The following is a 282116-nucleotide window of genomic DNA, read 5'->3' on the forward strand; positions in this document are numbered from 1 at the left end:
TCATTTCCAACCCTTCTATAAACCAAACCACTTCAGCACCACACCTAAAAACATGTACACTTTTTGGTTGTACAAAACGTTGAAATTTCCTGTTCTTTGGTTTTTTACTACGTGACACCATTTTCCCCTTTCCTTATTCGCTTTTATTTGTCTGGAGGCCAATATATTTTGTTTGCCATAATGTTGTTTTTTTACATTTAACAGCCTACAGTATTGTGGGGGTTTTTTTAAACATAAATACGCAAGACACCAGCACTACTTTCTAGTCCAGAGCAATGAAGAGGGACATTTATCCACCTGCCAAACTCCACCACACCTTCCTATTCACGGAACCTAGTGGAGACATCGTTTTTCTTTAAGGCTGTAGGTCTCGTGCAGGAGAACATAGCAAACCTATTTCAATTTCATCTAGATCATGGTTCAATGAGCCCATATAGTGAAAGGGTTTAGTACAAGGTACTGTTCGAAGTAGGAATTCAATACATGCTTACACTTTTTTTTGTTCCTCTCATTCAAAGGTACAAAATATATGGAAGACTGACATTTTAAATGTCTACTGAAGATTCTCTCCTTGGTAAAAAAGGTGATCCAACTTTCACCCATAAGACTGAGTGATGAAGTTCAAAAATACTCATTGTCTCCTTTTAATCTTTTCTCTAAGTTATTCCAAAGCATAATTCTTAATTTGAAAATCTGCAGAGTAGCCTTAAATTAACTTAATTGCTGGAATCAGTCGAAATATTTCACTATCTCTTTCCACTGTATTATGGCACGCTGGTTTTAAAGCAGTTAATAGTTCTAGAAAATAATGTATTAGCAGTTGAAAATATGAATCAATGGTATTACTTTAATACTATTTCAGAAGCAACCAGAATGGTTGAATTAATAGCATCCTATTATTTTATTATTGCATAAGAATTTATGTGCTGTACTGACACCACACCGGGACTAATTCTCCCTTTTATTGGACTTTACTAGACAATGTAAGGCAGGGTCTTCTCCGATTTCCCTGGGGAATCCCTCAGTGGCCCAGGCAAGGTCACTTTCTTAACCCTTATCCAGGAGCGCATCACTCTATTGTCTCTCCAAGTTCATACAAAGTTCATGCATAAAAATACCTGCTGCAACCAGGGGTCAGCCAATCAACAAGGTGGCATTTGAACAGTTATACTTAAAATCCAACTTGAATTTTTTTTTTAATTTTTATTTATTTATGATAGTCACACAGAGAGAGAGAGAGAGAGAGAGAGAGAGGCGGAGACACAGGCAGAGGGAGAAGCAGGCTCCATGCACCAGGAGCCCGACGTGGGATCGCGCCCTGGGCCAAAGGCAGGCGCTAAACCGCTGCGCCACCCAGGGATCCCTCCAACTTGAATTTGATGAGAAATATATTATGGGCTTTCTGTTAGCAACAAGCTTTGGCAGGGTTATCTGTCTTTAGACTTATGCTTTTGGACATTGACCAAGGCCGTTTTTCTCAGGCCATATACACTGAACCTGAATTTGCTGACCTATCAGCCAAAGGTCTGTAGGAAGAAGACTTCAGTGGATTATAAATTGAAGGAAAAAATTCCTTTCAAAACTTCTTACTCAACAAGAGAGTTTGGGGAAATCTGAGGTCTCCATATATCAGAAGTCTCAACCCAATTGCCTTAAATTGTGAGGCAAAGTTCAGATTTTGATTTGTTATTGCCTTCTGGATCCATAATACCTGCTTGTGGTCCAAGCAGTTGATCACAGAAACAGATCATCCCAACTACCTACTCATTTAAGTGATTTTTACGGAGCACCTAATATGTACTAAGCATAGTTCTAATTACCAGGAATATGACATGAACCAGGCAGTGTTCTCCCAGAGATTATGCTCCAGTCCCCCTTCTTGGCCCACTGATAACTTAGTAGGCATTGACCCTGTCCTAGCCAGAGATAGGATGAGCAAAATTTCAATCCAGTAATTTCCTAAGTTTAGACGAGCCTTTTTTAAAATTAGGTTTATAGACTATTCATAATCCACAATATTCACAGGCTCCTCCTACCCCCTGGAATATAGCAATATCCACTTCAAAACCATGATAATACTTTACATAGTTAATAAAGTTTTATTCATAGAAGACAATGAAATTATGTTTCTTTTGGCTTTAATAAAATCTGAGAGCCACAATAAGAGATGCAGAAATAATCATGGTCAGCTCTGCCAACATAGACTCTTTCTTTCTACTCTTCCTTTCTATTCATGCTTGATAGGTCTCAGGAAAATAAATACTCATGTGTTTTCCAAAGAAACCAGACAAGCAAATATAGAAAAGTGCTGAAGCTAAGAGAGATCAGTGAATCGTCAATCCAAAACAGTCAATTTACAAAGGAGGAAATAGTTTTTTCACACAATTTCTGCTCCTAGGACAGCCTCCCACCTCTTCTTCACCTAGCTAAATCCCTGTCAGTCTCATCTCCTCCAAGACTAACTTCATCAAAACATAGACAATATTGTACTGAAATCCTTTGTTCAGGTATCTCTTTTTCCCAATTGCACGGAAGTTTTTCAACGGCAGAAACCATGTTTCTTTGCTCACGCCTGTGTTTCAGGCTGCAGTGGAGACCGATGCATGGTGAGCACCTATGGGGCCTGTCAACTGATATGAACTTCTCAGGTTTATACGTAAAGTAACAGCAGATGGGGGGTTGAGATATAGTTCTCCTAACTTAGGGTCTTGGGTTCTTCCCACAACACAGCACAAAGGAGTATATGAGAGGAGAAAATCTCAGAAGTTGAAAAGAGAAGTTTTTGAATAGTTGTCTTTAGGCTAAATTAATGAAAATTAATGGGATGGGTGTTTTTGCCTCAAACCCCATGCACCCACATGATCCTACGACTAGTCCTCAGCTCCTTAGGATGAGCAGCCTCAGCCCCAGCGGAAGAAAGACAATGGAAATCAACATTTCTTGAGCTCATGCTCATGTCAGGAACTGATCTGATTATATACTACCTCATTTAAAAGCCAGATTTAAGTAGAATTCTTTATTTTGATTTATTTTTCTCTTATCTTTCCTAGTAAAATTCTTTAATAGTTACAATGCGGAAAAAAAAAAAGAAATTATACCAAAAACGTTTGGGAGACCCAAAGTCTCCTGGTAGCCAACAGAAGTAGTAATAACCTGATAACGTACTAGAGGATTAGATGAAAGATAATGGAGCTGGGAAAAACCCATCAAAATGTCAAGTACAGCCAGGTTGACCATGAGATGCAGCTCCTCAAATTTTACCTGACTTACGGGGCCTTAAATAAATAACAGAAAGTCTCAAAGTGATTGGTAATAGTGTTAGTTCAGACAGTCTGAACCTGCTATTCTCCTGGGTTTTCCTTCTTGTTTATCATTCATTATTTCAAGATGGCACTATGTGTCTCAACTTGTTCAAGACAGAAAGAAAGTGTGAAGGGGCAGTGCCAGGTACATCTGTGCCCTCCATCAGGAAATACAAATTCTAAGACCCTCCCCCACCATCAGGTTCTTCATCCATCTCCTTGGTCAGAACAGTGACACAATCACCCCTGGTCGTGTGGGAAGATAGAGAGTGAGAGGGACATTGGGAATAGCTGTTGGGTTAGCCAATAAACAGTTTGTGCCTCAGGTTCCTACCAGTGAATTGAGGCTGGAGATACGTAAGAAGACTATTCGTTTCTGAAGGGAAACATTTACAATTCCTTTCTTTGTGCCCTCAGCACACAGCAGGACTTTAATAAATGATGCACCAGCGGTTTGGATGGATGAGTAGAGCCAGGAACCAGGGAAAGGGCAACATAGATGCTTGAGAGAAATCGGGCATGTAGTAGGAATGAAGCCAGGTTGAGGGCCCAGGCTGCCAATGGGAGGTACTCGGAGTTGATAGGAAACTTAACAACTCCTCCATCAAATCCACCAAGACACGATGTTGCTGTGCCACCAATTTCCTGTGCCATTAGAAACCATCACTGGCCTACACCCCAAGCAACAAAAAGAAGACAAATGTTAACATCTGAAAACACATGCTCCTGTTTTGAATTCCCCTCTCAGTGAAATATTATTCGTTCTTATTAGATGAACTGTTGAACCAGTTAGTAGTTTCCAGAAAGCCTGAAGACATTCTTGTGCACATTCTTGTTCCTTCTCTTCCCTCTTTCCAACCTACCTATGCTAGTAATTAGGAGTATGCACTTAATTAAAAAAATAGTTCTTTTTATTCTGACTATATAGAAATGTGCTTAATTGGGCCTTTGTCATTCACAAGAGTGAACAGATGGAGGAAGGAAAATTATTAACTAAATTTTCCCACCTCATTGATCGAGCCCATCACAGTGAAGATTAGAAAACTTGAGATACCTTATCATGCTTCAGAATATAATCACATAAACTCCCCAGCAGTTCTAGGAATTCCTAAAACAAAGATATTTAATTGCCATTAGAATCAGCATGATCCATCTCCCCGACTTGAGGATCAAGGACAGTACATCTTTCGTTGTTGTTTTTTTCCCTTCATATTTACTTATTCAACTCCTCCCTTTTCTACTTTTTCCCCCATAAGTCTAGTACCTCTCTGTGGGTCTCCACTTACTACTCGAATAAGCAAGAATCAGAAGGTTACTTACTCCGTCCAATACCAAGTCTTATCTCTAAACGCCTCCTAGAGAGTGGACTCGGTTTTCCCATAAATATGAGTCAGAGATTCTCAACATTATCTTTTTTTTTGAATAATTTTTTCCTCAATATTTTCTTTTTTAAAGAAATTCATTGGGGATCCTTGGGTGGCTCAGTGGTTTAGCGTCTGCCTTAGGCCCAGGGTGTGATCCAAATCCCGGGATCAGGTCCCATGTCGGGCTTCCTGCATGGAGCCTGCTTCTCCCTCTGCCTGTGTCTCTGCCTCTCTCTCTCTCTCTCTCTCTCTGTATCTCTCATGAATAAATAAATAAATAAATATTTAGAAAAAAAAAACTTCTCGAAGAAACACTCGAAATAATTTTTTTTAATTTTAAAATTTTTTAAAAAAATATGCTGATTATTACCCACTAAAATGATTTTGCTGCACCACCATTTCACTAAGCAAGAAGGGACCTTATTTTCAGCAGTTGATGTCACATGGTGTTACTACTGAGAGCCAACCCAAAGGTGCAGTGATATCATCCACCACTTTCCAGACATCACAGACCATAGTGCTACTCCACTCCCGGATTCCCACCATGAGAACTCTTGATTACATTATCTCTCAAACAGGAACACCAGGCTGGGGTGGGGGCATGCAGAGGTGGGAGCCCTGTGTGAGATGCTGGCTTTACTCATGCACTGGCCATAACCCCAGCACTGTCCTCACATTCCCCTAGATCTGGGATTGATCTAAATAGCATTCTATCATGGTCAATTCCCCCTGGGGGTCCATAGGAGATTTTTTACGGTGACTGTAAAACCAGAAAATGAGTTCCAATGTTCCTAATATTTAGATAACTACAGGGAGATGGGTCAAAAATCACAAAGTGGCAGCCTATTCCATTTATAGCCTTTACCTAGACAGACAAAAGGGAAGGCACAATTTATTTTGCAACTTCACTAGATTAAAATAGTAATGGTAATGATATTTCACCCAGCCTGGCCTCCTGCTTTATTTTTTTAAGATTTTATTTTTAAATAACCTCTACACCCAAACTGGGGCTCGAACCCACAACGCTGAGATTAAGAGTCACATGCTCCACCACCTAAGCCAGCCAAAAGCCCCTTTAGGCCCCCTGCTTTGCCATAGAAAGCTAAGGGGGGGGGGGGAGGAGCAAGACTCCATTCAGTAAGACTCTATTCAATAAGATAATTATTCAGTTATCTTCAATAACTCACGTTGGTCAAGTCACTTCAGCTTTTTGTGTTGTGCTTTCTCCACATCTCAGACAGGGGTGGTGAAATCTTTCCTGTCTAACTTCAAGTTTATTATAAAACTGGTGAGTTATCATATGTCCCAGTGCTGGAAAAAGCTTTAAAAATTACCCTGATACAAATACAATCATCAGTGTGACCTTACCGCTGTCTCTAAGGAAACTCTCCCACTAAAATATTGAAATGGGCATGGAATAGGGCTCGTTTCTAAGAACATACTTTGCTTAAATTTGGAAACCACCTTCCAAGCTGTGAAAACTCTAAGGATTTCATCATTATGACTTTTTTTCCGGAATCAAAACTGCCTTCCCTGCTCACCCCTGAAGCCACTTCAATAAAAGCTCTTCCTAGTGGGCACTCAGAGGAAGTCATTTGTTTGATGTATATATTTAATTTTGCGTACGTTTTTGCGCCTCATCTGCAAATCCCACTTCCTATATTTATCTTGAGTTCCTCTAAGGACCTGCTGATTCCCTCCACGCAAAAAGAACTCATGAACCCAAGAGGAGGTGTTTTTTTAAAAACAAAACAAAACAAAAACAGGGGTAAATAGGAAATAGAAATCAAGGTCAAGGTCAAGGTTTAATATCATTTTATTGCCTTTAAACCTGAACTTTACAGTCAAGGCAAAATACTGGGCTGATTTCCTTTCCTCCTTGATGACTTCATTGCTGGATTGGATATATAACATCTTTGCTTTGAAAGAATGAATGCTTTAAAGCAAATTTTCTCTAAATCATTTTTCAAGATTTCCTGTTACTTCATCTAAAGCTGCTTTCCATTAATAATTCCTCAGTACAAAGCATCTAGACACACAGACACCATAATTAGGGGGATTTCAATTACCTATGTGAGGAGGCAGGTAATTGACAATCTAATTAGTCTCATTTCAATTACCATTTTTCTCTTCATTAGAGCAGTTAGTTAGAGAGTGGTGAAGGTTTGTAAAACATTCCAAGACCACAGCATTTTCAAGCTAGATTTACTAAAGATTAAGGCTGGACTTTTCCAAGACCAAGGGAGCGTAAGCAATAGAAAGGCAGTGTCCGAGACAGATGCTGTGTGCAAGAACCAGACAAGCATATTGGAAGCTCATCAAGCAAGAATGTGATTCAAAGCCCTGGGGTAGAAGCTGGGGAGTGATTCAGATAGGACTCACTCATCGTCCAACGGAGAAGTTATTTGAAACGTGCATTATTTAGTGAATTAACAATCATTGTCATTTTTGGAGTGCTTGCTCTGGATCAGACATGCAGGATCCTCTCACTTTGATGTGAACATCTAAGGCTAATATGATCGTGCCCATTTTATAGATAAGGAAACTGAAATGGCAGAGATCACGAAATTTTCTGCATCCAGAAAAATAGACTAACCCTGGATCTCATGCTCTGAAACTTTTCATTCATTTCCTGACCCATGGGGGACAACTTGGCTTTGGATTTCCACAGACCTGGGGTCATATCCCAACACCTCCACTTATCTACCAACTATCTTCCCCAAAACTTCAAGTTCCCTTCCACTCTCCTGAATAAGAATCTTTTTAAAAAGCAAGTGGGTATATATGTATGTACAAACATAAAAATAACCACATATACGTATAGAAAATTAAAAACACCTAAAAGACAAAAAAAACCATGAAACTTCCTATGGACTTTGGATAATAATGATGCATCTATGTAGGCTCATTGATGGGAACAAATGCATCACTCTGGTGCTGGATGCTGACAGGAGAGCGGGTTGTACATTTGTGGGGACGAAGGCTATCTAGGAAGCTCGATGTTTTCAACTTAATTTTGTTGTGAAACTAAAACTTTCCTAAGAAATAACCAATTAGAAAAAAAATGAAAACCTCAAGGTTAATGGTGATGGGGAACCTCCTAGAGGATATTCCAAGATTAAGCCAGTACCATCTCTCTTCTGAACCCTACTCCTCAGTTGGGTGCATCCTGCTCCCAAAGGGCACAGGTGTCCCCTCTCACACCCAGCATGCTAGATGGCTTCTCCGTGCTTCCCAGCTCTTCTTCACCTTCCCACCAGGACTTCCCTGCATCTTCCAAGAGAACTTATAGCTTCATAGTATCATTTTAATTTTAAAGACTACCTGACACTTAACAAAGCTAATTAATTTTTATACCGTGTGTATAGCTGTCAGGGGCATACTAGTTTATTTCTGGGAAATATTAATGCTTTAATATCCAAAGGTCATCAGGACACTTGACCACAGATCATAAGAGGACAGTCTTAAAAATAGGGAAACCAAGTCACAAAGTTTCTGGGCCAGTTCCTTGCAACAGAAATATAGTACGACCATACATGTACATCATGTACATAAATATATTTTCTAATAGCCGTATGAAAAAAGAAAGGTAAAACTAATTCAAATATATTTTTTATTTAACCCAGTATATCCAAAATATTATCATTTTGATATGTGATTAATAGAAACACTATTATTGAAGTATTTTACATTTTTTTTTTCTTTGGACCAATTCTTTGAAATCTGGTGGCTATTTTACAACCTCAGCATGTGTCAGTTTGGAGCAGCCATTGTTCAAGTGCTCAGTGGCCAGCTGAGACTGGAATCTACATATCGGACAGCTAGGTCTAGACTTTCCATGACTTCTTTTCTTTCTCTCTCTCTTTTTTCTTCTAAACTAGACTCCACACCCAACACGGGTCTTGAATTCACATCTCCTAGATCAAGAGTGACATGTGTCACAGGCTCTACCGACTGAGCCGGCCAGGCGCCCCCCGCCCCATGACATCTTACTGATCCCGCAGTCAGGCACAGCCATTGGGAGGTTGATACTCCATCCCCAGGATGGGTCCTTCGCCTCTGATAGGGGGCCGAATTCCGGTTCTAGGGCGGGTAAGGCAGGTTTGAACTGTAGAGGTTTGGGTGAACCTCTACACCAAGCTGAGGTGCCTTTACCATACATCGCCGTGCTTTGTTTCCCTTGACCCTCGCAGCAACCTCACATTGCATAATTCCCATTTCACAATTTAAGCTTCCACCGATTCCTGATGGATTCAGGTGCCATGCTCTAGCTTTGTGATTTGGGGAGAATTACTTAACTTCTCTGAGACTCCATTTTTGTGTTTGTATAATAAAGATAATGACCCCAGCAGGGAAACAGATCATGAAGGTTAGAGAGATTGTATATAAGGTACCACAAAATAAATGCTCCAGAAGGGTAGTAAATATCCAAACCATGCAGACTCCAAGTCACATACTCTTTGCCCTAGATCATGCTTTGTGCAGGAGCGGGTAGGTCTGGAAGATCTCACAAAAAAAGACAAGAGCAGCCCAGGATCTGGCAAAGCCATTTCTCAACCAGATGCTTCTTTGATACCATAGCCATTATTTTCCGAAACTCTTTAGTGCTCAACTTTTCTGTCCAGCCCCTGGCCTAACTTTTTAGATTTTCTGGATTGGGAGGCTTGGATGATGAAATATATTCACGTTGGAGGATTCTCATCTTGATATTGAACCTGAATGATCTGCATAGCTCAACTCCATGAGTGTTCAATTCTCTCTCATTGACTGGACTAATTGACACCAGCACTTTCACCCAAAACCTGGATCCTGAATTTCTTTTTTTAAAAAGATTTTATTTGTTTATTCATGAGAGACAGGGGGAGGGGGCGCAGAGACACAGGCAGAGGGAGAAGCAGGCTTCCCAAGGGGAGCCTGATGCGGGACTCGATCCCAGGACCCCGGGATCATGCCCTGAGCCCAAGGCAGATGCTCAACTGCTGAGCCACCCAGGAGTCCCAGGAGTCCTAAATTTCTTGACGTGGCATCTGCCCAATCACACTGAAACTGCCATGAGAAATCAAAACTCTCTGGGGCATGGATCAGCCCAGAATAAAGACTTAACAGGATAAAAGTGGGTGATGGCAAAAATGCTCTGTGGACTTGAAATTCTTGCACACACAATATTACCTCACACGGGCACCTACTTGTTTCGACTACATGGGGGTCTTGTACTAATGTCATAAAACCGCCGGTCCTAGGCTTGGATTTCACCAAAAAAAAAAAAAAAAAAAAAAAGGATAAAAGAAAACAAAAAAACAAAACGCGGCACACTGAGTATTTATTTGTGCACGTAGTTCATGCACTTTAATTTCTGAATGTTTAACCGTGTTTTTGTTACTTTCACAAGCAGAAAAGTAGGTTGGAATAATGTGGATTTTGAAACTTTTTTTTTTTATTCCAAACACCATCCTGTTTGTCTCAGCAGATTCACCATGAATACCAGTGGAATATGAGTTACTGGGAGTAGCGGAGATGAGAATAGCATTTCAATACCAGGGGAGCTATTAGAAGAAGTAAGGGCGTAATAAAGTCAAAGTTTAAAGCAGGCAAGCTTAGGGTTAAGTTCGTACATTCAGGAAGTCAGAAATCCAGGTACTCAAGATGAAGGTTAAATAATATTTAGCCTCTCAGACGAACTTCAATCAGTTTTGTCTTTTTTTTTTTTTCATTGCTGCTGTTGCTTTTTAGATGCTCTAAATTTTTCTCAATAGACTCTACCTATAAGAAGCATAATCACTCTTTCCCAGGTGGCTCTTTGAATGGCAGTGTAGATCAGAAGTTGTTCACCTTACCTAGCACCCCTGAGGGCCGTTATTTCTATTAATGTATTTTCAAGGCCCTGATGATTCTGAATAATAATCCCAGGGTTCAGATAACTGGAGATTTCTGACCACCTCCTTGACTGAGACAGAAGCCACTTGCTGTCTCCATGCAGAGGCTTGAAGTTGGCTAAGATCAAGCTGTGACCTTGGCTATACATTTCCAGAACTTTCAAAGGATCAGCATGGATCTTCCACTACTGACCATGGCTCAAACTAAGACCATCTACTGCTCAACTAGTATAGTTCCCTTCTCAAGTGCAGTGCTGGAACTCTTACCTAGTGGGTGTGAGATTTCCAATGTGCTCTTTAGAATATGCTGTATATTATTTTAAAAATGGGTTTGAGCGGGAGACTTTCTTCCCTTTAGAAATACTTCAAAAGGGGAAGAACAAAAAGAACAAATCCATCCCCACCAACAAAAAGACAATGTTCAGTTAACCTTTTTTCCTTCAAATGCCCATGGTTTCTTTGGTTCATCAACTGTCATAAATTTGCTCCCTCCAAGCACAAAAGCTTTCTTTGAGGTTCAGAGGTTGAGTTTTATCTGCCCCCAGGGATATAGGGTTGCTCTCCTCTGCATCGGAGGGCTCTGGAGTACTGTTGTTGGCCTCTTTTGAGATGGGCTTGGTTTTCTAATGAATGAGTTGTGAAATGAGTCCCGAGGCTCCCCAGGAGACAGAAGAGGCTGCCTTGTCTTACCCATGTCGACAGCATCTGTCTATTGCACATCAAAGCAAAACCAACACCTAAGCAAATCAATCCATCCCCAGAACTTCTGTAAAACATTAACTCCCCAAAGCAAGGGGAAGAATAGGACGGTGGTGTGACTCACACTCTAGGTAAAGAAAAACAGTGCTCGGTTTGTATCCTGTTAAAATTATTTTCAGGTGGTGAATTCTTTCTATTGTTTGTTGTAACCAGACCATTGCCTAAGACCAACTTTTGGTTAAGGATTCAACATTTCAGAAACACTCTCAGAAGGGACTATGTTTAGAAAAATCGAGTAAATATACCTAGTTTTCCAGGTAGAATTCCGCATGATCAGGTGTCCTATGGCCGGGGGTTTATATACTCCAGTATCTCTTTTTAATTCAATTGCGACCAGTCTATCAGACTACAGAAATATGGATGGGGAAAAGCACGTCAGGAGTAAAAACAGAAGAAAACTTGTGGTGCTTCTTGAAGTTGAAGTTCAGTTTGCAGAGATTTCTGTTATTAAAAGTCAGGGAAAATAGGGGCCCCGGTTGGCTCAGTTGGGAGAGCATGCAACTCCGATCTCGGGGTTGTAAGTTAGAGCTCCACGTTGGGGGTAGAGATTACTTAAGAGTCATGGCAAATAGGAAGAAAAACAGGCAAACCATAAAGAAAAGATAAGGACTACTCACTTGTCATTCCCAGTGGGGACTGGAAGATATTTGAGAATTGCAATACCTGGGCTGCGATCTCCTGTTGCAAGCTGTCATTAACAGGCTAGATTCACTAAGCTCAGCACTTAACCTGTGTTTAGTATCTCCCATTCAAATACATTTGGGCTGTAGTCATAGGCATCAGCTACGGAATAGATTAGATTGCTCTGTTGTGATAGCTGAAATAATAGGAACCAAACAGGAGCGATCGATACAGTGATTTTGGTCATTTCATTAACCATGTGACTTCTCGATTGTTCAGCTATTGCCAATTATCACAGCTGAAAGAAGCCCGAAATCCCCAGAGAACGGTTGCTTCCCAACTCTCATGCAGGGCCTGTTCAATTCTTTCTGTACCTGCTTCTGTAAAATGCAAGGCATACAGTACCGTTTGCCATTTCTGGGAGCGTATAGAGGACATCCTTTCATTAAGCTTTCGATAAAACTTCTCAGAGGTTGCTCAGGGCTTTCTCCAGTTTCCTCTTCATTCCGTAGAAAAATTTCTATTAGTAGGGCAAAGATGATTAAATACCTGTGCTCTGTTCTATTTTCCTCTATTCTTTGAATAATAAGCACCTGCATCATTATTTTTCTGTTTTCCACGTTTCAAGCATCTTGCTTCATAGCCCCTTTGTAAACTTGGGGTATGGCCAGCTCTTCGGCTAGATCATAGGTGTTAGGGGAGCCAGGCCATTCCTCACTTGTCTCCTATTGATTATAGAGACAGCCCCTTGAACTCAGAGGGCAGTCCAATTTTTGTTGGATGATTGGATGGATTTTCAACCTGGGCTGATTTTCACCAGAGAATTCCAACTAATTTAAAAAGTAAGAATGATGGCGTTTGGCTAATTGAATAACTGTAGGATTATCTGGGATGAATAGCTCTCCCCAGATGAAATGACACCAGAGACCTCTCATTTCCCATCAGAATAGAGAGTAAGACATCAAAGTACTCCAAACCACCATGGCTTATTATATTTTATATAGTAGGATAACTTGGGTACTTTGTCTCAGTGATTGTGCCCATCACCTGGGCTCTACTTTGGGAGGCCTTCTAATCAGGGATAAGGATTATTCTTAGAAGTCTGACTCTCTCATTTTAAACAATGTAAAAATATTCAGGTGACTACAGCCAAAACAAACATCCATGATTATATTATGCACAATCAATTGTATAAACTACCAGGATACCAAAGAAGAGAATACCAAGTAAAGTCCCACAAGCATACACCTGCCTGTGTTGATTAGGAATTCACCAGCTCCATTTTCTTATAAACTTTCATCTGTGATTCTGCCGTAGAGTACCTGCTTCTGATACAAATGCTTATAAACATTTTGGAATCTTGACATTACAACATGTAACACATTTGCCTATCAAGCTAGAACTTTAGCGAATTAAGGACTCTAATAATTCCCGCAGTTAAAAAGAACCATTTTCCTTGGTAAGAGCCACTAAGTATATTCAACCTACAAAACTTTTGTTTATTTTATCACATTAAAAAAAAAACAGCAGTTATGAAGTAACATGTGCTTGCTCTCTCTGTCTCTCTCTCTAGTGTGCTGTCTCTCTCAAATAAAATCTTTTTAAAAAAAATTTTTTTTTAATTTTTTTTTTTATTTATTTATGATAGTCACAGAGAGAGAGAGAGAGGCAGAGACACAGGCAGAGGAAGAAGCAGGCTCCATGCACCGGGAGCCCGATGTGGGATTCGATCCGGGGTCTCCAGGATCGCGCCCCGGGCCAAAGGCAGGCGCCAAACCGCTGCGCCACCCAGGGATCCCAAATCTTTTTAAAAATTAAAAAAAGATGTATCAGGAGCTTTGTAAAATTTATTTTATTATTATTTTTATTCATCTATTTTATTCATCTATTACTCTATTTAAGTAATCTCTACACTCAATGTGGGGCTCGAGCTCATGACCCTGAGATCAAGAGTCACATGCCCTTCTGACAGAGCCAGACAGGTGCCCATATTTTTTATTTTTTGATGAATTAATTAATTAATTAATTACTCAAACTAAAGCTCTATGCCCAACATGGGGCTCGAACTCAATACTCTGAGATCAGGATTCGCATGCTTTACTGACTGAACCAGCCGGGTGCCCCAGGAGCACTTTTTAAAGAGATGTTTTAAGTTTATAGGAAATGGAGGAAATAGTACACAGTTCCCAGGTATCTCCTTTCTCTCATGCTCACAGTCTCTGCCCTTGTTAACATCTTGCATCACTGAGGTACACCTGTTAGCATCAATGTCGCAATATCAATACATTCTTATTAAGTAGACTCCATAGTTTACATTTGGGGTTCACTCTTTTTGTACACAGAGTTCTGTGGTTTTGACAAATGTGCAATGTTGTGTATTTAGCCACCACTGTAGTGCCCTACAGAAGAGTTCACTACCCCTAACGAATCACCTGTGCTCCCCCTGTTCATTCTCCTCTTCCTCCCCCCCAAATTCTGGTAATGACCGATCATGTTGTACCTTTTCCACAATGTAGTCTAGCTGGAATCATACTGTGCGTTGCCTGTACAGATGGGCTTCTTTCACTATGCAATATATTTTTTAAAGATTTTATTTACTTATTTGAGAGAGAGAGAGAGTGAGAGTGAGCAGGGGGAGGGGCACAGGGAGAGGGAGATGCAGGCTCCCCACTGAGCAGGGAGCCTGATGAGGGGCTCGATCCCGCGACCCTGGGATCATGACCTGAGCTGAAGTCAGATGCTTAACCGACTGAGCCACCCAGGTGCCCCCTGATACATCTTTTAAAATAAAGAATAACCATGGCTGCAAAGTCCTGTGGGTCAGTGGAGGATAGAGTGTGTTCTGCATGAACGCCATAAATAACAATGTCGTGAACACCGTGCTCTAAGTTTGAAGGGGGTGCTCTGAATTTCCTGAAGTCTGACTGCCCCCTTCCCAAAAGCCTCAGGTAAAATGGCCTTCCTCTACCTTCCGCCTCTCCAAATGCTCTAAGTTTTAGCCACGTTCCAACTCCCTCGTGTGTTACATAATCTGACTGTCACTGTTCTGTGTGCTCCTCTGATTTTCAAGAGCAGTTTGCAAACTCTTCTCTAGCTGTCCCTGCTGCATCTCCTGGCAGGGTCAGCAAAAATCCTCTGTAAAGGACCAACTGCTACATGTTTAGGTTTAGAGAGCCACATATGGTCTCTGCCATGTAACCCTATTTTTCAGCAACCCTTTAAAGATGTAAAAAAATCAATTCTTAGTCCAAAGGTAGCATCTGGACTAGATGTGGCCCATGGGCACATTTGATGACCACCATCTCGATTATTCTAGAACAATCTCTGTGACAGGCAATTTTCTAAGAATGAGGCTTAATTAGACAAAGATTCGGAGCTCGTACACACTCAAGGTTACTGACACACACATACGCATGTACACACTCACACACCTGCCATCAAAGAATTTAATGTGAAGAAACAGATGGCACAGCGGTTCTCAACCCCGCCTGCACATTAGGATCATCTGAGAAGCTCTTTAAAAGTATCCATGCTCAGGCCCCACTACAAACTAATTGAATCGGAATGTCTGGATGAGAGCCCGGGCATCTGTGTTTTTTTAAAGCTCTCCAGGTGATTCTATTTTGCAGCTTAGTTAAGATTGAATGTTTTAGGGCTGTGGTTGTCAAACAAGAACTTGCATAAGAATCACCTGGGGCTTGTTAAAACTCAGCTTGATGCCCCACCTCCGCAGTTTCTGACTCTGTAGGTCTGAGGCTCATCCTAGAGTTTATGTTTTCCAACAAGTTTCCAAGTGATGCCCGTGTTGCAGGGCTGGGGACCACACTTTGAGAACCACTGTCATAGAGAATGGCAAAGTGATCCAGGGGAGAGCTTTCCTCTTTTCTCTAGGTGGAATGTTTTGGTTAGTTTGTTGGTTGGGGAGCTCCTGGTGTTCTGTTTTGTTTTTCCTTGACTTGGATGTTTCTGGGACTCAAGTTAAAGGAAGTTAAGATAGAAATCCAAAGGCAGGGACCATGTGAAGGCATGGGATAAATTCTTAACAAATATTCGTTTAACTTAGGAAAAGGAAAAGGCTGACAGGAACAGGGGAAGTAAATGGCTTTGCTCTCTCTGTAGAGAAAGAAAAAATCCTGAGTAAATACCAAAGACATTTCAAAGGCTGCCTCGAACACATTTCCCAATCACGTAGAGAATGCCCATGCTGAAGGAAATCCACCAAAGCCAACAAGAGCAGTCGAAGGATTTAGTTGATTATATACTCTGGGCCCAGTATTTTGTGCAGTCCATTCAAAAGAGAAAATACACCAATAGTCAAGAAAGTCAGTGCCATGAAAACCGGGAAAAGGGCATTCTTTGTTAAAATATTCAGATACAAATCAGAGAGGAAGACAAACCATAAGAGACTCTTACCTATAGGAAACAACCTGAGAGTCGCTGGAGGGGAGGAGGGGTGGGGAGACATTAAGGGTGATGGACATTAAGGAGGGCACGTGATGTAATGGGCCCTGGGTGCTATATAAGACTGATGAGTCACTGACCTCTACCTCTGAAACTAAAGATAAATTAAATGTTAATCGAATTTAAATTTAAAAAATTAAAATATTCAGGTATAAGAGCCTTAGCTGGGCATGTAGACTTTATTTAATAAGTAGAGAATCCCAGAAATGCTACATAGTTCCAAATATTCCTCTCATCATCCCCTGTAAGAGAACCTGACTAAAGCTTCTACTCAAGGGGCACCCGGGTGGCTCAGTGGTTGAACGGGTGCCTTGGGCTCAGGTCATGTTCCCGAGGTCCTGGGATGGAGCCCCACATCGGGCTCCCTGCTCAGGGGGGAGTCTGCCTCTCCCTCTCCCTCTGTGTTTTCCCTCTTTCTCTTTCAATAAATAAATAAAATAATTTAAAAATTAAAATAAAATTACACAGAGCTCTATCTACATCAAGGTGGACACAGAGGGTCTACGGGGAACTATAGCAGGGTTCTCATCCTTTAAAATCACTGAGCAGCTACAGAGGAATGGTATTGGAGCACTCAGTATTCCAACTGAATACTAGAATATTTCACAGAAACTAAGTGCAATCCTGATCATCATTTTCTAATAATACTGGTGATGAGGAGCATTATTGCATGTAATGCTGATAATTACAGATGAGTATGGGAGGAAGTGTCCATTCCTCCCTGACCATAGAATGGACTAGAGTTATATAACAGATCTAAACATTTGCACTCTATTTTTCCAGTAACATTTATGAACATAAGGAAAAAGCTGTGCATTTGTGTTGAAATATAGCTTCACATCCAGGAGAAAAAAATAGCAACACCGAGTATGGAATTTATTACCAGTGCCTGGTCCCACTATCCTCAAGTTCCTCCATCTCAATGATTCTGAAACCGTTTTTGGTAGTAAAAATGACTTTAAACTTTTAAATGTTTAAAAATAAACAGAAATTAACTCAAAATGGGTCATGGACCTAAATGTAAAACCCAAAACAATAAAACTTGTAGAAAATAGAATAGAAGTGACTCTAGGGGACTCTGGATATGATGATGATTTTTTTTTTCTTTTTTTTAGATATAAGACCAAAAATGTGTGCCATAAAAGAGAAATTTGATAAATTGGGCTTTGTTAAAATGTACAACTTCTGCTCTGTAAGAGACACTTGAGAAAAGGAAAAGATTGGGAGGAGACCTTTGAAAAGCATTTACCTCTTAAGGACTGCTGTCTGGAATATACGAAGTAGTCTTTTTTTTTTTTTTTTTAATATACAAAGTAGTCTTAAAACTCAACAACACCCAGAAAATAAACAACCTAATTTAAAAATGAGCAAAAGATCTGAACAGACAGCTAACTGAAGAAGATATACAAGGGCGCAGGGATGGCTCAGCTGATTGAGCATCCGAGGCTTGGTTTCTGCTCAGATCTCATGGGTGATAAAAATCGAGCCCTGCCTCAGGTTCCACACTCAGTGGGGAGTCTGAATGAAGAGTCTCTCCCTCTGCCTCTCCCCCACTCAGACTCTCTCTCTCTCTCCTTCTCAAACAAATAAATAAATTATTTAAAAAGAAGACGAAGATATAGAGATAGCAAAGAAGCAGATGAAAGGATGTTCAACATCACGTGTCATTCAGAAATTGTGAATTAGAGCAATGAGCCACCATTACAAAGTTGTTAGAATGACAGATGCGGAACCCTGGCAACATCACACGCTGACTAGGGAGTGGAGCGAAAGGAGCTGTCAGCCATTGGTAACGGAAATGCAAAATGGCACATCCACTTCGGAGGATCGTTTGGTGGTCTCTTATGACACTAAACACGGTCTTACCATACAATCCACTAAGAGCACCCCTATGTGTTTATTCCAGTGACTTGAAAACTTATGTCCACACGAAACCTTGCTCGTGATGGTTCACAGCAGTTTCATTCATAATTGCCAAGAGGTAGAAGCAATCAAGAGGCCCCCCAGTAGGTACATGGATGAACTATATGTATGTCGACAAAATGCAATATTATTCAGCACTAGAAAGAAAGAAGCTACCAGGCCATACAAAGACACAGAAGAGTCTTAAATGCCTGTTACTAAGTGAGTTAAACTAACCTGAAAAGGCTACACTATATGATTCCAACTCTTTGACATTCCAGAAAAGGCAAAACTGTGGAGACATTAAAAGATCAGTGGATGCCAGGGGGTTAGAGGAAGGATGGGAAGGATGAGTAGGTAGAAACTGGGGAACTTTCAGAGCAGTTGAATGATTCTCTATGGTTCTGTAGTGGTGGTGGGATTCGTAGCCATCATGACAACTGACATTATTCATTCGTCAAAATCCTTAGAAGTATACCACACAAAGGGTGAACCCTAATGTAAACCATGGGCTTTATTAATGACAATTAATTGGTGTTGGTTCATCAACTGTGACAAATGTACTACACTGATGCCAATAATAGGGGAAGATAGTAACAAAGGGGAGTGTTAAAAATAGGGGCAACTAGGTAGGAGGAGGGAGACATAGGAACTCTGTACTTTCTGCTAGATTTTTCTATAAACCCAAAACAGCTCTAACACACAAAGTCTACACACTAAAAAAATAAAAATAAAAATAAAAATAAAAATAAAAATAAAACAGCCTTGCACTATATGACATAGCGGAAGGCTCGGAACCTTCCCCCACTAATTCCTCCCAGAAGCTATTACTCCATGCAGGCTGCTGAACTCATCAAACTTTTTATAGCGAAACAAAGTGAAAATGACCTTAACTAAGTTCCAGACTTCACTCTTGACAATCTCTGGACCCGGCTCACATACACAACTATTGTGCCAGGCAACCTGCGTGAATGCAGCAAGAGTAATCACAGCCACTACATTCAAGGAAATAGATCAACTATTTTGTGCTATTTTATTTAATCTTCACAATAATCTGTAATGGGGATTGTAATATAATCCTCTTACAGAAAAACAAAACAAAACCTCAGAAAGAGAATGTGATTTCCTCAAAGTGACAAAAGAAATTTTTAAGAAACTGACCTACTATATATCTATACTTGTGCTTTTACTATTAGGTAAAATTTTTCCTCAATTCTGAGGAATTCCCTTTAGTTCTAACCTCAGGGATTTTTGTGCACGCCATTTTACATTGGTCTAATCTACCGAAAACATTCTTCCAGCAAAATGTTCATGTATCTCCTCCAAAAATGTGTTGGTTTACTTGTTTGTTGGGGAGTTTTTTGGCTTGTTTTTGTTTTTACTTTAAGATTTTATTTGCTCCAAAAATTAATACTCTCATCTTAACTGGCCTGTCTGTTGGTAATACATTTGAATGCCAACCTGTCAACTTTGAAGCATGCCCCTGCTCCAATCAAATATAGCCTGTATCTTGTTATTTTAAGGCATGGACAGCAACAGGGCCATGGGAGAAGGATACAGTCAAGATTAAAACAAGTCAAAGTTCTCTGTTGGAGATCCAAGATGGTAGCACACTTTCAAAGAAAGAGATGAGTAAAGGAATCAGTCAGTAGTATCCAGGAGATCAGCAGAAAAATCAGGAATCAAGAGATCCACCTGCAGCATGAGATGAACAACCCAGCAAAGAAGAAATAGTGTTGGATAAAGCCAGAGCTCAAACCAGTCAGGAGATAAACTGAGCTACCAAGCTACGCAGCCTCATCTGCAGCCTTTTCTATGCTTCTGGCGAAGAACTAACTTACAGATTGGAATATATGAGGCTCATGTGACTGGAATGAACACATGGAGAGGAGATGAATTCTTATGATATTCTTTTCTTTTAAAAAAAAAGATATTTTATTTGTTTGAGAGAGAGAGAGAGAGAGAATGAGCAGGGAGGAGGGGTAGAGGGAGAGAGAAAGAGAAGCAGACTCCCACTGAGCAGGGAGCCCAATATGGTGCTTGATCCCAGGGTCCTGGGATCATGACCTGGACCAAAGGCAGACACTTAACCGACTGAGCCACCCAAGTGCCCCTATGATATTCTTTTCTTTTCCTAATAATAAGAGCAATGATATTTCTAAGATTTAACTATATGCTAAGCACTATGCCAAAGCATAGTATGGTACCTCATCCGGTGGTCGGAGAAACTAAATGAAAACAACAACATGGTCTCCCTTTCTCGATGAAAAAAGTGCTGTCTCCAAAAGCTTAAAGAACTTCTAAGAGTCCGAGCAAAGACTCAGATGCAAGTCTCTTTCATTCCCAAATCAGTCATCTCAGCCATCATAACATGCTGCCTTGCTGCTAAGTATCAGGTGGCGATAAGCTACTACTAGCTTACAGTTTTTAAAGATATATTTTTCATTTCAACAGTATTCATAGCCATAGCTGCAATGGGATAGGCCTTTTGGGGGACGAAAAGCCTGTAGAGAAGCATTGCAGAATTTGCAATCAAGCTAGTGAAGCCTAATACAAAACAACAGACACCCAGTTTGGCCTGCCAACCACCCTGGCAGCACCTCATCTTGTTCCCCTTTTGTGCCGCAGCACAAGTACCTTGCCCAGACCTCAAGTGTTTAGCAGATGTTTGATAAAGGGGATGATAAAGGTGCACCATTCACATTATAGTTAAAAGAGGGGACTCAAGGTCCGGCGTACTTGTGTTCCTATCCTAGCCCTCCGACCACTCATGCAATGTGTGACCTTGGTCAGTTACACAATCTCTGGGAGCCTCACATTCCTTGTCTGTGACACGGGCCATCACGATGCCTACCTCCTACTGTCAGGATGACTAAAACGAGATGAGACATTTAAAGCATTAAGTGCAGCGCCTGCTATACAGAAAGTAATACACGGTAATCCCTCCTTCATCTTCTTTTCTACGGAACCTGTTTTTTGAAAGATTAAAAAAGCAAAACAAAACAAAAACCACAAAGAAACAAGCAAACATTCCCATTAAATAGAGATCACGGTAGTTTTATCATGAAAACGCATACTCCTAGGGTGGACCTTGACATATCTCACTTAAGGTATTAATTTTGGTAGACAGTAGATGATCTCCCCAATGGATGTTCAATTATTTAAGTAGCAAAGTCATCTCCTTGGCAAATTAGAATCCCTGTCTCACAAATCTGTTGCCTGTTCATCCTCGGCACCGCCTCGGTTCTCGCTGGTGGCCGTCTTTCGAAAGTTCCAGCAAAACAGAGCTGGGATTCGACGGTTACACTCCGCAGATACGAGGGCGCACAGATAAAATCTATTAAGCCAGCAGGGCACCCATTAATGTTCCAGTGGCAGTTAATTAATTCCGGATGGAAAAATAACTACAAGTATTTCCCCCAAACTGAACCAGATGTTTTGGCAGCTGGATGAAGGCCCCAACCTGAGAAGCTCCACATGCCGGGGACAAAGGCTCTCCCGAAGCGGACCTGGCCCGGGCTGGAGGCCGCCCAGGACCCCAGCCTCCCGGCGACAGTAAGTAACAGCAAAAACAGTCTCCCTCCTGGGTAGCTGCCCTCCCTCCCAGCGCACAAAGAAAGAATCCGAAGAACCGTCGATTTATTAAAAAGCTGCTCTCGTAATGAAGCAAAACGACCAACACATTTGTATTTCCACGTGTGAGGCACCATCAATTCACAGCGGGCGTCTTGGTCGTGCCTCGTGTAGCATCCTTCCAGGAGCCTACACAGGATACAGGTTCCCAATTAATAAGCAGTAAAGGTATTAATTATCACCACATCCATTCCGTGTTCAATTAGTGAAGGAAAACTTAAACTGCATTTCCGCAGCGGGCCAAAGGTGGCCCCGGGGCACCCCCGGAATAACCAGCATCCTTTTATTTTTTATTTATTTATTTATTTTTTTAATTCTTTTAGATTGTTGCTTTATTTCGTTGCCCCCTCCAGATGGCTTCTCCTGAAGCCACCGTGGCCCGCTTCCCCTTGCAGCGCATCCTCCCAATACTTGGACAAGACGTTCTGCAGGGCGGCGGGGCTCGTTCTGGGCGCAGCAGGTGTATCCCCCAGGAGCCATCAGGATCCCCTGTCGGGCAGTGAGATGAGCAAAGCCACGTGATCCAGGGATACTGAAATAATAGCGGTGGTGGCCGTTGGCAGGGGCAGCCCAGGAGGGTGACAGGAGCCCCGGGTCAGCCGGACTTTACTTGGGGGCAGAGCGCCTGGACCCCGGGAGAGCAGGTGCAGGTGCCGGCCAGCCCCCGCCCTGCCCAGGCCCGAGGGGTGCAGCCAAGTGACACCGGCTGCCCCCCCCTTCACTGGTGAGTCTCCTTCTGTCGAGTCAATTGCTACCCTGGTCCCTATCTTATTAGTGCTAATTTATCTCCAGTGCTAAGGAGGTTAACGACACTGTTATTTTCTCTGCTACTGAGCTTTACTGCGTGTCTGCAGGATAATATTCCAAGTAACCTCATCGGAGGCAGGAATCACAGAGAGGACCTACCTGCACAATAAATAACCTTTAAAAATAATGTGTCCTTCCGACAGAGGACATAAAGCCATATAATGTTAATTGTAGAGACCGCGGAGGAAACATCTTTCATCCATCCAAAGAGACGGCCTAACGGTTGCACGTTCCTTAAAACACAATATCACTCAAAATGCTCCATGAAGCACCGAAGCTATGCTCTCAGGCTGTTCCTATTAGTTCCAACTGAAGTTCACTTAGGTTAGAGTTGCAGACGCTTTCTGATTGCCCCTCCGATGTCTTCTTGCTGTATTTTCCTGTCAAACGCTGCTTCGTAGGCCTGAGCCTTCCAGGGACACATTACCTTAACTCTCTCAGTATCAATAAGCCCTGGATTCCGAATCAAAGGCTCTTGTCAAGCGGTTCGCCTCCCGCCACGCACCCCATGCCCCTCACCTCCATCTCATGGCCACACAAGTGTCCGCAGAATAATAATCACAATCTGGAAGGTTAATTTAAAATGATCATATGCTAGAACTAGAGAGACAGGTCGGGGTGCTCCACGGCTTTGTGATCTGATGGTTCTCTTTGAAAACCATTCTCGAAATTATTTGGAAGACAATCGACTCGTGATTATATAGACTTCTTTTTTTTTCCCTCTTGTAAGATCCTGACCCCTTATCATTATATTAAATTCCGCCACCCACAGAAAGAAGAAAGAAAATATCCATTGTTTGTGAACTTTTACCAACCAACAGATTCCCTGGTACTGTGACAACAAACAATTCCAAACACAAACTGCAATGCAAAGTGAATAAAATGTTAAATGAGGGACACGTGGGTGGCTCAGCAGTTGAGCATCTGCCTTCAGCTCAGGGCGTGACCCCAGTGTCCTGGGATCGAGTCCCGCAGGGAGCCTGCTTCTCCCTCTGTCTGTGCCTCTGCCTCTCTCTGTGTGTCTCTCATGAATAAATAAATAAATATCTTAATAAAAATAAAAATGTTAAATGACCCCTCAGCCTTTTAATATTCTCTCACTTGAGGAACAGTGTTGAGTTGGCTAAAGCAATTGCTAAAATGTCTTCAGGTAGCGTATGTCACGCTTCTATGGGGAATAACAGTGGAACTGGACCCATTCCAAGCGGAGCCATTGCGGAGGTCGGATTTCACTCTAAGGTATCTGTTCTTTAGAAAGATCAGGTTGGTTTATGGGGAGCCTGGCTGGCTCAGTCACAGGAACATGTGACTCTTGATCTCAGGGCTGTGACTTCGAGCCCCATGTGGGGTGTAGAGATTACTTAGATAAATAAAAACTTAAAAAGGAAAATCAGGTTATTTTTTTCCCCTCACACTTCTTCACTCTCTCTTTCCTGGCATTACCTACACCCCTTCTCCCCTGGAGGTCCTTTCCCACACAGAAACTGTGATCCTATCACCTCCATGAGAATTACATATACAGCAGAAGTTACTAGAAAACCAGAGATGAGCTGAACTGCTGAGCCTGGGAAATCAGCTGGATTTACTCACTAGCTAAGTGATTGGCTGTCTTTCACCACATTTGCAGAATATAGTTCAAACATTTATATACTTTATCAAAACTACAAAGTATTCCATGTCACGGGACTCTGGGATTACTCTTGTAATCAAAATGATAAATATTAGTTATACGAATCCCAGTAGCCACACATGGTCACACATACGTATATGTAATGTTTCCCCTGGTTTTTTTTTTTTGACAGACAACTCCTTGAGTGATCTTTTCCTTTATCCCCTCTGTATGGACAACGGTGTCCACCATACACAGAAATTAAGAGAAGTTGTGACAGAAGAGGAAATGGCTTGGCCAGCATGTCTTCTTGTATCTACCAGGTGCTGTAGGCTTACAAACTCTTATTACAAGCAATGAGAGTACTTGTAATAAGAGTACTTGTTCACTGGGGGCTCCTCCCCAGTGAACACATGAGGATAGTAAAACCTAGAGACGCTGGCTAATTGTAGGGATCGCACAGCTGGCGGTGCAGACGGAAACGAATGCAAAGCCTGTGAGCTTCCTCTTGCATCTTTCTGCCTCCTCGATTTTGTGCACCTTTTGTTGCTGTGCCTCACCCTGGGAAAGCAGCCAACAGCTCTAGGCTGAACGTTAGCCCAGACATCAAGTATGTCATTCATTTCGACAATGGCCATGAACGCTGATCACCTAGAAGAATCTGTTTGGGTGAATCACTGTTTTGAGAACCATCCGCATGTCCTGGTAAAAATTAGAGAAATAGAGATAGAGATGAACTTAATCATTTCCATTAGTACTATGGTTTGTATGTTTTGTAAGTTTTCCTAATGGGCCATCACATGAATATATGAATATGCCATTGGTTGAAAGCGCAGACGACCGCTCAAGTGAGTTTAAGCTCTTCTGATGTGGAAGGGTAACTGCTCCGTGAAAGGAGAGGCTGCAGTATCAGGATCAGAAAACAGAAAGTAGATAAGGGACGGTAGGGATGAAAAACAGTCGGTGATGAGCGCTGTCACTGCCGCCAACACCACTTCAGCTGGGCTGCATCATCTCACTGCAAGGCCACTCGCTCAACATTCAAAATCTTGAGTAAGGGGTCAGGCTGGCTGAGCCTAGTTCACATGCCCATGCCTCCATCTGGCCTCCAGAGCATGGGGAGAAGTTGGGTCCATTCTGCGGTAAAGTAGTAACCCCCAGCTTCCCAGCCAGAGCTATACAACACAGACTCAGCAAAACCAGAAAGAGGGTTCTTTTGTTGCACAGACCTCCTGCAAAAAAAAAAAAAAAAAAAAAAAATGACAGGTGTCCACTTACAAGCAACCTTCAAATATTCTCCCCAACAATACTATTCAACATAAATAATATTCATAGGTACTTGTTTATTTGGCTGAGTAAGAACATCAAGAGATAAGAAGTTCTATCTTTAAGGCTTGAATTGACACTTTATTTGTCTTTGTTTCAAATATATCAATACTTCTTTTCAGATATTTGGTTTTGGTCAATAGTATAACTCATAACTCAGTATCAATAAGAGAAGGAATGTCTTAGAATTAAATATATGCCTCTTTTTAATCATCGCAACTTGAAAGCATGGAAAAATATTTCTCTTAGAAAAATCAGCACCCCGAGTGAACTGTGACCAGCCACAGCTGAAGTCAAGAGACCTGTTTTCTAAGAAAAGTTCTCCAACCTACCCCCTCTGGACTCCATTCAGAGCCCATCTTCCCCATTTGTGAGCTAGGGCTAATGATATCCTGGCACGATGTTTCTGAGGGCGAAATGCGGTAGTGCTTGGCAGATAGTAAACACTCTGTGTTTATTCAACATAAATGTTTATCTTCCTGCAGGGTTGCATCCAGTAATTATAAGCTGTTAATCATACAATTTCCTCCCAGAACTACCATGTGTTCATAAAGGCAGCTCTGTGTCTTCAGAACTTCTACACCAGCAGCTCAGAGTAGGATTGCCTTTACTGCAAACTTAAACCACAACTATAAATCACATTCATTTCAAATATACTCTCCTCCAACCTTGATGTCATTGAGATTCTCTCTGAAAGGACTCACTTTGCCTAGGGAGCTCCATCATCGGATAAGCCACGATGGTCATGGCACCTGCTGAGCTTGAATCATTTAAATAGGATAATGGTGCAGAAGGCAAGCCCCAAAAGCATAAAGCACACTTCGTGCCCTCTTGGGAGCTTACAATTTAGTTGAGCAAGGACCAAAGCACACAGGTCTGTACCCACACCAAGAGTTACGCAGTTGAGTACTCTAGCCGACAAAGCCATTTTAGCTCAAGGATCATCGGAATCTAGAACAAGAAGAAAAGAGGGAGGCTAGAGTTCATGGAAAATGTTTACTCTTGAGAAAGAGGTTGATGGAAGACTATACTTTAGGTAGGAGAGAAGAAAAAAAAGGTTTAGCTGAGTAATCTAGGATAAGATAAACCGGAATGGGATAGGAATATTTTAGTGCATAGAAGAGAAAACCTTTTATCAATATCCAGAGCTTTCCATGAAACAGAGAAATCCATGGATTTCCCCTTTTCCCACCTTTAGAGGGAATTTCCCATCTTCTTCTCCACTAGGCCACCTCAAAATTAGTATTAATGTGTCATCTGGTGTATGAGATTCCTGATAACCCTTCTCATCCTGAATTTACACACTTGTCATCATCAAACTATTTTTGAATCCTATTACTACTCTTTATATAAATTATCTATCCCAGCTTCATGAAGGCATGTCTCAAATTGTTTAGTTTAAATATATTTATGTATATTTTCCCCCAAATGGTTCCAGAATCCCTGGAGATCTTCCATGCATATTTCTCCAGGGCTTTTCTAAGTCTCTGAGGTTCCTCATCCATACAGAGAAGAAAGGGAATACACCAAAGGGACAATTACATTTGCAAAATAGAAGGTAGCTCAGGGACTTTAATTCAGAAGCCAAGAGGATTCCTAACAAAAAAAAAAAAAAACATTTTGTGAACCTCTGTTTGAAATGTTATTTTTACGATGCCAGCTATGGCAATTGTACTGTCCCTGAAGTAATAGAAGTAGGTGGTTAATTTTCACAGTGATTCAAGCCATCATTGTTAGACGAGGTGTTCATTGTCCTGACTTCATCAGATGACTACTGATTATTTTTCTCAGTAGAATCATAAATGTTTCTCTTCCTTGGTGCATTTTATTGTCCTTGTTTGGAATGTCTACTTGTTTTTGATCCAATGGTACTTCAAGTCTACCTTTGTCCTAAGCCCTGGTTATAGTCACGTTGAATGCACTCGGGATGCCTGCATATGTTCACTTGCTGAATGTTAATTCCAAGCCTCTCAGCATTTCAGTCTTTAGCTTCTGAATTCATTTTCACACTAGTTACATCCTTCTTCTTTAAATAAATGGTTTTGAGAGATAATTTTGCTGATAGCACTCCATGAGTTAATGAAATTATTCAAGCTCTATTCTAATGGATTTCATCAAGACTTTCTGGGCCTTGCTACTGTAGCAAAGGAGCATTTAAAACAGCACTGACTTACTCTCATTGTCATAGAGATAATGTATATACTACGGTTGTTGGAGATGCTCTTACTTGAACTAGAATTTCATCAAGGTTTACTGAGCTAATATGGGTGATGGAGGCTTCAAGGGGCGGACAGATGGTATTGTTCTCTCATTTAATGAACACTAAGGAAGTGAAGTGAAAGACCTGTATTCACAATCCAATGTGTCCATGGCCAATATACAGAGAAAGAAGAGCAAAATAGATGTCAGAGAAGAAAACAAACAACACAAGAAAATGAGTTGCTTTCAGTTTAAGCACCTTTCTACAGAGTTCTCTGGAATTTTTTGCATATGCTAAGGAGGCGTTCTCTTAAGTCAAAGCCTAGCTATCTACTGCAGATGGGTAGAAAGAGGACAACTTTGCCTGCCTTGTGTTATTTTTTATTCATTTTTTTACTTAGTCAGCAAATGTACATTGAAGACTTACTGTGGTTCAATCAAGCTACATGCTGGCCTTCCTAAATTGGAGAAGACAAAAGAGAAAGAGGAATTGAGTCTGGGAGAGATGAGCAATGAGGTAAAATGCTTGTGTATCAACACCTACCTCCTTAACATTTTGTTAAAATGACCCCTGAGTAGCCCAGATGTATTAATTATCTAATGCTGTATAACAAATTACCTTGAAATGTAGTGCTATAAATAAGCAAACATCTATTATCTCCTATGTGCTGTATATGAGGAATCCATGGGTTCTTTGGCTGGGTGCCTCTGGCTCAAAGTCTCTTGAGATGTTGCATACAGAGGCTAAAGATTCAGTCTTATCTAAGGCTTGACTGGGGAGAGTCTGCTACCAAGCTTATTCACAAGTTCTGGGTTCCTTGGTAACTATTGGACTGTAGGCCTCAGGTTACTGGCCAGGGACCTACTTAAGCTCCTTGTCTTATGGGACTTCCCATAAGCTGTATCATAGCAAGGCATCTGGCTTCCTTCAGAGCAAGCCAGCCAGCAAACAAGAACATTTAAGATGAAAGTTATGTGTTGTTGTTTTATTTTCCTTGCAACTTAATCTAGGAAATGACATCCTATCATTTTTGCCATATTTTATTTGTTAGAAGTAAATCAATAGGTCTAGCCCACACTCAAGGTGTGATAATTACACAAGGGCATGATTGTCAGAAAGTGAGGCTCATCAGAGGATGTTAGAGGCTATCCACCCACCTACCTGTAGGCTTGGAGATGTTGAAACCATTTGTTTTACTCATGTTCTTGCCAGCTAAAGACTTGAAATAAAGTCCCTAAAATGGCAATCTAGCTGAGGTGTCCATATGTTCTGGTCTTTCCAAGATAATCATGGTTTAAGCCTATTGTCCTGGTATGATTATGAATCATTTACTTCCAAAGTACCCAAATATGGATGATAAATTATATTAGAGGTGTTCAGTATAAATTTCTGTTCTGATGGAAATGTTCTCTACCTGTGTTGTTCAGTATGGTAGCTACTAGAAATGCATGGCTCTTGAACAGTTGATATATAGCTAGTACAATGAAGGAACTACATTTTAATATTTTATTTCATTTTAATTAATTTAAATTTAAATAGACACATGTGGCTAGTGACTACTGCATTGGACAGTGTACTATTACTTGGTCACACTAAGGATAGACCTCTTCACTGGGCTAGAGAATCTAAGATTGGAGCACGGCCATGTTGATCCCCTTCTGCTCAACGTGGTGATCTGGAGTACATCAATTTGACCTTCTAGACATCAACTGAGGAACTCTTATCTATAAAGGGAAGTCAAACTTTACATAAGTTTCAATCTCACCTCCTATCTTCACTTCCTTTCCTGCCATTTCCATGGTTAAAATGCTATCCTCTACCTCTACCCCTCCATGACCCTGCTCTTGCCAATATCAGAGATGATCTCTAATTTTACACATCCCAAAGATGATTTTAAATATCATCTTTCTGGGGCATCTGAGTAGCAGTGGCATAGTCAGTTAAGTTTCCAACTCTTGGTTTTGGCTCAGGTCATGATCTCAGGGTCCTGAGATCAAGTCCCATTTTGGGCTCCCCACTTAGCGAGGATTCTCTCTCTCTCTGAGATTCACTCTCTCTCTGTCCCTCCCATTCATATTCTCTCTGTGTGTCTCAAATAAATAAAAAATTAATCTTTAAAACTATAACTCATTAAATAAATACATAAATACATAAATGAATACCATCTTTCTAAATTTCTGATCATTCTGGATTCTTGAGCTTTTTTCATTGTACCTACTATGCCCTTCTCTTGACTTTCCTACTACCTCTCTGACGGGCATTCTTCAGCCTCTTTTATCATCTCTTATTTTCCTCCCTGTCCTCTAAATTCAGCAATCTGGGTTGATTATGTAGATTTTAGCTCCAAGAGGTATCTCAAATCAATTCAATTCTTTCCATCTCAACCTCACTCAGCATAGTGCAAGCCACCATCATCTTATTCATCATCATAGCCTCATAATTGGTCTGAAGGCTTCTGTTCTTTCTTTTCTCCACTCAGCAGACAGTGATCTTAATAAAATGCAAGTAAAACCACTTCACTCCCTTTCTTAAAACTATTCAAAATGTCCTACAAATCCCACATGATCTGGCTGTAGGATTTCTTTGAGTTCCTTGGATACAACAAGCATTTTCCTGTCCAGGGTCTTTGCCTGATCTGTTTTCTCTGGTTGGAATATCCTTCCTTGACCTGGGTAACTCCTCTTTCTCTCTCTCTGTCAGGTTTAATCCTTAATGTATAAAACTACTCCTTGTAAGATCACCCCAAACAAATTCATGTCATTATTCTCAGAACATCCTGGTCTTTTCTTTTATAACAATTATTATAACTTAATAGCTTTATTCATTTCTTTTCTTAAAAGGCTTTATTTATTTAGTTATGAGAAACACAGAGATGAGAGAGAGAGAGAGAGAGAGAGAGAGAGAGAGAGAGGCAGAGACACAGGCAGAGGGAGAAGCAGGCTCCATGCAGGGAGCCCAGTGTGGGACTCAATCCTGGGTCTCTAGGATCACATCCTGAGCTGAAGGTGGCACTAAACCGCTGAGCCACCCGGGCTGCCCTTTATTCATTTCTTATATAAACTTTTCCTCTAGATTATAAGTTCTATTAGTCAAAGATTTTGTCTATTTTGTCCCTCTTTGTACAAAATGTTGAGTATGGTGCCTAGAATATACTAGATACTCAATAAATATTTGTCATTGAATAAATTTTCCTCCATAATGTAGTGCCCCATTTATCACTTGGCTCAGCAACTGTTAGAAATTCTTCTGAGGACAGTTAAGTGTTGAATACTCTTTGATGTTTCATCTGTGTTCTCTAGTCAAGCCTTTCTGATCTATTCTTAACTTTTTGGCAGTTCTCATGTTTGGAGAGTTGATGAGGGTTCTCTGTCATCTGGGAGGATAAAAAGGACAGAGCAAAGGAATTCAACCTGAGTCATAATCAGACAGTGACCATCATTTTGTCCCTTCAAGATCATACTTCCAGCTCCAGGAGAGTCACCAAGCAGTTGATAAGAATAATGTGCTAAGTTCCTGTTGAGTTCTTAACTCATTCTTCAATTCATTTGACTCTTCTTACAGTTCTGGCCATTCCATTCCAGGCTAGACTTCTGTTCTTGGTTTGTTGACTTCCTGAATAGTTAGATTGATTTACTTTGATATAGACCTTGATTCTTTGTATTTCAGATATGACTACTTCAGACTTAAAAAAGGATATACAGCCTACTTTAGTACATTCCCCAGGATCTCCCATGCCTCTTCTTCTCTCTCTATCCCTCCCTACTCTTCCCAACACACCCCTAGTGTGTCGCTTTTTCAGGCAACCTTGATTTGTTCTGGTGTGACCAAACCCTGCCTCCCTTCACTTAATCACCTAATCTCAAAAGGTGACTTAAGCATTATCTACAAAATCTCCCTCACTTATGTATGTGTGATTTCATTGGTTCACAGAGAAACACAGCAATACTGCTGTGAAAACTGAGTATTAAGCCATCAACATCAGGAAATTGGAAAAGAGACTATTATTTCTAGTGGTAGTTTCTGCTATAGTTCATGTCACATGGACTCAATGTTTGACTATACAGAAAGTCTCTGATATCCTTTTACCTCCTGATCTCTCTGTCTACAAAGCCTGACTCAAAGGACTTTAGAAAACCGCACCGGTTTATTGTTATAATTTCTCATTGTTTTTACTACAAAGAACAAGATCTTGTTTTAAGAATGTTTCCAAAACAAATCCTCCCTTCTTTTTTGTATTCTATTACTGTAAAACATGTCCATATGCATATTCATTAAATATTCCATTAATACCAAAGTATCTAGCTAGCATATATTCTCTATTATTCAATACTATTTATATGCTCGACAATTCCCCGCTCTGCTGAGGCTTCTGCCCTTTAGCTAATGCCATTGTGTTAAGATGTCAAATGTATCAGTGTGTGACTTAAGACAACTTACTTAAGCTTCCTGAGTCTCAGTTTCCACATCCACGAGATGGACATAAATGGTACTGCTGCCTCTCTGGATTATGTAACAAGATGTGGGTAGCAAGTAAGAGAGATATTGGAAACTATGTCAGCCTCTCTTATGTCCAGAGATAGAGACCAAATCAACTTGGAATAAACCTTCCTTATTCAAGGATAAGTCTTTTAAATGTCTGGCTCAAAGTTGCACATAGAGTGGATAAATTCCCACTGTCTGGGATAAAAGGCATAACAAAATCTGGCATGGCTCAGTCAAGACTGCCTTTCTTTGAGACCTCTGATAGGGGAAGCTCATCTTTGTGGAGGTGCAAATCAATTTGCATAAAGAATCCAGGGTCTCTGTGAGAGGAAATGACCCACAAGCCCTACCCATGGGGATGTGATGTCAGAGAGATGTTGTTGAGATGTGTCAAGGAAATACCCAGGAATCAGTACCAGGGAAGAATGAGAATGTCAAGCTAGTATAATGATGGACTTTGGGCACAGTGATAAAATAAAGCAAGGAAATATGAGAGAAGGAGCTCCATACCTGTACCAAAAGAGGTTCACTGCTGGGTCCGGGGAAAGGACAAAGGAAGCAAGGGTTTCCCAACAGCAGTAGGCAAGCCCTATCTTTGGTTGTATGATTGGTCCTGAAAGGAAATATTCTTAGGTTGCAAGAAGTAACAGTAGTGGTGGACTGATTCTGTTCTCAACCCCTCTTTTCCTTGTTTTCTTCTTTCTCCTCCTTCCCTGCTTTCTTTTTTTTTTTTAATTTTTATTTATTTATGATAGTCACACACACAGAGAGAGAGAGAGAGAGAGAGAGAGGCAGAGACACAGGCAGAGGGAGAAGCAGGCTCCATGCACCGGGAGCCCAATGTGGGATTTGATCCCGGGTCTCCAGAATCGCACCTTGGCTGAAAGGCAGGCGCCAAACCACTGCGCCACCCAGGGATCCCCCCTTCTCTGCTTTCTACCATCTTTGGCACTGTCAAAATATACCTTGTTATAAATCCCTGAAATGTGCCCTAGTGTTTTTTGACTAAATATACCTTTGAGTTCTTAGACAATTTTGAGGCAGTAGGTTCCATAATGAACATACTAGATTTCATGTGATTAGTTTGAGTAAACAGAGAAGCAAGTAATTATTTTAAAACACATAGAAGGACTATATTTATACCTTGAGCCCAGACAGAGAAGACCATACTATTTATAATAGTAACTAAGCTTTGTAAATAACAATATTCTCTATAAAACATGAGTGTGTTTTCCAGCTTTTGACTGTGATCTTTTCCTGAGGCCCGGAATACTACTAAATTTTCCTAGGTCATCTGAAAAATTCTCCGAGATCAACCAAGATCTAGAATAAAAATAAATCTTCTTGAGATGCCTGGGGGGCTCAGTGGTTGAGCATCTGTCTTTGGCTCAGGTCATGATCCCAGGGTCCTGGGGTCAAGTTCTGCATTGGGCTCCCCACATGGAGCCTGCTTCTCCCTCTGCCTGTGTCTCTGCCTCTATCTCTGTGTCTCTCATGAATAAATAAATAAAATCTTAAAAAAATAAATCTTCTAGGCAGTATGTGCAAGATGGTGTAAGGGGATGTTTGAGGCAACAACTTTAAGAAATAGCATAAACCACTCAGCTCTGAGTTTGTATGATAAGAGCTATATCAAGACCTTTCTAATAATTCTCCAACTCCCATGTAAAGAATTAAAAAGTAGGAGAGAAAACTCCAGATATCACTGACCTTAGGGCCTTGCACATCACCCTTGCTGTTAAATGGCAGCCACGTCCTATGCGTCCATGAATAGAAATTCAATATTGAGATATGGAGATACCATTTTTAGACAAGATTTTGGCCTTCAACTAGGTCCCCAGCTCCCTCCCCAAAACTAGACCACAGAGACCACCATCCTTAGCCAAATTCCTCTGGCCACACTGCAGACAGGGCCTAAGGCTTAGACATTCATTATTCAACCCAGCCCAGCACCATTCTTTTTTCTTTTCTTTTCTTTTCTTTTCTTTTTTTTTTTTTTTTTGCCATACAGCAATGTGACATCTATCTTTTTTCATTTTGTGTTTTCATTATTACCTTTTCCTTACAAAACAGCATTACCATCCAACAGCTCTTCTCTCCCACTTTCCACACCCCTGATCCTATCATACCTACTCCCAAATTCCAATTTCTAAACCGATTTCCTCTGCTCTACAAGGTACTCTGAAATTATCATCATGGTCTTATCACTATAGCAGCAGTAGTACCTGGCATATATTATGTACTTCAGAAATATTTTTTGAATCAACTATGTTTCTTGAAGAACCCATTATATAAAATGAATCATTTTTATCCATTTTAGAATATTCAACCTTGTTGTGATATTAGTTATCTTCTTCTGAGATATTTACTGCCTTCATCTTTCTCCCTTTCTAACTACACTTCATATTTCTACTATTATTATCAGTAATAATGAATGCTACATACTGTTTGTTTGTTGATTTATTTAAATTCCACCTGGTTATCTGTTCTACCAAAGCACTTAAGGTGATGTATAAGAACACCCAAAATACAACAATGTGATATAAATTTAAAATAAGTAAAAAAGTGCTTGCTTTGGCAACACATATACTAAAATTGGAACAATACAGAGAAAATTAGCATTGCCCCTGCACAAGGATGACACGTAAAATAAGTGAAAAAAGAAAGAAAGGAAGGAAGGAAGAAGGAAGGAAGAAAGAAAGAAAGAAAGAAAGAAAGAAAGAAAGAAGAAAAAGAAAAACAAGAGTACAGAAATAAAATGGGTTTGGAATAAAGTAAATATAAAGCTTCATACCAAAGGGACCCATATGGCTGTTCTGGGTAGATTACTGATTTGACTTACAATTTCCTAGCTACCAGTCCCAAAAGGTAAATTCAATCATTTTAACAATTCATAGTATTTTTTAAAAAAAACAGAAGAAGTTACTCCAAAGAAACAATTATTTGAAATGTTAAGATAAGATAGGAACGTCTTTCATAGGGGCTACTGAAGAGTCCTGTGCATGCAGTGAACCACATCCCCACAACACCCATACAGGCAGCAGGCAGAAGTTTAGTAGGAATATTTGAACAGTGTTTCCCACTGAAAACCAATGACATCTTTCCCAAGGGCAATGAAGTATAAACATCCTGATGGGCCCCCAGTATGAATGATACAATGCAGACACACAGCTCTTTAGTGATCTGACTTAATCCAGAAGTAAATACAAAATCTAGAGGAACACGTGCAGTGCATAACTTCTAAGAAATTTTCCCTGGAGATTGTTTCTCTAAGTTGAGTTTTGGTTTAAAATTGGGTTCCAACTGCTACCAATAGAAAAACCAGCCACTTGTCAGGCACTCTATTCATTATCTGGGATCCCCAGATCAACTCACATGGTGGATATTACTGTACATATTATGTTAATGAAAGAGCTGAGGCTCTGAGAAATTAAATAACTGCTCCAAGCCCACAATAGCTAGAAAATAAGGTCATGGGGATTTAAAACACAAGGCTTAATTCCAAACACATACTCATTTTATTTAATTATGAAAATTCTCAAACATTCAGACATAGAGATCGAAATAGCAAATGGCCACATACCTACCCACCATCCAGATTTGACAGATGTTAACATTTTCCCCTACTCTAGTCAGTAGACCAAGTTGCTCCCTCTTGGTACCTCTTTGGTGTCTAAGAAATGGAAACAGACTAACAAAAATTGGAAAGTGGCTTCTTTCCAACCATACCAACAGAGACATTTCCTGGCTGCCTTCTGTTATAAATTTCTAACTGCCCAAATGGCTTGGGCTGCATTATTTAAAACATATTGTGTCTTTCATCCCCCCACCCCCAGCCCCACGACCTTGGCTTGCATGCAGGTGCAATTGGGAATAAAATTTTAATGCTTCTCTAGAGAAGAAAAGGCTCAGCTGTTGGTTCATCTGCCAACTTCTAAGGTGGGTAAGTGCCATTTGTTCCACCCCCGAAAGAATCCTTTGTAACTCAAAACACAATGTGTGATTGGCCTTTTTTTTCCTTCCACTTGGCTGAACATGAAAAAGACACGTGAGAATGTTATTTTCAAAGGTGCCCTTTTCTTGGGACACAATTTTCTTCTAAACACCTTTGATGAAATTTTTAAGTTAGAAATTAAAGTAGATTCAAGATCTGTTAATCACGGGTAGGTATTGATTTGAAATACAATTTTCATCCTCTTTTACATTGTATTTTCTGTGGACTCTGGGCAGCCATGAAAAGTGAAAGAATTTTCCTAAAGCAAAGACGCCCCACATTTCAGAAATAAGAATGAAAAAAGCTCTAAGTGGATCATCCCTTAACTCATTCTCTAATTAACACTATGATGAGACGCTGAAAATCTAGGGAAGAACATTGGCAGATACTGATAGATAAATAAGTAGGCAAGTAGATTCGTAAATAATAGAGGATAGAGATAGATAGATTAGATAGACAGATAGATAGATATTTTCTTCAAGTAACTGGTATGAAAGTGGACAAGGTGATCTATTTACTCGTTACTAAGTTTAAAATTTTTTAACGGTATAGCTTAACTCTCATAACTTTTATTTGGACTATAATATCTACATCACTATAAATTAAAGTAGTTGTGATACATACAATTAACATTTGGGTTGGCAGTACTGAGTTCCAAGTTTCTCACTATTGGCACCCAGAAACTAAAAAGAAACTATCAACAATCCTCAAAGAAGTCAGATTGTTTATCAATGTCGTAAGCTCCAACTTGTCTCAACAAATATTTGAAGTCCTTTGCGTCTTCAGCCGAACTTTAAAGATTTGCATTAGGCTCGATTTTTTAAAATGTATTTTTAAAGCTTTCATGCAGTTTTCTTGTACAACCTTAAATAATTTTCTCTTAGACCCTTTTTCTTTCCCAGGCAGGCCATAAATGCTTAGGCTTTGCACCTAGAAATGATATGCAGTGGCAGCTAGACATACACTGCCTGTGTCTACTGAACCGGAGCCACACACAAAAGATTATATGGATCATTCAGACAAAAAAAAATCCACATTGTGTGTGTGTGTGTGTGTGTGTGAGTGATTGTGTGTTTCCTGAAGATGTCAATTTGGAATAATAAATATTTGCAACTAGGAAGTCCTTAGTGATCTTAATGATTTTCCTTCGTTTTTAAGAATTGTATGATGAGGCCAGAAAGTTTAAGTGGCTTGTCCCAAATCAAATAACATGTCCATGGCAGTCAGCACTTAAAACCATCCCTTGATTCTTCTCACCATTTCACAAAGCCTGTGTTGGATATCTCCATTTTCTAAGTATATTTCATTCCATTTTCTCCTCCTCTCACTCCTCCTTCCCTTTTTTTTTTTTCTTTGTACTATTTTGTTGTTGATTCTCTACCTTATGTATGAAGACAATGATCTAGCTCTGGTTTAATTCAAATTACAATGACTTTTTGTAGCTGCTCAAAAAGAATAAATCTGGGCAGCCCAGGTGGCTTAGCAGGTTAGCACCGCCTTCAGCCCAGGGCCTGATCCTGGAGACCCAGGATCCAGTTCCACATCGAGCTCCCTGCATGGAGCCTGCTTCTCCCTCTGCCTCTCTCTCTCTCTCTCTCTCTCTGTATCTCTCATTAATAAATAAATTTTTAAAATCTTAAAAAAAAAGAGTAAATATTCTATTTGTTTTAGCTGTCAGGTTTATTCCTCCAGGTCTCACAGAAGCAGCCACTGATCTCCTCTTTCCTTTGATCCAATAAAAAGATAGTTAAACCAGGCCAAATATTTTTAATACTTCCCCAACCCCATCCTGAAAAAAAAAAAAAAAAAGAGCATACAGAGACAAACACACACACAAACATAAACACTCACATTGGGGCGACAAAATCGAACACCAGAAAACAATACAGTAATAGAGACAAAGAGAGGCTCCTTGCAAGGCCCGTAAAAGTCTTATTTCATCACTAATTTCACACTCCTGAACTCTGGTTGATCCTGGCCTGACATCCTCCTGTTACCATTTCTTAGTGCCCCAGCTCCAACTGGACATTGGATATGGAGCATGAATCTGTCCATTAAGGACACAGGGCCTGTAATCAAATACTAAGACAATATTATCTCAGAGCGTACATAGGGTATCACTTTCTTGCTCTTCTTAAGTATTCATAGCTAAATGATTTATGGACACACAAATGGATATAATGTCCCATAATATATAACGGGACTAATATTTAATGTGTTTCTTTTTTACTTTGTTTGAATAAAATTCCTAAAAATACTTTTAGCAAATGATCATTAATTATGTGCATTGTCAAATGCTCTCGGTTTCTAATAAGCAGGCCTAGAATTTACAGTCCCTGGTTCTTTGCAAGTGCCCATAAATTCAGTGTGGGTGACGCTACTCAATAAAATGGCCCCATCACCGGAACAGAAACTCAAATGGTTCACTTTTAGAGATAACACAGATTTTTTTTTTTTCCAGTGCCTATAACGCAAGCAGAAAATACCCTTTCCGAGTGCTATTCCAAGGAACTTCCATATTATCTGAAGTTGTCTTTTTTATTTTCTGTTTATCATTTTTTTTAAATTAGGACTCTATGACCCACAAGGGCCAAGTTTGGCCTTCAGTCTGTGGATTTTATCAACTGCGTCTTTTGGACAGATGGGTTACCTTGGACAGAGATGAAAACCACAGAGGCTTCTTAGGGAATATTTATCAGCAAATATGTTTCCCCCCCCCAAAAAAAATAATAAAGATTAAGGAAAAAATGTTAAAAAAGAGTTGTGACATCATAGTCAATTTACTTAATCTTCAATGTCTTTGCAAATCCATTATGCACTTGGGATGTCAGAGGGGTCTACAAATTACCAAGTTGTTTGAAGTTTACTGCTTTCTGAAGTGGCTTTGGTCATTTATTTTCATAGAAATGTTATTTCTTCAACTTACAAGGTATGTAATAGCAAGGTCTTTTGAGACAGCTGTCTGAATAGAAAATGATTATCTATGTTTCTAAAGAAAGATGACTTGTTCTTTACATGAAGTCCTCCAGGGAGTATTTAGCATTTTAAGAATATAAAAAGAACAAACTTCAATTTTTGAAGTCTGTAAGAAGTGTCCATACAAAAAAAAAAAAAAAGGAGAGAAAAGCAGAGAAAAGAAATAGAAAGATGAGCTGCTTTGATCTGAGGTAATGGAGGAAAATGCAGTGTATTTAGTCTTGAATTACCTTTGTCTGAAGATCTCCAAATACTTTAGATCAATGTAAGAAGGTGTTATTGTCTTGTTATTTGAATACCAGCCTGGGGATTGAAGAAATATTTGGCCTCCAGTTTAAACTAGAATTAATGATTGAGTAGAATGAACTAGATGCTAGGCTAAGTGATGAATCATATCAGGATTTATTTTTCTTTCTAAGAGATCTGTCCCATGGAGGTTTAAATTATCCAACGAAGAACAGGAAAATTCACACACTACCCTGCCTTTAATATGCCAGGAACCTGCATAATGCAATGCAACCAGTGAGCATTGCCACTAGAGATTTCACTTAAAAGATATACTTCTAATCAAGCTCCAGCCCAAACAAGCACAAAAAGCAACATCACAACAAAATGGGAAAACACGTGAAAAGCAGAAAGTAAAATAAAAGCTAAGGAAATACCACCTGTCAAAAAAGTTTAAAGAAAATGACAATAAAGGCTAAGAGAAAGGAATATAAGATCCCTTGATCCAAACATAACAAATTTCAGGGTACACTGCACCCACGGGGGCTGGTCGCTCACAGGTTTCTTGATTCTCTGGCAAGTGCTTTCTTCCTCATGTGAGACTAAACGTTCAAAGGTCTGTAGTGTACTACCAACCACACATTATCTTGGCCCTTATGTCAAGATTTCCCAGGATGAGCACTGGGTGTTATGCTAAATGTTGGCAAATTGAACTCCAGTAAAAATTAAATTAAATTTAAAAAGACTTCCCAGCTTTGGTGAGGACACAGCCTTCCAGCCTCTCTTTCCTGAATAACAATCCTTTCCTGGTTTCATTCTGGTATCATTTAATGTACTGATATCAACTCCATCCTTAAAAAGACACTCCTATTCCTGAAAAGTGCAGGAGCTCATCTAACCGGCAGGGTATAGTTTATGCACACCTGCCTCAAAGCCATCGCAAACCTCCCGAGTGTGACAGAGAAGGGCTATTCCTCCCACACCAGGAAAGGTTTCCAGGCTTCCAGGCTCTGGTTTCCAGGACAGACAACCCTTTCTCTTCTAGCAGGCAGGGCTGTATCACCATAGCCTCCCTTGCCTTCAGGTCACCTGTCATGATCTGCTACTCCCGTTCTTTCTTCTCACTAGAGATCAAAATAAGGAATTTCCTGGTTCCTTGAAATCCCATCTATTGTTGGGCCTTCTCTGTGTCCATTCGAGACGGCTCTTGAATCTCTTAAGGAACCTGCTTTTAGAGTCTGCTGCTGCTCATCTGTCTGCATCATTGTCTTCACATCTTGCTTGGTTTGAGAGAGATTGTGTTGAATTTATTTGGTACAGTCAGTCTGAAGGCACTGCATCCATGGTTTCTCAAAAAGCATTTTGTTTCAGAACACTTTGATGGGAGAAATTATTTATTTGGGTTTGGGGTTGGACTTTTAGAATGGGAAGAGGGGTTATGGGGGTCAGATAGCCCCATTAAGGAAGGAATTGTAACATCAAACAGGAGAACCAGAGTAGGATTTATTATTTTCTGAGTGATTCACCCTTCAGGAAGGAAATATTTGCCTCTGCAGAGCAGAAAGGAATTGTTTCATAATGATCACAAATGATGGTAAAGAAACAAGATGAAAACTAGATGTCTCTGAATTTAGATATCCCAAGGAGATTTGTCTCTTGATTCACATATATTAACTATCAAGAGGTATATCAGGGCATAGGATGGGTGGGAAAGGGTGTAATAAGGTCTGTAGGAAAATAGAGTGTAATTGATTGCAAAGGCGAGAAAGGACTTGGAAATCAGGGTTTTATCTCCCCTATCCATGAGGCAGAGAATCCCTTTTGGTGTAAATTGTTCAAACAGCGATATCTGCCTGCAAAGCTTGAAAACGTTCATTTGTTTAGAAGAATAAGATCAGAATGGTAATTCAACTCCTATCATGTCCACCCCTAAAGTAGAGACTCACTAACAAAAGCATCTCAGTATTTTGGCAAGTAGTCACATCTGGCAATTTCATTAACCCACAAGTTTTTCATCTGGGAATGGATCCAGATGTTTCAGGAGAATTTGTATTGGATCTGAAGGAATCTGGACCCTTTTGGCAAAGTGTTATTTCGTAGCCTGATATCATACCCTTTAGCTCCATCTACATGAAAGGGTCCAGATTTTGTTTCTATGTGATTTAAACCCATTGGAAAGGCAAAATGCTTTTGCAATGTGTGTGCTCCATTCTGGTGAGTCTGGAGACTGTTGTTTTCCTGGCTCCTACAGACCACCCATAAAAGGGGGGGGGGAGAGAGAGAGAGAGAGAGAGAGAGCATCCCTAGATTTTAATGCAATGCATAAACTCTTACTAGTTTCTTAGATATATCCTCACAAAAATTAACCATTCTCCACCAAACTAACTAAAAGAACTTAGATGAATCAGGAAGATCCAAGAACACGATCTATCACATCTCTCTCCTCACCTTCGGAACAGATTATATTTACAACAATTCCAACCAATACAACCTTTTAAAACCTTCTAGAGAAGCAGATTCTGAAATTATCATCATTGTCCAGCCTAGTTCTTACAAATCCTCAAAGAAAAGGAAATTATGTTTGGAGTTACTGGACACTAAGAACCCATTTCTCTATACTGTGATTTCTAGGGTATTCCTAGCAAGCAAGGGAAGCATTTATATTGCTCACTCTCCATCTTTCCTGACCTTGAAGCCTATCTGATCCTACAGCTCAAGACACATGGCTATAACAGCAGCTACTGGGTTAGTCTAATCCCATTAGCTAACCTAACTTCCCTGCTACTTTGGGTGGTTGAAACTCTGCAGTCAAACCAGGCTCTCATTTGCAAGCCATGTGACTTTGGGCAAATGATGTGATCAATCACTCCATTTCTTCATAGGAAAATGGTGGTTATAATAGTATGTACACATCCTATTAAACATGTTTTAGGGAACAAATGAGATTATTTATGTAAAGTGCTTACTATGGTAGGTGATCAAAATTTATTAGCTTTAATGATGTCTGTTTAAAACCACCATTACTAATTCTTTCTTCATGCCTCCCTTTACCTCCCAGTTCAGATGCCTCTCACTCAGACCATCACACCCTTGACCACAAAATAGAGATTCCCTATAAAGCCCATTTCAGAGCATGTGACACAGCCCCAGAGCTCGGTCATGGGAACCTTGAATGACCCTGTACTCAACCCCTTGGCGTTAACATTTTACATTCCAGATGTCTCCCCTAGTTCTCAGAACAACTCTATGATATATAAGGAACCAATATGATCATTTCTATATTGCCAGCAAGACACCTGAAGCAAGCTCATGAGAAGTCAATAATTTATCCGATGCCACACCAAAGAATGGGGTCTTCCATGCTGATTTCATGTTGCCCACACCAAACCTTCCATTCCTTTCCACTGACTTGAAATCATATCTGAAAATCCTGGTCCTCACACTAACCTGGAGCCCTACCAAACTTCAGAGAAGGAGGTCTCAGAAGGGCAAGAGGGGGAGGTGGAGGTGACTCCCCCATATGTCAGAGGATCCTTGCTGTCTGTCATGTGTTCTTCTCTTTACCAGAAAGCAAAATATGTTCTAGCTTCACCTCAGAACATGCTGAAAGTTCTCCATTTCTTGGACTTTCCTCATTTGGAATATATAGCCCAATAGCAGTAATCCCCAGCTTCGTGTGTGCATAAGAATCACTTAGAGATAGTCAATTTACTGTGTCAAGGACTGGGACCCAGATATTTAAATACTTAATTGACACCCCAGCACCGGAACAGACGTTGCTCGAGCTCTAAGACATTGTAAATTCTCTATTCTTAGTTTCTCTCACTGGCAGCTATACTATAATTCCCTTCTGCTGATTCTGCACCCACTCGCGATATTATTTTTTTACATTAAATCTGCTGATCATGTAATACGTGTAGGCATCAAGCATGTATATTATGTAGATCATTTCCTGCAATATAGCAAGTCTGACATCGTCATAAAAGAAAATTAGAGTGGTCTGACAGGATTTTAGCAACCACCAGTTATTTCTTAAGGTGATTTTAAACCAGATGCACTATCTATAGGGAACATTGGATGGGTCCTAAATTATTGCTATTGGTAATGGATAGTTTTATTTTATTATTCCTAAGATATATGGTTCTGATAATATAGGACAGAAGACAGTAACAGAATCTGGTCCTCCACAGTATTATAGAATTAGAAGGAAAATTAACTTAGTTTACATCCAAAACCTTTAGTGTTCCAAATGTATCAGTGTATAGCCCTGACCTTTGTGTCCGTCTTTCTGGAGCTGATTCTCGTGATCCTTCCTTCGAGTTTCTCCTAGTGATGCCCAGGCCCAGAAGTCTGTGCAATCTGAAGGCTAATCAAAATTACAAGCCCCTGCAAGTCTGTGTGGATATCGTGTGTGTGTGTGTGTGTGTGTGTGTGTGTGTGTGTGTGTTGATGTATCCTGAAGCAAAGGAAAAACCAAAAGATAATCACAAAAATATCTGAAAAAGTTTTCTGAGACCATTTCTAATGAAAAATGTAGATGGATCACCAACATGACACAGCGCAGAGTAACACATATGTGACACATTTACATATATGTACATGTGTGTATACATACACATATGATGTCCATATACATGGTGATACGCAGGTGGAGGTTTAAGTAGTTCTTTGTGGGGTAAAGCACTGGTTTATAACGTTTGCCAATTTCCATGGTGTAAATGCTCCCCCAATGGCTGAATGAAGTCTACCAGCATGACTGGACACGCACAGTCTGCTTTCCTGAGCTGAAGGGCTCTCACCACACCACTGCTATTTACCTCTCTCAATTTCTCTTTGTCAAAGAGGAGGATTTCACTAGCTGATCTCATTTCAACATTTCACATTATGCTTTCTCTCTTTACATATACACACTATAATTAATTGCCATGGCTTAAGTAGGAGAGTAGGTGGTCCACAGTGCTTTTAATCTGACCGAAAGTAAAAAAGTCATCACACAGAGATTTAAAAGGCACCACACAAATTTAGGGCTTTGAAATCCACTGGAATCCACTGCTTCTCCCAGCATTTCTAATCCCATGTGTTGGCAGAAGGGGATTTTCCCTTGGTCTGTTTATCATTGCAATCATTTCTTCCCATATGATCTACATATTTCTACATGTGTCTTTTCCTTCTAAATGATTTCCTTTGTTTCAGATGTGAAATAAGAAATGTTATTCCATGCCCCACCAGAAAGAAAAGAGGGGACAAAGTTAATTGTATCTGAACTGAAGTGTAACTATGGCCCTATTAAAGAGGTATAGCGATAGGCTATTGATCGCGGCGCACAGGAAAAGCTTGTCATGTAAAGTCAAGAGGTTAATGTAATTACAAGAACGGGCAGCAGGATCAGCTGTAGCCCAGAAGTGGCGAATAACTAAAAGCTGCTTTAGAGACACATAATGTTGTCAAAGCATAAATAATTCATCCCAGCGTTCGAGAAGAAATTACTCCTCTGTTCCAGCATATTATTCCACCATTAAAATCTTGCCTTCTAAAGACATTTGATGTAGTCATATTTTCAGTTCTTAGTCATTGTGAGGATGCCACCTTCATTAAGCCTCGTATTGTATAGTTTTCAAAGTATTAGAGAGGATGTGGAATAGATCCACAATTTGTTTAATAACCACAGCAGAATTCAGCTAAGAGGGAAGAGGCTGGGAGGGTTTATGCTGCATCTAGTAGCTAAGTAGCAATGAAGATAAGCAAAACGGGGTGGAATTCCCAATTCTTGAGTTGGACCGAACTCCATTCACTCCCATTCCTTGCTGGAACCAAGTCCTAGCTGATCCAATCCCAGAAACGCGGCTCTAGTGCCGAAGAAGTAGAACAGGCATGGGAAACAGTGGCTGGTCTCACACCTTCGGTGTACATATTGTCATCAATTGCTCATTAGCTTTGATCAAAATACCCTGACAAGGTTTGGAATGGAATCTGCTTTTTTTTTGGTTATGGTTTTTCTTTTAATCTGTGCATTTAGAAACAAAATGTTGTACTTCTATGGCAAACCGATAACTGTAGGCCCCTCAGAATCAATAGTCAACTACTGTCCCTGTAGTGATCACAACTATTATTTCTACATATGTGCTCAGTGTGTAAAAGGTCGTACACAAAACAATATAAGAACGAATATCAATATGAAATCATGAGACCAAAAGTGACCTTAGAAAGCAAATGTAGTGTCAACCCCAAATCAATTCTGTACCCTGCCCTTCCCTGCCCTGTGCCCCAGGATGGTGAACCTGGATCCTTGACCTTCTGACTTCTTTTTGCAGATCAGCCAATGAGACACCCTCAGCAGACGACTGATCAGAAAGCAGGAGGAGAAAGGTGGGAACATTTCTTACCTGTTCCCTCCCTGCTGGAGTTCAGATCCGAAGTGGCTTCGTTATTGAATGATGCTTCTTTAATGTTTCTCGTCTCATGCAAGCTTTGGCAGCACTTTTGCCATCCCTTCTCTGTAGACCTATGAGATCTCACCACCCTTGCACTCTCCACGTGTTTCAGCACCATGCTTGGCTTGCTATCAGGAGTCCTTTAATTGAAAGTCTTCAAAAATCCCCGCTCAGTGTGCTGAGCATTTTTCCTAAGGATCTTGACTGATAGGTACAACAAGGAAAGAAGCAGGAGGACTGCTCTTCCTCAGTATATTCTCTGGAAGAAATTCCACCTCTTCGTTTCTTAAGGCATTGTAACACTTGCTAAAACCACGATGAAAAAGCCTAAGAGAAAGTCGTGTCAAAACAAGATTCTGGAACGCTCAGGGTCAGGTGCTCAGAGGAGGGTTGTATCTTTTTGATATCCTAGGTCCTACTACCAACCAATTGGTTATCCTCTAACCACTCATAGGAGAGCCCTCAGATCAGATCAGCTTCCTCCCTGCCCATGTTAGAACTGGGCTTTGTGGGGATCCCTAGGTGGCCCAGCGGTTTGGCGCCTGCCTTCGGCCCAGGGCATGGTCCTGGAGTCCCAGGATCGAGTCCCACATCGGGCTCCCTGCATGGAGCCTGCTTCTCCCTCTGCATGTGTCTCTGCCTCTCTCTCTCTCTCTCTCTCTGTGTGTCTCTCATGAATAAATAAATAAAATCTTTAAAAAAAAAAAAAAAAGAACTGGGCTTTGCCTCTCTTTCAGTGCCAAGAAGCTTAATCTCCCCACCAGAGACAACAACTGTATATCCTGCCTCTGGGTGAGCTGCACTAGCGAGAAGCAACTCACTGTGTATTTCAATGTATTATATACCTCTAACTCGTTGTATATTTTAATTCATTTTATTTGACTCATTCTATAGATTGAATGCCATGTGTTTCAATCATTAACGGTTTCTTCTGTTTTTAAACTAAAACTATGTTCCTCTGAATTGCTCCTGGTTTAACTTTGAAATGAAATAACATAATCTTTATTATAAGGAAGGAATTTATTTATTCAAAAATGCCTGAGACATTGCCGTCAGTGGAGCTTACCGGCAGGAATACCCTGGATGGTACATGTTACAGTGCGTGCGATAGCTGTGACCTCAGTGTTCACTTCAAACTCGGCCTAGCTCCTCTCCATAGGATTAGTAAATATTTCAATTTAGCATCAGCAGCTAGAAGTCATCCTTGATTTCAATTTTTGTCACCTGCATGCCAAATCCATTAGCCTATCAGATCATTTTCATCTCTAAAATGTATCCTAAATCTCTCTATATTTCTATCATCCTTAATACCTGGTGTAGCCTGCCATCATCTCTCACCCGGATTAATATTAATGGAATAGCCTCACTGCTTCCATGCCTGCCTACCAATAATGCCGTTATACACAGAGGAACTAGTGTGACATTTCTAAAATGTAGATCAGATTACATCATCCCTTCCCACTGCAACTTCCAATGGCTCTCCTGATCTATGCGGCCCCTACATAAACTTGCAGTTCCCTTTCCCTGTGCCCCCCACTCATGTTAATACAGTAGCCTCGTGTGAGTGTATTTCTACGATTCAAATGTGGCTCCTTCCCCTTCAAGATTTTCTTATTTTTCTGCCCAGAACGCTCAGCCCCCAATCGTTGCTTGGTTAAACATTCAAATCTCAACCCAAATGCCACCCTTCAGGGAGACCTTTGTTACCACTCACTCTAGCACCCTGTCCTCAAGCTGTGTCCCATCACATCTTACTATGAGGTTTCCTTCTAGATTTATTACCATCTGAAATATATCATTTGTTTATTTGTCCTACCTGTCTTCACATTTAAGATATGAGCTCCAGGGGATCAGGAAGCTTGTCTGTACTGTTTACTCCTTTTTGCCCAATCTCTGGAATGACACTGGTACAGAGTAAGGACTCAGAATCATTCACTGGGTTGCCTGTCTACTGCTATAGAGTGAGAGGCAAAGTGAAGTAGCCTCATGTTTATTGTTTTTCACCAAATGTTCTCAATTAGTTTCACCTTATGCTCAAATTATTTTGCCTCCCTCCTGGCAGACGTCAGCTAACCCTTAACCTGCTCTGTGCAGTGGTAGAAAATGCTAGAATGTGTACACTGTGAAATATTTCTCATTTTCGGTGAATATTTCACAAGTGATGTTTAAAAATTTGATTCTTATATAGAACGTGAACCTACTTGTCAAGTAAAGAACACAGAATTTAAAAATACAAAAATGTGACAAAATGAAAGAGAGGTAACAGGAACAAAAAGACCTGAAGTCCAAGTACTTTCCAGAACGAGTATATCCTCCTCACACCAGCTCACCGAAGAGGAGCTATATAGGGTGCCTCTCTCTGAGAATTTCAAAATCAAAAGGTTATTGTATATGATTGGGTTTTTTTTTTTATAAATCTTGCTCTCTTCTCATACAATATTTATGTTAGGAGCCAATGGGAAAGTCTGAAGGAGCGTATCTCTGAATCACAACCCCCTATGGCACTGTTTATTAGATCTTGGGTAAGTTATGAAACCTGGCTGAGGCTCATTGTCCTCATCTGAAAATGAGGAGGCGCTAATACTCGCCAGCTCCTGGACAAGACTGAGATGACCTGGAAGACCCAGTGTACCTGTAAGTACTTAGCGACATGTCAATCATTACTGCTTCAAGAGAGACAGATGAGAGACCAGTGGTAGCAACCTACACTGAGCATCACAATGGTGTACAAAGGATAATCCCCAAGTGCTGAATATTTAGAGGAAAAATAGGGAGAAAAACATACCTTTGAGGAGGGGTAGGAGCTGGGAGCACTCGGTCTAGAAGTTTCTGGTAGAGAAGATGTGACATGAACAAAGCCCTAAAGAAGGACAGAGTCGCCATTTAGCAGACAGAAACAGGAAAGGATGATTTGAAAGAAGTGCCCAGAACTGCACAGAGGTCAGGGATCAGAACAAGCAAAGCAGAAGCAGGTGTAGGGAAATGCACTGCAGGTTTGTCTGACAGGAAGACAAAAGCCTGAGTGTAACAAGAGAGGAGATGAATTAACCTAGAGAGGAACCGAATAATGGGAGGGCTTAAAACCCCAGACTGGAGGGTTGTGACCAGGTCTGGAGACAAGCAAGGGCTTGATCAAAAGAATACCTGGGACCGCTGAGAATCCTCACACCCTTCTGCAGCAAGAGAAGAGGTGAGCCCGGATGAAGGAGGCAGGAGAGCCCTACTGCACTTTGTCAAGTCGGGTTGCATCTGCAGAACTGGGTTGTGTCTCAAGTGCCACATTTGTCAAAGGACATTGACTTGAAAGCACCCAGAGGAGAGTGACCAGAGTGCAGAAGCTAACAGAAAGCATACCAAGCAAGGAAGAATTGAAGTCTGGCTACATGCCACCCAGAAAGGGAAGAAATGGGAAAATGGATAGAACCATCTTTCCTATTTGGGTTGATCTCAGGTGATTCTTCAAGATGAAAGAAAATCTAGGACCTAGGAGATTCCACATGACCTAGAAGTCAGAGAGGTGTATGGAGAAGTCCACTTACCTGGAAGCCACAAGATGTGGATTTCAGTTCTAACTTTACCCTGGACTTGTGCATGCATTACTTACTTTTTAATTCATGAATTAAAAATAAATAATAAATAAATAAAATTTCAAAAAGTAAAAAAAAAAAAAACTGGTTAGACTAGAAAATCTCTAAAATGGCAGAAGCACACGAAAACATCTCATTAGTTTAGTCTAGACTCACCAAGTTATCGGAATATTAATATTCCTCTTCCTTATTTGGATGAATCTAAAAGGATACAACACAGAATAGTAGAAATGGCAGGAGTTTGTAAGCAGCGTAAACTGGGCAAAGGAATAAACACTTGGAAGTGTATCAGAATCCCATTACCCAAGAAACCATAAAAGTTAAAGATGGAAAATAAGGTTAAATGTTATTACTACTCAGGGAAAGAAAGGGAAGGAAGGAAGGAAGGAAGGAAGGAAGGAAGGAAGGAAGGAAGGAAGGAAGGAAGATGGGGAGGGAGCCAAGAAACCATAAAAGTCAAAGATGGGGGGATCCCTGGGTGGCGCAGCGGTTTGGCGCCTGCCTTTGGCCCAGGCACGATCCTGGAGACCCAGGATCGAATCCCACATCGGCCCCGGTGCATGGAGCCTGCTTCTCCCTCCGCCTGTGTCTCTGCCTCTCTCTCTCTCTCTCTCTGTGTGTCTCTCATGAATAAATAAATAAAATCTTAAAAAAAAAAAAAAAAAGAACTGGGCTTTGCCTCTCTTTCAGTGCCAAGAAGCTTAATCTCCCCACCAGAGACAACAACTGATATACCTGCCTCTGGTGACTGCACTAGCGAGAAGCAACTCACTGTGTATTTCAATGTATTATATACCTCTAACTCGTTGTATATTTTAATTCATTTTATTTGACTCATTCTATAGATTGAATGCCATGTGTTTCAATCATTAACGGTTTTCTTCTGGTTTTTAAACTAAAACTATGTTCCTCTGAATTGCTCCTGGTTTAACTTTTGAAATGCAATAACTAATCTTATTATAAGGAAGGAATTTATTTATTCAAAAATGCCTGAGACATTGCCGTCAGTGGAGCTTACCGGCAGGAATACCCTGGATGGTACATGTTACAGTGTGTGCGATAGCTGTGACCTCAGTGTTCACTTCAAACTCGGCCTACCTCCTCTCCATAGGATTAGTAAATATTTCAATTTAGCATCAGCAGCTAGAAGTCATCCTTGATTTCAATTTTTGTCACCTCCATGCCAAATCCATTAGCCTATCAGATCATTTTCATCTCTAAAATGTATCCTAAATCTCTCTATATTTCTATCATCCTTAATACCTGGTGTAGCCTGCCATCATCTCTCACCCGGATTAATATTAATGGAATAGCCTCACTGCTTCCATGCCTGCCTACCAATAATGCCGTTATACACAGAGGAACTAGTGTGACATTTCTAAAATGTAGATCAGATTACATCATCCCTTCCCACTGCAACTTCCAATGGCTCTCCTGATCTATGCGGCCCCTACATAAACTTGCAGTTCCCTTTCCCTGTGCCCCCCACTCATGTTAATACAGTAGCCTCGTGTGAGTGTATTTCTATGATTCAAATGTGGCTCCTTCCCCTTCAAGATTTTCTTATTTTTCTGCCCAGAACACTCAGCCCCCAATCGTTGCTTGGTTAAACATTCAAATCTCAACCCAAATGCCACCCTTCAGGGGAGACCTTTGTTACCACTCACTCTAGCACCCTGTCCTCAAGCTGTGTCCCATCACATCTTACTATGAGGTTTCCTTCTAGTATTTATTACCATCTGAAATATATCATTTGTTTATTTGTCCTACCTGTCTTCACATTTAAGATATGAGCTCCAGGGGATCAGGAAGCTTGTCTGTACTGTTTACTCCTTTTTGCCCAATCTCTGGAATGACACTGGTACAGAGTAAGGACTCAGAATCATTCACTGGGTTGCCTGTCTACTGCTATAGAGTGAGAGGCAAAGTGAAGTAGCCTCATGTTTATTGTTTTTCACCAAATGTTCTCAATTAGTTTCACCTTATGCTCAAATTATTTTGCCTCCCTCCTGGCAGACGTCAGCTAACCTTTAACCTGCTCTGTGCAGTGGTAGAAAATGCTAGAATGTGTACACTGTGAAATATTTCTCATTTTCGGTGAATATTTCACAAGTGAAGTTTAAAAATTTGATTCTTATATAGAACGTGAACCTACTTGTCAAGTAAAGAACACAGAATTTAAAATACAAAAATGTGACAAAATGAAAGAGAGGTAACAGGAACAAAAAGACCTGAAGTCCAAGTACTTTCCAGAATGAGTATATCCTCCTCACACCAGCTCACCGAAGAGGAGCTATATAGGGTGCCTCTCTCTGAGAATTTCAAAATCAAAAGGTTATTGTATATGATTGGGTTTTTTTTTTATAAATCTTGCTCTCTTCTCATACAATATTTATGTTAGGAGCCAATGGGAAAGTCTGAAGGAGCGTATCTCTGAATCACAACCCCCTATGGCACTGTTTATTAGATCTTGGGTAAGTTATGAAACCTGGCTGAGGCTCATTGTCCTCATCTGAAAATGAGGAGGCGCTAATACTCGCCAGCTCCTGGACAAGACTGAGATGACCTGGAAGACCCAGTGTACCTGTAAGTACTTAGCGACATGTCAATCATTACTGCTTCAAGAGAGACAGATGAGAGACCAGTGGTAGCAACCTACACTGAGCATCACAACGGTGTACAAAGGATAATCCCCAAGTGCTGAATATTTAGAGGAAAAATAGGGAGAAAAACATACCTTTGAGGAGGGGTAGGAGCTGGGAGCACTCGGTCTAGAAGTTTCTGGTAGAGAAGATGTGACATGAACAAAGCCCTAAAGAAGGACAGAGTCGCCATTTAGCAGACAGAAACAGGAAAGGATGATTTGAAAGAAGTGCCCAGAACTGCACAGAGGTCAGGGATCAGAACAAGCAAAGCAGAAGCAGGTGTAGGGAAATGCACTGCAGGTTTGTCTGACAGGAAGACAAAAGCCTGAGTGTAACAAGAGAGGAGATGAATTAACCTAGAGAGGAACCGAATAATGGGAGGGCTTAAAACCCCAGACTGGAGGGTTGTGACCAGGTCTGGAGACAAGCAAGGGCTTGATCAAAAGAATACCTGGGACCGCTGAGAATCCTCACACCCTTCTGCAGCAAGAGAAGAGGTGAGCCCGGATGAAGGAGGCAGGAGAGCCCTACTGCACTTTGTCAAGTCGGGTTGCATCTGCAGAACTGGGCTGTGTCTCAAGTGCCACATTTGTCAAAGGACATTGACTTGAAAGCACCCAGAGGAGAGTGACCAGAGTGCAGAAGCTAACAGAAAGCATACCAAGCAAGGAAGAATTGAAGTCTGGCTACATGCCACCCAGAAAGGGAAGAAATGGGAAAATGGATAGAACCATCTTTTCTATTTGGGTTGATCTCAGGTGATTCTTCAAGATGAAAGAAAATCTAGGACCTAGGAGATTCCACATGACCTAGAAGTCAGAGAGGTGTATGGAGAAGTCCACTTACCTGGAAGCCACAAGATGTGGATTTCAGTTCTAACTTTACCCTGGACTTGTGCATGCATTACTTACTTTTTAATTCATGAATTAAAAATAAATAATAAATAAATAAAATTTCAAAAAGTAAAAAAAAAAAAACTGGTTAGACTAGAAAATCTCTAAAATGGCAGAAGCACACGAAAACATCTCATTAGTTTAGTCTAGACTCACCAAGTTATCGGAATATTAATATTCCTCTTCCTTATTTGGATGAATCTAAAAGGATACAACACAGAATAGTAGAAATGGCAGGAGTTTGTAAGCAGCGTAAACTGGGCAAAGGAATAAACACTTGGAAGTGTATCAGAATCCCATTACCCAAGAAACCATAAAAGTTAAAGATGGAAAATAAGGTTAAATGTTATTACTACTCAGGGAAAGAAAGGGAAGGAAGGAAGGAAGGAAGGAAGGAAGGAAGGAGGAAGGAAGGAAGGAAGGAAGGAAGATGGGGAGGGAGCCAAGAAACCATAAAAGTCAAAGATGGGGGGATCCCTGGGTGGCGCAGCGGTTTGGCGCCTGCCTTTGGCCCAGGGCACGATCCTGGAGACCCAGGATCGAATCCCACATCGGGCTCCCGGTGCATGGAGCCTGCTTCTCCCTCCGCCTGTGTCTCTGCCTCTCTCTCTCTCTCTCTGTGACTATCATACATAAATAAAAAATTTAAAAAAAAAATTAAAAGTCAAAGATGGAAAATAAGGTTAAATGCTATTAATACTCAGGGAAAGAAAGGGAAGGAAGGAAGGAAGGAAGGAAGGAAGGAAGGAAGGAAGGAAGGAAGGAAGGAAGGAAGATGGGGAGGGAGGGAGGGAGGGAGGAGGGGAAAGACAGAAGAGAGACAAGAAGGGAGGGAGAGAGAGGAAGGATACAAGGGAAGGAGGAAGGGAGGGAGGAAAGAGTTCTATGATAAAATAAATTTGGTAAACGGTAGGTTCGACATAATTTTTCTTTATTGCAGGATTTCTCAGCACCTTTAATATGTTCAAGAGTCTAGTGACTCAGAACATTGTACAAAAAAGCTTCTTTAAAAAAAAAAAAACCACAAAGGTGAGCTTCCTCTCACGCCCCCCTTTACAAGGAAGAGCACTTATCAAACATTACTTTACAGCAACCCTGGAGGGCTCTGGTCCTGGGCCGGAGGGTCCCAGTGGAGAGGGGAAGAGTGGTGAGCTCGCCCTGTGGGAATAAAGCAGGGATCCCCTTAATCAACATTAAACACGAGTGTCTGGAGCAGAAGATTCTGGAACATTGGGCAGATAATGCTGGAAAACTGGCCGGGCAGGGCGTGGCGCTGATTCCCAAAGAGCCTGGGATCCCAACGCGGGGACGCGGCCTGCGCTGCAAGGGCCCTGAGCTGCGGGGTTTCGGGGCAGGTACTTGGGGTGATGAGAACGTGCGCTCGCCTTCAGCTGCCTGGAAAGGGGGCGAAGCTGCCCGCTCCTCGCTGCCCACCCCCATTTCAAGGCAAAGCATTTTTTTATTTTTCCAGCGAAGCGTCTGCTCAGTTCCTGGAGGAATTCAGGGTGAAGGGGGAAGTTTCTGGGTTGCCTCTCCCTCTGGCAAACAAGCCTTCCAGGGAGGGGGGGTGGCTGGGCTATTTTCAGCCTCCTGCCTGGCCCCGACCCCAGCGACAGGAGGACAGGAGCGGTGGCCTCGTCCTGCGAAGAGCTCCGCCGCCTCCTGGGCCGCCTCTGCGCACTAAGTAAACAGCCTAAAAATAATACAATAAGCTTATATAACCGGGAGAGACAGGCTGTGAGTTGCAAAGTGATTGCAAGGGCTTCCTCTTTCAGTTGGGAGGTTTCTTTGAATTTCAGCCAAGAAAAAGCCACTCTCGGGCCTCAGGGAAGGAGCCTCCAAGACGTTTGCAGAGCCCCTGCCGGCCACCTGCACCCCAGGGGCCCGGGAGCGCAGCCACCCGCCAGGCCCCAGCCAGGCAGCCAGGCCCCAGGGGACCCCCGTGCCCCCGGCCTTCCCAGGGCGGGTGGGGGACCTCGGGACCGAATCCTCCCTTGGGCTGGGGGCAGCCCCTCAGCTCCCGTATTAGCCAGAGCGCGGCCACATTCTCCACTTTTGCCCGGGCGCGTCCCTAACCAGTGTCCGCTGCTCCCACTTCGGGGGCCGCGCGTCTCTATCGGCATCTTCCTTCTTCTCCAGTTGTATTTGGTCCACGAAGGTCCGGATTCCCTCTACCGTGCAGCTCCTCTAAGGCAGGGGAGGTCCAGCCGCCTGCTTAGGAATATTTCTCGTTAGGAATAAAGGAAACAGCAACGCGCGAAAGGCTGGCAGGGCTGGAGGGGAGACGTCGGGCTTCCACTGACTGCTCGGCTTCTCCGCCGCCTCCTGCAAGCCCTGCGGCCGGGCCCCCTGCGCCCTAAGGCCCGCGGCCGGCCCCCTGCGCCCTAAGGCCCCGCCTGGGTGTGTGCTCCGCCTGCCAAGGCGCGGCTGGTGGGACCATGTGCGGGACGCGTCCGCCTGGGACGGTGCTGGGCTCCAGCCGGGCTCCCTGCCACCCCCGGGAAGCCCAAGGCCCTCAGCCTCCTCCTTGGAAGGCGAGGCCGGAAAGCCAAGCCCTTCACTTTTTCTGGGTTGTGCTGGCTGCAAATAACGCAGGCAATCGGGGGCCGCAGGACGCCCCCCCTACCCACCCCGCATCCCCCCTTCCCCCGGCTGAGCAGGGCCTGGAGAGGCTGCAGGACGCCCCCCCCCGCATCCCCCCTCCCAGGCTGAGCGGGGCCTGGAGAGGCTGCAGGACGCCCCCCACCCCCCCTCCACCCCCCGCACCCCTCCCCCACCCCACCCCCCGTTGAGCGGGGCCTGGAGCGGCTGCAGGATGCCCCCCAACCCCCCCTCCACCCCCCGCACCCCCCACCCCGGCTGAGCCCCGGGCATCAGCCGCACCGACGGCACCTTGGCTCCCAGCGGCCGGGCAGCGGCGGGCGGGAGCATCCTGGAGGCTGGTCGGTGGGGAGGAGGCCGGGGAGGGAGAAGCGGGGTCCGAGGGGTCTCGCAGGCCGAGATGGGAGCCCCCGGCCCGGTTCCCCGCGGCCCCGGCCCCGCCCAGGCCCAGATCCAGGGGCGTCGGCGGGACAGGCACTGGGGGCCCGTCAGGAGGCGGCTACCCTGGGGAGAGCCTGGGGCTGGGGGCACCCAAGGCTGGTCCTGGACTAAGGAGGCCCCGGGGGGTGGGGGGGGGCTCCCAGCCCCGCGGGACAGATGCAGCAGCGCGGACGTGACCGCAGTGCGCAGGGCCGCCTGCTATTAATAACCACAATCAGAGGAAGAGGAGGAGGAGGGTGCTCGGGCCGGCGGGTCGGGCCAAGCCAGGAGGGACCTCGTTCCGGAGCCTTCCCTGAAGGAGACCCAGGGACCGGGGATGCCCCCCCCCAACTCGGCGGGGCCGGGAGTGGCCGCGCGCCCGGGCAGGTGCAGGTGCAGGTGAGCCCGCGGGTGCAGACCCCCCATCCCCCAGGGGTGCAGAGGCGGGAGCGGGCCCTTCGCAGGCTTCCTCCACCCCGCCCTGCTTTCTTGACCCCAAGGGAGGCTCTCGGGGGTGACCGGGGTCCCGGGAGAGAGAACCCCTTACGGATCCTACTCCAGCTCCCCGAGCAGCAGGGTCTTTTCTGACTCCAGAGGTGATTTCCCGGGACCTAGGACCCCACTGCTTTCGAAGCGGAGCCCGGCAGGTGCAAGGTTCCCAACACGTGCTGCTGATCAGCCGGCAGCATTTCTGTCCCTCCCTCTCTTTTTTTTAATTGTATTTTTAAATTTCACTTTAAATCCAGTGAAGCTAACACACCGCGGGACAGCAGCTCCAGGTGCGCAGCGCAGTGAGTCACGACTCCGCAGGTGGCTCCGCGCTCGAGATCATGTCCCCTCGAGACCCCGCACCCATCCTCTCCCCCCTCCACACCCCCCGCCCTCTACACCCCCTACCCCCCTCTACACCCCCCTGCCCCCTACCCCCTCTACACCCCCACCCTCCCTGTACACCCCCCTCTACACCCTCCTGCTCTCTATCCCACTCTACACCCCCCTCTACCCCCCTCTACACCTCCTCTACACCCCCCACGCCCCCTCTACACCCCCCTACCCCCCTCTACACCCCCTCTACACCCCCCTCTACACCCCCCTCTACACCCCCCTACACCCCCTCTACACCCCCGCCCTCTACCTCCCTCGACCCCCCTCTACATCCCCTCTACCCCCCTCTACACCCCCGCCCTCTACACCCCCCTACACCCCTCTATCCCCTCTACACCCCCTCTACAGCCCCCTCTACACCCCCGCCCTCTACACCCCCCTCTACACACACCCTCCGCCCTCTACCCCCCTCTACACCCCCCTCTACACCCCCCTACACCCCCTCTACACCCCCTCTACCCCCCTCTACACCCCCTCTACCCCCCTCTACCCCCCTCTACACCCCCCTCTACACCCCCCTCTACACCCCCTCTACACCCCCTCTACACCCCCTCTACAGCCCCCTCTACACCCCCTCTACCCCCCTCTACACACACCTCCGCCCTCTACCCCCCTCTACACCCCCTCTACACCCCCCTCTACACCCCCTCTACACCCCCTCTACACCCCCTCTACCCCCCTCTACCCCCCTCTACACACACCTCCGCTTTCTTTGCTTGTGGTGGCTTTTTATTTTGAATGTCATCTCAGCAGTTGGTTTGTAGCTTTGTTTCCCTTGTCTCAGGAGACATATCTAGAAAAATGTTGCTATGGCCGGTGTAAGAGAAATTACTGCTTGTGCTCTCCTCTAGGATTTTCATGGCTTCAGGTCTCACATTTAGGTCTTTCATCCATGTCAAGTTTGTTTTTTTGTATGGTGAAGAAAGTGGTTCAGGTTCATTCCTTGGCATGCAGCTGCCCAGTCTTCACAACACCATTTGTTGAAGAAATAATTGCATGTTCTTGCCTCCTTTGCTGAAGATGAATTGACCATATAATCATGGGTTTGTTTCTGGGCTCTCTATTCTGTCCTATTGATCTATGGCTCCGTCTCTGTGCCAGGACCATACTGTTTGGGTTTCTACAGCTTTGTATAACTTGAAACCTGGGATTGTGACACCTCCAGTTTCAGTTTTCTTTTCCAAGATTGCTTTGACTATTTGAGGCCTTTTGTGGTGCCATACAAATCTTAAGATTGTTTGTTCTAGTTCTGTAAAATATGCTTTTGGTACTTTGATGGGAATCAACTTAAATTGATAGATTGCTTTGGGTAGCATGGATGTTCTCACAATATTGGTTCTTCCAATCCGTGAGCCTGGATTATCTTTCTGTTTATTTATGTCATCTTCAATTGCTTTCATCACTGCATTATAGTTTTCAGACTATAGGTCTTTCACTTTCTTTAAGTCTGTTCCCAGGTATTTTGTTATTTTGGGTGAAATTATAAACGGGACTGTCTTCTTAATTTCTCTTTATGCTGCTTTATTATTAGTGTATAGAAATGCAATAGATTTCTTTTTTTAATTTTTTATTTATTTACGATAGTCACACACACACACAGAGAGAGAGAGAGAGAGAGAGAGAGAGAGGCAGAGACATAGGCAGAGGGAGAAGCAGGCTCCATGCACTGGGAGCCTGACGTGAGATTCGATCCCGGGTCTCCAGGATCGCGCCCTAGGCCAAAGGCAGGCGCCAAACCGCTGCGCCACCCAGGGATCCCTGCAATCGATTTCTTATATTGATTTTGTATTCTGTGATCTTACTGAATTCATGTATCAGTTATAGTAGCTTTTGGGTGGAGTCTTTAGGGTTTCCTATATATAGTATCATGTCATCTGCAAACAGTGAAAGTTTTACTTACTTTCTACCAGTTTGGATGCCATTTATTATTTATTTATTTATTTATTTATTTATTTATTTATTTACCTTGTCTGATTGCTTTGGCCAGGGTTTCTATGTTGAATAAAAGTGGTGAGAGTGGACATCGATGGCTTGTTAGGGGAAAAATCTCTCAGTTTTTCACCATTGAGGATAATGTTAGCTGCAGGTTTTTCATAAACAGTCTTTATTATGTTGGGGCATGTTCCCTCTAGACCTACTTCATTAAGGGTTTTTATCATGAATGGCTGTTGCACTATGTCCAATTTTTTTTTCTGCATCTGTTGAAATGATCATAAGGAATTTATCCTTCCTCTTGTTGGCGTGATGTATCATGTTGATTGATTTGTGAATATTGAATCACTCTTGCATCCCTGAAATCCCACGCGATCGTGGTGAGTGGTTTCTTTAATGTATTATTGGATTTGGTTTGTTAGTATTTTATTAAGGACTTTTGCGTCCATATACTATAACTATATAACTATCTCTGTTTACTAGAGATATTGGCCAGTAGTTCTCTTTTTTTATAGTGTCTATATCTTGTTTTGGTATGAAGGTAATGCTGGCCTCATAGAGTGAATTTGGAATCTTTCCTTTCTTTTCTATTTTTTGGAATAGTTTGAGAAGAATAGGTATTGCTCTTCTTTATTTCTTTATTTATTTTATTACTCTTCTTTAAATGTCAGGTAGAATTTGCCTTCAAAGCCATCTAGTCTTAGACTTTTGTTTGTTGGGAGTTTTTTTGATTGCTGATTCAATTTCATTGCTGATAATCAGTCTGTTCAAATTTTTTATTTCTTCCTGATTCATTTTTTGGGAAGTTATATGTTTCTAGGAATTTATCCATTTTTTCTAGGTTGTCCAATTTGTTAGCACATAATTTTTCATAATATTCTCTTACAATCCTTTGTATTTCTGTGATGTCAGTTGTTATTTCTCCTCTTTCATTTCTGATTTTATTTGAGTCCTGTCTCTGAGTCTGGCTAAAGCCTTATCAATTTTGTTGATCTTTTCAAAGAACTGGCTCCTGGTTTTATTGATCTATTGTTTTTGTTTGTTTCTATTCTGCTTATTTCTGCTCTAATCTCTATTTTTTCCTTCCTTCTACTGGTTTTACGTTTGGTTTGTTCTTCCTTTCCTAGCCCCTTTAGGTGTAAGGTTAGGTTGTTTATTTGAGATTTTTCTTGCTTCTTGAGGTAGGGCTCTATTGCTATAAACCTCCTTTTCAGAACCACTATTTCTATATCCCAAAGGTTTTGGACCATTGTGTTATCATTTTCATTTGTCTCCAAGTATGTTTTTTTATTTCCTCTTTGATTTCTTGGTTGACCTATTCATTGCTTAGTAGCATGTTATTCAACCTCCGTGTATGTGTGCTCTTTTCAGATTTTTTTCCTGTGTTTGATTTCTAGTTTCATAGTATTGTGCTCAGAAAAGATACGTGGTATGACTTAAATCTTTTTGAATTTATTAGGACTTGTTTTGTGGCCTATTATGTGATCTATTCTGGATAATGTCCCATGTGCACTTGAAAAGAATATGTGTTCTGATGTTTTAGGTTAGAATGTTCTGAGTATATCTGTTAGATGCACCTGGTGCAATGTGTCATTTCAAGCCACTAGTTCCTTGTTGATTTTCTGTTTGGATGATGTTAGTGGGGTGTGAAAGTCCCCTACTATTATTGTATTACTATGGGTTACTTCCTTTATGTTATTAGCTGCTTTATGTATTTGGGTGCTCCCACATTGGGTGCATAAATGTTTACAACTGTTATATCTTCTTGTTGGATTGTCTCCTTTATTATTATAGAGTGTCCTTCTTTGTCTCTTGCTTCAGTCTTTTTTTTTTTTTTAAGTCTACTTTGTTTGGTATAAATATCACTGCCTTGGTTGTCTTTCGACATCTATTTGCATGATAAAAAATATTTCTCCATTCCCTCACGTTCAATATGCAGGTATCCTTGGGTCTGAAACCAGTCTCTTGTAGGCAGCCTATAGATGGATCTTGTTTGTTGTTCTGGTTTTTTAACCACTCTGTCACCCTATTTCTTTTGATTGGAGTGTTTAGTCTATTTACATTCAAAGTAATTATTCATAGATATGTATTTATTATCATTTTGTTACTTGCTTTGTGGTTGCCTTTGTAGTTTTCTCTGAACCATTCTTTTTTGCTGTCTTTCAGAGATTGTTGGGGTTTTTTTTTTTTTAGTGATATGTTTGGATTGCTTACTCTTTATGTTCTGCGTATCTATTACTGGTTTTTGATTTGTGATTACCATTCAATTTGTAAATAACATCATTGGTATAGAGCAGTCTATATTAATATGATAGTTGTTTAAGTTTGAACCCATTCTTTACTTCTCTCCCCAGCCAGGGTTTTCGAGACAATCTGCTATAGGAGTTGACCTGGTAGGAGAGAGGCTTGGCTGAAGGGGGTGTGCCTGAATGGGAACTCCAAGGGTGGGGCTCACTTTAATGAAGTTATGTAGGGAGTACTGGCACTTCCCTGGTTCTGTGCATTTAGGCTGTGGGGTTGGAGGAAGGAAATGGTGCCCATGAACTGCTTTGTTCATGAAGTCTCCCAAGGATCCGTGTCCCTCCAACACAGGGTCTGAGATCAATAAACAAATCTCCCTCCCCTATGCCCCAGGCGTTTTTCAAACTGCTGCTGCTCTACCGTGTCTCTGAGGGACTATTTGTTGGCTGTTTTTTAAAGGGTGGGGACTCAGTTTTCTCCTGCCAGCTCTCCCAGAGCCAAGCCAGCTGCTTTTTAAAGTTCTAGATTTTAATTCCTACTGGTTGTAAGAATGCACAAAATTCAGCCCCTATGGTTTTCAAACCCAAATATTATGGGGATCTGTCTACCCTGGGTAGGTTCCCTAGTGTGAGAGTCTGTTTCTCTCCCTTCTGCCCCTGTGGCTCACCTCCCTCTGGCAGCCAGACCCACAGGATTTTGTTTCCTACTCTGTCTCTGCCCTTCCTACCCTCTTCAATGGGGCCTCTTCTCTAGGTTTAGTTGTGGGAAGTCTGTTCTGCCAGTCTCTGGATTGTTTTCTGGGTTATTTACACTGATGTGAATATTATCTCGTTGTATCCATGAGACAAGGTGCACTTAGCATCCCTTCTCCTCCACCATCTTCCCCGGAAGTCTGCCCCACCTTCTTTCTTGGCTTATAATTTGCACTATTTTGGGAGAATCAAAAATACAATCATGAACCAAATACAGTTGCAATCACTACCCAGAGGTCTCATGATCCAGATATTCACAATTAGATACAAAAATACAAACTCTGAGAAGTTAGGTGGAGGAAAACAATGCAGGACAGTATGCAAGAGAATCATGGGGTGTATCTACTTTTGGCAGGGTATTCAGGGAAGGACCCACAAGGGAATAGTACCTATACCCTGTATCCTGAATGACCAGGAGAAAGAAGTCCTCTGAGAGCGGGGCAAAGACATTCAAGAAAGAGGGGAACTGTAGGTGCCAAGCTCCCGACCAGGCAAGAACTTGGCACATTTGAGAACCCTGAGGGAAGGTGAGAGGGAGAAGGCAAAAGATTGCCCCAAAGTAAGTCTCCAGCAGTGGGTGGGTGGTGGTCACACCATGGAGGACCTTGATAATCACACACACACACACACACACACACACACACACACTGTGCCTACTGTGTGTTCTTCTAGGTACCCTATGTTTGAATTTAATAGAGAAGTAATGAAAAGCCATTACAGAGATTCAAGGTTGGAAGAACCATGATTTATTTACACTTGAAAAGTATCTATTACCAATTGGAAAGTGGGAAATCAGTGGGAAGGGGGAGAAACTGTTGAAAGGAGCAATTAGGAAGCTCCTGCTGTAATTCAGGAAGGAGTGGATGGGGATTTGGACTACAGCCATCCTGATGGGACTGGGAAGGAATGGCTGGACTGAGGATGGACTTGGAAACAGTGCTGAGAGCACTTGATGATACTGAGTGTGGAGAGGAAGAAGGGAGGTATCAAGAATAATTCTACTGTCAGACGTGGAGCCCTGGCTTAATAAAAAGTATGAGAGGACTAGGCATGAAAAGACAAAAGTGCTGTGTAGATGTGTAAATTTTGAGATATTTGTCAGAAAATGAAGCTCAAGTAGGCAGATGTGTGTATGAATCTAAAGCCCAAGAAAAGATACATCACTGGTCAGAATATAAGTGATATTTAAAGACAAGGACATGGGGCGCCTGGGTGGCTCAGCAGCTGAGCATCTGCCTTCAGCTCAGGTCGTGATCCCGGGGTCCTGGGATTGAGCCCCACATCAGGCTTCCTGCAAGGAGCCTGCTTCTCCCTCTGCCTGTGTCTCTGCCTCTCTCTGTCTCTCTTATGAATAAATAAATAAAATCTTAAAAAAAGAAACTTAGAAGTTTATTACAGCATTATTTATAATTATTTAAAAAAAAATAGAAATAGCCTAAGGATGTATCAAAAATTGATTTATTAAATATGTGACTTTATAAAATAAAATGTTTCCAGACATTAAAAATAATACATGACAGGTCACCTGGGTGGCTGAGTCGGTTAGGGAGCTGACTCCTGATTTTGGCTCAGGTCATGATCTCAGGGTCATGAGATCAACTCCCATGTCAGGCTCTGTGCTCAGCGGGGAGTTTGCTTGAAGATTCTCTTTGCCCTTTCCCCGGTTCATGCTCCTGTGCACTCTCTCTCTCTCTCAACCATAAATAAATCTTAAAAAATAAATAAAATTAGTTTGTGTCTATTTACAGAAGCCGAACCCTCTCCTCTATGTATTTAATAAAATTTTTAAAAAGCGATAGAGAATAGAGCATATCATTTTAGGATGATTCCCTTTAGGGAAAACTTTTCATATTAGCAGCTATATTTCTGTCTATTGCTATTTCTATAGTAAAAGAGTATCATTTTACTTATATCTATCTTATCCCCCAATTAATCCTTGAGCTTGTATACTCTCTTCATACGCTACCTACTCAAAAAAAAATTATTTAGTTAAATTTTATACCCACCAGTAAGATATCATTTCTGATTTTAAAAATTATACTATTAATAATGATGCCTATCATTTATTTAGCACATAATATGTGCCAGAATTTGTCACATGCGTCCTTCAGTATAAAAGTAGAGAACTGGCAACAAATATTTCAACAAACACATAATGAAGTTATCACTGCCTCTCATCTAATTAGCAAGTCAGAAATTTGGATGTTGACTGCCTTTCATAAAACTCTTCCAGCTTTTTCCCTTCAGGCCATCAGGCTGGGACTCTTCCTCCCTTTCTTGGCCAGGGACAAACATATCAAATAATTCATCCAAGGCTGACCTTGGTAGCTTCCGCCTGTATTTTTCCCCTCACTCTACGCGCTTCTAGATCCCCAGAGCCAGAAAACTGCCATAAGCCTCAGATTCTGTTACCTACTTGGACCTCCCCTCCCTGCCCTCCCTCCACCAGAGTTCTCTCCAAGAAATCCCCCTCCCTACCCAGCAGTGGTCTCATTTCCTTAGCACAGCTGGTCTTATCTAGGAATTTTGGGGAAGGCAATCTGATTCCACCTATTCTAAAGAAGCAATAGTTGACATACTTTTGATCTTCCAGAGTCATTTGTGTCAAAAATACAATTAAGATGTAAAAGAGGTGGGAACCCTGTAGCAAAAATGACTGCCCTTGGTGGAATGTTAACTAGTATAGCCAATTGAAGTGAGAAAACAAATACAAAGACAAAAAATGGCAGGTATCTCTGGACTATCCTGCTCAAGCTGAGGGTAGAGTTGGAAGCAAGAGCGAGAAGGTAAGTGTACCAGAAAAGGTGGGGTGTGGGAGATAGAAGAGTCACTTCCTTTAGGATGCTCTTAACTTTTAAAATGTTTTCCTTGTCTACATTTTGAAATCCATAGATCCTCTAAAATCTCTACATTCGGCCTTGTCTTGTTTTGTCTTATTTTCTTGGAAACCCTTTCTCTCACTTTGGTGATGGTGAGATCTCTGGTAACACAGAGGAACCAGCAAGGGGTTGGGACTCCTTGTGCCTGATAGTAGCCACCACGGGGAAGGTCAAGGAGATGTACATCCCAAGAAAGCTCCAAACCATTTCACCCATTTTTACTCTATATCTAACCTCACATTTCCTGTCTCCAAAGAGTCTCACCAGATTCTAAATTGGCCAGGCCTTGAGAAAACTGAGAAACCACATTGTCTTGGTCCAAAGAAATAGAGACACAGGGCTTACATTTTTCTCTTCCATTAGCATTCAAGTATTTTAATGAACACCAGATTTTACTATTTGTTCCTAGGGGAGAATGTTTGAGTTTTCTGTGGCTCACTTTATTTTTAATATTTTAAAATCTCTTCCCTCAATGAGGCATAACCATAATTGCATTTGTACGAAGTAGACTCTGTTTGGTTGGTGGAACTGTTTCATAAATGTGGTGACAAAAATTAACTTCATGTTCCTTTTGTAAGGTGTTCTTCTCCCCATCTCAAAAAAAAAAAAAAAAAAAGAAATGTTATCAAGACCTGGAGGTTTTCAGGCTGACCCAGATCCTTGTTATGTGTGAATACCAACGCATAATGACTGATAAGAAGCCATGTAAGCAGGTAGATACAAAGAAAAAGTCAAGTGCAAAGGATATTCAAATGATTCCCTCTAACCACAAAGAAGAGCAAATCATTCCCAAAGTATAAAGCGGTTTAAAGCCAGGGAATTGAGAACTAAATTTCAAGCTGACATCTTGACAGTCTCATGACCTAGTTTCAGGCACGAAGCTATACAAGAGTGACAACTGAGGGAAAAGAAGAAGAGGCAGATGGAAAGAGCCAGAGAAAAGGAAGAAAAAGAGAAAGGGGGTGAGGTGCTGCTGCGAGGGGAAGAAAAACCATCCAAAACCAATTAAGGAGGAGATACTGCAGCTGAGTGTAGCACACATGGGCTGACAACCTGGAAGCCGCTCTTTGGCAGGCGATTGATCCATGAGATAAGTCTTATACGTTTAAATATTTGTTAATATGTATTATTCTATTTATGAGTATACATTTACATGTTCCAATACACCTGTGACCAGTGCTCTAACAGAACAACAATCCAGTGAAACCTGAGGGACGGGAAGTCAGTTCTGTGCTTATTTTTCCAACTTCTGGTGAACAGCAGGCACCCCAAATATCTGAAGTTTTTTTTTTTTCTGCAACTACGTTCAATAAGACTATATCCCAGGGCGCCTGGGTGGCTCAGTTGGTTAAGCGTCTGGCTTTGGCTCAGCTTATGATCCTGAGGTCCTGGGATCAAGTCCTGCATCAGGCTCCCTGCTCAGTGGAGAATCTGCTTCTCCCTCTTCTCTACTCCTCCTCCCTGCTTGTGATCTCATGCTCTCTCTCTCTCTCTCTCTCTCAAATAATAAAATCTTAAAAAAAAAAAAAAGACTACATCTCAAACAAGCATCTCTGATTTCTTAACCCCCAAACTGAGGGCAGATTATAGGAAAGACAAGAGAGGCCCCAGGAATGACTTCACCATAGTATGGGAATGAATACGTCTGCATGATACAACACGAAGGCCTGAGGAGTAGAGAAAGCAAGAAAAAAAATATTCCTGGTACAATGTACAGGAAGTCTGCGAGGCTGGCCTGGCCCACCCTCCCTGGGCAGCCTGTACATCATAGGGTGGAGGAGGATGCCCTGGCAGCCGCCCTCCTGTAAATAGCACAGGTGGGTCTCCCAAACATTCCATATCACAATGGCAGCAGCAACAAGAAGACGGACGCTAAGTCTTGCTTCAATGGGACAAATTCACAGCATTGCCCAGGTTTGGTTGCAGCGAATCAGTGCTGAGTATTGCAGGTCAGAGAGGCAGCAATGCCCAGGTTGGATGTACATACTTTATAAACAAACCTGGGAAGCCTCAGAAATGTCAGGGGAGTAGGACACTTGAATATACTGTATCTCCTGACATCAATCAGGTGAGGTGTTCAGCCAATGAAAAGTGGATATTAAAGTCAATGTAATGCATTCATAATCCCAAATAGGGAAGGGTGGGTAAACTGGTTCCATTTGTATTATTTTTTTCCTGTTGGCTATTATACAAATCCACTCAACAAAGGAAATCCTGAAGACTTAACTCCTCTGAGTGGTGATTTTGAATGCCCCAAATTCCTTCGGTTTATAGTCTCCAATTTATGCCTCAGAGATAGAAGGTTCTGTTTTTCTTTTAAAGATAAGCTAGAATTTAAGATTAAAAAGTATATGTGTGTGTGTGTGTGTGTGTGTGTATGTATCTTCCAGACGAAGTGTTACTTCGCACGCTCGTTACTCAATGCTCATTCTTCTGGTTATGCTTTTCCTATCACTTTAGCAAGGCTGGGCGTAGCAGGAAGCTCTGATGTTTTAAATTTGTGAGTACTACACGTGGGTTTTGTTGTGGTGACCTGGCCCTGCCTTTTCCACATTCGGTCTTTGATGATCACTATCTCAGTGGAGGTGCCCATTGCTTCATTTCAAATTCCAGTCAATGTCCTCCTAAGATGCTTTCAGAAGCAAAATAAATTGAAGTCTCATTTAACTATAACTTGGGCTTTTTAAATGTTTAAGATTAAATTTGTCATAACATAAAGGGAACACTGGCTGAGCTAAATGTTCTATCCGGGACTCAACATGGGTTTTCCTGTAAAACACCAGATTAGTGAATATTTTTGGCTTTGTGTGCCACGTGGTCTCTCTCATGAACCACTCACCTCTTCCATTATACCATGAAATGTGCAATGACAACATATAAACAAATAGGTGTGGCTATGTTCCAATAAAACTTTATTTACAAAAACAGGCAGCCTGCCCAGGGTTGCAGTTGGTCTCTAGTCTGGGTCCTCATATATGGCCACAGGTGTCTTTGTTTCGTGATGTTCGTAACAGTGGTACCCGTTGTTGATGGTTACCCATGAGTAGGAAACAAACAACAGGCTTCAGAAAATGAGAACCCACCACTAGAACTGAAATGCCAAGCTCTGTACAAGAGCATTAGACTCTAAACAAGCAACAAATTAAGCTATTTCAGTAAACAGGTACTCTTCCAGGTTAAGAAAAAAAAAATCACAAAGGGCAAACTGGGTGTGCAGAATTTAAAATAAAGACCAGGTAAGTCTGGATCCTAATTATAAAAGCACATCGCATACACACAGTGAAAAGGATGATGTCATACAGAAATGATAAAGGAACTACCTTATTATGTAGATTGATGAGTATTTGAAATGCATCGTTTCAGAAAGTCCCATCTCCCCATGTAAGCAACAAAGCTGTCTCTTGATTGCTGATTAAGCCCATAAATTCTCAGGAATGATAGGCACGAACAGCTAAAACCAAAGAAAGAAGCAAAATAAAAGGAATTTGCCTCGCTCTGCCCTGGTGTCTATCCATGGCAACCACGCTCAATGCTATAAAAGGTAGGGACGCACACTTGCCTACGAAAGGAAGCCAATGGGTTTTCGCTAGCAAATGTCATTTCCAAAGATAATATGTTGATTTAAACTTTCAACTTTCCTCAGGAAATATTTTTTACAGGCCCACATTTGAGAAAAACCTCTTTTTTTAAGCAATGAATATGCAAGGGGGGAAATGTGGCTTCTCTGTGGTTTCTGGCATAACATAAACATCAGTTCCTCATGTAATTCTCTGTTTTGCAGATCAGACGACTAGTTTTATTTGAACTTGAAAAATAAAATGATAAATTCCTGGTAGCTTATCTAGGTATTCAGTAGTTTCTGTGGTTCCTCTGTGCAGCTAGGAAGAAATCCTTTTGCATTGGTTTCTTTTGTAAAAATTATGCTTACGAAGATTTAAACAAAGAGTGATGTCCCGTTGGATGCTCTTTCCTACCCATCTTCTTACCAATTTTTTAAATTTAATTTCTAATTAATATACGGTGAAATTGACTTACTTGGATGTAGAGTTCTGTGAATTTTAATACATCTGTAGATCATGTAAACATAACAACAAACTGTTCAGGCAAGCCCCAAAACTCCCTCTTGCTATCCCTGCATGGCCACTCCTTTCTCCACCTCTGTTCCCTGGCAACTTGTGATCGATACTCTGCCACTATGGTTTTGTCTTTTTGAGACTTTTCATGTAAAGCAAATTATGTAAAAAAAAAAAAATCATGTAGTATGTAATCTTTTGAAACTGCCTTCTTTCATGTAACGTAAAGCTATGGAGATCCACTCAAGCTGTCCCTTGTGTCAATAGTTCTTTCCTTTTTATTGCCAACGAGTTTTCCATCATATTGATGTACCGTGGATTGTCACTCACGCACTCAAAGATATTTGGGTTTTTCCGGCTTCAGTGATGTTGAATGGAGCTCTGTAAATATTCATACACAGGTCTTTGTGTGAACCTAAGTTTTAGCTTCACTTAGGTAAATACCTAAGGATGAGATGCCAATTGATATGTTAAGTGCAACTTTAACTTTATTAGAAACTGCAAACTGCCTTCCAGAGCGGTTGCACTGTACCATTTTGCATTCCTACCAGCAATGAATGAGGGTTCCTATTGTTGCTCATCCTCACCAGCATCTGATATTTTCAATATTTTTGTTTGGTTGGTTTTAGTTGTTTTAATTACTGTGTAATAGTGCCCTCCTTCAAAAAAACAATTGTTTTCTCTCTTAGTGTTTCTATTTTATATTCCCGCTAAAAACCACATCTTCTGACTCCCTATTTCGTTCTAGCACTAAAGAATCTATGCTTCAGGGGCACCTGGGTGGTTCAGTGGTGGAGCGTCTGCCTTGGGCTCCGGTGGAGATCTCGGGACCGACCGAGACCCACATCAGGCTCCTGCAGAGCAGGGAGCCTGCTTCTCCCTCTGCCTGTGTCTCTGCCTCTGTGTCTCTCATGAATAAATAAATAAAATCTTAAAAAAAAAATAATCTATGCTTTAAGGAAGATATACCCTCATTCGTCAACATCTTTCTTTCCTTTTCCCCATTCTTCGTGGTTCCGAGCTAATTGTAGATGTAATTCCTATTTCAGAAGGAGTAGTGAGTAAGTGGTTAATAGACAGTGAATCACCTACTTTGGAGCAACACCCTATTTGCCAAGGATTGGCCATGTTGATTCAGGTGTGTGTATAGTCCTTTTAAGGAGCAGGACTGGATTGTCCCAGTAAGGTAATACACCTACAAATTGTCATACATACCCGGGCTTGCCCTCTAAAGGAGATTCCTAACAAATACAGTAAATCTCCACGTATGTTGACAACCTATACTGTAATATGGTTACGTGTATAACTAAACACTAGAAGGCCAAACGTACCTCCACGTAGCTGATTTGGGGACTGATTTCGCAGACTATCAGGGGAAATGACCTGAGGGTGTAACTGAGGATTTCAGTGCAGGGGTTCATTCGGAAAACTGCCGAGGTAGTGAGAGGGGAAGGAAGAAGAGTGACCAGAGGGACGGATGCTGAGGGATCAGCCAGGGAATGACTAGACTTGGTTCTAATCCAGTTCCTCGGTTATGCATTTGTTTAAAACAGGTGGCATTGAAGTAGCCTACGAATGGGCGGCGGGCAACGGGAAGAGGTGAGCTTTGCAGCAGTGTGGCAGTGAGGGTTCACACGGGGTGTCGTAGGCAAAGTGTGTGCCCTTTACTCATTGGAGGTTGTCAAGACTGCAAATAATACACAATTAAAAAGATAGTTTTAAAGAGGCTTAACTTGACAGCCCAGGATAATGTGGAGAGCATAAAACAGAAAGAACGGAAACCATTTGGGAAACTGAAAATAACCTTGGCTCCAAACTCTTAATGTAGACTCTGCTTTTTCTCTCCTGTTTGGTCCGTGTCATTTCTTCTCTATTCTCTACTTTTATACTCACATCAATCCCATCTCACCTAGCACCGTGATGCTTCAATCTTGGGTTACTGTACTTCCTGTTATTCCCTCCTGGACAACGTTTGAAACAATTGCTCACGTAGCCAGCATACATATGGATGACATTTAGATGGTGAGGGGGCAGTGGTTTAAAAGGTTTTTCTCAAGGGACGTCTGGGTGGCTCAGTGGTTGAGCATCTGCCTTTGGCTCAGGACATGATGCCGGGGGCCTGGGATCGAGTCCCACGTCTGTCTCCCTGCAGGGAGCCTGCTTCTCCCTCTGACTGTGTCTCTGCCTCTCTGTGTCTCTCAGGAATAAATAAATAAATAAATAAATAAATAAATAAATAAATAAATAAATAAATATTTTTTAAAAGGTTTTCTCAATATTTTCAGTGTAAATTTTTCATTTCACACTTTGCTATTTCCCAATTAAAGAGAGTCAGGTTCAGTGTGATGTGAGTCAACAAAACCCCTCAACCACTCTTGTCTGCTAGGGAAGCAGGCTGCCGATGCCACCTTAACTCCCTACAGAGCCCACCACCCACCCCCAACACACACACACACACAACCCAGAATCCTTGGACTAGACCAAGCACTTTTCTCAGGGCTACTTTTTCCTGATGGATTTAGAGGAAAAGCTAGACTAGAATCTGGACATTCCCAGGATCAGGATCCCAAGAACTGTATAAACAAAGTCCACAAAAATGACCAGACTCAAAATTCCTGATGTATTGGAAAATGTAGCACAGGGCCTTGTATCTAGTTATTACCTAACATATACTTACTAAACTGAATTGGATCTCACCATTTTATTTGATGTAACCATCTTTTCTGCCCTGTTTTTCCTTGCTTTAAGAACAAGTCAAGGGACGCCTGGGTGGCTCAGCAGTTGAGCGTCTGCCTTCTGCTCAGGGCACGATCCCATGGTCCTGGAATGGAGCCTGCTTCTCCCTCTGCCTGTGTCTCTGCCTCTCTCTCTGTGTCTCTCACAAATAAATAAGTAAAATCTTAAAAAAAAAAAAAAAAAAAAAAGAACAAGTCAAAGTGAGTAAAGGGAAGAGGTTTTTGAAAGAGAAAAGCACTAACCAACTTCATGTAGAAATTGAAAATAACAATAAAACCTCTTCGCGTGTGGATATGCAGCTGTCACGGACTCAGCATGCTGAAGCACTACGTGATATGTGTACACAGTTCCCTGGGTGGCAAGTTTGTTCCAACTGAAAATGAAATGTGTTTTTATTTAAACTTCAGAGGGAAATTTCCCATTAGGAAGTCTTCTGATTGGCTGCCACTGTCAAGTTACTCCTTCACTCTTATTTTCTACCTCTAAGAAGCTAGAGGCAATACACAAGAAAGAAGCATTTCAGGGGTGCCTGAGTGGCTCAGTTGGTTAAGGGTCTGACTCTCAGTTTCAGCTCAGGTCATGATCTCAGGGTCATGAGATGGAGCCGGAGCAGCGGGAGCCCAGGTTTGGTGGGTCAGGCTCCGCACGCAGCGGGGAGTTGGCTTGACGATTTTTCTCTCTCTTCTCCGTCTGCCCCTCCTCTCCTTCTCAAATAAATAAATAAACCTTTAAAACAAACAAAAAATAAGCATTTAGGAACACACCTGCATCAGCTTATCTTCATTAGGCCATCCTTAATTACATACCCTTGGTCGACAGTTTATTAAATAAAACTACCAGAAAAGTCAGGTGATGTCCATGCTACTTGGCAAGTATTGCTTGGCAGTCAGTACCAACCTTCTTCACCGCATCAATGATTCCCTCAGCCCATGACTTCATCATTCTACATCTTCTGAATGAATCTGCCCATCTCGCTGATTAAGGACCAAAGAACCTAAATCAGTGTATTAATATCCAATAAGACATGTGTCAGCACAGTCTTTAAAAAAATATCTGAAAGTAAAACTAACGTCATCATTGTGGAGGTAGGATAGCAGGCTTTCCTTTTTTTTTTTTTTTTTAAATAAAATTATGTAAGATGAGCGAGCTAGATATTACAATGAGGAATACATTACATGCCTCCGCAGTTCATCTCCCTATCTGGAGCGGATATCACACGCAGGGCTTCCCTGCGAGATAACCTAACCACCACCAGACTGCCCTGAACAGCCCGCAATGGTAATGATATCTGGTTCTCCTACTCACCAGGGAGTATGTTTTTAATTGACCACATTTTTAAAAGCTTCTACAGGATCAGTTCCATCATTTTCAGTGTTACGACTACAAACCTTTTTTTGTACAGGCTCCTTTTTGGAAAGTCACAACACTTCTCATTGTGCTTCCATTGTCAGCATCTGTGTTGGAAATGTTAGAAGAGTTGCAAAGAACCATCCCCCGCCGGTGCACTTCCCCTCCGTTCCTTTAGCCCCCTGGCCTCATAGAATTGTGTATCTGCATATAATCTATCAAAAAGATTAGCAAATACAACCCTGGGGAAAGCTGAGGTAAGGATACTGCCACAAATATTTACAGCCTTTGTGTCTGAGGCTCTGCACATAGACATTTCCCACTTTCATTTATGCCAAGCGTGAGTATGTCTGTGTTACCAGATTCTAAAGGAAGAATTAAACAGACATGGATTCTGAGTGACTTTAGGCAAATACTTCTTGAACCCCAGTTTCTATTTCTACAAATGTTGAGGTGGAAGGGAGCAGCTCTGCTAAGCAGCCTTCCAGGCCCCCTCCTCCAGAGGCAGTCTGAGACTCCAAAGACAAATCTCTTTCCGTTGTCGACCGATTGGTAATTATTACCCGTTAATTGGTAATAAGTACTGATTGGTAATTAATTACCTGTAATTATTTACGTGTGCAGCAAACAAGCCAAGACAGTCACACGCACAGCTTCATGGCACTATTCCTTCACTTGTGCGCCAGCTCCTGGTATCTCTGCATAATTTCCAAGCCGAGTTTGTCAACCATAAGACGGCTCCCTTGACGAAATCCCATGCTCAGCTCTTTGAGATGGTTGCATTCAAGCTTTCACTTCCCCCCTCTGCCTCCATCTCATAACCTTGAAAATAGCCAGGTGGCCTACTCTAAATCACTGAGGGTTAATTAGTCACTGTTTATTTGTAAGCGTAGGTCCTCTCTGCTCCCAACATCTGCTTCTTGTACTCAATGTTTAGCATCTATCATGCTCATCGTTAGCTCTGATGAGGCTGGTTGGTCACTGGGGCAAAGTTTCAGCCAAACTTTAAGTGAGTTTTCTTCATGTTGGCACATTGAACAAATATTTGTTGAATAATGACTGAATTTGGTTAGGAGGAAACCACAGGCTCATGTAAAGTCCGTGGCTCCTATTAAATTGAGCGTAAATGTCATCTGTTGGCGTTACTCACTACGATGGCATTGACATAATAGTTGTAAAGAAATTCAGTGTTACCGAGTTCTTTTACCATCAGCTGCAGCAAATGAGTCCTGAATAGCTGGGCCCCTTTATTTTAGCATCTGCAACAGGCCTTTGTAAACCCGTGAGAAAACTGTGAAATGGACCCTCCAAAGATTTCTATCCTGGTACAAGACACACCTCCCACCCCTCTCCAAAGAGTTCTTGAATGGCCTACGAGGCATCTTGGCTGCACACTGGATGGAGGAATGTCGCGTCCAGTTTCCTGAGAACAGTTTAGTGTTCTCAAGAGGCACATGAAGGGATGTAACACTTCAAAGAAACTTCAAGAAACGTCAGTTCTGTCCATCATAAATGTGGCTCAAAGTGGCAATCCAAAAGGATTTTGTTCTTTACTCCCAAGAAACGTGGGGCTGGACTCCTCCCACAAGGGGAGAGTGTGAAAAAGAATAAACATTACATGGATTTCTAACACTACAATTTTGTGTGTGTGTGTGTGTGTGTGTGTGTGTGTGTGCCTGAATATCTTCCCTCCATCCAGACCCTAGAATTATAAAATTATTTACCAAAAGTTAAAAGACTTTTGATTTGCTCTATTTTGGGGTTATTGGAAGTCTCAACTCCAAAGGATTGGGTCTGAACTAGCAGCCAATGGTAATTCCATACTTCTTTCCTGATAGCCTCAGCCACAACCCAAGAATCCAAACACAAGTGGAAGTGGAACTCTGTTCCTCTCAACATCAACAAACTTGTCTTTATAATGAAAGACAAGACTTGTTTTCCAGACTCATAAGGAAAACAAATCTGTTTTGTGTACTGCAGCAAACTGGTCCATGGACAGTGTCACTAGATGAAGGCAGAGGCCTTTCAAACTACAAAGAAAGACTTATTGAGTATTGAGGTCCCAGTCATACAAGGGTTGCCTGATTGTACCAAAGGCTCTCAGCTGCTGCCTTCCAAAGAGTAACCTTTGTTTTATATTTCTTGGCTTTTTTTTTGTTTTTTTTTTAAATCTACCTGTGACTGTCCCTTTTGAACTGGCCTTGAAACTTGTTTCAACTTTACCAGCCACAATCCTGGGGATTGATAATCAAGACAAGCTGATTGGTGCTGATTTGGAGTTGATACAAAGCACGAATACATAAGTTTTCCATATGATTTTTTGACAGAAAAACATAGATTGATTGATTGATTGATTTTTGTCAGTTCTTTGAAGAGAAAGAGGCAAGAGAAGCTGATTGCCTTTGCAACATGAGTTTCACAAAAACTCCCTAAAAGGGAGTAAAATGAGTTGTTTCAAAAAACCAAAATATTTATGTGGTAAACTATCTCGGTAAGTTGAGTTGGCTAGTATAAGAGAAAAAAAGAATAATTTAATTAGGGAAAGGAACTAAGAAATTGCCTTAATTTAGCAATTGAAGTATGAAAATTAAGGTAAAGAAAAACCCACAAATGTACATCAGATACATTTTCCTATTCATGAAATGTACCATTTTCTTGCTTTCCCTTTTGGCATTTCGGGGAGGTGTAGGAGCTACGTAGGAAGGACTGATTCTGGTAGAAGTGAGGGCCTAAGCTCATAGCCATGTTGGGCTTAATCCTTTTGCCCTGTTGCTCTACATTCTCTGCTTTGAAATTCAACTATTCTGTATTTCATATCTTTTATTAGAGGCATGAAAACCTGACACCAGATCTCTGAACTCAAGATAGCAATCATGTCTGTCCCATCTTGTGATATAAGCTGTTCCAGTTGGCTAGTACAGTAGAGGGTAATGGTTAGCGTGTAGGCCTCAGAAGCAAAAAGCCCTAATTTAAATTCTGGCTCAAGCACTACTCTCTGGATGAACTCAGGGAAAATGTTTTCAGCTACAAAATGGGAATAATAATTTCCATCTCAGGAGGCCATTAGGAGGACTAAACAAAGCTCAGTCTGGTCACTTGTGAGCTGTTCCCTGGGACCTGGCACATATGCTAGGCTCTGAGTTTGGCAACGATCGTGGAGTGTGTATTATCTTATGTCATTTCAGATAAGAGGAAGTCAGAGGCTACACTGCTCCTTGCTTTTCCATGATTCTGGTCTATAGATCAGTGCTTCTTGTCCAGCTCTTGTTTAGAAGCAAACAGGGAAAGCTAGTCCCCATAGTCATGAAAAAATACTAAGAGCTGTCGTTGGAGGTGCCCCTAGAGAAGCAACATAAATGGAGTAAAAAGAGTAATGATCAAAATAGGAACAATCAAAACAAGAATAATTCTTTCCTTTGTTCCACCTTAAAATAATGGGAAAAAAAAAGACAGAAGCAGATTTCTCATGAAGACACAGATACTCAATTTCTGAGCCCTCCCTTCCTAGGTCTTTACTAAATCAATATTTATTTTCCGGCCTAATTTTGCATTATTTTGCTCAACGAGGGCCCTCAAAATTGTACCGGCATCAAGCTACGCAGCACCTGGCTCCACCCCTGGGAATGTCATCTCCAATTAATTTTCCTTGTATTATTCCTGTCCCTCTTTCATACTGAACATCCGACTTAAATTCTGAATGTGAAGTTTGGAATCTGATGTGCAAAACAAACAAAAGGAAAGTGATGGTCTGATTAATTGGCAAAATCCTTGCACTCAAAAAACACTGAGCACTGGCATATGTTCACTCAGCAGTATAACAATGCATCACATTTGGATATTTCTTGCTCAATTATAAAGCACGATTTTAAATCATTTGAACTGATGAACAGCAAACACACAAAGAGAGCAGAGATTATGAGTGAATAGCTGGGTGAATCTGAGAAATCAAAGATGTCCTTGCAATAGTCTCCCTTTTCTAAATACACATTACCGACTTCCTAGAAAGCCCTTTTGTGCTCTGTCATTTGTTTATTTTCTCCAATTTTTATTATTTTTTTTAATTTATTTACGATAGTCACACACACAGAGAGAGAGAGAGAGAGAGAGAGAGAGAGAGGCAGAGACACAGGCAGAGGGAGAAGCAGGCTCCATGCACCGGGAGCCCGACGTGGGATTCGATCCTGGGTCTCCAGGATCGCGCCCTGGGCCAAAGGCAGACGCCAAACCGCTGCGTCACCCAGGGATCCCTCTCCAATTTTTTTAATGTGAAAAACTTCAAACCTTCAAAAAAAATTAAATAACACAATAAACACAAGCACACCTTTTAGCTAGATTCATTGATTAACCTTTGGCTTGATCTTGCACTGTCCTCCCATTCATTCTTTTGTTTAATCATTTGAGAATTGTCATAACACCTGACTCCTGAAAATCGATGTATTCCCTAAGAGCAGGACATTCCCCCAATAGACACAATACCAGTATCACAATAAATTACATGTCAATTCAGTGGCATCACCTGGTATTAAGTCCACATTCAAATTTGTTCCCCAAGTTTTCCTTGTGGTTTTCTTTATGGTTTTCTTTGCAACCAAGATTCAACCCGTGTTTCTGTGTTACTTACATTTGTCATGTATCTTCAGTCTTCTCTATTCTCTAATGGTCTCAGCACCATTTTTGCCTTTGGTATATTGAAACATAAACAATATGTCTTACAGAGTCTCCCAATGCCAGGTTTTGAAACTGGGCCTTCTGACTGGTTTTCTTTGTTATTGTGTTTGTTTGTTTGTACTCCTGAGGGTGGCTACCTCAAATGTCACAGACAAGACCAGCTACATAATTTATGGGACCTGCACAAAAAGGAAAAGCAGGGCCTCTTGTTCAAAAAGCAGGAGGGGTGGAATGTTAGAGGAAAATGATGAGTTTTTATTTTATCTTATTTTTCATTTATTTTTTGATAAGTTTTTATTTTAAAAATTATTTTATTCCTATGAAACATAATGGAGTAGCAGTAATACATGAGTGGCAATTTCAATTTGACAAAATACAAAAAAAAAAAGCCTTTGGTATTATGTTTTATATAAGAAATAATAATCCTGGGGATCCCTGGGTAGCTCAGCAGTTTAGCACATGTCTTCAGCCCAGGGCGTGATCCTGGAGTCCCAGTATCGAGTCCCACGTCGGGCTCTGTCTGTGTCTCTGCCTCTCCCTCACTTTCTCTGTATCTCTCATGAATAAATAAATAAAATCTTTAAAAAAAAAAAAAAAGGAAATAATAATCCTAATGAAGTCAAAACTTTATTAAGCACTTATATGATGTCTTGAGTGATCATAAAAGTTTTTCTGGCTGTCTTCACTTACTCACTTTATTAGATCAATCAAACATACTTTTAGCAACTTCATTTGAAATGAATATAATTGAAAGTAATTATTCTTGGCAAATGAAAGACAGCAAATGATTTTTGACCATTTTTAACTTCGAGAACGATCTTTATGCTGATGCAAGTGTTACCATAGTTAAGGGCATCTTATAGACTGGCAATATTAGGAGGAATTTTTGGTAAGCTATTTCAAAATAGAAGTTTTAGTACATTTAGAGCTAATGGCGCTTGAGAAACAATTTTTCTAAATAGATTTAACTCTTCATACAAATCAGTTTTGTTTAAGTTTGAATTTAATTGTAAATGTAAATTTATACAATGGCATTTTAATGTTTCCTCTGATACTTTACATAACTTGTGGAGGTCACAGGGAGGAACCGAATGAAAGCTGCTTCACAGTTTGTATGTTATTCAAATGCCTATTTATGCTTCATATCGCTGTATCTTCGATTACAAGAAAACATTAATCTTAAAATTGTTTTCTTTGGTTAATCCAAAGCATCGTATGAAAATATTCTTTGTTATTGAATGTGATATTTTTAAATTTAATTTTGGTTTCTAAGTCTGTGGGTGTTTGCTTTGCAATGGTGCAGCAGGGTTCAAGCCGAGAGCTTCTAAACTCTTGTAGGAATAACTCCTTAATGTGCTTTTATTGCAATGTCCATAAATATGCTATTATTTGGTAGTAATTTAAGGACAAAGTTTACTGAATGCATGCCAGTAGTTCTTCTGCTGGTTATATACAATCAAGATGACTGGTTATGCATTCTGCTGCTGCCTTAGGGATCCGCGGTGGCCCACACTGCCCTAGGCATGCACATGTGCACTGGGCAGCCAAGCCAACTGCAGGCATGCATGCTACTCTGCTCCCCTTCTGTGCTCACCAGCCTGAGTCCATGCATGCTGCCAACCGGTGTACTTCCTCTGCTCACACACGTGATCAATTGTCTCATTACACTTCACTTAGAAAACATGAACTCAAAGATACAATTATTAAGAATTTCAAGACAGAATAGCAAAGCGTCAAATCAAACTCAAGCCTCTCCTGAGAGTAGGGCCATGTGCCTACATAGGTCACACACCTGGAAGCTGGCTGGGCTTAGGGACTGGCTAGGAAATTGTCCCCTAGGAAGTCAGGGGCAAGGGAGTATGTGTACAAACAATATTTCCACAGTAGGGTCGGGGGCAAGCTGGAACATCACAGACCAGTGGGAAGATGCCTGCTCCCAAGGAAGTCCTACACATTGCTGCCACGGAGCAGCGGTTCTCACGCTTGGCGTGCATTGGGATGACCTGAAGGGTCACTAATACCACAGTGTTTCTGACTGAGTAGGTTGGGAGGGCCCATTCATTTGTATTTCTACAAGTTTCTAGGTGCTGCTGGTGTTGCTGATGCAGCAAGCATACTCTCTGAGAACCAATGCTATAGAGTACAGCAAGACAAGTTTGCTTGATATTCCATTTTGCAAAAATCCAGATTTTATGTGAAATATTCAAATTAAAAAAATATTCACTTGAAATTTATCAGACATCAAACAAAACACTTATAGGTTGAATTTGACCAGAGTGTTCTTGGTTTATAACTCTTCTCGCTAAGAAATTACGCTAAATTAGATGGAAATAATACTCAAAACCTTAATGTTTAAAAGTTTAGTAGGAAATTGAGTCAGGGATACAATCCTTAAGAAGCCATAACCAGCAGAAGTAGAACTACATTATTTATTTATTTTTTTTAGATAAAACTGCAATTATTTTCCCTAAGACTCTAGAAAAAAAAAAAAGTATGATGAACAAATGTGTGTATACCTTCAGACTTACATTATCAGATTAAATGGAAAACACTCCTCACAAATCAGGTAATGAATTTCCCATTGTGGATAGGAGTTACAAGGCAAGATAGAGATTTATTGTCTCGGTCTCATTTTTATCTGAAATGTGGAATGCCTAACATTAAGCCATCTCTCACCCACACCTTTACCTTCCTTTCCTTCCAATCCCCAAACTTCCCTTTTTCACAAATACTGTACATTTGGCTTCACAGATCCAATATTCAGCAGTTATAATTAGGATGGAGAGAAAAAAATGAAGGCATCTTTTTCTTACAGTGAAAAACAACTGAATTCATTTTACTTAGCGGCAATTAAAACACATTTGTGAATTTATAAATATTTTGTAGCGTGGTTCTGCGAGTGTTTCTAATTTGAGCGATGACAGGTGTTTGTTGTTTAAAATAAATAGTGATCCTGGGGTCCTTTACTTAGGATTCAAAATATGTCACTGTGGAAGAAAACCTTGAATGCTGGCTAAATTTTCTTCAAAATCAAGTTGTGATGTGCTCTGCTTAGTTAACTTAGTTGACATATGCCAGACTAGCATGTGAAGTGCCTACTAGACGCCGGGTGCTGCTTCACCTACTTGCATGTAATCTTCAGGACAATTCTGAGACCCCAGTCTTCGCAGCTCCATGCTATGGATAAGTAAGCTGAGCTCAGAAAGGAGAAATGACCTAGCCAAGATCATCTTGTCAAGATGTGGCTGAGATGGAATTCAAACATGAAGCCTGACTCATACCCAAGAGGGTGGTCGCTGGTGATGATATTCAATCAGGCCTCCATATTTATTGAAAATATTAGCACCCAGCTCACTGCCTTTCTTGCCAAAATTAATCCTGTCCCTGTCATCACTCTTTGTCTTCGCCAGTCACAGCTCAGCTGAATACCTGTGGGAGTCATCACACTAAAGAAACACCAGTCTTATATGTAGTTTAGGGGAGGAAGGACGGTGGGCTTCTAGTGCATGTTGTCCAAATGGCTTCTTGTCTGCATTTTCAGGGGGCGATTGAAAAATTAAGTCCCTACACTTTGAGGTCAGACTTGTTTGTATTTAAATCCTGTATCTGAAAAATAAAAAATAAAAAAAAAATAAATAAATCCTGTATCTGTAACTTTGTAACATTTGGCAAGTTGCTTGCCTGCCAAAAGCCTTAGTTGTCCCCCCTTGGTAGAATAAGGATGATAATGGTACCTACCCCTTGGGACTATCTTGAGGATAAAATTAGATAATGAGTAGAATTCACTGAACATTGTACTTGGCACATTGTGAATACACAATAAATCTTGGGCACTGCTTAATATAAGGGGATCTTTGGGAATACTCCCACTCTCAGATAGCTTATCTCCATAACAGTCACATCTGAAACCCCAACAGGACAAATTCAGTCTTAGAGGTCACTAGCTTGTCCTAATTTAACAATCAGTTCAGGTGTTTGTCTTGTTTTATTCTCCCCAGGAAATGTTCCCAAATGTCACATACACATGTGTCTAGCATTATGCTTACAGGATTATACACCATATGAAATTATATTACACTGTTTACGATGTATACTGTATTTATTTGACTTTTGCCCTGCGAGACTGTGTACTTTCTGAGGGCAGAATGTCCTTCTATCTTACCCACCTTTGGGTATATCTATGAATGCTGGCTCTTGCTCTAACCTGCTGGCATAAGCTCTTACCTTTGCAAAACACTCCCTCCTGTTGCAAAGCATTTCTGTGAATTACTAACAATGTCAGTCTGTCTGGCAGGCACCATGGCCCTACTTATATCTGTGGACATACCTGACCTGCCCTCTAGGGACCACTTACTCTGTTCATCACAGTCACTACATGCCAGGCTCTGCTCTCCTCCAAGTAGCAAAACTGAGCAGTGGTCTGTGAACAAATGGGGACCTTCCCCTCTCTGTCTGCACTTTGCCTTGTTCTAAAATTTCCCAAAGTAATAGTGGAGTAGGAATGGTGGGAAAATGGCCGTGGTCCACCTTAGGAGAAGGCAACACAAGGATGTACTGCCTGTGGAGAATTAAAAATAAAAACATCCGGGATCCCTGGGTGGTGCAGCGGTTTGGCGCCTGCCTTTGACCCAGGGCACGATCCTGGAGACCCGGGATCGAATCCCACATCGGGTTCCCGGTGCATGGAACCTGCTTCTCCCTCTGCCTGTGCCTCTGTCTCTCTCTCTCTCTCTCTCTCTCTGACTATCATAAATAAATAAAAATTTCAAAAAAAAATTTAAAAAAAGTTTAAAAAAATAAAAAATAAATAAAGACATCCAAAAGTTGATTGCTGTACACTGGCAATCCTAACTATGATAAACTACACTCCTTCCCTCTAGTTTATCTAAGTTCTAAACAACTGCTGCGGTTTTTGTTGAGTTTTAATAATAGTAATAGCAAAACAACAATGGCAATAATAACACAGACTTCAAATTAGCAAGTTTTGTCACTTATCTCTTAATAAATGAGGTATTCTACACGAAAGTTAACTCAGAGAACTCCCAATTATACAGCCACCCTCCAAATACACAAACTCATCTACATAATTTCATTTGAAGAGTAAAGAATCTTTTGAAACCAATCCAGCTCACTTTGGGTGCAATTTGTGTCTTCAATTTCCTAAATACTACATATTTCTGCATTTAAACAGTGGGTTCAAATTAATGACAACATAGTGGTTGGAAAGGTAGAGATAGACAGGACTTGAGTTGCTTTGGCTCTGTCATTGCATCTGATCACTTGGATTTTTTTTGTGTTTGAAATTTAAAAACAATGAAATATAGTGCATACAGCAAGCTGTGCTTGGTAGGTGCAAATTTTAGTTCATATTATATTAAATGATTTATTGCATTTTAATAACATCTTAATGATGAAGTTTCTTTTTCAACTGTTTGTCATTTCGAGAATGAATTGAGGGATGTCTGGGTGGCTCAGTGGTTGAGCTGCCTTCAGCTCAGGGCGTGATCCCGGCGTCCTGAGACCAAGTCCTGCATGGGGCTCCCTGCGGGGAGCCGCTTCTCACTCTGCCTGTGTCTCTGTTCTCTTTGTGCGTGTCTTATGAATAAATAAATAAAATATTTAAAAAAGAATTGAGAAAATAAGGACTATTACATGATTATTACAGAAAATAATTTCGTTGAGTTGAGGGAAACTAATAAGTGATCTGCTCCAGGTGTCAAATATGTTAGGAATGCCATAAAAAGTTCTGCCACCCAGGCCATGATATCCTACAAAGAATGATCTTTTAGATCTTTCAGATATATAGATAGATATAGATATGTGACAGAGAGATATGTTACTGAACATATATATCACTGAAACATATCATATAAGATGTATGATATTACCTAGATCTAGATCAGATGCAACAAAGTCTAAGCTGGAGGTCAAAACCCTTATTTCTAGGTGAAGCTTGTCCTGCTACTGGTCTTCCTCCACTCCCAGGGTTTCTGGGGCTTTTTGGCAAGGATTCCTAAGGAACCTGCCCCACCGGTTCTCCCAGGTGCTCAGACATGTGAGCATATGGCCATTCATGCAGGGAAGGCTCAGACTGGAACCCCTCCACCTTTGAAACCAGGTAAAGTATAGAGCCTGGACAGAGCAGGGGTACCAGAAATGTTAAATGGATAAATGAAAGAATGAAGTGCATGAAATTAAATCACATCGACATGATCCCATTTCATCAGAGCGATTTTTCCTCTTGGGTTGACAGAGAAAGGGAAAGGAGGACAGGTGGGTGTCAGGCAGGTAGTCGAAGGGTCAAGGCTAATGCTAGACACTGGGGGAGTTTAGCTCACTTCTCAGCCTGGCCAGGCTGGAGCCTGAGTGGGGTCAGGTTTCAAGAGCTGCTCTACCGGGTACTGGAGTTGAGCAACCAACAAGCAGAGTCCCTTTATTGTTGCTTTTCTGTTTCCATAGCACTTTAGGTCTCTTGCTTTACAACCATTAATTATTTATTCCGCAAGGCACTCCAGAGAGATTATAGACTAGAAAACACGCAGAGCGAGATTGAGTGCCTTGCCAGGCCTACGGAGCACTTCAGTGAGAGCAAGGAAGACTGTCTTATGGTTTCCACTCCTGTGTCCAGGTCCCCACGGCCCTTCCACCAGTCTTTGCTGCCGGAGGTGAAACACACACACACACACACACACACACACACACACACACACTCTGGCTTTCAGAAGCCATTCAAAAAGCTGAATCCACTCACTTTTGCTTCATCATAATTGAAGACTTTCAGGAAAATGACATTAGCTTTTGAAACTAACTTAAAAGGAAACTAATTAAGAGGAAAAAGAAATAGTTAAGTATAAAATATTGAGCCTGGACTCAATTTTCCATCCCTTATCAAGTAGTGACCAGAGGCGAAGCAAGACTTTATTGACCTCACTATTTTGAACCCTAAGGATATTTGGCATTTTGTTATCTACCAACAGGGCAGGCAGTTAGTACTCAGCAAACAGTAATTTCAGCAAGAGTTCTGGAGTTCTGTGGAGACCTCCGACAGTGGGCATCCTGTTGTTTGGACTGCGGTACCACCAGCTGCCTCGAGTGTCTCCTGTAACACCCGTACCACCTCAGGGGGTTTCAGAAGTCCTACAAAGCTCTGTGTGCTCCTGATAAGAGGGCCTCTCTTGCAGCCACACCACCATCCACCTCACTCCTACGAGTTGATCAAGAATAAATCTAAGACAAGACTAGGAGCAGAGTTGATTAATTGCCTTCATTGAAATGGCCACCAGAGCTAATCTGGTCATGCTTTAAATCTCTGCTCACCTCCACCACTTCCAGAAGTTTAGGGCTTCCCATTATCACTTGGGTTTTTATGCTTCTGTAGCCTCATAACCTCCTAATCTGACCCAGCCTCCTGCTACTCCTCTACCTTCCACTCTTACATCTGGAATTTAGAGTCTATTGAACTAAACTCCCTTAATCACAACATTTCCTTGGTGTGGTGGGTGGGAGGCAGGCAGTTCTTTTTCTTTCTTTCCCTAGGTGGAATCTGCCTGTTTCACAGCACTACTTCCTCAATAGCCCTCACCAACAATGACAATTGTTGTTTTCTATGACTCCCTAGTATCCTGGGGCCTGGACGTGCAGTGTTATTGTCCTTGCTTCTCTTGGCCGTTTGCAGATAATTTCTCATCCCTTCTTCCTCAAACATACAGGCTCCTTTGAGCCACATCTATGAGGCAGCACCATCAACTACCGCTCCTTGTTTTAGTCATCTAACAGTATTCAATCAGGCCTCCATATTTATTGAAAATATTAGCACCCAGCTCACTGCCTTTCTTGCCAAAATTAATCCTGTCCCTGTCATCACTCTTGGCAGCTTCAACATCTAACAAAATAATCCATCCATCACTTGGTTCTCATTGTCAACAATCTTTCCTTCAGTTCACCTTAGCCATCAACTCTCATGATCTTAACAACCTAGATCTCATAATCACCATATCCATAACTATATTACTTCCACTATCTTGATTGTACTCTCTGATCATCAACTGTTTTTCCAACTCACATATTCTAGCAACCCCCCATTTCAACAATTCTTTGATTTTCATCGGGGCTTCCAATCTATTAACTTTATCATACCTATAAGTCCCCCAATAGGTTTATATTCTTCTTTACTAAACTTAGATTCTATGGATCACACAGTTTCTATGGATAAGAATCAGAGAAAAACTGGATATTTCTGCCTCAGAGTCTCTGATGAAGCTGTAGTCAAGATGCTAGCCAGACTACGGTCATCCAAAGGCTTGACTGGGGTTCTGAGGTCTGCTTCTAAGTTGGCTCAATAACATGGCTTTTGACAAGAGTCTTCAGTTCCTCACCATGTGGATCCCTCCATGACACTGTTTGAGTGTCTTCATCTCAGGGCAACTGACTTCACCCAAAGCAAAGACTCAAACAGTGAGAGAGGAAAGCACAATACCTTTTATGACCTAGTCTTAGAAGCCACACACCACTACTTCCACCATATTCTGTTAGAAAAAAAAAAAAAAACTAAGTCCAATGTACACTAAGAAAGAGGAAAATTATACTCTACCTTTTGAAGGGAGAAGTATCAAAGAGTTTGTATATATATTTTAGAGCTAGTAAAACCATTTTACTGAGGAGGAAATTGATGTGCATGGAGGACAAATAACTTGCTGGTGATCACACAGTCTCAAACATGAAAAGATTCTATTTCTCACTCATGTAAAGTCTTGATCAGTGGGTTCTCCTCCAAGTGATAACGCCAAGATCTAATACCCTTCCCTTGTACAGCTCCACCATCTTCAACCCATGGCTTCCAAGGTTAACATTTTTGTCTTAAGCCCTGTAAAGGGAAAGAATATGAAAAATCAAACATGAGAAGTGTTTATGGGCCAGACTTTAGATCGACATAACACTGTTTCTGCTTATACTCCATTAGCTAGAACTCAGTCACATGGCCACAACTACCAGCAAGGAACTTGTGAAATCTGACTTAACCTGTATAGGAAAAAGAGGAAATGGATTCCGTAAGAAGTTAGAAGCCTCTACCACGTACAAATCCCATGCTCATCCTTGAAAGCACTGAGATGAGACAATGTGCCTGTGCATGTGTTAGTAGGAACAGGGTGGCAGGTGAAGGAGCAGGTAGGATCATGAGCTGCATCCACAAATAGAAAGTGTGTGTCTTTTTAAGATAAAAATGGCAAAACTACATTGTATACCTTCAAATTGTTTTCCCCCCTTTCTTTTTTTTTTTTTTTTTTTTTTTTGAGACAGAGACAGAGGCAGGGAGGGGCAGAGGGATAGGGAGAGAGAGAGAGAATCTTAAGCGGTTTCCAAGCCCAGCACAGAACCCAACAAAGAGCTTGATATCACAACCCTGAGATCATGACCTGAGTGGGGCGCTTAATTGACTGACTCACCCTGACACCCCAATTGTTTCCAATTTTAAAAATTGTTGGTTCACAATTGTTTGTTGACTAAAACCACCAGTGGGTCCCATACTCAATCCATTATATGTCTAAAAATAAGCTTTCTGGGCCGTTCTATATATAAACATGTAGCTTTAGGCCAGACATGTTCTTTTCATCTTCACAATATGGATATGACTTATTCGAGGCTCTATTTTAGAATTATCTAGAAAATGGATCCAGTCTCTCCCTTCATCTATGGAACGCGATGTTCAAAGGCAATGAGTACAAATTAAACTGCACCAACTATCCTGCCTGTTCAGAGTTGAGCACCCCTGGAATTCTCCCACAGGTATTTTTTTAGACTCCTCGGGGAGTAGTAGCATCTCATGTGTGCTCAGCAACAAGTATACTCCTGCTGCACTGCTCCAGCATCTTACCAAAGCACCTGGCCCCTGACTACAGGTGAGAAGCCCCAAGAGAAAATACTGCTTCACCATGCTCATCAGTTCTCCACTGATGGGCTGCTCTAAACACTGGGAGTACCAATGCTGCAACATAGTCTATGGCACTGTCGGGACGCTGACACTCCCAAGTATTTCATGAACATATACCATTACCACATGTGGTAGATGATAATATTGTTGGGGAATTGTGTCCTCCCTTCCCCTCCCTCATGACAGGAGAGTATTCCCCTACCCATTGATGTTTGTCTTAGCCATGTGACTTGCTTTGACCTCATGGTGGGTGGAATGATTCCCTACCCCTCGATCTTGAGGTCAGGCATGTATCTTGTTTTTTTGCTAATAGGATGTTAGTGTATATGACACACACGGAAGCTTGAAATGTGAGTGGCATCTTAGGATGGCATGCAGATTTTATGTGGCAAGAGCCAACTTAATCCTCTTCTGTGATCTCAAAGTTAGTCCCTCAATCTAAGCTGGGGGTGGGGGTGACAACAATCCATCCATTCTGATGTTTTTCCACCCATCCTGTGCCCTTCAGACACTCTGGAACCAAACTAATCAAAATGAAAGAAGGACCCAAATCCAGTTTGGGACTCAACTCAGATATCTTGGTACATTTGACTGATACTTAGGTGGCCATGTTCTTTGCATATCGGTGTGTAGAAGTGCGTTAAAATGACATTCGGAAATAAAACTTCAGAACAATTTTTCACTATCACCTTAAAAAAGCAGACTTAGCATTTCCCATAGGGAGAAGTTTATGAGAGTTTTCTCTATTTAATTAGGCTCTCATGAATCCTAGGTCTTACATATATGTGACCTCACCCTGCAGCATTAGTGATATCCTTGCTGGCAAATATTTTACAAAGAGGGCATTTGTTTCAGAAATACGCGTTTAATTTAGATGAATTTTCATAGCCACAGTGCTTGATTCTGATGAAAATGTTTACGAGCAGCATTTCTGCTCTGGAAACATTTGTTTCTATTATTTTGACAGAAACAAAATTTGGCTGGTGGTTGTTTGGGATGTGAAGTGGTTTTGTAAGCATTTCAGCTTGATGCCCAGGCAGGCAGTCACAATAATTCTTCTCCAAATAAATGGGAACCACTGTTTCTGTATTCATTACTTCAATAAGAAAAGTTTAACCAGTGAAAGGATTTGCAAGACACCGCATCACAAAAATCCTAAAGTGAATCCCAACAAAAGTTAGAACATTGTAAATATTTTGCAAAGGTTTGAGCAATCTTTTCTTTCAATAAATAGTCGTTTGCACAGTACAGGAATGAAAAGTCACAAGAGGAAAGTGTGTTGCCTCTTTTGTAGTTGCGAGCAGCAAACATGACTGAATTCAGCAGAATTTTATTGTGTGCCTTATGAGTTATACATAAGGTGGAAGAGTGGAGTAAATTTCATGCCAACATATTAAGTGACATAGAAGTGACTTCTGTAATTAAATCATTTTTTAATCATCAAAATTGAAAATAAGAGAAAACAACTTCTGAAGAAGTCCAGGGTCAATCAGCTAAATAAACTAAAGTCATTCAGTCAACTAGCATTGATTGGATTTTAGCAAGATGAAATTGACTTTGTTCCAACTCCACCCACTTCACAAACTAATTAAAAAAGCACATCAGCAACATCTTCAATCAGCTAAGCAAGATAAGTGGGCTTCAAAGCAATCAACTCCCAAACTCTGTCAAGAATAGCAATAGATCCTCAAAGAACCTCCCAGAGCTTTCTGAAAGTTACCTGCGTCAATCAGAACAAAGACTCAGAGCCATGTGCTTGTGATTCGGGGGCACTTTCTGGACAAGGTGGCTGACATATAAAAAAAGACACACCAGCAGGGCATATGTTAGTATCCAAGATCTCCCTTCAACTTCAGCCCACCTAAATTTCCATCAAGCAAGAGTAGTAACAATGCTTGGGTCAGAAGGGCTTGTAGGGTCATTGGGTAAATCATTTAAAATGTCTAGAAATGTACAAGCTCCTGTAGTCCTTAAATGAAATAGAGGATTATTAGATTACCTTTTGCAAGGAGCACTGGCTGTGGATCAGTAAAAGACCTTGCGTTGTGATTGTCCCGTTCTCTCTACCATCCAAAGCACTACAGAACACTTCGTTCATTTTAGAAAGAATTAGAGGAAAGAATAAAAGAAGCACTTTGAGTTCACTTAATGGCACAAGCAATGTTTTTTCTTCTATGTGTTTCCATTCTCAAAGTACCAGAAATTTAATTTCTTAATAAAAGAAGGTAGATGTAACTATTCAGAGCTCTGTTCTATTGACAATCCTGGGTAAAAGATTCAGGAAAAATCTGAAAATAGACATTCCTTTCCTTTAACTCTTGGATGAAAAAGAAGAAGAAAAAAAAAAAAAGAAGGAAGAAGGGAGTAAAAAAGAAAGATAAGACCCAGGAAGACATAGGAGACCATCCACGTCTAGTATGGTGTTAAGTTTTCCAGTCATCTTTATGGATCCTCGTGGTAATCCTTTCTTTTCTCTCTGTCTTGCTCTTTCTATCCTTAGTGTCTTTTTTATTTTTTTAAGGCCTTGTGCCTCTATTCATAGTTTTTATCACTTTATACGTGTAAAAATATTTTTAAACCTTTCAAAAAATAAATTTCTATGAAATACATGGATTCAGTGGTTGCAGGGCTGCATGGAGGATAATTAGGACCGCTAGGATAAGAGGGAGCATGCAGCATGCTTCGGAACACAAACCACGCACCAAGTAGCATGAAAATACTTATATGTCATAACAGCTGCGACAGCAGGACCAGGACATACCTGCTAAATATCAGTTCTGCCTTTGTTTTCTGTGACTGTATACAAACATTCTTGCATTCAGAAGCTCGTTCCTAGGACCAAGAAATTCAAAGCATACATCGAATTTTAGAACTGAAAGATAGTAGAGATTAGGGAGTCTGAGTCCTGGCTTTAGAACAAGAAATCATGAGTGACATATTGCCACTCACTTTGTAGCGGAGTTCAGGCTAGCTCTGGTATCTTCTAAATTGTACAGTATTATTTTCCAATGACACCAAGCAGAGAGTACCTATTACACTAAGTAGATTTCCTATCACATTGGTGTAGAGCTGGGGGAAAATCAATTTCAGGTCATCGACCAGAGAGTTAAAAGTATTGCTTAAGATGTTAAATGTTACTGGTTCTCAGGAAAACACAAATTTCCCTTCTAGCCCACTCCTCCATCAAGACACAAAGAACAGATAACAATAATAATGGGGCAACTTATCCCAAAAGAACTGCTGAAATGGAAGGAAAGCGATACTTTCACGGGTCTGCTCTGTGGAAATACTACAGGAAGTTCACCGGTGAACATTTCTCTCCAGCTCTACTTCATCCTTTAAGAAGCACGACGGTATTGAAGGGAGAGCATCGTCTTCCCAGGCAGATGGGTCAGATCACTTTCCAGCCACTTCCTGGCAAATAGCCTTTTCAAAGTTTCTTGAGTGTTTCCCAGCATTCTTGCCTCTCATATAGTCTGGAACAAATCTGTCAGGTTCCCCTTGGTTCCTATGCTGCTGACAATCCTCATGATAGCATGCTCCTTCTGGGCAGCTACTTTTCAGTACAGGCCCTCATTTCCTTCTCCCTGGTCTGACCGTGAGCTTACTGCTCAACCCAAATCCCCTAAATTTATTCCAGTTTAATTGGACTTTAGGGTTATAGGAAATAGCTGACAACTGCTAATATCCCACATACCCAGGTTCCCCGTTTGATCTTCTTATTAGGTCAACTCCTTGCCTATCTCCAGCTTGTTTCTTTGTGCAGGGACCCGTTAATTCTCACCACTGGAAATACTCCAAACACACCGATGGCTCAACTTTACTTTACCATCTAAGGCCCTACAGAAGAAAATGTCCCCTGTACTGGTCCATGGGCAAGATTCTGTTCAGCTCCACAGTTTCTTCCTTTTAGGATGATTGACAGTGATCAACCTTCCATCCAGGGCAGAATTGCCATCTGTTACATAAGACCTTGCCTCATGGCTGGGACATGATGACATTCATAAGAGTCAATAGGATATTTCCCCAAAACTGGCATATTCAATCTTAACTCCACATATAGAACAAGAGTTACTCAGTCCAAGTCGCTAAGACTAACTCAGTTTTTTTTTCCCCTGAAGTATGTCTTCCAAATTAAAATATGAAAATATGACCATTTTTATATCATTTCTGTCATGGTTTGGCCTTACATTCTGATTTCCCACTGAGCAAACCTCAGTGGCATGCCCATGTGCACATGCACATGCAGGACCTAATAAAAGGGGAAAGAATCGGAGGGATCCAAAGACAAATAACAACCAATCCTAAAAACAGGAAGCTTTTTAGAAACCTGTAAGTGATAGGGTTTCAGCTTGAGAAGAAAATGTTTTGCCTCCAATACCCATGGGGATATATAGTAATATTTGTGGCTATTGTTAATCATAATTGGATTAGTAGGATGCAAAACTAGTTTGAAACATCCAAACAAAGTAAATGGAGGTCAGATTCTAACTCTTAGGTGATAGTTCTTAGGAAAACAAAAATAAAAAATATGGCTAAGTGTGTAGGACATGAAGGTAAAGAGTTCCCATTTCTAACAGACATGTCTGTTACCATGTACCTGGCCATTTACCAACTATATATTTTCACACAGCAACCTTAAGTATTAGACCCCACTCCCATTTTATGTATGAGGAAAGCATGCAATTTGCCTAAGAAGACCCAGGCAGTAAATGACAGGACTAGAACTCATATCTTGTCTATTTGATACAAAAGTCAATGATCTTTCTAATATCCCTCCACACAGTCTTTTACTTGCCTGATTCCTGGGCAGACAACATATGGTGATAATGATGGTGATACTAAAGATGAGAAAAATGAAGAAGGAAGAAGTCAAGGAGTTTTGATGCCCTTATGATGATTCATATATTTAGTATAAGGATATGTACTAAGGGTAATAACAGAGTATTTCTTCTTTCCTTGAATTTCAGTGCAGTAAAAACAAATCATGAGGATTTACTTATTTATCCATTCAAGTAATTCAGCCAGATTTGGTTGGGAACCTATAGTGTGGCAGCCGTGTCTATATCCAGGAGGCTGTAGACAAGAAAAATGAAAGATTCCCTAAGATTTCTAAGATGCTGTGGATCTTATGGGTTAGTGGGGGAACCAAAAAGAAAATTGATGAGAACTCTGCATTGCTGGCCCTCCAGACAAGGTAGGCACAGGGTGATGTGAGAAGCGACTTAGTGACTCAGACTAAGAGGATAAAGAAGAACTCAGCGAGGCACTGACTCAGGATCCTGAAAAACAAGTAGGCATTAACTAGGTGGACACGGTATATAAGAAGAGGAAACAGCGTAGCCGAGGCATGGAAAGGCTTGGTATATTTGGAAAATTGTAAATGGGTCTCTTTGAAACTTGGGTAAGTGACACTCGTACTCTAAGGTTTGTGTGCGTTAGAGATAACCAGAGTCTGTCCTACGTAGAAGTGGATGGTTCTCTTGTGCTAAGCAAATTCACATTTAGCACGTTTCTTGGTCCTTGGCAAAGGCTTCATTAATGTTAACTCTTGTAATGGAGAACTTTGCAGGCCGTGGTGGATATGATTTTGGTGTAGCCACAGAAATCATCTGGGCCGACTGACTTAAACAATGAAGGACATTTCTGGCCTTCCAGTCTGAAAAGTGCAGAACTAAGCCAAGCTTCAGGCATGATTCAGTCAGAAGCACAGCTAGTGCAAAGCTAGGAAATGTTTGCCACACAGCTCCGGTGGGGGGCAGGGTTTGGGGAGAAAGAAGAGGAAAGACAGAGGAGAAAAAGAAGCAGCAGCCCTGATTTTTAGTGTTTGCACATGTCTGTAGTGTAAATACTCCCACTGTGGCCAATTGCAAGTTTCCAACATAATGTGAACCAGCTCACAAGCGTCGTACAACTTTAACAATCAGCTCTCGAGAGCTGGTTGGTACAAACAGGTTCCACTATACCCTTGGGTCTGGCTCTATTTTTTCAAGATCCTCTTCATCTACGTGTGTGTCACCTTCATCCTGAGGCTAACTTTTCTCAGAATCCTGAAGTGGCCGCCAGAGCAAATGGTGCCTTTTGATGTGGAGGGTGGGGTACAGTTCAAGAAAGATTGCTTCCCACACTATGGAAAAGAAGTCTCAAGGTTCACAGTGATGGGGCCTCCTCAGAAGCAGTCATTGGTTCGGAGGTTTCCTCTGGTTCAGACCCACTAGTGTAACTCCAGTGGGGATGGGTCAGTCCCACCCAAATGACCTAAAGAGAGAACAAGGATCGTCTACTGAAATCTGTTGGGTGGTATTAGGAAGAGAAGCAAGGGGGAGTGAATGCTGTGTGAACTACCAGCAAAAGCCCAAGACACAGCCTGGGGAGCTTATACTTTATTGAGAAGGTAATGCAGAGATCCTGGGGGTGGGGAGGAATCATTGGAAAGTTAGACTTTTAACGTAAGAGGCCAATCCTTATTTAACCAGGTAGCTCTGCATTTACTATCATGGCAGATTGCATCAGGGGAAAATGTGTATTATGTTAGCTCAAGTCTTAACTTCATATATTTTATAAACAGTCAGGACCTAACTTATAAAGAGGCAATTTACAGGGATCTTCTCATTTTGCAAATGAGAATTTGTTTTGATTCTCTGTTCCTGGCCATTTTGAGGAGGGAAAAAAAGAACTCAATTAAAACCTTATCTGAATGGTAAATGAGGTGGTGACTCTATTATGTCATCCACAAGATAATGCATAAGCAACAACAACCTACGGGGCAATTAGCCCCCTGAGAGATTCTAAGTTTTCAATAAGTCACAGAAATAAATTCTGAGCAATTTAAAGACTAAGAACTCTATTAATTGTAATGTTCTTTTGCCCCTATAAAAAACTGTCGTGCATGTGTGTCTTTCTGCCTTTTCCTATCAAGTCTTTCTTGAACTTCTTTGCAACTTTTCAGCCCTGCACATTTGCCTCTGGCTGATTTTAAATTATGCTAATTGGAAGAGGGAAAAATGCTGGTAATGGAATAAAATGGAACGCTATTTCTTATAGCATCTGGTGCAATCTGAGCCATTTAAAAGTGCATCTTATGGAATAGAGCTCTGAATAAGCAATGCCAGTCTGATTACAAACAACATGGGTCTCATTAGAATCCGTCAATCTGATTGCTAGGTAGTGATACACTGCAGATTACTAGGCCATAATTGCCTCTTACATATTATGTGTATAATATATAGTTTCTCTGGTGTATGTTTAAGCCACTTTCTCTCATGGCTATCTTTTCCAGCTCTACACAAAGCGATGTCTATGTTCTACTAAGTTGATTTTAACTGGGTCCTTAGGTCCTAATTCTATTTTCTTCTAAGTATTCATCAAGTTTTCTACAACAGTGCTGTAAACAAAGAATTATGTTCAGGGCAATTGCCAGAAACAAGATATGTCAGGGGTCTATTACCCATTCAACTGGGAACGGTCAAAGGCTCAAGGCACTTCCTCCAAAGGGAAGGGTAAAATGATGGAGGCCAAAGCCCACAATATAGCTACGAGTCTTAATTAGATTGTTGATTTAAGTGTGTCGTGCATTTTTGCATTGTCAAAATCTATTTGGTTCTTTACTACGACTAGAAGAATTCAGACATCTTCGCCCTGGTCATGACTTTGGCTCACATGGCTCAGTTTGTGAATTAAAACCTTCTATATGAGCTCTAGACACGGAATTCATACTTACACTTTCGAGCAGCATAATCTCTCTTACCCGTGCTTCCCACCTCAGACACTCCATCCTCAAACAGAACTGCAGCCACCAGGCCACACTGGAGAAAAGTCCAATCTCCATGCAGCTGCAAAGCCAAATAAGCGCTTGGACTATGCCTGGGATTGTGTAAGTAGGCTGCATTGTGGGCTGCGGATCGGGATTCTCAAGCTAAACGTTAGCTCCACAGTTAGCCTATCTCCTTTGGTTTCCTCATGAGCCCCCAAAGGATAGGCGGAAAGCTTTCATTCCATGGAGATGTGAAAAGGGTTTCATTTTCAAATGTCTGTGGAACATGCCAGGTTAAATTGGCAGAATTGTTTTCTTTGCTGCAGGACTTCTGAGCCTAGAATGTACCAATGTGCTTTATGAGTCTCCAAAAGGGGGTAATAGGATGATTCATAGTTTCCTTACTTTATTTGGCTGTAGAACCCTTCTTGACCCAACCTGCCATCCACTGAGTAATACTCATTAACATCTTATCAATCTAATGGTTTATCAAAATACGCGTTGTCTGTTGTGTTACATTTGCACAGTTATCACTCACTCACATGGCCTGACGGGCTCCCGTGGATATCTGTGTTTGCAGCTCCTGCTTTCCATAGAATTGACTACACTGAATTCTTACAAGACCCCGACAAAGTAGGGACTTCTTACTTGCATTTTAAAGGTGAGTAAACTTAGTTTTAGGGAGGTTATGTGATTTGCCCAAGGTCACAGAGGCAGTGAGTAGCTGGCGCAGAGTTCACATTAAATCTGTATACTTTTTTATTACATGATCCTCAGACTCCCCTTCAGTGAATTTTTCTCCTGTCCTTGGACCCATCCTTTGTTTTCATTTGCTTAATGACTAGCCTCTCTGTCACAGGCTGTCATCAAAGTGAAGAATGGCACTTGAGAAGTTCCATCCGTGACTTTTAGGCTTAGAAGACGAACGTGATTATTAAAGAAAATCACTACTTCCTCCCACACTCTACATGAGATGGCAGTATTTTTAACGCTAATAGATTACGCTCGGCTTTTCAGTGAAAAGTAGACTTTGGAAATTAATTCGTATAAAACACAGGGTGTCGGGTAAACATTGCGTTTAAGTTATAGTTTCTCTCTCCAGAGCTTACCAAAAACAATCAACATGACTAACTGATCAAAAATGAGCCACCTGGCCGCAGAAGAGACAGGCAGTGTTTAAGAAAGAATGTCCTGGCACATATACCTGCTAACCACGGCATGTAACATCAGGGTCGAACTGGAACATACCCACCTGGCAAAATGTTTCATCGGATTGAGTTTATCCCACATACAGTACGTCGGGGCGCTGTACAAGTTACAAGCAAACTGTTGGAGTCCAACTTGCTGTGCTTAAATCCCAACTTCCAACCCTTTTCGGTAAGGTGGCCTTGAACTAATTGTCTAAGCAATCTGTACTCAAGTATTTTCATCCATAAAATGACCATGTGAGGACTCATGTCACAGACATAGGCTGTTGCATTGAAAAATAAAACAGAGCTTAATACATGTCTGGCATGTAGTTTAAGTGTTCAAAAATGCTAAAGGGAATGAAACCCTGTGAGCCTGAGCTTTAGGTCCAGTTCTCAGGATGCTTCAGATAGAGTAAGACTTTAAGGTCTTGCCCATCTGATAGATGTCAAGGGGCTATTCCAGTTGTATCTGTGTCCAGAAAAAAAAAAATGATGCTTTGAATCTCTTGCCTGAGGTTAGGGCTTATTCTATGTTCCCCCTTCCCTTCCTTTATCCTAGGAATACTGAGGAGCTAAGGCCATCTAAACCTGAAAGGAAGCACTTTTGTATATAGACAGAAGCTTGGGGCTAAAGAAAGCATAGAGATCTGTGATGCAGAAAGGAAAATGTTATCTCTGAAGCATCTGGGTAGACAAGACATGAGAATGCAAATATTATAGCAAGTCTGAACATTGCTCATGCTTCTCTGTATCTCTGGGAAATGAGCAGTAGGCACATTTGTGGGAACAGATCAAACGACTTCATTTGACTTCCATAGGAAGCTTTCTTTGCCATCCCCTTGGTGCACGGTGCTCCTTCGTACTTGTGGTAGAGACTGGCTAACTGCTCAACAGATTTAATTCGTCTTCCCAGACACACAAGACTCTATTTTCCAACCTCTGAACAGTAGCTTAGGCCCATGTGGTAGGTTCTGGCCAATAAAATAAGGGAGAGAAAATGCAAGCCCTTTCCAAACCTGGCCATCAAGCCTTCAACACAATTGTCCACCTTCTCTTAAGTAGTGGCCATAGATGCCACGTGTTGAACATGACAGCCTCACAGGAGGGAAATCTGGATCCCAGTCACTGCTTGCAGAATTGCCAGAAAGATCCTCTGGATCTTCATCGGGATATGATGTTTGCCAGAAACAACAGTTTAGTGTGTTAAGTAAACACTGAAAATATGGGGTCATTTATTACAGAAGCTACCCTTCATTACCATAAACAACACAAAATCCTCGCATTATGCTACGTTGAAATCAATCTCAAAACTGTTAAGGTTACGTGTGGCCGTTTTGAAACCACTCGGCAAGCTCCTTGTAGAAAATGTAGGGGACACTGCTTCACTGGTCAATATGGTGGTTAATTTCCTGAGAACCTGTCATGGGGGGCCCAGATTAAACATTATTTCTGGTTGTGTCCGTAAGATTGTCTCTGGATGAGACCAGCACTGAAATTGGTAGATTCAGTACAATGCCCTCCCCAGGTGGGTGGGCATCATCCGAGAATGATAGGCAGAGAAAGGTGGAATTCCCCTCTTTTGTTTCCTGCTTAAATGAGCTAGAACATCCTCTTCTGCCACAGACTGAGACTTAGGCCATTGGACTTGTATTGAACTACACCTGACTTTCCTGGGTCTCTAACTTGCAGATCGTGGGGCTTCTCAATTTCCATAAATGCATGAGACAATTCCTCATTAAAAAAAAAAAAATCTCTATATCTCTATAGCACCGTCTATTTATAGATCTAGATATATCTGTAATGCAGTTGACTTTCTATCTTGCTAAACAAGGTGGGACAGAAAATACTAAGCCTAGTCGGCCTCGAATCACAAAAACATTATCAACTATTATCTACTTATTAATATAGCTGATTCTAGAGAGGTATTTAACTAAAAAAAAACAAACACAAAATAACCAGACGTAACCCAGATTCTTTTTTATTTCAAGGTCTATGTTTTAAAATATCTCTGGTAACACTAAACAGCGTGCTCTCATTCTGAAGCCAGCTGCTCTTATGGGCTTTAGTTAAAACACTGTAATAAGTCTTGAGACTGATTTTCAATTAACAGGGGCTCAGTCAATTGACAGTTTGTTTAATGAAATGGTATAATGATGGGAGCATTCATCCTTAAAACCATGGCTCTTATGATTTTTGTATTCCACATTCATTTAGAATTTGATAAAATTTTGGAACTTTCTCCCCATCAAAACACACATATATAATCATTAACATTTGTACCATGTTTTAGGGATACTCTTGGACCCGTTGGAAGCCCAGCGTCTTCTCAAGGATCCAACAATCCAGGATTAAAAGCCTGTGGTAAGGATGGGTAGCTCGTCACTTGGATCATGAGCAAAGATATTAGGGTATAAGACTGCAGATGTTGGAGAAGACATGTTCCATCACTAAAAATGCTCTTGAGAATACTGTAGTTCCCTCTTATCTGTAGGAGATATTCTGAGACCTCCAGGGGATACCTGAAACCAGATAATACCAAACTCCATATATACTATCTTTTCCCAATAAAAACATACCGACGAGTAAGTTTATTTATAAATTAGACACAGTAAGATGTTAACAATAATAATAAAATGGAATGATGTAACAATATACTGTAATAAAAATTACGTGGATACAGTCCCTTACTCTCTCAAAATGTCTTATTGTGCTGTATTCACTCTTCTTGTGATAATATTGGGATGATAAAATACCTAGGTGATGAAGCGAGGTGAGCGATATAGGCACTGTGACATAATGTTAGGTTACTATTGATCTCCTGATGCTACACCAGGTGGGTCATTTGCTTCCAGACCGTGGTTGACTATGGGTAACTGAGACCACAGATAAGGGGGAGGGGACCATGGTAGTTACCATTTGCTGAGTTCTGGGGAGATTTTTGACACAATATATTTAGTCTTCATAAAGGTTTGTGGGGGGGTCTGGGTGGCTTAGTTGGTTAAGCATCTGACTCTTGATTTTGGCTCAGGACGTGACCTCATGCATCAGGCTCTATGCTCAGTGTGGAGTATGCTGGAGATTCTCTCTTCCTCTCCACCACTCATACTCTCTCTCTCTCTCTCTGATACATCTTTAAAAAAAAAAAAAGTTTGTGGTATTATAATTGCCATTGTACAAACAAGGAAATGGGCAAAAGGAAGTTAAGAAACTTGCCCTAAATTGCATGATCGGTAGTAAGCAGGAGAGCCTAAATTCCGACCAGAGATCGTAGTCTTAATTACACTGGGATTATATACAGGATCTCCTAGAACCGAAGTCTGATTTGCTGATGTGTTGTTCTCAAGGGCAAGGGCTATTCAGAAGTCAATGCTTTTTATCCTCTAACTAAGCACACTCGATTAGAATTTAAGTTTGTGTCCTAACCAAATGACAACCAAGAATTAATTAATTTAGAAACAGCATGCATATGGAGAAATTATTGAAAGGAGACAACTAGATTCCAGGTCTGTATACAGCAACTACTTTATTATTTTCAAATGCAAACTCTTTGCATTTAGTTTGCTATTTTACAATTTTACAAACTAGGTATAAAAGACCATAAATAAATGACATAAGTTATGTGTACCTAAAGTTCATGAAGGGAAGAAAAATACCTTGACAAAATAAAACAAAATAGAAAATCTATGTCTAACTCAAGAGATCGCTCAAATTTCGGAACATGTATGAACCAAGCAATGTTCTGTTAATTTCCTTTTCGGTATGAACTAAATTATAATATGCCTTATACATTCTAATTTTAACCACAGTCCTTGCATATTCCAACATACTTGGATACAAAAAATAAATGCACTCTTCAGTGTGTATCAATGCTTGATGTTGTTTGGAGAATGTTAAATAAGTGAAAATATTGCTTCTAGAACTTTCCTTTATTGGTCAGAATTTGAGTGTCTTCAGACAAATATTGAGGCTATAAGCGTGTATGGATTAATACACATATCCTTCACAGATTGAATACAAGAGTTCTCAAAACACACACACCAGCAGTGTAGTGAGCACAACCTGTCTTTAAAATAACTTCTTAAACACACCAGAACATTTCATCCATGACTGTTAAAAATAATTTGGGGCCAGCAGACACATGGTGAAGCTACTTGATTTGGTGCAGGGGAACAGCTTAATGCTGCCTACATGGAAGATCTGAGCAAGACTGAGCATCCGAACTCACTAGGCCAGCACTCGCTTAGGGGGCTAGATAGAGTCCCTGAAGTCGGCCTCCTGCCCTGACCTCTGGGGAAAGATGACCAGCTCAGAGATTCAACCTCATTCTTTATACATATTTTTCAGGCATCAATGCATAGGCACATCCCTTTAAAAATATATTAAAGTCCCCAAAAAGGGGTGAATTAACTTTGTCACTCTGGCATAGCTATAAGAATACAATGCCACACACCCTGTCAGAATGTAATAAATATTTATGGATGATTTTTCTCTACTTAGTCAACAACATAGGGTTCAGAATCTTTTTTTTTTCCCATTTTTTTTCCCTGATTTGATGTTATAGCTTATGTGATTGGCCACAGTTTCTGCAACCATAGCTTAGAATAAGCAAGGCAGCCACTCAGATTATGAAAAATGGCAGTACGTTGGCTGGAGTTTGGTATACGTTTCCTATCGGAACTGACTCTTCACACACCGGACCTCAGATTCTAGAAGGCTAAGGGCCATGGGAGTTAGCTGCATACTGATAACTGTAGAACTCTTCCTGTAAATCGGGAACCTGAAAAACGCTTGAGGACATTTAATCCCAACTACGCTAACCTCAAGAGTCACTGGCATGTATTTTTCTGTGACATTGAGAGACAAAGTATTAATCCAGGACACATCATCTCAAAGCTGACATACGCGTCTACGTTCATCTCCGAAAGTATACGAATTGCATATATTTTGTTCGCATTCAACGAGTCCATTTATGCAGGAAAACAAAGGCTACTTCTATTCCATTTGGGGTTACCAGACAAATTCCATCCCCTGATCTCTCTCCATCAAGAAACTGGTGATTCAGATGAGAAGTTCAATCAGAATTGGTGATTTGGATGACGGGTTGTCACCTGAATGGACTGATACTCTAAAATTACCCACTGCCAAGGTGAAAATGCCTCCATCCAAAGCTGTAGAATTCCTTATTAAGGTTAGTGTGGCAGCTACAAAATTACACGTATAGATACAGGACATTGAACATTTCCGGGCTGTCTTTCTAAGGGGACGGGTGCGGTCTCCAGGCCCACTACTCTCTCATGTGGCTCTTCATCGCAGAACTCTGGCGGGAAGCCAGAACTCTCCAGGTGTAGCATTCCACGACATTCACAGGCAGTTCGAAGCATGAGGTTACCCACTCGCACGCACAGACACCCGTGTACACGCACACTCACACCTATGTACACACATCAAAAGAGATAGTCAGCTCATATTTAGTCTAGGAAAAAAAATATATTTATATCACGGCAATGGCACACCCTGGGTAAAATGTTACTTCAGCAATGCATATCAGAGGCAGCTCATGGGAACTGGCTTTGTTTCGCGTGGTGGCACCTAACCTGGTGTCCGTTGTAAAACCTGTAGCCTTCGGTCACTCGCTGCCACACCAAGGCAGCAGTGACGTCCAGGAATGAGATATGGAAATACATATAAATAAAACCACAAGGAGTTTAGGAACAAGGGCTCTGCAGAGCTGGTGCCGCGAGACAGTACATTCCGCAATGCAACTGGAGAACACGCGCTAAACTGTGCACGTTTGCTGTTTCTTTCACTGGGCAAGCAGGTTCGAACGTCACACGTTTATTCTTTTCAGGTATGGGTCTTGTTTCATCAGTGTCTTTGCTCCAGGGTTGGCTGAGCAGAAGCAGAAGAAACACATTTCGAAGGGACTGGGGCGGGGGGGGGGGGGGGTGTTGTCTTCTTCTGTGGGCTTTGTAATCAACAGGAAGGTCTGTGAGGCCAAGATAGCGGAATCTACTCCCTGTAGAGAAAAGAACAAGATTTTAGACAAAACAGCAGCCAGTGTTGCCAAGCCAGTTGTCAGCCCATATTGCAAGGAAGAAGAAAAGCACATAGATGTTGGTGTGGCTTGGGATGAAGTAGTTGAGGAGGGAAGCATGTGAGCTCTTGCTTTCCTCCTCTGAAAAATGACAACTATAGTAGCAACAAGAACAAATATCTTAATTATAACAACTCGAGGCAGGTACCATCTTACCCCTACCATGTGGATGGGGCCATCAGATCATAGCAAAGCTGAGCAACCTGCTCATGGTCCCGTCCTACCTACACTGTAAAGGGGCAAAACTTGGATCAGAACTCACACAGAGTCTACAGCCACCCCTACCCACTACGTGAACAAGCTCTCTGTGAAATGAAAATCCTGACTTGGGGGACTTGTGCCAGAGGAGAAAGGCTTAGAGTTGGTACAAGGATGTAAAAGGCAGATTGTACTACTGGGAAAGGCCCAGATGCTAGCATTCCGCCTTTCCAGAAAGGGAAATTATGTATCTTGGGGACAAATCTGGAAACACCACTATCTGCCAATATTCAATGACATGACTGAGACACACAAACCAAGAAATAAGAAGCATTGGATGTTTTTCCTAAAAAGTAACTTCTAACAAATGAGAGTATCTAGTAAAGGACTCATATGAGCTGCATGTAACAGGCACGGAGAGGGAGCATCGGGGCCACGGCACAGGGAGATGCTTGGCATGCCAGTGAGTAAGGCTTTGGGGGCTCAAGCCCACCAAGACCTAGTCGGTCTCAACTGTCCCATCAGTCTAGAGCAGAACAAGATCAGCACGACACAATGGAATCGTCGTGGCTCCTCGCTGTCCTCTCAATAATCAACGTGAACCAAAATTTCAATAAACAATTGCTCTTCTTTCCTTTGTGACAACAGACCACCAAGATCGCTTCGGGCACAGTACCTGCCACCCCAATGGGTGTGTTTGGCAGCAGATGACCTCAGGTAGAGAGCAAGGATCAAGATTAGAATGTATCTCTACAGACAGGTTTGCTTATTTTGTACATATGTGTGAGCTAGAAATCAAATTTAGTTTCTTGGAGGTACATAACCATTATTTAGACTTGTCGGAAATAGGAGAGAGAGAAATCAGGTTTTCTTATAAAATGTTCAGACAGAGATTACTTGCTTAAGCAATCCAAAATTCCAAATGTTGGTAAGGTTATAAACTACCACACCCCTCAAGAAGCCATTTGTCAACACCATTCATTTTGATAATTATGAAGAGAACAAAATAAAAGGACCTGGATCTACTTTTCCAGCTCTGACTTCTCTAGAAATTAGTAAGTCTATCAAACGCAGTGTTTGAAACCCGGCTTTGCAGGCCTCACACCAGGCAGGCGTGTATTTACATGCAGGACATGGAGAACACGAGTAGGACCTTAGCACTGGTGGAGCACAATCAACACCAGATGGACATGCACACTTTTTTGAAGATGATTTTGTTTTGCTGCTAGAAATCCCATTTTTAGAGGAGAGAAAGGAGTCCCTGAAACATGCCTGTCCCCTGTCAGTTTACCAATACTCTTCTTCACTAAACGTCTGGATATGAATATACGTTACGACAGCAGCTCGTAACAGGAAGTGGGCTATTTGGGGACTCGTTGTGGATATCAAAAGGGTTGGATGTGTGGAAGGAGAAGTGTGGGAATGTGAAGGATTATATCTAGTTGGTGCCAGAATATTCTAGAGTGGAGAAAAATAAACCTTTGCTCCTTTGAATTCAGACAACTCCTTATTGGTGGGGAGCTGCTTGAACAAAGACCAAAGCGTGTGGTCTATGCAGCATAATGAGATAAAGATGTGACTTTGGTTATGACTAAATAAACAGAACATGGCTCCTTTGAACCCGTTGTGAAAACATCAAAGTGTCTCTACCATCCAGTCTTCATTACAACTGGGTCTCGCCCGTGCGTTTCATTCTTTACAATCATAAAATAACAATGTCATGAACTTCAAGGCTAAATGACAAAGGAGTATTGGATAGGCCTGGCACCTTCTGTAGAGAAAAATGTTTAAATCAAACCCTCATAAGTCTGCTCAGAAGTGAAGCAGCTTCATCTGCATGGCTCCTACCACTGAACTTTATTTCACCCCACTCCGGTGTGTCACAATACAACACTGGGGTTTGCAAGCGAAAGGTGGATGAGTAGTAACACTTGGAAAACCTTGGAGGAAGAGAACACCTTCCCTCTGTGAAGTTCAGTGCATTCTACATAAGAGCATTTCATATACACTTACAATAACACCATGGGTTAGGAAAGGTGTTATTATTTAAGTATCATTATCTCTATAGGTGGAGGGACTGAATTATAAAAAAACATGGAGTGAATTTCTCAGTGTCAACATCTTAGTTGGCCTTAGAACCCATAGCTGTCTAGATGCCAGAGCCTGGCTCCATGCCCTGGGAAACAATGCAACGTTCTTTGTGTCCTCCCATTCATTCCTCTTAGAAAATGTGTAACTTCACAGAAGCAGTGGAGTTTCACTTTCTACTGCTACTGGATATGATTTCAGGTGCTTTTTGGCCCTTTCCACTGGCCTGGACTCTAACTCATACAATGGGTTAAAGTCAAGATTCAAAAGGCAACCTTTGACTATAGTAAGATTTCCGTCCTTGCCTGATTATTCTGCGTGTACACCATGATCGTGCCATAATGTCCAGCATTAACTTGTTAGGGTACCTTACAGCTGACACACACTCTCTCTCTTTTGAAGTGTTTTGGTTTGGGTATGTTCAGTGTGTAGAAAAATACCTCATCTTACTCTGTTGCCCTGAAGAAAGCAAGACTTCTAATTATTCAATGTGTGTAAGGAAATACTCTTGACTTCCAAGATAATGCCATAATGGTATCTTATTTGAACTGGTCCATGGAGATTGAAAACAAAGTACTCCACAGCTTTCCTGAAGGAAAGAAATACATATATAATTTTTTTTTTTTGCAGCAAACCAAAAACAAACAAACAAACAAAAAAACCCCACAAAAACAAAACATTTACATTTGTCAACTTTGAACATGAATATCCAGAACTCTTAGGGTCCAGGAAAAGTGGTGATAGAACAAAAATTGTTGGAGTAGTTTAAAAAAAAAAAACAAATTTTACATTCCTTCGGAACAGAAAAGCTTTTACAACCAATGTTCCAAAAAGGTTTTTACTAAACTGTCATGTTTTGACAGCATCAAATTGAACATGCCTTGCTCTATAAGAAATAGCTTTCAGTATAAAACCGGAGGGTGGGGGTAAGGTCATTAAAATCAGCTAAGCTTGTGTTTAAAAGTGGTGAAAATGGAAAAGTTTAAGGAGTTGAAATCTGTCCAGTCAAAAAAGTTATGTTGTTTGTTTCTACTAGGAATAAACCAAGCCATTTAATTCACATCTCAAGAAGAAAATTCGGTGTTAAAATAGAAGCATCTAAGGCTAATGGTCTCTATGGATGAGAAGCATGTTTTCCAGGAGGTCCAGGGGAATTCCAAGTGTTACTACTGACTTCTAGGTAAATCCTCCCTGGCTGACCCTGTTTGTGCAACGGCTACTGGAACAGGACAGAAAGTGAGAAGAGTGGACAGATTTTCCAGTGCTTCTCAATTGCAGCGGAATCTCCAAAGAGTGAGGCATGACCCAAGGTTAGACGTGATGAGCTGCTACCCAACAGATACTCAGTAAATATCTGTGGCATGAATGGAGGACGCCCAAGGGCAAGAGGAACTCTGTGTGAGAGAAAGCACGGCCAGTGGGGGTCAAGGTGCCACGTTCCCAAACCTGACTTCATATGGTTCCTAATTCACTTCTTCTCGGAAGAAGAGCAGGGAAGCCACCCTGGTTTCCATACTGGTCTCTTCTCCTGTTGTCAAGAGAGGACCAAACTCTTGAAAGAACCCCAAACTAAACGGTGGACGTGAAAGAATATTTATTGGCCAGTGTTTCAAATTAGATCGAGTGAAAAAAACGAGTTTTCATCAGGGAGAGATTCATTGCCGGAATTTTTTTTTTTTTTTTGCCTTACCTTATAGGTTTGGGTTTGCTTCTGTAAAGGAGAGAAGTGTCAAAGTTCCCTATTCAAGATTGTCACGGTCCACTATCCATAAGGTAGTTACAATAAGTCTGTAGAGTCCCCAAATATGACTTTATATGGCACAGCCTCAGGCCCAAAGAAACAGACCTTGTTTGTCCAGTGAGGGGGAGGTGCTTGGGTTTTTTTTTTATTATTATTATTATCATCAATTATCATTATTATTATTTTAAATCCACTTTCCTTTTCTTTCCAGCCCCTTAGGTCATCATAAGCCACCAGGTGGCCTGAGCACTGAAGGAGCAACACTGATGAGCCAGGTGGTTTTTCACCTCATTGTTCCCCGCGGTAGGAACCAAGCCTTAAAAGCTCCAACTGAGTCCTTCCCCAACATTCGTTCCAGTGAAAGCAGGAGGACGGTCCTTGACGCCACAAACACAACACTGCAGTTGTAACTCCCAATGGAGAGAAGATCAAGGATGTCTCAGAGAAGCTCAGCGTCTGGCAGCAAGGCGGCATCAAAGCTCGGAGGTGGTGTTCTATTTATATAGGGACGTGTATTTTACAAACTGGTGATGGACGGAGCACTTCTGAGAAACAATTTGTTCCAGGTCTAATTCCAACGACAACTGTCATTTCTGTAAGCCCCACGGTTCCGGCGATCCGGATGCCGAGCAACGCTGCCGGGATATTTTTTTTTTTTCTCCTTTAATTTCAGAGGGCGAAGACGAAGTAAAAAAAGTGCAGTTCTTCAATTAAAGTGCATGGATGAGGTAAACTAATTTCAAGAGTTTCGAGTTTAGTCAGTACTGGCTCAGACGGGAACCATCCTGCCGTGGATCTGTTGCATTTGGGTTCTCATCGCCTGGACGCTGCTCAAAATCTTGTTCTGGTGTGTGACGGCCGTGATGCCGATCCTCGCCAGGTCCCTGCAGGTCGGGGGAGAAAAAAGAGGGAGAGGAGACAGTTGGGAGCGGGGCAGGAGCTCGCGTCCGGGCTTCATGCAGACACACATTTGAAATCAGCCACAATCCATACAGCACAACAAGGCAGGTGTATTAGGATGTTTAATTAAGCAATTGAACGCGACAATGTAGGTGCTTTAGAGGCTGTGTAAAATTATATTCAATCAAAATGAAAGGCATTCCAGTTTTTTCTTTTTTTTTTTTTTAAATGAGTAGGATGATAATGCAGCTCAAAGCAAAAAAAGAAAAATACTATTAAATCTAGATTTACCCTTTGGTGTTACATCGCTGAGTACTTACTCCTGGTTCATGTGCACTACAGCCTCTAGTGTGGTATAACCAGCAGCCGTGAAGTTATCCTTATATCGGTCCATTTTAATGGCCTGGAGCCAATCGCCCACTGATACCACGGCGGAGAATTCAGGGGAGCTTGGGTCCAACAAGGCAGTGTTAGGTCTGGCGATGGGATGAGAAAGTGTAGACATAAGGACTATGAGTGAGATGGCAAGACTCGGAGGTCGGATGGCCTAAGACAGGCACTGACATGCCGAGGGCAGGCTTTTTTAGAGGGACTATCTATCGTCCCATGTCACCATGTGTTTTTTGGCCCTGGATTTCACAAAGCCGCTAAGCGCATGTTATCAATCGCTGGATCTGTTCTTAATTCCACTTCCCACGTTTGTTTTATGTGGACCTCTTAGTACACGAATGATCACACAGGTCTCTTAATACCCTAGCCTGGGGTAAAGATCGCAGGAGACCTGGTGGCGGAAACTGGTTCAGGCTTTGCAGGGAGAGTGCGGTCCCTGGCAGCCCTGCCTATTACATACTTCAGGACAGCAGCTATGGAAACCCTAGCGAAGTGTGAGTAAGGCAAATTGTGAGCTTGCACTCGCCAGGCCTGATGAAGTGGGAAAAAACAGCAAGAGTTCAAGTCCAGCACGCTCCCAGCTAGGTTTGCAGGCAGGTTCAGCGCCTTCAGACAGACCTGGGACGGCAGGGAGTTCATGCCCTCTCGAATCGGCCCATGCCTGACCGGCATGTGTGCCAAGAGGGGAAGGAAGGACGGCCACTTTGATCACCGCCTGGATTGCGGAATGTGCTTCTCGTATTCCCTTGCTGGGGCTCTTAAATAGTCATTCCAGTGAATTCTGAGCACTTCTTATTAAGTTATTTATTAGTGTACACATTTCTCAGGCCGGGTGTTTAATGTTAGGTCATCGTCAAGAGTGACTACAGTTCAAGGCAGGGATTTTGCTGTTCCTCACGGCACCGACAGACGATCAAGCATCTATTTATGGGAGCATTTGCTAAGAGAATTATACTCATCTTCATCAAACTACTTAGTAATCATTGAGGGCATTTTATATTACCTTTACTTTAATCACCTGTACAGAGACATCGCTGGTCATTTAGTTAAATGTTCCTGAACTACCGTTTCCCTAGAAATTACGGAAGGTGGTTATCTTAACATTTGACCTAATTTTCATCCTGAGACTGTGTTGCTAGAATAAAAATATTAAATCAGAATATCATCACCACTGAATTTTTGGCCAAAAAATTATTTTCTTGTGGAAACAAAATTAAGGCACTGTTAATGTCTTGATTAATTTTCTATGTAGCAGAATTAAGCCAATGCCATTGTTTATTTTATAATTTTTACCTATTCCTTTGATTGGTATCACTTCTTTCTTATATAACTGTTTTAACAAAGATTTATCAATCGTTTTTGTGTCCACATAATAGCTTGCTTTTGTGATCTTTTATGTACATTATTTTAATTAAGTTTCTGAGTAAAACTCTGTAAGTTTTTATGACGAGAATAATCAGGATTTAATTCTTCCCCCAATAACAAGTGTCACCACACAGAATTTTAGGCTTTAGTGTTAATGTTAATAAATAACATTTATCATGAGGCAAAGACCTATAGTTTGCATTTCTAACTTTAAGCCAAGAGCATTAATAGGGCAACATGTAGGCTCTAGGTACCTGACAAGGTCAAAATGACCTTAGGATGAAAATATCCTCGTTTCATATCAATTAACTCTAAGGGTCATTCTTAAGCTTGTTCTGGAAGTCTTCGTAGTTTTTGTGGAACACCAAGACATTTGCCTAATTTTGTGCTGAATCACATACAATGTTATACTACATCCCATTATCAGCAAGCGGTAATAAGCATCAAAGCTTCTGAAGTACCATCAGTGAGAAAAATTTAGAATTGAGAGGAGTATATCCAATAACCCAATTTGTTCTCAATTTGTTCTGCATCACGGTACAAAGCACACATAATGCAATATTAGTAACTGAAGAGTTTATGCTAACAGGAGAAGCACCAAGTACCAATAACTGGCCTCAGGAACCTCAAACAAAATTTACGGGATTTGGAGCCAGAGATTCAAAAGCTGAAGGAAGTTCACCTTGGAATAGAAGAAGTCAGCTACACCTCTCAGAAAACTGAATAGCAAAAAATAGCCCAGAAATGCCAGGAGTGACTTTTTTTTTTTTTTAAGTCACTTGGTTATCAAGTGGTAGAAATAAGATGTGAATTTAGCCCTGTGTTATTTCAGAAGAGCTTGATCATGATGCTCTTGGGACAGTGCTAAGGGACCTGAAAACCTGAAAGAATAGAGGGTATCTCTGCTGTTGGATCTGGATTATTTTCTTCATGCATTGTAATAATCAGCGTACCCCTTCCCTTCCACGATCATTAGGCTAAGTCTTCAGAAGACTGGAGGAAAAGCTCATAGGGCTGAGCAAGACTGGAAAGTCTTGGCTATCGTGGGGGAAACATTTTCCCATTTTTAACTCAGGGTCAAAGAAGTACAGATTGGGAGGTGAGTTGATGCCTCAGTTCTTGCAGGCCTGAAGTAGCTGGTCATCTTAAGTCCTTGAATAGCAACGGTGGTCTCTACCCTTTGGGATGGGACAGGGATCTAGGTATCCTGAACTTTATGCTAGAGAGGCCCAGTCTCTAGGTAGAATAGTTCCTGTTGAATTATGGGACTTGCAGTATCCTTACCTCCTTTCTGGACTGATCTAAATGTTCAGGACTAGCATTGTAAAATAAGCACCTTTGCTATTTCCTTGTTGCTGGTTTCTCGTTGCTCTTGTTTTTAAATGTGTTTCTCTTAGGATTATTTGAGGCCTGACAGGTGTTAGGCTCTTCAACATGCTGAATGAAACCGTCACACATACTCCATTAGCCGAGAAAGAAGCCACTCCGGTGGCAGAGAGCTGTGCAGTGGCCTCTGACAAATAGGCAGGAATTCAAGTGAGCCACCGCTCGCCTGCCACCTCTAATGTATTATTTCATACATCACTATTAAGTAAGCATGGCCGACCTGGAGCTCTCAGTTCCCGTCCTCTTCAAGCTGTTGGGGTTGCGGATGAGTTTGTCCAACATGTTGACAATCTGCCCGAATTTCGGCCTGTCACTTCTCTCCTTCTGCCAGCAGTCTAGCATCAGCTGATGGAGGGCAATGGGGCAGTCCATTGGAGGGGGGAGCCGATAGCCTTCTTCAATGGCTTTAATCACCTACGGAAGACAACAGAATGGTATGTTAAGCTTCCAGGGAAGCTGTTGCTAGAGCTCCACCCTCCTGACCGGCAAGTTGCCCATACATTAAGCTGCCAGCAAGCTTGAGCATGACAATGGCACCAATTTCTTCACAGAAGCCAAAGCTGGACCTGAGTATTGCTGGCAACAGGGCAGGGAAGCCAGCTGCTGCTACGCAGTGCTCTCGGATGGCAGGCCATGCCAACCCGAAATTCTAAAGTGAAGATGCATCAATGTTCCAAGTAGTTAGAACATGATCAGATCAACAACATGGTGGCGGCCTGGGCCTTGGAGATCGCGTGGCAATGACCCTCCCCCTTCCGCTATCCAGCACCAGCTGAACCCTCTTGGCAAAAGAGACTCTAGCCTAGTGTTAAAGATCTTCCTTAAGAAATATTAATAGTTGTGCCCAAAATGGAGGTCCCTTTGTATCATTTTAAGCCTGTGTTCTCTTTCTCAGACAGCTACAGAAGCCCACCTTCCAGACCTCCCAATCCAGAAGACACCACCTCTCTGAAACAGCACTCTCCTCAAACCCTCCAGATGCCCAATCATTTTTACTTTTGGAAGACCACGATACACCAATAGACCAATTCTGTATCTCATTCTCGGTCTCAGCTGGCTGTCAAATGACCCTCTTAAAAGATGTTAGTAAGTAGATTAAAAAAAAAAAAGTGTCAGCGAAGAAAATTTAAACAAACAAATCTCTTTTAGGGCATTCACATTTTGAAGGAGACCCTTACACATCTAAGGGAAGAAGTTATAATGGTGGATGTTAATTGTCTTACTGGCCAGAGTTCTCCCTATCTTATTGATAGAAGTAGTCCATTCAACAGTCTTTCTTCTCATTCTAATTTTTCTAATCTGTCTTTACAGGTATTATATTATTTTTCTTATTGGCATTTTGCTAAACCCCCCTTCTAAAGGGTGTGAAGCCCAGTAATGTAATATTGAATGACTCATGCCAAATTTGAGAGGAATTATTTCATAACTTCTTGGCTATTCATCAGCATTATTTATAAGGATCCTATGAAACTCTGAATATACTTTGGTTTGTTTGGAGATTTTTTTAAAGTTTTATTTGTTTTAGATCAGTTTGTTTTTTCCTCTCCCTCTCTACCAAAATGGTAGCTGTGAGTCAAACAACGAGAGCTGTAGCCATCTCAATGCGTTGGGTTCACCTCGCTGTGGGGTTTAGTCACTGTTAATTCGGTGGGGTTCAGCTTCTATGTATCAGTATGACTATTGTCTTTTTAGCCGGTACACAATTTAACAATCATCCTGTGACTTGTTAAGCCCTCTGATCCTTTTCCCCCATGTATCTCTGCCAACATCCTGTTGTAGTAGTACTATTTACCACTCCTTCCAAAGTAGACTTCTATATGCTATCTTACTAAACATAATTCTATTTATTTTTAGCAATTACATTAAGTCAGTTTGATCTTCTGACTTTCTTTTATCTTTCCAGGTGTATGGTGTTGACTCTAGACTTGATGAAAACATTTTACATTGAATTGATGAGAATGAGAGCAATATTGGGCTAACGCCAGGGTAACACAATTTGTTATAAACCCTCAGACTGCTTAATACTCTTTCATTAGCTCCCTCTCTGCTGCCAGCTTGGAAGATGGCTTGTGGGTTAACAAAGCATATTTTCTCAGTTTGCTGCTGAAAGTTGGGGGGAGGGGGCTGATGAGCAAAACAAACAAAAAACTTGGTAAGTTTGCCATATTTTCAATGGTTATTTTGATTCTATTCACCATATGCCAAATGAATTCTACTGATGAAAGTAATTCCCGAATTACATTTCCTATTGATCCCTGTTCTACACAGAACCCAACAGAGACAAATACATGTGAATGACAGATCAATATTATTTGTGGCAGAGAAATGGCTTCAGACGTTCTTCATGGATAAAGCCAGATAACTGAAAGTTTAAAGCAATAAAAATTGTTTTCATATTTTACAGAAACTGTCAAAACTACAGGTCTGAAAATATTTAGGGCATGAAAATGGACAACACATTTAGATCTTCTGTTTTTATGCTCATTTGGCCAGGACTCTCAACTGAAATGAAGTTTAAGTAGTAAACCATTAAATGAGTAAATGTATTCACTACTTGCTCATGTAGGTTGTTTTTATCCTTCTGAAAGTCTCAAATCTGAAACTAAACGTTGCTGCAAGGTAGGACCTGGAAGATGTCTGTGGCACAATCACACCAATCAACAGATTACACACCACTCACTTCTATAGTTTCTTTCCAGCCTGCAATTACCTATCAGTTATGCCAACTGCTGGCTTTCTTCCTATCTGTGTGAACCTTTCTTTGTAACTTACAGATAACACAATGTCAACACTATCCTTACTCTTAATCTAGTTAGAGACTTCTTTTTGCCCCACTAGACACGGAGTGCATTAGCTTCTCCATTGCTCTGAACAATCTTTTTTGATAAGGCAACCAGCAACCTTGAGTGCTTATTTAACGGTCAAGACTTTGCAACTTCCTGTTGGTCCAGGACAAGGCAGATGGACAGGGGGCATTCCACGTCAGAGAGAATTTTGTCAAAGATCTCTTTCCAAACTATTGTTTTTATTGATGAATTGAATACCATGCCTCTGTAAACACTCTCTGCTAATATTTTACTTCACATGCATAACTAACAAGTGTTCTAGGAAGACCCCCTGGTCTAAGTTTTTTGTTTTTGTTTTCTTTCCTCTTTTGCACTGGAGATGTTTGTAATTAAATTCTATTACTCTGGAATCTTATTAGTGTCATTATTGAATGCTTTTCTGAAATTGCAGGCATTGTGGGTACTCCCTTATGAAGTAGTCCAGATGGTACATTTAAAGGGATGTGCATAATTTACAAAGGGTCATTTAGTGAGGCTTTATTTTAGAGTCCTCAAGGGGCAAGCTCTAATTACAACTATGCCAGCTCTAAAATATTCACTAGTTTTCTTCCAATAAACCTTTGGAGTCAATTTTTTCACATATGAAATTTGTGTTTTTCCTATTTCCTTGTATTTTATTAAGATTCAAAGTTGAATTTTGTTTCAGCATGCATTTGGCATTAATCAAGTAAAATACTGTTCCTTATCACTGACCTATCCATCTATGCATCCACCTATAAATCTATCAAATCTGTCTTCCATACTATCCCCTTTAGGTCATGTAAATTTGGGCCTTGAAATCCATGACCCAAATGTTTAACCAGATTACTACATGAGCTTGTATTGAGAATCCTGAGTTTTGTGTATCATTTCCAGCTCAGCCCTCACTCCATCATACCATGATGCAATTGTCCCTGAATCTCAAGGCAAAGACATATATTTTAGAACATAAAGACTCACGTCTTGATTGGACATATCCCAATAGGGTCTCTCTCCATACGACATCACTTCCCACATAACGATTCCATAGCTCCATACATCACTCGCTGACGTGAATTTACGATAGGCAATTGCTTCTGGCGCGGTCCACCGGATAGGAATCTTGCCACCCTGTGAATATTCAAGCCGTAAGTTATTCTCTAAGTACACCACTGATGTGCCATTTTAGTCACTGAATGTTGTTACTGTTTGCCAAGCAGGACAACAACATTCCTGAGATAGCTCTCCAAACAACAATAAGAGACTTGTTTATTTTAACTAGTCTTCTATGTTGAGATACTTCTCCTCACATGTTTTCTTTTGTTATAGGGAAGTGAATAAGTAAACTGTTTAATTATTTTTAAAAAGCGTAGCTCTTATCTGAACTCTACTTCAGATGTAGAAGAAAGGGAATTGCAGTTTTTTCAAAATGCATATGTCATCATGGTGTATCAATAGATGGACGTGCAGCTGATACTCATTTTGACTTCTTGTTGGAGTCTCTCACTCAGCAGCCAGAGGCAATATTTAATATTGTATCTGAAATCATGAACTAAGGAAGTTAAATATGAACGTTTCTATCCGCCACACTGTGATCCTATTTTTATATAGCATGAGAAACATATTTAACATGATTAGAAGATAATACATTACATAGGCTCTTAGAGGAAGCCAAATACCAGATCTAGAGCTGTTACTGTCTGCAATAGAGTGAGGACACCTGCAAAAATGGCAAAGCAATTGAATATTACTCAGGAAAAGTTTAAAGTGCTGTTTTTGGGGGGAGGGGTTGTTTTGGTTTTTTGTGGGTTTGTCTAGGTTTTGGGAGGGCTTGGGAGGTTTGTTTTTTTTGTTTGTTTGTTTTGCTTTTGTTTTTGTTTTTGCCTCAACTGTGTATTGCTTGATTATGCTTATGTGAAAGGTATTTTTAATCAAGTCTCAAATTTCTTAGGATTTCACCTGGGGAAATTAATTCAACTTGAATTCAGACTTTTAAGCTGTTCAAGAGAACATCATTTGAAAGTTCGCTTTACTAAGACTCCCACACAAGACAATAAATTGTACTAGAAATTACATTGAATCACTGAAGTTTACTCTGAAAACCCAGTGTGTTACACTTGTTCCATACAGAAGGCCACTTGTGCTGCCTTCTACCTTCCTTAACTATTTGGTTGAGGTTTTACGTATGTAAATGTATCATTCTAGAAGCCTCCTTTAACTTTCCTCTTTCCAGATACTGGAAAAAAATCAGCAATCTTTAGCATTCACAAAGATGCATTCTTTCCTAAGTGAACAGACTTGCAATTCAAAAGTGGATATATGGGTAAGAATCAAAACTAGAGCCAAAGAAACTGAACACTACTAGGAAAAATAAAAAACTGACCAACCAACTAGCCAAACAAACAAACAAACACAATGCTTAAGATTGCTAATGCAAAAAGAGCATCAAAGGAGAAAAATGCCTGGTAACTGTCTGCTTCCCATTGATTTTAGCAGTGCCAGCCCTAATGGCCAATAATTTTTATGATTCTGTTTATTCCATTAGTATCTTATATTCAGATTGTCTGGCTAAGATAGCCTAGCCATTAACTGTATACTGATAACTCTTAACAGTGCCCTAATCCAGCTTATCTACCACTAGTAAAATGAAGGTAATTAGATACTAAAAATTCTTGCACTGTGTAAATGTTTTATAAATCCTGTATACACATTCTCAGATTCAGTAGCCAATCAACTAGAAACATCGCTCTGTCATGTTTAAAATAAGGAAATTTTTTTAATAATAGAAAAGAACTGAAGGGAACATTTAAAACAGACAGAAGAAAGGAAGGGAAAGAAGGAAAAATTAAGTGTGAAAAATGCAATAATAAGTAAAGCTCTAGTTTGCTGTTTTTAAAGTAGTCACATATATCTTGAGGCAGTTTCAAAATCCCTCAGAAACACGGCTTAAAAATGAATGCATGGAAATGAAGAGACTCTGAAGGATGAGTAAACTTAACGAAATCACAAAGGGCTTAAACATCAAAGTGAGAAAAGAGGGACAGTTTCATCAGAGTCAAAACCCAGAGGTCGGAAATCCTCCTTACCCTGGTGGTGTAAGCTGCTTCCGGATCATCCTCAAGCACTCGTGACATGCCAAAATCAGACACTTTGCAGACCAAGTTGCTATTGACCAGAATGTTCCGTGCAGCTAGATCTCGATGCACATAGCTCATATCAGATAAGTACTTCATCCCAGACCCGATGCCACGAAGCATGCCCACCAGCTGAATGACAGTAAATCTGCCATCATTCTTCTGCATAGGAAAGGAATGAGAAACAATCTCATTAGCATCAGGCCAAATTAATTTTCACCAAGCATTTATTACTTGGATCTTTTTTGATATCTGTATCAAGTACGCAATGAAACTCAACATTATTTCCGGGCCTTTCTGATCAGAGTCACTCATTCTCTAGTAGAGTGCATCCTAGGAACTGAGTTTGCTTCCTGTGGTAGATGGAAATTATCCAACTGTAATGAATCTATGGCTCAAACAGCCCCACGATGCAAGAATAAATCTAAAGCTACCTTCCCTGAACATGGATTATTTAATAGCCTTTAAAAATCACATCATTCTCTATGTCTTCTCTTCTTCCCTTGCCCCATTAAAGAAGTCCATGAATACAACCAACCAGAATGGACACAAGGAGCCTGTTGGAGTTTTCTAAATACCAACATTCTTGGGTTTAATATAAAGTAGTCACATACCCTGAGGAATGCATCCAAGGAGCCATTCTCCATGTACTCTGTTATGATCATTACTGGTTTACCTAGAGTTTTCAGAAAGAAAAACACAAACCCTTGATGAGCACTGCAGTTAATGAGATAAAAATGGGCTGTGCACAATTTTACTGCCAAGACACCTGTCTTGCGCGATCTAATTTAATTAAAACAAGCCAAGCTTATGCCTCAGCTGTGGGGAGCTAGGAATGAAATATTAAAAGGACGAGTAGGTTTAAATTCCATCTGGAAGGTTAACCCTTTGGGTGGCTTGTTGACAAGGTCTTTAGCTAAAGTGGCCTCCGGTATCCAGGGAGCACATGAACGGATAATTGCTCTCTCAAGCAAAAGGGGAAGAAGATAAATGGGCCGGCCTGTTTAAAGGCGAAAAAAATCTTTAGGATAATTAATTTATTTTGTTCCCAGAAGAGCCACTTGTGTGATGCTAAAGGAATCAATGGACAGAGAAACTTTTTTACTTATTTAGAGAAACTCAAGTTTCTGGGAGCAGTAACTACATCAAATACTTCATTACTCAGGCACATCTTAAAGCTGGAGCATGTACAATATTAACTCCCCCCACCCCCACCTCCACCGCTCCCCCACCCGCCTGCCTTGCTCAGGTCAGAAGCTATATCCTTTCTTTTCCCTTTCTTATCTACTAAAACAAAAACAAAAACAAAAACAAAAACCCACTTCATTATATTTCCTCCCTTAAGCTGATAGCCTCATCAACAACAAAAAATAAAAATCAGAGATAAAGGTTCAGCAAATTATTTCATCTGAGACAGCAAGTTAATTCAGTACTAGAATATCCTTGCTCCCCCTCATTATCCCCCCCATCCCTACAAAAAGAACAAAATTATTTTAAGGTTTGGTAGTAAGTTGGGGGGAAACAATACTCTCATTCCACTCTAGTTTTCTTTCTTTCTTTCTTTCTTTCTTTCTTTCTTTCTTTCTTTCTTTCTTTCTTTCTTTTTACTTTTTTTTTCTAGTTTTCTTTCTGAGGAACTTTGGAAATATGGACCATTCTTTAGTTTCTTAATTGCTGGCAATGGGCTCAAGCTCTGAAATTCCTTCTTTCTAAATGGTATTTGCAGGAGGGTGGGGTAGGGGAGCATAAATGCTCCATATTTTACTAAAGGATGGGTTAAAGCTGAAAGGAACATTCCCTGGGAGGAAAAGAAAATGCTAGTTTGATAAATCAAAAATATTCACTTTCATCGATGTACTTGTGGATGGTTTGGATTTAGACATTCAGTCTAAGGGGAAAACGGACTGGGATGTCACTGCTGAAAAGTTTCCTCAATTATTCTAAACTAATACCTTTCCCACCCAGAATAGACTCTATTCTGAAAGGCCTTCATTTCAGAGGCAAAAATTAGGAAGAGCAGAAGCTTTTCATTTCAAAGCAGTCCAAGTTACTATTTTTTTTTCATTGTGTTTTTGGTGTCATGTCTAAGAAAGCTTTCCAAGGTAAAACTTTTGGATGAAGAAACAATACCACGGAGACTTCATTTTCAGTGATGAATGAAAGCTGGCAGACGAACCGGAAAGTGTGGTGTAGATCAAAGGATGAACAAAACCCACTTCCGGTCTCTCCCCTGGGCTGGAGGGAGTGGTCTCTGGACACCTTTTCTGTCCTCCCTCAATATAACATGTACGAAGGCCTTAGTTTTAGACTCCTTGACCCTCTACATCTGTGGCCACAGACAGAACCAGTGCATCTAAGTGAGTTTTAATGAACCCGCCTCAATCAAAAGATTGAGAAAGGTTGACTCTCTTGCATTAACACCCACTCCAATTTCACCAGATCTCTCTGGAAGGGTAGACAAGAGAGTGGAAGACCCAAAAGAAGAGGACGGGGGTGGAGGGAGCTAGTGGAACCTATAGTCTCGTCAATTTAAAAAGTCACTCAAGTAACTGCCTGTAATGAATTCACGCGCTTCGACGTCAACTTTGCACCCTTACACCTCCCCCCTCTGAAGGTTGGCACCATCTTTACAATTTTTCTGCATTCCTTCTTCAGTTTATTAAAAGGATCCATTTGTCAGAATCTTTATGAGCTCTCCAAGAGAAATAAAGATGAATGTCTCCGTAAGCAGAGGGGCTTATAAAATGGGTCTCAGCTGGGCTCGGGGATGGATGTGGCTCCTCCCCTGCAACAGGCAGGGATGCGGTGGGGGGAGGCCAGGGTTGGGGCCGGGGACAACTCCTCGGGTGGAAATTTTAAATCATTTTAATTCAGTGACAACTGCATTATGCAAATGCATCCAGTCGTTTATAACAGTTACAGCTGTAATAGCTACGGGTTTTAGAGGCGCGGTGGGACTTTAATACAAAGATCCCCTGTTTCTTCTCTCTTCTGCAGAGGTGCTATGAAAATCACTGTCTGCAGCAGGAAAAACACCCCAAGCTGAACAGAGTCTCCTTTTGAGAGAATGGACCTGCAGAAGTATTTAAACAGAATGTTATCTTTCAATTAAAGTAGTGGAGGGCTCTGGGCAGCCCCGAAGGCCACGGGCAACAGAAAAATATCCTGTCTGTAAAACTAATCTTAAAAAGCAAATAGAGCTATTCTATGCTAATTATAGCCTTCGCTTTAGGTGGAAAATTATATACCCTTAGGTAGGAACCAAGGTTCCGTTTCTGAAGGATTCTGATGATGGGGAAAGGAGTCCTTCTAGAGACGTAAATAATAGCCGTTAACACCTAGGGAAGTTTTCTGTTGTTGTTGTTTAAATTTGCCAAGCATTATGCTAAATACAGGCAATATTTCATCCAAAATAACCTGAGGCAAGTTCTATTTTTCTATGGTATAGATGAGTAAACCGCCAGCTTGAGCCACTAACTAGGCAAGACCACAGGTGCTGTACTAGCAGAAGCACCCACAGAAGCACCCACAGGCTAAGGGCTCTGGTCCTGGGGCCGAAGGGTCTCTAAGTCTGCTCTAAGTCTGGACCTGCAGCTTTGATTTACCTTCCTACTCTTTAGAGATGCGAAACTCACTGGGCCCCACCCCACCTGCTAAATCAAACCTGAGGATGCGGTCCAGGAAGCCGTTTTAACACATTTTCCAGAATTCTGACATATGTTTGAGGATCTCTGAATGAGTGTACACTTTCTCTCACGTTTTAGTAACCTCCTTATTTTCTCTTCTTAAAGATCACGGACTCTTGTGTCTCATTTCCCGCTCTGCCCCAGACCTTATGTTCAAATTACTTTTTTTTTTTTTAGATTTAATTTATTTATTTCATGAGAGACACACAGACAGAGGCAGAGACGCAGGCAGAGGGAGAAGCAGGCTCCCCGCGAGGAGCCTGATGCGGGACTCGATCCCAGGACCCTGGGATCACGCCCTGGGCCGAAGGTAGATGATGCTCAACCATTGAGCCACCCAGGTGCCCCCTTCGCTCCCCATTGCCCCCTTCCACCCACTCTGTGCATGTTGAGTGAGGATGCTTGTCACAGGCACCTTGAATCAAGTGAGAGGAACCTTGGCCTTTCTGGAGACATGGTCCCGGGGCTTACAAGATCTTGACTTGTAGTCAAGTAGTAGGTATTGCCACTCCTGGAACAGAGCCACATTCAATAGCAATCACTTCACCTGAACTGTCCATGTGGTGCCTTATAAATTGCTCTTAGCCAGCCTTACAGATGTATTCAGGGTTTGCTTCACAAAATGCATCTGTTGAGCTGTGTCGTATTTTAACTGAAGCGTGGTTCACAGGCTCAGCGAATGCTAATAGGCTAAAAAAAAGGGAAGGTTCATCCAGGTGTTACTGTAAATAGGTGCTGAACAGCAACAGCCATAAATCAGGCCGAGCAGACAAGCAAATCCCCCAATATAATAAAGATTTCCAAGATTCACTCCCTGCATCTGGAACTGAAGCTTCGAGCACAAGGTGTGGCGAGGTTTTGTTGTGTTTTATATGAAAAGTACTTAAATTTTATTTTGCTTACCATCTGCTTGCGCCTACCCTGTGACAATCAGTTTGGTCTAGCGGAGGTTTGAAAGATGGCGAGGCATACCAAAAATCTGCAATATTAATTTCCCTAAAATCTCACGCAAGCTGCCTTGGAAATAGGGAATCAGCCTAAACCGTAGACCCATTGAGAGCTGACTACAAGATTAATGACTTGTCCTGCACTGATTTCCTCCTATTAGCAATCAGTGGGTCTGCTCCATCTGTCATTTCCCTGGAAAGAAAATGTGTGTTTAATTTGCCAGTAACTTCTAAGTTGGCTTTGCAAAGGGAGCGACCCACGTACATTTGGTGACAACGCCTTCCAAGTGAATTATGTTCGGGTGGTCAAACTGTCCCATGATGCTGGCCTCACTCAGGAAGTCTCTCCTCTGTTTGTCTGTATAACCAGCTTTCAGTGTCTTGATGGCTACACAGATCTCTCTCTTGCCAGGCACTTTGAGACGCCCGCTGCATACTTCGCCAAATTCACCTTTGAGAGAGAAAATGCATCAACTATGGTCCAGGAACACATTCAAGATGAAAGAGTAATAGCTAACATTTGTTGAGTAAGTCTTACATGCTGGGGGCCCTGTGCTAATGTTTTACATAGATCAAGGAAATTTAATGTACACAGATATTTACATATATACATGTATATGCAATAACATTCATACATATTTGTATAATCCGCATAGGTATATTTAGCATCTACAAAGAAAAAAAGGCTAATTATTCAGGAGACACTCAGACACTTACCAACTCCTATGACTTTTTCAATCTTAATGCAGGAGGCGTCGATTTCTTTGGCAAATTCTCGAACTGCTTGGTTGGGATCTTCATATGTAAAGGGATCCACGTAAGTTCGAACACCTAAGTAATACACATGCGAGAGGATGGCTGAACACTTCTCAATAACCGCTAATAAACTTCAGTTGTCCGGGTCTAAAAACACTTAGTACAGAAAGTGTTCTTAGCATGACAAAAACGCTTAGCATAGACATACGAAAATGTTTAAATACTTGCTCTGGTTTTCATTAGTGGGTAAACAAAGAATTGTTAGCTACTTAAGAGGCTACAGCTCTACTGACTTCCTGGAATGTCTTCACACTTCAAGGATGAAATTTGAAAAACAACCCATCCAATGGAGGAAAAGAGAGTTTTTGTGCAAGAAAATTTGGAATGTGTTCGCTGAACACTATTGTCCAGATCAGTTGCTCATGTCGTACCTACCAGCTCAAGCTATCCCTTCTTAGGGAAGACAATTGGAACTTTCTTTCTCAATTAGCAATGTCTACAGGGTGTCCCCTTTTGCCCAATATCTGGACCGATTAATCATGTGACCAATAATTAACAAGTGAAGATTAAAGCTAGGTTAAAACAGACCAGAGAGATAACACCAGCTAGCTGATTTGAGAATTAATCGGACCTCTGCTTTTATTCTGCTTTATAAAGAAGGTGCTATTACTAAAGACATTGACGTTCATCTGGAAGCTTCAGCTGGAGAAAATGTTGTTGCCTCATTGTGAATGGTCTGAATACCAGGAAGTGTAAATTCAGCCAAACCCTACAATCAACTTGCAGCCTAAATCCAGAATATGAGCACTGAACCCAGAGATGTCTGGGACAAGGAGCATTAGTAATTATTGGGAATGCTCCTTTCCCTGCCAGAGCTCCTTGGACTTTGGAGCACAGATTGGGCATGCCCTTGATTTTCTAGAACTATCAGTTTTGTCCTCATTCAAATAATAATAATAATAATAATAATAATAATAATAATAATAATTTTTAAAAAAACATATACTACATGCAAATCTTAAAAATATGTTCCTGGAAAGAAAACAAGGTGAATAAATAGAAGGTTGTCAGATATCCCACATCCTTTATCACTTTATACGCTGTATCCAAGAAACTCTCAAGATTCTTCCTACCCATGGTCTCTGTCTTCCTTTTTCTTCCCTGTGCTGTCCGATAGGGTAGCTATTATCCATGAGTTGCTATTTAAAGGTAAATTAGTTAAAATTAAATAAATTTAAAATTCACTTTCTTATTCACACTTGCTACTTTTCATATACTCAGAAGTGCATGTGGCTCTTGGCTGCTGTACTGGATATACAGACAGAGAACGCCACCATCTCAGGAAGTTCTATATTGTGCTCCAGGAGAGTCATCAACCTTGTCCAGTTAAGAGTCTTCTATCTTGCTCACTTCATGCCAAGGCCAGTTCCTCAAATTTATTCTTCGACCCCCAAATAACCAAAGTACATTAAAGAAAAATCTAAAGGAGTTTCCCCAACCCCCGTCTTTAATCTCACTTGAAACAATCCCAAATCACTTATGTCAGTTGGATACCCTGAAGTTCATTATTTAGATAATTCTGTGAAAGGACTATAATATTAATAGCCCATGTGAATCTAATTTAGGCATTTCTAAACTAAAAACATGAGACATGCTCTAAAAATAAAATTATTTTTAATCCAATTTCTGTACCTTGATTCAAATGTTTCTCTTCATCTGCTTCTTGTTTAGCTTTACTGTATTTACTCCGTCTATTAGAAAGAAAAAAAAAACCCACAATTATTTTCAAAAGTTATATGCCATTAGTCCTTTGCTACCATGCTATAAGTCACGCAAATTCACTGTGTACATATCACAGATGAGTAAAACTGAGGTTTATGGAAGCAAAATAATAAGGTGAATAACTGTCACTTTGGTGGTGAATAATGGTTTCAAGCACAAGCAGTCAGAACCCAGAGTCTGCTCTTAACCACAATACCAAATTGAAGTGACAGAGCAAATATTTTATAATATAATTTCAAATCTCTAGAATAAATTTATCTTACTGAAGACAGATTATAAATTTCTTGGCTAGTTTCCCCATGCATACTCTGAATTAAAATTAGTTTCCATGGGAAAATTCTGCAGAAATCAAGTGGCAATAATCTTCACTACATGTTAGGTAACAGTAAGTCCTGTTGCTATAACCACAATAACCACGACCACAAAAGACTCATTATCATATTATATGATATTCTTAAAACAATAGTTTTTGTGGTTATTGGTTTCAGCTGCTGCTTACAAACTCCTAAATTATTAATGAAAATTTAAAAGGTAAATATTTGCTTTTTACTGGATTACGTTCCTTAAGTGTTTGTAGAAAACGTGCAGGAGTAAAAACGGGAAGTTTCCATTTGTAGCCGAATTATCTTTCCAAAGAGATGGGGTATGGTCTTATAATTGGAATTCTGTTTTAAATGTCCTAAAGACATGAGATTGTGGGGGTGGGGCAGCTGGATGGCTCAGTTGGTTGAGCACCTGAGTCTTGATTTTGGCTCAGGTTATGATCTCTCAGGGTTGGGAGATCAAGCCCCACATGGGGTCCTGTGCTGGGCCTGGAGTCTGCTTAAGATTTCCGCTCTGCCTCTCCCTCTGCCCCGTTCCCCACCCCCGCCACCCCTAACGCTCACACTATCTCTAAAATAAAAAAGAAAGAAAAAGAAAGAAATGAGATTTGAGTGTTATAAAAATCCTGGAAATCAGAAATCTTGAATATATATGAATCTTAAATGAATAATTTTGATACAGTATATGTGTATATACATGTAAATGTGTTTGTCACATGGATCGAAAAATCAACTCAGTTGGTACGACAGCTTTCTACGGTTTGGGAAGATGAGGCCAAGTAAGTGGATAAAACGTGTATATTTATGTTTCTGTCCATGATGTAAAGTCCACATTGGAGTTCCTCTCATGTTTTCTAGGAGTTTCACAGGCCAGGTGGGTCGAGACTCTTGTAGATGAGGAAGCTAACAGATGACCTGCAGGCCACAGAGCATCTCAACAGTGTGGCCCCGTCAGAGTCTAGAAACCTGACCCCCGATCTCTGAACAAGCAGAGAAGGATGGGATGATGGCAGAGAAGAGACCACAGCAGAGAAGCCCATGTGGCCCTCGAGGTGACCAGACAGGAGCCCCAGCGCCATCCCCACATCCGCTCCAGATCCTCTGCCAGGGGAAGCCAGCGGATGTCCCTCCCTGGGTGGGTATTTCCCCTGCAAATAATAGTATCTTGCACTTTCCCACTGCATTTAGCTTTCCAAGGTGCTCGGACATAGCATCATCCCCTCCCCAGACTGTTTACGAAACAGGAACCAGAGACTCCGTCACTCCAGTGAAACCACCAAGTGTGTGGAATCCAGTCAAACGATAGCTTGCGTTTGTACTTTGCTTTTAACTTTTTACAGAGCCGTCATGTCTATTATTTTTTTTAAGGATTTTATTTATTTATTCATGAGAGACACAGAGAGGCAGAAACACAGGCAGAGGGAGAAGCAGGCTCCATGCAGGGAGCCCGACGTGGGACTCGATCCCGGGTCTCTAGGATCACACCCGGGGCCAAAGGCAGGCGCTAAACCGCTGAGCCCCGGGGGCTGCCCTCATGTCTATTATTTAATTGCATCTTTGCAGCAAGCGGGAAGCAGCCAGGCGGACAGACCCACACTCAGTTCCACGGAACAGGTGAGGGGTGTGTGTGTGGGAGGCAAGTGGTTCCCCCCCCCTCCCCCCGCCCATGACCCTCGCAGCAAGGACGGGAGTGCAGCTGCCCAATCTGCTCACGGTCTCACCTGCTTCTCCTACTACAGAGGAACTCACATCAAGATCTCGAGTGAGAGTTACTATAATACTACATTTTATATCAGTAAATCCACTTAAACTGGGTTCCGCTGCTTTCAGAATCCACTGCTTCATGAAAGAAGCGGAACACGGTGAAATGTCCTGAAACCCAACGTTTGCCATGAAGGATGGAGCCCCCCCCCCCCCCCCCCCCCTCCCCGCCCCCTTCCCCTCCTAAAGGAAATAGAAGAGTGTAAGGTCAGGAACTATGAAAACAAGATTTTATGTCGGGGAAACGCATGGCTCGGTCCCAGGGGTGTGATAGGGTCCTGCCAGCCTGAGCGATTGTATCTTATCAGAGCTCCTAAAAGCATTATCTAAAATTACAAGTATATCTCTTGAACCACTTTAGATCGCCAATACCGATTTGAATGTCTTTCCTTTAGAGAAGCAAAACAAGGTGCAGAGCCCGAGCTTTGGTACCAACCCTGAAATGCCAGGGAGTTTGTCAAAAACCCTGTAACGGGCCTCCAGCTGCCCAGGAGGGCAGTTATCTGTTTTACATCAAACACATCCATTAAATACGTGCAGAGCCAGAGGAAATGCAAAGTGGCAGGAATCATTAATTATAAGGCCGACACGCCCATCCCCTCCTCTGACTCCTAAACCCAGTAGGAGGAATTAAAGCCGAGGCCAAGGTGTATTTTTAAAGAAACTCCTTGACTTGCAGTGTTACTTGGGGTGGGGGGAAGGGGGGGACACCCTCCGGGAGCACAGAAGATGCTGGAAAAGAAGTACCAGGACTCACTGGGTTAATGGTAGCCTGTTCGCTTTTCTGGAATACCCTGGAAGCTCAAATGCCTAAGTCCGGCTCTACCTTTGTCACCTGATGACCCTTTCTGCTTGGCTTCGGGGAGGGGGCGGGGAGGAGGACACTGTGTCCCTCATTGTTCCAAGAAAGAAAGCCCATTGAGGTTGGTCGGCCAGGCTGGAGGGAACCACGACAGCCCAAAGAAGTGCAAACCTCTAAATTGACATCCCAGGCGGGGATCACCTGAATGGCAGAAAGAAAGCTTTGTGAAAGGTTTTCTAATTACCAGGACGGGGGACAGGGGACAGGGGAGCTGATTAAACCTGGGCGGGAGGGCAGCCACTGGCAGGGGAGGCTCCCGGGGGGAGGCACGCAGGGGCCCTCCCCTCCGCAGGTGGGGCTGCGAGGTGGGGCCCAGGCCTCCCCCCACCCCGGCTGGTCCTTCTGGCCCCCGACTGTTCAATAAAACAAACAAAACCCCGGCAGGGCAGGGGGCCCCAGCACAAACCCCGCTTTTATTAAAATACTAACTTCCCTGATCAAGTGGACGGGTTTGATTGATGTGGTTCACTGTTCCAAAACTAATTAGCAAAAGGTAAGTAATTTATGCAGCTAAAGTGCAGATTAAAGAAGATAAAGCAACGTAATAACTAGCACGGCTCCAGGAGGACCCTTTCCGGCGTTTAACGGCATCACCCGTGAAGATTCATAGAGGCCATCCTTCTTTTCCCCTTCCTTAAGCTGTCACTGTCCTCGCACCAAATGACGTCTGAATGTTCTTCGCCAGCAACATTTTGAAATGGTCGGAACTGAACCGCACGATCGCGCGCAAGTTGTCTCAAAATGCTCCCGCAGCACCATCTGCCCCCTAATTGTATGAATTTACATGACTTCATCAGAGCCAATTTAGGCCACCATTTGAGGGTGTTCATTCTTATGTGATCCTAATATTCCAATTAGGACACCCGGGAAGACGGATACACTCGGAATAGTCCCTGTTGGCGCGTCACGTGGACACTTAGCTCCCCAGTGGAGACTCTGCGCCTTCGGATGAAGACAAAACCAACTCACGACGTCGGACCTTAGAGCGTGCCTGGGGCTGGCACAGGAGTTCACGTCTTAGCAATGCCACGAGTGGCACCGGGGACCCCCCTGAAGTGTTAGTCTGCTGGGGCTGGCAGGGTGAGCTTCCGACACAGCTCAGTTTTTTCAGTTCGGAAGACGTGAACATCGATCGGAAGTCCGGAAGGATGGACTTCGGGACTCATCAGGCAACTAACTAGCTGTGAGAACTTGGTTGAGGTCATTGGTTAACCTGCCCTCCAGGTTCCTGGTTCACCGTGTTAGAAAGAGGTAGGTTCCTAAACCCTGGGCCATTTGTGCACTTCTTCACAAATTTTACCATCTCCTTTTTTTTTTTTTCCTTAAAAAATCAAGTCACTTTTTTTTTTTTTTAATTTCTAGTGAAATGGGCACATCTACCCTAACATAAACGGATGTAACAAAAGCCCAGTAGCACCAGCAACCATTAGAAGGTCAGTATACAAGCCTCCGTGCCTGGTTATCAGGAAATACTTGCCTCCGATCACCAAACTGTCCTTTCGAAATGAGACTCATCTTATATTCTAGCCCTTTCTCAAAAGTTGTCCTTACACAATAAATTAGTATTGAGGGAAGACACACTGGCCTCAAGGAACCCGGATTAATAATATTTGGGACATCCTGACGAAATCACTTATAAAGGGGCGGAGGGTCAGGGAAACATCATGTTCAATCATTAGTCCCGGATGTTATGACCTTATCATTGCATTTTATGATGCCTAACGTTAACAGCACTTTCAAAAATCACTTTAGAAAGCAGTAAAGTGGTTACACTACAGAGACCACAAGTAAATACCTAGGAACATGGAGCCATGGTACCATGCTGCTGAGAGAATGTACATACGTAATTTGGGATAAGTTTTCTAGCATCACTAGATACACGGAGCACAGTACCTGAACAACCCAACAGCAAGTACAATTCTGTGCTCTGAAAGCTGAAATACTTGAATTCTAATTCAAGGGATGAAGAGCACACTGGTTGTAGACACTTGTTGAAAAAAAAAAAAAAAAAGCAAGTGAATTTGCTTACCACAACGTGGGTGGTAAAAACATACAATAGGTCTTAAGTCAACTTACTTTGATTTTCATTTTAAATATATAAATATATAAATAAAATTTATAAATGGGGGTGGGGGTTGGATTCTTTCACCGAGATCCCTAAATATTTACTCATCCAAGTGGGCCGAAAGGAAAAAGTAGATCTTCTCATTGAAAAAAATGGAGATTACCTTGCCTTGCCTACAGCTCAGGCTTTTCAGTATAAAGATATAATGAAATAAATGCAACAATTGTTATCAAAAAAAAAAAAAAAAAAAGCAAGATACCAGCTGTGAGCCTGAGGCCATTTCCTCTTTCTTAAATGACAAATTAGCACCAGACAGATTTTTCTTTGAGGTAATCAGGAGGGTTGAAACTTTTCTCACAGTGTAGGTCCTTGGCCTCTACTCCTGAAAAAAAATCTCACATGCCATCACCTGGTGGGACTCAGTTGGAGGAGAATCACCTCATAAGGGATCCCTTTGTCTAGCATGGACTCTGCCATCAACCTTCTGTGGCTCCAAAGAGTGACAAGCAGCCCTATCATTTTCTGGGCCAGGGTGTTCCATTTGTTGCTTTCCCAGAAGGCTGGCAAGATTATTTGGGGGCGCCATTTACCACCTTTCATTTGTACTCGCACTAAAAGCATGGATCAGACTTTTGTCCGCACTCCGTCTCCTCGCTCTTCACCTGTTCTTGTCTCATTTAAACATCTGTAGTCCAATGTGACAGAGCACACAGCCTGCGTGCAGAGAAGAATCAGCTGAGTGCGCATCGGCCGCAGCAAACCCTGTCAGCTACCTGGCTCCAGGCAGCCTTTCCCGTGACAGCTTTATGGCCCACACTAAAGAAGAATCAATAGCAGGGCAAGGGGTTGACATTTCATTTTCTAAAAAGTGATCCATTGAGGACCAATCACCAAGCAGTGTTTATCAGCCTTGGGAAGTGACATTTTTTTTTTGATGGGGGAGAAGGGACAAGAATCATCGCTGGGTAACTCGACAGGCTCAATTCTCTAAGGTAGGACTCATAATTGGAAATCCAATGAATCCTCCTCTATCAATCCTCCCTTAAAGAATAAAGTGATCAATAAAAGCAGAAAGAAAATTAAGTCATCAAGTGTGCGATTCTATTTTCTATAGCTTCAAGCTTTTAATAAGCTCATCTGCCTGCATTATATTTTCTTGCATTTTTCCTTTCTTTTTGTCAAAGCAGAACACCTGAAAGAAACTTATCATGAGGTGACTTGTTCCTAATTATTCTGGTTTCACCGGTATATTTAAGGTACCTTGGGGATGGGGGGAAGGCAACCCTTAAGAGAAGTTGGACCAGTAGACAAAGCTTCCCATCAACATCAAAGAGAAGGTGGAGATGCAGATAAGATCCACTTTCTCCAAAGGCGTGCTCTCTCAAATGGTTCTGAACGTCACGTGGTGCTGGATTCTAACCAAGGATTATTCTGATGTGGAGGCAATTAAGAATTTTCTTTTCTGATAAAATTTTATTGATACACACTGTAGAATTTTAAGACACAGAAATATGTAATAATGAAAACAAAAGCCCTTCTAATTTCCACAAATTCCCCCAACCCACTCCTCCCCTCTGCTATCGGATGGATATATTATTGCATCCAGTTTCCATGTTTGTGTGTCCAGCACATATATACACAAAACTAAAAGACAATGAACAAGAGAGAGGCCCGTCTTGATTGATTTCCAAAATCAAATGCCAGAAAAGGAAATTCCAATTGTGTTTGGGCCAAATTGGAGTTTCCAAAGGCTGAGCTACATTAATATATAGGGTGCAGTGGGCATGTCTGTGTAGGGTCTACACGTGCAGTCCAGCAAAAGGATAAGTATTTGTGGTGGATTTTACTTCTTCAGGAGGGAACTCACTGCTCTAATCAAACACACAGCTACAGACTTTGCACCAAAAAGAACAAATACAATGACAAATGTAGGTGGTGCCTGCACGCACCAAGTTCTTGTTCCACACTGCACTAGATTGATTGATTTCTGTAATACCAGGACATTTTGGAGTGTGGGAGTAGAGGCATGATATTAATAGATACATGAGGCAGCTGAGACCATCCGGGCAACTTAGGATATACAGTCATCACCCTAAATGAGAACGTACCACAGAGTGAGGAAAAAGTATGATGGTTTGTTTGCTCAGGCCAGTGGCAATAGCCAGAGGCCTTGTTGTGACATCAGTGAGATCACCTACAGGAGGGGCAAAGAGAGAGGGCACAACAGACCCTAGCCAGGGTATCCAGTAGGAGCATGGCTCCTGGGTATCCAGGTGGAGCTCTACCACGAGGGCAAACTAATGAGCCTAGGTAAGCACTGTGTCTGCCTGAGTATCATTCTACTCTTCTGTTATGTGAAAAGGTTCATATTGAAGAGGATCATTTTGATGACCCCTGGGTTCTGGCCTTCTTGAAACCTTGTGAAATAGCTGATGGCACAGGCGAGTGAAGGTTGGAGAAGCCTAGATGTGGGCACATCTTGGAGATGAGTGGCTGTCCCTCCTCCACCCCATTCCCCGGGAGCCCTGGGTAGTGTTAATAAGCACATGGGAGCGACAACGATAAGAAAAACTTGTTCCAAGAAAAGTAGGCTGCCAAGCCGTTTCTATTTCTCATTCTCTTTTCTAGGTTGGTATTCAAGCATTAAGTTAGAGTGTAGACTCTCACAGAATTAAGTAATCTGCTGTTTTAGAATCATTTCCAAGAACAATGCCATGCCCACAGCATGCTTAATGGAAACTCTCTAGAAACGCTGAAGGCCTCTCCTAAAAGAAGGCCGAGGGGCAGCCCCCGGATTATTTGCTTTGGTTACAATTATTATTAACCGAACTCAAGTTGAAGCACCTATTGTGTGTTAGATTAGCTACTGTACTGACCAAAATTTCCCTGTCAGCTAACTCTTAGAGGTAGATCTTCTAAAATCCTCTATCCCTACTTCATAAGGAGGGAAGAAAAAAAAGACTTAAGGAGTTTAAGTAATATAGCTGACAAATGGCAGAGCTTAAATTTTGGACCTAAGTTTTATATGGCTTCTTTTTCACCTTTGGCAGTAAGTCCAGGCTTAAGAGGGGTATAAATGTAACACCTTACAGCTTGGAGTATCTAGGAATCTCTCATTGGCTTGCTCATTGGCTGGGTTTTCAGGAATTAGCTGGGTCTTTCCAGGACTGTCAGCTGTGAGGGCTGCCGGGGGCGGGTGGGGGGGGGTGGGGACACAGCCAGCAGCTCCAGTAGGGGTGTCCAGGGATCAAAGCAGAGAGGAAGGAGCTGGCCATACAACATGCCCCATTTATGATGCTAATCAAAAGCCTCAGCTTTGTGGGGAAGAGACAAAAAGCTCCCTCGTAAAAACTGGGATGGGGGGCTAGGGGGTGGACAGCAAGTGGCTTAAGTGCTTACCTCCTGCTGATGACAAAGGCCGCGATGAGAATGACCACCAGCACCACACTGCCTGAGACTGAGACCAGAAGGACCGTGGAGTTGGCCCCATCTCCGATGATCCGGGAAGGCACTGGCAAAGAGAGTTACACAAGGATCACCTTTGGCAAGACCGTGAGAGCTCAAATCTCTGACTGGGTCATCAGTGTCAGTGTTCTGAAGCCACTGGGAAGGCGCATGGCCTCTTTTGCCCTTTGAATGCATTTATGGAACAGCATGTCTACGACAACCTCAATGAGATGAAGACTTTTTTTATATTTGTACGAAGAACGTCAACCAGAAGATTCTTATTAAACCCTCTGGGTAAACATTACTCTTTGTTGCTTCTTCTTTGTTTTGTTTTGTTTCTAGTTTCAGCCCAACTCATATTCAGTGATCTGATGCATTCCTTAGTGAGAAAGACACTTGGCAATTTCAAAAAGGACAAGTAGTTCCAAATATCTCCCCATCCCCCACCCCCCAAACTATCAAAAAACCTGTGTATTAAAAAAAACAAAAACCAAAAAAAACCCCCCCCAAAAAACCCTGTGTACTATTGCCCAGATCAAAAGTCATTTCCTCCTTGAAGCCTTCCAGGAATAGCCCCCAAAATGTCAAACCCCAACAAATTCTAGAGTGCTTTCTCTTCTGCTTTTTTTATTCCTACTTTATCGCACAATTCATGAAGAACATTACTTTCTAGAACTGATGTTGAAGATGCTTCTCCACTATCTCCTTATCAAGTAAGTTCAGTTTGGGTTTGTTAATCATCTAGATGGAGCTATCAGTGGGCTTATTCAGTGGGCAGGTCCTTTGCTAACATTTTCAAGTCAACCAATCAGTCCAACTCACAATGTTGAGAGTTGATGTGTTTGTCCGAAGGGTCTTTAAGAAAACAAAATAAAACAAAACAAAATAAAACAAAAAAACAACTAAAACTAAAAAAACTAAAAAACTAAAAAAAAAAAAAAAAACTAAATCTGACTTGATTTAAACAGATTCCTAGAAATACATAAAAGAAAATACATTTGGTCTTTTCTTTACTCTTCCCAGGAAAAGTTCCTATCTTAGGTAAGATAGCTAATGCGACTCTCAAAGTAGTCCACTCAACAATCCCATTTTTTCCATGATTTATAGAAGACTCAAGAAAAAGAAAACATTTTCTAATCATGTCAACCCTTCTTAAGGGTTCGATACTATGAAAAATGCTCTCCTCTAAAGAGCAGGAGCTCTTCTAGGTTACAGACTTCGTCATTTCAAACCGCGTTCATTGCATCAGAATGTTCACCTAACCAAAAATTAGGGACAGTTCCTCACATTTCACTGTAATGTTGGTACCTGTGTTGGTTGTGACCTCCAGGGGCTCGCTGAAGTCGCCGTAGCCAGCTGCTGTCCTGGCTCGGACATGGAACACGTAGGAAGTCAGGGGATTCAGGCCTTTGATATCTGTGTTCCTGGCGGCCGTCCGGACAATCCGGTAGCTTCGCTCATTCTGATCCTGCATCACAGGACGACAAAATTGGGGAAGGTGGCAAAATAAATCTCCCACTTACTCTAGATACAAAATTAAAGGGACCAAGCCAGTGTACTCAGAAGTTGAAAGCAAACTGATCGACAGACTCTCTAAACCTCCTATTCTCCTCAGTGTTGGAAGCGCCACGGTTACGTCTCGGATACGGAAGGACATGTGGATTTCAGGTGGGATCACGGTTGACACCCACCATATACAGAGTCTTTACTGATGATCTTTTTTGAAAAAGAAAATCAGGTGACGGTTGGTGGCTCTTCTCACTCCACGGCCAGGAATTTAAAAGAAATAACCATAAGCAGGCCTCTCGTCTTTTTTCTATTTGCCGTCTAGAAAATGTCAAAAATGTTGTAATCGGGTTTCAGTGAAAAATAAATCCTGTCCCTTTTCTGCTTTTAATAAGGAAGCCAATAAGTGATTATCTTTAAAAAGAAAGAGAAGTCAATTGTTCGTTTTCTAGACAATCTTGAATGCAAATAGCTCTCTTCAGAATTCTGTCCTTTAAGAGAGACACGTTATTTGTAAAAATAATGTCTTTCTATAACTTTAAGAGGTTGAAAAATGTAATTTTCCTTCCCCGATTTTCTATTAAAAGTCATCAAAACCCACACCTTGATTCTGAATAGCAGTGATCTACTTAAACAGATCATTATTTCGACTTTTATGAGTCACTCTCACTGATAGAAGGCTTATATATAAGAACTTCTTAGCTATCTTGATTTCCATTACTAGAAAGAAAAAGTGGTTATATTAGAACGCAATGTATTTTTCCTATTTTTCAAGATAACCAACTTAATACATAAAATTCATAATTGGATCTGATGGGGGAACAAAATGCATTTGGTTTAGGATTCGCTGGTATTCTGGATTTATAACTGGCTAAAAACTGAAGAGATAAAGGAAAGAAGGAAGGAAGGGGGAGGGAGGGAAGGAAAAGGAAGGAGGAAGGAAGCTTGCTCATTCAGGTAATACCTTCTCATAATACTTGACTTCATACTCCAAGATCACCCCATTGGGCCGATCTGGTTCCAGCCAAGCCAGAGCAACACTGTATCTTGTAACTTCCTTCGCCTGGACCAAGGCAATGGATGATGGTGCTATTGGGAGAAACAGACAAACAAGAAAACAAAAGGGGGAGAAAACATTGGTGGTGGCCATCGATGATTTTATTTTACTTAAGAAAAGTGTAAAGGATTCTTGTCTCTTCCAGACCCCCCTTTCACTCTTCCCTGGTATAAAAGCACACCATTTTTATGGTTCTCTCCAATATTTTTGGCATATGGTTTGTCTTAGAAAGATAATCTTTGAAGTAAAAGCCTGGTAGGTCAATAGGCCCATGGATCACCTCCGCAGCACCTGCACTATACCTCACAGAAGGTACAGAGAATGCTACTTTGTTCTTCAATTTTTGCAAGCCGTGAAAGCCACTGGAAGATTTCATTTTAAGCTCAGTAAAACTGCATCTCATCCCTTCTCCAAAGTTTAGAAGTGGTCAACTTACTAGCCTTTAATTTTATACAAGCAGGAGAATTTGCAACTCTTGTACTGTAGGAAATGCAAACAACGTCTCTTCTTTCCAATAGAAGTAAAAGGCTGCCTAATTACAGTGAAGCTTCCAGTTTGACTCAACAATGCAAATAACGAAGAACACAAATAAAGCAATGATGCTTTATTTATTTATTTATTTATTTATTTATTTATTTATTTATTTATGTCTCTGGGCATATGTGACATTTTGCAGCTATTTTTACAAAAGCTGCAATGCTGATTTTGCCTGTTGAGTAGCAAACTTTCTTCTTTCCACTAAGAAAGGCACAAAAGCCGTCCTCTACTGGGTGTGTTCTCAGGGGTTCCTGAGGTTTATAAAACCAGGCTGCCCTCTTCTTCATTGTGGCGGTCACATTTCCAGCTGGCTGTTGTCAAGCTCTGCTGGGACTGACAATGACACAAATGTGCCATCTCCAGGGAGAAGAGGAGCATTCATGAAGTCTGTAATCTCATTAACAAAGCTGGTCTGTAGAACCAGAGATTAGGGGGTCTTCCTCAATTGAATGTATATTATTCTTGTTTGTCACCAAATTGTAGAAATACGTGAAAACAAACACCACAAAATGGCCACTGAGGAGCAACCGCATAGTGTCAGGTCATCCTCCTGCTCTTTCCCAACACACACACACAGCTGCCAAACTCCAACTCAGAGGGGAAAAGAGAAAAGTAAAATAAATTGTCACTGAGTATGGATCGGGGCTAACTTCAAACATACTTGACCATACCTGACAAGTGTATTGATGACAAGGAAAGCAACCAGACGCGCCATAGTCACACAAGGGAATCTTCCAGCTGAAGTTAATCCAGCAGGGAGGTGGTTGCTTGACAGCCTGGCTGGCATCTCCGGTAGGGGTACCTCAAGAGGGCATGCACGCACCCGCACCCGCACACGCACACGCACACGCACACACACACACACACCCTGCCCTATTTCTCTCCCGTTCTCTCTCCCCAAAGCTATTCCAGATTGACTCTCAAGCATAAATACAAGTGAAAGATACAGTGGACACACATGTCCTCCATCAAAGGCAACCCCAAGGTTAGTAAGACCAAACTGGATGAACAGAGCTGCATGCAGCAGACATATGGAAGCCACTGAACATCTGAAGAAAATGAAGAACGGAAATGTGCTCATTAGCTGCATTAAGGCTTCCCTCCCCCAACACACACACACACACACACACACACACACACTCTCTCTCTCTCTCTCTCTCTCTCTCTCTCTCTCTCTCCTTACTGGTTGGGATGGAAGCCTCATCCAGCAAAATGCAAGGAGTGACTCCTAAACTCAGAGAGAGCAGGAAGCTAAGAAAGCTGCCTGGCTGTGAAAAGCTATTTCGCTCCAGGTAATACGTGCATCGCCTAACGGGGCACACTAGCACACACTCCATAAAAAGGGGCTCTTTAAACTCCGATGTTCGGGATTGGGAAGTGAAGTAGAGAAGTGAGGACTTTCAAGAGGACGCGGTGCAGTGGGAGGGTGGGCTCGTAAAGCTGGAAGACAGACTTTCTCTCGGAATGGCTGGGTCAGATCCCGATAATCAACGGACTCCTCGGGAATGAGCTGCCTGCAGCCCTTGGGTCTTGGGGTGCACGGACTAAGCTGGTTTCTCCCTGGTCGGGTTAACACCGAACCGTTGCGCGTGGGCCACGAATCCGACTTCCACTTTAGAAGTTGGAGCAGCAGCGTTCCTGTGCCCCTTCAAGGGGAATCTGAACTCAACCCGAGTGTGTTCAAAATGCGGCGGGCAGGGAGTTCCCAGAACCATCGTGTTAACTAACAGAATGTTTGTCGTGAAGCCCTACGTGGAAAATCCACCGCACAATGTGGAACTAAGCCAATAGCGCGCTCTTTGACTTGGCCACCGTGAAAATGGAAGAACAGGAGACGAAAGCGTAAAGCAGAAGGTTCTAAATCCCAAGAGGTATTATGTTGGGGGCTGTCCTGTCTAAATTCTTTCTGGACGGAGGTCGTCAGAAAAGCATTCCCAGGCCACAGTGACAAAAGCAACCCGCGACCAAGCGAGATGGAGAGACGTCCTCAGGGAAGCATGCCACTGCGCCGTGTCCGAGCACGGCGTCCCACGTTCGCTGGGACAAAGAACACCAGGCTGGACAACGTGAGGCTTGCCAGGAGGAGGCAACCTGGATGTGCTCCACGTTACAGGCCGCACAGGGCTTCTCCCCTCACCCCTCCTACCCTGCTTCCAGTCCAGCCTCCAGCTCCGCATCTGGAAGCCACCTCCCTGCCACGTGTGCCCGGCTGCAGCTCGCTGCCCCAGAGGAGGCATTCGGCAATGGCATTTCTCCATCACTCTCCTGCCCCGCTGCTTCCCAAGCTTGCCTTCTCGTGCCATTCACGTAATCGCTGCCACAAGCCTCTGCGACTTGCGCTACGATTTCGGTAACACCGTTCTTGAACCAACACACTATATTTGTTGACGTGGGTTATACTGAAGAAGAAACTTCCCATTACTGACATAAATAAGACCCTGGGAGGGATCCCTGGGTGGCGCAGCGGTTTGGCGCCTGCCTTTGGCCCAGGGCGCGATCCTGGAGACCCGGGATCGAATCCCACGTCGGGCTCCCGGTGCATGGAGCCTGCTTCTCCCTCTGCCTGTGTCTCTGCCTCTCTCTCTCTCTCTGTGACTATCATAAATAAATAAAAAATTAAAAAAAAAAAAAAGACCCTGGGAATAGCAGGTGACCATAAAGATGAACATGTAAATAAACAATGCTGCCAGCGCTTGCGGGACACTCCTGCCAGCTGTATCCAAGTACAGATTAGCCAATTTGCACTACAGGGCAATTCAGTATTATATGACGTTCTAGACGGGTCTTCACTAAAATCACCTCTGATGCCACCACGGTTGCATTCCCACAGTTTGGTAAATACTGCCGAGCGTTCCTCAATTTAGAAATGTTTTTAGAAATCTTGAATCCCAGGACCCCAGGGCTCTGCCCTTTGCTAACAAAATTACAAGATGACAGACTAATCGACTAATAGACTAGAACACTCCTGTCCCTGAAACATGGTTCAGAAGGAGCTATGACAAATCTATGCCTTAATTCAAAAGAGGGCTTCTCGCCACACTGGAAATTTTAGTCAACATAAAAGGACCAAGCAGGAAAAAAGTCGCAATGAGAACCAATGGAATAAAGCAGAACTGGGGATGCACAGACACAGGTAATCAAACACAGTCCTTGGTATCAAATTAAGACCCATCTTATCCTTCGGCCTTTTCTGAATTAACAACAACAACAATAGATGAGGAGGTTTTTATAACAGTCTTGGCAGAGAAGACACCCGTTTTCTAGAACTCGACAGAAGCCTGCCAACCTTCTTCTTGTCCAGATGAAGGAGAGAACTGTGATGGTGATGGAGAGAAGTGTGAGGTGGGTACTCCCTGATTATACCGTGTTTTCACTGGGGCGCTAATACTCCTGCTGAAGAGTCGGAGGCGAAGGCGGGAGGAAGCCGAAGGCGGGTGTTAAGTAGCTAAAAGAGAGTCGCATCTCAGATGGGAAGCATTCCTAGCTACCCACAGACCTCCTGCATACAAGAGGTGTTTGCTCTAAAGAAAGTTCTGGGCCCCTGGACAGCAGCAGGCAGTCTGGTGGCTGGAATTTTGGCGTAACACAAGGAGAGCTGGTCGTGCCGGTCCACAGAAATGTGGTTGGGAAGGATGACGGACGGATGTCAAACTCACAAAGGCTCCAGCGTAGCTTTAAAGGAAGGTTTGTGACTTAACTGAATTAAGTGCTTAATTTTCTTTTCTTTTCTTTTCTTTTTTTTTTTTTAATTTATGATAGTCACAGAGAGAGAGAGAGAGGCAGAGACACAGGCAGAGGGAGAAGCAGGCTCCATGCACCGGGAGCCCGACGTGGGATTCGATCCCGGGTCTCCAGGATCGCGCCCTGGGCCAAAGACAGGCGCCAAACCGCTGCGCCACCCAGGGATCCCTTTTCTTTTCTTTTTTAAAGATTTTATTTATTTATTCTTGAGAGACACAGAGAGAGGCAGAGACACGGACAGAGGGAGAAGCAGGCTCCCTGTGGGGAGCCCGATGCGGCCCCAGGACCCCGGGGCCACGACCTGAGCCAAAGGCAGACGCTCAACCGCTGAGCCACCCAGGCGCCCCTACGTCCTTAATTTTCAAATGTTAGAAGCAGTATTTCCACTGACTGACAGATGTCCATTTTCCTGTCCTGGGATGCTCTTATCTGAGACCACAGCCTACTGTTCTCAAGGGTATTTTCGTAGTTTTCATCCCAACCACGTCCTTGATTTCCTTTTCTTTTTGCTTATAAATCACGCTGACGTACCCTTTCAATCATTCAACAAATGTCCTTTAGTCCTCCGCTGGAGGACCTTAAAATCCAAAAGTAGAGCTGAAGAGGTACTTGTGTTTATACAGTGAAACCGTATTTGGCTAAATAAAGATAATGACCGAGACAGGAAGCCAAAAGAGGGAGGAGGGGGGCGTTGTCCACTGCAGAGAGCACTGTGGAAGGATGTGGAGTAAGGTCGGTGAAGTACAGCCAAGCTCCATGGCTGACAAACCACAGGCACCCTGGTGGCCGAGCAGGGGTGCCCGCTCCAAGGATGACTGGGACTTTGAAGAACTCGTCGGTCCTCTGCGTCTGTGAGCACGTGGGCTCATCCAGCACATGGGAAATGGTAAAGATGGACAAATGGTAAAAGGATTCTTCACTTTACTAGTTTGGTGGGTAGATCGGTGACAGCTAGAGGGACCCGGGGGATCATTCTGGGTTTGAAATTCCCCGGGTGCCATGCTGGCCAAGCCCCTCGACGTCCTTGCCTCCGACTCCCACTTGTAAGACCCCTTCCTTCCAGCTGCCGGCTCGCGAGCCTGTTAGGACGTAGGCTCCACGCAGCTGGGGCCTTCCTTTGTCCGGATCAACATCCAAACCATTCAAGATCGTGTCCCGCACGTAGTGAGCACTCGATACATTTTCTTTTCTTTATTTCTTTTTTTTTTATGATAGTCACACAGAGAGAGAGAGAGAGAGAGAGAGAGAGAGAGAGAGAGAGGCAGAGACACAGGCAGAGGGAGAAGCAGGCTCCATGCACCGGGAGCCCGATGTGGGATTCGATCCCGGGTCTCCAGGATCGCGCCCCTGGGCCAAAGGCAGGCGCCAAACCGCTGCGCCACCAGGGTTCACTCGGCACATTTTCAAACAAATAAAGTGAACTAAGTCAAAATAGACTTCAAAAAAAAAAAAAAAAAAAAAAACAAACCCAAATCTTTGTAGACAGGGAGATGTTTTCTACACGAGAAGCACCAGAAGTCCGTCTCCCTTTACAGCTTTTCGTCTGCACCTGTTTCAGGGCGACCTTCCGTGGGCTTGGTTTTGCTATTTAGGTGAACTCGGAGACTGACAACGAGGAGGAAAGCAAATGACAATTCTAATTATACGCAGTCTCTGTTTTCTAAGAGACAGGAGATGCTTCCGAAGTTTTGTTTTGTTTGTTTTTTTTCCAAGCACACAGGTTGGAAAATGTCATTCAGGGGCGGAGTAACGCCTGCACCTGTTACCCAGGGCATTGGGGGGGCTGCTCTGTTGCTGACGGGGGTGATGACAGCCCTCTCGAACTTCACCTCCGTATCTGGAGGGTACATATATCGTTCTCGTCACCACGAAGGTACAGTGGTCTTGCGTCCCCCAGGCCAGGCCACAATCCTAAACACAGAAAGGGCATTGAAGCGTCCCTCTAGTTTTACGAGAGCGGAGACGCGCTCACTAATGGAAACCAGTCGGGGGCTGCCAGGAGAGGCCCTCTGGGGCTGCGGGTATCCCTGAAATCCCACCAAGGGGACCTCCCTGAGGAGGTGTCAGGGTCACAGAGCGCAGAGCCCTCTGTGCTCAGGGCAGGGCAGCAGGGCGAAGCATGTGGAAGAGGTATCTTTCCGCACTCACACTGGAAACAAATAAAATGGTAGTAAAATATCATTTTTGAAAGATGGAGCAAAAAAAAAAAAAAAACCCATAGAGGATGAAAGGAAAAAAAAGAAGAAGAAGAACTCACCAAGGCATGAAGGTTGAATGAGCTGAGCTTTCTCCAAGAAAGCCCGGACAGATCATCCCCTCTGCAAATAATTCTGTATTCAAAATGCCCCACATCCCTGGGAAACCGAGAATGCTCTCCAAACAGGGCCCCGTTTGCCCTGTACCTGCGGTTCCGTGCGGTGGGAGACCGGGCCTCACGCACGCAGAGGCACACGTGGGTTTTATCCGCGCTTGTGTGTGTTTGTGATAAACAGAAACGGCACAGATTAGGGGCCGCATCACGCCTCTCTAACCGCGGTACATTTCACAACGAAGAATTACCGGAGATGCTTTGATGTCAAACAGAGGAGGCTCCTTTTAAGAAAATGGTAAATTTAACTTTCTTTGGTTCAAAGCTCAGCAATTCTTGCTCCCCACCGATGCAAGTGCTACAATTTTCTTTTATTCGCTTCCTCAATGACTCGCCATTAAACACCTACAAGTCATTTTACTGCAGCAGTTTGGTCCTTGTGACACCCAAAGAGGATGGAGAGGAGAAAGGAAAAAAAAAAAAAAAAGAAAGAAAGAAAGAAAAAAAGAAAGCTACGGAGTGCAGAAAGGCAGGAAGGGGTCTCTGCGAATGACTGCGGGCTATCAGGCTGGTTGCTTGGGTCCCGCATCACAAGCAATGAATTAAAAACAGTTTGGGAGACTTGGGTCAGGGTGGGTGGGGGGAGAGAAAGCTCAAACAGATCCAGGGCAGTTCACTACTGGCTCAAATTAGGAGGGCGGAGGGAGGAAGGCAGGAAATAAGCAGATGCAATGAAAGCTCCCCAGCCTGCAGGCAGGGAAGAGTGGAAACAGCCCTTTCGGGAAGCCCAGAACCCCAAGCCCAGGATGTCAGTGGTACAACAAGGCCCAGTGCTCGGAGGGAGGAGGGAGGCCTAACCGCAGGGGTGGGGGGGGGTGGGGGGGCCCGGGATCCGAATTTAAAGAGGCCGTGTTTACTCAAGGGGTCTTCCACCCAGAGGAAAACTAAACCCACAGTTTATACATCTCTCTGCTTCCTGCAAACAGCATATTTAAATTTAATTACTTGGGCCTTACGATGGTTTTGGCTTCCTCTTTCTTTCTCATTTCAACACCGCAGCTCTGATTTGCTCTTTATCAAAGGTTTGTGCATTTTAAAACGCTGTCAGGCATCAAAATTAAATGCTTCAGAGCACTAATGATATCCTTGTGATTAAGGGTTTTGCCGTCACAGAAATGCTAAGAACTCCGGTGCTAATATTAATTGCTTTCTTCCACATCCCACCCAAGGGGGGGAAGGATTTCTCCTCTGAGCTCCGCACCACCTATGGCACCAAACACCAGTGACTAATTTCTCTTTCTACTATTACCGTCGCAGTATTTTATAGTTCTCAACAGCGTGCAGTGTTTTCACAGACATATGATTTCGTTTGCACTACATTCAAGGAGCTGGCTTAGCCCTCTGCCATTTTTTAGGTAAAAATCATTAAAAGACTCAACCCCCACCCGCCCTCCCTGGATACCTCACTAAGATCTCCGCTCTGCATCCCACAGCTTTAGCTGCCGTGTTATGAATAAGCGCTTACGTTCATGTGACCAGGGCCATGAAACAAAATCGTAAAATCGTTTTTGTTCTTTTTTTTTTTTTTTTTTTAAAAAAAAAGGTACAGGAAAGGTTGATTACTCCGAAACTGATACAGAATTATTTTCCTATTCAACAAAAGACATAGAACCAAATTCTCAATTAAGACCTTTAGAGGACTGAATACAATGGAGTTCATTTATATTTAAATATGGATATATTAATATTAATTAAGCATACACTTAAAATATACGAGGAATGCCTCCCCCAACCCCCTGCCCAGAAAGTGACTTCTTTCCAAGGTTAGTACACAGAGTCAATTTTAAATAAATAAAGCAGGGTGCAGGATGCAAAAGACCCATGCTTCCAACAATTTTCAAAATGGGATTTGGGGGCACTAAAGGTGCTTTAACTAAGTGATCTAAGAGCAAGCTTTTACACAGCATTAAACTCAGACTCTGACTTTACTTATTTTTCCAAAGAAATGGGTGGCAGGTAATTTTAGAGAAATCTTTTATAGGGACCTAGTCACCACATTTTAAATAACGGGATGTGACGCTATCCTTGCTCTTCACGTGAAGTGCTCACAGGAGCAAGATGAAGGTGTTGAGATCAGCCTCTGTGGCTAATGGTCCAAAGATACGAGCGCCCCTCCCCTAAATACCTGTTTCTGGGGTGGAGCTGCCCAGACAAGGATGGCATTTCCTTCACGTGTTGGAAGGTTCGTGTGACTGAATTCCAGGCAATGGGATGTGGGTTTAAGTGATTCTTCCTTTTCTAGACAAAGCACATAAGCAGTGTCCTCAGGCCCTTCCAACCTCTCTAACCTACAATCCACCGGCTGGATGTTGGCACCCGGGCCCATCCTGGAAGCCCCTCACCCCACCCCACCACCTGCCAAACCTCCCCTCCTCACCCTCAGCTAGATATAGCCTGGGCAAGAAATAATTTTCTAGGGGCACCTGGTGGCTCAGGAGTTGAGCATCTGCCTTTGGCTCAGGTTGTGATCCCGGGGTCCTGCAATCGAGTCCTACATGGGGCTCCCTGCAGGGAGCCTGCTTCTCCCTCTGCCTGTGTTTCTGCCTCTCTCTCTCTCTCTCCGTCTTTCATGAATAAATAAAATAAAATCTTAAAAAAAAGAAATAATTTTCTATCGTGTTAACCTAGTAAGTGATATTTGGGGTTATAGCAGGTGCTCATTCAGGTCAAGTGGAGCCATTCAGCAAAAAGAGGCATTTTGCATGTAACATTTTCACATGACAACTAACTCAAGAGTGGTAGTATGGTGGCTCCAGAAGATTGAGCTGTGGTCTAAAGCTGCCTGAATGGCCTTCGGGTTCCCTCTCGGACACTCCAGCTCCAGTGCACACACTGTGAGCAGATATCCACTCATTGGTCAGAAAGACTGGTGCGTGCTGTCCCGAGGTCTGCAATGCCAGGAGGGGATTGTGCAACTTTGCGAGGACACGATCAACTACAGGTCTTCCTCCAGTGAATGAATTCAGCAGAATCACTAACTACCAGCCTCGAAGATGCCGCTGAGCTGGTCTTAATGTTCAATGGGAAAAGACAGTGGGGTTCTCAAAATAGCTTGGTTGATTTTTCTTTTCAGAAAAGAGTTGGTCTCCATTGCATAATCCATAGCTGACACAGCTGAAGTTCTTGGGCCACGTCAATCAGGGGGAAACAGAGAACAATGGGCATGTGAGCAAGTCTGGCCTCCTCGGCAAGGCACTTCCACACACTTACCACCAATCCAACCTCACAACTCTCTGAGGCGCTTATAATGATCACCTTTGAATTCATATTTGCAAACTTAGGCAGCACATGGAAGGTAAATAATTGTACCGGAGCTATAAAATGAGACTGTAAACCCAAGTCTGCCTGACTCCGAAGTATACAAAACATACCCTCCTACCATACATACCCTACCCCCTGCTTGTAAACAAATGCTCCCTAAATTAGCATTTACTGAGTAACTGCCATGTGCAAAGCACTGTTGTAAAGGTCTTGCATGAATTAATTCATATAATCCTCACAAAAATCCTATGAGGCAGGTATTCTTATTGTTCTCACTTTATAGATAGGGAAACTAAGGTACAGAGTGTCCGAATAACTTGCCCCCAAGTTATAGCATGCACCACTTACAGTGGTGAATTCACAAGGCAGGGCCTACAGCCCACATTTTTAGCCACTGAGCCACAAGAGGCCTCTAGTCTCTCCCTTCCTTGCACTGGTAGGAAATGAGAGATTTGAAGGTTGATGCTTGCTCTCCAGCAGCATCAGAAGCATTAGTAACAGCAAATGCTAGGTCGGCTCTATGTTACTTAGGTATAAGACTGTCCACGTACATTCTTGGTTGCTAGAAATCCGGAGGCAACCTAGACATGTCCTCTGTCCATAGACAAAGCATAAAGCTTTTTGGAGATGAATCGCTTCACAGGAGAACTACTTAAAGATCTAAGAAGAGAATTATCTAAAACAGAAAAATTCAATTGCAAAAGAAAACGGTACTATTTGAAGTTAGGGAAGGGGTAGGGAGTGTAAGGCAAGCTTCGAGAAACTGGAGAAGGTTGGTGATATTCCATTCTTTGCCCTGGTTTATGGTCCCGCGGGTATTTGCTTCGGGCTAACTCATTGACTATCCATTTGTGTCTTATCCACTCTTTCATAATCGAGAGGCTAAAGGACAAAGAGAAATGCTAACAGTTATTATTAAGATATTAAGGATGGAATAAGAAAATTAGTATTAGAAAGACCCACCCCAAGTTTAACTCTGGGTAAAGGTCTAAAAGTGTCATGAAAGATCTAAGTTTTTGCAAATTAGGACTTTTGTAGGTATTTAATTGTTCTGTTTCATATTTGAGCCATACAGCAACCCTTGCTCTCTGCGGAAAGAAAATGTGTTATTTAAATGCTTGTTTTACTTTTTTAAAAATGACCATCTTAAATTAGCATCATCACAAGTATAGCCATTATCATTCATTGTAAGAATTACAAGTGAGCAACAGCTCCACTAGGAACCAAGGCGCCATGTCCCCCAGAAGTAACTGGGGATGACCTAGGACACAGAGAGTCTCTGATGTTCAAGGATGTCTTCTGTTTCATCTGAGAGCCGCTTGTTTTACTTTCTATTTGCTTACTAAGAAGCTTGTTGGCAGGTTCCAGCAAGGGTAGCCCAGTATTTGCCAACAGAAACATGGCAGGATTCAGCGTGTATTTCCTGTTAAGTAAGGATGCCAGTTTGAGGCGAATAGGAAAACAAGTCTTCCCACTGGAAGGCAATTTATAAGAACTCGCCTGAGAAAGAAAACCGCTTTAAATGGACAAAGTTAGCAAGAATTTTTAAAAATTAGATAATTTTTTTTTCCTCTAGAAGATGAACCTCTTCATTACATCTCAGTAGGTCGAAAAGTATCTAAGATAAACTCTTGGTTGAAATTATTTTATATGTGTCTTGATTAGACGAGACAAGGAGCCTTGGGCAAAGTGAGCCACTCCATGCCCGAGGATGCCTGCCAAAATTATTCTGGAATTCGGAGGATGGTGTAAAGGAAAGGTTCTCTTCGGCTGAGCAGAAATACAGCATAGAGAGTGGAAAAGGATTAGCTGCTGTGAATCAAGGCTTCTATTCCTTTAGCTGTCAACTCCACTGGAGAGCTCCAGGCATTCCAAATCTGGAAAATAAAAGCTGTGCTGTGGGCTTCAGGTTCTTTTTGTTACTCAGACAGCTGCTAATCGTCCTGCTGTGTTTGGAACCAAGAAGACAATGCTGTAACATTTAGCTTTCTGACATCCGAAGCATCTAGATCAGTCCCCTATTAAAGATGTATTAATCACGAAGACTCTAAGAGCCAGGAAGATAGATGCACCTAGTAAATCTTTGCTCTTGCCTTTTACTTTCCACACTCATGTTTCTACATTTACAGGCAGAAATGCTTAAAAGCCTGCTCCAGAAACTGACCAATAAGAAGCCTTGTTTCTTACTTTATATCAGATGCTTGCTGATTTCTTACCCCCGAAAAGCCTTTCAGAAAGAGGGAAAAATTCTCTAAAATTTTGCTAAAAGAGGTTGTCTGTTTCAATAAATAGATCCACTGTGACTGTTGTCATCTTGACTTTTTAAGTGTGATAACTAATTCAGGAGTGTGGCTTTGCCACTTGCTACAGGGACATCCAAATTATCTGTGGAGTTAGAAATAAAAAAAAAAAAAAAGCCATTAGAGAAACCTAGGACACTTCAGAGAGCAAACTACTAATACTACTAGTATTAATTAGCACTGCTCCTCCTAATACTAGTGCTAATAATATTAATACTATTTGGCCTCCAAGTCAGGCCAAATTACCCACCAAGTCATAGCCCTGAGTGAGACTGAGTAAATGGGAGCTTATTTTGGATCTAGAACTACAAAAGAGTATGTGCTTGATGAAGCTTTGGAATTCTGTGCAGAGACTTGATTTATGTTAATAAAGAAGTCTCAGAGATATTTCCCCACAACTGTCTTCATTTCACAAGAGGATTGTAAAGAGACATCAAATTCTCCATCAAAGAGTAGATCATCCATAGCATTTGTCATGAATGGGTGACCTGGTAATCAACCCTGAAACAAAGAAAAAATTAAAAAAATAAAAACAGATAGCATGCCTGATGTTATCACAGAGGCCCAGAATCCAATTTTCTTTTTTCTTCCTTACCTATAATCTTCATAGGGGAGCATCTAATCATCATAACACAAGATGAGAAGTCTCAACACATGAGACTCCTGTTAACTACAGAAGAGCAGCATTAGCCATTCTGAGTTACTGGAAATCTTTTGAAATTAGATTGCTTGCTTTTTTTTTTTTTTTTTTTTTTTTTTAATTTCCAAGGCTAATAGAACCCAGAAGAGGCAAGTACAATCTTTGCAAGATGCCATGATAGTGCCAGCTCAAGGCACTGAATTCTTTGGCTTTCAATGAGTCTGAATATATCATGACTAACTCCTTCCCCATTGCTGTCTCAGTGACAGGCCACTGTCTTCCAAATTGAAGGAATAGGAAGTCAATTAGTGTCACTTATGATGTGAACACCTGTCGACTAAGACCTGGACTGAGACCAATTTCATTACCATAGGCACTCACTGGCTGCCAGATGGCCAGGCCTTGGACCACTTATGATATAGTCCAGATTCAAGGAGGTGACCTAAAGACAGAAAGGTCTAGAGTCCCATTAGTCATCTCCTGAGGCATCCAATTCCCCCATCACATATGCAATTGCAACAGGATACCTATTTTTCCTAATGATCACTTAAAAAAGACCACAGGAGCTGCTCAAAGAAAGGTTGTGGAGACCAGAAATTGAGGATATTAGTTTCTTAAATGATGAGCATTTTTACGAGCCATTGTCATTTTTAAATCTGAAACTCCATTCTATTAACTCAACTTTCATTCTCTTATTACATTTAAAACACATGTACAGAGTAGAAAAAAACAGAAATGGGGGATCCCTGGGTGGCTCAGCGGTTTGGCGCCTGCCTTCGGACCCAGAGCATGATCCTGGAGACCTGGGATTGAGTCCCACATAGGGCTCCCTGCAGGGAGCATGCTTGCCCTCTGCCTGCATCTCTGCCTCTGTGTGTGTGTGTGTGTGTGTCTCATGAATAAATAAATAAAATCTTTATAAAAAAACAGAAATGAAAAATATCAGGCAAAGAATAAAGTGGAGCATGAAATTACGGGCTACAGATCGTCACTGACAGGGTAAGACAGATAGGCAGAGGATCCATTTCAATACAATGCTTGTTGCAAATCTATGTATACTATGCTACTTGGAGTTTTCCCAAGTCCAAATGTTGCTTGGCTTAAACAATAGCAAAAGGCTGAGAAATGATGGTCATGGATGGTAGAGTGTTGCAGGTGGAAGAGAGAGAGGGAGGAGAGAGAGAGAAAGAGAACTGGGAAGAAGACCAGTACTGAGACTGTCCCTTGTATTCCAAGCTGGTTTCACTACCTGGAAGTCTGGGAAGGTTCTGGCCACAGGGAAGTCAAATATTCAAGGGACAATATCTATGAGCCATAGAACGAATGCTAAGGAGCTGGTTGTTGGTTATACCTAAGGAAGCCTTCGTGCTACGTGGAACCAAATCTTTCCCTCCCAGTTTCCTGCTTGCTATGGAGACAAGCACAGAGTGACGGGGAAGTGGAGAGAAGTGATAGAGACCTTTGGGTTAAATTACAACCAGCACATTTTGAAAATGCTTCATATACAAATGGTCACCACATGCTATGCTCTCAAAAATGTGGCCATGAAATGATATTCTTGAAGCTCTCCTAGTTGAAACTCTATCTTTTTGGCAATTGTCATAAAAGCTATGATCGAGGTTAGGGAAAAGAGCATAATTTATGAGAAGGAATTTTAACCTTGGGAATTTGCAACCATAGAATTAATTTTTTTTAAATATTGGGGTATCAGCCAGAAACTAAATGTACGTGCCAGATAGTTTAAACTCCTACAGGCATTATAAGCCAGAAGCTGAAACAACCGAGCTATTAAATTTTAAAATGTTATTAAGGCCAGTAGATGTCTCCAACTGGATCTGTGTTTGAAAGCCCAAGATAACTTTTGTAGTCATAAAGAGTAACAAAGGATGAATTAGGAAATCTATAATTGTTTGAGGACTTGAATTTTCTTTTTCTTTTCTTTTCTTCCTTTTCTTTTTGAACTAGGAGGTTCACAGCATCTCACTGGGGCCCCTCTTTAACACAACCTGCTGAAGTGTGAAATTCAGTATTACCGGCTCCACCCAGGAGTCAATCTGTAAATACCAGAAGGACCTCATTAGAACAACACATCGCCTAGAAATAGTCCCGCAGCATGATCTCCAAGAGAGCCATTGGAGCAGGGCTCCGGCACACTACAGGCAGTTAGTTTATGGAAGTATTTTGTGTGCATCCTGAAATAGGAGGGGAAGAAGAGCTGGAAAGAGAAAAAGCCATCATCCAAAGCACACATACGATGAAGGCTGTGCTCTTGAAGAGTTAACGGGGAGGTTTAAAGGGCTTCTCGTCTGCCATTCTTCCCCCAGACAATTCCCTTTGACATTACACAAAGATTCCTTAAATATATCACCAGCCTCCCAGAGCCACACCTGAATCAGATGACTACTCGGCACTGGTGTCTGCAATGAGGGCAGTGAACACAATTTATGCTTTTTAAGTTCTATGACCTGTGCTCTGATTACAAGACACTAATTTTCCTAGGCTGACCTTCTCCCATATTTGTATTCCCTGCTTTCAGTGGCAAACAAAGCAACAAGAATCCCCATTGTATATTGTAATGATAATCACACCCCTATTTGAAAATGGGGGAGAAATGAGATGATGTTAGCTTTAAGAATTCCCAGGCCTCCCAAAGCATCCTCCTAGAAAGATTCCCCAAATCATGCTCTCCTAGAGCCCTGTGGGATTCAGTGGGTTTCAGTGCAAATAACAGCTATACCAACAACTCTTAAGATCATCTGAAATTCTCAGATGAAAAAAAAAAAAAAGTCTTTGATTATCTTAAAAAGTGGAAGGGACACTTGATTAAGTGGTCAGCTAGTTGCATATTCGAAATCCCTGGCCCGTCTATATGTGCCACCCCGGCGTTGATAAAGGAACACGGAGGAAGCTGTGCTCTCTTGCCCATCTTTACACTTTCTCTGCTCAAAATACACACTTATTATGTTAAAAAAAAAATTAGGGTTGATTCAAGAGGCAGATTTACAGCTTGCAGTATGTTATCTAGACAACAGCAACTCTCCAGGGAGCCACTGTGAGCCTGTCCCTCTCAGGATTTGTGCTAATAATGGATGGCTCTTACCCAAGCTCTTTATATACAGTGAACCTGTTGGTGGCAGGTCCCTATTTAATACCCACTGAGAAGTTGAAGCTACATATCTGTCTTGCTTGTATGCACATGTCACCATCCAAAGGTTCCGGGATAAGGATTTTTTTAAAAGTCAGCAACCCCAGAACCGTCCTTCAAGAGGCCTTTTTGATAGTGAGGACCAAACCACCTGAGAAATTCATATATGGAGGTTCTCACTGGAAGGTGCCAGGCAAAAAAGGAGTGGCCCCCTCTTCCCTTCTTCCCTTTCCCTCTCCTTGCAAGAAGCGATTGCAAAATAGAATATGTGTTTCAGATCGTTGTCATTTTACCCATAAGATATTTTAGATAGATCGTGGTTTGGAAAGTAGCCCTTGTGCTTTGTCATCAAATGAAATAACAAAACAAAACAAAACAAAATTAAATAAGATAAAATAGATTTTAAAAGATGATTTAGGAGAGTCACAAGGAGTTCCTTTAGAACAAGCTCTCCAATTTATCAGAATAGAGAAAGAAGGAATTTAATGTAGGATTTGTTTCTTCAGCTCTGTGCCTGAATTGCCAGCATGTTGCTGACCGTTCAGCCACATTCCCATAGCGCTCTGGGTACCAACCTTCACATGGGAGACAATCATGAGTGACATTTTCCAATGAAGCCACAGTGTTCACTAGGCAGGTGACCACACGATGTCTGGTACCACCCTTCTTTCCTGTGACTGTCGTTCTGGGGCAGCCTACGGAATCTTTTTCATTCTTCAGTCACAGACAGAGGAGGACAGTATGCCTGTGTGTGTGTGCGTGTGTGCGTGTGTGCGTTGGGGGCGAAAGGTGGACGCTGGGGAAGATCTTAAAAGAGCTATTTTTAATACTGATGGATAGAGCTTAGGTTTGTTTATCGTGACAAACCAAAATATAAAACCTAAAAAAAAAAAAAAAATCCTCACTAGTCTTTACCTGCAGACAACATATGGAATATATGGAATGCCCTCTTACTGTATGCCCCACAGGACAACAGCACGCAGGTGCTGACGTGCGGAGAAGGCTCCATACGGTGGGGAGGACATGGACACGCATTTTAATGAGTCCCTGTAGATTGAAGATCTCTCAATGCAGGATTAGTCCTGCAGCACGGCTCTTGGTTTTCCTGGTGCTTAAAGGAAAAAAAAACTCTTTAAGGACATTAGTAGGGGGTTAATAGGAGGTTTGATAAAGTTTCTCTGGATCGTTTTATTAATGCTCAATGCAAACTATCTCCAGAGTCTTTCTTGGCTCCTCTGAGGAGGTAGTCATTATTTTAGCCAGTTGGAGTGATAACTAGTCAAGATAGAAGCCCATCGAAGAGCTTCCCTAGTCCTGCACTGTTCATTTCTCATCTCAGCCAGGCACTTATTTTTCAAATCTCTTGATGGCTTCTCCAGGGGGTGCAAAGTCAGTGTTAGTGTTTGAAGTAAGGAGCACAGCACTGAGAAATGAAAAGCAAATCAGAAATAGATTGTCAAGTGTTTGGGGTGAACGCTGGTGAGTGAATTTCCTTTCACACACACACACACACACACACACACACACGCACACACTCAGTGCATTTGAATATGTACATTATATAAGAGCGAAGGGTTAGGGTGGAAAAAAAAAGTGTCCTCAGTCTTGGGTGTAAACAAAACTTTCATTTTCTTAGATGGAAAAACAGTTGACTATTGAACAGCATTGGTTTGACCCAGGCAGGTTCGCTTCTATGTGGGTGGTTTCCTACTCAGTAGGATCTTCTCTTCCCTAGGAATCCCGTAATAGCATTTACTTGTCCGGAGCTTACGTAAGAATGCAGTACGTATTACACACAACATACAGAATATGTGGGAATCGATTTTTTACGTCGTTGGTAAGGCTTCTGGTCAACAGTAGGCAATTCGTGGTTAAGCGCTGGGGAAGCCAAAGTGCTACGTGGATTTGTGACAGTTTAGGGTGCGTGCCCTTAACCCCGGCCTTGTTCCAGGGTCAACTGTATAAACATCTTTTTAAAAACGCAACTCAATTTATTCCTCTACACAATAATTACTAGTAGGCTCTATGCACACACTCTTGGTCTACGTTGCTCAGTCAGCCTTAAAGCTGGATAATTTCATAGGTTCTTCTATTTTTTCTCCTCGTCAGGACTTGCGGCACCCACCCTGAATACGAATTCATGGGCTCCAGTGCTGCACACAAGAGGCTGTGTACCCTTGTACATCTCCCAGTTTATTTTATTCTAATTCTATCATGTGCGTATGCTTAATAATTACAGAGGTGGCAACAATATTCAATAGACGTGAAATGATGCATAACGTTAGAATCAAGAGACTATTCCCTTTTTTAAGACAAAAAAAGAACTGTACGCGTATTTTCTAAATGTACATTTCCTAGGCATTATGGACTAAACCGGGAGCCCATGGCTGGATCAGGGCTGTTAATGAGAAAACCGCAGCCTGGCTTCTCTGAAGCCCATTGTGTGCTCCTTTGGGCCTATAATTACTCAGACACAGAAAGGACTCTCCAAACAGCTTCCACTTAGAGGTACTAATGATCACATCCCAACCACTGGGGATGCGCGGACAACCTCCCAACAAAATCTCTCGACGTGATCACCCTACAATTTGTTTAAAGCATTTTGAAATGTGTTTTTAAAAAGATCTCCGACTCACATCCAACCAACTAGTTTCATCGTGTGTTTTTCCTTTAGCTTTCTTGGAAGTAAGAAAAACACAACATGATTTACTTGAGATCAAAGGCAAACGAGAAATCATCTCGGTGAGATGACGATGTCGGAGAGCAGCGCATATGATTATTTAAGAGGAAAATCGCTGCCAGCATCCAGCAAGCCTACAGCACTGCTCAGAGTGCATGTTTTCAAGAGAACCAAATGCCACCTTATCAGAACATTCAAGCATGTTCCACGTTATACATTTAAACCTGAGTATCACCGGGGAAAGATCTGTGGTACGAGACGGCGGAGACATGCTTGGAATTCTGCTTGATTCCCTGAAATCGTGTTTACGTAGCCAAAACCTCTAGAAGAGAAGGTGTCTTGCCAAATATTAAGACTGTTTCGAATGTGAGATGAACCCCAAATGGGAACCCCAAATGGGAAACGACACCAGCAGCTCAACATCTTTCCAACCTCCTTCCTACACTCACGTTCTTTCCCAGCAGAGCAGGGCTCCGCAAGCCTTTTCCACAAGGAGCAAGACGGTTAATATGTTCGCTGTGCAGGACCTTCGGTCGCTGAGCTACTCAGCTCTGCTACTGTCCCGTGAAAGCGGTCTCAGGTGACACACCAATGAATGAGTGGGGCTTCGCTGCTGGAAAACTTCTCTACGGACACTGAAGATGGAATTTTATATAGTTTCCAAATGTTGCAAAATATTATTCTTCTTGGGGTTATTTTCAACCCTTTTGAAATAGAGGAACCATTCTTAGTGGGTTGCACACCACCTGGTAGAGGGCCGAGATGTGGCTCCAGGTTCTAGGGTGCGAACCTCTGTCAAGTCAGATGTTTGTGCTTTAAAAGTTATCAGCAGAGCCCCCCGTCCGCCACTTCCCTTCCCTTTAAGCTTACAGGAAAGCCTCAGTTCTGGTCACCTCTTATTTGGACTAATATTCCATTACCATTCTCAAAATCTCCAGGACTGTGCTTTCTGCCCGCTAATTTGATCACAAACCACACTTGAGGCCACTCTGGTGCTGCCGGTCACACTTAACTCTGGTTGGGATCACTCCAGGGTGACCCTGCTCTTCAAGGAGTTTCACACCGGGCCCAACAGGACCTCCTGACATCGCTCCCTTCTTTCTGTTCCTCTCTACCCTGAGGAATAATTACGCGATAGCCCCACTGCCTGACAAGTGCACTCATTTCCATCTGGTCAGAGGCAGAATTACACACACTGAAGCTAAAGAAGTTTGTACAAAACAGAGGATCATAGGGGAAGAGAGGGAAAAATAAAACAAGATGAAATCAGAGAGGGAGACAAATTGTAAGAGAACCGTAATCATAAGAGACAAACTGAGGGTCGCTGGAGAGGAGTGGGGGGGAGGATGGGGTAACTGGGGTGACAGGCATGAAGGAGGGCACGCGATGGGATGAGCACCAGGTGTTCTATCAGACTGATCAATCCTGATTTCTACCTCTGAAACCAGTAATACATTCTATGGGAATTAACTGAATTTAAATAAAATTTTAAACATGAAGAAGTGTGCGCAAGCCCTTTCGGAAGCTCTCTTCTTCATTTGATACTGGCAATTTTGTTGGATTTTTTGTTTTTTTTTTTGATTTTTTGAAATCACAAAAACTGTCTAAGCTCAGACCCCACAGAATCTGGTGCCACCATGCCTAGAGCACATTACCTAACTCAATTGCTCTAAGATGTTTCCCTTTCTCCCACCATCTCCGTGAGGCTTTCCTCTTACCATGTAGAAGACAGGTAGCAATTATACCCAGTGGGGATGAGAATTCCCACTGTTCTCCATTATCCTACTCAAATAACATAATATGTCTAATTAAAAGATGACAGAGAGAGAAAGAATGGGAACTTACCAGTTGAGTAATAAAAGACAGTCTGCCTCCTGCACTTGGTTATTTTCTTTTCTCTACTCATTATTTTGGTTTTATTGAATTTATCACTACTCAAGAAAGAGTCTGCCGATTGTTTTTATTATAAATAAGTGTGGTGATAAACAGGTATTGGGTATCTACTACGGATTGTGCGGTAGCATTCCACTGACATACCCAATCTTCTTGTCCATCCTAGAGAACAGGGCCGGTCTAACAAGCAGCACCATTTCGTGTGATGGCAAAGCAACTGGGATTCTTCGCCTGAGGTCCCAAAGGGCCCTTTATAGCCTGCTATCCTCTATGATCAGTGTTGGGAGCAGTATGGGGCAGCGGAACCGAGCAAGGGCAGGACAGTGATGGAACACTTGGAAGGTCAGCCTTTCTACAAAGTCATGAAATCTGTTTTTTTCAAACATATCACTAGAGTGGAGTTTCTCAATCTTGGCATGAGGGCCATCTCAACCAGATGATTCTTTGTTGTGGGGGAGTGTCCCGTGCACGACAGGATGTTTAGCAGCCTCCCTGGCTTTCACCCACTGGATGTAATAGTGCTCCCAGCTGAGAAAACCAAAAGTATCTCCAGACATTGCCAAATGTCCAAGGAGGCAGGCTGAACAACAATACCAGCGATGCAGCTAGCTTCCTATTTCGCGTGGGTAGGTGTGGGTTTGGAGGGGCAGAAAGGAGGCAGGATTCGAATGCCTTCTGCTTATTCTGCAGGAGCACTTATTGGGATTTTTCCCATCCTTGAGGTTGCCGTCAGAACCCATTTCTGAACACCCTGTGGAAATAAGCCCCACTTCCTCATGCTCATAGCTCACGACTTTCTTCTTGGAATTACAGACACTTAGAATTAGAAAAGATCTTAGAGATCCACTAGGTTCAAATGATTATATAAACCACCAATTCTCTGAACCCCTCCAAACTCAGTCTGTTGCACATGTTTGTCACCAGGACCCTGCAGTGGTGCCAGAGAGGCCACCAGATGCCATTTCATTGTCAGGTATCTATCATCGTATCTCATGCAAAAAAAAATTGAAAGTGTGATCATTGGGGGGGGCCTGGCGGCTCAGCAGGTAGAGCATGTGACTCTTTTCATGTTTTAAGATTTTATGTATTTATTCATGAGAGACACAGAGAGAGGCAGAGACACAGGCAGAGGGAGAAGCAGGCTCCATGAGAGGAGCCCGAGGTGGGACTCGGTCCCAGGATCCCGGGGTCACGCCCTGAGCCGAAGGCAGATGCTCCACCCCTGAGCCACCCGGGTGCCCCAGAGCATGTGACTCTTGCTCTAGGGGCTGTGAGTTTGAGCCCCTCGTTGGGTGTGGAGTTCACATCCATCCATGTGTAATCATCCCAGGTGCACTTCAGGGTTAGAAGAGAACACGACCCCCCCTGACAGTTCATAAAGATTTAAAACAAACAATGTCGAGTATGCTTGGGCCCCAGAGCTGGAGGACAGGGGTGAAGGACTTGGCAGTGGGGTGGGGGGGGACACTGGGCAAACGGCCTCTGTGATAGTAAGGTCTACTGCTCAGCTGCCATCTCAGCATTGTTAGCAAAACTATTCACGGTTCTGTTCCTTGGCCAGCAAAACCGTGTTCCATTTATACAGCATTTGTGTGTCCCAGTGACACAGCCTGTATTCATTTGCCCGAGATGGTCCACTTAAGTAAAAGTAAACCAAAGGAAAGCCATTTAGAAACAAATCACCCAGCAGTCTGCTTATTCATTTTTCATAAACGCCAGAACCATCTCCTCCTAAACAAAAAACACAACAGTTGCGGAGGAGGTAGATGGGGGAGGGGAAGCACAAGTTTTCAGGAGGAGCCTCACTGTGTCCATTTGGATGGTGATGCAGGAGAGCGACAGTGTGGGGACGCGCTGCCTTTTCCCTGCCTGCCACTCTCCTGCAGGGTGACCTGCTGCTCCTTCACGCTCTTGGGAGCGACGTGAGGCACGGGGGTGGGGGTGGGAGCGGTCCTGGACCCCCTCTGCTCTGCACCCTGGCCCACCTGCCCAGGGGGGGTGGCTTCGGGACGACAGGCCTGTCCTCGCAGGGAGGCCACAGTCCGCCAGCTGAGTTCCACCGTCTTTGGGTGACACCAGGCAAGTGTCATTCACCCAGCCCTTCTGGCCACAGGAATAAAGCTTCCATCCTTCAATCAGACAGTCAGCAATAAAGCTGACATCCTGAGTTCCCTTTGTCCTGGCTCCAGTGTCAAAGTGTCAATTGGGTTTGAACTCAATTGGGGAGGGGAGGAAAAGCGCCTTATTTACCCCTTAAGACCTCCGCAAGTAGATTTGGGTTCGAATGGCTTAAATAACTACGTGAGAACACGGGCCCATTCACACCACATTCCACAACTGAAATGATCAAAGCCTCGTCAACCATCCATTTCCGCGCCCAGACACTCGAGGTCTGGTTTCCCCATGGGGAGAGAACACCAACCTGAATACACGGATGCCACTAATTATCTGATGATTGTAAAAGAAAGCAACTTTGTCCTTTCAGGAGCAGGGAGGGTGCTTCCCGGTTTCAGGTGCTGGCCCAGACATTAGCTTGGGTGAGTCAGGTCACCTTCAGGAACCCGTCCAGCCGTGAGCGTCTCAGAGGTGGTGGTGATAAAACCAGGGATCCCAGGAGGGTTTGTGTCTCTTGGTTTAATAAGTTACTGAGGGAAAGAACCCTACGGAACCAGGGCAAAACCAGAGGGCCAGGAAACTGTGGCTCTCAGGTGGTAACGCTGACATCCATTCCCCCTAGGTAGTCCCTCCAGAGTCCCCCGTCTTTGCCTACTGAGGTCCCTAAGGAATTCAGTTTAATGCCGTGATAGGAACGAAGGCAGTTAGAACATAATTGTGGGTATGTAAATAAATATGGGTAGGGGAGCTTTGATAGAGTTTATGGTTGCCACATTCACCCAGAATTTTGGCCTCCACTATTAATTTGCCCCACCAGGAGGAAAGGGTTTGTTCATCAAAGATAAACTACTCTGCTGATACTGAATTAGTTGAACCCCGAATCATGGTAGGATAATGAGGCAGCGCCGCGCGCATATGCAACCCTCTGCTAAGAGGAAGCTTTCCGGCCGGCCACCTAGGAGGTCTCCTTGTTGAAAGATTTATTTTTAATTTTGAACAGCTTCCCAGCATTACCCTTCATGAAAATTAAAATAGGGAGCTGGAATTTGTCCTGTTCAGCAAACCTCCTGGCAGGATCCCTCGCCATGGCTGAGAAAACCTCATTGTGTCAGAGGAATTCCCCTGTCCACCTTTCTGTTAGATCTAGAAGAGTTACAATACAAATTTCAATAAAACTTGGTCTCCTCCACCCCCCACCCTGCCTCTCTCAGAAGGCTTTTGCACATTTTCTTCTTTTGGAGGATTCTGTCTTTTTTTGTGCTCCTTGGGCCTTCTGGCCTGGGAGGAGCAGACATAATGCCTCGGCTCGAATCCTTGGATATGGAGAGTCATCGCTGTCGCCCCCCCCCCCCAAATCGGTGGGCGCCAAGCCTGTCCTCAGCCTGTCTCCCAGAGGCCATTCTCTGCCAAAGAGAATGACTTCACCTTGTACAGCTGAAGCCTCTTCCTACTTTTAAATCAGTTAAGAAAACGAAGTAGGGATGTGTTGGGGGGTAAGTACATCAGGCTGAACATAAGAATATTGATTGAATCATAAACCAGACTCCCCCGAGAGGGCAGAGAGGTTGGCTCCGCTCTAACTCAGAGATACTAGTAGCACCCACCCGCTCCCCGAGATCTATGGGCTATATTTCCGAAAAAGAACTAATAAAAGGCTGGGCCAAGACAGAGTACTTGTGATGCTATCAAAAGCTCCTAAATCATACCAGTCTTTGTAGAAAAATAAGACCGATTCCCACCAGCAGCGTTCACCGCCCAAAAGTGCGGAAATAAGAGACAAAAGCGTAACCAGATGATCTGTTCACACCACATATTTTCAAAGGCTGGTCGCATTTGTAGAGTCAAGGCCGCCTTCCGGTAGCATTTGCCATTCTAGCTCCAGTTTAAAACCTTGCCCGAGTCGTAACTTCGTATTTATTAGAGAGAGTTCAGGGCAAAGCGGAAAAATAATGACGTTGGATTGGGACACTGGAATACTTTGCACTATAGGATCAATTAATACAGACATATTTAACTACGAAGTGCACTTACTGAGACATTCATTTAAGAGAGAAGTGCAGTGAGAGGGGATGGGACGGCTGGGCAATTTATAATCCCTTTCCGGCGAAGTTTGTTGTTCTTAAGAGCCTCATGAAAGAACAAACCACAGTTCTTTTCTTCTGCGCCCCCCCGCCCCTTAACTCACCAGAAATAAATAATGGGGAGCCAGCAATGTGAAGCAGGTGGCAGAGATCCAGGATGGAAAACGAGCACGAGAGAAAGCCTAGAAACGTTTTCAGGGGAAGAGATGGGAGTGAGGGGCGCAGGAGCTGGAGCCTTGAAATACAGATTCCCATCTGCACTTCGAAACACCCGACATTCAAGACTTGGTAACGGTTCTGCGATTCACTCAGCAGAAACTCTTCATGACCAGAGAACGTTTCAAGTCTATGGAATTAGAAGAGGAAAGTGATCCCCGAAATGGATCCTCCCCCATGTGCCAGTTGTGGATTCAACTATGGAAGTGGCTGTAAAACGAGTAAGCGTTTTCAGGAAAATGTTGTCAAACCACACAGAGCGCCCATGAAACTATTCAACTGTTCACGGATTTACAGGATGGTTCTAGAAGAGGTCCGTATAAATTTTTTAAATTCTAAAATACCAAACAAGATCAAAACTACAGCCACCAATGCTTCTGCTGGAAAAGGCAGCAAAGGTCCATACAGCAGTCTGCACTGATAAAAATCTATTTTAGAATCCAAAATAAGCCAACAAATGCTCTGATGTCCAACCATAGACCCTGTGATTAAAATGGCTGATAGGACTCCCTTACGAGGGAAGTCCAACATGCAGCGACTCAGCTCCCTACACTGTCATCTCCTTGCAATCAGGCACCGTCTCTTAATCTCATTTAATCATCACCACTTAGTATAGGTCATGCTTTGCAGTTGAGGTCCAAAAAAATATTTGCTGAACGAATGAACATTCTTCTAAGCATCTTCTGTATTACAAAGCAGCTCACAGATTTATAATTAGATCCATGTGGTTGTACTTCAGTTGTAGAACGTTAATATCATTCATGGACAGCAACATAAACCCCTTCTCTATATTTATTACTATCATATAATAAAGTAGATCCGATTCCTACCTGCTTGGTTGGTCGTCACAGTGACGGACACTGATTGGTCTGGGCTGGGGTTGTACTTGGACACTCCATTCACCGCCCAGATTTCGAAGGTGTAATTGGTGTGAGCCAGGAGGTCAGTGATGGAAACTTTGGTGGTCTTCAGGCCATTCTGCTGTGGGGTATAGTGGACCCCACTTCCACAGGGTCGGCACTTGCTGGAATCACCAGCTCCACATTTCTTGCACACCACGTTGTAGGAAATATCCTGGCGGCCACCTGTGTTCTGGGGACTGCTCCATTCCAAATTCACCGAAGTCTCGTTGACATTTGAAATCAGGTTGAGGGGAGCAGACGGTGGGCCTAGAAAAAGAAAAAAAAAAAAACACACACACATACATTATCACACCAAGAACTTAAGCTATCCTTTTGGAATGTCTCAGAGTTTATATTATTCTCTGGAGCTCCAGGAAGTAAGGTGGGCCCATGTGGCAAAGAAAGCAGAAAGCAAATCGAGCCAGCAGAACAGATCTTGTAAAAGAACAATATGAAGGAAGGCTGCCTGTATGTCATTCTCAGTCCTGTGTGAACAACAGGAGCACTGATTGCCACCGGGTGATGTCGTGCATCTCTACATCAAATGGGTTTCGAGTGCAGGCTTCTCTTTGAAGCAGCAGGAAAATACCAGAACTTATCTAGTTTTTATCTCATCATCTGAAAACAGGCATATGAATGTGATTCTAGTTCCCAGGGCTATTGTGGGACTCTGGTAAAGTAATAGTTATGTACCACTTTTGAAGATGAATCACGGCTTCTAAGCACAGCATGTCCTCAAGATGGAATAAAATTAACTGAATTGTATAGATATGCCTCTTCGGGTCAACACAGCAGTTGAAAAATCAGGTCTTTACAGGTAATTAGTAGGAACTGGTGAGACCTGGTTGCAGAGATGTCAAAGGTAGAGTTGTTGGGAGAGCCCAACTTGAGGCGGAGATTGTGCAAAGGCTCTCAGGCCCCGCGTCCTGCCTTCAGCTACCCCAGGCTGCACCAGGCCCTTTTAAGCATACTCATTCCCACCAACATCAAAGAGTTTATGAAACACGAATGGTGGTGGTGGCTGTTTTGAAAGAGAACAACTGACTGCAAGCAACATTGTGGTTGGTTTTAAAGATAGTAATAAAAAAAAAAAAAACAAGACCAGAGAGCCATGCTGAATCCTCTTGCTCCTTGCTATAGATTTGTCTTCACATACCAAGAAGTTCTAACACAAGCTGCCTCTAAGGAGAAGAAATCGGGTTGGGAGAAAGGAGGGTTAGGTCTGAGCCACTTCCAAGACACCTGCTCCCTTTGATGAAAAATACCTACTCAGTGGAATGCCCGGAAAGCCCTCTCTTTTTCCTTCCTCTTTCCCATTTTGGTCTTTCAAGAAAAAAATACGGTGTGTTTTAATGAAAATGTAGGCTTTCTTGCTCCCTGTATCTATTCTATTTCTAATTTATGTGCAGTGACTGCTTTGAGGGGAATGTTTTGTGCTCCCTAGGAAAGGGAAGCTAACTGGAGGCCTGTATAACCGGGAAGAAGCTTTAGCTAGTCAACCATAATGGAATGTGTTGTTCCAAAGTAGCCATTGAGAGAGAATTGAAAAGAGGTAACCCATTAATCAGGAGTCATACTCAATATTTATTACTTAGCTCCTGCTGATGAGTGACTTAAAGTATTTGGTAGTAACGCTGAACAAGGGTAATCCAGCCTCCGTTTCTCTTCATACAACTGACTTGAAGGCTCTCACAAAGCAGGCAGGTCCTCCCAATCTCCCCCTTACACGAATTACCAACAATCTCTCTTAATTTGGAGATCTGCTCCCCATCCAGTGTTGTAAAATGTGTGTTTAAAAGGAAGATTACCCCCCACAGACGTCTGCAGGAGGAAAACGCAAGTGTCTTTCTTGTTTAGGCTTCTAATTTACGGCTACGGTCCTTAACACATTGACTGGACCATAATAAAGATAAATAAATGGCTTCTGAATAAACGAACACAGTTATTTAAAATCACAGTGTCTTGGAGCCAGAGAGGATGTTAAAGATCATTCGGTTAAATCGCCTCATTGTGGGCACTGAGATCCAGTAAGTGGACCTGCTAATACTGAAACATGATGCAATTTAATTAGGGACTGAATCGGACTAAAACCCAGAAGTACCAACTCTCCCTCTGGGGGTTACCTCCACTCCCTTATGTGGCCCGCATTGAAGGTATAACAACAACAAAATTGGAAGTTTCAGCCAAAGTTTGAGATGTGAAGGTAGGAGGAGGGAAGTCGCGTTTCCAATCCTGCTGAAGCCTACCCATGCGGCCACCATGGTGCAGTCCGTCAGCTCGGTCACTAGAGCCGACCTCAGCTTGGATTGTAAAATGGGTCAGGCCCCGGTTCTTATTCCTCTGTAGCTTCCAGGGTTAAATACGAGTGACTCTTAAAGCCATTAACCTCCTTGCCAAGGTTCCTGGTCCACTTTCACATGGGAAAATGTGACACAATGAATCAGGCAATGCAGAAGCAGAAAGTCAGTAATTAGTATGTAGGACAGGGCACAGCGGTGTCTACATGGAGAAGAAATGGAGCAGAAAAGGAAATGGTCACAGGACTCCGGGACACGACACTGCTCTGTGGAGGAAAAAAAAAAAACAAAAAAAAAAAAACCAAACAATAACAACAACACAAAAAGAAGATGCCAAAGGATTTCAACATGGAGGGCTGGACCAAAAACAAGTGTTAGCCTGAACAGCCTTCTTCCCTTGGGCAGCGGTTCTCCAGGATGACCCTGGGGTAGATGCCAAAGGGAAGAGAGAAGACGAGGCAAGTTCAAGTTCAGTGATGTCCCATGAGCACATTTTCTGCGTTGCTGCCACAGAGAATGATGTTATATGGGCTTAAAAACTGGACTATAGCAGAGTTTTGCTCTGTGGGGTTTTTTGGGGGGGCAGGTGGCAGATATAAAAAAAAAAAAAACCACCCAGTAGGTTTATAATGGTGTTCTGCAAAGGCCTGGGAAAGCGCTCATGCTTTAGAAATTAAAATAACAACAGTGGTTGTATTTTATTTGCAGGATCGTGGCTTTCTTTCTTTCTTTCTTTTTTTTTTTTTTAACTCATGTCAATTAAAAGACAGTAAGTACATTCCCATTTATGAGGAGGGGCCGTCTTTTTCTCAGAACAGACAGTAAAGTACAAGAAAAGTACACACTTAAATACAACCCAAAGTCCAGTTAGGCCCAGCAGTCATACTTTCACATGAATTAGCAGCACCTTAAAACCATGGCCTGTCCAAATGGCAATCATGAGAAGAAACAGCCTTTTGAGTATCACGGCTCTCTCAGTAAATACAAGGAATCCAGGAGGGAAAAACTTAACTCTCCGATTATCCTATTCTCTGTTTATGTAAGTAGTTTATCTGGGTATTTGGGAACCAATAAATTTCTGACAAGTGATTGTGCCTTTCCTATCAGAAATATGCCCACCTGCAAGGAAATCTCCAATTACAAGTATGAGATCTAGAAAAAGGGGGTGGGGGCACCTGGGTGGCTCAGTGGGTCATCCCGGGGTCTTGGGATCGAGTTCCACATCAGGGTCCCCGCAGGGAGCCTGCTTCTCCCTTTGCCTGTGTCTCTGCCTCACTCTCTCTCTGTCTCATGAATAAATAAATAAAATCTTTTTTTGTTTTTAAAGAAGATTCAGAACAAAATGGGATAAGCATACCATTTGTTTAAGTTTTCTAGTCGCCATATTGAGATCATATCTAGTGAGCGTAGGGGGCCAGGTAGCTTACAGGTCATGCACGTGGCAGGATTTCATCCTTCCCCAGAGTCCTCAGTACCAGCCTATATAGGACTGGCTGCAACCCTGGTTAGGATGGGACTGCTCCACATTACAGGTCACCTTTCTTTCTATGTCTCGCTCCGTTGGGAACATGAGATGGTGTCTTGCTACACAGACAAACACAGCATATCCATTTATATCACCACCAGTCTGTGTGCTCCTCAAGAGAGCCCATGTCTTCCCCATTTCCCAGGGTCTACCCTGATTCCCCGTTCAGAGCAAGCTCAACAAATGTTTCAGGAGCCAGCAAATGAATGAATCACTAGACAGAAAATGAACCAAATCCTCCGATGCATCTGAGGCCCGCTACCTACGGTGTGTGAATGAATACAGCCTCCCCTGAGCTAAAGCTGGAATACTCCAGACTCATTAGCATTAAGCTCTGGAAGGGAGAATCTCAATGTACCTAGTTTAAATCAAGTTTCCCTTTTCTAGAATTTAAAAAAACTTTGGAAAAACTCAATAGGGCTACTTATCATATCTCAGTGGTTACTCCTGTTGGGAGGGACTAGTGGACTCTTTCATTTATTCAAAGGCACTTACTGAGTATTTGTCGCCTGCTCTTGAAGACAGAGGGAAATGATTCATTTTGATGCTACCCTGGATAAGCGAAAAAGGAAAGGGCAGGAAATCAGAGGGAAGGAAAAGACTAAAGGAAGCTAAATATGGTGAACACAGGAGGTATAGAGCAGGCTTTCTGCTTGTGCTCATCATTTTTAGAGCTCCATTACCAGCCACGGTGGCTGGGAGTGTAAAATGTGGGCTCCATGGGGCACCCACCTGGCTCAGTTGATAGAGCATACGACTCTTCATCTCAGGGTTCTAAGTTCGGGCCCCGCTTTGGATGTAGGGATTACTTACAAATAAAATCTTAAACAAATAAATAAAACGAAAAAAAAAATGTGGGCCCTGTCAATCAAAGTTTTGTTAACCGAGGATTGGTCATTACAACTTTCTTTCCCCATCTTGGTTCCCGGGGATTCAGGTTTAAGCCGTGGAAAATTTTGTATCTGAACAAAAGTTGATTTTCACATTTTCAAAGGTAGGCTGGTATTTCCCTGAATAAGGCCTTTGCAGAACCACAGTTTTCCTTCACATTTTATTTTTATCATAAAAATTAAGACCTCTTTCAATGCCAATCAATCAAATGCTGAAGGTATATAAAGAGAAATAAATGCCCCTCCTTTACATTTTTTTTTCTTCTTCGGAATTCACACATTAAAATCCCTCTCTGAAAAAAATAAAATAAAATAAAATAAAATAAAATAAAATAAAATAAAATAAAATAAAATAAAATAAAATAAAATAAAATAAAATAAAATAAAATAAAATAAATAAAATAAAATAAAATAGAATAAAATAAAATAAAATAAATAAAATCCCTCTCTGTCTCCAACAATGGGGCTAGCACACCAAACTACTTTAAATTTCTCATGCTTGGGATGCCCTTCACATTTTAAATATAATTTAGTGGAAGAGATAATAGCTCTGCTACCAGAACCAAGAGTCAAATGCAATAATCCTTAACCTACAAATCCTTTACAGCAGCATTCAACAAAATTTTCTCTGTAAAGGGCTGGATGGAGAGTCAATATTTCAGGCTTTATGGGCCATATGTTCTCTCCAGCAACGATTCTACTCTTCACTGTACTGAGAAAGCAGTCAGAGACGAAGTGGAAATACCTGGATGTGACTGTGTCCCCAAGAAAATTGTATTTGTAAAACCTGGGGGCAGTTGAATTTGGTCTTCGGGCCATAGTTTGCCAACCCCAGCTACACAGACTTTGTGGGGGGCAACGTACCCTCCCCTCAAAAAGATGCTCAGAGGAAGCCTCAAAATTTGGCCCATTAATTCTAGGGACTTCCAGCACACCGAGCTATCTAGGCAGCTCCATCCAGGAACCTCTGATTTACACCTTCATACGGCCCTGACTTCTAAGGTAGAAGTTACATCTACCTTCATGGGCTCAGGAAGAAATAAAATATGTGAAATATTACGGCCTATTTCTTGAGTTTCTCAGTGCTCTGAAAGAAATGGGCACTGTATTTCCTGCCACTGTGGATAAATTGAATGAACATCCATTTGCTTCACTGGTGTGAAATACTTTCTCTCTGGCACAGCAGGTGCTGGTGAAAGGTGCTACGATGGGTAATTATTATTTTCTGGTGGGATGTCAAGATGCATTCAGTTGACAAAAGTTTGACAGTATGAAGTCCCAAAGAAGCTCTTGCTAAATTACAGCAAAAGCAAAGGACTCTCATATCATATCATAGGATATCCTATCATGTGATATCATAAAAGGAATCTTGGTCTTCCTTAACCCATCATATGCTCTCTTTGGGGAAAAGACAAGCTTCCAGAGATAAAGCTCATACTAACCAGAGAAGCTGAGTGAATGTGACATTTAGAAGAGAGATATTCTAGGTATAAGAGAAAATGTCAATAATTCTACAAATCTTACTGCTTCCCTCCCGTGTATCAGACTAAAGTATAATTCCTGCGTAATTTAGGGAACACACTTACTGGCTGATGTCGGGATTTAAAGCAGCCCCATTAAGGAGAGCCAATGTCAACATATCCCCATGAAATCTGTAGGGGCCTCACTTAATAACTCCATTGAAAAGGGACCAGCCAACACCGAGCCCCAAGTCCTAAATGCCTCTGATGTGAAGGAGGAGTTTGGTATGGCCCATTCCATAGAAAGTCAAGGTTAAACAAGTGCTCCCTATGTACCCCACCCCCAACTCATAAGTCCCATTAAAAGCACTTTTTCATTCTTAGAGAAAGCAGCTAGAATTTCAGCAAAAGATGAAAAGCAAAATGGTGGATGTTGTGATCACCGCAGCTTAGAAGTGGGTTCTGCGGAGGGTTTAGATCCAAACAGACACGTGGTCTCACATGCCACATCAGCCTGAAATTGCTATTTCTTATAACAACTGTGCAAGTGCTAGCAGACTCTGGGAGCCAAGGGGAGAAAGAAATCAGATGAAAGTACCCATTATTGGGGCACCCGGGTGGCTCAGTTGGTTAAGCCTCCAACTCTGAACTTCGGCTCAGGTCATGAGCTCAGGGTCATGGGATCTAGCCCCGTGTGGGGCTCCATGGAGTTCACTGGGGAGTCTGCTTGGGATTCTCTCTCTCCCTCTGCCCCTCCCCCCACTCACACGCATGCTCTCAAATAAATAAAATCTTTAAAAAACATATCCATTATTAGCATAACTCTAAGACGTGCAACTTACAGATTTTAGACTTGGTAGCCCTAGCAGGAATTCTCTCGCTTGGCTTTTTCAATACCTGCAGCCTTCCTCCCTGAGGTCTCAGCTCAAATCCTATCTCCTCCCAGCTGACTACTCCATGCAAAGTGAAATGCCCCCCCTTTCCTCCACTGTGCACAATCGCATCATCTTGTCTTTTCTCCTTCTTGTGAGAATTTTCAGTCCTCTTATTTATTGCTTCTATGCCCATTAGAAAAGAAATATTTTTCTTTTTCTGGTTCATGGGAGTCTCCCTAGCCCTTAGGAAGATGCCAAACATCCAGCAGATACTCATTAAGAGCCTGCTGGATAAATAAACGAATTCATGGACGATCCCTTAACCCATCCCAGCTCATTCCTCAGAAGCATCACCACCACACCACCATTGCACTTGTGTGTGTTGTGAAAGCGTATTAAAAAAAAAAAAAAAAAGACAATCACAGGCTAGAAGATTGAAAAAATTTAAGTCTGCAACCCAATCAACGAGATAGTTGATACAAAACCAAAGTAGCTGGGCTCCTGTAAAGAGTGGCTTCCAGAGCTATCACAGGCATTTAATACTTAACTGATTTTTAATCACCATTTTAAAATTCAATGTCTGAGCCATGAAATTAATTCTGGATGTGGAAAGAAACATTCCCCAAGAGCATGGGCAGAAACCTGACTCTGAAATGATCAATTTCTTCAGATGCTAGTACTGTCACCCTACAAAAATGCCAAGGCAACTGGTACAAGACAGATCTTCTGAGGAAGAGGCACCGTGGGTCTCAAGTTCCACTTCATAAGGCTTCATTAATCATGTACAACTTTTAGATTGTCAATAATACTCCAGGGCCTTAGCTGTAAAACCCTCCAACCCTTCAGATAAGCCTATGCTAATCTCTCTCCAGCTGAAAGACAGGCTGTAAAGGCAGAGTCAACAGTTGGGGTGTGTAGGTTTTGACAGAAATGAAGCCCATGCTTCCTCCCTGGACAGTTGTATATGTTGCCACCATTAATTGCTCTCTCTCTCTCCTTGCTGCCGTGGGTTAGTTTACATCAAGGCGGCTGCTCAGGGACCCCCCTTCTGAGATCGATGGACAGAGCATAACCTTTGCTCGTGGCAGTTTATGTGTTTTAATGATGAAGAGAGCCAAAGCATAACTGCCCATTATTAAAAAACAAAACCACTTGGAGGCATCAATCACTTATTGCTCCATGAAAAAATTCTTGGCTTCTTATCAAGATAGCTTCTTGCTGCAATTTTGCCACTACCTATTCTTCTGATGTATCTATTTTATCATCCTCCTCTCCAGGAACCTTCATCTTTTCTGGGTAAATTGAGGTTTGGGTTTATTTATTTTAAGATGACTAGTTTATGCTGAAGTACTTTTTAAAGTAAACTCTCAGCCTTGAGGAAGCTGTAACATGGAAGACCGTGAAAAGTGATTTTTTTCTTTCACAACTAGCTTTAGAATTAGCTAGCCTGTGAATTGATGGATTCTTCTTGCAAAGCAGTTTTTCATACTTCATTTATCTGATTTAACCCTCATAATAAAATCTGATGAAAAGTATTTATTAGCCTCTGCAATCTGATGACCAAAACGAAGATAAGAGAAGCTAAGCAAGTCGCCGGAATTAACACAACCCAAGTGTGCAAAGCTATGATGATCAGAATGCCTGATTCTGAGGCTATAAGGGCCCCTGTCAGAATGATATAAGCAATCTGAGGGGGAAAAAAAAAAAGCACAACTCTGAATTTTGGGGGGAATGTTCCTCACTTTCCCACCTCACCCTCAAGTCCACACATCTCCTAGCCTCCTTGTCTGTCATGCTGAAGTCTGCTGGCATTATTTCCTGGTTGCTGCATGTGTCTTAAATGAGTTCCCTCTCTCTCTGGTAACTTCTCTCTCAATTCCACTGAAGAGGGTAATTAGGAGTTTTTGTTAAAGGCTTTCCCTGGCTGGGAGGACACAGGAGGACGGAGGGCATGGGGGGAAGGGGGGCATCGTATCTCTGCAATGAGACTCTTCTCTCAGCTCATCTTCCGCTTAGCTGTAGGTAGGACAGAGAACAAGAGTCAACCATGGGCGGAAAATCAAAATGCTGGTAGCAAAGAAGGTAACCAGTTCTCACCCCAGGGGATCTCAGCAAAATGAATAATTGACCCTGTTTCAAAGAAGCATGCTGTGCACAACCACTGTATGACTTCCATGAATAGTGTCAAAAACGTTATCCAGAAATGACAGTGCTCAGTTGATAACAAGCCACTCTTAATTATTCATGGTGGTGGAAAAATTGCAACAACCTGGCTAAATGGCATTGGCAGATTAGTGACGCCTTTCACTTGGGCATCCGTCAGTGTTCTTCAAACCTATGTATCTTCCAGGTAAATCCCCATGATACTATTAGTCCCTATAAAATGCCCACAGTGGACTGTGTATCTGTATGAAGTGAGAAGTAGTTTGGAGGGTAAAGAGAAGGTTACAATAGCATCGCTTTAAGACAAGTAACTCTGGGCACCTGGGTGGCTCAGTCAGTTATTTATGGCCTGGACCAGGATCTCAGAGTCCTGGGACGGAGCCCTGTGTCAGCCCACTCAGCAGGGAGTCCGCTTGAGGTTCTTTCTCTCCCTCTCCCTCTGCGCTTTGCCCTGTTTGTACTCTCTATCTCTCTCAAATAAATCCTTTAAAAATAAATAAATACAAACAAATAATTCTGTGAGATGATAGCTGATCCCTATTAAATATCCTGAAGCTTTCTAAAAATTTTACAACCAAATGGCAAGTGATCAGCCGGGGATCCATCCAAACCCTTCCAGTAAGCTTTGCTTGGTGATCTTTTCCCCTGTGTCCCTGTATTTGGACAAGAGTCATGCACTTGGTGTCTCCAGAGGTGCTTTTTTTTTTTTTTCTATCAGTTGTTAAAATACTGAAAGACAATCAGAAAGGAAAGGACAAGGATGTGAGTTACTTACTAGCTGATGTCAGACTCTGAACTATTGAGACCTAACCAAAGAAGTTTCTAAAAAGGGAACCTGTTGAGGACTGCATCCAAATCATTGAAATCTTTGATTACTCTTATCTGTTTGGTACGGTCCGGGGCAGTCATATTAACCAGCTTATCAGGGGATTACCAGGCAGCAAGACCATACATTCTGAACTGAAAACCCTGTCACAGAATCTGGTGGGGCGTGGGGGTGGGGGTGTCTCAATCTGGGTTTTTATACCATGACAAATGGGATGTAGTATGAAATCACACTCTCACATTACAAATGTGATAAATGATATAACAGATTCCCCTGTAAATCTTGGATCCAAAGATTTTCATAAAAATATATTCACAAAAATGATTGATTACATGGATGATAAAATGTGATATAGTTAGAGATCAACCAATGGATCTCCTGAGACAATCCGATTAACAAAACTTTAGGAATCCCTGGCCTTTGTTCTCACTCTTGTACCAACTAGTCTCTCACTGGAGCTAAGTATACTTTCATCGATCCATTTCACAGAATGTCCTTCCTCCCATCATTATATTATTAGTTACCTGAAGCTCTAGAGCAAAAAGAGATATAACGCTTTTGGGTGCAAAAAAAAAAAAAAAAAAGTAGTTTCCTTGAAACCGAAGGCTGCCTTTTATGCTATGGTTTATACATCAAAGACTCATGCTAGACATCCCTCCCAAAATCCCTTAGCCAGACTGTTAGGCATATAAATCTTTGGGGCAGAGAACTGAACTAAACATCAGTGGCGCCTTCAAGGGCTTGTTTGAAAACGGATGTGAGATTTCCAAAATTAAAGCATTTTAACAAAAAAAAAAGTGTCTCTCTTCTCCTGACCTTGGAAACAAGTAAGGACGATGTTATTTTAATTTGCATTCAAATTTTAACAACACAGTCACACAGCACCACTGGGATCCACATTGGGTTTCCACTGAAGATTGCTCATCATTTCATTATGGTTCATTATGTTGATAACTGTCAGAAAGCATTAGAAGTGAGGGCTTTGAGTAATAGAACTGAAATGGTAATTTTAAAACAATACACTTTCTGGAGGAAATACGGTGGTGCACTAAATTCAATTAGAAAAGGCAAAATGTAAAGACAAAGTAAGTGATGTTTGCTGTTTGGCGCTAAGCTATTTCAATTTCTCCATAACCCAAACCTGCAGAAAGCTTTTTCAAATCAGGACCTTTAGTCATAGATCTTGGTAAATTTGCCCTCATTAGCTACAAGCTCCTCCAGTATGAATTGTCTTAAAAGCTGCAAATTTGGAATATTTTAGGCCATGCCTAAGTATCAATCAATCACCCTTTGTTTGTTTGGCACAGCTGACTGAATTATTCAAGGCCGTTTACTTGGAGACAGATTTGTGGAGGCCCTTCAAGTTGGCAATCTGAAATAATAATCTCTTATTTACCGAGCGCTCCAATCAGGGAGGTTCTAATAAGTTTCATCCAACAAGTTAAATAAAGAGTACCCAAAAGCCCAAGGACAGATTTCCAATTGAAAAATACAGAAAACCGTCCTGGTAATGGTGCTCAGAAGTAAAGGTGGCAAAATAACAAATTAGTTATTGCTTTCTAGGTATACAAAGCCAATTTACTTCTTCTATAAGGCATTTTTTTTTCCTAGCGCGTTTTGAAACACAATAAGGGGTTAGCAAGTTCCCTTAATTGTTATATTGGTTCAGTCTCCCAGTGCGGGAATGAAGACCTTTCTCACTATAATCACTGAACAAGAAACTAAATAACTAAGGTAATCAAAGTCTTCCTGCTCAGGCATGCAGCTGACTTCTCCCAACACGGCTGATTGTCAGACCACATTCCTGACTCCAGAGAAAGGTAAGCGGAAGGTGAAAGGGGCCTAGAGGGGAGGGCCTGGTTATTAGCAGAGTTAAAAGATGTTGATTTCATTAATAAAAATCACATCCAGGGGTGTCTGGGGGGGGGGGGGCTCATTCGGTTGAGCGTCTGCCTTTGGCTCAGGTCATGACCCCAGGGTCCTGGGATTGAGTCCCACGTTGGGCTCCCTGCTCAGCAGGGAGTCTGCTTCTCCCTCTGCCTCTGCCCCTCTCCATGCACTCGCTCGAGCTCTCTCTTTCTCTCTCTCATAAAGAAATAAAATCTTAAAAAAAAAAAAATCACATTCAAATCCCTCCTAAGAAATGACTCATGAAATCAAAATGTCTTCATCGGCTTAAATGGCATCTTTGTGTACGGAGGGGTCTTGGTGTCTGCCTCGCCGGTGGTGTCACAGAAGCCCCGGTCACCTTTCTGGATGGATGCATGTGTCTGAGGTGAGGGCTGACATCTCCACTCTCAGGCAGTAACCTGGTGGGGACTCGAGAAGAAAATACGAACAAATATACAAAACTCCATAGTGAGTGCATCTGATCGTGTCACTGTGAGCCAGCTTGGGTTTTCTTCTGGGAGACAAAAGAATATTCCATTTGCATCAAGGGAAGAAGGTTCACAACCCTTGAACTATCTCCCTAGAGTCCCCGCTCAGCCAAAGAACAGCCATGGGAAAGAGGGTCTCCGTCTCCTGCCAACCATCAGGAAGGATCTGCATCCTTCCCTCCTGAGGACGGTCCACAGACCAGCAGCATCGGCAGCCTCTGGGCACTTGTCAGAGATGCAGAACACCAGGCCCGCCCTCTGCTAAACCAGCCCCCCCACCCCAGATGACTCCCATGATATTTCTACACTCATTCATGCTTAAGGTGCATTTTTCAGACCCTCTGTTCTAACTGGTGTGGATTATTCCCTTGAAAATATTCACGATGCTTCTCTGCAAGCACTGCTGACTCCTCAGGTAGCCGTTTACACTAACCCTAATCCAGAAGCTCCAGGAGAGTCCTCCTCCTCCCAAAGATCAAGTTTATTTACTATGCAATTAATTCTTCGGAGTTCTCAAGCCGTGTGGATGGGTATGAAGGACTTCCTGGGGGTTTCCTTCTAAATTAGCTGGTGCTGCTTGCATTCACCTGGTCTAATCGTTCTCCAAGTGAACAAAACCCTGATTTTACAAACCAGTGGAGCAGAGTCTCTCTTTGGCTAGAAGAATGAGTCTCGGGGAGTGTGTTTTATTTCTTCATTAGTGTGCCGTCACGGTGAGCGCCCGCTGAACGCGGGGCTGCATAAGAAGGCTGGGGTCAAAGACAGCAGAATGAACAAGGAAGGTGCCTGATTATCGTGGCTGTCAGCACCAGGGAATTGGGTTTGTCACCTGGCCTAACCAACTGGGAAGAACTGATTAAAGGCTGGAATCAGTTTGAAAGGATCCCTGATGTTTACGTTCCTTTCCATCCCCCACCTCTTGCCAAAAGCATCCCATGGATGGAGCTGGGGGCCAGGCGAGGGGAAGAGCTTCCCTCACTCTGCCAGGTGATTTGACCAAGAGGTTCTCTGAGAAGCTCCCACTGGCTTCTCCCTTGACATGCCTCCTGCGCGCCGTCCAGCACAACCCTCAGCGACGGCAGACGTCCTCTCGGGCAGGGGCCGCCCAGGTGGTCACCACTAGCCGCACGTGCCTATGGAGGCTTGGGACATGGCAAGCGTAGGTGAGAAACTGAAGTTTTAAACTTGGTGTGAGTCATTCTAAACTTCTAGAGCCACATGCGCCTGGTGACCAAGGTGGTGGACAACGCTGGATGGGAGAAATCTAGACCGAACCGCACGCTGGAAGCTAGACTAGATCGTAATCCTGCTGCTTCACTTACCAGTATACCTACGAGCAGAATACGGTCACCTCCCTGTCTATCCCTGTCTCAGCGGAGATCTTAAGAGTCCTCTGTAGTTAACGCTTATTACTTTTCTTTAAAAAAGATGAAGAACTTAAAAATAAACTCTGTACAGAAGGGGTCTCGATTTTGCCTTTACGGCACAATGATGGGGGCAACTTTTAAAAATACTTGATGCCTGAGTCCCATCCCCAGAAATTGTGGAGTGCTCTGTGGCCATGGGGTAATTCAATTGCACAGTCAAATGAAAAAAGCACCCCAGAAAGGTAGTCAGACACCCCGGTCGTGTGCTGTGGAGCTAGTCTGGGGGAGGCAGTGACCAGCTGGGGATCCAAGAAGGGAACACACATTTGCTAGGTTCCTACCATGGGCCAGACCTTTACAAATATTTTCTTATTTGACTCTACTTTTTTTAAAAGATTTTACTTATTTATTCCTGAGAGACATACAGAGAGAGAGGCAGAGCACACGGGCAGAGGGAGAAGCAGGCTCCCTGCGGGGAAACCAATGTGGGACTCGATCTGAGGACCCTGGAATCATGACCTGAGTCAAAGGCAGATGCTCAACCGCTGAGCCACCCAGGGGCCCCTGATTTAACTCTTAACACAACCCTGCAGGTAGACCGTGAGAATCCCGTTTGACAGATGAGTAAGCTGAGGCGTGGAGCAGCTTAACCACCTCAGAACTTTGTGGTGTTAACAGCCACGGGCTTCCTCTTAACTCCAGTCGGAGGGATGCAATAAACATTGGAATAACACAAACAGCTTGAGTCAGCGAAGTGTAGGTGGAGTTCCAAGAGAATGGAGCAGGAGGAAAAAGATCACCTATCGCTTTGGTGTTTTCATGGACCTTTTATCAATGGTACAAAAAGCCCCCAGTCTTCTTCTCTTAATGTTACTGAAAGCAATCTGTGAAAAATCCAAAAGTTACTCCAGTTCTTAAACTTTGGGGTGCCCCTGATTGCTGAAATCCATACTTTTTTGTGTATCCTCGAGATAAAGCCAACCATTTATTGCTACACAAACATGAAAATTCCAAGGGCTCAGCTCCTACACTTATACACACGGCAAAGCATTCCGGTGACCCAGACAGGGGCCACCTTTGGGGTCTCCCGAAACTCTCGTGTGGCAAGCGGCAGTAGTTAGGTGATTGGCCCATGGCCCTGGAAGGCTGGCCGATAGATTGGAGTCACGAAACTCAAAATACTAGGAGCAAGAGCCAGGCCACCTTGCCACCAAAGATGAATTTTATGAGGGTCGTAACACAGTCAAGCCCCAACCTGGGGGAGGCTCTATCGGGACGAAAAGCAGGCGGTGGACCGCACACCCTAAGTTGCAGACACCACCACGCGGTCCGTCCCCAATCCTGCCCTCTGAGTTTGTTGCCAGGCCCTAAAATCCCACACCTGGACAAACGTTGGCAGTTAGTGTAACATAGGAGGAGATTGACCATTACTCTAACCACACATCGTGGGATATAGGATGAGGATCCTTGGCAAAGAACAAGTCTGGCACCTGAGCTTGTCACACATCTATGGCCATCCAAAGTATTCTACGGAAGCAAGAGAAAATGAGAAAAATCTGTGCCCAGTACGCTAAGCTGGCCCTGGGATACTCCTTCCTCCTGGAGGAAGTTTGTGTTTGACGTGGGGGAGTGGGCAAGACAGCCTGCCGGGGTCAGGGACCATGTGAGCCTTCTGGTTGTCCGGCTCTATCACCAGGCTGGGGGGAGCCTTGGGCATGTTCCTTAACATCGCGGAGCTGGCAGTTACCTCGTCTATCAATGAAGATAATGTCTATTTTCTAGATTTGTGATTATGCGAGCCCTGCGATAAGGTTTCCTGAAAGTGCCGGATACGTTACCCGGGCATCACTATAAAATGGATCTTACTGCTGCTGTCCTCGTGTCCTCTCTGGCTGGGAAAGAGGCTCTGGATGGTGCGATCTCAGCACGAATTGGGGATGGATCTGAAATCTCCTCCCAGTCCCTTTAAAGGTGAAGCCTGAGTTAGACAATGGCCTCACGGCTGGCCCTCACCGGAAAAATACTTCTATTTGGAGGGATGTTGGCTTCAGGCCAGCCAAGATGGAATTTCTAAATAGAGAACAAAACAGTAATAGTCATAGACACAGCAAAAGCTAAAATATATTGAGTAGCATCACGTTACGCGTTTATATACCACGTAACCAACACGAGGGGGCTCGATACCAACGACCCTGGAGGGGGTACTATTATCATTAACCCTGCAGATGAGGAAATGGGAGGCCGAAATGTAAGAGACTACATGGTCCTCCAGCTCCTAACTGGGCGAGCGGGAAAACAAAGCCCAACCCGAGGGAGCCCGGTGCGCCAGGCCCTCAGCACCATCCCTCCCAACACTGACTCACCCACTGGAAACACCACGGGTGGAACCGGGCCCCGCCTCTCCCTGTCCTGGTCAAGGTCACAGCCACCGTGGGGGCTGTGAAGCCCAATGTGCACAGGAAAGAAACGGCAACACTAGGAGGCCCGTCCAGAGAAGGTGCAGGAACGGATTCCCCTGCTGCCCTGTGTACGAGGTGCCAACCCCACCCGTGCCCTAGCCCCGCACTTATTGAGCCCCTATCATTAAACAGGCATTTATGAGGATCCGGGCCTAAGTGCTATGAACACAAAACTATGAGGAAAGAAGGAAGAAGGGTAATGACAACGCAAGCCATGACATCAGTGCCCAGAACTGAAACCACGGCCCACGCACCATCCGTGCGTGGCACCCTGCCCCCTACCTGTTCCCTCGCGGCTCTAAGCTTCCCCAAGACTCCTTGATGAGGCGGGGAAGCCACCTGTGAGCACCACCTCCGCTCTAACCGCCCAGCCACACGGCCCGGATCGCTCGGATCGCTCCACCGCTCGGCGGGCAGCCGGGCATCCCGAGGCCACCGGGGCGGCGGCAGGGACCCTGGCTTCTCAGAGGCCTTGCCCCTCGGCCCCCCGCGGGGCTGACCTGGGCCAGGGCCCTGCAGCCTCGAAGAAACAGGACAGAAGCACACGACTTACGGGTGCAGGGCATGGAGGCGGCGTCGTTGTCGGCTCTGAAAAAGCCTCGGTCACAGGTACACGATGTGGCTCCTTCCCAGACCGAATAGCTGTGGGGCGGGCACTTGGCACAGGCCGCATCCGTGGAGAGGGCCTTGTAATACCCAATTTTGCAGGCTGCAGGGAAGAAGAGAAAACAAAGACAAAAAAAAAAAACCGTAAGACCACGGCTAAGAGAGGAAACCAAATGTCACCTCCTTGCTGGAAGAGGCGACACATGTCTGTTAAGTGCTAGCGGTCACCCGGCTGCGGAGGCAGCTCAAGCAACCAAAGGCATCGATTATTTACGCTCACCCTTTAAAGTCATCGCGCTCCTGATCAGGTGGCAAGGAGCCCTACGGAAGAGATTGCTGAAAACCAGTGGAATCAGTAAAATTACAGGTGGGCGCGGCTGATGTGCGCAGCACCGGCCCGGCCCGCAGCACCTGCTGCCCGGGCCCTGTGGAGGCCCCCCCTGAGGAGGACCAGCGCTGAACCGGAAATTCTTGGTACCGGACCATGCATCAGGGGAATGTCAGGGACCAGCTTTGACCCAGGTGTTCTGCCCACGAAGCCTATACTCTGGGCTACATGCTATGGAGTCGGAGAGCCTGGTCTGGACCCAACAGTTGGAAGCGTACCCTAGTCCTAAAAAATCACTTGTGATTATTTCCTAATCACAGGGACAGACCAACAAAGCAACAAAGCATGAAAGAAAAGAGTTGGTGAGACACATGTCACAATTTCAAGAGAAAGTAATATAAAGTCCCAACCGCAGATTCTGGAATCTAATATGCTAAGTTTTTTTTTTTTTTTTTTTTAAGATCAGCAGATATTTTACGTTTATTTTCGAATCAATAAAACCCTCCGGTTTTTCCCTGTCTCCATTTTTTTCAACACCCACCCCCTGTCCTCCTCATGTGCGCACACCCTAAGTGGCTGCCGCAGAGAGCACGGGCCATATAGTTCTTTATGCACCTGACAAGCTTTCCATGACTTCATCTTCGCAAACATCACACTGACACCAAGAGCTGCTTTTACTAATGTGGAAAATCTCCATAATCCTGTGAAACCCCACAATAAAAAATAATTAATAGGGCCTTGCTCGCCCCTTTTTCTCCCCTATGCCACTCACTGTCACCTCCCAAATCTGTCTCAACCTGAAATAAAAGTTGACCAACACCATCAGTATTAAGCCCACAGCGACAAGGCCATCCAAAATAAAGTTTCTTCGTTAAGACCAGAGGTTTAAAAAAAAAAAAAAGAAGAAGAAGAAGAAGGGGACAGTTAACCCACAATCTTTCCAATATGATTCACTTTCCATTTTCTCCATTTATCTCATCCTGAGGATGTTCCTAAACGATCAAAAATACCAGCTGGGAGAAGGACCCATCAGGCATTTTCCATGAGCCTGGCCACCAAAGGAGACTGACCATTTTACTGGAAGGTTTTACTGGAAAGAGTCAATAAGAAAAAGAGATCCATGAAACTGCTTGATTCTTTGAGATAGAGCCACATTCCCTTGTCTCATTACTCATCCATGAAGCATCTGTATGGCTTCCAGTTGAAGTCTGTTCCTCCCTCTTGCATATCCGGTTGGTATTTTCTTAATCATGCTCTTGTAATGGCAAGCGGAAAGGGAGTTGAGCAGAAGCTCCAGAGAGGCACAGTTACTTCACTATTACTAACTCCAGTTGTTTATGGAATTTCCTTTAACGAGCCAAAACTTTATGATGTGTGGAGCCCCGACAATAAAAGCGCTCAGAGATCAATCTCTCCCTTATTTGCCTTCGTCTTTCACTGGACCGGAGCATCTTAGAAAAACAAGTGGCTCCCATGACTGAGATTTATGTGTCTCGAGCTTATACGCATCACATCATTAGGTATGGGTCAACATGCAAGGTGCTCTTTGGTCATGCCTAAGATGGCCCTAGGGTTTCGATTAAAATCAGAAACACCAGCTTTGGGAGGCAGATGCACTGAGGGTCAAGTTTGTCCTTCCCACTTCAAACACGAGTCCCTGAACTCAGAAACAAACCCACTGGGACCTTTCTGTCACTCAGTCACAGCCAACAAAGGCCAAGTTGTAAAAACCTGGTGTTGGGTTTGGTGGGGCTCCTTGGACTGCCGAGGAGTCATAAATTGCTCTTATTTTTTCACGTCTGGATATTGGGAGAACATTCTCTATGTTCCCGATGAAGCTTATGTACCTCAATCCCGTCAGGCCTCAAGATCTAAAATCTCACAATGGGAATGGAAGACTGACAAGCAAAATTGGCCCATGATTGATTCGTCGCAACATGAAAATGGAGCACGTTCAAAAGTTGTAAGGAAGAGGAAAAGCAGAGTGTTGCTACTTCCTCAACTTCTGAGCTGATCGGACTACTTCCAGTTAAAAAATTAAATTCATCGTTCACAAAAGTCAAATTACAGGATGTCTTGAATTGCTGTAAGTCAAAAATTGGTCGTATGTTTGCGTTGATTTAAGGAAAAAAGGAGACGGCAATTTTATATGTTTTTCTCCATGTCCCTGAAGCTGCCATGAGTGTGTTAGCACGAGTACGTGTGAATTCATTTGGGGAATATGGAGTTTTATACCTATTTGGAAAATGGAAGGCTGCCGTTCTTCAAATACCCTACTTTTACTCTTGTTTCCTCTGCTTTTTCAAGTGCAAGCAAAAATACAAAATTGTCATTGCGCTATTCTCAGCAACTCTTGTTGCCCTTAACATACCTTTGTCTTTGACTACATTAAAACCACGTGATTAATATTTCAGGACTCTTAGCAAGGAGCTCTCAAATATAATAGTAGTTTTTCGTGTACACGGCCGCTTGGCCGCCTACCTTCAAGATGACCTACTAAATTGATGGTAGAAGTACATTTTTTTGCTCATGTGGTTCACGGCCTTCCAGCATTTGGCGCCTGAATGTGTAAGTATGTCCCACATTTACTCCTTCCTCACTTATTTGCATCTTAAAACTTTCACTACATCTTTCATTCTAAACAAAATCCCCATGCGAGGTGCATTTGGTAGAGCAAACATTGACATGTGTTGTGATTTCCCAGCATTCTCCCGGGGGGTGCCAACTACCTCACTCTACTCTGTTATGGAAATGGCCTGGTGAGCAAGTCCACAGTGAGTCACACTCTACCCCGGGGAGGGCGTGCGACTGCTTCTGCCCCCTTGCCAGAGTACAGCATGAAGGCGCACCTTCTTTGGCCTTTCAAATGCGTCATTGTGGGAAGATGAGTTCACAGGTGCAGAGCAAACTTTGAATTCGTGTCCTTTAGCTTCGCCTTAATTAGTCCTTTCTGCTGAATTTAAATGAGAAGATACATGAGGGCAGGAAGAGGAAGAAAAACTATTTTCTTTTCTTTCATCGGCACAATGAGGTACACTTTAGGAGAGTTTTTGTAGAAGTTTCCCTGTGGAATATTTAAACATCATAATTTCTGGTTAAATAGAAAACCAAAAATGTTCTTCACGTTACGTGGTGTCTTCAGGATTTCTCGGTGCAGAGAGGACTTCCAGGAGGTGTAATGCCCAATCTAAGCAGCTAGTTAAACCGACTCTTTAAAAATATTGTGTATGGAAGTTATGGTCACTTTCCTCCTTTTTTTTTTTTCCAGGAATAAAGAAAGACTGTCTTTATAGTTCATTTTTCAGCAATTTTGGTTTGTAAAAGTAGCTCATAACCACAGCAAAAGTGATGACCTATCAAGCATTCCTTGAGCATTTACGTTGTTTTTCTGCATGACTTTATTTAAGCTCCACAACAACCCTGTGAGCCTGAGGCTTTATCACTATTCCCATTTTGCAAGTGAAGAAACTGAGGGTTTTACGTAACTTGCCTGAGGTCACACAGTTGAGCGTCAGCATCTAACCTCAGCTCACGTTTTTTTTTTTTTTTTAAGTTTTTTTTTTTTTTTTGTATGCACTTCTATGGGTCGCACTGACACTGATATAATTGAGTACAAAAGAACTGAGGATGGTCCCAACTTTCATTGTTCCCTACAGTCCACCCCGTGGTCGTCTGCACCCCCCACGCTTTGCAGTCTGCGACCCAGTTTCCAATTTAAGGCTCTCAGACCTGTGCTGGCCAGGAAGATGGCTAATTGATGCCACAGGCAGCTCCTGAGCACTTGAGATGTGGCTGGTCCAAATTGAGACAGGCTGTGAGTGAAAAATACATACTGGGTTTCAAAGAGTACTGCAAGAGGAAGTGTCTTATTAAGAATTTTTATATTGATTATATATTGAAGCAATAATAAAGCAGGTGTATCAAGTTAAAAAAATGTATCAGTAAATTTAATTTTACCTTTTAGAGTTCACTTTTTTTTTTAATGTGATTACTCAAAATTATCTGAATGGCTTGCATTATACTTCTGCAGGGCAGCACCACTCTCCAGTGGACCATATTAAGGCCCTTGTGGAAGCACGCAGGCGCAGAGGGACTCCTGCAAATGGTAGGTGCCAAAAGTGTAGGGGGCTTGAGTCACAATCATGAGTGCCCAAATAAAGGTGGCCGAGGTGAGAACTGGATTTGTCTCTATTTAGTGCTGCTCTCAGCTATCTAACTAATTCGGAAAAACCTAATAGGGGCTGATGTACTAGCAAATAGATACCAAGAGTTAAAAATTAACTTCCTGGGTAACAAATTTGCATTTTAATCCAGAGTCCCCTAGAAGGTCTAAACTGAAATTCCAGCAGTGGCTCTCTCCGGGGAGAGTTGAACCTCTTATGCAAACTAGTAGCTGTCTCTGGGGAACCTCTTGGCTCTGGGGAGTCTGTGGGTCCCTCCAAGCTCTTCATGTAGGTATGACATCAGGCCCGCGCTTCCAAGCTGGCTCTATGGGAACTTCGACTTGCGTGTGCTGTGGCTACCCAGTAGATTCGGTGGGTTTGGGAATCTACTTTAGAAATATGAGTCGCTTTTAAAGGGCATTACCTAATCAGTTCTCGATTAATCATTCACTTGCTAGACTATTATATGAATAATTTAAGAAAAATTGATGGGAAAGGAAAACAATCTGCCAAATAGGTTTCTGCTCTGAAGTTTTTATCACAACACACAAGCCCCAGCCATCTCTGGGGAAGCTGTGAACATGAACAGATTTCCCACGGTACAGATGGGAAGACTGACACCATAAAGGTGAAGGATATGCCCCAGGCGGGGTTGGTTTTCTAACCCAGGCAGTATGGCTGGGATTACTATGCTTATGGGTGAAGATGGGCAGGGACATCGTTTATAGAGAAATGGGGCTCGCCTTTCCACTCCCAAACATGGCCAAACGCTGGAAAATTCACATGGTCCAACTCATCTTCATTCCACAACTGGTTTGACTGATATACGTTGAGACTATTTGAACATTGAGTTTTTGAAGGAAACTTAAAAATCATCTAGTCCAGGGATTGGCAAATATTTCCGTAAAGAGCCAGATAGTTAAATGATTTAGGCTTAAGAGTCATACCAAGACTATTAAGAAGGTACTTACAAGAGAAAAATCTAACAAATTTTCTTTAATTTTTTTATTGATGGAATTCAAAACGTAATAGTAATAAAAAAGTCCTTTTTTTAAAAAAAAAAAAGCAGGTTTAATCATGATAAAAATGAAATTCTTATCTGGGGAGATAACATTTTGCTTAGTTAGATTTCAAAGAAAATGTTCCATATTATCAAATTGATTGCAAATGCCGTTTGTAAAAAGCATTCTTAGCTCTCAGCCCATACGAAAACAGGTGGCAGGCCTGAGGGCCAAACTTTGCTGACACTTGATCTAGTCCAACATACTCGTTTTTGAGATGAATGACTTGCCGGTAGTTCCTTCTAGAGCATTCCAGGACTAAGTCTGGAATCCGAGGTACCGTAGTCTCTGTGACCCTGCAAGGCCTCCCTTAGTTTTGCAGTGAAGCTTAATTAAAAAACAAAACAAACAACAAAAAAATACTTTCTATTGCTGCAAGACAGTCAACTTTCCATCAACCACTCTCCTGGAAAACTGATTTGACTCAGTGTTATTATTAAGTAAATCCACTTTTAAGTTAATTTTCTTGGTTAAACGAAGTAGCCTGATTTGGGAGACATTCCTCCTCCATTTGGGGGGCAAATATATCTCTTAGACTATTGGAGTTTTTGCCATTTAACATTGTGATTGATTTTAACGTCACATTGTTTTAAGGTTTTATTTCCTGGGAATCTTGAGCTTGAATTGCGGACCTCCTCTGTACAGGAAAAGAATGCCATTAATTTTTCCTTTCTGAGCCCCTAAAACTAAAAGAGCAATCGAGATACTTTGCACTTATGATGCCTGTGGATAAATGCTGCCTTAACCTTCTGCCAGTGTAGATGGGTTTACTCCCCACCCAACTGGAGGATATGCGTAGGCAGAGGAGGTTCAAACACTTTAGAAGAGATTACTGATCTCTTAGGCCATTCCCCCTGGGGCCTACCCTCTAGTTTGGGAGGCCAGCTGATTTAAAAGGGGCGAGGCATCAAAGTGCAGATGACCTGAGTCCAAATTCGGCTGGGATGCTGAGCTTCTATTCCCAGCAGCCGTCACTCTCAGACTTTAACATATATCAGAATGATTTTGAGGTCTTGTATAAAGATCAATTGCTGGACTCCAATCCAACTTTTGGATTGTCCGATGGGGCCCGAGAATTTGCTATCCTTACAAATTTCCAGATCGGTGACAACACGGCTGGTCCTGGCACCGCACTTTGAGAACCGCTGCCCACCTGTAAACAGACCCATCTCTAAGCAAAAACATCAAAATACAGTTTATCTCAAATGAGGTAGAAGTATCTCATCCTCTTCCAATACAAATGCTAAAGGGAATGAAAACGGCTTAATTACTATGGGGGGGCGGGGGGAGGGCTAATTATTATCGGGGCGGGGGGGGGGGGGGATATGGCATATTCTCTGCCATCGCCTAAACCAATGGAAACTTAAAAGAATGAATGACTTCCTTATGAAATTGAAATTATTCTTCAAACCAGTATAATTGCTCCTTGTAATAATCCCCAACTTCATAGAACAGAGCCTATCGTGGATTGTCTTTATAAAAATGGACTAACCTGGGGGGGCCTGGCTGGCTCAGTGGGAAGGGCCAGTGACTCTTGATCTCGGGGTTGTGAGTTCCAGCCCCACACTGAGGGGAGAGATTACTTAGAAATAAAAAGAAATGAATTAATCCAAAATCCAAAGGAAATTTATTAATTAGAACTATCTCAAATAAGTAGTTTTCTTCTAATACCAGCACTATGATCACTGTTTCTTCTGATACTGTGCTTCAGAACTACTGAAAGGAATGCTCCATCTGTGTTTGCTTGATTTTAGAACTGTCTTCTGTTATCTGGATGGTAAGTGCAGGATGGTAAAAACAGGTGTTTGGGGGTTTTCTTCTTATTGTTTTTTTTCATTTTTTTAATTATTAAACAGTGGATCAATGATTTAGAGATCTTTTATATACTCTGGAGAAAACGCTTTCTGAAAGACAGTTGTTCTGGCTCTGAAAGACCAGAAAATGAAGTTTATCCCACTCATGCCAAGATACACTTCCTCTACCAAACAACTGAGTAAAACCTAAAAGATAAAAAAAAAAAAAAAAAAACCTAAAAGACCCCAGAACTGAAGACTGCCCTGATGCTGGTGACTTTTGGTCTTCATTCTCCTGGGGATGTTATTTTGAAGTGGCTTTTGGGGAGATGGTGAAAACAAAGTTTCAGATAAAATGAAAATATTTTTTTTAGGCTTACTGTAATCAAGTTTATAAAGGAATAGACTGGAGATCTGTTTCGGATGGTATTTGGATGATATTTAGGACAGAGATGTTTCATGATCATCAACAACAAGATCGTAACGAAAGTAAGCGAAAGTAAAGAAGGACAAAGGCAGAAAGTAACGCAAAAACAAATCACTGGCTATTTTTTTTAATGTCACATTTCTCCTCACTGTCCCATTTCCTTTTAGACTGCGGAGTACTTTATAGCAGGGGACAGAATGGGAAAGGCACGCACTTGGGTCCAGAGTCACATGGCCCTGGATTTGGTCTTTGCCTTGCCATCATCAGACGTGTGGATTAGGACTTTACCCACTCTGACTTCAACATTGTCCTCTATGGGGGCTTGGTGTGATGATGAAATCAGACAACAGGGAGGAGTGAAGCTGGGGGGCCTAGCCTGTATCAGCGATGCTCTAAAAAGGTCACGTGTTATCACCACAGTGTCATGTGGCTGGCCTGCACCAGATGAGAGTGTGGATAATCCCTGTATTTTACATAGTACCAGAGATCATTTTTAAAACACTGCAAGAGGGGATCTGGGGGGCTCAGCGGTTGGGCACCCGCTTTCAGTTCAGGTCGTGATCCCGGGGTCCTGGAATCAAGTCCCACATCGGGCTCCCCGCAGGGAGCTTGCTTCTCCCTCTGCCTGTGTCTCTGCCTTCTCTCTGTGTCTCTCATGAATAAATAAATAAAATCTTTCAGAAAAAAATAAAAATAAAACACTGTGAGATAACACACCCATATTAGTTCACTTCCCCTGCTAACATGATACAGCAAACTTGAGGGTGACTTCTCGCTCATAGCATCTGCAGCTTATTTAGTGACTGCAGGTAAGATCAGTCATTGGGTAAAAATACATTCATATTAAAAAATACGTAGACACATTTTAAGAACAAAATAAATAACTGGGTTGTGTTTTCAAGGTTTCTTCTCTCCCCTGATAGTTTATGATCCAGACCGTCTCTTCCAGCAAACCACAGTTCTGTCCTATTCTCTACATTCCATCTCCTGCTATTGTTTCCACTCTTACTTGGGAACTAGCTTTCATAAAAACAGACAATGGGAAAAAAAAAAAAATGACCGAAAAATCTATGCCGAAAATTGACTTGCTCTTTCAAGAACAGAATGCAGGATCATCCCATAAATAGGTGGGTAATTCTAAAATGTCAGATGTAGATGGTTTTGCAGAAGATGCAGTAAATCCTCAGGAAGGAAGTTCACATAAAGCTTGCTCAATCTGAATTAACTCCATAAAAATTATTGAGCACAAACAAGAAGAATGTAAGGGAGAAATAACTTGTTATTTCCCCTGCTTGCCCTGGAAAACAGACAATCTAATTATATGAGGTGCTATTTCTTTTTGGTGAATTTGGAAGGAGTCAACTTGAGCTATAACAGAAGCTCTAAAGTAGACCAAAGTTCAATTAAACATGGAATTAATTAGTGGATGCCGCACACAAACAAGACCTCATTCTATTGTCAGGAACTCTGCTGGGCCCTCCTCCAGACAGATGGGAATGAAGATCCTTGGTTGTCATCTTTGTACCTGCAACCCTTGGCTGGTACGCCTGGGGCTCTCCCTCCTGGGGGAATTTTTAAGGGCTCTGGCAAAGGCAATCAGGCTCCCAAATACAGATGTAAGTCACTTGAGTGATAGATAAAGTGAAAGGGCGGCTTTGGGATTTTTGAAAAAGACATCATCTATTCTGTTTGTTCTAAACAGAGGTTGCCACCAGATTTCATCACGGTGCAGTCAGACACTTTTACTTAGTTTGATCATGACAATTCCACCCAAGATGGAGTTACTGGGAATTTACAGTGGGTCACAATAGAGCCAATAGAAACCAATTATTTCAGCTTGATAGGAGATGACAATTTTAAAATAGAAGGCAGCACAGCAAACTGCTGCTTGCGATGATTTCTGTAATCACAATAATTTCTTTTTTAATATGTAGTTTGTTAAATAAAGAGTCTTTATTCCAACTCTAAAGCCTTGTTCTTATTCTCCCACTTAGGGCACTGAAAATTTTCTATGTGTAAAAAAAAAAAAAAAAAAAAAAGAAGAAAAGAAAAGAAAAATCACAGATTTTAATATTGCCTTCAAAAACAATCAATTCAGGGAAAACATGTAATCCCTAGAGAAACTCTACAAACTTCGTATGTTTCCCCTTTATCTCCTACCTGAACTTCACACATCGATGACCCTGACTTTCTCCAGTAAACATTGAGATTAGGGAAACGTTAACTTGATTTTGTTTTCAATTTATCAATCCTGTTGAAGATATGAATTCAAGTATATTCAGCAGAACTCAATTGAATGACTTATCATTATATTTCAAGGTCATGACAAAATTTAAGCTTATCAGCTCTTCTAATACATTAAAGTTTATATTAAGAAAGCAAACGAATGGACGCTAAAAACACACATGATCACACTATAAAGAAAAACAATCAAGAGAGACCAATACATTAAGATGAGCTAAATGCAGAAAGCGTTTAGTCATGTTTTTAAAAACACCTCATCTCTGCCTCGAATTTGAATATAAAATTACTGAAAATAGAAAGGAACACTCTTGAAAGATTTAAATAAGCCCTGCCACATAAACTATTAATCCTCACCACGGATAGTACATCATTCACAGCGATGACATGCAAATCCGAAGCCATTAACACCGAACTTGATTACCCGTGACATTTCAGAGAGGGCCAGGCTTTTTGATGAGTTCCTATTGTCTTCTTCACCCTTTGATATTTGGGGTCCATAAAGACCAGTGGCTCATTACATATCCACTGATTACAAATACCAGGTCAAGGCGCTGAGTAAGGAAGCAGCTGGTCCTCACTCCCACACCTGACACTACCCACCCCCATCTGCATTTAATACAGAGTCTGTGTGATGAGCATTATCATGTACAAACGTCCCCCGTGGAGAGGCATGTGCATGTATTCACTTGGCCACTCATGTTTTAGTAAACATCCACTAAGCCTTTATATAATAACAGTGGAAGTAGCAATGCGGGTGAATGCTTACTGAGCACATACTAAGCACTACAGGGCGAGCAATGTGCTCCTGCCTTCAGGACCACTGCTCAGCCCCACATCTTAAGGAACATTCGTTCCCCGGCAGAGGCACCTGCAGACCATCATGCGGTTCTTCCCTACGCACCCAACCCAGGCCACCTGCTAGTAGAAGGAACATTGTAGAAAAATGACATCTGAACGAGTAAGCGAACCCTGCGTGGAATATTCCCCAAGAAAAAGACGTTAGCCAGGAAGCTTACCCCAGGGGCTGAAATGCCAGTGACTCCCAACCGGCAGCAAACCATGTGGTGGGCACTCCAGGGACCCACCAGGCTGACTTAGACGAGGACCCTCTTTTAACAGAGATCACAGCCCGACTGGAGAGAGAAGTGGTTCCCTCCACGGACAGCCTGTTCCTGGCTCATTTTCTCCATTTAAAAGTAAAGGTGCTAAAGAAGAGCGGGAAAGAATGAAATATGTCCTGAAGGCAGGGCCAGATCAAGAGGAACACGTGTTAAATAATTATTTGATTAACTCCGGCGGCATCGCTAGTCATTGTCATCCAAACGACTTTATCGCCCGGGTTGTCACAAATCATGATTTACGCGGCTGTAATAACTGCTTGGCGCCCCTTCTTCTTTTTTGTTATGTTGATGCGAACTGAGGATCTCAAAAAATAAAAATAAAAAGTGCAGCTTTTAAAGACTGGCTTCCCCGTGTTAGTTATTAGCAATGCACTACAATTCGTTTTTTGATCATGGATCCCTTTGCTGGTTCCTTTTTGAAAATGATTGTCCTGAGAGGTTTTTTTGTTGTTTTTTTTTAAGAGAGGGTTAAGATTCTGAGTACTTGTAATAAAAAGAAAGCGATTCATGTTTAATGGATACGATCAGGTTCAGTATCTGTTTTGGGCATTGCAGGTAGTGGATTCATGATTTTTTTTTTTTTTTAGAACTACCTGCCAGCATTTAATATCCCATGTGTTTGACTATTCCAACACTGCTTATGTCTGTGGAGAAGAAAATAAAAATTCCCAAGGAGCTCCCAGAAGAGTCCTAGTCTAGACCAAGCGAAATTTATGGGGACTCTGCACCGTCGGCAGCTGCGACCTAAGGGACCAGAGCAAGGCCCAGCCGGCCAGACCCCAGAGACCAACGGTGAGGACTTGACTCTTCCACAAAACAGTGTATACACCGACCCACTGTCCCCTACGGACTCGGTTAGGCTCGTGCACCAGGGGGAGGATTTGATAATGTAATTGATGCATCCTGAAGCCATCAGGCGGCCGGACCGGCGGCCTAAGAAATCAGTTGCAACTGCGAGCAGGAATGTGGCGAGGCCGCAGACACCCACCTGACAAGGATGACCTAGGCCGTCGTCGGGGCCGACCCAGGGCCCCCCGAAGGACCACCTGAGCCAACATGCGCGGCTCTGACCCCCACGGCACCGGGGCCACCTCCCGGCCTTCCTTTGATCTCCTGCAGTAAAGCACAAAGGGCCGGGTCTCTAGATCCTCCCCACGGCCGGATGGCAGGGCAGGCCTGGCTGGTCCCACCCTTAGGGGCTCTGGAAGGTTCTCTTGCGGAAAGCGCCCTGGCAGCCTCCGCTTTCTGGCATCAGCCCGGATCCGTGGGAAAGAGCAAGATGCCAAAAGTGCTTGCAGGTGAATTCTTTGTCCCTTTCAAGTCCATCTGACTTACCCTGATGACTTACAAGTGTGTTTATCTTTTGTCGGGAAGGATTATCATTTCAGTCGTAAATCTTTCCCAGGTATAAATTATAAATCACAAACAGGGACGCCAGGGGAAATACCAAGTCGTCATCTGCTCGTGTGTCTGCGTCTCATCCCAGATATCAAACACGAGCGACCTTGATGAAAATGGGTATTAGTACAAACAGCAACGAGCCCGTGATGCCGACATGTTCCCACAGGGTTGGGTCATGAAGGAGGAAAAAGCAGAACTCCTCCCCTTTGTCAAACAGCGACGGGATCAAAGTGAGAGATGACCCACCCACCTGAAGAAAGCCCCAGAAGGAACCAGGCGGACTAGCAGATGCGAAAGGCCTGCCTATCACTGACACAGCCTAAAGTCAAACAAACAAACAAAAACCACCTTTCCGCATCCCAAACGAACTTCTCGACCAACCTTCAAGAATGATTATGAACAGTATAGGATTCGAACATTTTTTTCTAGGATTCCATCTGCAAGACCTGGCTTACCTGGAGGTAGGGAAATGGTTTAACCATTTTGCTAATTACTCTTCCTTTCTACAGAGCACAAAGCAATGACAAATCATTGCGAATCCTTCCAACTAGTCATCAAAAGGTCGATCATTTTGGGGTCTGGAAAGCTGAGACCAAGAGGAGACCTAAATTTTATTTATTAGGATATGAAATTTATTTCCACCCTGGCCCTGAGGCTGAATCATTCTGAAAGAGGTTTGGATGTGAAGGGGGGAGGAAAAAAAAAAAAGGAAAGAGAGATGAGGTCATAAATCCTTCCCCAGTGGGCAGGGGGAGGGGAGAGGCATTAAAAAACTTTGGCAGGTGGATGATCATCTGCATGAACAAAATGAAGCCTTTTTCCTCAAGGCTATGTCAAGGTTACACTCGGGATGTCAGGAACACAACCAAGAATCCAACCCACACCCCTGAGTAGTAAGTGCAGTTGGGGAGTTGAGGGCAGGCCTGCCGGAGGCCTGGAGTCCAGTCCAACGCTCCCCAGCCAACACCCGGGGCCTCTGCTTCCTCTCAGGACCCCACACTAAGTCATTCATAAAAGCTCTAAAATCCTACTCCTGGGCCCTTCCTGTGACCTGACAGGCTCAGTGATTTGGAAGTGGCCCAAGACGTTCTAATAAGCACTAATGTCATTGACAACTGAGCGACGATGCCATTGGGCAGATGAGTCACGCCGGGACGGGGACCGGGACGGGCTCACCCACCGACGCAGGACCTAAGCTCTGCCGCTTACCTGCTACGGAACCAGGAGCAAGGGACCGGCTCCCTGGCTTCCAGAAACAACTCTCTTCCCTCCAAATATTCGTGACTTCAAACTCCTTGTCAAACTCTTTAACTGTCTTGGCAGAGATTTCAGACTGCCCCCTATATTCTTTTAGCCATTTGCTAAAATCAAAAATGAAAAAAAAAAGAACAAAGGCAAGAAGTGTCTTTTCTTGGGGGCACCCGGGTGGCTCAGTGGGTTAAGCATCTGCCTTGGGCTCAGGTCATGATCCCGGGGTCCTGGGGTCGAGACCCATGCCGGGCTCCCTGCTCAGTGGGGAGTCTGCTTCTCCCTCTCCCCACTTGTGCTCTCCCCGCTATCTCTGTCACTGCATCTTTCTCCCTCAAATAAATATATAAAATCTTAAAAAGAAAAAAAAAAGCATTTTCTTTATGGTGTCCAAATTCACTCAGTCTGTACATATTGTGGGCCACCCATGTCTGCCTGGCAAAGGAGGAGGACAGACGAGTTGTGTGTTTTCAAAGACTATGTACTCCAGGTGTTACTCAATAGGAGAACAAAACTTGCGACATGGGAGATAGTGAGGGTGAGGTGGGGAGAGTTAAAGCAGGTGCTCAGGAACTACTTTCTAAGGGGACCAATGAGTTGGGCCCTGAGCTAAAAAAAAATTGGATCAGCAAAGGTGAAAATTTACGCAGGAGAGCACTCAGGGTGAAAGAGAACATTGCAAAGGTCCTGTGGTGAGTGCGTATTAGAGGATTGGAAAGACAGGAACTGAGGCACATCCAGAGGGACGCCAAGACCAAGCTCAGAGTCCAGCAGAATCCGCATTATAAGACGGAAACTTGGGGAACAGTTGAAAGTTTATCCTCCATATGGCGATGTGACTTGCTAGAGATGTTCAGAAGACCATTTTGGCCACCGGCGGAACAGGGAGGGTGGTGAGGACCAGTAGGAGCAGGGTGACCGGCAGGGGCCACTGAGGCCAGGGAGAGGAGACAGTCACCCGGGGGTGGGGAAGGCAGTGGAGTCGGGGCTCCCAGGAAGGGTAGGTGTTCACTTTGCTCTCCCCTCGGTCCCGAGGTAGGGACTTCGGGTACCAATCAAGTGACACAAGGAAAACATTTTGCTCCTCCCCTCGGCTCCGTCCCTCCACGAGTCATGTCTAGATGCAGCGGGGCGGGCTGGGCCATCGCTGCCACCGCCAACTACAGAACGACTCCTGCACCTGCTCGGGCAGCAGCCTCTGGGAGGCTGGTAAGCAGGTCCCGGGTTCAGACCCCTCCCGCGGGGCCGTGCCTCGGTAGCAGCTCGAGGACGGCGCCCCCGACGTCGGCCGGCCAAGGGCCAGACTCCTGAGCATGGTTCAGCCGGGAACCAGGAGGGAGGCCACAGAGAATTTGTCAATGGCGACGGAAGCAGGTGAAGTTATTAGGTTTGTGGTTGGCATCAGGTCGCTGTTGGCGTGGGCAGTGCGCCGTTGTTCTGCAAGCGAGATGGTCCGTTGCCTGTTTGCTCACAGAACCAACTTTGACCTAGTTGGGAGACGACAGAGAGCGGGCTGGCTACCGGGAAACTTGGAAAACGGAAGTAGATTCATTCAGACCCGGCATCATCCGTGCCCATTTTTCTAGATTGCCCCAGTGGTCACGGAGCTCAGTCCTCAACCTTCGGTGGAAAACGGTCTACATCTCCAGCTTGTAAGAAATGAGGAAGCTTCCCTGACACCTGTACCCGCCAGGAGGAAGTCTCTCTCTTAGAGACCCTTACGCAGCTTCTCTCTACCCCCTTCTCCTACACAACGGTAATACAGTAATGAGCTGCATGTTTGGAGGCTGACTGTCCATTTCTCCCACAGAACACATCTTCCTTTCTTTTTTTTTTTTTAAATTTTACTTATTCATGAGAGACACAGGCAGAGGGAGAAGCAGGCTCTCTGCAGGGAGCCCGATGTGGGACTCGACCCTGTAGGCCCTGGGCCAAAGGCAGACGCTCAACTGCTGAGCCACCCAGGCGTCCCCAGAACACCTCTTCCCCTGGGTCTGGACAGCAGCACCGATGCGCCTACCCTGCTTATCATGAAAGCTCTAACAGTGAGGACACTATCTTATGATGCTAGTGGCTCGGCCAATGTTTGCTGAGTGAATAAACAGATGCCTGAATGATGCCTTTAGCATCTGAACTCTGATGACCATCTCAAGAGGTCCGGACAGTACGTGACTCAGGCCACTCTTGCCCGACCATTCCAGTGTCACTTTTGTGTTTCCCGGTTTCTCCACCATTGGGGTTTAGATTTTCCTTCCAACAGCCCCACAACATTACCGGCTTGGCTGAAAGTTGCCAAAAGGGTAACGAGACAATCCTAACACAAGAAGGCACGGAGGTCCGCCGCTCATCCTTAAAGATAGAGGAGTAGGTAGAGGAGGCAGGATTTTAGCACTTTCTGTTTGTGACCACCTGTCCATCAGAGAAGAAGAAAGCCGTGGCTCAGATTACCCAACAGAAAGTGAATCCAGGAGCAGATGAGTTTTGAAAAGCCAAAATATTCAGATATGAATAATTTGGGAGAGAATGACAGCAGTAAGGGTTGGAGGGGTTGGAGCTGGTAGAGGAAGAAAGAAGTCCTATCAAAGGCAGCCTGGAGAGCTTAGGCAGATAGGATACGAGAGAAGTCCCTCCGCTAGATTACTCCCACTCTCCCACACACAAGTCCCTCAGCCAAGGCTCCTTGACCAACAAAGCGGGCACAGATATTAAACACGACATGGTGCAGTACAACAGCTAGGGTGCCTAGAACTGCAGTCTTTAATACATTTTTAAAAGCATCAAAGGAGGGGTGCCTGGGTGGTTCAGTCTGTAAGGCGTCTGACTCTTCTTGATGTCAGCTCAGGTCATGATCTCGGGGTCATGGGACCGAGCCCTGCGTCAGGCTAGGCACTGAGCACAGAGTCTGCTCCTCCCTTTCCTTCTGCTTCTCCCTCTGCTTGAGCTCACTCTCTCTTATAAATAAATAAATAAATAAATAAATAAACAAACAAACAAACAAACAAATAAATAAATAAAAGAACAAGACCTCAAAAGAGTGGAAAACAACCAACAAGAACCACGGGTTGAGAATACTAGAAGACTAAGATGCCCCGGGTCCTGTGGCCACAAAGGCAATCAGGTTTCCCCACTGCAACGTTCAGCAAAGCATAGTTTCTGGAAAGGGATGTTTGAACCTCCAGGCCCAGACAGTGGAGCTGATGCTAATCGGGATGGGATGCGGGAGGAGGGGGGTACAGCTGGTGGTTCAGAGCCAGACTCGGAGGGAAAGAGAGAAGAAGAAAAGAGGAAGACACGATTGACAGGGAGAAAACTCACTCCCTTTCCGGCAGCGTCTCCCTGTTCTGCGGGGCTCCACATGCACCCTCCCGGCTCCACATGCACCCTCCCTGGGAGCCTCTGCTCCCCCATGGTATTAAGGCTCCAAGCTAATCCTACAATGACCCTTAGGGAAAGGCCCCTCCGTCGGGTGCTCTGGCTAAAAGGACATGAAGAGACCTGTGCATAGCGGGAGGACAGCCGAGTTAGCCTCGCAAATGTGAGGCAGAGGTAACATTGGAAACTCAGCCTGAACAAACAGAAGCAGGTTACCTCCAACACAATCTGGAGTTCCGGCCATGCCTTTTCTATCTCTCGGCAGATCGTTTTTCTTCCTCTGTAATTTATCAGTTTTTCTGTCTCTCCCCTTACCTCTGTTGTTTCCTCTCCCGTCGCCTTCACTGGCCATTAACTGGAGTTAAGGCGAATTTTTACATACTCATTTTACGTAATAAATAAAACACAATGCGCACGCCGATGGTGCCAAGCCTGTTTAAGATCTTTCACGCGCCCCATCGTGCGTACCAGGAAATTCAAATGAAAGAGTACAGAAACCCAAGGTCCCCGATATGCAGCCCCAATTTGTCCTTCAAATATCCTCCACGTAATCAAACCAGATTGCATACCATCTGATCTTACTGGGACGGCCCACACATTCCCAATCGCTTACAGTTAATAAAATCTTAAACTCTCTTAAAAGCCCCAAATCAGGGGCTCCTAAGGTGGCTCAGTCGGTTAAGCATCTGACTCTTGATTTCAGCGAAAGCCATGATGATCTCAGCATCATGAGATCGAGCCCTGCTTCAGGCACACTGGGTGTGGAGCCTGTTTAAGATTCTCTCTCCCTCCCTCTCCTTCTGCCCCTCTTCCCCCAGCGAACCCCCCTTCACTCAGGCACGCTCTCAATAAATAAATAAATAAATAAATAACAAAAACACAAAGTCTAAATCAACTACCCTTTCTTCTATCAAGCATTACTACCTTCAGGAATCAGAACTCAAGTTTATTTTTGTGTCTATAACATTGCTACCTTTATGCTGATTTTCACATTTATTTCCCTTATTATCCAACAAGCAACTGGTAAACTCAGAAGACAAGACTCATCCTAGACACAGTCACATCTCTCTCTCTCTCCCTCACACACACATACACACGAACACACACAGTGTCCCATCTTATCTTGAATATAACAGAGGTATCTTTAGGAAGTGGGAATTTGAAACTTGCTAATTCAAGTGTTTCAAGGTTTTCAATTTCTCTCCCTCAAACTCTATTTTTGAAAGCTCACATCATCTCTGATTTTTTTTTTTCCCCTATGCATTGGTGCCCAAACAAATGAATGTAAGTCATCCTTGAAATCCATGTTTCATAAGGACATCATAACATTCGGACAGTTGTACCTGCAGTATGCATTATTCGAAATATCACACAATGACAAAAGGTTACTGCACATTCAATAACGCTTTAAAACATATTTGCATTTTACCAGCCATACTGGTATCTGCATGTATTCTAAAAGTAGAGATTATGAGAGTCTGGTAATTACACACACCAAGGTTTGGCTCGGACCACAGTATTAAATCCAAGGATATCTTGCAATTCCCTCCCCATTCTTGTCCACTCAGACTGTGATCTACGACTGTGAATTTCGATCAAGCAGCTATTGCTTGACCTAGTTTCAAGCAGCCAACTTCATTTCCAAACTTGCCCTCGAATGAGGAAAGGAGAAAAGCTCTATCCAAGACCACACCACCCGCAAGACCTCACTTCGGATGAGATGTTTCAGAACACGGAAGTGGGACTGAAATTGGCTTTAAGGTTTCTAGGCCAAATGCCTGAGAGAATAGAGATACTATACCCAAAAATAGGGCTGAGAGGAGGAGGAGTCAGATTTGGAGGGAAGGGCATACATGAAGTCAGTTTGGCATTCAGGGACTCTGAGATGCTTGTGTTGAAATGTTCAGGAAGCAATTGGAAATGCAGATGTGGAGGTTGGCATGACCAGGGACGGAGATCTAAAAACCATCTGTGAAGAAGCACAGGAGTTATGGAAGTGGAAGGGCTGAAAATTCAGAAAAAAGTTCAGGCAAGAATTGGAAATACCATGTATTTCAAAGGCAATTAGAGAAAAGGTAATAAAGAAGGCAGGACTCAAAAGAGGACACAGAGGAAGAAGGGAACTAGAATTACTGAGCACCACCAGGGAGGGACAAGTGCAGGCACTTTACACGTGCGACCTCACTTAACCCTCACCATGTGCTCTGCTCGTGGCCATTGTCCATTACAGCCACCGTGCACATAAAGGGCCTGAGCATCCTGGTGTCCACTGCCCCAGATCAAAGGCTATATTCATCATGGAAGAACCAGGAGAGTTCACGAAGAAAGTCAGAGGTCAGAATTTCATGCAGTCAAGGAAGGTGTCAGGGAGGGTGGGGCCTGGGAAGAGACTGCAGTTATCAATGTCAAAGGTGTTTGTAACCTTTGAGAGCCATAGCAGGGGAGTAGTGTGGGTGGATCTTAATTGCAGGAATGGTCCAGATGGTAAGTCGCAATGAATCAAAAAGATAGGTGACAACACCGATGCAATGACCAAACTAGAAATTATATAAAGACAACCGGTTGCCATTACAACAAAGCTCATAGTACCAGAATTTAAACCCAATAATCATACCCAATACACACCCACCCCAGAACATGGTTCAAGCAGGGTCTCCCACACTTCATTTACTTGTGTTCCATTCTCAGGAATTTTACCTTCTGAGAGTTAAATCACGGTTTTAATATCTTTTGTTTTTAAGGATTTATTGATTTATTTGAGAGACATAGAGAGGAAGAAAGCATGACAGACCGAGATCACAAGTGGGGGGAGGGGTAGTAAAAGAAGCAGACTCCCCGTTGAGCAGAGAGCCCAAGGCAGGACTCGATCCCAGGATCCTGAGATCACGACCTGAGTCGAAGGTGGACGCTTAACCGACTGAGCCACTCAGGCGCTCCACAGTTTTAATATCTTAACCTAAAAGCCAATACCCCTTGCTATAAATTAAAGGTGATAATAGAAATTAGATCCTAACAATTATTTCTTTGTAAACAGTCTATGACCACCTAGAATTTGAGAACCTGGCTAATAGCCTGAGTAATACGAACAGCATGTAGTTACTGGGGCTCACTATGCACTCTTATTACTTTAATTGACCCTCCCAAACTCTGAGGAGTATGAGTTATTATTTACTAATTAACCAATTTATTCAACAAATACTTTTTACATGCCCGGTGTGTCAGGTAGTGTTCTAGATGGCAGGGATAAATCAACATCCCCTTGTCAGATTGGTGGAGAAAGAGGATAATACATACATAATAAAAAATAAATTAAATTAAATTAAATTAAATTAAATTAAATTAAATTAAATTAAAAAATCCCAAATATATTTTTAAAATGGTAGGTGGTTAGAAGTGTTTTGAGGCGGCAATAAAAAATAAGATATACTTCCAGTGAGGAAAATAAGGCACTAAACCCATGCTTGACTTGTAGAGGGCTGTGATATGTTTATCGGGGGGTGGACTCTGTGGTGGACGGGAGATCGGATGCAGAGTGACCAAAGCAAAGGTTTCCAGACACTCCTGTGTGTTGCCTCCTGCCAAACGCCACCCACACTCCTGAGCACCATCCACAGGTGGGTGTTAAACCCCACAGATTCTGCTCGAGGGACATTCAGTGCTAGGCTTCTGGACAGAAGAATGAAAAATAAAGCTTGAGCAACTGAGGAAGGCAGAAATCACTATCTACCACAGCCAGTAAGGCAAGGGGTAAGTTAAATTATCCTTCCTCTGTATCGTTGCAGGCAGTTTTGCCAAACTGAGACTGAACATGCAGGGCAATGGTTAGTCCATGTTAAATCCTGGTGTAGCTGGAAGTCACTATGACCTACCAGGTTATGATCTGTCTTCTCTGAGGGTGAACATTCCCTGGGACGTACTATGGTCATTGCCCGTGTTGAATGGAAAGGCGAACTAGAAAATATATGGAAGTATCGTCCTACATGCTCACCTATCAGAATTTCCCAAACGCTCAATTAAACTTTAAATGCAGTTGAGGCTTGAATAATGTGGGGGTTAAGGGTGCCAGCCCCTCCTCCTCCGTACAGTCAAAAAATCTGTGTATTGGGGCACCTGGGTGGCTCACTCAGTTAAGCATCCAAGTCTTGACTTCAGCTCAGGTCATGATCTCTGAGTGGTGAGACTGAGCCCCGAGTCGGGCTCTGTGCTGGGTGTGGAGCCTGCTTAAGATTCTCTCTCCCTCTGCCTCGGCCCCTTTCCCTCCCCAGCCCTACACTCTCTCAAAAAAAAAAAAAAAAAAAAAAGATAAAAAGATACGTCATCAGCTCAGCTCGTGATCCCAGGGTCCAGGAATCGAGTCCTGCATTGGGCTCCCTGCATGGAGTCTGCTTCTTTAAAAAAAAAAAATAATAAGGAAATACATTCTCTCTATTTAAACTAAGGAAACGGAGGCAGGCAGAAGTAAGCAGCTGCTTGAGAACACATGGTTGCTAAATTTTGGAGTCAGTGTTTGAACAAAGCAGTAGAATTCCAGAACCCTGGCATAAAATACCCACATGCCTCTCGAGGATCTGTCTTTCCCTTAGGTGTTCAGGGAAGAGGGTCCATGGTCAAGAAAAATTTACACACACAGACACACACATACACACACACACACACACACACACACACGTTTAAATTGAGAGGAGGCATTAAAGTCCCAGGCAACTCATTTGTCTTAGAACAACATAGAAGAATAAATTAGAGCGATGTGGAAGTCAAGTAAATTCAACACCTGCCATTTCTCTTGGTTCGGAGGATTTTTATTAAAAAGTACGTTCTACTCTTCAAGGGCAAGTGTCTCTGATTGATGCCCAGGCGCACCTGCCCCGTGTCTCACGGGAAAACAAAGAGAAAGGGAAGAGCAGGGGAGAGATACAGAACAATGACCCCGCGGAGCGGCCCAGGAGTGGGTGGCCACACTCCACCAGGGGCGCCGGGGACGGACCTCCACCACCTGGATCCAGGACAACGACTCAGCGCCACCGGACAGAGGGGTCATCACCTGACGTGAAGCCCTGATGCTCCACCCTCTTTCCCACCTGGATATGTACAGCCAGGTGTGGTGGCCCCTGCACTCAGTGCTCACAGTGGTAGTCTCTGGAAGCCCAGTCTGTCCGTCTGTCTCTTTTTTATTTTGTTTATTTATTCATGTGAGGCACAGAGAGAGGCGGAGACCCGGGCAGAGGGAGAAGCAGGCTGCAAGCAGGGAGCCGGATGCAGGACTCGATCCCGGGACCCTGAGTGAAGGCAGGTGCTCAGCCAGAGCCCCCAGGGGCCCCAGGAGGCCGTCTTCCTGAGGACCACCTTCGCAGCTCCTCCTTAGGGATTCAGCGCCAAGTAGGCCTGGATCAGTTCCGAACACAGGACGGCTTAGAGTGACTCCGCATCAGCCCAACGCAGTGGATACTGTTATCAGTACTTTTTAATTTAATTTTTTTAATGAAAGAGAAAATGGAAGGTCAAAAAAAGATGAAGTGACCTGGGCAAGCAACAGGCGGGCCAGGGTTCAGACTGAGGCTGACTCCGGAGCTCCGGGTATGGCCCTGGAACCCCTCCTCCGGCTGGAGGCTCGGGACCAGAGGGAGACCAGAGACAGGGACATGCTCGCACACATCAGTGGTCTCTGTGACCTTCCGGGCCTCATCCCCACCCATCCCCACCCAGCTACTCCCTATTTCCCCTCCCTTCCCTTCTCCGCAGGGACGAGGACGACAGACCTTATCTGTTGTTTAAAACACAGAGGAGGCCTGTCCTGTCCACTCCTGGGTAAATGCAGCAAGATCCCTGATCCGGGGCCTGTAATCCCTAGGAAAAGTCTGACAAGAGGCTCCTGGGCGAAGAGAGTAAACATAGTAGCTTTTCAGGAGAACGTACTCGTCGAGGTAAAAATACACAGAAAGAAAGAGTGGCCGGCACCAAGTAGCGACTAGAGTAATCCCGAATTCCAGGCTGGATGACCTCCCCGGCGCACAGGGACCACTGGCTGCGTTAACAACAAAGAAAACCCAACAGCCACTTAGACTTTCCCCCTGCCCGCCCCCCCCCCCGCGGCTTCCAGCGCCTTCGCTCACTCTCCCCGATTGCCCCTGAGCCCCCAAGGTCAAGCCCGAGCTCGGTGTTGAGATCCCACCGCCGGGACCTTGATCATTCTCACCGACTGCACCTCACTGAAGAACCCGGCTCAGGGACACGGCCCAGCGAAGCTCTTCTTCCATCCCCCAGATCAGGAAACCCGCTTCAGGGAGGGCGCCCGGCGGAGCAGGAAGCAGGGCCCTCCCCTTGCACCACTGCCAGCCCTCTGAGGTGGCGGCGGCCTCTCACGCTCTTCCTTTTCTATCCTAGCCTCTGGTCCCGGCTCTTATTTTTCTTTTTTTTAAGATTTGATTTTTATTTCTTCATGAGAGACCCAGGCAGAGGGAGAAGCAGGCTCCCTTTGGGGATCCCGATGTGGGACTCAATCCTGGGACCCCGGGGTCATGCCCTGAGCCTAAGGCAGATGCTCAAGCGCTGGGCCACCCGGGGCCCTGGTCCCCGCTCTCCTGCGCCTTCACCCGCTGTGCACATCCCAGAATTCGAAACAGGTTTCAGAGCCGCACAGCTCAAGGCAGGCTGTCCGCCTTGCCACACGCCCTCCCGACACAGCCAGGCAAAGAATCAGATTCAAACGCGCCGTGTCAAGGAAGTTTAAGGCAGACTATTAGGGCAAAGGAAGCATCTCGGGCCGCCCGGGGGGCTCAGTGGCGAGGCGGCGGCCCTCAGCGCAGGGCGTGATCGCGGGCCCAGGGACGCAGCCCCACGTCAGCTCTCCTGTTTCTCCCTCCCTCTCTCTCTCTCTCTCTCTCTCTCTCTCTTTCACATAAATACATAAAATCTTTTGAAAGAAAAAATTCGATCTATATGCCCCAAGAAAAGAAAGGGAAGGAATAAGATCATCCACAATCCACTGATCGTGGTTCTCCCCGGGTGATGGGCCGTGGGTGACCCCTCACTCCCGTGCTCTTCACTTTCTGGATTCTCCCCAATGGACGCACACCACGCGGTCCGACGTGGGGAAGGCGACTGCGAAAGCGAGAAGCAAGGCGAACACTGAGGAAGGGGGGAAAGGCGCGGGCGGCCCCTGGGGGCCGAGGGGCCTGCGGGGGGGGGGGGGGTGAAGGCGGCCACCCCCATTCCCAGGGCACAGGAGGCTCCCTCTCTCCTGCGGGAGCTGTGACCCGTGGGAAGCAGCCACCCCCCTAGGGGGCCCTTTGCTCATCCAAAGGCGCGGACTCGTCCCAGCCGGGAATGGCTCCGACACACGACACACGACACACGACACATGACACACGTCTGCAGGCGGTGCGGGCCTGGGCTGAGGAGCAGGGGGCTGTTCGGTGGGCAGGCGGGCAGGGCTAACTAGCTGCACCCGCCGCGTGCAGATCCCCTGGTGGCCCCTCTCTGACTCAAGAGTCACGCCCAAGGTCACCCCGCGCCGCGTCTAAGGTCCCGGGGCACAGCTGAACTCTCCGTGGCCCGACAGGCCCTGGCAAGGTCTCTAGGCTCCACTCTCGGAGCCTGGCCTCCGCCCGCGGCCTGCCCCCCTCCTCCGTGGGGCACCCCCCCCCCCCGCCCCGGGCGTTATCTGCGCAGGAGAGGCGTGCGACGTGAGCGCGGTTTTCCCACGAGGAAATCCGACCTACCACGAAACCAACTCACGAAAAGGGAGGAAAAGGGCTTCGGAAAGTGGAATGATTTCGAGTGTTCTCTTAACCGAATATCACAATAGTAAACGCGGGACGCAAGCGGCCGGTAGGAGCAGGTGATAAATCAAAATACTTGTGGGAATGGGGCCTCGTTAGGCTTGAGAAAAGGAACAGGGTTTGTTGCACAAACTGGTTATTAGCACGGGGTTCTCGCTCCCTCCCACTGTTTCTTTTTTTCCTCTTAAAAAAAAAAATTGGGACAAAGTCCAAATCTTCTAATACGTAATTTCTTTCCTTATTGTGCATGTCCCGACAAGTCGCCGTCAGCTGTGATTTGTTGTTAAGGCCCCGTGTAAGCACCCAGGCCGGGAGGCTGACTCCCCCCTCGGCCAGGAAGAGAAAGGAGGTGATCACGCTGCTGCTTTCACCCGCCTTCATGTGCAGCATCACCCGTCTCAGAGGGCACGGCAGCCAGCCTTCCCCAACACGGAGCACTCGGGCCTGGCCTGGAGCAAATTCTAGAATGCAACCGTGTCACAGCAGGGAACCACGGTGAGCTGGCCAACTCCGGTGTGGGCACAGATCCGTGCCTGGCAGGGCACTGGAGGTGGCTCTGCTACAGGGCACAAGACCCCTGGGGGACCCTGCACACCCTTCTCCGGAGCCAGGGCCACCAGCAGGAAAGCTGCTACGCCAGGATCCCTTGAAGATGTGGCCTGAGGGCTCGGTGGGTCTGGTTCAGAGTTCCCCCAGGGAACTCCGTTCCAGCTCTACTGGGTGCCTGCACAGCCCCGTGGAGCCAGGAGGGGAACAACTACAGCAGGACGTGGGCTCTGCAGGAAGGAGGCTCCTTTAGTTGTCGGGAAGTAGCACATCCTCCACTCAGTGCACGGTGCACTGTATGGTGGGTATCCGAAGATTGTTTTTAAATTTATTTATTCATTAGAGACACAGAGAGAGAGAGAGAGAGAGAGAGAGAGAGAGAGGCAGAGACACAGGCAGAGGGAGAAGCAGCTCCATGCAGGGAGCACGACATGGGATCCAATCCTGGGATCCCGGGACCATGCCCTGAGCTGAAGGCAGATGCTCAACCGCTCAACCGCTGAGCCCCCCAGGCGTCCCTCCCTGTATGGTGGATAAATGTGATACTTTAAGTACTGCCCCCACCACCACCACCAAGGACCCTGGAAGTCCCTCAAATACCAGCTATAAGTGGCTGAAGACAGAGTCCACACCTTAAGGGCCTGGGAATGGACTTACAAAGACTAATTTAGCATCACTGATCGGCCCAGGGCACCCAGCTACAATTCAGTTAAGAATCAGATGTTAACCAGGCTAATTGTGATCATTTCACAATAAGTACAAATATTGAATCACTCCATTGTACATCTGAAACTAATATAATGTTATGTCACTTAGACCTCAATAAGAAAATCACTTAAAAGAGAGAGAAAAGAGGGTGCCTGGGTGGCTCAGCAGTTGGTTGAGCAGCTGCCTTCAGCTCAGGGCGTGATCTTGGGGTCCTGGGATCGAGTCCTGCCATCAGGCTCCCCCCAGGGAGCCTGCTTCTCCCTCTGCCTGTGTGTCTGCCTCTCTCTCTCTGTGTGTCTCTCATGAATAAATAAATAACATTTTAAAAAGAGAGAGAGAGAAAAGAATCAGTTAAGGTACAACTATTTGAATCGCAGCAGATCCATGTTCTAAGGCCACTGGACAAAGCAAGGTCAAGCAAGAAGAACTACCGATAAAGTCCGACGAGAGCTTCTAACCATGCTTAGTATTGAAGGTGCAAATTAGAAATGTTTTTAAACTTTCTGAGATAAACTGAATGCAAAAATCTAGTTAGAGAAGGTCTATACTGGCGGGTTTATCACTATGGATTAATAGATTAACCACTTCAATGCCTCTGAAATACTGATCATTTCTTACATTCTTCCAAGCATTAGACCTGTTCCTGCTTGCAGAAGCCATGTGTACTTTTTGAGCTCAGAGTCAATTTGCCCAGGACTCAAAATCCTCTTTCAACTAACTTTCGCTCTGTATAATTTTTACAAAATTCCTGGCAGTCCTCAGGCAGGAATTTCATAGCAATCACAAATGGAAGCAGAAAAACAGAAGATACTCTCATTCAAGATTGAACCATGATAGAAAGGGGAAAAAAAAAAAAGTATGCAAATTTACTTCCTGTATAAATAAGTCCTTTTGCCTTCCAACTCAGGGCTGATTCTGGATGACATCCTTTTTCTTCTTCGATGTATGTGAAAAGCTTTTTTTTTTTTTCCTTTTAATTTAAGAACAAAAGTAATATAAACAGGGTAACAGTTATAGCCATCTATGCATCATACCAAATGTGGACTAAACAATTTGTGTTTCTAGATATAGACAAAACCATTTTATCTAAATGTCTGTTTTATTTTGGACATTACAGCCACTCACATCCAAACAGAACTTTCTATTTGGGTAAAGACCATGGCTTGATTTGCCTCTGAGCGAAGCAGGGACTTCAAGTACAAACGTTTGCTTGAAGGAAGGGAGGAATGTAACAGGAGATCCCGCGTGCAGGATTTCTCAATGAAAATGTGTCAGGAGCAAGAGCTTCTAATTGTGTCCCTGACACCCCCCCCCCGCCCCCCTCCACCCCTCCACCTTCATCGAGGGAGGGACCAGTGCTCTTTCAAAGGGGGGCTGCTTGAGACAAACCAAAGACACTGGTCTGCAAAGGAAATTTCAAACATGGATCAACCGTCACCAAGATATGTCAACTGATCCCATTGAAGGGAGATAAGAAAAACTGACCAGTTGAGATTTAATAATCCAGGTCTGATTGCTGGCTGCTTTAATTCCTGAAGTAGGCGCATGAATTAACCAAATCCCCTATCATTTGAAGGATGAGAGTATTAACTTCCAGGCCCTGCGCAAGGAACCATTTCTGAGCCATTTTATGAGCCTCCAGGGGATGAGCAAAATTCAAAGCGGTCACGTCGCAGTTGTCGATATCACACGCCCCCCCCCCCCCCCCCCCAACGGCCTTGGCACAGAAGTTGTTGCAAAGTCACATTCGACGATGTGTGTGCACAATACACCCATTATGTAGCCCATCACACCCATTATGTAGCCCATCATCTACAGCTCCAGACACTGGCATCTTTTTAGTCAAACTGGGTTACAACAAATCATAAGCCAGATCCGTCTCTTTTGGACTTGGTTTCTCTGTTTCTGTTGGTTGGAACGAGGACACCGAGGGCAGGGGGAGTCACGGTCCCTTTCCGGACCCCCCATTTACCAGTGAGGGTTACAGATGTGCACAGGACTAAGGAGGGGTGGGGACTGAGGGAAGAGGAAAGCTGGGTTCAAAGCATAAATTCCAAGGTGTGTCCCTGAAAGAAAAATGTTGAAACCCGAGTCTACACCCATTTGTGACTCCTAAAGTCAACACGGCTTCTAGACACGCAGATCACAGCAACCTGAATGAGTTCCAGTTGAGGGAGACTCCAAAAACATGTGATAATGGTGGTACCTGCAGATCTGCGTCCCACCCCCCAAAAAATCCATATGATTTCAAACACAACCTGACAATTCGTTTTGTGACGACTCGGCCAAAAACATGCCCTGAGGTAGGGCCGGGGAGAGAGACCCTCTCCTCCATGTTAATCAGAACAGCCTTCTACAGGGTTTGCTCCAACCTCCAGACTCTCATCCTACAGGACTCGCAGGGCCACACGGGAAGTGTTAGGGCAAAAGCCCCCTGTGAGACCACCTTTCGCCACACCTCTGCGGCACCACCCCTGTCTCACACCTAAGTAAGTACAATGCACATCTCCTGCTGATTATTTAGTCTATTCTGGAAAGCAGAGATTCGATGGCAAATATCAATCCAACCACTTCTCTTGAAGGTCAGCAGAGACCATTTTAACTGATATCTTTATAAGGATAACTACAGGGAGGATTTGAAGGTGGAAAATAAACTGTATCCTGTTTACTAAAGAATGAATTGATGCAAAACAGGCCTCTAAGGAGTAAATAAATCACTGGTGTTCCAGCCCTCACAAGCGAGTTGGGAAAAGGCACTGCCCTGGTCCTAGCCATGATGCTGGCCTTAATTCTATTTCCCCTTGTTGGTCTTCTTGGCTAATGCACATCTAGCCCGCTCTAAACAGCTTTTCTTTTTAACCAAATGCTTGGTGAACTCCAGAAAACTCTGATAACTTCTCTGCAAAAGCTCCAAGTTCTAACATGGGGAAGGACCTCCCTCCTGGAAAACTCACATCTTACAGGTGCCCCATAGCTGGAAATGACCTTCTTCTCTGGTCTGGCAACAGTTTCTGGGGGTTAGGCAGTGATGGGCAGGGGAGGGATTTCTCCACTTTTTAGAAGGAAGAGAACCAACCACCAGCAAGCTGTGATTATCCCTGAAACCCCAAGTCAACTTGGTGGCTCTAAAAGTCTTCATAGTTGATCATTTTTGATGTGTTCCTCTTTGCTTTCCTAGGGCTGCCACATTTAGTTTTATGCCTATAACCCAACCGAATAGCCTTCTACCCCTATGTAGCGGTGTTTCAGACCACATCCCCTCCCAGCAGAAAGTTTCCATAGAAGAGAAACACTCCTACCTCTCCAGTCTGCTCCTCATTTAAGCATCTACATAATTTAATTTTTAATTTCAATTATTTTTTTATTAACCAGAAGGAACATTACTCAGAGCACCCATCCGAACATACGTGGAATTAGCTAATTTCTACCTGTCTGGGATTGACCGCACTGGCCTATATGGGTGCCGGCTCGGCATTCTCCTGGATCCACAGGCCTCTCTCTTTCTACCAAGTTAAGAAGAAATGAGCAGCACCATTACCTCCATTCCATCTTGTATTCAGCAAGGGGACCCTTGCAAATCCCTTTCAGCTCTGTGTCAACCAGTCTTTTCGGTGTGGGCAGCAGAGTTCACAGAGGCATCCAAATGCTATTCTCTCAACCTACCTGAACCTTCTGGTAGCTTGTTAAAAATTCAGATCATAAACTCAAAACCTTTGGGATGTGTCCTTAAAAATGTGTATTTGTAGCAAACACCCTGAATGATTCTAAAGAATAAAACAAGGGTTCATTTTTGGAACTCTCAGGGTTCGCCATCAGAGGGAAAGCCCAGAAGGCAATCACCTCCGTACTTCCATGATGCCATTCTTAGTCCTACAAAGAGTAACAACCAGGTGCTGACCTTCTCCAACAGTTCCAAATTCCAAGTCTAAATAAACATCATTATCATTTGTTTAGTGCCCTAAACTACCCATCTACAAGGTAATAAAGCATCAATCATACCAAATTGAGAGCACTTTTTTATTTTTTTTCTTTTGGCTCTTCAAACAACTGATTTGTTGTTTTCTCCTTTTGTGGAAATGAAGCCGATCATCCTTTAAATAAAACCTTCAAGTCACCTTTACTCTGAGGCTTTCCTTATCTCTCTTCTGCATACCTAAAGTAGTAGAACAAAGATTTTGGTAAACATTACAAATCTTGCTATCAATGGCACATTCCCTTTGGTTAGGCGAAATATCTAGAGTCTTCTAAGATCAATGGCTCTCAATAGCCAGAAGATAGCAGGCAATCAATGACTATCTGGGGAATGAGCCAGAGGAAGAGAATAAACCCATCTGCTGCCCTTCAAAGTCTTCCTCAAATCCAGTCTTCTCAGCCTCCAGGTGAGACCGCCCTATTCCTGGCTCATGGACATCCATTCTTCTTCCACCACCTAATTTATCCACATTTAATCAAGTTCCTCTTCTGCTTGGAAGCCTTCCCTGATAACTCCAGTCAACATAGATGGTTCTTTCCAATCTCCAGGCAAACAGCATTTATTACCCTCTCACACATTTGGACATCAAAGAGCTAAAAGGTATGGGCAGATGACTTAGCCTAGCTAATTATTTTCTAGATGAGGAAACTGATGTGAGAAAGCTAAGGAATTTGCCCATGATCAGATAATTGGGTATTTTCAAACACAATTAGAAACTCAAAATGTACTCTTTCTCAAGCAGACTGTAGGCCTTCTGGAGGCGTGAGCTTTAGATGAAAAATTATGGTTTCTTCTCTTCCTCCTCCTCCTCTTCTTTTTCTTCTTCTTCTTATTATTAAAAGAGAGAGAGGAGTTCGTGAGCACAAGCAGGGGAAGGGCAGAAGGATAGGGCGGTTCCAATTCCACCACTCGGAGATCTTGACCTGAGCCAAAATCAAGTCGGACACTCAACTGACTGAGCCACCCAGACACCCCAGGTGAAAAATTATTTTTAATAAATGTCCTAGTGCTTACTCTTTCACAGAAGTCTGACCATCAGAATACTTGCCTTGGGATGTTTTGCAGTAGAGCTATGGCATTCTTGTACGTTATATCCCCAAATCTCCACTAGTTCTGAATTAGATAATCCCTCTATAAGCCATAATTTGGCTAATTCCCTTATCTGTGAAAGGGGGTTATTATACCCCCAGTTTGGGAGGATTGAAATTTGAGAACGTGTCAAATCAGAAAAACACAGACACATGGAAAGGTAAGCAAAAAATCTGGGTTAAGTCATAAGTCAGCATAGCCTGACTTCTCAGGTTGAATCCCGACTCTTCTTCATTTATGAACTGTGTGACTTTGGGAAAAGTGACTTTGCTTCTCTGAGCCTTAAATTTCCACTATGAGGAGAAAATAATGACAGTCACACCTTCATCAGGTTGTGGTGCTACAAAGAAATACTGAAAGTACACTGCTCACCACAGAGCCAAAGTCCCCCAGCTATGTGCGCAATGGCCTCAGCACAAGTGACTTAAATTAATGCCAGAAAGCAAAAAAAAAAAAAGATAAACCACTATATGCCATGTTGCATTTGTGAACTACTGTTAATACTCATGCGTGCTTTCATTCACTCATTCATCGCAATATCAACTATGTGTCAGGCTCGAGTCTAGGTTCTGAGGATCATTGGGACTCAATGAGGCCTCACCTGCATCCACAGTGCCTTGTGGTTGACAGATAAATCCCCAAATGCTGGAGACCTACCACATCCTTATTCCACTGTCACCAGCGTTCCAAACACCCCTTTTGAAGCTGCATTCACAGCAAGTTAAAAGTCACTCACAAAAAGAGTTTGTTACTTTGCAATCGCTCATTGTTCTTGACTCAAAGGCAACACTACACTGCAAGCTTGATCTTTCACTTATCCACAACCTGGTCTATGAATCATTTGATTTCCAAAAATTAAATTCACCTTAAAGGACAAAATTGCCACGTGAAAAGAAAGTATCAGGTATTTCGAAAAAGGCATTTTCAAAGAAGTTCCAAAGTCGTGGCAGCATTACCATAGTTCTATGAAGCCACCATGGGGACCACTTTCAAGGATTCATTCGTGTGAAAGTCTCTGTATTTGCTCTTAAAGCATCGTGTTGTCCTCCAGAGTCGCACAGACTTGTGTAAGTGTACTTCTCAACAAAGCTGAGCGCTGGGCATGGCACAGCATAAAATGGGTAATTTATTGAATTGAACCAAGAGCCTAAAACATACTGGGCATGAAATAGATGTGTGGTAGGGTTATAAGTCTTCTGTCCTGAGACACAAATGAAAATCTCCTTAGGGATACAGCTCTACCTGTAATTTATCTCTACATTATTCTTGTGTGTAATATTATTTTTGGCATGTTAATGCATTGTCAAAGAATTCCAATCTAGTGACATGACAAAAGCTGTATTTCATTGTGGAATGTAAAAAGTGTGAAAATCAATTGAATTATATATCAATGACATGCAATAAGAATAACCAGTGTATGCTGGATAATGTCACTTTTCCGGAATGATTAGCAGCCTAGAGCTATTAGATTAATTACTAGAGTTTTACTCTTATTATTTATTATAAGCAGTTGGATTTGCTGAAGGGAGATAAAGGCTCAAAGCTCTATTCCTCCTCCCCCCCCCAAAAAAAAGAAAGAGTAATTTGCCAGAATCCACATAATTCAAATGATTAACTTCTTTGCTTGGCACTACACTAAACCCATGAGTTTATGCTGACAAATAAAATAAGTACTGAAAGTTGAAGTCACTCTTTCATCTAGTAAATAAACCCACCAAAAATCCAGCCTCAATAACACTCTTTAAATTCATGGCGTATCCAGTATGGCAACAAGATGGGGACAAATCCTGGCTTCTTACTGAACGTATGTGATACATCCTAGGAGTATGCTTCTGAAGTCAATGGGCTGTTTATAAATAAACAAAATCACAGTGGCATTTGTCTTTCTTACATTTGTTTTTTCATTTATTCCAATAACGAGTAACACGGGGTGCCTGGACAAAACAGGACCCTCCATATTATAGTGTTTCAAGCACTGTAGGGGACATACAGGTAAATGGAATATAGACCTAGCCCTGCAAGAGCAAAGATTCTGGCACTGAACTCCATATACAGTTGTTATCAGTTGTTTACTGAACAAGGGTCTCCAACCCAAGAGGAAAATGCAACTTTAACTAAAAACGCAGCTTAAACTCTTCTCACCTAACTCAGGGCCCTAACTCAGGGCCACAATGACACAGTCATCGTTAAGAGGAAAAGCAAACATTTTTTGAGTGACTGCCATGTTCCAGGCACAGTTCAGGGGCTTTACGAGTATTTACAGGTCTAATCCACACAACAACCTGATAGAGTAGGTATTATTACTACCTGCATTTTATATACAAGTGAACTAAGCACAGAGAAACAAACTGACTTGCCTGAAGTCAAATAGATCATAAGATGTAGTGAGTTTATTCACCAAGTTATCCTCTGTGCCCTGAAAAGTAAGAATGTGTCAGTAGAACATATAAGTGACATCAGGGAGTGGAAACACCCACCAAAAGCTCCAAGAGAGAAGAACGTGCTACTTTAACGATGCTTTGAAGAATGTGCACCACTGAGGCAGGCAGGACGTGGGGCCGCTCGGACTGTGGACAAAAGGCCAGCAGCTGGATACAGTGAAGGGACGTTTTAGAGAGAGCTTGGACCACCTTTTCCTCAAGGGCCATATGTAACAAGGGCTCATTTCAGAGCAGAGTGTCTGTGATCAATACTCAGGTTTGGGAGGATTTATAATCCCAGTGTGTGCGTGTGTGAGTGTGTTATATACATATACACACACACATATCCTGTTATAATTATATATCCATGCTACGTAATGCAGGCTGGGTAGGTTTGGAGAGATTTGTCAGCATGCCCAAATTCTCCTTCATTTATTAGCACTTGTCCACTTTTACAAGACCATTTTCTTAATTAGTTCAATAAATCCTCTCTATTCAGAGCAAAGCATCCAGCTGCCGCTTGTATGATTACTTAAGTTTCTATGAGCAACACAGAACGAACAGACATCCGACAACTAGTGACACGTCGAGCCAGCGACAGAAGCAAACAGGGTCCCCACCTAATTTAACTCGGCCAACGCAACCGAAACTACCAAACAGGCACTTTTTGATCGATTTATGATCTTTCCTCCTGTTTGTACTGACCGGACCTTGGTGAAATTTGATTTTATAGTTGATGGGCAAACCATAAAGCCGTCCGTACCCACGAGTCCTCCCAGCACCAGATGGGGGATGGGGGAAATGGTGAGAGGGTTGTCTTTTTTAAAATTGAATCTGTGAGTGGGAGGGGCAATTACTGCTGGATTATAATCATCCCAACATGAGAAGGCACCAGATTTAATTATTCCCCTCTTCCTTTCTAGCCAGGGATACTTGTTAAAGCGCCTCTTACTAAAGACTCCTTCTAGTTTTAGTTTCTGTTTAAACACTTTCCACGGCAGAGAGCTTGCTGCTTCTCTTCCACGGGTTGGCTGTCCAAGGCATGTAGAAACCTCACTGACACAGGTGACAGCGGGACACAGGGAGTCACTAGAATCCAGAGGATCTAGGTTCCATAGAGACAGACATGGGGCCAAATTAGTGTCCCAGATGGTACAGGAAGCTAGGGGTTGATTTGGGACAATGTCAAACTCTCAGGAGTTTGAGCTACAGAGCACAGAACAGAAACAGCTGGGGGGGGGGGCATCCAGGGAAGGGGCCATACTGGCCATCAGGTAGGCGACCCACATTCAAGCAGATGATTCAGGGCAAGATTCTGTGAGATTGAGAAACAGGGTGACAGTAGCGTAGGGGAAGGGAATGGCAGGCTCATTCACAGAGGATCTTGGGAACACAGCCAAAGGTGCTGGTCCCAGTGGGGAACTGGAATGCTGAGCTGGAAAGAGACAGGAGTAGTTACAGTTTCTGGGCCAATAGAGTGAGTGGGAAGCTATAACACCACGGGCATGTCGATGCCAATATTCACCCCAAGCAAGACAGGAATGCAAACTACAACAGCAAGACGAATCCCTACCCAGCAAGTAGGTGATTGTAAGGTTACCACTGAACCACTTCTCCTTGGTTTGCACTGGCGGTTGAGAAGAAAAGACAAGTCCCACCACGTAAGCAGAATACAATCATTCTGCCTTTAGGCACGTCCAGCAAGAAGCCAGAGAGGATAGCTACCGGGAATGTCCACAAATACGACTTCAAGTGTACTTTGCATGTGAAAGTGTTTCTCTGCATTTTCAAAACACTCTACAACGACACAGTTTCATGAGTAAACTGTGTTAATGCACGTAACAGAAAAAAAAAATGGTAATGTGGTCTTATATTCCCTATTGCTAAGGTGTCAGCTGCAGAAAGTAGAAGGAATGTTTGAGGTCTGAAGAGATGGGTTCAATGGTTTCATCGTCCATAGACTCTATCCTATTTCCAAATGTCCAGTTCTTCCAGATTACTCCCAACACATGCAGAATTCTTCTTCTTTTTTTTAAGATTTTATTTATTTATTCATGAGAGACACAGAGAGAGAGAGAGAGAGAGAGAGAGAGGCAGAGACACAGGCAGAGGGAGAAGCAGGCTCCATGCAGGAGCCCGATGTGGGACTCGATCCTGGGACTCCAGGATCATGCCCTGGGCCGAAGGCAGGTGCTAAACCGCTGCGCCACCCAGGGATCCCCCATATGCAGGATTATTTCACTGAGAAAGAAGGAGCCGAGAAGATGAAGAGAAAGTGGGAAAGAAAGGATGAAACATTGTCGCGTTTTCCATTCATGCAATTGAAACGACTTGCAAGATGCTTAATCTGTTATAAAGTGGAGAAGGCGCAAAACTGAACTGGATAATTAATATTCCGTGGTGAAAAAGTGGGTCCCCAGAGACAGCTGCAGGAATGCTAGTATAGGCACTTGGATGACCTAGTTTAAAGGTGTTAAAGCTCTGAAGGGTAACAAGATGAATTTTAAGGTCCCAGAAACTATTGATTACCCGGCAATCAATGCATTTAACTCCTAAAGGAGAATCAGCCGAGACTACAGGGATTCGAACCCCTGGTTGCCTTCCATGTATTTTGAAGTCCCTCCACTGTCCATGAAGTCATTTTCCTCGCCAGCTGGGGAAACCCTGAAGGCATTCTGTAAAACTGTAAGACAACAGTGTCTAAGCGATTATATAAAGACAACCAGCCCCATCAAGCTCACTTTAACAATGTCTTTTTGAAAGGCAGCATTTCTCCGGGTTTTAAGAGCAATGATGCTCCTTGGATAGGAGGAGGAAAAGTCTACAGTGGATTTAGAGGCAATAATCTACATCAGGTGACTAAACTATATAATCCTTTATATTAGAGGTTATCCTTTACATTACAGGGCAGCTGCCGACGGCTGTCACAGGTGGCCAAAGAGTCCTACATTCGTTTAAAACAAGCAGAAGAATTCATTGATTTTTTTAGCCTGGAAAGAAAGGCTTTGTTGGCAAACACCTGGTTTTTCAGGAGGAAAGTCCTGAAAAGTTTCCTCACATGCAGTAAGTGCAAAAAGTAAAACTACCTCAGCTTTGGGGTTCGTTTCGTTAAGGGGTATTGCGTGGAGATGAACCGATAATGTCCCCAGAAGTTCACGATTTCTCTTCGCTGGTGAGAGGTGCAGAAGCACGCGTCTCAAAACCGAGTCTTCTTCCATAGGTGTCAAAGCCTTTAAGACCGCATTATTTTTCAAGCCGACAACTATCAGAAAATAATTAAAGTTGTATTTTGAAACTTCGCTGCGATGATATCCGGGGCGATATCACTAAAAGCACCAAACAGGAAGCAACCTACGTGTCCAATTCAGTAGGGCCTCGCTGAAGAAACAGTCACATGCTCAAGCAATTGAAAACTCCTATTTATTGATCTGGAAAGATTTTATGATCATCCTGTATGATAACTCCTAGTGTGTATATATATTGTATAATATCCCCCCCAAAAAAAGTCTGAAAGCATAGAAACCAAAATGCTAAGCATGACTCTCATTATGTGGTGACATTATAGATGATTTTGCCAGTTTTCTTCCTTTCTTTTTTTTTTTTTTTTTTTACTTGCTTATATAACTGCATTTTCTCCACAAATGACTTGCAAATTTCTTGTGGTGTTTTTTTGTTTGTTTGGTTTGGTTTGGTTTGGTCCTGAACTCAATAACCCATAATCCATCAGTTCCCTTGAACATGGCTTAAAACCATACTTAGAAATCCCAGTTAAGCAGGGTTTCCCATGCTACACCTGGCACTATGCACATAATGAAGCCAGAACACATTTCATGAGAAAGTGGTGTTTTAGCCTAGTGAAGTACTTATCAGCTAAAATTTTAAAAATCACTAGGTTCCTTAACCAAAGACATAATAAATGCATACATAAATGTGACACATACTATATACGACTCATATGCATTACACGGAAAAAAATTCAGAGTTGAGTAATAGTCTCCACTTCACAGAGGAGGAACACCAGGGCTTGGAGGGATCAGGTAAAAGATCTGCACTCATAGAAGAGCCTTGGTCACCAGGGCCCCAGCTCTAGGCCACTTAGCCACGCTATTTTCATGAGAAACCCACGCAGGCAGAGATCAACACATAAAATAAATGCTGAGACAGGAAGACAGAAACCTTGATACGAAGGCTAAGTTGTAACAACCTGCCACGGGGTCACGTGTCTTTTATAGAACAAAGAGAAAGGCGTCTTTCATCTGCTGTGATGGAACGAAACCTATCCCTCTAAGGATTCATATGTGGAAGCCCAACACCCCCCCCCCCCCCCCCCCCCCCCCCCCCCCCCGCCCGTGTGACTGTATTTGGAGATGGGCGCTTTGGGGAAGGTAATTAAGGTTAAATGAGGTCATTAGGGCAAGGCCTTAATCCCACAGGACCAGTGTCCTTGAAGAGAATCTCTTGCTTCACACACACACACACACACACACACACAAGGCCATGTGAGGACACAATGAGAAGGCAACTGTCTTCAACCCAGAAGAACCTTCACCAAAAACTAACCCTGACAGCGCCTTCATCTTGGACTTCCAGCCTCTAGAACCGTGAGGAAACAAAGTTCTGTTGGTTAAGCCACCCGGCTGTTGGTATTCTCTATGGCAGTCCAAGCAGCCAAAGATATTTCCCAGAGTATCAGACAAAAGCCTTTCAAAAGTTGTTTTTCTACAAAGTCAAATTCATAGTGGAAAAACCTAAAAATGTGGATCGTTCTCCTTTCCTGGACCAGCACTCGCATCCACTCAGTCCCATAAGTATAAACTAAATTAATCCTTCATCTGGCCACACCAAACCATCATCCCTTAAAAATTACCACATCCTCTAAATTTTTTTCTATAAAAATGAAATCCCTGTGCACCGATGGACACAAACCCAAAACTCAGAATTTACTCAGTTTTCCCTTTTACGTATCCTCTTGCTCCCATTGGCCACTATATCCATGAGTGGGTTTCATGCCATGTGCATTTGGCCTCGCATTGACCGGACACAGTAGATGCTTAAGAAATGTTTACAGTTGAAATAGCTGCTGCTCAATGCTCTGCTTAATTTTCCAAAAACGTTCCTTCACACCTCGACTGCAGTGATACTCGGCATTTCCCTCCTCCAGGTCCTCACCTGAGCTCGCTCACTTCACTTCTTGGATATTATAAGCAGTTTACAAGTTGGCCTGCTCCCTTAGACTGTGAACTCAAAGGAAATTTTTGCAAGAAAGTCTTTTTTTACAAAAAAAAAAAAAAAAAGCGGGGCATGGAAAGTGTGGATGCTTCAGTAGGTAGTGATGCAGACAGAGAGAGGCACAGTAGCATATACGACAGTTCAAGTTGACACGAGGGAGAACGGTTTGCTGAAACCCCAGTGAATGCAATCCAGGACCAAGTTTCACTATTTTTCAAAACTGAGGAGTAAGGCATAGGTAAAAGGAACTTAGTTCCCCAAGGTCAACTTCAAAGGTATGCAGATACGACTCTGTCTGGCTGCCCACATCTAGGCTTGTCCTGCCTGTAGCTGCATCAGGGTAGCCAGACCCAAAAATTCCTGACCACAGGGGCCAGTCTGTACTCAGTTATTATACACGTTATTGAGTTGAGCCTCAGTTTCTTCATCTGTAAAATGAGAAATATGATCTGAGTGCAGGCTTCCTGAGCTCCTCCCAGCTTGAACATTCTCCACAGACGTCCCACTTCACCGAGCTACAGCATAGAACTGGGTTTCCCTTTGCTTCTCTCAGCAGCGGAACCCAAACTAGTCCATCTTACCATGAGGATGAAAAGGGAGGACAAAGAGCCATCCAACACGCTTCCTTCGTCTACGGGACTATGAAGAAATCTTTTGGAAGGACAATTGCTCAGCCTGGGAAAACACATTATGTGTTCTAAGTGCAATGTTTGGGTCAAGAAAACTACTCCGTGAGCTCATCGCCATGACAAAGTAATGAGCTCCTTTATTAATTAGGATTGCATTGCAAACAACGGAAAACTCGAATCTAAATGGCTTAATCCGAAAAAGAAAAAGAAAAAGAATATCTGTGACTTAAAAAACAGTTTGGATGGAACTGTTTTTAGGTGCTACAAGGTGAGCCATTTCCATGGAGGGGACAAGATAGCACCCCAGTGGGGGAGCTGAGTGCGGGCTAAAAGAGCTGACATTTAGGGCAGTCCCCCTTATCCCGGGGTTCACTTTCTGCAGGTTCAGTTCCCCACACTCAACCGCAGTCCAGAAGCAGATGATCTCCCTTCCGACTGTTGCCAGATGGTCAAGAGCCGCCTATGGACACATCACAATGTCTACCTCATTCCCCTCACCTCACCTCATCACATCATCAACTCACATCATCACAAGAAGAAGGTTGAGTACAGCACATTCAGATTTTTGAGTGACCGGGGTACCTGGGTGGCTCAGAGGTTGAGCACCTGCCTTTGGTTCAGGTCATGATCCCGGGGCTCTGGGGTCGAGTCCCTCATCAGACTCCCCAGAGGGAGCCTGCTTCACCCTCTGCCTATATTTCTGTGTCTCTCATGAATAAATAAATAAAATCTTAAAAACAAAACAAAGACTTTTGAATGACAGACCACATTCCCATAACTTTTACTATAGTTCATTGCAATAACTGTCCTATTTTATTATTAGTTATGTGATTACTCTCTTACTGAGCCTAATTTATAAATTCAACTTTATCATAGGGAGGTATGTAGAGGACAAAACATAGCATATATAGGATTTGGTCCTATTTGAGGGTTTCAGGTATTCATGAGGGGTCTTGGACTGTATCCAAAATAAGGTGGAGGGGAAACTACTGTACCACCATTTACAATTGCTTGCCCATTTTCTCTTTTCCCCCTTATTATAGAAATGTATTACCTTCCAAATGGTTTCGCAGCCATTTTTTTTTCTGCACACATTTGCAAGTAAATACTCTACCTGAATCAGCTTAAATGCACATGCCCAACATTTAGATAATTAAAAGTCCACCCTCCTTTTCAGATTGATTTTCCTTCTAAATCTCCCTGGATTTATAATACAGCATATGAGAAATCAAAAAGTTCTCATTTGCTGAGGCTGTCCTCCTGTTAAGACAAGATGATGCTCTGTCTTAAGTAAACCTGGGTCCTGTCTGTAACCTTCCTTTCTGCTGTGATGCCAAGTCAACATAAGAATAATTTGCTCCACAACACACTCTAGGACAAGGTCTTCAGCCTTAATGATTGCAAAGTCACAATGTGCTCTTTGCAAGGCCACTCGAAATAACACCAAAGGCCACCCATTGGCAGATGGATATTTGACAAATCTTGGGAGTAAACACAGGACACTGTTTACATAAGTCTATACCTCCGGCATTTTAAATATTCTTCTTACCTTGTAAGGATAGAAGGTGATCCCGTATTGTTAACTTGGAGAGAGTTTCCTTTCTAACAGTTCTTACCCTGGGAAATATGGTATAGAGGCGGCAGGCGTGGAGGCTGGAGCTGGTTTATCAGGTTCCGAATCGTCTTGGGGAGTCTACATGACCTTAGGCACCCCTCCATGCCTCAACTTCCCCAACTGTAAAAGGGGGATGATAAGAGTAACACACCGCCTGAGAAAGCTGTTTGGGGACTACACAAATTAAAAAGCCAGTAGAGCCCTTGGTTGGTGGTCATCGTTACAGCTGCTTTTATAAAATGTTAGTAACTTCTTCTAAAATACACTCCCCATCTCTTTAAATAGGTGTCTCTTGGGGAAACAGGGTGGTGATTTTCAGATTCCATGGTGTTCAGTTGTAGGTTTAAGAAAAATAAAATCAGAGAGATTGATAGCAAGTATTCTTTGAAGCACTTTTCCATCTCTCTGCTACAAGATCCTAGACCGAGGTTACCAGCCCTACGGGAAATAGTTAAAGCAGGATATCAAATGCCCTCCCATCTTAGAATCCTTAGAGTGGGGTAAGGAGTCTCACAGTCTAGTCTAGAAGTCTACAACTGAGGGGAGTATTCACACTCTGGATACTTGACTTGCAGATGCGAAAGGAGGTTTGGTTCAGGGACCAGGGGATACCACTGGCTCAGGACACTCGATGCTTTGTAACAGGTCTGCACAGCGCGCACAAGACAGATCTGCAGTGCCTGGTGGATAATCGAGGAAGAATCATCCTGCCCAGGATGACACTCGTGTCCCCCTTTGGAGGAACACAAGGTCTCCAACCTCTAACTTGTTAGATGCCCTGGGGCCATCCAGCCAGTAGGAACATGTCCAAACCATGCAGAGCTCATTGCCTCCCAGGGCATCACACTCCACCCTTGCCTTGTTCACAGTACTAGGGGGTCTGTCCTTATACTGAGGCGATATCTGCCCTCCAGTCTTCGTTCTGCCTGCGGTAGCCTACAAAATAATCTGTCTGTTTGGTTACATGGAAACTGAAATTTGCCATTCCTCAAAACCAACATAAAATATTTACAAATTATTATGTCAGAGTTGTGGCTCTAAGGAGCACCAGATGTTTCTATTAACAGTGGATCTGTCATTTCACGTTCTGTCTTTCTCTCTCAATAAAAAAGGAGAGTAAAGCCCCACAGCTCAGAAGGACTGCATGCACACTCACCCGCAGCGAAATGCTGCTTTCCCTAATGGGATATTAAATATTTCCTCAACTAGATTCTCATTAACAACCAGGCTCCTGATTAATGAGTAGCTCAGCCACACCAATGCACTAACTCCAGGCCCAAGGATCCCGTTACCTTCACCTTCTATGTTTAAGATCTGCACAACTATTACGAAATCTCAATAACAGAATCATGGACAAGAGCAATGTGACATCTTTGCTTTGTCCCTAAAGTCAGCAGAGGCTGGGAAAGGCCCAAATCAAAGTCAAAGAGCACCGTCTACTCTGTTAAGGGTTGAAAAGCCACTTGTGTGATTTGAAAAACAACCGAACAAAGTGCCAGAGCCAACTTCCTTTATGGGGCTTCTGCACTTTTTCGGGAATTCTAGCAAATATACAGAAAAGTGCCCAGATCATAAGTGCACAGTTCAGGGCCAGTTTTAATGGTGAAATCCTTCAATCCTGCAGAGAAAAGCTAGTTCTCCTGCACATTAACTTTCCACGATGTTAATTAAAAATGGAAAACTATCCGAATTAATTTTATGAACTGACTGTAACACCAAAACCTGCTAAGAACAGGATCAGAGAGAAGGAGAGTAAGACATATAGTTGGAAAGCAAGAACGAAAAACAGAGAAAGAGAATATAGAGGCTAATATCAGTTGAGTGATTTTTAAAGATTCAAGATAAAATAATGATAACAATTTGCACATTTTACTGACCACTAAGTAGATCCCACTTCCCAAGTAAAACTTATGTACATTGTTAGGTACATTATGTACAATATTTAATTCTAAGTCTATTCAGGGGGTAGGTATCATTTTTCCCATATGACAGAGGAGAAAACTAAAGTATTAAAGTAAGTGATAAAGCGGAGATTAAAATTAAATTTTTATTCCAAAGCTTTGGCTCTTATCCATCACTTTCAAAGTAAAAAAAAAGTAGAATTCAAGAAACTAACAAACTTTACTGTAAGAGTTTTTTCTCCCCACAAATGCAGAGAAAACTTCTGGATCTTCTTCAGGAAAATCTAACATATTTAATATTATAAACACAACAAGTCCGAAAGATCATATACCTAAAAGCGATACTTGAAGTAATTTAACAGAATTTACAATTCCTTCTTTCCAAGAAATGTATAGGAATTGGAAATGTGGTATTAAAAAAATAGTATCTCAGAGCATGCTTAAACTATGCTCACTAAAATCGTGCATAAAATAAAGATGTTCACAATCCTATACTAGCTTTTATTACTGGTCTGAAAGTTCTGACCAGCGGTAAAATGGAAATCAAAAGTAAGAGGTCTAATTTTTAGAAAGAAGGGGGGGGGGGCAAAAAAAAATATATATATATATATAATTGCATGCAGTCAAAACTACTAGTTCTCTAGAAAACTCTGGAGAATTAACTGAAAACCTATTAGCATTCACAAGGCAGTTCAATAAAAAGATTGGATGCAAGATAAACATACAAAAATCAATAGCTGTCCTGTAGATCAGTGATAACCAGCTAGAAGATCTAATGGAAAATATTGGAAAAACTCAATAAGTTTGTGTCTTTCAGTCATTAACTGTAATAGAAGTCAACATTCCTTTCTTCAGGGAGGGGTTCTTTTTAGGATATCTATTTTTTAAAGTTGCGATAACAGTTGTGACATTTATAAGATCAGACTTTCAAGAAATGACTGTATATTTCCCCGGAAGAAAAGGAAAGATCTAACAATGAACTTCTCTAAAGCCATCTCAGTACAACTGCTGAAGCCACAGTGCAGGATTCTTACCGTATCAAGCACCCATTTAAAAATTACTGAAATTATTATAGCGACAATGTTTTGTGAATGAGGATCCCAGAGTCTATCATAAAAATTAGAATAAATTATGTACTTGGTTTATTTTAGCTAAGTCCAATAGCCATTTTTGCCCTGTGGAGGAGAACTTCTAAAACATAAGACTATTTGAGACCTTCTGGTAGCGTGTTTCAAACCTTTTTGGAAATACTTCTTTTCACCCATGCAAAGATTAACATTCTCATTTTTCCATCAACATGGATTTCTTTCATATAAGTCCTCTGCACATTTATATTGGTTTACTGGAGTCTTGCATTCGCATTAATTTAAAACTCTAGGATAACAACAACAACAACAACAAAAACAAAAACAAGCAAACAAAAAAACCTCTGGATACAGAACTGCTGAATTACTATATCGTAAACCTGAAACTAATAAAACACTGTGTGTTCTAATTAATTAATTAATTAAAAATGAAAAACAAAAAAATCCAGGATATAGAAAGGTAGTTCCTAAAGAAAATGTTTCAAACAGAAGCCTGAACACTCAAGTATTACTTCCGGCTGCACTTCTTTTGTTAGCACCTCCTTAGAAAACAAGAGTAATGGAATCTCAATTTCTCACATTAATTAATTAGCCACCTTTGCATCATAAGTACTGGAAGCATTATACTGTTAATTACCTACAAATCCACTCTCAAAATTCAGTGACTGATTTCGCTTTTTTATTTTCTATGCATAGATTTGCACGACCCTTAAAAAAAAACCCAAACCTATAAAATAGCCCTCTGCACACAGGCTAAACGTTACAAAACGTGGAGTGCTCTAACAGCTAAAAAAGTGAGTTCAATCAACTGATGCCCTTATATTGATCTCTTATTTCTCCCAACACTTTTCTTCTAATCCTCTCCATAATTACATGAACTGCTACAGCTTTCCTGAAGCTGTCAATTCCTCCCGCATCCGTTTTCAAATGACCAGCGAAGACGCAGTCTGGGCACTAGATCAAACTGTCAATGTTCCCAACTCTGCAATGAACAATCCTCTTGAAATCTCCTGGCATGTCTGTCAAGGGCCTCCTAGGGTTCTTCAAAACTCTTCCCCCTTGGAAGGGGGTAAGAAGGATGGAGGGGCCAGAAAGGTATTGATCCACTCTTTTAACATGCTAATTTGCCTGGGGGCTGCTGCAGTCATTGCCAAGCTGGACACTTCAAAAGGAAACTGTTTTCAAAGTGGAGATGTCTTTTTCAAACACTTAGAACTGAAAACAAATGAAACCCAGGCATCAAGTTCACAGTGCAACGTGAAGGAGGCCCGCCAATTAGAAATGGGATAGTAGCTCATATACAGAAAGGGGACCTAAAATTAATTGATAGTAGCAAGAAGTTGGAAAGTTTGAAACCTACTACGTTAAACTTCAAAAGCCTCTGTGTGCATCACAGCCAGTTAGGAAGTAGCCTATGGCACGGCCTGCATTAACCCCCGGGGAGCAAAAAATTGAGATTGAAGTAACTAAACTGATGTAAAACATTAATAAGACCAATCTTGATGAATGCTTGGACATCCCCATAAGTGATAAAAACGGAAAATAAAATCGATTATTCGTTTAATCACACCTCTCACTGGCAACACACCATGAAGACCAGACAAGGGAAAAGCAGGGAGAGCAACAGCACCAATACGAAAGTATCTTTGCGGCCTTTGTCATCAGTTTATTATTTCATCGATGAAACATACAGTTGCAGATAAAACAAGAAGACAGAGTGGAGTGCGCCACGATGGCAAAGTATTACCATACTGAGTTTGTAAAATCAATGCAGCCAAAGCCATGACCTGCTCACAGTTTTCAGGCCGTGTATTCCTGGGGATAGCCTGGGAGCCACGAATGGTTAGCAGCGGGACAAGGCCATACAAAAAGAAGAGGCAGCCGTGCTCCTAACGAAGGATCCGAGGTGGAAGATGGTAACTGGGAAACGTGGGGTCTTAAATCAGGGGCTGTAAGGACAAAAGCCCACGAGAACTGCATTCCTCACCGGGCTGTGTCTTAACTCATCATGAGGTTGGCCCATATTTACCTGCCATGGAGTGATGGGAGTAAATCAGTATTCTGTTAACCTCTGACCCCTGGGATCTGAAGCAGACAAAGGACCAATCTGGAGACCCAGGAGAACACAGCCAAATGTCAAGCAGCAGGGAAGCGATTGTTACGGAAACATTTGGCCTGGGCACCGCCAGCTTCATCGGGGCAAACTGCTATTCACAGAGACAAGCCATGAAGAGATACCGCCATAAAATATGGACAAAAAGGAACCTTTCCTGCCTTGCTTCTAAACTGTTGGCTTTATGGGACATCATGCTGAACAGTATGAAAAAAATCCAATTTGCTTTGAAGCGCATTAGTCTGTCTAACATCCTAATTATTGTTTACATTGCCATTTGCCTTCTATTAAGAATTGAATAATTACCCAGCACTTCATAGTTTAAAAATACAAGCAAACAGGATTATCTGGGTAATTAAGAAACTGTACTTTAGCTTTGTACTGCTGCGGAAAATATCTGTACACGTAGGGGAAATGATAATTATCAATCAACTTACTTCAAATGGTATTTTAAGGATTTTGAGCAATTTGAGATCTGTAACTTATTAAGAAGAGGTTACTAAGATCACCTTTGAGTAGTGTGGGTCTGTTTAAATCCATCCTTAGAAACAAGAGCCAGATAAGCAGCTGAATTTTCTCATCCACTAATGACACCAGAGAACACACCAAGTACAGAGCCTTCTGCTGTTCTTTAATCCCTAATAATCCATCCCAAATGGACTTTGAACAGCATCATCAAACTTTGTCAGACCATGTGGAGCTGAACCAAAGCTCTTCCACATTTCGATGTTGTTTTAGCTGACCCTGCCTCCACTTAATTACGCTGCAAAGTCTGGCTATGCCCGTTTTCTGCCCTGTGAAATTAGCCTGAACTCAAAACTAATTGAACTTCAAAAACATTTCATGCCAAGGCCTCTTCTTCTACTTTATAGAATGCATATGATCATGGCCCTTCTGAAGATAGTGCCGTTGCCAAGCAGAGGGAGGTCTGTTGGGTCACACATGCAGTGTGCTTGCGTTTCCATATTTCTAGGGGAAGAAAGCAAAGGTTAAGTCAATCTGGAGACTCTGGGTGGGATGGGAAGACAGTTCGACCCAAAGTGAATGCACATAACGGAAAAAGGAGCAGAATTATAGTCAACACACCTTTTCAAGAAGGTTATCTGGGACACACGCGAAGATAAGCACTTTTAATTGTGAGTCTAGGTACAAAGACTGATGTACTGGTTCATCCATGTAGCAACAGATGAAAATACCAACGGCGATCCTAAGCTATATGCCTTCAGCCTCTATTTGTTGAAGTAATGAATGGATTCCAGCACTAGTGACCTGAAGCCTATTTTCAGAACTTCCTGAGGTCTGACAATTCCTTTTCAAAGAATTTTATCTTTTTGCTTTCCGATTTTTTTTCAAGCCCTTTGTGGGGATACTTCTACACATTCCTCGCATAATCTGAATAGTGCCATCTCCTCCTACTCAGAAAGAGCTGCAAGATTCCAGCTGAAGCTGTCACTAAACAGACCAGCCAAAGGAGTCACCAAAACTAGGTTACTTTCCAAAGGTCAGAATAAAATGAGCAGCAGGAGCTTGGGTTGTTTTGCAAGGGGCAAAGGGGGCCGGGGAGTGACAACCAGCCACTCTGGGGTGGGGGTGGCACAAAAAGAGCCCAGGGCAAACAGGCCACTCTTTGCCCCGCCGCCCCCGATCTCTGGAAGCATTCAAATCAAAACCGAATTAATTTGCATGGTGTCTAAATCACTGGGTTCTGCATAAACAGAAGGAGATTTTGGCTGGAGTTGCCAAAGGAAGCCTTCGCTGCCTTTGTGCGAGGGGGAAATGGGTGTGCTGTTTTGCATGAGGGCGCTTACAGAGTATGCAAATGAGGGCTCCGCGGCCTGGAAATGCAACCCGGGGCCGACAGCTGACGACCCGCATTCACCCAGAAAACGCCCGGAGCCTCCAAAGGGACTTGTAAGCGGTTCCGACAGGATTGTTCCCCGAGACGCCGAAACAGACCCTGAATATTCATAGAATGTCCATTTAGTCATGGGACTATTAATTACCCTTCGGATCAGGGAAGGGAGTGACCTCACCTGCTCTCCTCCCCCAGAAGCAACAGCTCAGGGGTACCAGCTGTAGGGCACACAAGGAGAAAGGGTTTGTGCCCCAAGTGAAAAAGACACAGTCTCTCAGGGTCCAGGGGACAGCTGAGACCTCCTTAATTATGCCGTCTCCCAAGGACAATAAAACCGAGGAGCGCCAAGCCACCTTCTTGGACACAGACAGCTTCTAAGAGGCTAAAAGCTACAAATTGCCGTCTCAGTTTATAGAAACATCTAAAGGGTCGGATAAAGAAGGGGCCCTTCTAAGCTACCTTCATCTCCCAGATTCCGAAAGTTGTCAGAAGTCTCCTGATCTCATTCTAATTTTTAACAGAAGGGCCCCCTACCTGCCCGCCAGAGAAACTTAAAACGCTGATGGTCTCCCGACCCCTTTACCCTTTTAAAAACACTGAGGATGCCAAGACGCTTTTGTTTCTCTGCCTTAAAGCTGTCAATATTTACCATTAGGAATGGAAATTGAGACATTTTAAAAGTAACGACTTATTAAGGCATTTTAAAAATCAGTGGTTGCCCATCACATGCTTACACAAATAACATGTTAATGAAAAAATAACTATATGTCCCCAAAATACGTTAGTTATAAGAATGGCACTGTTTTGCTTTTTTTTTTTTTTTTGGCACATCTTTCATGTCTGTTTTGATAGAGGACAGCTGGATTCTCCGATTTGCTTCTACATTCAGTTTGATGAGATACCGCACATCAAGAAGCCTCTAGAAAAACTCCAGTCGTGAAAAGAGAGAGGTGGTAGGCAAATGATAGCTTAGTGATTAATTAAGAAAAGTCTTGACCTTGCAGACAGCCAGAAAGGGTCTTGGGGAATCCAGCTAGAACACACTTCGAGAACTTCTGCCCTGGGACATGGGGAGCAGATGATCTAATCAACGCCTCTCAGCCATTTCACACCATCTCCTACCCCTGCTTATGTAACACCATTGCCCCCCGGCCCCCAGACAAAAACAAAAACAAAAAATACCTCTACTCTGGAACCTAAATGAACTGCTTTCACGGTTGGACAGGCACTGGTCAAGTAACCCATACTGTCCACATATTTCTACCTCACAAAAATATAATTAACAATGACAGCTTCCACTTACTAAGTGCCTGATGATGCCAGACGCTGTGCGAAACCCTTTGCCCCATGCAGACGTGCTCCCGTGTGTGTATCATACATGAGAACATACGATCGCCACCAATCTGCAAATGCGAACTCGAGCTTCAGTTAGTGTCCGTGATCACATGACTGGTTGAGTCGCGCACATGGAGATTAAACACAGGTCTCAAACTCCAAAAACAGGTCTTAGCCATTTTATGCTACACACTGCAGAGTTGACCCACGCACTGCAGAGATTTGTGAAAGTTCAGGCATTGAGATGATTTCAGGAACATGGTGAAAAGAGTTAAGCTCCAACAGAAGTAAGAATTATAAGCAAGGACCTCATCAATACGTCACATGCAAAGATTTGGATATGTCATCTTGACTCTGTGAGACCTTACTCCACCCACTAAATGTTTAATATGAAAGAGGCCACAGTTCCTTACACATTTATTTATTCATTCATTCAATGAACATTTAATGAGACCCCACTGTGCTCTGTAATCATCCCTAGTGTTACCTGCCGGTTATACCGCACTGGGCTTCTTGACTTACAAAGTCATGATAAGAAAGTTGACTAAGTTCGCTCGTCCAACATAAAGCCAGGAAAATAACAAAGCAAGGCGGATCGTTCAATTTTTAAACAAAATCGTACCTGTTTGATTTGTGAATTAAAGTGTTTGTTTACAAATAATGCTGGGAAAAACTAAGAAAGCTAAATATCTACCACTGAGGGAAAGAAATTATATAGAGTAAGAGATATTGATACTATAGAATATTAGTAGTTACAAAGGGTGAAGGAAGAAAAGCAATATCCTTTATTTTATTTTATTTTATTTTAGCAATATCCTTTAATATGGAATGACGGCCATGATAGTCAAGTGTCATAAAAACAAGATGATAATTAAGAGGATGATTCGATTTCTTTCAGTGTTAAAATTGAACTTTGAAAAAGTTCATTTCGAAAACACATGTGTATAGAGATAATATCTGGGTGACATTATAAAGAGTGGTAACGCATGAAAATTCGAAGAATTCGAAGCACGCTATTCTTTGGTAAAGTTAAATTCATCAATTCAAGTTAAATTCATCAATCTACTTTAATTGATAAAGTTAAATTCATCAATTAAACCAACAACAACAAAGTAAACCTTAAGTAAGTCAAGTTCAATGATAGGAAAGTCAAACTTGTTTCGTGACCACTTCCACTTTGCACAGTAAGTCCTGACGGAAAAGCCAAGGCCTCGGTCTTTTTTTTCCCAAAGACTCAAGTCTTAAACAGAATAATGATGTCTTCATTCATTTTTGAAAGGTACGAGGAAGCTCAGACTAAAATAAGTCATCACATCTTAAATACCGTATTCCGAGGTCCCTAACTGAGCTCCTCCCTGCGCGACGCTCTGTGCGCCCCACGTAGAGCCGGCTCCACGATCCACGGGTGCACAAGCACCCGGGTCACACGCAGAAGGGGGAAAAGAAAAAAAAAAGTATAACAGAAAAAGCACAATAATTAAACCCTGCTCTTCTTGTATATAAAGAAGTGTGTCTTTCAGGGATCACAGCCAGGCTTCAAAGCTGGAGATAAAAGCAGCCACGTGATTCAAGCAACTGAGTCTTAAAGACACGATTCAAAGGTAGAAGAAAAATTTCAAAGGTGGAAAGGATATGAAGCAGCATCTCTCGGGACTTTATTTTCCAGGCTTCCTCTCCACTGCCTTTCTCCTAAGGTCTTTCCCACTCCACTGGGTGGGAAGACCAAGTCATTTCTTTCTGTTTTGGCTGTTGTTTAAACATAAACTCCGTCTTTTCAGAGCACCAATCTGAATTTTTTTTTTTTAAGATTTTGTTTATTCATGAGAGACACAGAGAGAGAGAGAGAGAGAGGCAGAGACACAAGCAGAGGGAGAAGCAGGCTCCATGCAGGGAGCCCGACGCGGGACTCGATCCCGGGACTCCAGGATCATGCCCTGGGCTGCAGGCGGCGCTAAACCACTGAGCCCCCCGGGCCGCCCAATATTTCTGTTATGGCCATCAAAACATGTCTATCTTGTTCTTTCTCATAAAAACATTTTTTTAAGATTTTATTTATTTATTCATGAGACACATAGAGAGAGGCAGAGACCCAGGCAGAGGGAGAAGCAGGCTCCCTGTAGGGAGCCAGATGTGGGACTCGATCCCGGGACCCTGGAATCACGACCTGAGCCAAAAGCAGACACTCAACCACTGAGCCCCCCGAGGTGTCCCTATTCATATCATTTTTATATGCACTCCCTAAAACAGTGCTTACTAATATTTCACAGAGTAAATCTGCGACTTTCCTTTCATTTCTCAGCTTTTTAATTAAGCAGAAAATATTTTAATAAAGAATCTTTTTCCTCTCTTTGTCTGTTTAATATTTTCAAAGCCATGAAAACAGCCCTGTAAGACATCTGGGCCGTTTGTTTCCTCACCGGGGGACACACACGTGTGGGGAGGCAGGAGGGTGCCTGAGGTGTGTTTTCGGTTTCTTCCAACAGTCGGAGGAGACCTGGTCACCTCTGCGGCCGATCCCCAGGCAAGTGCCCACGGCCGCCCAGGCCCGCCAGCCCTGGTTCCCCTGGGAAGCCAGATGAGTGGCTACCACTGCTCTTTGGGGCCCTGCTTTGGAGCCAAGTCATTTCAGAAAATGTTTTTCAAGAGCAGAAGGAACTCGCAGCTGCTTCAGAGGCCAGCGGCCACGGCCCAGCCCTCACCCCTGACTCCCCTGACGTGGCTCCCATCCTTCGCCTCCCTGAGCATGAGCGGGTGCGGCTTGGAAGAGGAAGTGGAGCTGTGTCTCCGAGGTCCCTTGAGGACGTGGGCAGATGATGAGGGTTAGATTCAAACAACAGCACAGCCCAGGCCCCCACCCACCCGGGGCCACTTTTGCCCAAGGATCCTTTGTCAAACGTGTAAGATCTTAATCCATCTTCACTCTGACCTCGCAGACCCTAAGGAAGATGGATGAGGAAGTGGGTGACCTTTCACCTGTTCCATTCAGCCTGCAACAGTAGGTCCACTGAAAAGACAATTGGGGAGGAACCTGCTGCCACGGTTCTGAAGACTTGCCAGTTCCCCTTTACATCCCTTCTGAAGCCCTCTTTGCACCCGGGTCTCTCTTGGCCCGCCCCCAAACCACTTTTCTCTCACTCAAAGGAAAGTTCTCTTTCCAACAGGGGAGAAATAAAAACGACACTCTCCAAATATCATTTTTCAACATGAAGTGTGAAAACAGACGTTACTCTTTGTTAGGGCAAGGGCAAGGCTTCCTTCCTATCTTTAGCCTTGACTTCCGAGAGGGGCTGGGAAATGAACTCTTTCGCTCTTTCAGTTCAAACACCCTTAAAAGTCCACGGCTGAGACGGTGGGAAGAGCGCAGTAGTCAACGAACTACATGGAAAGAACTAGCATGAACGTCGGTTTAAGGCATTGGGATCTAAACGGTTTACTAACCTTACGTCACCAAGTCCAAGACCGTAAGCAAAGTGCAATTATTTTCAACCCATTTTACAGATGAAGAAACCAAAGCTCAGAGGGGTGAAGAAACATGCTGAAGGGGAACCTGGGCGGCTCAGTGGTTTAGTGTCTGCCTTTCACTCAAAGTGAGATCCCGGAGCCCCAGGATCGAGTCCCACACTGGGCTTCCTGAATGGAGCCTGCTCCTCCCTCTGCCTGTGTCTCTGCCTCTCTCTCTGTCTCTATGTCTCCCATGAATAAATAAATAAAATCTTTAAAAAAAAAAAAAAAAAGAAGAAACATGCTCAAGGTCATACAGTTGTGTGAACACATTGGAACACATGTCTCCATCTCAGTGTCCTTTCAGCTCTACCTGGGTGCTTCCCAGGAATGACGTCAAGGACGGAGATGACCATTTTTATTACTCCTAAAGTTTTTATGGTCTTGACTCATCTTTATTTTTTATTTGTTTATTTTTTTCTTGACTCATCCTTAAAAAGTCTCCCTTAGGTTTGGAGTTGAAGAATCTTGCTGTTCAAGTTTTTCCTTCCTCCCTAAATTCATCAGCGCACTCCTACTTGGTAGTAATAGGAACAAACAAATAAACAAAGCGCAGGATGATTTTGTTCAAGAAATGTCTTCTTGAAGGAGTTGCTCATTTTAGGAACAGCAAAGAAAATACCCAGGTAGCCAGAATGAGAATAAGGAAGATTCTGAAAAATCGTCTCTAATCAACCTCTCCCTCCGTTAAATATCTGGCCTTGTGTTAGGAATAGTCTGCTTAGAAACGGACAGAGCCTAAAACGGGGAGCCGCACCCCCTTCCATGAAGCACACGATTACCTGGATTCCCAAGATTATGTCCATAAGGCAAACCCCTAAAATGTTCAATTGGCTTTATATTCACTCCCCCTCCATCTTTTTCTCTTCTTTTTCTAATTTGGGTTGTAAAAATGGCAACGAGTTTCACCATGTAACCATGTATGAGCTCCTGGGCTCTGAAACAATTGAAAATCCATGACATTAGATAGAGAGATGCACTCATGCCAGAGCAGAAATGGAAGACAATGGTCTTCTTCTTCTTCTTCTCCTTAAAAAAAAAAATATATATATATATATATATAAGAATCTTGACACGTGAAGACATGCAAGTCCTCTCTTGCAAAAATCAAAAAGGCAGAATAATTTACCCTAAAATGCGATGCAGTGTCATTGCCCTGCTCATGTCACTGTTCCTGCTATGATGATTGCAATTTAGGTGCCAATAACGATGCACTCGCATATGTTCTAGCACTAATCCCAGGATACAATTTGGGATTTCAGTTTGGTACAGCTTATCTAGTAGTTGCTAAGAGCTAACACAACGATCAAGAAATCAATCTTTGCAAAAACAACAACCACAAACACCTTTACATTCCAGCTTTACAATTTTCAAATTTACAAGTTCACCTTTTCTGAGTCGACGAGAGAGGCACCCAGCCTTTATTATTTTATTTGTAATGAAATCACGACATTCCAATTATTATCCATTCCCGGAAACTACTAGCAAATCAAGAACACCACTTCAATAAAACAATATAAATTATAAAAAGGGAAGAATGCATAACTTACAACATCAAATGACCAAAAATGCAACTTTCTTCAGGTTATTCACTGTTAATTCCCAGTGGATTGTCCCATAGTTAATCCTGCCCTGTCATTAAGATGGTTGAAATGCCAGACAAATTGTTTGGCAGTCAGTTATTTTGGGGTCTTTAATCACCAAATCAGATGAACCATGTGGCAATCAGTCTACAGCTCAACAATCACCCCGAGAAAAGATGAATCAGATCTGTTCTATAGTCGGGACCCAAGTTACACCGTAATAAGATTGGCGGCAGCAGACTATGGATAATCACGAAAAATAAACACCAAGCAAACACAAAAACCTCGGGATAACTGATTTTCTCTAGGCCTTAATCCACACACAGCACCAGCAATCCAGATACACATGAACTCCTCTCGTCCCTTACTCGGAAACGAAGCTGCTGCTATAGAGAAAAAGATTTTACAAACTCCCCAGAAAGGGGGAATAAGGGAAGAAAGAATCGCATACGCCAAACTCCATGTAAGAAAAAAAAATTAAATAAAAAACCACTTTAGTGATACGATAAGTAGTAATTCACATGATATAAAAGTCTACATTTCTTCAAACACTCAATAACCAGGATGGGTCACAATTTCGCTATTGCCTGTGACCACACAGATCAAATAAGCCTCTCACTATCTCTTTATCACCTCCTCCGGGAAACCAAGAGGTCTTTCATCAAGATTAATGTCACTCGCAGAGCCTAGCAAGGGGCGCTCCGTGCAACAGAATGCACTTGAAACTTTGTCACTCTACTTCGTTGGACCGCGTCTACACGGGCCCCGGAGGCAGGAAACACTGTACTTTCCCCACACAGATGCATCTTAACTAGCAGGCGGGAACTGCAGGAAGGCGATCCTGGTCTCACACGGAAGCCATCCGCGTATTATATTATATGGATATAATATATGGCACAAGAGAGATTTAGCATCTTGGCCATTCTACCAGGTCCACGGGCAGGAAAACTATGGTTGCAAAATGTGTCTGCCCTCTTGAGGAGAGGATCAATCAGGTCTGTTTCTTGAGCTCGTTCATTTACATTTCAGAGGGCACACGGAGCCGGTGCAGAGCTGAGTGCCTGTTAGCAAATGTGTTTGGCCTTCTGCTGATTACGCAGCATCATTTATTTTGTCAGTATTAGAAACGTCTTAGCCCTGCCACCTGGAGCTATAGCACTTACTCATTAGACCCCTCTGTCCCACCACATCCCACAGGGGCTGCTAATTACTGGCTTTACTCCATTTAGTCTCATCTCTGATTTAATTACGTGCACTAAGGCCTAATGAAAAGTACAATATGGCTCTCCTTACCTTGGCATTCTCCATTTCGCTCTTCGTGCCCAGCATTGCATAGGCAGTTGCCAATGGGTACCAGCCATTCACCATCTGCCCCACAGTACATTTTTGGCACATCCTTCTCTTCTGAGTTGTTGACACAGGAGCCTCGAACCTCCACCAGGGAAGACGTATCAGCCCCCGTGATGGTGTCTGGAAACTGGGCCAGATTGCGGACGGTGAGCGGACACTTCTTATAGAACACCCGGACGGACACCAGGGCGATGCAAGCCCCCACATCCTGAAAAGCCAGATAAAACCCCTTTTTGCTCAACGGCCCTACATCCCGGATCTCGGTGTTCAGCTTCATGATCCTGTCACCAATGTCCACCTGGGTGAAGCTCTCGTCAGCAGCGATGGTGTCAATCTTGGCAAACTGGCTCTCTCGGATAAAACGCTCTTTGTCGTTGTCTGACTCATAGTAGTAGAGGTTGAACGTCTCCTTGCAAGTGCCCATGACACCCGGAAGGCTGTTGCAGTCTCTCAATGTGAACTTGATTTCAATGTACACCCTCTGCGCCCCTTCTCGGGTGATCCAATCAGTTCGGAGCCAGTTATTCTGGCTGGGTTCCATCACGTTGCACACTTGGTAGGTTCGGATTGGTGTGTTTTTTTCATCCATGATACTCACTTCCTCCCACTGCAAAGATCCAAAGGAAACGTGTCGATTACAGAGTGTCATCACACAGTGACTCGCCAGTTCCACTTTACCCTCCTCATAGGACACTGAGGATTCTCGCTGCAAGGAGGAAGGAAGCTACCGAGCACCAAGCCTCAGCAACAAACCTCTTAGGGGAGATAAGATGGTATTTTATGGGGGATGTGATGGGGGTTTCGTTTGCTTGTTTTTTTCTTTCTTTCTTTTTTTTTTTTTTTTTTGTGGTTGTTTCATTCTTTTGCCTAAAATCCAGAAGCATGGGGAGATCTAGGGATTATGAGTTCCCAGCAGTCGCTGGTAGTGGTCTCACAACCTCAGATTCACCTATTACAACAGCTACAGTTTCAAGTGGCAACAGTTCAAATTTACTCATAAAATAAAAGCTAGTATGTGTATTGTTTCAACAACTGAGCAGAGACCTGCAAATTAAGAGCAGGAAGAAAGAAGCTTGCCAAAGGAAGACAATTATCAGATAATTAGTGATGCTCCTGTCAGAACTTTGCTCTCTAATGTCTTAAAAAAAAAAAAAAAAAAAGTCAGTTGATTTTTTTTTTTTTTTTTTTGGCATTGTCACTATTCTTTAAAGGGGTAAAGAAAAATCTCACTCTTCTGGTTTTGGTAATCCTGGGAAGATAGTTAACTTGATGGTTGGATTTCTCAAATCCACTGTCATTTATAACAATGAAACCCTTCTTCAGAGCAATGTATTCAATTCAGTATTCTTATTTTTAAGACATATACCCATAAGTAAACAAGGATGCACACAGACTTTGCTTCTAACTACCCTTTGCATATTGAAAATAAAATAGTAGGTGGTATTGATGATTGAAAGCCCGACAAAATTAAAGAAGGGTGGTGAGGTTTTCTTTGCCATCTACTTCCTCCCATAAAGATTCTAGCAGTGGGACAATCTGAATTCGCGGTGACTGGAGTAGTAAAAATTCTCTCTCTCTCTCTCTCTCTTGCCACAGCTTTTAAAAATAATCCTAAAAGCATCAAGATTGTTTCGGGGGCTCCAAAAGGCTAGTAGGCAGCCTCCAATTCTTCACAAATAACTACAGTAATGCATTTATATAGATCTGGTATAAATCAGCTTAAGTATCTAACACATGAATATAATTAGAAGAAAAAAGATAGTTAAAAAAATTCATATTCTATAATAGCTCCACTTAAATCTCCATTCAATCCAACGAAGTACACAGAACCATAATGTCTCTTTTAACGGGTTTTCCATCTGTGCATTGGAAAACTATTAATGGATGGAAATGTTACTATATGAAGGGCCATACTGCATAAAATTCAGTATCCCTTTCATCTGCTACCATTATGAAAGTTGGAACTGGGAGGGATAAGTGCCCTGTGGTGATTAAAATTTCTTTTTATCCGCTAAGCAATAAATCACCAGTAATTTACTTATTTGGGGAAATTCATGTAAATCCAAAAATAGATCTCCACCTTCAAAAAAAACCCACTCAGCATGCTTCTCATCTCAGAACAAAGGGAATACGGAAAAACACATTTATCAATGTAAATGAAAGCACACAGGGATATCTCCACAGAGTTCATACAGGATAGTCCGGGTCTAAAGTGAATTTTCCAGCCTGACCCTAATTGTCTAAACACATTGATCAATTCACCAAAATGATGACAAATCTCACCTCACTTTTGTGTTTCACAATCAGCTGTCAGAAACTCAAAACACTCCTTTAAATGAACACTGCCAAGAAATTAGGCTTTCGCTACAACTGTTACCAACAGAGGCCGTTACTTTCTATTATTCTTATTTTCTGTTTAGTTGTTCTTACAGAGAAAAAAAAAAAAAAAGAAAAAGAACAGCCAGTTGTCTCTGACTCTATTTCATATTTCACTTTGTGGGATCGTCAAGTAAGTTTTCTTATTTGTCTTTAACAAGAACAACAAATAAATGTCATTATTTATCAACAAAACCATGACCCCCAGTGTCCAGCCGAGAGAGATGTGAACCACTTGAGCTACAAACAGAAATTTCAGAATAACCCAAAGACAGAAATGTGCTTTTCATCTTCAGATAGAAAAGAATTTTTGTCAAGCAAATCCACCCAGAGTTGGTAGGTAATTTAATTCCTCTCTTCATCCTAAACCTGAAAAAGTTCTCTTTGATGACAAAATCTACAGATTAATGGAACTTCATAGTTTGGCACATCATTTCTCAATGGCCACTACACGTGTGGGAATGGCTAATTCTGTGATACGTAAACAAAACTTCATAGTTGAGGAAAGAAAGATGCTGCATCCTGCGTTCGGGAGCCTACATTCAGCCCGTTAAAGAGTTCTCGGTTGGACACGAGCAGCTATATAGGCGTGGTATCGTTTTTAAGAGACTTCAAGACACCAGAAAGAAGTTTCGTGTTTGGAAGAAGTGAGCAGGTGTTCCTTGGGCGGCTTGGGGGTGGGTGCGGGCTATGGAATGTCTACGGCCTATTAAGTTGCAGTGAAAGCTTTCCAGAAACTAGATAGACCACAGGCAGTACTCAAAAATGCGTCATTCCTTGCCTTTAAACAGGTCACATGTATATTTAGTGTAACAAGTTGGATCCCAAATCATACAGGATGCATTCATTCTCCCTCCAAACTTGAGAGCAGCCAGTAGAAAATAAGACTCATTAAATTTTTAAAGCACTAATACCTTGCACCTTCAATTTTGCCAGGAGTTCTAATACGCGGAGTCTACAGAGCTTTACTCCTGGGGTAGCCTGGGAAAGCCTCCCTGAATCAGTGACCTTTCCAGGGTATAGGATTAACAAGAGTCTGACTCTCACAAGATAAAGCTGTACCTTTCTTCACAGTCAAAGGACTGAGGGCAATTGCCTGCAATCAGCAGTGAATACAGCCTGTCTACACTGCCAGAGGCCTGCCAATCACTTCTCCCTCCCTTTAAAAAAACGGTTTTGAGGGCCGCCTAGAATTTTTTTCAGCAGAGATCCAACCAACTGCAGTCAAGTTCAGGCAGAAAAACAGAAAGGCCAGGCAAATCTCTGTCTTATTTCACCCGGGCTGCAAGGCCTGCTGTGGGAAGAGACGCCTTAAAATTCTCCATTTTTGTGACAAGTTTCTTGCCTTATTTTTAAGACCTTCTGTCTTTGACAGCAGTCTCTGTGAATCTTTACCTTTTCTGATCCTCTACTGTTTATTCAATGGACAGGTGTGAAGCCCCATACTGGGCGCTGGCTGGCAGGACCATCTCCCTCTGCGAGAGCCTCCCTGTCTTTCACCTCCATTGCTTTTAATCAAGTGATTCAGCCGTGGATTATCAAGCACATGCAGGCAGAATGATCTTAATTTTTAACGGATGTGAGAGTTACTTAAACTTGGCAGAAGGCAGAGTTACATGCTATACTGATTTCTGTCCAAAGCCGAGTCATCCTGCCCTCTTCTTCCGAAGGGCAGAGCCGGAGAACGGGGGCCACTGCCCTAACTGCATCCTCTGAATCTTCAGAGGGAGGCGGTGGGGGCACATTTCAGAAGAAATGGACAGTGAAGCGCGCTCTCACACTTATAGTCCAGCTTGCCCTTCCCCAAAGGCTCGAGGTTCCCAACACGTCAACTTAGTACATTCAGCACCAACAATACAAAAGCTTGGGTTCTTCTCTGCGGGTGTTGTGCCCCAGGCACGAGTTTGTAGGGCTTCCCTCTCAGTGGGCAAGAGAGCTACAGTGGATTTAAGGTTGTGAGAGGTAAGGATGCTCCTCTCACCACCACCCCCAACCTCACCCCCCACCCCCCGCCGTGTACCTTATGCCCCGAACTAAACTTGTGCCTGGTACAATCAGAAATGTTTTGTCCCTGATATCTTTATTTATTCATTCTCCTCATCTGGGAACAGAACAATTGCTCTAAAATTAACCCTGTCAGGGACTTCACGGCCATCACAGTAATAGGCACAAATTCTAATTTGGTTCCTGGATCGTATTTCTTGTTGGTATTTTAGTTTTAAACAGGCATCTAAGTCTATGCTTCCACCAATCTCCTAACTTTGAAACCCCTTTCTGCCCTTTTGGTTTCTAGTTCTTCCATGACAGAGCTATCCGAAGGGAGTATAGGATTTCTCCAACAAAGCGTAATTCACTTCATAGGCCATGGTGGAAATCTGACCCCCTCACCACAATCAACAAGAATCAAGCCATTAGGACCCTCGGAAAGTTGCTAATCATTCCTTTTTACCCTTTGGATCAGAGAGCAACTCGGAACTTACCCCTCCTTCCAGAGGGCTCGCTATCCACCCAAGTTCTCCCTGAACAGATCTGGAATCCAATAAGGTTACTGCAAGAAAACAAAGAAAAAAAATGGATTAATTTCCAATTGCCAAAAAAAGCCAATACTACAAAAACCATTTGCCTGAGCGTTTCCATATGTGCTGGGGGTGTGCATATCCAACTCTGATCAAAACCTAAACTCGGTCTCACTTATGTAAATAATCATTACTTACTTGATCTTTTCCCCTCTTTAAATCTGCACGTTCTTATTTATTTAACTTGCTTAGCATTTAAAATTCCATCCCAGGACTGAGCTGATTCATTTTCCAAAAAGGATGAATAGGGAATCTCAAGTACAATTCAAAAAATAAATATATCTACGTAGGGCAGTTACACTCCAGAGCAAAATCCGCATTCATCTCTGTCTGGTATCTACTAGAGTTATTTGTTTTTGCAAGTTTCGGATGACCGCGGAACTCGTCGGCGAGGTGACGGAGCCACAAGTGAATTCTAACAGAACAGAGAGCACTCGTAGGGCCATGAAGAGGCTCTCTCCTCTACAATTTCATTTTTTCCCTCCCGCACCAAATAAACAGGTCCTGGTTGTGGCATCCACTGCTGCTTTTTTTGGGTAAATATCAAAGTTTCAGAAAGGGGTCAGGGCAGACCTGCGGAATTAGAACGCCAACTCAATGGAGTGTTCTCTTCCCGGGGTCTTTTGGAAGACGACCGGGGACTGTGCTCCCCAGCCTAGAAGGAAATCACTGGTTTGAATTCTAGGTTGAGGAGTGTGGCCTAATAGATCTCCTGTCTGTGCTGCACCTAAGCGCCTGCGTCAAGGTTTCGTGGGGAGGGGAAAGGGGAGGAAGGCTACAGAGCCGCTGTACCCCACCCAGGCTGGAAATGTCCTAGGCACCGGCGACATTGAAAAGGACACAATGGATTCCTAACCTCTCCACATTCTCTTTCCCACCGAGATCTGCAGGCCTGGGGGTCGAAAGGCCCAGCTCAAAGGAACCACTGGGTTATTAATTTGATCGGTGAGGCTGGCTCCTCCGCTGGGGGAGGGGTGGGAATGGGGAGCCCTCCCCCTGGCTCCTGGGCGCTCCGACGCTCCATCTCACCGCCAGGCCCCTCAATTCCACCCACCTTCCCTCTTTGCATCCCCAAATCGAAAGAGTTAAAAACAGCTGCTTTCTCCTGGTTTTCCCGACAAGCCTGAATTCCTAGGGTCTCTTAATTATTTTAAAATGTAGAGCGTTCCCTGGGTCGCTCCCGCCCGGAGTTGTGCGCCCCCCCCTCCCCATTCCCTCTTCTGGGTCCCTAGAGAAAAGCCCGCTACATCCATTTGGATTTATGTAAGGTGGATTAGGGACACAAAAGGAACAATAAGACCCAATTTACAAAAAAAGGGAGGGAGTAGAAAGGGAGGGTAAAAGGGAGAAAAGGAAACGTGATGGGAATAAAAAGCAACAAAATGAATTAATTTTTAGGGGGGAGGAGGGGCCGGTGGGGGAGTGGGAGACACCCCCCTTCGTTCTACATCAGCCTCCGGCCCCATCCACACCGTTTTTGTCTGGCGCTCCCAAGTTCTCCTTCCAAAAGAGGAGGCGAGAAAGCGGAGGGGAAAAAAAAAAAAAAAAAAAGAGGAAAGAAAATCTCCGTTCCGCCCGGTGCCAGAGGTCTCGGGGGACGTCCTAACAAGTGTGCGAAGTCGCCGGGGGGAAGCGAGACGCAGGATCCCACCAAGGAGCGAGCCCGGGGACCGAGGGGCGCAGCGGCCGAGGAGGCCCCGAGCCAGTTGGGAGGAGGGGGCGGGCGGGGGCGGGGGCGCGGGGGCGGGGGGCGGGGGGCGCGGGGCGCAGGGGCCGGGGGGCGCGGGGGGCGCGGGGGGCGGAGGCCGGGGGGGCGCGGGGGGCGGAGGCCGGGGGGCGCGGGGCGCAGGGGCCGGAGGGCGCGGGGGGCGCGGGGGGCGGAGGCCGGGGGGCGCGGGGCGCAGGGGCCGGGGGGCGCGGGGGACGTGGGGGGCGGAGGCCGGGGGGCGCGGGGCGCAGGGGCCGGAGGGCGCGGGGCGCAGGGCGCAGGGGCCGGAGGGCGCGGGGCGCAGGGCGCAGGGGCCGGAGGGCGCGGGCGCAGGGCGCAGGGGCCGGAGGGCGCGGGGCGCAGGGCGCAGGGGCCGGGCGCGCGGGGGCGCGGGCGGGGGCGCGGGGCGGGGGGCGCGGGGCGCAGGGGCCGGGGGGCGCGGGGGCCGCGGGCGGGAGGCGCGGGGCGGGGGGCGCGGGGCGCAGGGGCCGGGGGGCGCGGGGCGCCCTCGCCTCCCAACCGCGCCGCCGGCAGGTGTGCGCTCTCCCGGGCCTCCGCCTGGCGAGCTCCGGGTCCCGGCCGCCCAGCCGAGGCTAAGTTGGCTTTTGGCTCCCTCCTTCGGAACAGGGGAAATGATGGATTGCGCGGGGATGCACGGACGGGGTCCGCGGAGACGCACGGACGGACGAAGGGACGGATGGATGGACAGACGGCTGCGGAGGCAGCGGGGCTGTGGGAGGCCGGAGGCGCCGACCGCGCGGTCCGGGCACTCCCGCGGGGCACAGCGCCGTCCGCGTCCACGCGGGCCCCCGCGCGCCCACATGCGCGCATCTGTGCACGGGCACACGCGCACACACACACGCGCACACACACGCGCGCACACACACACGCGCACACTCGCCCACGCGCGCTCACTCACACTCACACGCGCACACACGCGCACACTCACGCGCACTCACACGCGCACACGCAGAGTCACACTCGCCCACGCGCGCACACTCGCACACTCACACTCGCCCACGCACACGCGCACACTCCCACGCGCACACACGCGCACTCACACGCGCACACACGCGCACACTCACGCGCACTCACACGCGCACACGCAGAGTCACACTCGCCCACGCGCGCACACGCGCAGTCACACTCTCCCACGCGCACACACTCGCACACTCACACTCGCCCACGCACACGCGCACACTCCCACGCGCACACACGCGCACTCACACGCGCACGCACGGAGGAAGCTGGACGGTCCTCACCGCCTCCCGTGCGCGGAGGCGCGGTCTGCGCTGCTCGTCCGAAGGGACGCGCGGGGTCGCCGGGAGGCCCGGGGGGTCCCGCGCCTTCCGCCCCAACTAGCGCAGCGCGCGGACCGCTCTGGGGCGAGACGCCCGCGCCCGTGCGCGGAGGCCGCCGGCGCGCTCCGAGGTCCGCGGGGGAGGCGCGCGCAGCGGGCCCTAGGCCGGGGTGGTCTCCGCGGCCCGGCCCGGCGGGTTCGCCGCTGGCGCCCGCAGCCACCGCACTGGGGTCCCCGCGGCCCGCGAGGGCGCCCCGGAGCCGGCCCCGGGGAGCGCGGGGCTCGGGAAACTTTGCAGAGCCCGAGCTCCGCGGCTCGTGCGGGCACCGGCGGCACCGCAGCCTCGCGCCGCTCCCGGCTTCCGCCCCCGCTGCCCGGGCCGGCTGGGACCGCTCTGCGCGGTCGTCTCCCTCTTCCCCGAGCCCCGCGCTGCTCCCGCGTGTCCCCGGGCGCCTGCCGCTCGCCCCGCCGGCCCAGGCTCATCAACTTTGTCCTCTCGCCGCCAACTTGGGTCTCCGGGCGCCGCTCGGGGCCCCGCATCCCCGCATCCCCGCAGTCCCCGCCGACCCGGGGCGCAGGCTCCCGGGGACCCCTCGCTCCCTCCGGCCTCGCGCTCGGGGACGTCCGCCCGCAGACCCGCCTGTGCCCCGGGGCCCGGGGGCCGCCGCGCTCTCACCTTCGTTCGCGGGGTACACCCTGGAGCCGGTGACAGCGTCGCAAATCCCAAAGAGCAGCGGGAAGAGGGCGAGATGCCGAAGCCCCGCCATGGCTCGCCGGTGCCAGCCGCTCCGCCGCTCCTATCCCAGTGGAATAAATGCTCAAGTTCGGGGCGCCGCGGGCCGAGGACACCGCCAAGGGGGCGGGCCCGGCCCGTGACGCGCGCACGCCAGTCCGCCGCCCGCAGCCAATGGGGGCGCGCGCAGGCCGGCCGGCCCCGCCCCCGCCCCCGCGGCCCCGCCCCCGCCCCGCCCCCGGCCCACGAAGCCCCGCCCCCGGCCCCGCGGCCCCGCCCCCGGCTCGGCGCGGCGCGCGGTCTCCCGGGGCTGCGGCCGCGGCTCTGCGGGGCGCCCTCCCCCGGGACGCGGACGGCGCCGGCCCTGGAGCGCGCCCGCCCCCCCGCCACGGACGGCGCGGGACCGAGGAGACGACCCGCGCACGCAGGAAACGGCTGTGAAGTCGCCCTGCGCGTCCCGCCCGCCGCCCGAGGGTCGGACCGCCCCGGGCTGCCCCGGCCCCGCGCCCCGCCCCCCCCCGTCGGCGTCCGCCCGGGCCCAGCTGCGGGGCCGCGACACCCGCGGGCAGGGCGGCGGCCGGGCGGGGAGGGCGGTCACCGGCCACCGACGGCGCCGGGTCGCAGCCACGCGGAGCAGGTCCCGCGCTCAGCCCGGGGGTGCCCGGTCCCCGCCGGCCGGAGAGGGCGGCCCAGCCCCGCGCCCCGACGGCCGCCCGCCCCGGGCCCGCGCCTGTCCCCGACCCCGAGCGCCGCCCGGCGACCTCCGCCGCGACTCGGGCGCCTCCCCCGACGCTAACGGGGCCCGACTCCGGTTGGCCCCGCGCTCCCGCCCCAGGCCGCCCGCCGTCCGCCTCCCTCCAGGCCGCCCCGGGTCCTCCGCGGGAGCCGGGTCCCAGCGGGGGGGGGGGGGGGGCGCCCGCGGCCGGTGGCGGCGCCTCTCGCGCTCGGGCGGCGGCTCTCCGTGGGGCAACCGCGCCACCTGCCGGCCAGACGCGGGGCTGCGGCGCCCCCGCGGAAGGGCGAGCGGACAAAGGCCGCAGCCCCCGCAGCCCCGCAGCCCCGCAGTCCCCCCATCCTCCCGCAGCCCCCCCATCCTCCCGCAGCCCCCCGGCCCCCGCAGCCCCTGCAGTCCCCCGGCCCCCTCAGCCCCCCAGCAGCCCCCCGCATCCTCCCGCAGCCCCCCGGCCCCCGCAGCTCCCCCCGCAGCCCCCCGCATCCTCCCGCAGTCCCCCGCAGTCCCCCGGCCCCCGCAGCCCCCCAGCCGACCCCGGGGCCCCGCAGCTCCCCCCTGCAGCCCCCCGCAGCCCCCACGCAGCCCCCCGCAGCCCCCCAGCCCCGCAGCCCCCTGCAGTCCTCCGGCCCCCTCAGCCCCCAGCAGGCCCCCACAGCCCCCTGCAGACCCCCGGCCCCCACAGCCCCCCACAGGCCCCGAGCCCCGCAGCCCCCCAGCAGCCTCCCGCAGCCCCCCGGCCCCGCAGCCCGCAGCCCCCCCGTAGTCCCCTGGCCCCCCCGCAGCCCCCCAGCCCCCTGCAGTCCCCCGGCCCCCCGCAGCTCCCCGCATCCTCCTGCAGCCCCCCCCATCCTCCCGCAGCCTCCTGCACCCCCCCGGCCCCCGCAGCCCCTGCAGCCCCCCCGCAGCCCCTGCAGCCCCCCCGCAGCCCCTCGCAGCCCCCCGCAGTCCCCTGGCCCCCCCGCAGCCCCCCAGCCCCCGCAGTCCCCCGCAGTCCCCCGGCCCCCTCAGCCCCCAGCAGGCCCCCGGCCCCCTCAGCCCCCCTCAGCCCCCAGGGTCCCCCGGTCCCCAAGGCCCCCCACAGCCCCCCGGCCCCCGCAGGCCCATAGCAACCCCCCAGCCTTTGCAGCCCCCGCAGCCCGCAGCCGCTCCGGGACAGCCGCAGCCTTGCAACTTGCAAAAACCGGGCAACTTGGGCGGCGCGGGGCGAGGCGGGCATCGGGCTGAGCGGCCCCAGGTATTCCGGCTCCGGGGATGGCGGGGCGAGAGGCCCCCTGCAACGTCGCGGTCAAGGAGACGGGCTGCCCTAGGGTAGCCGCTGTTTTCACACAAGTAAAAGGCGGGAGAAGTGCACACGGGGGAGTTTTATGCTTGTGTATCTATAAATTATTTATAGATGTCTGCACGAAGACCCTTTAAGGGATTCACTTCTAGATGCTCACGTGTGTCTTCCTGAGTTTTATGCGAAAAGAAGATGAAACAGTGGCTCCCGTCACTTGGCACAAGGACCCGGGGAGAGGAAAGAGCAAACTGAAATCTGTCTAAAACCTTTTTAAACAGTAGGTGCGGCTGCCTCTCTGCACACTCTGGGTTGTACACGTGCGTGTGGTTGGAGGGGGAAACTGACCGGCCGCCTCCTTCAAAACAGTGAAATTTCTAGAACATGTACCATTTTTCCCCTCGTGGGATATGCACACTGAATATTAAAGGCTTTGCAGCCACAGCTGCTGGAAAGCCAGGCATCGTTTGCCAGGGTACATCCAGTGACTCCCCCTTTTTCCTTCCCCTTTTCCTCTTCCCCACCCCAAAGCAACCCGGTGACCTGGAGCACCCAAAGGCAAGAAGTGCTAACTTGGAAAACTGAACTAGAACTTCCTCTTTAAAGAATTTTCTGAGATGAATATCAGAAATGAGCTACTGAAAATTCTGCCTTCCCAGAGAGGAGTTCTCTAACCTAACAGGCATGGTTCCTCCCCAGAAGAGGGCAAAGTGGAAAAACAGATGGTGGCCCAGTCCCTCCTTGCTGTGGAACCCCCCATTTTACTGGAAAACACCTAATAATTTTCAAGCATTAGAGAGTATTTGCAACAAATCGGTCACTCACTGGGGCCATGAGCATACAGTAGGATACCATAATCTCAAAAAGTACCTAAAACCACCTTCTTTTAAAATAAATTAGCTTGACTCCAGAGTAAGTCAACTCTAAATGCTGAGAGTATTTTGAATCCATTAAGAGACATGTCAAAATATATGTGTTTATAAGCTTAATGAATATTGTAATCCTCTATGTCAAAAAATAGGATAGATTTTTTTTTTCCTTTGTGGACAGTCCCTACAACAAAGCCTTGGGCTTCCAAGTAGATCTTAAATGCTAAGTTGGTTTAACGTTGATTTCCTGAGGTCTTTTTTTTTTTTTTTAAGTTTTTATGTATTTATTCATGAGAGACACAGAGAGAAGCAGAGACTCAGACAGAGGGAGAAGCAGGCTCCCTGCAGGAGGTCCCATGTGGGACCAGATCCCAGGACCCCGGGGTCACACTGTGGCTGAACAGTCTGCTACGTTTTTTAGCGTGTTTAGCTGGACTTCCCTGGACGTAGGTCTTGTTGTCAACCAAATGGAAGCCCCAACAGTACTGCAATGACTCTGTCGTAGCCAGAAGCATGGTTTTCCCGACAGACAGCTAGCCGGTCTTTTACTAGCTGTGTATCCTTGGGTAAGTTCTGTAACGTCTCTGAGATATGGCTCCCTCACATGTGAATTGGAGTTATGTTATGAGATTCTTCTAAACATTGAATGAATTTCGTAGAGCACCTAGGATAATGCCTGGCACGTGGTAGGCAGTTATTACCCTCAAATAATATTTCACAGTAACTATCTAAGGTAATGACATAATCATTTAATGTCAATAATTTCATGTTATTTTTAAAAAGATTTTTATTTATTTATTCACGACAGACACACAAAGAGAGGCAGAGACAGGGAGGGAGAAGCAGGCCCCCTGCGGGGAGCCTGATGTGGGACTCGAACCCAAGACCCCGGGGTCACGCCTTGAGTCGAAGGCAGACGTTCAACCACCGAGCCCCCCAGGCGTTCCTAATTTCATGTTATTAAGCGGGAAATCATTTATTCAGTTTGAGGCTTCCTTTCCACAAGGAACCTGGGCACTGTGACTTAGATCTTGCACTTCCGTGAGTGAAGGATGTTTTGTTCCACCAACTCCTAGAGTAGGGTGGGAAACAAATCCTAAATTCTTTTTTTTTCTTTTTAAAAAAGATTAAGATTTTATTTATTTATTAATGAGAGACACACAGAGAGAGTGAGAGCAGCAGAGAGAGAAGCAGGCTCCATGCAGGGAGCCCGATGCGGGACTCGATCCCGGGGCTCCAGGATCAGGCCCAGGGCCGAAGGCGGCGCTAAACCGCTGAGCCACCTGGGCTGCCCAAATCCTAAATTCTTCCCTTCCTTCAATGTTGATTTGTTACAGCTCGTGCTCAGCTCGTATTCCTGGATGGCAGGGTTGGACTTGAACCTCAGGGTTGTGCTTATCTCCCAATTTAATAGTTTCAAAAGCAATTAAGTGAAACCAGGTGCAGGGACCCCCAAGTCCCACAGCCAAATCAAAGTATCAGTGATCGTGAGTCACCAAAGCTCTAATGACGCAGCCAACTGGGTCGGGGAGGACACTCCTGACCATCAACCACCACCTGAAATATTGTAACCCGAAACCGCATTTGGGGAGCCTCCTTCGAGCTTCCAGAACACCCTTTTGGAGATTTCATTCTTTGATGTCAAGGCTTTGATGCTATTTCTGATGCAAATCAGAAGCAGGACTCTTGTGAGCCCTTGACAACTGACTGGGGGAAATGGCCACAGAGCTCAGGTCCTGAGGAGTCAGAAGAGTGAGGACAAGACGGAGGGAAAAAGCCTTTCCGTGACTCACTGAGCTGGAAAAGGACAAGGAGTTCTCCAGGAAGAAAGCTTTTCTGAGACTTTGGCACGGCACCCGAATTTTAATTCGGTTCTGGTCAACGTTTGCCAAGCGCCTACTGTATACCAAACACATGTTTAACGTGTCAGAATTTTCTTCTCGGCTCTGACCATGCATGACATCTACCACCCGGGGAGGTGGGGGACACTGTGTCATCCTTGGGGCCGCCGAGAGGGAGGTGGAGAGAGAGGAAGACACTCCAGTTCAGTCCTGGGGCCGCTCTAGGCCCCAAGAACTGAACGTTTCGTAGAGACAATGAACCTTTCCACAGGGGAATTTGGAAGGAGTCATTTGCATCTGTTTTCTGGCCGTGTTTTGGGAACGTGAGTTAAACGTTGAAACTACTTTATTGCGCAGGCGGGAAAGCCATGCCCCCAAAGAAACAGAAAATGCGGTTTACTCGGAACCCTTCAGGGTGTCACCTGTGAAATGCTGTTCACTCGTTCTAACTCAAAATTCCAACAGAGGGCTTCAAGTTACAGCGATTAAATACTTTAATACTTAATAGCTATATTGATTTATGATCATTAAAAGAAACTTTTGGAATTAGAGTTGTTTTATGAAGGAAAACTAATGATAGTATATATGTGAATAACATAAACTGGTACAACTTTGCTTTAGCCGTTTTCAGGAGAGACATAATTACCTACAGAACCAATTTATGGAAGAACCACAAGAGCCCTCTTTTTTTTTTTTTTCCCCTCCTGAAAAACAATGTGCAATCGCAATGAAATGCTGTAAGGAAAAGAACATACTTTATGATTTACTACATAATGAGAATGTAAGTTTGGAAACCTAACTTTTCTTTTCCCCATCGTAATCTAAAGCGTTTACCAAGTATTTACGGCCCAAACATTTGTTTTGTAATTTCAGAAGATCTCCAAGTATCCTAATGATGTCTGTCTAGAATGACAGATAACGTATTTCCTTATGCAGAACGTAAGTCCTGTAAAGGCTTGTCTAGATTATGGAAACTTTTAAGTGTCTTTACGCAGGAAATGTCACTTTGGAAATTGTATTTATGTGCTAGGTCTGTAATGTAATCATTTATGCCAAATAGTAAGTAGGAGAAGCCTTTTCCCTGCAAAAGATGATGCCTCTTGACTCCATTCAAAGGGGCTAAGAGGAAACTCCATCGAACCCCCGAGAAACGTGGCGTACACTCTGACCTGCATCACCTACTACTTGAGCTCCACTGCAAATTGATGAAACCTTATTAAAATCAATTGAACATGAATAAAATCCCTGTATAGAGAAATGCAAAAATGAGATTCATTAACATGGTTTAGTTAGAATGAGCAATATTTGGGGCCATTCTGGATATATCGTAAACAATGAAGGATTTCTATACAACAGGTGGCAGCTCGGGAGTGTATGCCTACGGTCGTGTGCAATGCACGAGAGAGTCTATATTGTGATCCACTAAGTTACATGCAGAACCTACTTTTTCTCAGACCGTGACTATCTGCGCAAATACACTGGTGTGAATTCAGGCAAACAATGAGTAATTTGAAGTACGGAGGTAAAAGAATTCAGTTAATAATAAAAGAATTCAGTTAGTAACGGATCATTTGATTCAATGTGACATTTAAAGTCTATCAGTTCAGGATCCCTGGGTAGCTCAGCAGTTGAGCATCTGCCTTTGGCTCAGGGCATGATCCTGGAGTCCCAGGATCCCAGGATCGAGTCCCACATTGGGCTTCAGGCTCCCTGCATGGAGCCTGCTTCTCCCTCTGCCTGTGTCTCTGCCTCTCTCTCTCTCTCTCTCTCTGTCTCTCATGAATAAATAAATAAAATCTTAAAAAAAAATAAAAATAAAAAAAAATAAAGTCTATCAGTTCAACCACTTGGTTTTCCTCTTATTAAATTCTAGGTATATGCACCCCTGTATTGCTTTTTCCTGGGCAATGGGAGAAAGAGTTAAAAATTAGGCACTAAAATACAAATGATGGCACTCCCACGAGATGTATTATTTACACCGATGACTTCGTGTGCAAGAAGCCTTCTGAGAACAGCACCCTTAACCATCTCTAGCCAGATTGCAGACGGAATTGGTGCCAATTTGGAATAAATCTTTCTTCGGTAGAGAACATTAGGTCATTACAAATATTATATGATCTCCTGAGACTTGATGCTTCACTCTGATATTCAGGATTCGCAAGTGGGACTATATATATGTTTATATATGATTTTTTATATGTCATCAGTTTAAGTATGTCACCTTTTAAGTATCTCTTGAAGCTCTGAACTAAAAAAAAAAAAAATTAAATCAAAACATACACAGGTGATTATGAGAGAGAGACTCCCAATATACATTAACTTTAAGCGTGAGGTCCCATGGCTGCAACCTCAACCTGCCTATTTATGTTACACTAGACACCTATCAGAGGTAATTGAACATTAATCAAGTCTGTTCCATTAAATGGGCAGTTGACTGCAGCTCAGTAAAGCTGGGCCCCATTTCTTCTGTGTGTCTCATTATGTTCTCATCTGAAACTTTTAGAGTTTTTAGTCAGATCGTTATCATTTAAAACACTTTGATAAATGCCTCCTTGTGCCCATACTGCTTAGCAGGCCCACCCGGGTGAAGTCCCTTACAGAACTTAATTCGCAATACAGAAATCACTGCAAAGGTAATAAGAAAATTTAGGATGCTTTGGGTTTTACCACTGAGAGCTGTCTTTAGCAATATCCTTCCTGTGCCACTTTACAGTATGTATTTATGTGTTACAGATTTGCTCATAAACCTGGGTGCTGCTTTAAAAACCTGGCTTCGATTAAAAATAAGATTAGCTGGTTTTAAAGTTCCTGAAGCCTTCTAAGTCTGGACAGGTCTGTGATTTAGAACCTTCCTCTTGCTGTGTTCTGATTTAATCTGTTCGGCTCTCTGTTTTTTGTTGTTTTTTTTTTCCATGTCCACCTACACCCAGCTGTCCATCTTCCTGCAACCTTTTTGCTGTCAATCAAATGACAGCCTTGGATGGAAGCTTTGTGTACCAAGGACTCCTGAGGCCCAGCACCACATTTAGATGGAAAAGGGTAGGGGGGCTATAACCAATTCTTCTTGGAAAGCTGGGAGTGGGAGGGTGCCTGTGGGGGAGTTTTGGTCCACGGCCCTTCAGAAACTGCTTTCTCAAACACACACGAAAATGCAAACATGGATACCAAACCCCCACATCTGTAGCCCAGCACCAATGTAATGTAAAATCACCCTGGGAGGGCAAGCATTCCAAGGCTTGTTGATGCAAAGAATACAGCACCCTTGCTGAATTTAATCGGGGACTGGAATCCAAGAATAGCCCAGTCTCTCTCGTAGTGTGAGTGATCAGATGTGTCTAGCTTCCCCTTTCTTGGACTGACTGATGCTTAGCTGACTTGTAAGTACTAACATCTCTTCTGAAAAATTGCCTGGGAATATTTGTTTTTGCTAATTGGAGAGTAACTGGAGGGATGTTCTGCTTATGACTTTGTACGGCTTGCATCCTGTGCAATTAAATGTCTTAATATTGGAAGGAGGTTGCATCCTATAATATGAAGCCACACCACGGAGACAGCTCTGTTTGTACAGTAGATTACTTCCCTGAAAAGTCAGATAGGTCATTAGCATAAATTAAAACTTTGATCTCTAGAAAGAGAGCCTGAATTAAGATGTAGGCCTTATTTTAATTACTTTGTTTTTATTTGGTGCCATCTGCATTCCGATTATAAGAGTCTCTTAAATTTGACATCATTTTCCTGATCTGCTAAAATTGCAGGATCCTTAAATAAAATGTTTGTGTTAAAATCACTAGGAGCCCTGATATTCTCTAAAAATAAACAGATTGATTTTCACCTTGTCTCAGGAAATGAAATATGGTTGTCTGTGTTTCAATTAAGGTGCCTGTTATCCAAAATATTTTATACAGTACAACATCGTAATGTATTGTACTTTACTTTTTGTATTAGCTATATTCAAGTTTTGCTGGGTTCTTATTTTTATTTTTTGTTTTATTGGAGGTAAGAAGACATAAAAATAAAAAGTGTGAAGAATAGAAATTTGAATATGATAGTTTATCGTCCTATCTATAAATTGTTTTGCTGTCCGGGAGCCTTGTTGCTTGTAACAATTGGGTTTCTCTTCTACCAGGCAAAAGGCAAGCAGCAGTTGTTCAGGGGCAAGAGCATAACCAATAAGCCTGAGTAAATAACTTTATAACCCTGGAGTTTATTTGGGATGTTAACACAGATGCGTGGCAAATCCATGGGGAATGTTCGGCAAATGTTTGATTCACCAGTGCCCTAAACCTGTTGAGTGTAAAGCTAATAATTGCCAAGAAAATAATTTTGTGATTTTTTTTTTGTCTGAACATAGCTCATCTTCAAAAACAATTCTTCTGGCACTTAGTATAAAAAAATAGAACAAATTTAAATGTAAAGAATTTTGGGAAATTATGAACACACACACCTGAAGAGTAGCAAAGAGAGCAGCCTCTAACTTTTAAAATTAAGCCCTATTATTGATTATTCTCAGTTTACATAAATCTTTTTCAAAGATAATTTACCTGTACATTATTCTGTAATGTTTTGTACTTCATGTTCTGATAAAATACACATGCATAATTTAAATCTAATATCACTTAGAGCTCAACTTTTTTGACAGTTGATTAATTTTCAAAATGATGAAATTGGTGAGAACAAATGAAGTAATACCAGGAATTAATATTTTAAACCTCGGAGAATCCCCAATAAATTACACTTGGTAGTAGATAGAAAGAAAGCTTTTAGTAAATTGTCCTCCTAGTAAGATAATGCCAAAAATAATATTGCTCTTTAGAATTCAGTTCGGGTTGATTTGGTGTATTTCAATACAAAGTGTACCTGGAGATTATCTGTACAAATATTGGATGCATATATGCACACACATAGGCACAGACTCTCACAAACCCAGAAATACTCTTGGTATGCCCCTGAGGTTTGTTACCCCCAAAGAATATACCTTCATGTGATGCCATCCCACCTTCCAATTCAGAATAAAAGCAATTTATATGGGGAAGCGGGGGAAGGATGGGTGATTGTTAAAGAAAAAAAAAAAAAAAACCTCCTTAAAAATCGGCATCTGTATAAAATCACCTCTTTAAACCTCAAAATAAGTTATTGATTTTTCTCTTTTAAGTCTCTATTATTGAATTTCTCCTTAATTCTTTGTTCACCATAGAAAACATACATTTTTCCTTTTATGTTCAGTGTATTTAATTTGGAAGTAATAACCGTAAAAGATGAATTTCAGGAGGTAGTCATACTGTGCATGGAGGGGTGTTTTCCTAACTAAATCAGGGTGTAATTAATCTATGAAATAAAATTGAGTTAGCTGATGGTAAAAAGTTTCCTGAAACTTCTGAAGGTTTACTTCACTTCTTTGTGACCACATAAGACTTGCATTGACTCTCCTTATAAGGCTCATTCATTACAGCCATTTGGGGAATAGATGTAGATTTTCACACAATTACTTGCTTGCTGCCAGACCAAAATGAATGGCCTTATGTTGTACCATATTGGACAAATGTGCCCACTTCTGTACACAGAGTATCTAATTACATTCCCCATTGTCTCCACAGTCAACTTTTGATTTCAGGAGTTTGAAGATTGTCCCCAAAAGCCACTGACATTGGCTTTTTTGCTAACTGATTATTTGACTGCTTCCAACAAAAAGAGGAATAAAACCCCAAACAAACACAAATAGCTTAGCTGGTTGTTAGCAAGTGCGCTTAGAAGTCCAATGGCTTAGAATGTTCAAATTGGTGATTAAAATGAGATTTAGAGAAACTAATTCTTTAAAATCACTTGGCCATGTTCTCTCTCTCTCTCTCTCTCTCTCTCTCTCTCTTTAAGAAATCAAAGATAACTCAGAATTTGTTGACCTTTTGAAAGTATTGTCAGAATTAAGCGTTGTACAAAATCTATTTCTCCATGGTATGGCATAGTAGACCCAAGACAGCTTCAACATGCAAGATTTTGACCATTGAGAGTAACGTTGATTGACGATGGCGTGGGACTTCTAACTTCATTGAAACCTAAATTTAAATCACGCACTTTCTAGCTAAAGCAGAAGAAGGTGCCATTTACTTAAAGGACACTAACCGTCCGTCTGGCATTCAGCCTCAGGTCAGTGCGCATGTTTTCTGCTCTTCATCTCAAACATAATCATTCTCTTTACATTAATCACATTCTAGGGACGCCTGGGGGCTCAGCAGTTGAGCCGCATCGGACTCCTGCCTCTCCCTCTGCCTGTGTCTCTGCCTCTCTCTGTGTGTCTCTCATGAATAAATAGATAAAATCTTTTTTTTTTTTTAAAGAATCACATTTTAGGAGAGAACTACATGCCCTAGTGAGAATCTCAGTTTCTTCATCTGTAAAATGAAGCTAATAACAGTGCCTGCTTTGGGATTGTTATAGGGACTAAAGGCGAGATAATACATCCTGCCACCAACAGAGTGCCTGGCACAAAATCATCGTTTGTTTTTAAAAGTGTCGTATCTTAATTTTGTGTTCAGTGAGTGAGGTGCTAGATAATTGCGGTAAGCCATTTTTTAAGAATTCCACTACATTTTAATAATCGCATTTAATTATCTAGATGTTTTTAAAGAGCCTCACAAGTCCTTCTCTGCCAGTGATGGCTATTTTGATTTGTTACTGGTCTTAAATTCAGAGGTGGACTCACTGTGAGACCACCATGAATTGTCTTCCTCCCATGTAACGTCTCTTGCAGAGATTAATCTGGTTTTTTTTATATTCAGATAACTTCTATGTGAGGCTTCATCTGTTGCATATATGGATGCACGTGTACAAACTGCTTTTTTGCTTGATTCTCACAAAGTGTGAGCCGTGACTTTTTTTCTTATACCGGAAATTTACATTGAAATGCAGATATCACTCAAAAGTGCTCTCTCTCTCAAACACGGATGACCAGATCTTAATTAGTGGAGTGTGGAATATGTGTATAAGATAACAAAGCAGAGCACAGAAATCAAACAGTTTAGCTCAGGGAGCTACAAACACATGTTACACAATGAAAGGAATGCCGTACTAGAAGACAAGCGTCCTGGATTGTTTGACGCTGGGTAAGCGCTGCCCATCTGCAAGCCTCAGTTTCCAATCTAGACCACTGTCATGGTTTCTTTAAACTCTAAAATAATATGATCCTAGTTCTAGCAACTTCCATACTTTCTCCTTTGCGGAGAATAAAACTTCATATTCAATCACTTCAAAATAATTATCTACTATGCAGGAACATTGAGTGGGTTACATGCAACTTGATGTTTCTGGGTGTAAATCCTTTTATTTTCTGTAAGAATTCTGTAAGGGTAATAGTTAAAACCTATTTCGTATTTTACATAAAAAAGCTCTGGTTACCAAAATTATATATTTAAAAACTCAAACATATGAGAGAAACACACGAAATGCTCCATATAGTTAACTTCTGTTATCATGTTAACCTTTATTGGGCTTATGAATGCAAGCTTATGAATTCATAACTCTCACAGTTAGAGGGTCTTCATAAATAAAACAACCCACTTAGATCTGCATGTTTCAAAAAGCAAAGCAACAAGCAAGCCAACAGATGGATGCATTTTTAATTAGTCAATCCGGTGCTATCTTTCGGTTAGAAAATTTTCTTGCAGGTTGTACAAAATCTTTCACTGGATACAAAAACAAGGGCAATTTCAGAATCACAGGTTTCCTGAAAGAATGATAAATTTCAATACTTTGATAACCTATTCAGATTGTGTATGGTGATAAATTAAACTAAATTATTGGTGGAGAAACAAAATAATTTGAGGTTATTGTAAATTTGAGACATGAATAAAATTAACATCAGCATCCCGTTCCTTTTATGTTTACTGATTTTAACTGAGTTAAGTAAAGCAGTATGATCCAATCCAATTCGAGGCTGTTTTTGCAATGTTATAAGGAAAGAATTTACAATATTGTGCTTCCATTTTTAATTTGCATTATACTGACAAATAATTTGGGGAAAAGATGCTCTCTGTTTTAGAAAAATTGCTACATAAATGAGAATATAATATTTATCAAAAGAAGCCAGATGCAAAATTGAGCACGGTTTTCAGCCATCATATCGGGTGGTTCCCAATTTTAAATGCTGTCTTTTTCTAAGAAGAAAAAAAAAAGGTCTATCAGATTATCTCTTCATATGCACAAAGTAAAAGAGAATGGAGAAATAATCATTTCCATAATTCGGGCACTTAAAACTTTCTTCTAAAATATCCAAATGATTGATATGATAATTTTGACTGAATTAGTCAAATTACTCTTTCACAGTTTGCCTTCTCATTACAGAGTAGATACAACTGAAGTGTGGATGTAACATTTATAAATGCAGAACCCTAAACTCAAAGGTTACTGTAACTTCCAAGATTCATTCAATTATATATAATCAGTTACCTTTTGGCAACATGGATAGTAACAATTTATCAATCCTCCCCTTCAACAGCAACTATTTAGAACTTTTCCTCTGGGACCTCTGTAGCATCCCTCTGTAGCATCCCTATACAAATGAGTTCCACATATGACACTAGACCTTTATCACCACACAGGGATTGCCAACCACTGTGGCATGTCCATATGCAAGCTATAGGTGACGATGGAAACATTGAGCTTGGAATTAAATGAATTAGATTAATAGTATTTTATTGACTCCTTCAATACAATGTGTTAATGTCAAGAGATTATATGCCTCTGCAGAAGCAACAAAAAAATTCAAAAAATAAAGGGTCAGTCCTACATCGGAAATTCCACAGTTTCTACAGATATCCGATGACAATTTTTATGAATCGTTCATTTTAATTGGCTACATTTTTACATCTTTATAAGTTAGTAACATAGTATAAAGGGGGAAACAAGCTTATGGAATCTCCCATTGAGCCACTAGTAAACCCAGATAGAGAAACCAAGAGAGATTCCTGGAATCTGGGGTCATCATTTTCATGAAAATTACACATAAGAAAAAGAAATGTACATTTTGCTTTTGGAAAATGGATAAGGGACCGATCCGTTAATCATACCTGGGGAAAGACGCTTTAACGTTAATAATAAAAAAGGAGACAGAAGACCTACTTAGTTTAATTTTCCTTCTTTTTCATTGAAATGAAGAGATCGGCTTTCAAAATGGAAAGGGGAGGGAAAAAGCCTGACAAGTCAAGCAGTAACAATCAAGCCTCGTGTTAGATCTGAGGTTACGGTGATAATGAACGCAGACACACTTTTCCCAGGATGGGGACAGGGATGAAAAGAGAGAGCAACTTTAAGTAACTATAAATCTTCAAATGCAGTTCAATGCTTTCCCTGGAAAATAAAATAACTTACAGGTATGACTGGGGAGTCATGGTTGATCATCTTTAAGGCAACCTGAGAATGAATGGGATATGAGAAAAAGTGGCAAGCGACGAACGGCGTTCTATTATTTGCAAAACGTAAAGGTTGGACTCCGGCAAATATAAGCCAGTAAGATGCACAATGGTCTCTGGCAATATGTCCTAACGGTCCGAGCTGATTGTTACAGATATAGTTTAGGAACATACAGTGATGGAAGAGGCGATTGCTAGGCGAAGAATTGTTTCACTAAACTCAAGTCATACCTCAGTGCCTAGAAAATGTCTGGCACACAGTGGACACTCCGTAGATCATGGTGACGGCTCTTCTTTTCTGATGGAATCATTTGATCGGATAACACCACCGCGTATCTTAATTTTAGGGAGCCGGTCAATAAGATTTCTCAGGTCATAACGGACAAGCTAGCTCTGGCTAGTTCAACGCATTTATCAGTGAATAAGACAGAATCAAAAGCAAGCTTATCATGTCTCTTACAGGTGCACAGAGGAGAATTTCCTGAGTAGGGATCAGATTTTTTTTTTTTAAGATTGTATTTATTTATTCATGAGAGACAGAGAGAGAGGCAGAGACACAGGCAGAGGGAGAAGCAGGCTCCGTGCAGGGAGCCTGATGTGGGACTCAATCCCGGGACCCCAGGGTCATGCCCTGAGCCGAAGGCAGATGCACAACCCCTGAGCCACCCAGGGGCCCATAGGGATCAGAATTCAAATGACCTTGGTATCTTGGGACAGTGGAATTAAAAAAACAAAACAAAACAAAACAAAACCTCGTAAAGCAAAATTTTACTGAGATAAACATAAAGTCTTGGCTTTAAAAATCCATTTGGTACATCTGGCATAAGGAAGCTATGACTTCACACCAGCCTATGTGAAGAAAGATGTTGGGGTTAGTGGATGAAAAGCTTGACACGTGTCTACCATGTAATAGAGAAGATGATAGGACAAATGTGGTCGTGAGCTAAATAAGCCAAGCTTTGTATCCGGATGGAGAGAGGCAACAGTTTTACAGTCTTCTACCCAGTGTGAACCACATGTGGAGTTGGAGGTCCCTTTTTGGATTCCACATTTTTACGGGGACATTGACAAATGACAAAAATTGGTGGGGGTGGGGGAAGATGGCTGAGCCTTGAGGCCATGACTTGGGAGAAATTGTTGAGGAGACGGGGTAATGTTTAACAGAGAGCAGCTTAGCTTAGCAGACCATGACAGCTGTCTTCAAGGGAGCGGAGGGCTGTCATGTGGAGAGGAGAACCCTCACTCTATTCTGTTCCAAGGGCAGAGCTAAGATCAGCAGGTCGCTTTTATAAGGAAACAGATTCCTTGTCAATGTAAAATGAAAAAAAAAAAAAAAAAAAGAACTTTCTTACAAATTTCCCCTAACGTTCTGTAGAGACCCACGAGGAAAGACTCCAGCAGAACCTGGTGGTTAACCATTGATCAGCACGGCCTTAAGAGGAAATTCCAGTGTTGATGGGAAAATAGAATTCCTCTACCTCTAAGGGCATTTATGAAATGATGACTAAAATGAGCAAATTGCTTAGCAATCCCAGAAAGAATTAGGGGTGGAAGCTCTGCACTGGGTGACGGCAACCGCAAATCCTGTAGAGATGAAGAAGGGAGTGTTTATCAGCAGGAAGACTCGGAAGAGGGATCTGTCATCAAGGACAATGCGGTGCGTAAATGATAGTACATGGAACATATATAAATGGGAGACTTGTGTTATTTTAAATGTTTCAGTAACCATATCTTAAAAATAAAAAGAGCTGGGTAAAATTAACTGTAATACTATTTTTTATTTAACTCCCATATATCTGGAGTATATCCATTTCAGTATGTACTCAAAATCAAGAAGATTATTGAGCTAATTGCACTCTTTTTTTTTTTTTTTCATAACAAGTCCTAGAAGACCTCTGTAGGGATTACACCTGCGGCGCCCCTCAGTTCTTGCTGACGTGCTTCAAGGGCTCCGTAGCTACTGTAGCAAGCAGCTACCAAACCGGATCGCCTAGGCCAAGCAGCTCCAGTGCCCAAGCACGGCCAGTTAAAATAAAGGGAGTTCTTAGTAAATCCAGGCAGAACTGTACAGGTTACCAGGAAATTCCAGAGACGCAGCCAAAACCAAGAGGGTGAAGCTGCGGAACGTTTGCATTCTGGCAACCACGGGAGCGACGAGAGCCAGGGATACAGGTGGAGTTTGACCAAACCGAGCCGAGAATCCATTTGAGGCTGAACTGCACCTGCCCCACTCCTGGTTGCTCTGGCAACCAGACTCCCTCCCCATGCTAATGACATTATAATGAGAACATCCACATGCAAATGAATTAAGCAGTAATTACAGGCAGATCCTCACTTGTTCTACTAGCTGCACTTAAGGGGGTGGCGGTTGAGAGCGGACTTGGGGAGAGTTGGGTACTGCGCAGAGGGGGTCGCGGAAGGGAAGACTTCCAGTCGGGGAATAAAATGCACACCAGGCAATAAAGTCGTGTAGCTACTTACCCACCGGGCCCCACCTGTTCCTGGTCCCCTGCTCTTACCATGGGTCTCGGGGGGAGAGACCATCCAGGGGAAGGACTCGAGGAGAACGGTGACAACAGCAACTCAGCAAGGTGGGCGTGGGGTTGAGGGGAGAAATGCAGATGGTCCCAATCCCCCACCCCCCAATTTCCAAATAAATGACTTACGAATTGCTCCACCTCCCAGCCCACCTAAGGGGAGCTACCCCAAGAAACACTGAAACTCGAGGGAAAGAGAACAAGGGGAAAGAAAGCCTGTCCTGTATTCTTGGGTCCGGTTTGGTCTTCATTATATATATAATTGGAGTTCAGTTTGCCAACATATTAGCATAACACCCAGTGGTCCTCCTGCCAAGTGCCCCCCTCAGTGCCCATCACCCAGTCACCCCAACCCCCTGCCCACCTCCCCTTCCACGACCCCTTGTTCGTTTCCCAGAGTTAGGGGTCTCTCATGTTTTGTCCCCCTCACTGATATTTCCCACTCATTTTTCTCTCCTTTACCCTTTATTCCCTTTCACTATTTTTTATATTCCCCAAATGAATGAGACCATATAATGTTTGTCCTTCTCCGATTGACTTACTTCACTCAGCATCATACCCTCCAGTTCCATCCACGTCGAAGCAAATGGTGGGTATTTGTCGTTTCTAACGGCTGAGGAATATTCCATTGTACACAGAGACCACAGCTTCTTTATCCATCATCTTCATTGCTTTTGACAGTTTCTGCCAAGTACATCAGAGCCCTATAGTAGCTCATGGAGAAGCTGGACACTGAGCTTCAGATATTTGATAATCCTGGTGACACAGAGAACCTCGAGGGTGGGAACATAGTGTGTATACTGAGGGTCTACATCTTGTAGGATTTTTTAGGTTTCCAGAACCTTTTAGGGCCTCCCAGAAAAACAATACACATAAATAATCTGGCGGATGATATTTCTCGAAAACACTCAGCAACTGACTGCACAATTGGGCATCTTGGAGGGCGGATCACTTTGGCTGTGACACCAGTAGGCACAAAACTATTAACACCATGCATCAGTAATGGCCTTCTCATGCAGTTTTTTTTTTTTTAAGATTTTATTTATTTATTCCTGAGAGACACACAGAGAGAGGCAGAGACACAAACAGAGGGAGAAGCAGGCTCCATGCAGGGGCCCGATGCAGAACTCGATTCCAGGACCCCGGGATCATGTCCTAAGCTACCCAGGTGTCCCCACATGCAGGTTTGTAAAGGAAATAATGTAACACTCTTTTCTTTTGGAATAATAGTGAATAATTATCTAGTGCTTACTAGACACTGGGGACAATTCTAAATTCCATGGCAACTCTCTGTGGTAGGCATTTTTGTTAGCCCAATTTGCAGATGAGGAAATATGTCTAATTGGTAAGTAGCATATCACTTGCTTAACCTAGTAAGTGGCAGAAACAAGAACCAATTCCAGTTACTTGGCTCCAGAATCCTTAGATATATTCCGAGCTGTCTGGGATAGACACTTCGAAACAATGAACCAGTTTTCATTGATGGTTAACTATTCAACTATTTTGCTATCTAATAGAACTACTAATACTGGGGAATTACTTAACTGGTTACAACATTTAGACCAAAAAATTGGAATCATGAGCAGGCGAACTTGGCTGGAATGGAAAGTTCACATAGGAAGGAGGAAGGTAAGTTTACCTTTACAGTTAGGTAAGGGCCTAACTGTAAAGGAAGCCTTGGCTGGGAGCTTCTAGAAAAATGCCATTGAATGTGTTTCATGTGAAGAAAACGGTATTTGAGGACATTTAATTTAGCAGCAGTGTATAAGGATAGGAGGTAAAAGAAACAAGCTATTAAGACCACTGAAGGGGGGACATCCAGGTAGCTCAGTGGTTGAGCATCTGCCTTTGGCTCAGAGCGTGACCCCAGGGTCCTGGGATCGAGTCCCACGTCAGGCTCCCTGCATGGAGCCTGCTTCTCCCTCTGCCTGGGTCTCTGCCTCTCTCTCTCTCTCCATGTCTATCATGAATAAAAAAAAGAAGAAGAAGAAGAAGAAGTCAATGTGAGTTGCTATTTTCTGTTCTCCATCTTGCTCTTTGGAGTTTCTGGGATGAGGTGTTTATGGAGCGATGTTCATCCCAGAAGTTAAGGATCAAACGGTGGGAGGGGAGCCAGGGAGGGGGCTTGATTTCTTTCCAACGTTGGCCTCTCCATTGTATGCAATGCTCCTACCTGCCTGCCTGATTGACAACATGCTCTATCATTTCAAATCCTAACAAGAAGAATTCTTCCTTGGGCCTTGCCCTTTTCCCGGGTGCCCCAGTCCTGTAGTCATCAGGGCCAAAGCTCTTCAAAGACGAATGCACACTCATGGGCACTAGGTCTCCACCATCATACGCTCACTCCTTGATTTTGTGAATTGTCGTTTCTACGCCACCACTACCCACTCCACCCCCAGACACACAGACTCGAGTGCAATTTCTCCTCCCGGGATCACTGGGACATGCACATCATCCTAACCAACAGTGTCGCTCATGCGGCTCCCCAGACCCCTTGCCCGCGCCCTCGCTCACTCCATGCAGCTCCCTCCTCAGGGAGGCTCTTATTACCCAACTGGGCCTCTGCTGGCCTCCTTCATTGTATGCTGTCTTCTTTCCTTTTTTGTAGATTCCAGAGTTCTCTGCCTCTTATTTTATCATTCATTCATTCACTCATTCATTCATTCTTTGTTCGAAACCCTCTCTTTAGCTATGCCATCCACTATTGCTTCTTCACAAGAGAATACAAAAATCTTCCTGTCGGGCTCTTATCTCTCTCTGGAATTTCTCTTATGGCCCTCCCCGGGCTCCTGGGCCTTTTACCTGATTGTCCCACTACTGCTTCAAAGGCCACAAACCTTTCGTTCTATTCCCTAAACCCGTACTTCTGGAGGGAGGGTGAGCTCCCGGCTGCCCTGCTTCCCCTCTCCAGGCACCTCTCCCCAGCATGCTTCTGGAGACATCATCACACTTTTGGGGGGGGGTGCGGGGCAGGGGAGGGGCTGCTGGCCTCTAGTGGGTAGAGGCCACTGGTGATGCTAACCGTCCCGCAGTGCACAAGGACAGCCCAACAAAGAACTCTCTGACCTCCAATATGAATAATGTCCAAGCTGAAGCTCCGTCCTCATCTTCTGACACTTCCTCATTTCTGCTGTTAAGTCCCTTTGGCAGAATGAATGAATTTGACCCTGGGTTGTGTCCTCCTTTTCTGTTTTCTTCATGTTTCCCATTCCATTTCATATGCAGAGTTTCACTTGGGTTTTTTTCCTTGGAAATTTTTGTCCATTGATCATCTTCTTCGTTCCTATTACCACCATCATCATGTGCATGCACTTGGGTTAAAAATATATATATCCTTCACTGGTCTTTCTTTTTAAGATTTTTAAAAAATATTTTATTCATTTATTCATGAGAGAGAGAGAGAGAGAGAGAGAGAGAGAGAGAGAGAGGCAGATACCCAGGCAGAGGGAGAAGCAGGATCCACGCAGGGAACCCGACGTGGGACTCGATCCCAGGACTCCAGGATTGTGCCCTGGGCCGAAGGCAGGCACCAAACCATTGAGCCACCCTTGCACATTGACTTCTTGGTGAAACTGAGAAATCAATTCCAAAAATCTGTGTGAGGGAAGGGAACTATTTGCCACATACCTTTGGGATTTTTTGATGTTTGACTAGTGCAAATGTATAGTTATTGTTGCAAAAAAGTAAATAATTTTGCTCAAAGAAAGGCAAGAGCCAGGGACATCTGTGTGGCTCAGTGGCTGGGCGTTTGCCTTCGGCTCAGGTCATGACCCCAGGGTCCTGGGATCGAGTACCACATTGGGCTCCCCGGAGGGAGCCTGCTTCTCCCTCTGCCTATTTCTCTACCTCTGTGTCTTTCATGAATAAATAAGTAAAATCTTTTTTAAAAATCTTTTTAAAAAATCTTAAAAGAAAAAAACAAAAACTTTAGCCTAAAAATTTTTTTTAAAAAAATGGCAAGAGCTAGAAAATGAAATGCCATGCTTCTTTGGTCTTCTCTCAAAGAGACAATTCTAGAATGACATTGTGCATAATTTTTAAAACACTCTATCCCTGGGGATGGGACTACATAAATTTGGTCTTTTGCCAATTGTCTGAGTTAGTTGTTTGGTTGTTGAAGCCAGGCAACCATGGTGGTCATAAGCTGAAGGGGAATATCCCAGACAATTGGCGAAAAGTGTGAATTCTTAAGTGTTTGGAATCATCCAGTTGCTTTTTTGTTCTTTGGATTTTTTTTTCTTTTGTTTCTGTTTTGTTTTTAGTTTGTCCGAAATGTAATCTCAAATCCCCTAGAAGAAAAACGTTTCAACAACTAAAATCTTTCGTTGTGGAATGGGCTTTCTGTTTTTCTCAACGTTTCCATCTATGCATTTAGAGCTAATCAGAGTTAGAGGTACTTGCCACATACCAAAATTTCACATTGTTTTTAGTTTATTATAAGCCATTCTAAAATTATGCACATTCACTGAAACTTTTAAAACAGTACATGTGCTACTCTCTGTGATTAGGAAACTCTCCCCCCTGACCACTGTCGTTGCTTTCCATCAGCGCATCTGAGGTAGGTACATATAATGCATCCTTTTTGGCAAACAGATATTATATAAAATTCAAAAAATCTAAGTATCGAATACAATATACTGAACCCGGTTTCATTTAATTGATTTTATGGGCCTTTATTTCTTGAGTAATGGAATAATATCTTGAGGATTTCAGAAATTTTAATCATAAAGCTTTACTGTGTTTTGTCTATAACCTTCTTTCTCACTCCCTTTTCATTTGCTCTATGAAAAAGTGCTTATTGGAAATGATTTACTGAAAAAGATTATTTGTGCAATGCATACTAAAATGCCCTGTGCAAAGCACTCAATTTGAATGAAATATTTTATATTACAACTGACATTCTAAGATCCTAATTACGCACATGTATAGCCTTCTTGGTGTTCTACTTTTATCTGCTTCCAAGAGAACACGTGTATTTCATACATATTCAAACGCTTGCACATACTTTTTTGAGTGTCAGGCACGGCGTGCATCACTAGGAATGCTGGAGGGACCGAAGTAGCAAAGTCTCGGTCCTCCTTGTGATAAGCCAGTGGGGGAGAGGGAAGGTCAGGCAAATGTGCAAATCACACAATGTAATTAGTAAATGGTCAAGGTAATCACAGCCAAAAGTGGGGGAGCTTGACCACTACAGGAAGGAGTCAGAGAAGGCCACACACAAGAGGTGATACATGCATAGATGGAATAACTTCTCGCCATATATATATATATATATATATATATATATATATATATATCTTATGCTCAGTTAAAACAAACCACTACTTAGCAAATCTAGAACATCAGTCTCCAAGCTCCTGATCAAAAAGGACTAGATATTTAAGTCCAGGTTAATTTTTTTTTTTAGCATAATCTGTTGCTTGCATTTAAGCTAGTTAACCTACAGTTTAAACCTAACAAGAAAACACGATTTACAGGAAATATACCTTAAGTAAATCTTTACTGTCCTCAGCGTTGCCTCTTATTTTTGTTTGACTTGGAGTTTAAAAAGCAGGTTAGACACACTATCTTTATTGTGTCAAATAACAGCAAGTTGTTCTTAACGATTACTAATAACCATGCCCTTGACTTTCTTCCTTCATTTCTCCCAACCCACATTTTGACCCACAATTTATAAATTGGAACTCAATGGAAAGTTCCCATCAAACAGAGTAAGTAAGAATCTATCATTCCCATCAGGTCATCTCTACCATGAGTCTATGAGACAAATATGAGATATTTTTCATTGTATCTATGCCCAAAATAGAAGTTGTTTCGGGATGCAACACAATATTAAAATGGTGCCGAGTTCCGGAGCTCAAACAAGAGAATATATTCAGGAATGGCTACAAGGACTTGACCACAATATAAATGAACTCTTTTTGTGTGTGTGGTTAAGATTCACACAGTGTTAGAAGAACCAAGAAGAGATAAGATCTGGGAAGAAGTAATTAATATGAATATATTCAAAGGATATTGGACCAGAGGTGAAAAAGGATATTGGACTAGAGATGATATCTAGGACACAATGCTTAGTTTACATGGATTTTTCCAGATAAACTTGAAGCGTCACCTTCAGGATATGGTTGCTATTATCCTAGGGTTGTTTCCAAACTCTGTACTCATTCAGTCAACAAGAGGCCCAATGTCCCCATTATTCTACACTCAGACAAGTTATTGGTCTGGAGAACCGTCCTTTATTTGTAGTTTTTATGGATCTCTATGAATTAGTAAAAAAGACACCTAGATGCACCCACAAGTGCGCTATTTATGCTGTGGTATAAACAAGCCTAGAACATGAAGTGTTGGCACAGTTTTCAGGATATTAACCTGTAACATCATTCCAAACAAGCCGAGGAATTTCAGGCTACTAATATCCTCCATTCAAGTGATAAAATTTAACTGCTTAGCTTTATATTTTTTTAATATGGTCCAAGTTAATCATTTCCAACCTTGGGTTTTTGTTTGTTTTGTTTTTTTTTTCACTCTATGTGTCGTCTTCAGTTTCCTTGTATAGCCTTTGGAGATACTAGGAACAAAAGCAAAAATAAACCCCTTTAAAGCCAACTGGCTCATCATCAAGCAAATAGCATGTGTTTAATATTGACTTAGGTCATGCGAGGGCCAAAGGCCACCGCTAGCCCTGGCCCCTGTGCTTGGAGGACATGTCATTTTGTGGGGAAGAGGAGATAAAAATGAATAGTATACAGAAGTTAAAGCAAGAGAACATAATACACACTTCATTACAACTTGTTCTAATATTAAATGTGTGTTGTGTGTGTGTGTGTGTGTGTGTGTGTGTGTGTGTGTCTACGTGCCATGTGTTGCTTTAAAATTACAGAGCAACACTTGGATGTAAGTGACAGGTTGCTATCACGCAGTGATATGAAAACACAGCTTATATATTTTTTCTTGCTCATCTGAACCCATCTGAATTTGCTATTTCGAGATCATGACTTTAAAGGAAGCCCCGTAAGGAAAACTGAAAGAAGTAGATGGAAGCTTCACCCTAATAATTCTTGTGTCTCTGAGCAGCTGCCCGCATGGGAGCTCCTGAGCAGCCGTGTGTCCTCAGCTGGCCCACTTTGTTCGGAACCTCTTGCAACAGCGTGGTTGTGCTGACCCAGTTTATGAGCTTCGGCAACATCTGGTGGCACCGGCATCCTTGTTGGGCTCTGACTGTCACTGCCTGTCACCGAGTGAATCTGTCCCGCGGGCCTGTTGGAGTGTGTGATAATAAAGCCTGCATTAGCAAACTGCGGGGCGGGGGTGGGCACAGGCATTCTTGGGCCTCCCCATGCAGTGCAGCAAGAAAGAGGCGGGGGTAGGATGCACAAAAGTGCTGATGCCAGAAGGCCTGACACGCTGCAGGCGGTACGTGACATCTCGTGGCTTTGGGCTGTTGTTGGGTGTGATGTATGTCACGGGCATGATGGATGACTTTCCGATCTTTCCCATTATATCATATCTGTAAGAAATCCCCTCTTCCTCAAATGTCTTTTTGTTTCCCCACCCCAGAGCTGCAGATGGCATCTACCCACGCATTCCCATTGTGTGAAGCCCACAGAGAACTTTACCATTCTTCAGGGATCCTGCTCATGGTTCAATTGCTGGCATTCAATTAAGACTTGAAATTATGTCTTTGGGCAGTTTAACCTCTTTCAACACAGAGGAATGGTAGCTACTGTGGCCATTTAGCAATTTCCAGAGGTGCCACTCATATATTTCATTAAGGTCTGAAAGGAAAGAATCAGTGGACAAAATAAAGGCAATTGTTTTTGCTGCTGCTGTTGTTGTTGTTGTTTCTACCCACTTCAGAATAAAATTGTTCTCTTTAGAAAGAAAACTGTATCCTCTTTGGGAGTAAACCATTTATATACATACATGAATGCCTAGCAAAATGGGAATGGTCTCTCGATTGCAAAATTCGGACTAACAATATTCATATTAGATGCGGAGGTTAAACACACACAAGTTGAAATAGGCCCAAGTAATAGGCTTCTTCTTTCTTTCTGTTGCTCAATGACAGAGACTGCATGTATGATTTATGCAGCAAATATCTTCTACTTACAAGAGGCTGAGATGATGAGTAATGTGGAAAGGAGCAGATTGGTTACACAGTCTTTCCCGTTCCTTTCTGGTAATTGTTCCAGGCGTTCTATAAAAGAGAATATAAGCTGTAGTTATGGATAAGTCAGTGAATGAGTGCAGTGACTTTTTCCGAATTATACAAAGAAATCAATATGTCATCTGGGTGCTCTCAGGTTCAATATATCGCCCATGATATGTGCAGCACGTGGATGGTTTAGACCTCTCAAATGCAACACTCCCAAGTCATGATTAAATATTCGTGGATTGAAGTAACAGTAGTTATATGGGGTGAAAGCCACATGGATGCCTGGAAATGGCAGGTTAATTTTAAATAATCAGTCGCAGACTCAAGGTTCCAGGTAAATTGGGTCTAGAGACTAGGATCCAGGAGCACACCTTGAGAGTGACCAATGGAATGCCAGAATTCCCAGGAAGGGCTCCTGTGTGCCCAGATAAGAAACGAAAGGACTCTGGGGCAAGCCGGTATCAGGAGGGACATTCAGTTAAAGACAGAGAGAGAAGAAAGCAAAAGAGAAGAGTTAATGAAAAAGAGGAATTTGATCAAACACCTGAGTCAAAAGATAAAAGGAGTACTGGATGTGACAACAAAGGCTTGGGCCAGTGGCTGAGAAGGCTAAGGGCCTTTGAAGACCGACCTCGCAAAAAGCTAATTCTTGTCGACACTGTTCATGACAAGGGAAAACAACAGTATCTAACTCTTACTTAATGAAGAGCTTACTATGCGCCAGACACTTTCCTAAGTATCCTGTATGTATCGTACAGCCTTTTGAAGGGTAGCTGCTCGATCTATTCATTTTTTTAAAGATTTTATTTATTTATTCATGAGAGACACAGAGAGAGGCAGAGACACAGGCAGAGGGAGAAGCAGGCTCCCTGCAGGGAGCCCGATGTGGGACTCGACCCCAGGACCCAAGGATCACGCCCTGGGCTGAAGGCAGACGCTCAACCGCTGAGCCACCCAGGTGCCCCTGCTCAATCTATTCATAATTTAACACAGCATCTCTTGCGGTCTCCACATATGTGCATTCTCTTAGGGCACAGTTTCCCAAAATGCCAGGTCATATCACTGTCTGGGTGCTATTAAAAAATACAGATTCCTAGGATCCTTCCGCAGAAGTCTTAGTCGAGTTAAGCATCTTTTCTTTAAATAACCAATTCACATAGTTTTTATGCTGAGGACATTCTGGAAAGCACTACTTGGAAAAAATAAAAGTTTCCTAGTTTTGTTGTTGTCGTGGTTTTCCTTTTTAAGAGCATCCTTCCACGTTCAGAGGTAAGCCTCGCAAAAATGTACACTTTACATATGTATTTGGTGGCGGACACTCAATATGCATTTTTGAATAATTGTATGAAAACCTTGGGGACGCCCCGCCTGGGGGGCTCAGCGGTTGAGTGTTTGCCTTCAGCTCAGGGCGTGATCCTTGGGTCCTGGGGTCGAGTCCCGCATCGGGCTCCCCACAGAGAGCCTGCTTCTCCCTCTGCCTGTGTCTCTGCCCCTCTCTGTGTGTCTCTCATGAATAAATAAATAAAATCTAAAAAGAAAAAAGAAAAAACCTTGGACAATAAGTAGACTATTGCTAAAGAAATGTAGCCCAAAGTTCAAAGGTAGCTTGACAATTTGTAAAACGAATTTTCAAGTAAAAGTCTCGCCTGATCTGTTTTAATTAGAATTCTCAGAAATAAATGACTTGTAATGAGTACATTGCATGTTCCTAAATGACCTCATGACTTGCTGCACCGTGGATCCCGTCACAGAGTGTGGCTCAACGCTGGTTTCCGAGACCATAATGGTGTCTGGTGCATTTCTTTCACTCAAGTATGAAACATCTACAAGAAGGTGTTGCATTCTAATGGGATGGCTGCACAGAGAAGCTCCAAGCCTCCTTCTTTACCGACTCCAAATAGTCTAGAATTTTGAGTCAAACCAGCAGGACTCTATGAGTCAAAAAGACTAGAAAAGAGGATATTATTATTATTATTGTTATTACTTAAAATATGTATGTATTTATTCGAGAGAGAGAGAGGATGAGCACCGGTAGGGACAGAGGGAGGAGGAGAGATGGGAAGCTGACTCCCCGCTGAGCAGAGAGCCCAGACGCCAGGCTCAATCTCGAGACCCTGAGATCATGACCTGAGCCAAGACCAAGAGTCAGACACCCAACCAATTGAGCCGCCTGGGCGCCCCGACAATATTATTTACTTATAATTTATTTATTTTGGGAAATTCCCACCATAGCAAGTCTCTTATTCAAGAAAACTCTTCAAGCTGTCTGAAAACATCGCCAGAAGTGTACCTTTGTGTTATAGGAAAAGTGGGGACCAGGGCTGGTTGAAACCCACTTCTCTTTTTTTTTTTTTTGTAAAGGTGATAATTTATAAAAATCAAATAATTTCCAAGATACTTAAGTATCAAATGTTCCCACACAAAGAAAAAAAAATGTGAAAGTATTGTCTGCAGGGCTGCCAAAGCACTTCTGGGCATCAAACCCCTAATCACAAAGGAGGATGTGAAAGAGAAACAACCATGTGGAGAATTACTTCATCCCAACAAAAGGTTTAGGCTTAAGCCAGGTTGCTAAATTATGAATTCAAAAGCCAAGCTGAATATTTATGACACTTTAAAATTTCAATACATGAATGTGAGGCATCGTAAGCATCATTGCGGTAAATGGATTATGAATATGTGATTGTGATTTGGTTATCCTTCAAGAAGACATAAACCTCATCTCTTGGTAAAAATGTTCCCATGAAATCAAAGGGTTAGTGGTAGGAACGGCATTGCAGGACGTTGAACATCACCTTCGCTCTCCACCTCGTTGACGCCACTAGCACTCCTCACTCCACTGTGACGATCAAAACTGCCTCCAGACCTCGCCACGGTCCCCTGGCAAAGGAGGGAAGGTTACCCCTGGTTGGGAACCACTAGTCCCTAGTCCCGTCACTCAGAGGAACGCTCTTCCAGTTCATCAGACTGTTTGGCAGCTTGTTAAGAAAAATGGTCCTGGTCCACCTGGGTGGCTCAGTGGTTAAGTGTCTGCATCAGGTCATGACCTCAGGGTCCTGGGATCGAGTCCCACATCGGGCTCCCCGCAGGGAGCCTGCTTCTCCCTCTGCCGGTGTGTCTCTGCCTCTCTCTGTGTGTCTCTTATGAATAAATAAAATTTTTTTAAAAAGAAAAATGGTCCCGAATTGCCAATGGTGATGATGCAACACTATTTTTTGGCTATGGGACAGTGTTCTTTTTTTTTTTTTTTTTTTTTATCCTGGAATTTCTAAAGTCCCTGACAATGGAGTCAGATCCCCCAAAGCAGCCTGCCCATAGCCATGTCAACATGCAGAGACAGAGAAGGGGAGAGATCAGTTCTCTCAGAAATTCCAGATGCTGCAGGAAGAACACTCGCTTCATCTGTACTACAGTCTTACTAACCCAACGCACAGTGCAGGGATATTTGCTCCTGGAAAGTGGCTTCCCTTCTCTGGACAATGTAGTTTGTTTGTTTGTTTGTTTCACCATATTTTGGGCTAAGAAGACATAAGCCCCAGGGTCCCTCTAAGTTTACCTATAATGTCTTGTTTTGCCCTCCCACATACAGCCCCTTGCAGATTCTACTCAGCAGAGCAGGAGCTTTCTTCTACTTCTGACTGCAATGGAAAGTCCAGTGGTAAGGAATCCCGGGCCCTTGAGCAGCGCTTTGTTGCCTGCAGGGGAGGCCTGCAGGTGAGGTGAGCCCAGAAAATGAGCCTTGGAAGCATGGAAAGACTTCTGATCAGAATAAAAGTCAGATAATATTCAGGATCCAGAATGATACGAAAATCCCGCTCTCTACAAGAACACCACAATGTAAAAGCGGTTGCAAAATGAATTCGTGTACATTTGCTGGGGACACGAGCCTCACAGAAATAGATTGCTCCAAATTTGCATGATTTTCTTTAAAAAAAAAAAAAAAAGTGGTACCTGCGTGGCTCAGTTCGTAGAGCTGGCGACTGGATCCCAGGGTCATTGGGCTCAACACCCCCCCATTGGGTATAGAGCGTACTTAAATAAATATTTGTAAATATTATATTTCTTTTCAAAGGGTAAAAGCATATGTAGATGTTAATGTACGTATTTAAGGCTGAATATCATTAGGAAACGCATTGTTTCCCGAATGGGATTTTTGCAGTTTTTTGTTTTTTGTTTTTTTTGCTTTAAAGAATTCAAGCTAGGAAAATTTACCTTCACTGCTAACATATCTGGCTGAAGTTTACCTTGAATCATAAGTTTGTCTTCTCCCTAGTAGGCTAAATGGAATCATGGATTATTAATTTGCTACTTCTCCTCTTTCTGCAGGTATGAGCTTTGCATTTCCGATAACTATCTGCTCGCTCTCTCACGGCTTCACACTCCCTCTGCCCCTTTCTCTTGCACTCCGTGTTCCTGGAGAGGGCAGAAAAGGGTTAGGTTCGTTGATGTGAATGAGATGAAAGTTCTCTAAGGTCAGGGACAGAGAAACATTTTTTAAAGATTGACTTACTTAAGATCAAGTATATGCAGTAAGACACTGAAAGAGTAGCATCCAAGAATCCCGAGAACTTTTATTTTCCCCCAAGAAATCAGCAAATCTTAGGGTAGAGTGCTACTTGTCAATCAATGTCCCATCTCTAATGATTGCTTTTCTGAGCAGCATCCACCAGGGCTCCAGTGATAAATATTTAATAAAGGGAACTCCCCCTACCTTTTTTTTCCCCCATATGCATTAAATTAATTACTTCATTTTCACAAGCAAAGCGGCTCTCTCGAATGTTACTACCTCAATATTTCACACTCTTAAAAACTCTCTCCGTATCAGGTTGATTTACAGTGAAACACTTTTAAGGAACTGAAGTTTGGGGAGTAGATTTTGACAGAGAAAAGCAAAACAACAACACAAAACTTGAAAGAGGCTTAGCCTATGAGACAGAAAGGTTCTGATACGCTCCCCTCCTTCAGGTTTGGTGAACATTGCTCCACATTTGGTCATTTCAATGAAATGACATAGAAATTTTGCTTACTGCAAAGGGAAAAATAAAGACATTTTATGTGCTTTGTGGAGGGCTTGATTTCCCAGAGACTTTCCTCCATTTTTTCTTCTCCCTCCCCCCACCCTCCTTTTTTTTTTAGGGTAGAATTCTCTGTGTGCTGAAGACATTCTGTTCTGGTGAGCTCTGCACTTCTTATTCATGGCAATTACGTTCACATCTTTGATCTTGGATGAGATCTCTTGTGCATATTTTGTTCTATTTATGTCTTTGATCTGGTTTCTTGTGATTTTTTTTAAGGTTGTGTTTTTACTCGAAAGACAGTCAGCCTACAATATTTAAAAAGGAAAAAGAGGTGAAATTTAGTTTATCCATATGACATTGTCTTTTTAGGCATATGGATAAATTAGACTGTCTCTATACCTCTCAGCTTCTCCTTCCAATATACCGATAATTTGTGTTGTTCAGCTGTCCTAACAGTGGAAAGCTCAGCAGTCAGATGGATTGCAACATGGTTGATCAAATTCAGCTCAACGTTCTTGCGATCTTGTTATTCCACTTGTCATAAAGGAATCAAGCTGGTCTTCCAGGGATATGGGTGGTGACACAGCTAGGAAAGAGGCAGGAGTGAATCCACCAAGCTCCTGCTCATGCATGGCTTAAGGAGTCTTATTTATTTGTTATTATCATTCTAATGTTATCTAATAGGAATTTGTTTTCTTATTTATGTAACGTGTCATTTGTACGCAGGTTTCAAGAATTCACCCAGGTAGCTTAAAGGTGATATGTATTACTAAGGGGGGATTCGATAATAAGACAGCAGCTAGCGGTCGCTGTAGTGATGGCAAAGTGCTATGAATAAGGAGGCCGCACGGGACCTGGGAATGTACATGACAAAAATTGGTCACCATGGCAACATTTGAACAGTGGGAGACTGGAGCTGAACTGAGTAACACAGAACTGCAGTGGCCTGATTGAAAAGAACTGCCTATAATTTAGCTTGACTGACTTGTTATGTAATATGTTTTCTGTTCTATGCAAATGACTACAGAAATGTGAGGATCCAAAACAGTTTATAAATTCAGACTACAATAAAGAACACATACCTTTCTTTGGGGGTAAAGATTAGGAATTCCAATTTGTAGCAAGCCAGAGAGTTCTTTGTTCCTAATAATATTTGACTGTGAGTATTAGCTCAGGTATTCCTCTAGAAAGCCATGTTTCTAAACAGGATTTCCATATTTTAGAGGCCGATTTATGCAAACACTCAATACCGTTTTATGAAAGCAAGTAAAACCAGAACTAGAAGGCAGAGAAAAGTGGCACAAATATAAGAAATTGCTCAGTCGAAGAGCTCCATGGTGAGCTGTATCATAGAAGATAGGATTCAATAGAAGTTTTTCTTTTAATTTATTTCCAGCAAGGATTTGTTCTTTAAATTACACGGATAACTGTCCTTGCCTTTCTTTTCAATTAGTTTGGGTGGCATAGAGTCTCAGCGACATAAGGAGCCTCAAACAACCATATGATCTGGTAAAGAAAGGCTAAATGGCATTTTTCAATTTTATATTTGCATACGAGGACAGGGGACCTCTAACGGGCACTCGCAACATATGTGTGGATAAGGACAATCAGAGCATAGCTTATTAAAAGTGTTTTAAGAACAATGATACCTCGGTTAATAAATCTTCTAAACATGAAGTCTTTTCCTAAGATTCAGTGATGTCGAGCTTACAATTAGGAAGAATCATATAGCTTAACGGTGATATCTCTCCTCAATTGTGCATGTGTTAATAATAATAATAAAATTTTAGTAATTATAGAAATAATGAGACCTTAAATTTACCGAGCATTATGTATATGCCAGGCACTCCGTGGTATTATTAATCCTCCCCAAATCACGGAAACAAACAATCTCCCATTTTGTGAGTAGAAGCTGAGAGGAGTAATTTGCCCAAAGTTACACAAAGAGGAAATTGCTCTGATGTGAACCTAGGCTGTCTGGTCCCAAAGCCTAGCTTTCTAAACATAGTTTCTTCCTACCATGTATTCAGTTTATTCCCCACCCCACCCCTTTTAAAGATTTTATTTATTTATTTATTTATTTATTTATTTATTTATTTATTTATTTTAGAGAGAGAGAAAGAGCGTGCACACGTGAGTGAGCAAGTACAAGTGAGGGAATCTTCAGCCGACTCAAGCTGGGTGCAGAACCTGATGCAGGGCTTGATGCCATGACCCTGAGACCATGATGTGAGCCCAAACTGAGAATTGGATGGTTAGCTGACTGAGCCACCTGGGTGCCCCCCAGACTTAGTTCTTAAGAGCTTTCTTTTCTGTTCCTATGACATTGCTTTTCTCTGCCCATCTCATCTCCTATCAATGAATTGCAACCCTTTCTTGCTGAGAGTCTCAGCTTCCAGTCGTGCAGACGCTGGAAACTTACTTTCTTTGTTTTATAATCTAAAACTCATGCATTTGCCTCTTTTAGATTTTCTACTTATAGAACACCTAGGTGGCTCAGTGTTTGAGCCCTGCCTTCAGCTCAGGGCCTGATACCAGGATCTAGGGATCAAGTCCCACATCAGGCTCCCTGCAGAGAGCCTGCTTCTCCCTCTGCTTGTGTCTCTCTCTCTGTGTCTCTTATGAATACATTTTTTAAATCTTAAAAAAAAAATGTTCTACTTATGAAGTTTTTCTCCTTGATGATCATGTATCAATTAACCCTTCCTTCCTTCTATTTTAATTGGCTAACCTAGAGGAGGAAGAAAAATATGTCTTTGTTTAAGGCCTGAATGTGCTCATTCATGTTGTCTTTGAGTGTTGATGTCACAAAGGGATCAGGAAGCGAACAGAGAACTGGCTGGGATTTGCTAGAACTGGAATTCATGTAGGCTAGAAGGAGTACGTCAGAGAGTTTCTCTACAGCGAGGTGGCTTCATCCATTTGTTTTCTCACAATTCCAGAGGCTACAAGTCTGAGATCAAGGTGTCAGCGGAGATTTTTTTCTCCTTAGGCCTCCTTCCTTGGCTTGTAGATGTAAATGGCCATCTTCTCCCTATGTCTTCATGTGGTCTTCTTTCTCTGTGTGTCTGTGTCCTAATCTCTTTCTCTTAGGAGGATACCAGCTATTTAGGATTATAGTCCACCTTAGTGACCTCATTTTAACTTAATTACACCTTTAGAGATCCTATCTCTAAATATAGTCACATTCTGTGGGGCTGGGGATTAAGATTTCAACATTAGAATTTAGAGGACACAGTTCAGACCATTACAGGCGTGGAAGGAAGATTAGTTGACTGTGGGGGTGTAGTTATTTACACAAATGAAGCGTAACCAAAGATAAAGGAAGTTTTATGAGAAAGCTCTAGGCTAGCGGTTTTCAACTGGGCTATTTATTTTTAACAACTTCTTTTCTTTTCTTTTTCTTTTCTTTTCTTTTCTTCTCTTTTTTTTCTTTCTTTTCTTTTTTTCTTTTCTTTTCTTTTCTTTTCTTTTCTTTTCTTTTCTTTTTATTAACATTTTACAACTTTTAAAGTTTCCAGAGAGTGACATCAGCAAGGGGACCAAATAAGACATCCCTCATTCATGCCTTGCCCTCAACAACAGCAATTTGGCATTAATCCATGGATGGAGGTGTTTTTGAGGGAGCAGAGGGTTCCAGGTAGAAGACTGGGAAAAGTTAGTATAGTCTACAAATGAGGGGAGCTGTTTAGAGAAGGCAGGTCCACACTTAAGTGGCCGACTTGCCATGTGTCCCAGCAAGAAACCATAAAATAGCTCTGCACCTCCAAAAACTTGGCTACAGCCCCATTTGGCTTGAGTTCTGTCACTAACCTGTACATCAAGGGACCTTGGAGGACTCTCACCCACCTGTGCTTCAGGTAATAGGCATATAGACCTCAGTCTTGGCTGTGGAGCCAAAGTGCCCAGGGAGTGGCCCCAGCCTTTCTCCACCATGGTCTGGGAGTCCCTGGAGAATGCTGTCATAGATAATCACTTACAGATGAGAGAAATTTTGTAGAAGTCTCAGAGTCCAGGAAAAAAAAAAATAAAGAGGAGATCAGATGTATTGGAGAGGGTGAGAAAAACTGTTTGACTTTTCCTGCATCACTCTTCCCCCAGGGCAAACAGCTTGGTGCCAAGAAATCTTTGTTTGGCTTCTGATTTCTCCTGTGGGGGAAAGTGAGAGCATGTGAGTGCCTGGCTTCCTTAGCTTTAGGGGACCCTGCCAAAGAGGACCATTTCTCTCTTGCCACATCCAGGGTACTGAGTAATGAGCTGCATGACCGTGGGACATGAGGGGCTGGGAGAACAGCAGCTGGGGCAGAGAACAAAAAATATCAAGGGGACATGGATCCTTCTAAGCACATCAGGGACTCAATCAGGAGGGCTGTCCATGAGCCGTTGGGGATGTCTTGCCCACAGATCCCCCATCTGGCCCAATGGCACTCACAGTACTCCATGCGCCTCATCCACACAACTTCCCTCACCTTGTGGTGGACTACCTGTGCAAAATCCAAATGATGATAAGAGTGAGCTTCTGCAGATAGCTAATAAGCATATAAAGAAAGCCAGTCTGAATCTGTGGGCCTGGGTAAGACCACCTGTGGGAAAACAAAAGAGAGGGTATGAACACACCGCTTGGCTCTACAGGATCTAGAGAAGGCATGCAAGCTAAAGAACTCTGCCATAAGAAAGAGCAAGAATCATGTAGCAGGTATACCCTAAGAAGACCTGAGACATAGAGGACATAGACCATAGAAGACCTCAGAATCCCTAGCAATGGTGATGGAAGATATTTTTCTCTTGAAGTCAGTCAGTAAAGACTGGAGGAAGGACTGCTACTTCAAAAGTGAAAACAGCAATGCAAGACTTCAAGGAACATAAAAAAAAATCAAGGAAAGGTAACACTATAAAAGGAACACAATAAGTTTCTAGTAACCAACTCTAATGACATGGGGATATGTGATTTACCCTATAAAGGATTTAAAATAGCTCAATGATATGCAAGAAAACTGAGCAAGACTATTAAATTAAATCAGGGAAAGAACACATGAAAGAAATGAGAAGTTTAACAAAAAGATCGAAATTGTAAAAAAGGATCAAACAAATTCTGAAGCTGAAGATGACAATAAATAAAATGAAAAACACAAGCAGCATCAACATTAGTATGGTTCAAACAGAAGAAAGAATCTGTGAATTAGAAGACAGCACCTTCAAAATTATCGAAGAAAAGAACAAAGAGAAAAGAAAGAAAAAGGAGTAAAGAAAGCATCTGTGATCTGTAGGACACCATCTAAAGAAACAATCTGCAAATTATTGTAGTCCTTGAAGAAGAAGAAGAAGAAGAGGGAGAAGGGGGTGGAGAAAGCCTATTTAAAGATAAAACGGCTATGAATTTCTCAAATCTGGAGAGAAATGTGAACATTCAAGTTCATGAAGCTCATACATTCACAAACAAACTCAACTTAAAGAGATCTTCTCCAAGATACATTATAATAAAACTGTCAAAAACCCAAAGAGGTAATCTTAAGAGATGCAAGAGAAAAAGAAGCTTGTAACTTACAAAGGCACTCCCATAAATCAGCAGATTCCTCAGCAGAAATCTTATAGTAGTAAGGACAAGTATATAATCAAATTCAGGATACCTTAATACTATAACATGGTGATGTGCTGACTTTAACTTAAGTATAAAGATTGAAGGACAAGAGCATTAAAAATAGCTATAGCAACAATAATTTTTAAGTGAGCATGTGATACAAGAAGTTGATTGTGACACAAAATACATAAAAGAACAGAGTGAATGGGCAATGGTTTTGTCTTGTTTTGTTTTTGTATGTGATCAAAGCTGTTATCAACATAAAATAGAGAGCTATATCTGTAGGGTGTTTTATATAAGCCTCATGGTAACCACAAAGCAAAAAACTGTAGTGAGCACAAAAAAGATAAAAAGAAGAGAATCAAAGCTTATTACTATGGAGGGTATCAATTCTCAAAGGAAGGCATCAGTACAGGAAGGAAAGAACATGGGCTAAAAACGAGATCACACTGGTAAGTCCATACCTATCAATGATCATTATAAATGTAAATGGCTTAAATTTTCCAATCACTTCAGCTTCAAGGACACATACATCCACTCAAAGCAAAAGGGTAGGAGAAGGTATTATATGCATCCAACAGCAGCAGAACACATATTCTTCTGAACATTCTCTAGAATAGACTATATGTTAGGTCACAAAACAAATGTCAGCAAATTTAAGAAGATTCCAATCATACCAAGAACCTTTCCTAACCACAATGGTATGAAAATATAAATCAATAATAACAGGAAAACTGGAAATTTCACAACAGGTGGCAATTAAGCAATAAATACATTCTTGCACAACCAATGAGTCAGAGAAGAAATCAAGAGGGAAATCAAAACATATCTGGAAACGTACAAAAGTGAAAACACAACATACCAAACGCTATGGGATACAGCAAAAGCAGTTCCAAGAAGGAAGTTGCAGTGACAAACACCTACATTAAGAGTATTATTCAACCATAAAAAGAAGGAAATCCTGCCATTTGTGACAACCTAGAGGGACAAATACGGCATGAGTTCACTTTTAGGTGGAATCTAAAAATCCAAACTCAGAAACAGGCAGCAGAATGGTGGTTGCCAGCACTGCATGGTTGGGGAGATAGGGAGAAGCTGGCCAAGGGTTCAAACTTATAGTTTTAACGTGAATAAGCTCTGGGGATCTGATGTACAATGTAGTGATTGTGGCTAACAATATTGTATTATATACTTGAAAAATCACTGAGAGTAAACCTTAAATTGTTTTTCTCTCGCTCACACACAGGGTACTTCTGCAAGTGATGGAGGAGTTCTATCTGACCCTATGGTGGTACTAATTTCACAATAGATAAGTATGTCACATTATCACAGTGGTTCATGGCTGTGACAGTGGAGGTAGGGATGACAGGGCCCCTCCTCTGCCTGCACTTTGCCTCCCTTTTCTACCATCACCAACACATTGATAAGGAGGGTATTCAGAGCAACGGAGGGGGATATGAGGGCTGGGAAGGAAAGACAACAGTAAGGTTGGGGGCGAAAGGAAGAGAAGTTGACACGGAAGGGAGTGGCAAGTGGACAGATTCTGTAGTGGTGCAGTTGGAGCTGTCACCCCGGCCAAACCCAAAGGCAAGTTTCAGTTCCCATGCTCAGCAGAGTAAACTCACATCCTCCCGTAATCACTTGTACTTTTGTGTTTTGTTTTTATCATCAGTCACCACAGCAGTACAGTCATTTTTTCCCCAATTGAAAAATAAATAAATGATATCACAAAGGCGCCTGGGTGGCTCAGTCAGTTAAGCATCTGCCTTTGGCTCAGGTCATGATCTCAGGTCCTAGGATCGAGCCCCACATCTTGCCTCCCTGCTTAGTGGGGTGTCTGCTTCTCCTTCTCTCTCTGTCCCTCTCTCCCAGCTCCTCCCCCCCATGCTTTCTCTCTCTTTCTCTCTCTCTTTCTCTCAAATAAAATAAGATCTTTTTTAAAAATGATGTCACAAGTAAAAGCTGAACTAGTTTAGTCAAATTTAAGTTTTCCTAGAAATTATGAGACTCAAAGCTTCTGGAAAATTCCCCATCTTATATTTAGTTCTGGAAAAGTGCATACTTTAATTTGGCTTACAAATTGTTTAATTTCACAGAAATAAAAGAATTAATTTTTCTGTGAATGTTTCATACTCTGGATGTTACATGAAAAGAGCACAGAGTCACTCAGATATAAAAATATTTGGATTTGCTCTGCTCACATACATTCTCTGCATTTGCATCTCTCTGTACACATATTGCACATGTTGTCAAAACAGCTTCTCCTGTGCACAGGGCCACGTTCCCACTAGCACTATTACCTACATATGGCGATGTCATAATTCTAAACAAATAACTAAAGCATTACCTACTTGCTCTTCTGTTTCCTCATTTCTATTGTCTACCAGTTTCTCTGCTGAATGCTTACCGAGAGAAACACAACATGCTAGCAGTGATGAGCTTTTACCTGGACTGAAGAAATGCTCTTTTGCCCTTCAGCAATTTAGAAACTAAGTGGGGTGACAGCTATCCCAATTCCCAGCCCATATGTCAGGGGAGAGGACTGTCATATGGCTACATAATGATGATCACTCTGTAGAGGTTCTCTCCTCTGTAGGCACAGGACACTGTGGCCTGGTGACTCCACATATATTAGATTTGCTGTCTGGAAAATCTGTGCCATCTGGGACCTGGTAGGATGGGCCAAGAGGACCACTCATGCTGTAGTTCCTGTGGGTTTTTTTTTTGAGCGGCTGGGCAGCGATGCTGCATGGGTTTGAAGGATTCCATTGTAACAAGGGTCTTAATGCATATGAAGTTGAAGATGAGAGAAAAAAGTGTTTTCTTAATCTGAGAAGTTCAGAGGGAAGGTGAGTTGAAGTTCACAGAATAAGGAAACCTGGGTGGCTCATTGGTTGAGCATCTGACTTTGGCTCAGGTCATGACCCTGGGGTCATGGGATCGAGTCCCACATCAGGCTCCCTACAGGGAGCCTGCTTCTCCCTCTTCCTGTGTCTTTGCATCTCTCTGTGTGTCTCTCATGAATAAGTAAATAAAATCTTTAAAAATAAAAAAATCTAAAAAAATAAGTTCATGGAATAGAAGACACAATGAGGGAATAGGGGCGTGGGGAGGCAGAGAAAGAAGCACATTCTTATAAATTAGCCACGTGCATATTTGCACTATAGAGTCAAGGTGGAAAGGAAGAAGGAGGGACGGGAAATCTGTTTCTTATTCACATTCTTTTAAATAACTCATTCAAGAAAGACTTACAGAGTGCCTGGTGTGTCCTAAGCTCTACCTTACATCCTGGGAAGACAATCATGAGGAAAACAAATAAATCCTCTGCTTTTGTGGAGTTCACGTTTTAATAGAGATACAAAGCAAGAAAAATAAAAAAAAATAAAAGGATATATTATGTATTATCTTCGAAGGTGACAAGTGTATGGAAAAAAATAAAGCAGGCTTAGGAGGATGATTATAGGAAAGAATTACATTTGAGTAGAAACTTGAAAGCAATAAAGGAGGTAAGCCATTGGTATAACTGGACAGGAGAAAGAAGAGGTGCAAAGGCCCTGAGGTGGCAGCAAGGAATGTATAGTGAGTGGAGGGGAAAGCAGAGCTCAACCCAGAAAGGAAATGAGAGCCAGTCTATGTTGGGACTTGAAGGTCTGGTGAAGACTTTGGCTTTTTCACTACGAATCAAGAGAACAGTCATGGGGGTATTTTGGGCAGCAGAATATGCTCGTGTATTCAAATATTCAATAAGCTGGAGTGCAGACTCGATGATGTGCCAAATACTAGACATACAGTGGTGAATGTGAAACAGTCATTGCCCTCAGGAATTCACGGTTCATAGGAAAATTTGGTTCCTGATGCCACCTAATGAAGGCGCACGGCAGGCTGCAGGCAGAGGCCGTGGAGAAAACATATGGTTGGCCAAAAATCTTAGAGTGGGCAGGAGCTTGATCACATGCTTTAAGAAGCATAAGGAAGATGATCCAAGCCTCCTCTTCGGTGACCACCCTTTACCCCAAACTTTACAGACAACCTTCCAGAAATGACATCCCTCAGGGTGGGTTTCCCACTCTCAGAAGCCTGAACTATTGACAGGCATGGTTGATGTATCCTATAATAAAATCAAGTGCTTTTGGGGGAAGGGAGTGTGGCCTTCATCTTGCCAGTTCCCATAGCCTAGTGACTGCAGTGTGGGTCCTCCCTTTCAAATAAGTTTTAAATGGAAAAAAGGAGAGAGTCTGAAGTGACAAAATGTTTGAGGTAGAATGAGGGTGGGAAACGGGGTGCCAGAGGCTTATCGTCATAGGGGTTGGTGAACTAAAGGTAAACTGATCCTGAGGGCCAGAATAGTAGGACATGGACCATGTGACTTAGTGGAGACAATAGGGTTAAACAGGTGTAAAGAAGGTAAGCCAGATAGTGACAAAGTTATGGAAGGAACTGGCAGGGAAATGAGTGACTTTGGGCGACAGGATGGAAGTTAAAGCATTACCAATTCGTAAGTCTCTGAGTAAGAAGTGTGCAGACAGGACCGAACTGGCACAGAGCTTTCTCAATATCTGAGTAAGTGAACTATACCAGCACATTTGTTTCTTTAGGAATGCTCCAAAGTTTCAATTTTCCTTTAGGTTTTGATTC

The 282116-nt window shown here is 43.2% G+C and overlaps 1 protein-coding gene and 1 non-coding gene across 3 annotated transcripts; one reads left to right on the top strand and one right to left on the bottom strand.

Annotated features, from left to right (window-relative positions):
• The first annotated feature begins 34904 nt into the window (after positions 1–34904).
• On the top strand, positions 34905–35012 carry LOC121480850. The gene has a single exon (XR_005985117.1). It is a non-coding gene; the product is annotated as a U6 spliceosomal RNA (small nuclear RNA).
• Positions 35013–99992: 64980 nt separating this feature from the next.
• On the bottom strand, positions 99993–242279 carry EPHA4 (EPH receptor A4). Of its 2 annotated transcripts, XM_041737404.1 has the most exons (18): positions 242017–242278; positions 238237–238304; positions 233324–233987; positions 177460–177615; positions 160595–160933; positions 134695–134819; positions 133533–133692; positions 132177–132288; positions 123677–123735; positions 121946–122059; positions 121494–121679; positions 117210–117271; positions 116548–116757; positions 114443–114592; positions 110878–111071; positions 107837–107992; positions 106566–107500; positions 99993–102511 (listed from the first exon to the last, which is right to left on the bottom strand). In XM_041737404.1, exons 1-17 carry the CDS (start codon positions 242105–242107, stop codon positions 107386–107388), a joined length of 2961 nt encoding a protein of 986 aa, XP_041593338.1. In that variant the 5' UTR covers positions 242108–242278; the 3' UTR covers positions 99993–102511; positions 106566–107385. The 2 variants fall into 2 exon arrangements, with proteins under 2 accessions (XP_041593338.1, XP_041593339.1); XM_041737405.1 differs by lacking the exon at positions 99993–102511 and having other exon boundaries at positions 107365–107500; positions 107808–107992; positions 242017–242279.
• Between the last annotated feature and the right edge of the window lie 39837 nt (positions 242280–282116).

This window comes from Vulpes lagopus, chromosome 22 (genome assembly GCF_018345385.1).
Source record: "Vulpes lagopus strain Blue_001 chromosome 22, ASM1834538v1, whole genome shotgun sequence".
In the NCBI taxonomy this organism is placed as follows: domain Eukaryota; kingdom Metazoa; phylum Chordata; class Mammalia; order Carnivora; family Canidae; genus Vulpes; species Vulpes lagopus.

Coding starts and splice junctions, on each gene's coding strand:
- EPHA4 (XM_041737404.1), bottom strand. CDS start 242,107: ATGGCGGGGCTTCGGCATCTCGCCCTCTTCCCGCTGCTCTTTGGGATT. Junction 233,988..238,236: donor CGAGCCCTCTGGAAGGAGGG/GTAAGTTCCGAG, acceptor GGATCTTTGCAG/TGGGAGGAAGTGAGTATCAT. Junction 114,593..116,547: donor AAGCAGCTTACACCACCAGG/GTAAGGAGGATT, acceptor GAATATTCACAG/GGTGGCAAGATTCCTATCCG.